This window comes from Idiotropiscis lumnitzeri, chromosome 14 (genome assembly GCF_059441095.1).
Source record: "Idiotropiscis lumnitzeri isolate Australia: NSW breed Sydney's pygmy pipehorse chromosome 14, RoL_Ilum_1.0, whole genome shotgun sequence".
NCBI lineage: Eukaryota > Metazoa > Chordata > Actinopteri > Syngnathiformes > Syngnathidae > Idiotropiscis > Idiotropiscis lumnitzeri.
In genome coordinates, this window is record NC_142404.1 from 5,634,649 (window position 1) to 5,923,006 (window position 288,358).

Below are 288,358 nucleotides of genomic sequence, written 5' to 3' on the forward strand. Positions count from 1 at the left end.
TTCATTCAATTTTAAGGTATAGCCTCCTTTATTTTGCCACGATGCATGGAGTTGGTCCACCTCTAAGTGCCAGACACAATTTGTGATACTCATATTAATCAATTGTCTTTCAACTAATGCAGATTAGTAGACATTTTACGGATTAAAATGCACTGGCAAAATCAACCCATTTTTTACTTTGTTGAGGCGAAACATTATTTTTTAAATAACAGTTCTCATGTGCATAAACGGGAAAAAACATAACTATGTTGATTAACGTTGTTTATACTATGTTTGATAATATTTACATTTTGTAGAGACGCGTTTTATCAACAGTTGAAATAATTTGAAGAGAATGCGGTTTAGTCCTCTTGGTGACTTCCGAGCATGCATTTTGTTAAAAAACACAAAAAAACAAAAAACAAAAAACAACAACAAACATTTAATTCTTCGCGTCTGAATAATTTAAATCCACACGGGAAATGTTTTTTCCAGTCTTTGTCTAGTTTGCACTTCTTGGGGATGAGGAGCGACTCCACGAGGGCGCGCAAGCTAGCGTGAAGAATAAAATATTGATCTTAAAAAAAAAAAACTCTTGTACTGAGATGATCAATTATGTATGTCATTCACATCGCGGTGGGTGGCCTCCGTGCGCGTTCGCCTATACGCAGTTACGCGCGTGTGTCATAAACAAAAGAAAATAAATGACGTCTATGTAATACGTATGTATATGTATGAGACGACTGTGATCTGAATCAAGACATGTAAAATGTGAAAAGTCAGCCCAAAAATTAAAAGGGGGAATTGTCTGCTTTGAATCAGAAAAAATGCCTAAACATTTTGCAAAAAAATCTTTGCAATGGTGATTGTGCACATTGTTAACATTTTTGCATTTTTAATCGAGTGGCTGTGATCCAGCATTACCAGTACAGCAACTAATATTAACAGTTTTCAGGATAAAGTGGGGAAAACTGCACATGAAGAATACGTGTTTTAATACATGAAGACTAAGTGCGCCTTTATGCGTATTTTGTGTTTTGTTTTTACACCTTGAGTATACAGTATGCGACATATAATGTAGGCTACTATATTCTTTATGCTATTAATAAAAGCGTTTTGCTACGTTCGTGTCCCATCCGCAATAAAGCAGACGGAAATTTCGCGGCAAATTGAGCAAAAGGAGAATTAAAGCGAGGCTGAATAAGCTAATGTTGATGACGATAGAGCCTCCTTGTTTGTGAATGAACAACACGGCCCACCGTTGCTTTGCATCTCTTATTTATGGATGTATATCAATTCGCTGGAGGCACGCGCGCACACGCACACGCAAACACACAAACACGCACACTTTATATGATGATAATAATAATAATAAAAATAATAATAATGATAATAATAATAATAATAATAATAATAATAATAATAATAATAATTATAACAATAATAATAATAATAATAATAATAGTCAGTGGATGTGAGGGAGAGGTGTGCGTCTATACTGTTTTTATTTGGATTATTCTTTTTTCCCCATTGCACACTTGAGTGCATCGTGCTTTCAATCAACTTTAATTGAAAACGAAAGTAACGAGCAACAGACAATTTTTTTTTTAAAAGAGCACAAATAAACGTTTTTTTCATGGCACCTCAAACATATTCTTTTGATTTTCTTCGTTGCTATACACTTGGAGGTCTATGTGAGTAAAAATTCTTCGAATTCTTCTTTTATGTATATTATTTATATGTTAAGGTATATGTGCACGTATTTGTCAGTCCCGTTCAAGGTTAAAAGCACACGGAAATGGTTTTAAAGTTGTTGTTTTTTGAAGGCGTGTGTTGTTTACGTCAACCATTAATGTGTCTTTGAGTTCACTGAAGCCATTTTTTGGTGAGGGTGTCTTTTTCTTTTTATTTATTTAGTTTAAATTGCTTTCATGCTGGCACTTGGTCACGTGTCTATTAATGTTCTTTCATCTTTCAAGACGCTGCCTGACATTTTAATTTGTATTTTATATATAAGAGATCAAAATAATGTCCCACTTTTGAAATCATATTATTATTATTGTTATTAATAATAATAATAATAATAATAAAAATAGAGGGTAAGAATATATGGTAAGTGGGCTGTCACTTGTATAGTAGAACCCGATACACATCACTTAAAAAGAATACAAAACCACAATTTGCTGTCAATCATCCTTTGTCCACATGACCCATTTTTTTTATTTAAGTCTAAGTACGCATCGTGCAAAGAATAATAGACTCAGAGAATAATAGAATAGAAGAATAATTTTAATTTAAAAAAATCATTTGTGAAAATAAAATCCCTATTCTTTTCAATGTGAATGTGGAAAATGTGCAATGAATTGAACATATTTCAATTAAAAATGATCATTTTAATGTTGAAAACTGAACTGAAAGTTAAAAAAAAAAACACAAAAAAAGGAAAAACTTGACTATGACGAGTTGACCTTGAGGGTGTTCAGGTAATTCTCACGAGTCTTATTTTCGGGGGCGAAATGCTTCTCTCTCGCGTGTCTCTTTGGAGCGCAGGCAATTATTTTCCTCCTTCTTTCCACTAAATGGCTCCCGGCACCCGCCACCACTCCCCTGCAGCACCCCCAATATGACTCCCTACCTGAAATGAAATCAGGCCCCCGCTAACGAGGAGGTTGTGAGTGTCGGCACTCTGCACTTTGTCACGAGCCGCAACTATTTGACAGTTGGAATTGTCTGTAAATACTTCATTTCAAGTAAGAGTTCCACCCCAATGTTCCTTCTATTGCTGCCCAGCCCTCTCGTTGCACCCTTTACACGTGATAACATAAACACTGCAAAAAAAAAATTCTCATTGGTAACAGCTTGTGAGAGGTCAGAACTTGGCAGTAATACAACACTAACGATGTATCGTATATGAGAACTCGAAATCTTTCGGCGACTCGATAGAAAGTGCGCTGTGACGCATTTTGAGCCCGTCACCCACAGTTTGTGAACCCCTGGATTGGTGCAACAAAACAGCGGAGTTCTGCCTAATGAGGCCTTGGAACATGTGCAGTGTTTTTTCTGCCAGCTCGCTATGTTATTAACTCAAAATGTGGAAAATAATACGCCACTCAGGTTCAGGCCCTCAAAACTTGGCCCCTAATAGTGGGCCTTAATCAAATTATAGCAGAATCCTTTCCCTTCTCATTAGATATGTTTATACCATTAAAGTCTTTCCTTGATGACGTCCTGGTCAAAATCTTTAAAGAAAACACAAAATTCACTGGAGGGTGCCGAGCGTTTTAAGTACAATAAAGTCACAACATGTCCATCCTAATAAGTGGCAAAGTGGGCTCTGGTTATCCCTCAAGGCCCATGTTTGGACGGGATGGAAAATGATACAGGGTAGGCGGTCGAGTGCGTTATTAAAGAGGAAGGACGCTAAAGCATGAGCTGGTTGAGATGCTGTTGCCAGATCAGCTCATAACAGCACTTGATTTTCATCCTACCATGAAACAGCTCAGCCTTCCAGCAGCTCGTCCACGCTTGCCGAAATATCCGAAAGCCTTCTGGGGAAAGAAAGTTGCAAGACCTCACTTTGCAGGACAGGGGCGGGACTAATGCGAGAGCTGTCAATCATTTACTGTGAGACACCAATGAGGAAGCTCTGTGATTTGTCTAAAAAGAGTCAATGATTAAAAACATGCACAGAGGCGGACGCCTATTAGCCATTCGTGGTGTGGTTAAAAGTGTGTGTGCGGGTGTGTGCGGGTGTTTGTGTGTGTGATAATGATCTGGCGGGTCGTGCGGATGGTGCAGGGTCAGAGGTCACTCCGCCGCTGTGATCCTGTGTTTGTTATTGCTATGCTGCCCTTGGACGGGTTAACATAGCACACAAGTGTGTAAGCTGGCATGTGAACTTCCTCTGACACACGCATGCACACACACAAGGGGTCACTTCCATGTGTGTTGATGGGCCCTGAGTGACTTTATCTAAACTGTCAAAAAGGTATTATGCGGAACAATGTTTGCCAATTCAAGTGGGTGTTGAAAAATTGATCCCCTCACACCTGGCTTTTGGGATATTAATTGCTGAATTAAAGAAAGAAAACTGTATCACACCCCCTTAGTGACACCTATCAAGTATTTCAACCTGCGCCGCTAAAAGGGTGAAAAGCGTCAACCCAGTATGTTGCTTTTTATTTTTGTTGAGTTTTGATTTAATGTTTGGCATAAACGTTGATAGATATGATCAAAAATTAATAGGGTTGTTACTCTGGTATCTAATCGTTAACATTAAAATTTGATTAAGTATGAAATAGAACCATTTCTTTAAAGAGGGGAGTTGTATTTAATTTTTTTTTTAAAAAAGCAAACACTTTTTTTTGCCCCATTTGTTAAAACTGGCAGAATGACTTGATGGGAGTGTTTTGGTAAAATTGTATTATTACATTATTATATTATTATTATTATTATTATTATTATCATTATTCTTATTCTTATTATTATTATTATTATTATTATTATTATTATTATTATTATTATTATTATTATTATTATTATTATTATTATATTATTATTATTATTATTATTATTATTATTGTAATATTTTTACTTCATTAATAATTATATCATATATTATTGTATTTTGGTCAAATGATCTGTGGAAATACTCAGCACTCTTGCCCCCATATTGTACCTCTAATTTGATTTTGAAGAACCAACCACACCCAAGGAAAACCAACCAATCCAAGACAGAACGCATGACCGATGGGGTGCACTCATAGTTACGCCTTGCACCAACCTGTTAATCTTGGGCTTCTGGAGCTCTGCTGAAACTATAGCAGCATATTCATCAAAGGTGCCTATTATTTCTGCTCAACAGATACAGTAAGTTAATCACGTTTTTTTATTTTTTTTTATTTTGAATGTCCATTCAAAAAAAAAATCCCCTTGAGTAACATTTTGAAAAATATGTTTCTGTGCTGCAGCCAATTAGTTCCGCCTTACTGACATCTTTACTGAGGGACTTGGAACGTCTGCCACCATGTATTTTTTATTTTTTTTTTGCTTTCCTGAAAAGTGATGGTTTTGCAGATTCTGGAATTCCATCCAACGGGAATCTTCATACACCCTGACTTGACGACAATGACTTCATGGCTGTCCTCATCTAGTTTGTGAATGGCTCTGCTTTTCCTGCCTTCCTCAAATGCCTAAAATGCTGAAGGCTCAAGCCAAGAATCTTGCCACAAATCCTCTCAAACCAAACTGGGAGTCATGTTGCTCTCCGTCCAGCCCGCTCACAATCGCTGACCAGCCCTGCAAGCTTCCTTTCAAAGGCTTTTCCCAGGCTGTTTTCTCTCACATTAGTCAGCTTCAGCAGTCCAACTTGCTTCGTGGACTCAGACACGAGGACATTGTTCGGTCGCAGGGTGTTCACTGCAATGTTGCGACCAACAAAGGGGATGAATTGCGCGGAGGGAATGCAGTGCTTTGTCTACTTAAGTTCAGAACTAATGGCTTCAGCAGTGCTCTTGATTATTTGTCCTCCACGGACTTCGCCATCATGAAGAATCCGTATCAGTCCAAATCAATTGTGATTGCTCCTACATATTGCTACAATGGAGATTGTTTTGGCAGAAATCAGGCCAATGCAGCTTTAAAAAGGCCTCTCCTGACGTCAAATATTCAAAATGTAAATTGTTGAAAATAATAAAGGTTCATACTGTGTACTGTGTCTGACAATTTGTAGATGTTGCTGTCGAAAAATTTGAGAAGGCTGCCAAATCCAGCTTTGATTTCTGTCTCTTCTCCTGATCTGTGACAAATGTCCTTCAATACAAATTGGATTCTTGCCTTGAACAACAATACCTCAAAGGAGACTGACATAGAATTGACTATAAGACTGCTACAAATTCCACCAATTGGACCTTTCACCTTTTTTGTCTGCCATCTTTCAAAATCAGCAGCTGCTCTGTCATATCAAAATGGTTTATGGAGAAATGTTACAAATTCAATCACATTTTGGGCCCCACTTCTTTTATTATCCCGTGTTCACCATCTATCAAAATAAATGTGGCTGTTGCTCCAATGACAAACAAATTTTACGTTGACGATCATTCAAGAACAATCAGGTGCTCGCTCTGTCGTAGCACGATCATTCAATGGGCTCTTGCACGGACATAAAATGATCAATCAAATCAGTTTGGTTCTTAATCCGACATGGAATTATTATTCAAAAAGAGGAAAATGGCTGGCTTGGAACTAAGATTGAAAATCAGTCAGGTTAATACCATTGCATAGAACGGTTTGGTTCTTGATTTGAGCCTCCAACATAGAGCTATCATACGGTAAATAACTGTGATGTCCATTTTGCTGTGATTCGGAAAATGAACGCAAGCGGTGTACAAAGTTAATATGTCAATCTGCTGATTTTCTTTGCCTTTTTTTGGATACACTGAATGTTCCTTCATGCATCTTAGCCATTGTCTTTTAGGTTGGCTTTGAGGCGCGTGAGCACTGCCTTGTAGCTCATCCAGCTGAGGTATGCTAATGGGGTTAGAAGATAGTTTTGTGTGCGTCACACGTGCAGACCACCCTCCTCCTCTATTTTCATCCTTCAAACATGGCGCACACACACACACACACACACGCACACTAATTGGGAACATATTGAACGGAAGGAGCGGAGTTCAGAGGGAAGAATACTCTCCTAATCGTTATTGTCCCGTCACTGGAGGTTTAAAATCAACATGGGGCTTTGTAGCCTCTCTTCAAATAAGCACAATATGGCACCTCTGTTCTCTGCCAAGAAAACGCTTAAAAGACAAAATTATCCTGAAGCACTTCTTAATCAGTCATGACTCAGATATGTTTTAAGGCTATCTTGGGAACGGACTTTATCTATGCACGGGCCATTTCCGCATTTAGGCTAACTTCCGGATAGCGAAAATAATCAAAGCATCGAACCCTTCCAAATAAAAAAAACGCTGCCTGCTGGAATTATGTAGTCACTTTCTACTTATTTGCACAAAGTGCTGCACAAGAAGAGGATATAAAATCCGATAGAAAATCTATCATTTCTATGTTCTTTGTTGCATGATGAAAAGGTAGTTTTGTTTAAAACAACCCCCAGAATCAGGCTGTTTTGCACAAAACAAAGCAAGAAGGTGATCAAATTGACCCAATTAGTGGATCTTTCATTTTTTGACCAAAATGTTGAAGAATGACCAGACTGAAATAGTTGCCCTGGTCGGCCAAGAAGATGAACAGCTTTCCCCGTTCAGCCAAATTGTGCAAACATTACCTGTCCGGTCCCAATGGCAAGCATACCAAACAAGAGAATTTTTTTTTCTTATACTGGAATTGCTTGTGCCATAACACGATAAGAGGTGAACATTTGCCCAATCCACATCTATGCTCTTACGTGTATGTTGTGTGTGTTGTGCGGTGTATGAGCTGTTCATTGACAGTGAATATGTCATGATCCGCGTCGGGCAGGACAGGCCTTTGTTATTGTTTCTGTATGCACGTGGGTTTTGTTATTGTTTGCGTTGTTGTTTTCTCCCCTCCGTCCCGCCATGTGTTTTCTGTTATTGTTTTGGTCAGCTGTGATAGCGCCTCCCCTCAGCACTCGTCCTCACCAGCCACGCACCTGTTCCCCGTTATCATCAACACACCTGATCCCCATCTGCTCACTTAATGACTGGACTATTTCAACACCTCACCCCGACAGCTCAGCGTCGGAACGTTGCTTCTCCTGTTACGCCTTCTATGGACTTTCCCGCTCAAGCCCTCGCTCAAGCCCTCGCTCAAGCCCTCGCTCAAGCCCTCGCTCAAGCCCCATGCTCAAGCCCCATGCTCATCCCCTCGGTCCCTTGTGTTTTGTCACGATCCTCGTCACTCGTTTTCTTTCGTTCTACTTAGTCACGTTTAGTTTGTCTTTGTAATTCTGAACCCTGCCACGTTAGTTTGTCCACGCCACGTTGTTTGTCCTCGTTTGTTTAATTAAATAAATTCCCTTTAGTTTACCCTTCCCCCTGCTTCCTCGCTTTCTGGGTCCACCTCCTCCTCGCCGTAAGGCGAACCGTGACAGAATATTTTGAATAGTATAACCAAGCATAGCCGCTTTTTGTGATTTATTTTACTACACCACATAGAAAATATCAATGATATTTTCGCATGTTGACTTAAAAAAAACCTGAAGTCGTGCAACCCCCTCAATGTAGCACATACTGTGCATAATTTTTCATAGGGTCGTTCCCAAACAACAATCAGTCACACACAATTTTGGGCGGAGGTCTATTAATTTACATCAAGATAAATCACTACTTTGCAAAAGTATTTTCACATCACTGCCCATATCAAATAACAATCAGTCCAATTTGGAGTGGTGTTCCTCAGGGAAAGGTCGGAGTTTCATTCATTTTTTTTGGAAAGTGAAACAAAGATCAGAAGACATAATTCACACCGCATATTTGTGTGTTAATGCGCTGTGCACGTGTGCGTGTGTGAGGGGAGGGATATGTAATAATGCAATAACACACAAGCACATGCTGGTGGAAACGATGAGTGATGGGAGGTAACAGAGGCATTAGCGTGCATGCAGACGGCTTTGCTTAGGCTGTTTATGTTAGTGGTGCTAATAGAAGAATGGCAGATGACATTGCCAGAGCCCGCCATGTGTCACTGATTAACTGACCAGAGTTGCAGTGATTTCGTTGACAAAGCATCTGTATTAGCGACCCCGTGTGTGTGTGTGTGTCTGTGTATAGATTGATGACCCAATGAAAGGCCACATTAATGTTGACACAGTCTATGTTGCCAGACTGATATCGCAGACTTTGTTTTATTTCTCACGGCTCCTTCGTTTTATAATTACTTTTATGTTATCGTCTATGGCACCAGAGAAAAACTCACCCACATTTCAGACTGCAACTGGAGCATTAATAAAGCCCCTTACCATTGCACGACGCCCTAGAACTGTGCGGTGTCATTGTACAGTAGTGTAGTTTACAATGTCAATTGTGTGGAATTGTTACTTAATCATATCTTGATGCAACTGACCCAGAATTGAGTGAACTATCTGACTGCAACCACCAGAGAAAATAATTTGATTTACTCTCAACTAGTTTGCTGTCTAAATAAGTCAAGATGGCCCAGGCATTGCCAAGATCTAAATCCAATTGACCTTAATCCAGATATGTGTGACATGACACTGGGCGATACAATTAAACACATTTAGGGAGCACCTGTAAGACAAAAATACTGAATTGTCCAAAACCATTCCAACCCGGAGTTTGTGTTTTTTTGTTTTTTCAACTGAATTATTTAACCTTGACGGTAAAGCAAATTTTTTAAGGTAGTCGTTTCCATTTATTTACTCTATTGGAGCTTTTTTTTGTTTCCACATTACAAATATATATATATATATACGCTTCACATTTTTTGTCGCTCACGTCCCTCTCAGAGCCTGCAGCTTGGTATTTATTCTTCATTTAAAACCAAATAAATAAAAAAATTGATTAAAATAAATGAAATTAGGTGCCATGTTAGGTATTAGATGTCTCTTGATGTGTCAGGACATCTTGAGGAAGGCATTGAGGGCACTGGCAGTAGTGTGATGGTGGGGAACTTCTTTTATTTAATGTAACATGGGTAAGCCAACTCTTTGGTTATTCTGAGGCCAGAGCTGTTTTGTCTCAGTTTGATTCGCTAGGGAGTGCATGCCAAGAGGTCTTTGCAGGGACAAGGCCAGGCTCACTATTGCGTGGTTGGGAGCTGAGGAAGAGGAGGAGGGAGGATAAGATGAGGCTGCCGTTGACCTGGGGGTGGGGGGTTGGTGGGGGGGCTTCTGTCTGTCTCTGTCTGCATGCTGAGGGGGGCGAACTGATTCAGGTATAATTTGAGAGGTGTTGCTCCCCCTTTTTTTTCTCCCACCACCCATGGGAGGCTGCAGAGGGTGCAATAAGAGCTTCGCACACACACACACACGCAAACGTGCTTATGAAATGATGGATAAGCAGAGGTTGGGGATTGAGAACAGGAAGTGATGATTTAAACAGACGACTTTCACTTAGGTAGCCTTGCCGCACTGGTGGACTCGAGCTTCATGTTACCAATACCAAGTGCACTCATTTTCTTGGCACGCAGGCCCGCGACAACATGCCAATATATCAAGTCTGTACAAGTCTGGTGTGTAACCATCCAATTTTACTCACTGTTATTGTCTTAGTTTCAGTTTCTAGTAAATTTAGAGATTATAGAGTTTTTTTAAATATGATGTTGACTTTAAGACTCTTTAGTCATATTGCAATGTACCGCTTGTGGCTTTCGATCATGGACAGCGGTCATAATTTTTCCTGCATTTTATTCACATTTATAGCAAATGTGCCTTGCTTAAATCAGTGGTTCTCAACCTTTTTTCAGTGATGCACCCCCTGTGAAATATTTTTTCAGCCAAGGACCTCTGAACCAGCAAACATTTTTTGGGAGTTAAAAAAAGAAAAGACTTTAAACATGCCATCAGTGCCTGATTTATTAAAATTTAGAACCTTTCAAACTCCATTTGAATTAGTCCATAAAAAACAATGATCAAAAAGTGTCCTCTTTTGGATCACGGAAGAGATCTGTTATCAGGTCTGCAGCGACAGCGAATGGCTTCTTGGCTTTAGTTACGAGCAAAGACGCCACATCAGAGGTTTTCGCTCCGCGTCATATCTTGAGATGATCTGAATGCAGTTTCCTCTTGTTACTAACGTGACATCCATGTTTCATCTCAAGATGGTGCTGGCTTCATGCAACTGTTAGCATATTTCTCCCCACAGAAAAAAAAACTGCCTCGGGTTTGTTGCAACTTGTGGGTGTAAATCCAAATAAAATGTAATTTTCCAAAAACAACCGTAATTTTGCCGATTCTGGTTTGGCCTCCGTTTTGTCCAGAAGACTTACGCGTCAACTACGATTCCATTGTTTGCGTCTTCAAGTGATTGACTGGTAACGAGAGGTGGCACGTCTCAAGTTGGGTCAAACCATTCTCGTTTGGGTGAGAATCAGGGTTTTTAAAATGATGAAATTTAATAACCCACTGAAAATAACATTTCTTTGATGAACTCATATTTTCCTGAAATATTTAATTCATACAATAATTATTTTGAAAGCATTTTTGTTGTTGTATTTAAAAACCTGCGAACCCCCTTGAGTTTCTTCAAGTACCCCCAGAGTTGTGCGTACCCCCATTTGAGAACCACTGGCTGAATTAGTACATTTTAATTACTATTCAAATCTACATACCAGAAACGATGAATGATATCTGTTGGCCTGCGACTCGATTAAATACACCAAAATTGCGTTATACTCCCTGCAGTGCACAATGACACACCTTTTAGCCAGTCTGAAATTCCGTCTACTATTCATCAACAAGTTGCAAGATGCGCTGGGTGTACGCGCTGATCGTGAATATTGGCCCTGCACGAAAATGATGCGCCTGTTTTCACACTGGTACCAAATTAGTAGGTGCTTGAAGGGTGAGGCTGCTTCGTGCAGCGGCACACCCAGATTGGCGCAACACTGCCCCAAACATGCTAGACTAGACTTGCGGTGGCACGAACATAAAGTTACGCCTGAGTTTACACCAAGCGGGCAACAGTCTACCAAAATAGGCCCATTGAGTTTAAGAAAGATACAAAAGGTTCCGAGCAAATATTCCCTGAATATTTCATTTGGAAAAAGAAATGGTGCAGCTAATCGATGCTAATGTAGCTGTGTAGCTATTTATTTCCTGTAAGCAACAAACAAAGTGATAACACGTTGCAGCTAGCGACGTGTATTAATAACATGTGCCTTTCTGCAGATGACATAAAAGATGATGTTTATCTTGCCAACACGGCTCGCTACTAACACAGGCCTGCTTTTGTCAACCCAAATATAGCCCCCTCCTCGCCCTCCTCGTGTTGTTTGGTCATTGCCATGACGCTGTGCGGGTCTCCACTGTCAACAAGCGCTCGGCAATCTCCCATTAGATCAGACGCTATTAGGGAAGCGAGGAGTCGCTGAGCAAACAGCGTGGCTTGCTTTTAAAGGCGAGTTATCTAATCTAGATGACAGGGATGAGCTGGACTTTGGAGTTCACTGACAGACGCAGGGCAAGAGTTGTTTGGCTTGGGCATAAAACACTCTCGAGGTCAGACAGAGTCGCCGTTGGTCCCGCTCCCCCCTTTCCCGGGAACTTCATTAGGAGTATTAGTTTTATGAGTGCAGATAAGAGCCTCTTTGTTGAAGGTTAGTGCCAATCCGGACAACACACTGAGCTTTGCTGTCCGACTTCATTCATGTTTGCTCTTCGTAGATCTATTTGAAGTTGCCATTTTAACTTTTCAAGCAATACCATTTGAGAGATCTCTTTGAAAAAGAAGTCTTTTTGAGGATCAGTGTATAGAGAAATTTGAATTATCCGTGTGAAATCTCATTTTGATCGCTATACAAGTACAGTGGTTCGGCTTCTTGAAACTTCCGCGTCCGACACCCACACGCGTTGTTTTGAAAATGTGCTGCAGTTTCACTCCGAGACAGCCACGACATAAATTAATACAATGCAGGAATCTTCCATCCGCCGGCATCTCCACTCTTCCCGCCAATTCTTTTCTTAATACGGACGAATTTGTCTCTCAAAACATTTCACCTTCGCTGGCACTCCAACAATTCTGCCAGGATGGCCGAGTGGTCTAAGGCGCCGCGTTCAGGACCCAATCTCCCCAGGAGGCCTGGGTTCCAATCTCGAATTTCCCCATTGTGGGACTAATAAAGGGCAAATTATTATTATTATTATTAATTCTAAGCCTACGGCTGCGGAAATGTCACACCAGGAGTGTGCTGCCATTTGGCCATCTTTATAAAAGCTGGAGCTGGCATCATATAGATGAATATATTTGCGTACGTCCTCGCACAGTCGCTCGTCAAACTTGCTCCATGTTTACTTTGTTCGAAATGAAGGTACTTGCCAGGAAACACGATGTTGTCATTGCAGCATGTGACATAACCAACTAATCAGAAGAGAGAATGCGCGCATCGACGTTCGTGCAGCAACATTTTCTGACGTGCTGTGCAGCACGTGTTGCAGACATGTTGCGTCCATCGCGTGATGCAATGCGTCAGTGGTCGAGCGGGCTAATTCGGGATTATGAAGAGGCCTTTACAAACTGTCACTCAATGGATTTTTTTTTTTTTGTGAACATGGCAACTCTGGCACCCTCTCATTTTCAAACCATCCAAGTTGGGGTAAAAAAAAGACTCTGAGATGTCCATGGGTGTGAATGTGAGTGTTAATGTTGCAGTATGTGCCCTTCAACTGTCAGGTGACCACTCCATGGTGTATCTCACCAGTTGTCTGTAGTGATGCCACACCAGATTGATGAGCGTCATAAAAAACTCAACTCCACTTTCCCCGAATCAGCCTTTTCCAAAAAGTTTTCTTCAGGTCTCTGACTGGCTGAAATGGACTTTCACTTTGGGAATTATAGTGCAACCTGTTGCTTTTACATACGGTTGACTGCATGTACAGTAAATGCATTTTGGGGGGTAATACATTAGCCTCTTAAAAAATACCTACCAACATATGGACATAGGTTCACTGCTTATATTGGACAGCGTTGACAGAACTCTTATATTACTTTTACTTGCATAAACACTTCCACTAAGGCTGCTTTTTACCTCCCATCAGGCCGCCCACAGAGCGTTCAAAACATCTATAGCCTGAGTGTTTTTCTGTTTGTTTTGTCTCATGTTCATCTCCATCCTTTCAAGCTTCTTTATCAGCCTCCTCCTCCTGCTTCTGCTCCTGATTGCTGGGGTCCGGGCTTGGGGGCCAGAGGCGGCGGTGTATGCCAACCCGGCGTGGGCCCCGCCTGCCCAGCGTCACCCTTAAGTGCCTCTGACAGCCCGGCGCGGTGTTATTAACTATGATCCGCCACCAGTGAGGGAGCCTCCACCGCAGGAGACACAAAGCCTGCTTTCACCTCGCTTCGCCCCCTCTTGACCCCCAACCTTGCCTAATACATATTTACATGTCTTCATACAGTGTGTGTACAGTTGTTGTAATATAGAGCCATTCATGGGCCTGTTCGGAGGCTCCTCTGAATCACATCCCAGGCCTCCAGGCTGATGATAGAATTTTGATATGATTTTTTTTCAAGATCAACTTCGAAGTTAGCTTCGCTATGAGGGATTAGCGCGACACGTAAACAGAGTGCCGTATCGTGTACGAGCACGTGGCTTTCATCCGTATAGGTGGTCCACGCTGCTTTTTGTCTTCCCGGCCAGGATGTGGGAGAGTCATCAGCCACTTGAAGCAACAACATTGCACGGCTCATTAGATGACAAAATTGGGGCAGAAATAAATAAATATGAACAGTGAAGAAGTGTAATGACAGTTGACTATGTTTAGCCTGTAGAAAAGCATCGGGATAAACAGCAGCAGAAAAACCCCCAAAAGCCACTTTTTCCCTCCCACGCGGGCCATAATGAGAGCCCCGCCATTCAATTGTTGAATAGTTGAGGCTTTTTGCCTTTGAGCTGACTGACTTTAATATAGCAGCAGCGCACAGACATCGGGCCCGCGGACCATGTCCTCCCCAGCAACGTTCAAAGCTGTGGCGTGCTCGCGACATGGCTGACATGCATTATTCCTCACAAACTCTGCCCTTTTGTTTGCTCTCTCTTCGCATCCCTCAAATTGTAGGGTTGTCCCTCAAGTCTCCTTAGTTCAGCAAGAAGTAGACCCCCGCCTTTTTTTTTGTTTTGTTTGTTTGTCCTCTTCGTGCCCTTGCTGGCCTCTGCGCCGTGATGAACAACATGCAACTCTTTATGTCTTAATGGATCAATAAATCTTTCAGAAGTTGGACTTGATCACACATAGCAATCATCCAGTGCGCAGGGGTCACAGACATTCAGCTGGCATTGAGGGGGGGGGAATCATCATAATTTATACAACTTTAAAAGGGCATCATTGTGGACAGTACAATCGAGTTAACTGAGTTACATACTCTAAAATATGCGTGGCCCATGATTGTAGTATGGCGCTGCATCTTCCTATGATTGTCTCTTCGCAGCATAATACAAAACTCAGAATATTTAGAATATGAATATTTGACAGTATTTTACAATTATTATTTTTAAAAAAAAACAGTAAGATACTGTTGTAAATTCATTATCACAACACACGCATCATCAAATTTACAGGATTTCGTTTCAGTGCCGTGTTATGTCTTGTAAGACAATGTCGTTTTTTTTTTTTCCAGGTTGTTGTTCTGAAAAAAGCCACGTGTAACAGCCAGGCAATATTAGAACTGGTCCAAACACCCGCTGGCGCCGCAATACACAAACACATGCACACACACGAGCGCTCTCTCACGGATTGCCCACTTAGCCGTCCATTTGCTTGTGCCTCACTTAAGCCTGCAGCTACGCTTAGCAGTTATTACACTCAGGGTCAAGTGTGATCCTACTACTTATCTGCATCAACAACTGGAAAGTAGACTCTCACACAGACACACGTACATGCTCACACAAATTGAGTGACTAATAAAGTGATTTCAGCAGGAGATGGGAGTGCAAGACTGCCCTCATGTGCCCCACAATTCGTAATTACAAGTGGTTTGAACATGTTATTGATAATAATTAGAACCATGCACATCCCATAAAGACACAATGTTCCTTCCTTATGACACTCACCACATTGATTCTTTAGGTTCTCATGCAAACGCTGGTACTCCACAAATAATGTACTAGAATCTTATCTTGGGAAGTGAAGTTGAGGTAAAAATCCGAAATGTATGTTGTTGCCCTGATATTGCATAGCCAAGTATGATCATTTCAATATCATGAATAAAGTTTTATTGTATTTTATTCTATTTTATTTCTAACATTCTATCCATTACGCTTCGACACACTGATAGAAGAAAAGACTCGATAAAATTAACAATATGGAAGTAATCCATCACAGCCAACATTTAGACTTCAAAGAAATTAAAAAATATTAAATTGTTTCACTTGAAAGTAATGTTGTGTATTAAAGCAATGCAAATCCATTGTTTTGGTCGTCCTAATATAGAATAATCTAATTAATATGTCCCTAGGTGTGGTTGTGAGTTTGTATGGTTGTCTAGTTTTGTGGGCCCTGCGATTGGTCACGCCCGCGACCCTCCCGAGGATAAGCAGCTCAGATAATGGATGGATGTATTATTTACATAAAACAAAGAATCATTTCAGTTTAACGTAAAAGTGTTTGGTGGTTGTAAACCATTGTATCAAGGTGTGTTTTCTTATTTTGTCTCAAAGATTTACAATGGTCATAATTCTGAAATTTATAAAAAAGAAATAAATTAATTCCACCTTACCATGGCGGAAGGATTTGTGTGTTCCAATGATCCTAGGAGCTAAGTTGTCTGGGGCTTTATGGCCCTGTCAGGGTCACCCGTGGCAAACAGGTCCTAGGTGAGAGACCAGACATAGCACAGTTCATCTTACCCCTGATGATGAAAAATATTAATAGATTCTGTTAACCCTTGCCCGGACGCAGGTCACCAGGACCCCTTTTGGAGCGAGGCCTAGAAGTGGTGCCTGTTGTCGAGCACCTGGTGGTTGGACCTGCACCCGTGGTGCCCTGCTGGGTTCAGCCCGAAGAGGCAGGGTTTTCCACCTGTGGGAGGGGCCAAAGGAGCTCACCCTGTGAGCCGGGCGGTAGCCAAAGATGCGGACATCGGCGGTCCTTTCACCGGCTACATAAAATAACTGTACATGGAATGTCGCCTCTCTGCCTGGTGTGCGAGGCAGAAAAATTCCGACGTGACATAGTCTGACTTGCCTCCACGCACAGCCTGGACTCTGATCACACTTTTCTTGAGAGGGGTTGGACTTTCTTCCACTTGGGAGTTGCCCACGGTGAGAGGTACAGAGCAGTCGTGGGCATACTTACTGCCCTGCAACTCGGTGCGAGTACATTGGGGTTCACTCTGGTGGATGAGAAGGTAGCCTCCCGCCACCTTCGGGTCAGGGGACGGGTACTGACTGCTATTTGTGCTTATGTGCCAAACAGCAGCTCAGAGTACCCAACCTTTTGGGAGTCCTTGGAGGATGTGCTGCAGAGCGCACCCCCTCGTGACTTTATCCTTCTGCCGGGTGACGTGCTGAGACCTGGAAGGATGTGATTGGGACAAAAAAAAAACCTTGTTCAGAACCCGAGTGGCGTTCATTTATTGGACTTCTGTGCCCATCACAGATTGACCATAACAAACGCCATGTTCAAACATAAGGTTGACTGTCCAGATGTGCAGTTGGCAACAGGACATTCTATAGGCTGCAGTTCAATGACTGACTTTGTGGTTGCATCATGGTTATTTGTGGTCGCATGTTTTAGACACTCAGGTGAAGAGTGCCGTGGAGCTGTCAACAGAACACCAACTGATGGCGTGTTGGCTCCAATGGTGGCGGGAAAATGGCGGTGCGACATGGCAGACCCAGGCCTATTGTGAGGGTTTGCTGAGAGTGTCTGGCAGAATCCCCTGTCGGAGAGAGTTTCAACTCCCACCTCCGCCATTGTTACATACAAAAAAGGAGTGGAACCAGTTTAAGCACGAGCTTCTAATTAATTTAGAACAGGGGTGTTCACTTTTTTTTTGCATGCAAGCCACTTATAAAATGATAAAATGAAAGTCCAAATCATCTGCTTACTTTATTTAATTATATACTCAAAATTCTTTCCATGTACATTATGTATTGGTGTGGAGTCGCTGATGGTGTCTTCAATTCTGTTCATTTGATTCAAATGATCAGAAAATCAGATAAGTCAGCAGAAGCTGGATAACAACCTTTATCATATGAATCAGGTGTTGTGTTAGGGACGAATCGAATACAGACAGCGAGGAGAACAGACCTCGAGGAACAGGATTGAAGACCCTTGTTGTTGTCCTATGCTCATCTGACTTGTCTGCGGGCGGTGGGGTATCGGTTCCCACTCAGTGACGGTGTGGAAGGTTATTTGTCTCTGTGTGTGCCCGGTGACTGGCTGCTGACCAGCACCCCCCCAGGACCTTATACAAGATAAGCAGTTTTGAAAATGACTTGTCATGTACTGGTGTCCCTTGGGTAACTGCATGAACTCATATTGCACAATACGAGTGTAAATTGTCTGCCACCATTTTACTCTGATGACTTGCGATGAATGGAATTAGCCAGTGATGGTGTCTGGACAGGAGCTGCTGATCACGAGCCATGCACATGCTTCCCATCCAATGAATATCAGTCAGGTTGGAACGCTACTTGGGTTACTAACTATTTTTATTTATTTATTTTTTTTAATCAATGGTGTGAAAATGCTCCTTCACATTTTCGGCCAACAAGCGTCCTAGATGGACCGACTGGAATGACCTTAATTGCACCGGTATTCGGGTGGATGGCACCGCAGGTCATTCGCAAGCGCTACGGAAAACGCAAACATGCGTCAGAGTGCTTCGCCTGCTTCCCTTTCAGGGCACTCAGCAGACATTAATTATAATATCATGTTTGCATTTTATTATTTTAGTTTCTGAAGTTGTACTTGTTGAGTAAAAATAATGTCTACTATGGAAAAACTCTTGGCTGTTCCTTTGTTTCTGAAAACATTTATTATTATGATTGATAATTAAGTATTTTCAACAACTTTTTGGAAAACTTGCCCATATTTTATCCTGACTTTTGAATAATGAATAATAATCCAAAGGAACACAATAGTTGGACTTTCATTAAAATTCATTCATCTGGAATTTGATGATACATCCGTCTTCATTATTGAAACAGATTAGCAGAGTATTGACAATAATTTATTGGTTTCCTGCAATCTTGTCATATTGCAGACTACTATCTGTTTCTATAAACACGAACATAGATTGTAAAAAGAATGGGGAACAATTTCATTCATGAATGAGCATAGAATAATAAATGCAGCCTGTCGTTGTGGTTTAAATACATGTTTACTGAAAAAATGAAAATAAACCATTGGTCTTGCTGTGGCTTGCAAAGAAAAAAGCAAAGTTTGAGCATTTTTTGTCTTGTTTTTTAGTTGACCATACCAAAAATCTACTAACACATCAGAACAAAGTACAGTGAGGAGGAAGGATGACAAAAAAAATCTAGTGTCTGAATCTGACTATGAGATGTTTGAAGAGACAACTCCCTGCACCGCAGCCCTGTTATCTCCGTGGGAGTTCATTACTCATATACGTACAAACAGACACACAAATAGCTGGCCACACACACTCAGACACACACACCCATACATGTAGAAGTCAAAACGGATAGTCATTCATTAGCATTGTGTTGCATGCAGATGTGCACATCAGTTGGAAGGCTATAAATTATCACAACAGGATTGGTGTGGCCCGCCCATGTAGACAGACCCTCACAGCTCGTGTGTGTGCGCGCGTGTGTGCGGGCGTGGGGATGCACGTGCGTGTGTGTGTGCAGGGTGGGCTACAGATAAAAAACAATCTCTGTGACACATCACACAAGGTGTCTCACACATGATTGTACAACTGCTGGCTCTGACAAATGTCGGTTATTATAGGCTTTTATTAACAAAAGGGACAATGTTTAAGCAACATTTAACATTTCTGCCATACAAGTGCAAAAAGAAAGTAACTACTGTTTTATAAGACACAAGTACTGACCCAGTAGAACGTAATTTTCTGCTCATTAAAATACATTTTGAATACATATTCTTGAAATGTAATTTGCTATCACCGGTAACCTTCTTATGACGGTTTTGATTCCTCCCAGAGGGCTGCAATAGAAATGTCTGTCATATTGTAATATATATATTTAAAAAATGCTACTTCATTTGATTACTATTACAGTATAATATACTTCCCAACTTGTTTGAAAACAAATCAAAGAAAGTTGTGGTCAGAAAATATTTAAGTCTACAAGTATTTGGTCAGGGCGGCACGGTGGATGACTGGTTAGCATGTCCGCCTCACAGCTCAGTGTCATGATCTGTATTTGTTGTTTTTGGTTTAGTATTTAGTTTCATGTTTTTTCCTTGTGATTGGTGTGTCTCGTCATGTTCATTGTGTCCACCTGTGATCGTCTACCCAAGCCCCAGTGTTAATCAATCAGCTCTTCCAACCCGTTGTGTCTTGTCCGGGTGCTCCTCGTTATCTCGTCATTTTTTTTGTATTTAGTTCCCTGTTTTTTTTTCAGTTCTTGTCGGTGCATTCTGTCAGGTTGCGTGGAAATTAAGGAAGAGGAAGACGCAAAGGAAGCAGGGAAGCGAGACAGGGGAAACTTAAAGGGTATTTAATTGATGAAAACCAAAGGCAAACAAGGAAGTTGGAAAAAACTAAAATATCAAAAGTTGCAAAACATCAGTGACCAACAAAACACGACTTGACAAAGCTTAACTAAACTGCGCGAGACAGGCAAGAAGAAAAGCGGACGTGGACACTGACATGAGCATCTGCCTGACAAGGGCAATGCACCGACAAACACGAGCACAGGTGAACACAGTGAATGAACATGACCAGACACACCAAACATAAGGGAAAAACATGAAACTAAATACTAAACCAAAAACAACTAATACAGATCATGACACTCAGAGGTGCGGAGTTCACCGCAGGGCTCCGAACTTCGTGTGTGGAGTTTGCATGTTTCCCCGTGCGTGCGTGGGTTTTATCCGTGTAATCGGGTTCCCTCTCACATTCCTAAAACATGCTTGGTAGGTTAATTAAACAATAAATTGTCCCACGGTGTGATTGTGAATGTGAGTGGTTGCTTGTCTTTGTGTGCCCTGCGATTTGCAGGCACACCAATGTCCCTTGTGAGTAGAAGTGGATAATAGATGAATGGATGACGTATTTCGTCAATTGATGTTAAGGGATTTGATTAAAAAAAAAAAAACGTTTCGCAGAAGAATTATTGCAATTTTAGTCCAAAATTTTGGACAAAATGAAATAATAAAACTGTTCAACAGAAACATGGACCATGGCACAAATGTTGGTGTATCCTGACTTTAATATCAGCGCAAGGCTCGCAGTGCATTTCGGACAATTTGTCAGACTAGTCTCCGACGCACCGCCATGCAGGACTTTCAGGTATAGCTAGGCTAGTGTTTTTGAGAGGAGCATAGCGGAGAGACAATCTAGTGGCAGAAAGATTGGCCTACCCAGACCACATTTAAATGCTGGCGCAGCTGGTCCGATTTGGTGAATTTGATTGGGGAACACGCTTGCATGATTCTGAGTTCTGTGAACAAGCGTAGTGCAAATCAGACACATTGAATTCTTTGGCCATCAAAGTCTCTGGATCATTGTATAGCTTTGGGAAAGAGGCGGGTACAAGCAGTAGTTCACGACTAGCACGTTACATTTAAATGGAACGAAAAGAGCCACTTTGATTCACTATCATTGAAATCAGCTGTGACCACTCCCACAGTGGCACAGCCCTCCCTCGTGCAGATTCACCAGCCAGCACTTGTCTGTGAATTACCAGCATCGTCTCTAACGAGCCTCCGCATAGAGGTAAGTCTCACACTGCACCGGTTTTACAGTCATGAAAATAAGAGCCTATAAGTGTTCCAGAACATTTTGGCTGAATCCCTATTGTTGAATTTCAAAAATCCAAATTCATATTTTATATTACAATAGCCCCCCCCCACCACCACCACCACCACACCCCCCAAAAAAAGACAAATGGCTGTGGTCTTCCTGTGTGGAGTCTGTGTGTTCTTTTTATGCCTGTGTGGTTTTCTCCGAGTACTCAGAATTCCTCTCGCATTCCAAACACATGCATGCAGTTTCATTGAAGGCTCTAAATCAGGGGTGTCAAATTCATTTTCATTGAGGGACGCATCTGCATCATGGTTGCCCTCAGAGGGCCAGATGCGACTAGAGTATAAATGTAACTAAATGTAATGCAAAAAAAAAAATACAGCGAGTCTTTAAGTTTAAATAACTCTAACGCTATAATTATTTAAATGGCAATTATTACGTTATGCATTTGCATTGATGTGTAAATAAAGTTTGCTTTATGCTCTGTTATTATGTCATAAATCCTTTATAAATTTGACAGGTTAAGAAATGCACAATCCGTCAATAAACGAGACGAGTGAAACGACGTAACTGAACTGCCTTCAATCTACATCGATTTTCCAAATCCTGGACAATTGGTGATCATTAGCATTTCTCAATTAACAATTCCACACCAAATCGCATCATTCATGACATACACAGCAATCTATGGCAGGGATGTCGTCACTTCAACGTCACATAATTGGCATGCAATGTACAAAATGTAGACGGCAATGCATGCTTAGACCAGGGGTGGCCAACTTAAATGCTGGAGGGGGGCACAATTTTTCATCAGTGCCACTGGCGGAATTCATTGGACCACATACGATTGTATGAATGCTATTTTATACATGGACAAAATGCATGCATAATACGCATGCAAAATGGAAAAAAAAGTGCTCCTTTAATTTGGGATACATTTTCAACGTAGGCCTATGAATGGGAACTACTATATTCATCAAGAAAATGTTTGAAGCAAACGACAAAATAATCCTCTATCCATCCATTATCTGAGCCGCTAATCCTCGTGATGGTCGCGGGCAAAAAAATAACCACATTGTGTAATTTTCTTTTCAATTTCAAAGGGCTCCCTTGTATAAAATGTACAATTGATGGGTGGCATAAAATTGCTAAACAAGAAAGCTATGTTAAGTTCTATAACTAGTTTTTAACTGTTTTGACAAAAATCAACTGACAATGTAGATACTATTGAAGTACTGTATCCTGCATATCATTCAAAATCTGTCAAAAAAACAACAACAAAAAACAAACAACCAAGCATAAGCCTTAGACATGTCCGTCATCTAGTGGTGATTGGTGATATTGCAACTTAAAACCACAGTTGCCCTCTGCATATTCAGATTTCAGTTCAGTTCTTTTTCCGCAGCTTTTTTTTTTCATGGAAAACATGTACTTAATGTTTATCAGCGTTTTGTTCAAGACTTATTTGGTTTGAAAACAAGAATAAACGGTATTAACCTTTTTTTTTTGTGCCGGGCCCCTTGGATGGGGAATAAATCAAGGGCCCACTCAACATGCGGTCTGCCAGTTACCCGACCATCCCTGCTTTTGACTTAAGAGCAATTAAGTATTTTAAGATCATCAAAAGTGTCCCACAAGCCTCGAATTTGATGCACATGCTCTAAATAATTCATCGCTGAAAATGTATGAATTGTTTGTCTCTACCGTATGTTTTTTTTTGCCCATTTTCAAGCACAGTGTTATTGTTCAAACTATGCAGTAGTTACAGTGGCTTACAGAAGTAAATTTTTTTTTTAGGAATAAAACCCATTTTTAATGAGCACTTTGGTCTACCGAGCTACCACGTAACTGTAATTTAGTGTTGGTGAAGACTTGCAAAGCGGAGTATTTTTGTTAGTTGGTACTGACTTTTTATGAGCGTTTGGCAGCTACAACAGTTGTTCCAAAACAGCCAAAAATATTAATTGCAGAAAATCAACCACATATGACTACTGTACAACAAATTAGAATGTCGTGTTTATGCTTAATCCTTTAACCAGCCGTGTCTACTGCTACAGGTTTATGTGGTATTTAATTATACCTATATGTATCACGCAATGACATTACTGGTTACGCAAGAACATTCCATGTAGAAGAGTTTCCTGAAAACTCATTTGTCTATTCGCTCATATGTGGAACTCTGTCGCTATCTACTGGAGAATTCAGGTTATGGCATCCTCACAACCGGTATAAATTTGTATTCATACTCCCAAAGAATGAGTGCATCCCACTCAGTTTTGAAACCTAAATGAAAACAGAGGACTAGTTTATTCACAGTTGGAGGCAGTGTTGCACTTATTTAAAACACTCACACAAAAAAATAAACTTTAATATTTTAAACCATGATGACAAATGTGTAGCATTGGAAAAAGTTCTCCAGTCAAGGAATTTTATCGCTTAAGTAAAAAGAGTCATCATAGGAAGTGTAAAACACTTCACCAAATATTTTTTTTTTTTTTACAGCTTTCCACTGTATAGTTTCTATGGTATTCACATGTCAGAGTGCTGGTTCTTCCGCAGTGAACAATGTGTGAATGGAACAAATGCCCAACTAAAAGAAGAGAACAGCATCTTTGAGGCCTTAAGAGAAAACCACTGTCCCTTAAAACCTCTGCTAGCTGCAAATATGCTGCCAATTTATATAATGGTTTAAGAGCAAAATATCTCTGGACTTGTTTGATTTATTACAAAATCAAACCGGGCTCACTTCTTTCATACAGCCTGTAATCTGTAGTAGGAATAATTTAAAAAAAAAAAAAATAAAAAAAAAAAACAGGGGCACGAAAAAGAATGTTGAAATGTAAAAACATAAATTCAAGACATCCTGAGTTGGGAAAAGAAAAACATCAATAGACTGTAGCCAGAAAAAGTTGTGCAGGTCACGCTCGTCCTGCTGCTGCTGTTTGCATGTTGTTGGTCATGTACATGTCAGTCCAAGCAGCATGACCTAACACATGCTAGTAGCCTTGTAGTCCATTGTACACCTTCTGTATGGAGTCTTGCTTCAAGAGTTTACGAATATCTGCAGATGGATCAAAGTCGTTTTTAGTGGTCATTGGAACATTAGAAACATCCGGTGCTTAACGAATCTATCAGAGCAGCAGCTAAGATTTATACCACGGTGGCCCTGAATGAACAGCACATGAATTTTCTCATTGAGTCTTCGAACAAATACAAAACAGTCTCTTGATCGATGTCAAATTAGTCATTTAACTTGAAATCCTGACTGAAATAGCCTTTGTGGTTGAACATGATGCATGATTTTTGACTTCTAAGAGAAATTCTGTAAGCTAGCTTTTTTTTTGGGGGGGGTGAAAAGCACTGACTGGAATGGAAAGAATCTGCATTCAAGGACTCTGTGATGCTAGATGTGCTTTATGACAAGTGGCCTAAGAAATAAATCAATTTTTGCTCTCAAAGTAATTTTTGATTTTAACCAAATGTAAACCCCACACATCCTGACTTACTCTTTTTCTGCTTTTCATCCAACTGTGTCTGAGGGAATTCCACGTCAAAGGTGATGATGAGGGACCCGCGGCTGTTGATGTTGTCGAAATTGGGCAGGCCCTCGCCTTTCTTCCACATCCTGGCGCCAGGCTTGGTTACCTTGTCCCGCACGATGTGCACCTAACGGACCGGAAGAACACACGTGCAGCGCTTCGTCAGCACCTTAAAGAGATGGTGAGCGCGCCAGAAGACGGTACCTTGTGTCCGTCCAAATGAACAATGTCCATCTCAAAGCCGACCAGCGCCTCCACCAGGGAGATGCTGACATTGGTGTACAGGTCATCTCCCCTGCGTTCGAATATGCCATGTCTACAAAAGTCAAAGTCTCCTTAATGTCACGTTCTTGTGGATCCTGTGACTGAAATGTGAACTTTAAGTTATAACAGTGACTCGTACTTTAACACTTTGATGCGGAAACGCAGATCTCCAGGTTCTCCGTCGATGTGAGGCTCCCCTGAGTAAAATACATATTTTAAAATGAATTAAGAAATCATTATATGTTCCTCACTGGTTGAATAAAGTAGCTACCAATCTATCTAAAACAGACAGCAAAACGCTTTACTCGTTTTTTTTTTCTTTTTATCCAAAACACACAGGCGGCATAATTTTGTAGATTTTTCTCACGCCAAAAAACGAATCACAACATTTGGCGAGACATGCTTTTAATTGGAGCAGTAATGCCACTGCATCATAAAGTGACAACGGCACGATACTAGTGGTCCGAAAGCTTACCTTCCCCAATGAAGGGATACTCCATCTCATCTCTCACCCCTTGTTCAATTTCTACTTCCAGTGTCCTCTCCTCGTTTACCAGCCTGGCGCAATCAAGCAAATGGCACAAAAAGGCTCGGTTGACTGAAACACCGCGATAAATAAATATTGAAAAAGAAGAGACTCACTTGACGTTGGGACATTCATCACACACCATCTCTTGTGTCATCTGGAAGCGGCCCGGGCCGAGCTGCGTGGTCCTCATCTCAGGTCGACAGTTGCACTTCCTTTTCCCGGGTGCCTCTTTGGCTATGGGCTTATTACGCACAACCTAGTCGCAAACGTGAACACATTTTTAATAAGAAGTGGAAGTTTATTATATTTTTTGGTTATGTGACGACTGTTATATTGCAAGGCACCAAACCCATTGCCTTGTTCAAGAGGTAAGCAATGTGGAAACATGATTCTATGGTCAAATTATTTTGAATATTTTTGTATTCTGTTTGATCACAATTCAAAAGCAATGTCTCATTTTCATTGGGTAATTTTTATTAAAATGAATGAACATTTATTTTATTTTGTAAGACTAGTGTCAGATTCAAATTATTTCTGTGACCACTGTGAGGTTGCCTATCATTCTAATAATAATAATAATAATAATAATAATACAATCATAATAATAATCATAATAATAACGATAATATGGGCTTTAACATATTTTTTGTCCAATCAGTTTTCATCCTGTGTGTGATTCCATGTCAGTGTAATCAGTAATGCTGGACGATGTAACTTAAAACTCTATTAGTATTGGGACTATCTCCAACAAATCAGATTTCGAATTCATCCTTGCAAGGCAAATGTTGGACTTTTTGGTCTCACCTAATATGCATGTTTTTCAAGCAGACAGAGTACCCATAGAAAATCTACACAAGCAAAATGAGAACATGCCAAACTCAATGTAGGACCTTCTACTTACCTCTACAAAGTTTCCAGAGTAGACCTCTTCAAGTGTGACTTCCAAGTCGAGTATGATGTCATTTCCTCTGGGGATATTTCGGTCCTGCTGCTGTCGATTGCCTCCAAACATGAAACCGAAGTCGCCAAAGAAACTACACAGCGAAACAGAATTTTTGTTAGCCAACCCTGTCACATCTCCTGTTAGTGAAAATGAAAATTCACAATTTTCAGGAAAAATATGCCTCAAAGGTGACAAGGGCTCTTCTTTTTTGTTTTTAACAATTGTGTTAAGATGAGGTTTTAAGGAGTAATATACCTTTCTAAGGTGAGGCACATGGGCCATTTGTTTTGTTTTTTTTCTTTTAAATTACATCATGACAAGAATGTTACAAGATAAAGAGGACAAGTGGGACAATAAAAAGTTCTGGCAATGCAGGTTTGAGACTCGAATGTCCGCCCCCGCCCATTATTATTAATTCCGATGGGAGAATCGTTTTGTAACATTGTCTCGTGTCATCCAACGCTGTAGAATGGATCATGTTCGACTTTAAGCATGGTACACAGGTACCGGCTGCCTAATTTGAGCACTGTGCACACTTTACAATCAAAGTCAGCAGATGTCTCTGACAGATTTAGCAATGATTAAGAGTGAATTTCTTCTCCATAATCTGCTACAGAGTTTTAATTATTATTACTTGCTTCTCGAGGATCGAATAAAAGTATTTTGTTTATTTAAAATTCAGTTGTGAGCATATTTAAATGTAAATTAAGTCACATAAATGAATGAGAACCGGGTGGTGGAGTGGCAATTGACCAGAGAGGCTCTCGCACTGCGTGCAGGTGACCTTTTGTAAAATAGAGCGGCTTTTGGGACAAAGCAAAGGAGAAGCGTGTTGCCTCTATTATATGCAGAGTAATAACACATCCAAGGTTGAAAAACATCAAAATGACTGCTCTCGTGGCCTAGTGTTAAATGTCATGACAGACAGACTTGATGCTGGCAAGTTACAATATAATTCTTAAAATGTGTGAATTGTTACCAGGTCTATTTTGTCTATTTTTTCAGTGTATGTTGATCATTGTGACATTGTCACATTTAAAGATGTTGAGATCACCGTGGTTTCCACTGTGATCAATACTTCTAATACCTATGTTCTTCCATTTATGTCAGCAGGACCAACCTGGAGAAGATATCATTGTGTGAATTGTGGTGGCCTTCTTTAAGTCCATCTTCTCCATATTGATCATACTGTTTCCTTTTCTCTTCATCTGACAGAACCTATAGATGAAAAACAAATAACATCATAACCAAGCTGCAAACCACTAAAATAAAGACATTGTTAAATTAATCCACCTCAGACAGTGTCCATCAAAAGTGAGCATTATCCTTTGCGAAGGTGGAACTTGTGATGCAGCTCATGCATTGATGTCATTAATAAATAACGCAGCGGTACTATGTTAGTAACAAATATTTTTTTTTAAAAAAACATGTTTGTTTTTTTATTATTTTTTTTTTTTTTTTAAACGTTAAGCCAATAGAAGTGAGAATCGAATACTAGAAGGAAGCACCTGCAGCTATTATCGCAGCAAATATATATATATATTTTTTAAAGATATCGTGTCAGCCAATCAGATGCAGCCACACGGTAGAGTAGACCAATCACGGCAAGCCTAATGTTTCCAACGGCAACCGACTAGGAAAGCGTATAAAAGCCATGCGCCTGAGCTTTTCCGGGAGACATTTCACGGGAAAATCTAGACGCTTTGTGTTAATTAACACTTCTGATTCTTATTGGGAAAATTACACATTTGTCATACCTCGTAGGCAGCGCCCAAGTCGGCGAATTTATCCTGAGCATTGGGGTCGTCTTGGTTCCTGTCGGGGTGTAACTGGAGAGCTAGCTTCCTGTAGGCTTTCTTGATGTCCCTGATTGATGCACTCTTGCCCACCCCAAGGATCTTATAAAAATCTCGCCTACGGGAGAAAGACGCAAGCTTCAAAACAACCACGAACGTGCATATTACATCACAGTAACCTTCCTGTTGGTATAAAGGTGCGAGTAAAGAGGTTGGTCTGACAGACAGTTTCTCATTTACAGAACTAGTTTGCTCAATTTAATGACACAATTATATCAACAAGGGATGCAATGTAAAAATAAGAGTAGTTTAGCCCCTTGTGCACTCCACCGATTGAACCAATCACAGTGGAACATGTGTACCAGCTGGCGATGCTGCTTGAGCGACCGTTTCAGCGCAACACCGCTTACTTACCCAGCAAACACTGTCGTGATAACCCAGAGAATCAAACAGCACACAGTGTGCAGGTTCATCCCTTTGGTCGCCATATATAAATCCCTAAATATATATATTTCACGAAATCTAGAAAAGAAGAACCGGCTTCTTTTGAAGGTTGGATCCAGCAGCCAGTCACAGGAAAGCCGTTTTCCGGCTTGTCAAGGAAGTCCCGCCTACCGGCAATTGTTTCAAAACTCCGCCTACATTTAAAGAGAAACGTGTTACGACGAAGAAGCAAACGCATAACGAGTGACAAACAGAAGCAAAGAAATGTGTTATAAAACTATATTATGAAAAGCAAACAAAACAAAGTTTTGTCTGTCACGAATTTGTGTATATGTTCGAATTGTAGAGGTGCATTTCCAAATATATGCAAGAATTGCTTAACTTCATTTTCAAACATATTAAAAATGAAGTTTTCTGATTAATGTATATGTAATGTATATGGAATTTATCCAACAGTATTATAACCTTTATACAGTAAAATAGTTTGCTCACAGATTAATACTGTTGTCGTTAAAGCTAATAATATATTTTCAAAACAAAGGGAGAGACCTAGTTCCATAAATGCTGTTTATCTTTCCAAAATTTTATAGAAAATTGGCAATATATGAAACAAATGAAAAACATCTCCAGGAGCTCCTTTACAAAAAGCAAAAAAAAAGAGTCAAATGACAATATCTTTTTTGGGGAAAAAAGAAAATGAAAAAAGAAAAGAGAAAACGACACTCTGACTGTATGGCTTGTGATGAAATAAGATTCCATACCATATTGTCATTGTCAAGGGAACCGGTTTCACTCGTTTAGTCACCTTATGGGGTCAATTCTCCCTTAAAGTAAAAAAAATCTTGAGCTGCTAAGTAAGTATGTAAGTAAGTAAGTAGTAGGTAAATATGAAAGTGTTTCGAGACGTAAAATAATTTTAATTTTTACTGTTTCTAAAATAAAAAATAATAAACGTGTTTGTCTATTTCAATGCAACACTTATGACAGCTTCCGTGACATGACTTTATGTACCTAATAAAATGGCAACCGAGTTGACTCGTTAACGCATGCGCAGCATGGTACGCAGGGGGGGCTGCCCTCCTCGCTAACAGTGCTAGAGGAGGGCGCCAAATAGGAAGTAGAGCAGCAATGTTCGCCACTTCTGTTGCATCTCTCAACAAACCTCCGAACAGGCTTCTAGATTTAACACGTGAATGATTCGTACCTGTCGCCCGCCGTGATGGAACAACCCGACGTTGGGCCGTCGACAAAAAGTGAAGGTGAGAGTCGCGTTTTTTAGCCTTGCTTATCTTAAACTCGTCACTTTTAGGCTAAGTTCACGGCTGTGAGCAAGTCTCGTTCGTGCGACAAATGTCCTGTATGAGTTCAACGCGTCTCTTCAGACGGCACATTCGGGTTTGTCGACAAATCGAAGCGTTCGTTTTAGCCGTGATTATGCTACAAAGACCACCGTGATGAGTCAGGTGAAGGTGGAAGCAGTCTGTTGTCATGGCAGCACAAAGTGCCAGCCTTAAAAGTCATTAAATCGATTAATTTTGAAGCAGGGCCTTAATTGGTATTAAAATGTCTTAAATCGGGCTTTTAAAGGTCTTATGAAACGTTAACACGTGATAAGTGGAATTTTTGGATTCTTAATAACCTGACAATCAAACAAAAAAATAAAATTAAAAAAATAATAATGACTCTTAGTAACATCACACATTCACATTAGAAGATCCAACAAAACCGCAATGTGTTTTTAGTCAGGATTCTTAAGCCCAGAAGCATGTCATTTATGGACTGGTCTTAAATTTAATTTGAAATGGAATTAAAAAGTATTTAATTTAACACACATTGAAATGTTTGAACCCGTATATGCACAAACACATTTATGTTCATTATAATATGAAGTCATCTTCTTGCAGCACTTCATTTGATTGACTCTTACATTATCTCAGCTAACATTGTATAGCATTATTTTATGTGTCTAATGTTGCCCACTGGGCATCCATTGCAGCCTGATCATCCTGGGAGGGGGATTCCCCCATCTGTGGTCCCTTCTCAAGGTTTCTCACTTTTCCCCTAATGGGGTTTTGTGTTTTTCCTTGCCCTCCTGGGCGTTAAGATCAAATGATGTCGATTTTGGTTGTAAAGCCCTTTGAGACTGTCTGTGATTAAGGGCTGTACAAGTAAAATTGACTTGACTTGACTATAATATGAATTTATATTCATATTTAGTGTTGGTGTGTATTTTTCAAGTTTGCTCAGCGTCTGCTGATTCAATACAATATCGGCAATCCAGTTATTATGAAATGATGACATACACAAATGAATCTTTACCAAGTAATATACAGGGTCCGTACCGTTGGGAAGTGGAAACACACTGTAGTCATATCAATAATCAGTGATGGGAATTAGGGCGCCGACTGATTAATCACCGCCGATTATGGCCCTTGACTGATGTTTGCTGATCAATTTTTACCTTTATGTACTCTATCCATTCACAGCAGATGTACACAATTAACACTGGTGTTGTTATTTATCACACAGAAGGAAGGTAGGGGAACATAAGTGTTCATGATTAAAGTAACATTTCCATTTTCCAATACTGAGACTAACCTATGCCAAAGGAGTAAAAGTCACAATTTTAGTAGATACTGTACACACTACTGTTGTGCGGTAAGTGATTTTGTATTGTTGTGCCGCTTGACAACATATTCTTATGTTGCTGCATAGACATGTTCACTGCGTGCGGTTTGTAACCTCAAAACCATAAATGGCATCAATTTGAAAGCATGACGAATGCTGCTCATAGAATGAAGATGCTGGTAGTTATTTTACATTTCTGGTAGTGGTCATTGAGGGCGAGTAGTTTTGATTTTAGTTTAGTAGACAACATGATATGATACTTCAATGGCAGTTCAGAATGTTCTCATGTTCCTTACAATATTGCAGATTCACCTTATACTCTGTGCATCATTGTTATCTTATGAGACCATCATATATGGTAAATAAACTGGTTAAGCCGTTCTTACAGTGTCTAATCAAACTGATTGGATACAATACTGTATGTCCTCAGACATGGATCCAGAAAGTGTAAACATCTGGCCACGTATGGAGCCCTTCCTCTTGGGTGCCCTTCAGGTGAGTGTACACCATCAAATCCAGCATACAGTTACAAAGTAATTCAAGAGTGATTCCTCATCTTAGGTGCCTCCCTCCTCCAAGCTCGGCCTGCACTACCTTCGCAAGATGGCCACGTACGTGCGCACCCGCGATGGCTGCTTCCCCTCCTTGACCTGGCTCATGTGGAGACACATTGCATGTGGGAAGCTGCAGCTTGCGGAAGATCTAGCGTGGCTCTACTTTGAGACCTTTGACCTATTTACTGGCCACTCGCCCGGGGACCGACTGGAATGGGCAGAGTGTCTTTCCCAGTGTTCAAGCAAAAGTGAGCTGGACCAGCAGAGGAATGAGGTAAAAAAAAAAAAAAGGGATCATTTTAAAATGTGCAATTGTTATACAGTAATCATGTGCTGACCTGTTAATATTGGTTCAGACTGGCCCAGCTAACTCCAGCCTGTGATGTCACTTGCTCAGCCATGCCTCTTTTAGGCACATGTCAACATACAGTACACTGGTTGGCATAGCAGAATTTGGAACTTCACGTTGATGAAGTTTCTTTGTTTCCCAGAGGTCCGTGGACACGCTGCAGTTCCTCCTCTTCCTTCACATTCAACAGCTAAACCGCGTGTCTCTGCGTAAATCACTCATTGGTGAGGAGTGGCCCAGCCACCGCACGCGCTCTCCGTCCCCATCGGAACGTGAGGCCAAGACCAGCTCCCAGAACAAGGTCATCCTAATTTACTTTAACACACTCACCAGTCAAAACATTAGGTACACTGCAAATGTCAAATGATAGCCAATCCAAGAGCTGTATCCACAATTTAGCCTTTGCCACTGAATGTCATTCTAATAAACTGTAGTTATTTTGGCAGTGTGATTGTAATTGTACACCTTTATGGAAACACACCTCCTGCATTTGTCTGAATTTGGTCATTACGATTTATGTATTATCAGAAGAAAAATAAAGCAAATATTTTAAATAAATGAAATCAAAAGTTAAATACAAACTCTAGGAGTTGCACCGTTATACATTCTCTCTCCAAAATGGAATGGGGTCTTTCATATTCCAGCCCAACCTCTCGTTATTGGTAGCTAATTACTTTTTTATCGGATAAGGAAAATGTTTGGTCACTTAAATTTGAGACAAAATGGATGTAACATGCATCACCGTAAAGCAGTGGGCCTATGTGATGTTAGCTATGTTTTTTATGTTTTAATCTACTGAGAAGTGTGTGTTTTATTTTTTCCACAGAGAAATGCTGTTTTCTGGAGATGGATGTTTTTTATCAGATAGCTACGATATATTAGCCTTCATTCTAAACAACGAGAGGGAAACCTTATACTACTAATATATCATTATCATGAAAAATAAACTCCTGTTACTATTGTAATTGAGAAGTTTTGGGAACACAGACCTCTGATAAGTCACAAAATATGAACAAAAGTGTGCTTTGGTTGTTCATTAGAACTGGGACGACCAGGCCCACCTGTCCTTTGTGCAAAGCCACCTTGCGGAGCTTCTGGAGCTGCTGGTGGAGCCGAACCAGCTGTCTGAATCTGGTATGGTGCTGCGTGACTGTCAGGTGTGTGGGCCACCCGCTCATGTTCGCTCACAGCAGGTTAGCAACCTCTGACCTGTGCCCTGACTGCTTCCAGATCTCCCTGGAGGCTGTGCGCAGTCTGGGCCTGCTCCTGGAGGGCTGGGTGCACCCGGGCAGGCCTGTACAACCCGTCCATAGGTTGCTGAGTAAAGGTCCGCTCCAGACGCATGCGGGTTACTCTGCACTCAGCCATTCCTTCCCTCTGCACCAGCTCATCGCCTGCCTTCAACATAACCTCACCCTCAATCCCTTTGGGATAACGTCCTGCCTGCGCTCCGGGAAAAAGCTAGCCTGGGCCCAACAAGGTACCGAAATCTCAAAATGCACAAATCTCCTCCTTACCTCACCGTTCTTATTGTATCTAGTGGAGGGAGCTATGAAGCGTGCCAAGATAGCCCGGAACACTCACATAGCCCCAGCGGGTAGCAAGATGGTGCTCATGTCTCAGGTCTGTAAGCAGACCTTGGCCAAGACCTCTGACAAGATGACGGGAGCCAACATTAAGATCCACCGATGCACTGACGCCTTCATCTACCTCCTCTCGCCTCTCAGGTTAATAATATCCACTCGCAACTAAAAGGACACAAGTCAGCTGCTTGAAAGGCTGGAAATGTGCTTGCTTGAAACTATTCAAGTAAAATGCTATTTCTTTCACATTAGCTTTCTTGATACAACAATGACACAATGAATATACAGTATTGTAAAATTATTTGCACAAGTCAGATAGAATGTGTTTTGTTTTCTGCTACAGAAATATAGCACAATACTTATAATAATCCTGAATCTCATACACTAATCATATAGTCCAGCCAATACAACGTGTCTATACTTGACAGCAAGTAATACAATAAGTCTTACTTACTTGAACCATTTTTACAACTTGAAAAAGGACTGTCGCTCTCACAAAACGTGTTTCCCGTCCTTGCATTTTTTTTCAAAAACCGCTTTTATTGTTTTTAATTGTATCCATGGCATTTTCTGTCATGTTTGTAAATGTCACTGTACATTGTGAAGAAAATGGCAAATACAACTTAAATTGCAATACTATTTTCTCCTAAAATCATTCAGGATCTGATCCTGAGTTTGCATTTGGCGGCAGTTGATTGTGAGAAACTTATCTCAAATTTTACTCAGTCTGAGTAAAAACTCTTTAGTCCACATCGACAGAAGATGCAGTGTTGCGTTTAAGCCGGACTTGACTCAAATGTAACATTTTATTTTTTCCCCAGGTCAGTTAGTGTGGACAAGTGCAGAGATTGCACTGTGGTTCTGGGTCCAGTGGAGACCAGTGTGCATGTTCACTGCTGCCAGAACGTGCGCGTGGTGTGCGCAGCGGGCAGGCTCATTGTCGGGGCCTCATCCCGCTGCACGCTCCACGCCATAACGCCCACACACCCTCTGCTCCTGCCCGGCAACACTGATATCACCCTTGGTCCCTTCCACACCTTCTACCCCTCCCTGGAGGACCACATGGCCAGCGTGGGACTGGCGGTGGTCCCCAACGTGTGGGACCAGCCCCTGCTGTTGGGAACCGATCCAGTTAAGCCCTCCACTAATCCGGACCCGACTTGCTACCGCCTTCTACCCCCAGATGAGTTCCACATGCTGGTGGTGCCTTTCCACATGAAGGGGGACACATGTGAAGTGCCGGGGGGGTTGGCCCCCTGCTATCAGGCAGCACTCGATGACAAGGAGAAGAGGATACAAAGATGGCAGAAGACTGTCATGGAGGCCCAGTTGAATAAGTGAGTGGAAAATATTGATGGGCTTTTAGCTCAATATCCATAATCAACCACGGGAAAACCAAAATGTATTTGTTCAATATATTTATGATATATTCATAAAAGTGTTTTTAATAATAAGCGCTTGGCTGTCAAGTCCATGCTGTAAGCTGCCTCCTGGCTGAAGTAAATCTGACCAAATCTGAGGATAAGCACAATAGAAGATGGATGGATGGATTGTTATAAATTTTTGATGGCTTTGTAACAAGAAAAAAAAGGCATGTTTTCTTCTTGGGACAAAAAAACTACATAGTTGCAAGAAAATCAACTTTGCCTCATTGAGTATTATGCATCTCTCTAACGGAAACCGTCATCACAACAGTGTAAATGGCAAACTATTGAAAAAAACTGGACCAAAACAAAACTATATTAATTGGGTTGTTTGCACAAAAGTATTTTTTCAATGGAAGCACGTTCACCGTAATAAAGTTGATATTCTGATGTATCTTGGAAAGCCAGGAAAACGGCACTATCTGCCAATGGGTCGCCTCCTGTGTCCCCAACACAGAGTCATAATTGCTCTAACATGTTTATAAACTCCTAAACAAAGTAGTTGCCATTCACAGGCTGTGTTGTAGCTGCATTTTTCCATTGCATGACTGTAGTGTTTGGATGGAGAATTGAAACCAAAAGTCAATATCAAAGTTAGTTAATGTGAATGCTAACAGGAGTGTGCCACTTTTGCTCGAGGGACTATGCACTCACCGTGACCCTGACCGGACAGTGCAACAACAATACAATGTTTGCCTTAATATACACAACTGGATTGATAAGGTCATTTTTTGGACCTGTCATTCAAAGCAAAAGCAAATCTTAATTTTTACAATCAAAGCAAGTTGTGCGAGGAATAGGCCTGGATGTCACTAATTTTACACACAACCTAAAGGCACACTTTGTTTAAAAAGAAAGAAAAATCAAATAAAAACATATTGCAATATAAATCAAACATAATTGTGTTAAACATGACACACATTCAACTACTGGTAAAACAAACACACCTGACAAGAATTAATGTCCTTATAACTTAATTAGCGCAATGCATTCTAGGAACTAAAAATGAAAATTACTTTTTCAACAATATTATTTACAATCGACACGCACTATTCCTGGGGAAAAGGGAATCATATGTAATTGACTCACATTGAAATGTGTTGGAGAGGCATTATCCATCCATCCATTATCTGTTAAGCTTCTCCTCACGAGGGTCGCTGGAGCCTATCGCAGCTGTCTTCGGGCAGTAGGCGGGGTACACTCTGATTTGTTTGCCAGCCAATCGCAGGGCACACATAGACAAACAACCGTCCGCGCTCACACTCATACCTAGGGGCAATTTAGAGGCACGGGGAGAACATGCAAATTTCACACAGGATGGCCGGAGCCGGGATCGAACCCACGATCTCTGCACTGTGAGGCCATCGTGCTAACCAGCTGTCCACCGTGCCGCCCAATATGCATTATATATTTTTTAATTACAATTTTTTTTTTTTTTCCCCCATGTCAAAAATATAAATCAACCTTAAAAAAAACCTAGCGGTCAGGCGCTAGTCCTAAAACCTGGACGCCCTTTAAACAAAGTGATTGACTTTACTCATCCTTTATAATTTATATAATATATAATTATAGAAAAGTGACCCGAAAAAAAGGCAAAAGGTCAACCTTTACAGGTATTTATGTGCATTTGCACGCACGTCCTGTAGGTGGCAGTGAGTGCAAACTCTGAACACCCATCTGCTGCATTTAGGGAGATAGTAAGCAAGCTCTAACAGCTAAAAAAAGTGAAAAGATCTTAGAGGCGCATCTTTACAGTAGTGCAACACTGTAATTTTGTTCAACTTCCATGGCCTTGCTACATGGCAGTTAAGAGAAATCCTTGCTATATTGCGGAAATCGGTAATGGTGGGAGAACAGTTTAAAAAAAAATAACGCACAAGCCTGCTCACACAGGAGTTGCTGTTCGCCACAGTTCACATCACTCACACTCAATGTAGACTCGTTGTAGCTTCAGTCCATATATCTGATACACAGATACTACAATACACACAGTATTTTCTGTACACTTTATTCTTGCAATTATTTAGGAAAGTGTGCTTTAATTCATACGTTTAAATGCGAGCACACGGAAGAGCTAGCATCTTTTGGTCACTTTGAAAATGTGTTATGTGTTCTTTCTATAGGGAGCAGAAGTGCAAGTTCCAGGAACTGGTGGAGGCAAAGTTCCACGAGTGGCTCTTGGAGACGGGACACAGACAGGAACTGGATAGCCTGATCCCAACCCCTGCATCCTCCTTGCAGATCTCCAACGGCGCCCCGGTGGATGAGACGCCGGCGAACAACGACACATATACTAAGATAGGAGGAGCGGTGGGACAGTCACCTATGGCTTGTTGAGTTGTTTTCCTCACGCCTTAGTATTATTTATTTCAAATGAAGGAATTGTCATGGACATTTATGGCATAATTATGTAGGGATTAAACTTGAATCCAAGGTTCCTTTGTTGTTTGAGTGTGTTAACGACTGATCAACTCTGTCAAATACGTGATGTTTTCTGCATTCAAACTAAATAAGAGAAAAATTCAATTCTGCAGTTTTGATTAATTACTGCATAAGCGTAAGACTAGCACTGAGTCAAGCACAGACCTCCACCAAAATCTTAACACATTTAATTGACAAATGCTCAGAATATAAAGTTTTAGCACAAATTGAAATTTAGTATGGTCTTTAGAGGAGTTTTTAAAAGCTAAAATGGATGATACAAAAATGGTTTCCCACTGTTGGTTTACTTGAGACTCTCTTGCATCGGTCTAAATTTGATCATTAGGATTCATGTATTATTTAATAATTCTACTTCACTGCCAAAATTAACTACACCAGTAGTTAGTTTGGATTGTCATACTCTATCAACGACATCATTCCATAATGGGACACGTGGTTCCTAAGTGTGACTTTGTAGATCTTAAAGTTGACTGTGTTACCAACATAAAAGTGTTGATTCACTCATTTGACAACCAACCACTTGCGCTTCAAAATATATTTTTCTACCAGTCACTGGAATTAACATGTATATTATATTTTTATATTCACCCGAAAGGCCTCCTTGTTTGCACTTCATGAGCCATTAAAGAATAAAAAAAAAACAACTCATGTTATTGCATTGCAGATGATTACTGTAAAACAATGAATGAATGCTGCTTTCACACTCTTCTGTGCATCTTTTAAATATGTATGCTCATAAAATAAATAAATAGTAAAGATGCTCACTTCAATGTATGAGTCGTGCTATTTTCAAGTTTCGAATATTATAATATACATCAGTTTGAATTGTTGATATACCGTAAATAAATAGTGTCACATCCAGTATCTGGATGTATCCACAAGGCAGAAATAAGTCCTGAGTTGGCAGCTTGTCCCTCGCCAGGTGGGGGCAACCCGGCGTAGCTGGCACGTGCGATATGGTGAGGGGAGGGCGGGCGTTGGACGCAGCCAGTGGACAAGTGGGGTCATTGGACGCTTACCATGCCCGGCATTCATTATGCCGTAATCCTTCCTCGCTTTTCTGGAAAAACTGAATAGCACTAGAATCACTGACTCAATTTTTGGATCTCATTTTCATGACAAAGCGATTGTTCCACTGTTTGCCTCCCACTGTTGGCGCTCCCCAACGTGGCGAGGCAGGGCTATAAAAGGGAGCGCTCAAGGTCTCAGGGTAAACACCGAGACCTCAGACCTCACGACCACCGCCGACACCTTCGCATCACAGAGGCTGCGCTGCAACATTCTATGCAAGATGGGCAGGGTGAGTTGAGGCAAATCTACACCAAAACTTTTCCGTTCTTCCGACTGGGCCTTGGGATTGAACACCTTCAAATTATTTGACTGGACAGCTAATTTGTCCTTCTTGAAGATGCCACTGGTAATGTAATACTTCCCATAGCTAGCATTCAAGTGGGACTGATGATTCCAAATGAATTCCCTGTGGATGACTGGCACTCAATCCAGGGTGTAGTTGATGGGCTCTTGCATTAAATCAGCCCAGAGAATTCCATTGCCAGTGTTGTTCTGCTCCTACCATAAGGATAAGTTGAAAATGGATGGACAGATGGAATTCTTCATTGGACAGGCAAATTATGAAGAATATTTTAAAGCTATCTTCTTATTGTACAGCAGAAAATTACATATTGTCCCGTCCCGCAGATTGTCTTCTATGAGGACAAGAACTTCCAGGGCCGCCGGTACGAGTGCGACAGTGACTGCTCTGACTTCCACACCTATTTGAGTCGCTGCAACTCCATTCGCGTGGAGAGCGGCGCTTGGGTGGTGTACGAGCGGCCCAACTACCTGGGCTACCAATACGTCCTGACCCGGGGCGAGTACCCCGAGTACCAGCGCTGGATGGGCCTCAATGACCGCGCCAGCTCCTGCAAGATGATCCACATTGTGAGTCCGAGCCTGATTTTTGTACCCATGTTCTTTTGTAGGACTTGAGTGTTGAAAGAGGTTTTTGTGTTGATGGGAAGTACATAAGAACAAATACTTCGTTAAAGTACCTAAGTAGATTTTTCTGGTATTCGAACGCCACTTGAAGATTTTTATTATTATTATTATTATTATTTTTTTAACATTTATTTGCTACCTTTGTAAACAAGATATCTGTGTTTCAACTGCCATGAGATTTTGAATGATTTGATATCTCAGGGACCAGAGCTTGACAAAAGGCTGGGAGAAGTAAGATATAAATCCACATCCATGACCCTCTTTAAGAGCATTATTTGATGTCAGGTCCAAGTGTGACTCATGGCAAAAATTGTGTCTTCTGGCAGCCTAACAACCAACTTCTGATGTCCAAAAACTCTTACACTAACACAGTTATTCCACACATTTTTACAATTTGGCATTTGCAAATTCACCTACATCACAGTATTGCTTGGGTGCCATCTTGTTGCCAAGGAACTTTGTTAAAGTGAGTGGAGGAGCTTCATGTAGTCCTTTACCAGTATCTTCTGGAAACTTTTCGCAATTAGTGCAGGGCTCCTTTTGATAAAGTGTAGCCAACACTAGCTAGGTCTTTAAAAAAAAAAAAAAACATACAACATACCATGGGCATTCCATATTGACAGTAAAAAACAATTTTTACATTTTTGTGCACTTGTGGAATAGTGGCACATGCCACACTGCCTTTCATTGAGTGGGTTAAATTCCTAGCCAGTGCATCAACACATCATTACTTTTTTACTTTCACCAAAGTATAAGAGCTGAATCAGTACTTCTAATTTTACCCAAATTTAGTTTTAAACAAGTAATTGTACCTCTAGTTAAGTGCAGCTTGTGAATGCATTTGACCAGCTAACCCAACGCCTGCAGCTACATTCAGGGTTACCAACAGTCATACCCCGCAGAAATCAATGTACTTTGACAAGGCCCGTATACAATTGATTGCCTATCTCCGGGAAATGGGCCAATCTAAGCCTCACCAAATGACGTTTGAACCCAGTTTTGCGTTGTCCTTCTGAATCCTTTCCTTGAATATCCCTTTCCTCATATCATCCCAGACCAGCGGTAGCCCCTACAAGATGCAGCTGTACGAGAAGGCCGACTTTGGGGGCAAGGCTTTCGAGGCCACGGAGGACTGCCCTTCACTCCTGGAGAAGTTGCGCTGGAGGGAGGTGAACTCATGCAAAGTCTTCGACGGCTGGTGGGTGTTCTATGAGCACCCCAATTACCGCGGCCGCCAGTACTTCCTGGAGAAGGGCGAGTACCGCAAGCCCGGCGACTGGGGTGCAGCCAGTGCTGCGGTCCAATCTTTCAGGCGCCTCACTGAATGAGTCGCCCTCCCGTCGCGACTCCCCCGTCCCCACCCCGCACATTCGACACCATGCTACGCTATGATCCATGACAGGGAATGAGAAGATTTTGAACTGAGGTCAACAAAATAAACGCCTGTTCAGAAAGCAGACAATTCGTCTCTAATTTTGAAGTTTGTCTGTTTAGTTTTGCAAACATTGAACAGTTTGGTTTATGTATTCAAAATGAATGGAAACCAGTCCAGGGTGGAGACTGTACCCAAGTCAACTGGGACAGAAAATGCTTTTGGTAGTACTGCTTCACCTAGTTGACTTTTATGCAGATGACTTGACGTGGCTTGAACTCTACTTTGGAACCCTAACCCTGGATTAAACATCTAATTTGAAAACCCAACCAAACCTCAACCCAGCCTTAAAACTCCATCCTTGGCTTTACACCCTCATTTGAAACGCTAACCCTTGAAACTTTCATTTGAAACCCCAACCCTAAACCAATACCCATTCTTGAATCAGCAATGGTGCCTTGAACCCCCTTTTTTAAAACCCTAATGATTGAAACACCAATTTGTACAACAAATCTTAACCATAACTATAACCCAAACTTGAAACCTTGACTTTGGCTTCACACCCCAATTTAAAATTCTTTGAAACCTTAACCCTCGCTTGAAACACAATTTTGAAACCCTAACCCTGGCTCAAAACCACAACCTTATCTTGAAACTCTGATTTGAAACCTCACTTTAAAAACCTTAACCCTGTTAGAACTCTGCTTCAAAGCAGTCACCTCGAAAGCCTTGTTTAAAATCCTTATTTGAAACCATAAGTATGCTTTGAAAACATAATCGTGTGTGACTCTTGAACCCCTAATCTGAAATTCTACTTTGAAACCTTAACCCTGTCTTAAAACCTTAACTCTTTTTTTAAACTCCAAATTGAAATCCCATGTGGACAACTTAACTGTGGCTTGAAACCTTGATTTAAAACCCTTATCCCGTTTTAAACTCCACTTTGAAACTTTAACTTAATTAATTATGGATGAACTAATAAATTAATACGAAAATCTAACCCTTGTTTAAAACTGTAACTCAGGGTGGAAATCCTAACTCTGGCTTGTTGACCGGGATACGGTGCAAGGTACAAAGTAACACATTTAGAACTGAGGTTAACGAAATAAAAGCCGACCCAGAAATCACAATGAGATGTCTGTGATCGTTTGTGTATTTTTTCAAACATTCAAGTTAGTTGCTCGGTCCAATCGGTGCACCTTAAAGTTAGTTCAGTTCCTGCCAGTGCTGGGCCGAGGTCCACCATGACAAGTTGAGGGTTGAAATGCGTCCCAAAAGAGAAACAGTTTCCTCCTCCGCCAATCAGGATCAGCCGTGCCTCCTTTTGGACCATCAGCTCGGAGCAGAACGAGTGCAGCATCAAAGGCCACGGAACCGAGTCCTAAAGGCAGGAGAAGAACCAGTGAGATTCCCGACAATTACTCACAGTGAAATCAGGTTTTAGACGCTTTAAACTAACCGTGACTAGACGGAACTCGACGCTGCAGCGCCTGGAAAGGTTGATCATGGCAACTCCCGGCACGCCGTCTGAACGCAGCCAAACTCCGCCCACAACAATCAAGTGATCGCCAATCACATGGGCACCATGCGAATATCTACCATACGGTACAGTAAGATCAGAATGTTTAATGCAGAAGTCAAGGAGCAAATTTGCTTTATAATTACATGTTCTATGCTCCACCACTAGTCTAAGCATGCTGATTAATATTTCATGTGTGTAATATGATTAAAACGGAAAAATTAATCTCGGAGGGAAACCATTTTGCCTCATACTGTCACTTGCTGTCGACTGAAAATTACATCACAGTGCCTATAGCAGAGGTCACAAAACTCAACGTTTGTGGTGGCCCTGTGCCCTGTGTTAAATCCTCACAGCCGCCAGAGAGGACTGATCAGCGTGTATGTGAATTTTATGCATGCCCTCGCCTTTCAAAAGCTGTTGCATAATAACGAGAAACCACATAAATGTCAAATTTAAAAACATGTTAGAACAGTGAGGAACCCACCTGGGACAAGGAGGGGGCTGAACATGGATTGTCTCCCAGCAGAAGCCTCTCTCATTTGGCTTCATCACCACTATGTCCCCCAGTGGCTCCCCTCTACTTCCGTGCCCGCCAAAGAGCACCAGCCCTCCCTGGTACGAACACGCTGAATGGGAATGGCGGGCCTCTGGTGCAGCACCCTCTACTGCCACCTAAGAAATTTACATTGCATATTGAATATAAGCCATGGAGTATTATACAATTTGATAAAAGGATGATGCATTGGTTTAAATCCTACAAGCCTACTCCACTGATATAGCTTGACAAGTTGTTTCAAGACTGCATGTCGAGAATAACATTAATTTGCAAGGGAAATAGCAATTGTACTGACATTAGCAAATTATGTATTGGAATTAAGCGCCTTTTATTTTTGTGGCATATCATTTCTATATTACTGTAATAACCGTATAAAAACACCAGTCTTACTATTGTATTTCTTGCAAGAAAGAAAAGCGATTGTATAGAGTAATTCAAAGAAGCACCATTTATGGTCTTTTGCCAAGCAAAATAGCTACTAGTTCACTCATATAGTGATATCTTGACTTATGCTATATCTACGTCGTATTCTCGACGGCAACAGCAATCGTATTTTGGTAAATCTTCATTAGTTACCTCAGTCCAGTGTTGCTGATCCAGATCCAGGAAATAGCCATCACCCAAAACGTCTTCAGACTCATTTTTTCCACCAAAGACAAACAGGAAGTCTTTCCCTATATTGAACCAAACAATTAATTGTGTTTTTGGTATCATTTAAGAAGGAAAACTGCTCCGGATTTACCTTTATGACAGACCAGAGTGGCAGAGTGTCTCCATCTCAGTGGTGGATGAGCACCTGTACACACCATCTTCTCCTCATGAAGTTCCACTGCGTCCTGTGGATTGGGTGAACCTTCAAGATGGAGCCTGAGTCTGACAAGGCCTCTGATCGGGCTGACGGGAGAGGAGCGTCCTCCGTATATTACAGCAACTCCACCGGGAATAGAAGTAACAGTGTGGTAAAGGCGAACACCTGGAGGAAAGCACAGGGGTTGGTTTCATTTATGCACCTAAATGAGACAATAATTCAGATTTCCTCACTTGAATGGCCTGAGGGTTTGACATGGAAGGCTCTCCAGCCTCCAAGGCCTCGTTGCAGGACTCGACTCTGAGCCCCTCGACCTGTCCTGCAGGACCCTCCGGTGAGCAGGATGTGTCCTCCGTCCAACAAGGTGGAGGCCATCCCAAAACCCTCCACGCAAACTGGCTCTGATTTCACAACGAGGCTAACGGGGCTCCAAGAAGGGCACTGGAGAGGCACTGAGGGGTAGAAAAAAAACAGGAATGCTAAACAAATTCAAGACAACGTACGAAGATTAATTGAGAACAATGAGCACCTGAAGAATGGGCGAGAAGCGATTGCGCCGTGAGAGAACCTCGAGATGCCGTAAGGATGAAGTAGTGTGAACATTTCTGGTGCCATTCCTGATGAATAAAATGGATAATCACCGCAACTCAGGAAGAAACAATATAATCTATTTCTAATGATTACAACATTCCGAGGTTACAAATGTCCTGTGGCACGAGAAACTGAGGCTGAACTATTACCGTAACTCAAATCAACATCGCAATGTAGAAGGATATAATTTTTCAAATCACAAAGGCTGCAATTTGGAGGAAAAAAATGCTTCAATTCGGCCCTATACCAAACCGTGCTCAGTAGCCTTACTATGTTTTTTATTTGATTGTATGGCCAAGAAGTGTTCATCATAAAAAACATCACCTGTCATCAAGACATTTTAAGGGTACGGACAGCACATAATTAATTAGCTTGCACACAGCCACAAGAATTTATTGTTATGTAACCCTGGTTAACAAAGCCTCATAAAATAAGAGCCTGTTATTAAAAACAGTCATTAAGAAAATATTTATTGTAGATGCGTAAAAAAGGATCAACATGACTTAGAAATATGTTAAAAGGTTAAAAACTGGTAAATTCATTGTTTAATTAGTGTTTTTGTAATTCTTCAAAATGATTCAGCGCTAAGTCAACGCTTTTATTTTGAAGGGCACGTAGCGACATAATGCCGTTAGTCACGTGACTAGAAATGCGCACTTTATTTTATTCTTCTCATACTTGATAAAGTAGCTGAAGGAGAACTACGGTTAAACGATTTATTCTTCTCATACTTGATAAAGTAGCTGAAGGAGAACTACGGTTAAACGAAAGAGAGACCAAGCTATTCAATGCTATTTTTGTATTTTGAAGGAGTCGTTTTTGAGTTTTTCCAACCTGTCTTTCAATTGGTGATGCACTAATTACTGAACGGGTCTTGGTGAGTTTCAGACTTTTATTTTATTTTATTTCATGCAATGAACATTTTACACTATTGTATTGGTCAAATGAAAAAAAAGAAAAGAAACTTACAATGTCAAATGTATAATGTTTTATTTTAAGTAATGGCTGTAAAAGGTGAATTGCTGCTTAATTGAATGCTAGTTGTAGTCTGCCTGCAATGTTTTTCCATTTTTCACCGGCCACCTCCATTATTTAAACTGCGTCATTATGTGAGCATCGATTTCATTCGACGAAAAAACAAGTTTAATTTGCATTTGATGCCACTTGATGTAGTATTTAGGTTATGTATAAGTATTATTTTGTTGTTATGATAGGCCATTAAAGTTCGGTTCAGAAACTTCTGAGCTAAATGACGGAGCTGAATTCTTGAACGAGACGCAAGATGGCGAGCCACCCACGAGCCTTTGAGCTGTTTCTCACGCAGGAGCGGAGAGCGATTCAGTCTTTTGCTGAATTGTTTTTTGAGTTTTGTATATTGTGTCACATTTATTTTTGTCAACCATGCATGGTGATGCTCAAACAGTATTGTTGAAATGTTGATTGTTTGAACAACATACAGTGAAATCGTTGAGAATTGAAGTTAGACTTAACTGATCAAACAAAATACTTACTTCTTACTGAAGTTTATTCAAAACAAAGTGAGGCAATGTAGTAGAGTATAGATTAGGTAAGATTGAACATAAAATTAGACTTACTAAAACAACAACCCGGGTTGAAAATTATATTTTCCAAACTAAATAATAGTTGAACAGAAAAGGATATTCATAAAGAAAAATTCACTTGAAAGAAGGGGGAAAACATTTTCCTTTGGGTCAACTGTGTGTAAATTGTGTGGAATTGCATGTCATTTCTATGTCAACAACTGTTATTTACTAAATTACGCCGGCAGTTCAAACTTATTCTATTGTCTGTGGTCATTTATTTGGTTGATAATATTACTACTATCTTAATAGACAAAACTAGTACTGGTCTATAATTAACTGTAATCACTCTAGAGGTGTTACAGTTACATTCCACAAGAAGGCACTCTCAGTTAGGGCCTGCTTACTTTGTGTCTTTCATTTTGTTGTATGGCAAGCCATTTGTGCATTTAATTGATATCCTACTAATGCACAAAATTGTCCATGTATTAGTATGCGCTTTGTTCAATTCAGCACACTAGTAGAACAACTAGCGTGCACTCAATGAATGGATGAGGAGAAACTATGTGCTACTAGTGACATTAATATTCTACTAGTTAACATCTGGTACTTTGCTAGTAGTAATAGTAGCACACAGATGTCAACTTGTGCAGTTTTGTAATATATTTGTACAAAAATGTAGCAGTTCTACTCGTACACCATAGTCATGCTATGAGTGCATACAGATTTCAATCATACAATGGGGGAAAGAAATGTCACTAGTAAGACGACTGGGCTCAATTTGTTTTACTAGTGAGACCTGGTCCATTGATCATGCCTAAGCTAATATCATCTTTTATGTTTTGATCACATAACCCACAAATGAACGTCCTTTCTATAATGAGCTAGGGGTGTCCCAGAACGCTGTACAGTATTGTTCAGTCCATTTTCATTTTTTAATCACGGCACTAAAACTGACCTCATATTCATCAAAAGGCTCCAAACGTTTCACTCGGCATCTCTCGTCATCATTAATTAACCTGAGGAAGAACTCGTTCATATCCAAACACACGCACTGCTCCCATCCCTGAACACAACAAAAACAACAATGACACACAACCATTGCATCATCGTTAATGGATGCTAATAAATAGATTTAAACACCAGATTTCCCCAAATAGTGGCTGTCCCTCAAAGTACAGAACCCAGTTAAGGTACTTTATCAATTTAAGACTAGAAAAAAAAACAACTGTAAAATTAATTGGAGTATCTCTGTTTACAAAAGACATTCATTTAAAAATAAACTCCTCATTCTAACTCTGTTGCTAACCAAATCAGCAGCAAGTGGTGTACACAAACAACCTGGTGAGGTAATAAAAGTGATCTTCTGTGGAGACATTTAGCGTCAATTAGCAGGGTACTGCAATGCCGTCACAATGCTATCAAAGAGCGTGACAGTTGCCATTGCTCATTAGACATTATTATTGAACCGGACCAACAGTCGAACACACAAATCCAAAATGAAAACACTCACAAAGAGCTGCAGTTGGGCACATGCTTCAAATCTGCCACTTTTCAGGGGAATATGGCAATTATGCTATTATAATTATGCAAATACCAGCCTTGTCAAGGAATCGCTGCCGTTGTGCATCAGTGTCGGGATATTGTTGCAGCGCGTGCAGAGTGGAATTCAGTTTGAGGAAATGCTCCTGCATGATGCGACCAAATGGATCTTGGGGATGAATCTGCTCGTACATAACAAAGAGAGACTGGGGAAAGAGCCTCGCTGCCCAACTAATGATGTCATCAGACCTGGAGGAACAAAATGTTCAAGAATTATGATTGCAACAAGTGGACCTTTCAAAAGTATTACATGTTAGCTATGTCTTCTTTTAGGACCTGATAAATAATGCCAAGCAAAAATGTAGGCAATCCAAACACAATCAGCGCATTTGAAGCACAATGGACAGAAATATTCAAGGAAATTAAGCTGCATCTCCACCTAAAGTTTCAGGACCATTTTTTTCACTCCTGAAACAAAATGTTTCCAATCAGAAATGTTCATTGATGCAAACCCATACTCGGTCTTCTCAGAAGTCCTACTCTTCTATCAGCTCATATAATTTAGCAAGAAACTAAATTTAGACAATAATTCCTGCATGTCAAACACACAATGGTCTTTGTAAAGTTCTCACCCCCTAGCTAAAGTTGCTGCAGGTGAAGAAATGTAATAAATGTGCGTGTGGACTGCAGAAAGTATTGGCTGAATTATTTCTGGGGTAATTTATCAGGGCCAAAATAAAAGGATTAGTTTTGAGAGGTCCAGAATCTTTTGAGGCGGGATCTTCACCACTGAACCGTTTAGTTCCAGGAACCAAAAGTACCACATACTAAAATTTCCTGGAACTTTTGTTGGAAATGCAGCTAAAAGAGAAGTCCACAGTTCCCAGTTCTGGGGTAATCAAAATGCACTACTATATGTGATGTTCACCGTTGTGTTTCCATGTAGGTGAGTACCACTTCGGAAAGAATCAGAGTGGGGGCAGTTGGGTCCAGTCCGGCCTTTAGCAGAGCTTCTTCGACATGGGAATCATGTCTCGCATCCACCCCTAGCAGGAAGTACTGATTGCTAGACACGTACACAGGCCCTACAGACACACATGATCAGCTGTGGAGCAAAACATGTACAATGTCACTGGCTCAATGGAGTATTTCACCTGTCAAAGAAAGTACATGCTGGGAGCCCAACAGTTCCGACAACGACGCATTGGACTGGATCAGAGCCGCCTTACGCCGAGTCACGTCTGGAAAATCGATTTCAAACACAACGGCCTTGTTGAGTGCCGCATCGCCACACAGACGGAAATACAGTGAGTCGAACCCGGCACCCAGAGACAGAATCTACAAAAGATAGAAAAATAGACATTGTTGTTATGCGGGGGCACAAAGCGATGTGAGATATTTAAGTAGCAGTTAACTTGCTTGTCTCTTTGCACAATATTGTGTGACTTGCAGGAAGGTCCGCACACAGTGTTCCACTGCTCGCCAGCGCACATAGTAGCCCCTGCATAGTATGTAGCACAACATTGTATGTTTTAGTGTGAGCACCACTGTAAGAATATTAATAATCAAGTTATTGTTGACATGTGTGAACGTTTTATATGAATGCAATTGTGTGTTTTCATCATATTTTTTTGTTAAACATATTGCTCCAAAATCATCACTTTTCAGGAAACAACCCCAGTATTATATAACATTGCACACAAAGAAAAAGCCAGTTTCAATACTTTTTGATTCGTCAAGAATTTGTAAAACAGGAGTTCCTCAAGGGGACTGACCAATAATGAGTAAAAAAAAAAATATCAAATTGACCAAAAGGAGGCTTCCACCTGACAGTGATGTTTTACTGTTTGTGTTCATTTTCAAAAATTGTAAACACTATTTACAGTGAATAACATTTATGGATAAAATTACAATATTAGCTTGGTTGTGGTAGTGGGTAGAGAAAACAAATTATAAATACAAAATAGAATATAAAATAAAATGCCTATAATCTTTACTATACCTTTTACCAAATACTCCAACAGTATTTCATTCTTCAAATTGTCAATATATTTTACTAGCACAAATTAATGAACATGTGATCAGGGCTAGCGCGCCGATCGGACTGCAAAAAGATTTCTAACCAAGTCCTAACCGTTTCTAACCAAGTCCTAACAGTTCCTAACCAATTCCTAACTAGGTCCTAAAATTTCCTAACCAATTCCTAACACTTCTTAACCACACCCTGACAGTTTCTAACCAAGTCCTAACAGTTCCTAACCAATTCCTAACACTTCCTAACCAAGTCCTAACACTTCCTAACCAATTCCTAACACTTCCTAACCAAGTCCTAACACTTCCTAACCAGGTCCTAACATTTCTTACCCAATTCCTAACAGTTCTTAACTAAGTCCTAACATTTCATAACCAAGTCAAAACACTTCCTAACCAACTCCTAACACTTCCTTAACAGCTCCTAACCAATTCCTAACACTTCCGAACCATAACATGACAGTTTCTAACCAAGGCCTAACAGTTCCTAACCAATTCCCAACACTTCCGAACAGCTCCTAACCAAGTCCTAAGAGTTTCTAACAATTAAAAGGGCACTTAAAATGTATGGTCGTTTACTGTTCGATTTGTATTATGCGTACAAGTTAGTTCATTTAAATTGTATAATTATCCCAACCACCAAATACTTTTATTTGTTTTTTTTAGATGAATAGAATGGATTAGATTTTTCAACATGAGGTCAACATGGAAACTCGATGCAGAAAGTTCATTAGAACTGAATCCCACCCGCGCCGGGATTCTGACTGTCATCTAGGTACTCGCTTACACTGGCATATCAGGGCTAGTGGCGCAATGGATAACGCGTCTGACTACGGATCAGAAGATTCTAGGTTCGACTCCTGGCTAGCTCGACTACTCTTTTTTTTTTTTTTCGATTTTCCTGAACGAGATGAATTTGCCATCAACGTGCCGTTAACCTTGCACAATGCGTTAGCATGCAACGGAGCGTAAAACCTTTCCCGCTGTTTTACCGTGTTCATTTCGACTGCGGTGAAGCCAGCCGGCCCAAATTTACTTTACACCAAGCATTACGGTAATAGGTCACCGAGCCCCTTTCAGAATAAAAGCATGCCATTACACTGAACTGGGCGTGGATGATTCAGTTTAAAAATAATTATATAATATAAAATCTCTGTTAAAAACAGGGAGTTATTCCACGTCTGAGAGAATGTACAATGGTTAATCTGAATCTTGCGATGCATTAAAAAAATCAAGTGTGAAAGGTATGGTGCTGCAATGGCAATTGTATTGTTTGAATAATTAAAAAATATATAATTGCAGACAGGTATCTATATTTCAAATATTTTTTATTTTTCCATGTATCTCTCACGTTATGGCAAAGAGCTCATTAAATATAATTAATTCTAACCGAAGCATTGACGTCCAGTTCGACGTAATGCCGCGCTTTTATTCTCAAGGGGGCTTTGGCCGCTCGTCTGTGACCTATTACCGTAATGCCTGGTGTGACTTGGCTTGGAATGATCTTTTCGAGTGGAGGCTGGCTTGAGCACAGACACAATTCGCTCATTATTCCAAGAATGTGACATTACAATATATGTCCGTCCATGCAGGACACATTCATGTGTTACGCCTATTGTATTCTTCCCCACGTTATTGTGTTGGAACGGAAGCTTTGTATCCGACCTGTTGATAAGTGGAGATCTCCTCGCCACTTTGCAGACGAAGTGCTGCTGGAAGCAATCGTGGAAGTAGCCCTGAGCCGCAGCAGACACTTTACTCACCACGCTACTGTCATTGGTCCCTTGCACCTGAGGAGACCAATAAGAACTTGAGGGCATCACAAGCCTGCATTCGCGGCCGTGTATGTCCAGTGTAAAGAACCTCACCGCGGTGTCCGAACCCTTTTGCTTCTTTCCGTTAGTCATCCCTTCACATCCCTCTGACGTTACTTTAAAATATTACGACGTAAATATTTTAGTGTGTTATTCTATTTCTATTCGGGTGTATGGCAGAATTGTTCAAATTATCGCTCACTCGGGCTTGACGTTGACTGCTTCTGTGCTGTACAGCGCCCTCGAGAGTCCCGGAGGACGCCTCAATCGGTGACGTCGCAGGAGTAATAAACTGGTTGTTAATTAATTAAACTCTGCTTGGGAAATGTGTGCGTTACATATGGACAATCCACCACCTGCAGCAGCCCGGTTTGTCCTACTGCTTGACAATTTATAATTTATTTTTTGTGACCGTCCATAAATCCATCCTTTCGTCATGCATCTTGAGCTTGCTTCACAATGCTGCAGACAGGCAGTGCGCATGCGCTTTCCCCCAACAACAGGAAGCGTTTGGCTTCAGCCAGGCCAGCTGATGTTGCTACATTGAAGTCAACAGTCAGGGAAGCAACACTATTTAGGGTAAGTGTCTTTAATTGGGCCTCCTCTCACAGGCTCATAGTAAGATTCAGACGAGAAAAAATTTATTGTCTATGACATTGCTGTCGAAAAATTGAGTTCTTTAGCATTTTAGCCGCTTTCTGTCGTCCGAGTTGATGTGGACATACAGAGCGGTGTCATGCTAGCGACCAAAAAAACAAAACAAAAAAAAAAACGACAACATTTGACGGCGTCACCACGGGAATAAAAAGGAAGCGAATGAAATGTATTGTTCCATGTGACAATGCTGTGGTGATATGTGCTCTGCTTTGTTGTCAACAGCATCTGTAATACTATGTTTGTGATATATATATACATTTATATATATATATATACATGTGTATATATATATATATATACATATATATATATATATATATTTATATATATTTATATTATATATTTATATTATATATATATTTATATTTATATTATGTATATATTTATATTATATATATATATATATTTATATTATATATATAATATATATATGTATATATATTTATATAATATATATATATATATATATATAATATGTAGTGTATAAAATAAAGCCTACTAACCCACCAAAAATGAAGCAGTGGTTTCGATTTTTTTTTTTCAAAATTGCAGCCTTTGCAAGTTAAAAATAGCACTGTCCTGCATTGAAATGTCTTTTTGAATACAAGCAAATTTTCATTCCTACTGGTGACTCGGTAAAAGTGTAGCCTCCCTCTCAGCTGAGAGAGACTCCAGCAGAGGATAAGTAAGACAGAATATGAATGCATGGATGGTTCCCTAAAGGTGAAATTGAGGTTTTACAGTTGCAAAGTGAAGTGTGTGCTGCTACTGGCACACAGAAATGATAATATGAAAGTTTAAAATATCCTCAAACGAACTGCATACCGGTACATATTTACATACTGAATCTGAGCAGACTCTTCACTGACCTTGATTTAAGTAACTATGATTTGTTCCAATACGTCCTCTCTCAGGGCAGACGGGATATCATCAGTGAGGCTCAACCGCACAGGTTGGAAACAGAGCAACAAGCGACCTTCCTCCAACGGCACCCTCACACGGGTCGCTATGAGCTCCAGAGGGAGTGGCGGCCGCTCCAATGGCGCGCTGCCGCAGACCAAGATCTGCCAGTTCAAGCTGGTGCTGCTGGGCGACATGGCGGTGGGCAAGTCCAGCTTGGTGCTGCGCTTTGTCAAGGGACAGTTTGACGAGTTTCAGGAGACCACCATAGGAGGTGAGGGCTGTGGGGAACATGATGGAAATCTGTGTGTGTGTCATTCACTTTTGAGAAAAAAATCTTTAATTGTATGTCACAGCTGCCTTCCTGGCCCAGTCAGTGTGTTTAGATGACACCACTGTCAAGTTTGAGATCTGGGATACTGCAGGACAAGAGCGTTATCACAGCCTGGCACCCATGTATTACCGAGGAGCTCAGGCTGCCATTGTGGTTTTTGACATCACTAAGCCGGTACGCAACACACACATTCAATCCATTGATATTGGAACATTAGGGGACAAACACAATTCATTTTCCATTGCTGGTCGAACTCTGATTTGTGTTTAACATATGAAATACAGTCACCCTCTACTATTCGCCCACCCATACAGTGAATGTTTGTAATTGCCTATTGATCTTAGAAGTTAGCGGCAAAGTTTTTTTTTTCCCATTAGACTAAATGAAATTCTGAGTCAATGAAGAGCCTCCCCTCACTTCAAAATAATTCCTCAGCCCTGAGATGCTAAAAGGTGATGCTTGGTAAAGCAATATATAACAAATGTGTAAATAGGGCAATTTGTGCAGGGTTTCACTACAATGATAATTATTCTAATACAGAGTCAAACTTTCACCTTCATAAAACCTTTTCAGAAGTGTGCAGGAAATATTTTGTGTTATATTTTAACATTTTGTAGTTACCATATAGGTGTTGAAACAAATGAATGACTGTGAACATTTAGACATACTGTAAAATCTGTGTAACAATCGGCATTAACAATGAATGAATAGTAATGGTGGAACATGAAATATTGTTAATTGTCATTCAAGTGCAGCGATGCCAAAAGTGATGTGGTTTTGCTATACTTTCTCCAAAGATGAAGCTGAAAATGTCTACACGTCTTACCACAGTTTGATGTTTCTGTTCTTTTGGTATACCTAATAAAGTAGTCGATGAGTACACTGTATATATTAAATAGCGCCTTGTGCTGTGTCATCATCCACTCCTTCTTGTGTTTTTGTGTGTGTGTTTTATGTTGACGTACAGGAAACTTTCGAGAGGGCCAAAGCCTGGGTGAAGGAGCTGCAGAGGCAGGCCAGTCCCAACATTGTCATTGCTTTGGCGGGCAACAAGGCTGACTTAGCTGAGAAGAGGCTAGTAGAATATGAGGTAAGCCTCTGCCTAAACCGTAAACTGGCAATTATAAACACCTTTCAAAATTAAACAAAGTTGTCTTGTGAAGGGAAAATATTGATACACCGCTTATCTGTGTTGTTGAAATAAATTGGATGTAGTGATGTCATCGGTACTTAATTGACGATCGTATTTCCTGTAGCATTACTGATACCTGTCTGTGGTTGCATCACAAAAAGACCCCAAAAAAAAAAACAATACACCGAAGTTAACCTTTAAAAGCACACTAGTGTTGGAGTCCCACAAACTAACTAACAAGTTTCTTTCGCCTCTTTTTCTCATAACCATTTTACTTGAGTTCCGAATATTGTGATGTTTGTTTCCTAACATGTTTCTTTTGGCCGATGAAGGAAGCGCAAACATACGCCGATGACACGGGCCTGCTCTTCATGGAAACTTCAGCCAAGACGGCCATGAACGTCAATGAGCTTTTCCTGGCCATTGGTGAGTTGCTGTTCATCTAACTCAAACTCCTCTGCAGTCCATAAAAAATATACACAGTATTATATATTACTTTATAATCTAATTTGAAAGACATTTTATATTACAGTACTACTGTCATGATTTGCATTGTGTTAATTTTAGCTTACTGTTACCAAAACAATTGTGAATATTAAATCCCCTTTAAATGAATAAGATTAAGATACAGATGCCGCTACAACGGCATGCCAAGATCATTGTCTGTGTTAATACTTGTATTCCTGCAGCCAAAAAGATGCCAAAAACAGACACCCAAAACCCAACACACGCAGCACGACATCGAGGGGTCAACCTCCAGGACCCTGACGCCCACTCCACCAGAGCTTGCTGCGGAGGGAACTAAACCACACAACACCCTCTTCATGTACTACCACGTGAACTCCACCACAGTCCCGCCCCAAAAGTATCACTTCTCCCTCAGCCAACCATCTTGAACGATCATCCTCATCAGTGAATCAAGCCAGCTGAGAAGAGGGAACGTAACAACAAAATGGAGGACACTGTGTATATTCTGCCTTGTATCATTTCAGCTTGACTCGTCTGATAAACTACACCTGTACAAAGCCGACTAGCAAAGGAGGAAAAGCAATACGATGAGGTAAAATAAAAGAAGCTAAATGTGCTTGACATCCTTCATCTGTCTGGTCCTCTGGGTCCCAAAACGGAGCCAACACAATTATGTGCGTGTGTGTATATTTTCATGTTTAAGTCAAGACCCCATACATATCCTACGGTACAAAGCAAAATATGTGGTATAGCTCTCAAACCATAGCAACAATATAAAAGCATGAGCCACAATGCGTATGCTGACTTAAAAACCTGTATTTGCTAATAATTACGACGCACGATAAATACATGCGAAGCAGAGAGCACAGGGAGTACTGATTTCCTGACGCAAGTTTGAGTTTTGTCAATGGAGGATGGAATGAAGAGTAAAGAAATGCAATTATTGTTGAATGGATTGGAGTAGTTGTACGTGTATGAGTAGTATGGATGTTTGAAGTGGGGAACAATTTTAATATCGCACTCCAAACATCCATGCTAAATTTAAATTGCTGCCAAATCAGAATCAGATGTGGATTGAACGTGGATTAACACAAAAGCTGCAAATAGAAAAATATGTTTGCAAATTTGAACTGCTCTTTTTTTCTTGACTCTTCTAAAAGTGTTATATATGTGTGGCTTCTCATCAAAGTTTGAATGGGAGCGTGTTGGAAAAAAATAATCGACACATAAATTGTGATTGATAAATTGGCCAGGAATGTGTCATTTTGAACACTTGGCCAGTTTTTCAATGTGGTTTTATTTTTTTCAAAATTGAACTGAAATTGTGTTTGCAGTGCTTTTATGTTGACTGTTTGAAAACATTCAAATAATTAAAAAAGAATGCAGATGTTAATGTATTGGGAATTGTTGAGAAAGGAAATAAGACATTGACACTTACTGTTGAGAGATTGTACAAGGTTTTGTTTTTTTTAAAGGATATTTTCATTTTACAACCGCTGACAATTTCTGCTGTCTCTCAATCTCATTTACAAAAAATGATTAAATTGTGTTTCTAACAATAAAAAAATTAAATCTTTTCTTAAAAAAAGGAAAACATGATTTTCCTTGTTATTTCTGTCTATTAAAAAGTCTGAAATGAATACATTAATAAAAAAAAACAACATTTCCATCATCTATTCATCACACTCGTCCTCTACTGTGGCATAGATTAATTGGTTCCTGCGTTTGATCAGTGGTGTGGTGGTCCGGCTTCCCGCATCACCTTGGTCGTTGGTCCGTTTGAGGAAGTGCTCACGCTCTGCCTTGTCCCTTGGAGAAAGACGAGGGACGACTGGTGTGGAGTGGCGGGGGGGAGGCAGGTCCATGAGGGGGGACATGGGAATGGGCAACACTTGAGATTTGGGTGGGGGCAGGACCAAGACAGCAGGTGTGTGGGTTTTGCCCCCGAGTGGTTTTGGATCAGGGCTGCTTTTGGGCTGTTCCTCACTTTCCTCTTCCTCCCACTCATCCTCTATCGTGATCTCATCGGGATTGAAGGAATTTGACGTGCCCGAAATGTCAGTTGGGTACTCGCTGGACTCGTCACCGCTCTGAGCGTCGTCTCCTTCCTCGGCGCGACTGTCCTGAGCACCGCTCGTGTCACCGGCCTGGCCCACTTGGGTGTAGAGGTCCGTGAGGCCAAGGGTGGCGCACAGTTCTGTGGTCTGGGGATTGGCGTGGTAGCTGGGGGCGGTGTGGTACTGGGGGCTGCTTGGGTCGTAGGGCGGCACAGTGCGACTGAAGTTGTCCGGGATGGCGAGCTCGCCGCTTAGCTGCTCCACCACCTTCATCAGTGCATCTTCAGAAACTGTAAAATCCCAACTAATGGATGACATGAGAACAATTTTCTTCAGGATTGTGGATGACAATTAGGAAACAACACCAGGATATACTGGTACACTCAAAGGCCGTACAATTGAAAAGTGAACTTGAAAACAAAAACTGAACATTCAATTGGAACCAGATCCAATCTTGATTATACTCAATTATTCTGACTCTATATGTACTTTCAAGAAGCCAGAGAGGCAACTTATTTCCCATGGTCTGATTGCAACAAAAAAAAGAAAAATTAAATGGATTGGATAATTATATTGAATTCAACATGGAAGTATACATGTGTTGAAAATGTTGCCATAAAAGTGAAATATATCAATATAGAGGTGAATTTTTGAGCTTTTAGACATTTTTCCAATCAAACCTAATTACTACCAATCAAGCCACACATGTAAAATTAATGAAGCCTTGATTTAAGAAATATACAGTAAATTATTAATATAGTGAAGATTCATACTGTGTACCGTTCATGCAGGCCGTTATTTTCCGGAGGGTTCCAGGGATGAGGGGTGGTCCTCTGCAGATCGTTGGTGGCCTTTAGGATGGCGAGCCATTCGGGGTCATATTCCAGATCATTGGATGAACCGACCCTTTCTGGCATGTCTACGATCTAAAACAAAAGCGTATTTGTCAAATTTAAAGTAACTGTCTCTTTCTGACAAACCATGCAACGGTCCCTTACCTGCAAGAATTCCCGATAGGGCAAACATTTATCCAGCGACAGGAATTTGGTGACCCGCGGGGCAGCGTTAGGTTTAGGCTTCAAACATGTAGGGAAAATATCTCGTTTAAAAGGAATGTTTAACAACAATTTAAGCAGTTGTAGGTTGACCGTCAGTCTTACAGGATGCTGCTTCAGAGCAGCAAATTTGACGTGAAGATGTGCCGAAAACCAGTAGCTAGGCTGCAGTTGTTCCAGGAGCTCGGCGGCGGCGGGACTCCCAAGAGAGTTGGACTCTACGTCTTGCCGTAGAAACTTCTTCTTACGCAGCAGCTCCTCCATGGGCCCGTGATGATAGATACCACGAGGCCAGTCGTGGCTCAGGAAAATGTCAACGGGCATGCGAATCTGATTGGAATTTGGGAATGGACATTAGGCTTTTAGTTAATTTTTTCAATCACTAGAGTATTTGAAAACTTCTTAAAGTTAGGCTTTACGTAATATGGGTCTTTGGGGTCGAAGAGCAAAATAATGTGTACATATTTTGTGGCTACTTTTGTCAACATATTTTCTGTGTTTGTGGACCGTATGAAAAAAGACAGACTGAACTTTTACGTAAGCCCTAGTGGACCCTCACCAAAGAACTGAGCGCATTGAAACTCTCTAAATACATAGTAGAGTTTGCAAATATGAATATTAAGAAGTTGAAACGTGGAATGACCACAGTGCACTTTATCTTCTTTTTCTAATTGTGAAACGATGCCAAACTTTAGGTCTTCTCTGGTCTTTACGCATTCTTTCCTTGCCAACTTATTTCTACTTGATTCTGCAATACAAATCAATCTATGTGGAAAAATGATCAATGCAACGCTTCGAGGCAGAGATTTTTCTTATACTTTTTTCCGATCAATTTATTCCAGTTAATCCAAGGAGCCGAGTTGTAAAATTTTTAGTCACTGCATCTTGCAAATAGCAGAATACTACCTGATATGAACAAAACAAAACACACATATATTACATAATTATCTTTCAATGTCAGTCATTATTATTGTCATTAATAATACAGGGACACAACTAAAATTGTGTTGACCTGTTTGTGAAACAAATGTTTGGGTTTGAGAGTTATAATCGTTAATAAAAATCCCATGAATTGAAACATTTCTACGGTACACTGGAAAAGAGCAACCAAGCTGAATGTTTAATGATTACCTGCTTCAGTTTAAACACCTCAATATTTCGCACATGATAGACGCTTCTCAGGGTTTCTGGGTTGTACGGCGGGAATTCATGGTGACCTGCAAGGGGCCAACACAGATGATGAACACACTGCTTTATGTTACAGTGCAGTCTGTGACCAATTTAAAAATAAACGCACCTCTTCTGTAGTCATGTGACTTGAAGATGCCAGAAATGCCTCCAATTCGGATGCCTTTGTAGCGTATAACCCCTGCGTAACCTGCAGAAGAGGTAGGAGAGTCGCGGATGTGACAGGATTGGTCATGACGACATGAATCTTAAGTGAATTTTATGGCTGGGTTGTTGATTGCAACCATTTAACATTATGTGGTGCATTTAAGTGCCATTTATCGGAAACCAATGATGATATCGCTGAAGGCTTGTCCATGTATGCAGTCTGTTTCAAGTGGGTTAACACAAATGGATAATCTGGCCTAATTTGAGCACTCTGATGATAACAACCAGCCCTGATTATTGTATCTTTCAAAGATTATACTAAGCAATTAAAAAGTCTCGTGAAAATTTTCCTCCTCGATTTGCTAAGAAAATGGTTGGAGCAGGCAACTGAAAATGTTAAACCCGTTCAATATTTACATTTGCAAATCCTTATTTGTCTGATAAACAAGCTCAGGCAACAGGCTCTGAGACCGATGCGAATGGAACGGAAGCCAATTAGGAAACAACACTAATGCCAGTTAAGAAAGGAGGAGCAACTTGTAATGTATGTATGTAAAAAAGCAATTAAAAAAATAACATTCAATTAAAAATAAACAAACAATAATGATATATATATATATATACACACACATACATACATACACACACACACACACACACACACACATATACATATGAATTAAATGAGATTGTTTATTGACAGACGGGCCCTACCCAAATAATATATATTGGGAGCTACCCAGCCTCCGTAAGAAAGCTCCTGCAGGTGATTAGAGGCCTCGTGGTTACCACCAATGAAGATGGTAAGAATTGGAGCCTTCTTTTCTCCAGAATAGTACCTGTACCAAAGATTCTGTTTTAAAATAAGTCCACTTCTTACTTGAAAAAAAAAACATGCCAAGGGACACTGACTTGTAAAAGGTTTGCATGGTTCGGTACTTGGCAGGCACTGCCATGCACTTGAGGTCGCCTTCATTGCGCACAGCTTGGAAGTCGCCGCAGCAAAGCAGCAGGTCCACTTTGACGCCTTCCTTCTTCTCCAGATAGCTGATGGTCTCGTAGATCTTGTCCAGCTCGCCATGGCAACAGCCCTCCACTGCAATCTTCATGGCTGCACCCAGCAGAGGCGATCTTCAGTCTGTCTATACTCCTTTGCTGCTTAAAGAAAGACAAAACAGTCGGATTGGGAAGTTGAGATACGCTTACGAATTGGTGCAATATTCCATTCATCCATTCTCTACCGCTTATATTCATTAGGATTGCTAGTGATCGGAACATTGTTGGCTGCAGCCTGTAATACTTGGGGTAAAGACAGGAATGGTTTCTTTAGACTCAGGAAAATCATTACAAACAAGGGATTTGATGGACAACCAGTAAAAAAGTGACTGACCATGAGACTTTGGCTGTCCAAGTCTCCATCCTACCTGCAGCTAAGCTGTTGCTATGACTGTAAGCCCCAAACAATGCCATTGCATTTATTTCCCCGTGTTCTCATTAATAGTTATCATAGTAGATAAGTATCCAAATACAACACCGTGGCCTGCTCCCTGCAAGTTGTTTTAAGGCTTAAGATTTACCATAACATTGGTGCTAATTTCGATTAGCACGTTTGCCGTTTACTGTATGTTCTAATTTAGCTTTAATCAATTGTTTTTCATGCCTATTTTGCAAGGTACAAAAGCTTGGAGTGACAAATAGCGAAGCAGCCAACCACTATGGTCGAAAGCATGGAATTGTGGGATATGTTACTATTTTCGATCGAACCCCTATCAGTAAATGCAAGTTAAATATATAAGACACATAAATATAATGCCAAAGGTTTCTAATAAAGATTGAATTTACATTGCAACAAAAAGGCCCAATGACAGAGCAATGTAGTTATGTCAATTCAAGTCGATAATGCTATTCAAGCGCACATTGGCGAAGAACACACGCTATTTTAATTATTGTTTTTATAAACAACAAATAAACACTACTCACTGAGACGCACGATGTGCCAAAGAGGACGCCGGATGGCTTTTACACGCCGTAAGACCCCCAAATCGTGATGAAAAAGCACATCTTTTCCTGAAAATTTGTTCAAGTCAGCAACAAAACTTCCCACACTGCGTTCACAGCACAGAACGCATGCGCAAATCAAAAACAGGCGCGTAGTATTTTGGTCACGGCAGCATATTCTACACTTATTAATATAAGCAATTATTGCCTTTCCCCAAGATTCTACTAAATTTGTGCGCATACATTATTTTTATGGAATTTTTATCGCGTTTTGCTATGCTTCCCGTTTTCTGTTCTGTTGGGCAGTTTAATGTGACGAATCTACTGCATAATAACCATATACGTCACGTTTGTGTTTACTTGTCGGACAAATCCTCTGCTTGCCTGTCAGACAACACGCCAAGTTAGCAGTGTTATTTTGAAGCTCGCAATTACTTTTATCTTTGCGAGGGGGGATACACCTAACATTTGAAAAAAAATATGAAAGCCCAAACTAAGAGTTGATTGATTTAACTGCATTTCTTTTTAAGAGGCCGCCTAAAGCTGCTCTGGGGGGTGGAGTGGCTGCAAAGTGTTGCGCCGATTGGGGCGCTCGATCAGGGGACGAGAGATGGCGTGCTTGTTGGAGGCCCCTCTCCGCATCAGTGTACTGTCTGTGAGTGTCGTCACTTTTATCGATCCGCATCGTAGTTTACATTTCCACTGCGCCCATTCTTGTTGTAATTTATGAAGCTCAACGAGTTGACATAAATACGTTGTTGTCAAACTAGAACTACGTGTATGCCCCCTATTAGCACAAAGGCTAAGTCAATGGCTCTGCAACATGTAGCGATGTTAGCGGTCCGCCTAACATAGAAAGTGGGCACTCGTTTTGTTCACAATGCTCGCCCGGACAGACTGTCACGTTGGGAACATGTGAAATTACAAGGGCGATTAACCGTGTCCTCTCGCCCGGTCGGCTATTTTGTGAAGCGAAACGAGCGGTTGACGAGCTGTCAGTGTCACCCGGAATGAGTTAGCGACTAACCGCTACAAGTTGTCACAACTGTTTAGTTTAGCTAAAATATATTGAACAGTTGTTGCATGAATACGATCTGCGTCCTTTCAAGTACCCATCGGTCCCCACATTTTATGCTGAAGTCAACTACCTTTGCACGTTTGTGAAATGCGCCATTACCAGGTGATAGATGCTCCTTTCTACGCTAGCTCTTTGCAAGCTTAGTTAAAGGTTAGTTGCCACCAGCCGACTGGCCCAAATCTCAAAATAACCCTTGTGGTTTATGTTCTATGCAAGGGAGATAGTATGAGTGATTGCCAGATCGTACTCGTTGTGCTAACGCTGCAATTGGCGTCGTGACGAGGTCACACGTCTTGAGGATCGTTTTGGCTCTCCGTGACAAAAACTAAATTTTCAGAGAGGTGTCACATGCACCTGCTATGTGCATATACAAGCGCTGTTAATGAAGGGGCTGGCAATCTAAGGACTTTGGTTCATATAATAGAGTATTTAATACATTTTAAAAGCCTTGCTTTAACTGATTGTGACGTTTGTGAAGTTTGTTACCATTGTCACCATCCATTTGTGTTTTCTTGTATTATAGGAGGTCACTGCCACAAGTCGCCATTATGTGGACCGACTGTTCGACCCAGACCCACAGAAAGTGCTGCATGGAGTCATGTATGTTCATTTCATGCCAACAAATGTGGAGTTTTAATTCTTACTAGCAGTTGCACAACATAAGATCATTCAAATCAGCACTAATGTGATTACAATCCAAACAATATCGTTGAGTAGTACTTTCAATTACAACAACAACAAAAAAACAGAAGGGAATGCTTTGCAATAACCTATATTCATAGGTAATAGACTGCTCAAAACAACAAATTTATACAGAACATACATACACCTTAGAACAGGGGTGTCAAACTCCAGTCCTTGATGTTTTCCATCGCTCCCGGCTGCCATAGCACACCGTGTGCATGGTGGGCAATGTGGTGTTCGCAAATAATTACGGGCCTCTTCAGGTGTGGTTGAATAAAGGACACTCTCCCTTCATCACCGTTCTCCTTCCTCTTTGTGAGTGTTAGTCCAAAAAAATTGTTCAACATCCTGCTTGAGCCTGTCTTCCTTAGCCTGTACCTACTGGTTTTCCCCCCACTTACCAAAGTAAAATTTCACAAATTTAGACTACATTTTAAATGAAGGTGACAGACCCAATTTGTTTCAGCGCACTCATCTGTTCCTGTCATCTGCTCTGCCACCTTCAGCACGAGTCAACATCACGCTCTAAATGCCATTATAGTAGTAAACTCTGAAAAAGCCGTAATTCAAGTTAATTTCCTCGCTTTTGGAATCCAGTGTGTTTATATGTTGTTCTGTTTCAGAACAACATTGTCAGTATGAATTCACTTTTTTATTTTTAACCTCTGGAGAAGAGGCTCTGGTTACAGCCTCCAGTCATCTGTACTTTTCCACCGGCCTCCTGCTATTTGATAGTGTTTGCCCAGCTTGGTGAAAACCAGAAACGTATCAATGATCATACTCATGCAGCAAAAACATGTTGCACAATTCCATTTTGTAAATCTGTGCGAGTGCGTTTAGCTTGGCTTGTATATCAACACAACCAACCTAAAGGATTATTGGCTGCCCTCTCCCCTCACTGTCGGACATCTACACCGCCCGGTGCCTCAGAAGGGCTCCCAACATCGTCAAAGACAATACCCACCCCAACTCACACCTGTTCAACCTGATGCACTCTGGCAGGCGCTACAGGTGCATCAAATCAAGGACCAATAGACTGAGAAACAGTTTCTTCCCAAGAGCCATCTCCATTCTAAACTCACACACACACGACCACCCGTACCTTGCAGAACAGCAACGTGATGTGTTTTTTATATACCCTATTCAGTATTATTTTCCATTGCACTAACAATTCTCTTATCTAATTTATATATTTATCTGAATTATTGTTGTATTGCACTGGAGAGGGGAGCTCTCTAATCTCGTTGCACACTTGAGTACAATGACAATAAAGGGATTTCTGATTTCTAAAAAAAGATATCCATTTGCACTGTTGTCATTCTCATCTCTCTTTGTGCATTGTGTTTGTCTTTACAGTGACATGAAGAATGCCGTAATAGGAAACAATAAGCAGAAAGCCAATTTGATCGTCCTGGGAGCTGTGCCAAGGTACACGCCCGTTTTTTTACCTTAGCTTTTTCCCCTCCTCACTCTTCTGTTCTGGAGACATTCTTATTGAAAAGCAAAACATGTCTGATAAATGAACCACAAGGAGAAGCTAAGTACAGTGGAATTTTGATTTAACAGACCCAATTTAACTGATTTCGAATTTAATGAACAGAAAATGTCCAGTCCAGTCCACTTAAAATGCCCTTTTGTACAGTAGTTGTCAAAGTCTGTTAGTTCCAGAATCGGTCGCTGTTGTTTACTGTCGCTGTGGCGCAATCAATTCTGGATTGTGCTGCTGCAATCACAAAAAGGCAGTACAGACTAGATCCGGCTAACAGACCAGCGTCCTCCATTACGCAATTCTGTCAAACCACCATGAGTCATGTTGTGGCAGCCCTGCCAGAGCCAGCTCTGACCAAAATTCTACGATATATGTTTTAATCATTATTTAATATTTGGCATCTGTACTGTAGTTTTTCGTCCTTAAAGACAATTACTGTATTTTCCGGACTTATAAACCGCTAATTCTTCCTTAGATTTTGACCCATGCGGCTAATACAACGTGCAGCTTTTCTGTGGATATTTCCTTTCACCGGTTGGGGCGCTATATAGTTCAGAAAATCCGCTTAATAAATCTCGATTTTTTTTTTTTTTTTCTCTTCTGTTTTAATTAGCAAAGTTAAGTTGTTGCCGTGGTAAAAGGCACTCTTTTAAGAATCTGTTTGTGTAATTTTATGTGCATCCACAGTACAAAATCGTTCTGCACATGCAGTAAACAACACATTTTTTTCAACATAGAAAACTGTGGCTTATAGCCTGATGCAGCTTGTATATCAGTTTTTGCTTTTGTTGTTTTTTGTTTTTTATTTCCTCCAAAAATGAGTTTCTGCGGCTTGTATACATGTGCATCTTATATTACGGAAAATATGGTTACGTTGTCTTTTTTTTTTTTCTTTTTTTGTGTATGTTGTAGTTTATATTTGTAGTATCCTGATGGAAGGATTTAACCTGACATCCAACATAATGTGTTAAGAATGGTGAAAAAAAATCTGTAATTAATTAAATGGATAAAACACTACAATATTTATTTATGAAATTTTGTGGTGGCACGGTGGACGACTGGTTCACACGTCCACCTCATGGTTCAGAGGTGCGGGATTCGATCCCGGCTCCGGCCTTCCTTTGTGGAGTTTGCCTGTTCTCCCCGTGCCGACGTGGGTTTTCTCCAGGTACTCCGGTTTCCTCCCACATTCCAAAAACATGCATGGCAGGTTGATTGGACACTCTAATTTTCCCCTAGGTATGAATGTGAGCGCGGATGGTTGTTTGTGTATGTGTGCCCTGTGATTGGCTGGCAACCAGTTCAGGGTGTCCCCCGCCTACTCCCCGAAGATAGCTGGGATAGGCTCCAGCACCCCTGGTGACTTTTGTGAAGCGGGACAGATAATGGATGGCTTGATGAAATTTTTACTGGCCCAGTTTGGCCAGCATCGCTGAACATCTGGTGGCCCGACTTGCCCATAGAGATAAATAACCACTACAGGGAGCCTTGGCTGGTTAGGAATGCAGACCTGGCACCATTTGAAATCGGAAGTCCCTGGTCATCTAATTTTCCATCCACTTGTATTGAGGTGACTGTGTTAGGCTCCAATAAATGAATCATAACTTGTTGAATTTGAGACGGATTGGTTTGGTATAAATGTCAGACATGTAGGTGTAGTACCGGACATGTGGGTAATTTTACCGTCGGTGCTTTCTTAACATATAACTTGTATGTTTACAGTCAAGCATTGGACACACCTCTTGGGAAAAATAAATATCTATGAACAGCGTTATTTACGTGTGTGCTTGTCTCTCTTTTGTAGATTATTGTACCTTCTACAGCAGAGCTCCTCTAGCGTGGAGCTGAGGACAGAATGTGCGGTGGTGCTCGGCAGCCTGGCCATGGGCACAGAAAACAATATCAAGTCCCTGGTGGACTGCCACATCATCCCCGCCCTTCTTCAAGGTTAGGGCACAATTGTCCTCCGTTGTAGGGGATCGTCGTCGTCATCATTGGTGAACTTTTTTGTTGATTGCAGGTCTCTTGTGTCCTGATCTGATTTTCATTGAGGCTTGTCTTCGTTGTCTCAGAACGGTTTTCATCAGTCCCGTCACTCCAGTTCAGCTGCTCTACACTGTAGGATCACTTCCTCTTTTTTGAGCTAAAATGTTCACCCAAAAAAAACAAAAAACATTGTTGTATGTTTTTAAAAAAAAAATATATATATATATTTTCCGCAGGATCCCACTGTGATTCCCCATTTAATGTCTGTGGTGAGCCACTCTCACAGGACGCAGGAGTACACCACGCGGATCTTCTCCCACTGTTGTAAGGTATTTGTTGGTAGTGGCTCACTGGCAATCTGAGGACTCATGACAACAGTTGAGACAGACATTTTTGATTTACATGTTGGTGATTTGTGTTCAGACTCCAGAGCACCAGACAGTTCTGTTTAACCACGGCGCCATTCAGAACATCGCCCCTTTGCTTATATCACCCTCTTATAAGGTAAGTGTCCATCTTGTCTGCAATGTTTGTTTGATTTAATGTATCATTTTACAATGACTCTCTTCCATTATTTAAGGCACTACGATGTTTGATAGAACCCTTTGTAGCGGTAGAAGTCATTACCAAATTTATAATACAGTGGTGTTTTAAATCACCATTTATTTGTACTAACGTCTTCCATGATCCGGGAAAATTATCACCATATACTGGAACGGTAATATATTTGGTAATATATATATTTCTTTTCTTTTTGAAATCTTTTCAACAATAACATAGTAAATACAGTGAAACCCCGCTACTTCGCAGTTCACCTTTCGCGGGTTCAGTGCTTCGCGGGTCTAAAAAAAATATTCAAAAATTAAAAACTTTTTTGCCCGGGCACGATCGGGGTTCTCCATTCGCTCCGCTCCGCGGGGGCATTGTAGTTTCGCCGACGGCGTGCGCCGAAGAAGAGCGTGGGCGAAGAGGAGAGTGGACGAAGAAGAGCACGTTCCCCCGGGCACAATTTGGGGCGACGTTTCGCGCGGTTCGGACCGTACCAGAGCTCCGGCCGGCGTGCGTGGCAGTTAAGCCGAAGAGGAGCGCCTTCCGCCCGGGCGCAAGCGGGGCGACATTTCGCTACGTTCGGGACCGTGCGAGAGCTCCGGAGGAGGCGGGCCGGCGTGCGTGGCAGTTAAGCCGAAGAGGAGCGCCTTCCGCCCAGGCACAAGCGGGGCAACATTTCGCTCCGTTCGGGACCGTACAAGAGCTCCGGAGGAGGCCAGCCGGCGTGCGTGACAGTTACGCCGAATAGGAGCACCTTCCCCGGCCGGGCACGGGCGGTGTCAAGCGGCCCCTAAGTTTAACCGAATGGAAGCTCCGGAGGAGGAGGGCATGCTCGCGTCACAGTTAAGCCGAAGAGGAGCACCTTCCCCGGGCACGGGCGGTGCCAAGCGGCCCCTAAGTTTAACAGAATGGAAGCTCCGGGGGAGGAGGGCGGGCGTGTGTCACAGTTAAGACGAATAGGAGCACCTTCCGCCCGGGCACGAGCGGAGCGCGAGGCTGTCAGTTATGAATGAATAAATAAATAAATGAAGAATGCCACCTTTCATTTCACAGGGCACACCGGACGGCGTACCAGCAGGTAAAAGTCGAAGTAATTAAATAAATAAGAAAAGAAGTAATTGAATAAATACAAAAATAATGGCTGGGGAATAAAAAAATAATAAGTTAATAATAATTTTTTTTTAATAAGTTTTTTTTTGTTATAACATGGATTTCACTCTCTCTCTCTCTACCCGTATTCTATATGGTGTACTGTATACAGGGGGGTATACTGTATACCTGTATAGTTTTTTTTAAGCATTTTTGAAGGGGCGCCGCTACTTCGCGGATTTTCAGTTTTCGCTGGTCGTCTCGGTCCCCATTAACCACGATAACCGGGGTTTCACTGTATATACATATTCATACAGTCAGCCCATTAAGATGCAATTTCTGTCAATATATGTATCCTTATAAGGTCAATATTATATATTGTTTGTCTTACTAAGAGTGAACAATTGTGTTGCCATCCAAATAGTTGTGTTTCGTAATATAAATGGAATTGTTCCTCTTGATCGTTACATTTTATTGTGATTGATCTTTAATTGATAGTATTATTTTGAGTAGGTAAAAAAAAAAAAAAAAATCAATATTGGCTGATATGAAATACCATGCATATTTTCTACCTTCAAAGGGACATGCTTAAGAGAACCTGAATTATTTTGCACTTATTTATTATAGAATAAATAAAATAACACCCCTCCATGAGCTGTCACCTAATCGTGGTGGAGGGGTTTGCGTGTCCCAATGATCCTAGGAGCTAAGTTGTCTGGGGCTTTTTTGCCCCTGGTAGGGTCACCCATGGCAAACAGGTTCTAGGTGAGGGTCCAGACAAAGCATGGCTCACAAGAACCCCAATGATGACCACAATATATGGACCATGATTTCCCTTGCCCGGACGCGGGTCACCGGGGTCCCCCTCTGGATCCAGGCCTGGAGGTGGGGCTCGTTGGCGATCGCCTGGTGGCCGGGCCTGCACCCATGGGGCTCGGCCGGGCTCAGCCCGAAGAGGCAACGTGGGTCCCCCCTCACATGGGCTCACCACCTGTGGGAGGGGCCAAAGGGGTTCGGTGCAATGCAAGTCGGGCAGCGGCAAGAGGCAGGGACCTTGGCGCTCTGATCCCCGGCTACAGAAACTAGCTCTTGGGACATGGAATGTCACCTCTCTGGCGGGGGAGGAGCCTGAGCTGGTGTGCGAGGCAGGGAAATTCCGACTAGATATAGTCGGGCTCACCTCCACACACAGCTTAGGCTCTGGTACCAGTCCTCTTGAGAGGGTTTAGACACTCTTCCACTCTGGAGTTGTCCAAGGTGAGAGACGCCGAGCAGGTGTGGGCATACTTATTGCCCCCCGGCTTGGCGCCTGTACACTGGGGTTCACCCCGGTAGACGAGAGGGTAGCCTCCCTCCGCCTCAAGGTGGGGGGACGGGTGCTGACTGTTGTTTGTGCTTATGCACCAAACAGCAGTTCAGAGTACCCACCCTTTTTGGAGTCTTTGGAGGGTGTGCTGGAGAGCGTTCCCCCTGGAGACTCTCTCGTCCTGCTGGGGGACTTCAATGCTCATGTGGGTAACGACAGTGAGACCTAGAAGGGCGTGATTGGGAGGAATGGCCCCCCCAATCTGAACCCGAGCGGTGTTCTGTTACTAGACTTCTGTGCTCGTCATGGATTGTCGATAACGAACACCATGTTCAAGCATAAGGGTGTCCATATGTGCACTTGGCACCAGGACACCCTAGGCCGCAGTTCGATGATCGACTTTGTAGTCGTGTCATCGGATTTGCGGCTGCCTGTTTTGGACACTCGGGTGAAGAGAGGGGCGCAGCTGTCAACTGATCACCACCTCGTGGTGAGTTGGCTCCGATGGTGGGGGAAGATGCCAGTCCGACCCGGCATGCCCAAGCGTATTGTGAGGGTCTGCTGGGAACGCTTGGCAGAATCCCCTGTCAGAAAGAGTTTCAACTCCCACCTCCGGCAGAACTTCGCCCATGTACCGAGGGAGGCGGGGGACATTGAGACCATTGAGTGGACCATGTTTCGTGCCTCCATTGTTGAGGCAGCCGATCGAAGCTGTGGATGCAAGGTTGTCGGTGCCTGTTGTGGCGGCAACCCCCGAACCCGCTGGTGGACACCGGCGGTAAGGGATGCTGTCAGGCTGAAGAAAGAGTCCGATCGGGCCTTTCTGGCCTGTGGGACTCCTGAGGCAGCTGACAGGTACAGACTGGCCAAGCGGAATATGGCTTCGGTGGTTGCGGAAGCAAAAACTCGGGCGTGGGAGGAGTTCGGTGAGGCCATGGAAAACGACTTCCAGACGGCTTCGAAGAAATTCTGGTCCACCATCCGTCGTCTCAGGAGAGGGAAGCAGTTACCATCAACACTATTTATAGTGGAGATGGGGTGCTGCTGACCTCGACTCGGGACGTTGTGAGTCGGTGGGGAGAATACTTCGAAGACCTCCTCAATTCTACCGACACGCCTTCCATTGAGGAAGCAGAGCCTGAGGACTCCGTGGTGGACTCATCTATCTCAGGGGCCGAAGTAACCGAGGTGGTTAACAAGCTCCTTGGTGGCAAGGCCCCGGGGGTGGACGAGATCCGCCCGGAGTTCCTTAGGGCTCTGGATGTTGTGGGGCTGTCATGGTTGACACGCCTCTACAACATTGCGTGGACATCGGGGACAGTGCCTCTGGATTGGCAGACCGGGGTGGTGGTCCCCCTTTTTAAGAAGGGGGACCGGAGGGTGTGTTCCAATTATAGAGGAATCACACTCCTCAGCCTCCCTGGTAAGGTCTACTCAGGGGTACTGGAGAGGAGCGTCCGTCGGGAGGTTGAATCTCAGATCCAAGAGGACCAGCTCTACACTCTCTACAGGGTCCTTGAGGGTGCATGGGAGTTCGCCCAACCAGTCTACATGTGTTTTGTGGACTTGGAGAAGGCGTTCAACCGTGTACCACGGGGAGTTCTGTGGAGCGTGCTCCGGGAGTACGGGGTACCAAGCCCCTTGATACGGGCAGTTGGGTCCCTGTACCACCGATGTCAGAGTTTGGTCCGCATTGGTGGCAATAAGTCGGATTCGTTTCCAGTGAGGGTTTGACTCCGCCAAGGCTGCCCTTTGTCACAGATTCTGTTCATAACTTTTATGGACAGAATTTCTAGGCGCGGTCGAGGCGATGAGGGGATCCGGTTTGGTGACCTCAGTATTTCATCTCTGCTTTTCGCAGATGATGTGGTACTGTTGGCTTCCTCAGGCCGTGATCTCCAACTCTCACTGGAGTGGTTCGCAGCCGAGTGTGAAGCGGTTGGGATGAAGATCAGCACCTCTAAATCTGAGACCATGGTTCTCAGTCGGAAAAGGGTGGAGTGCCCTCTCCAGGTTGGGGAGGAGATCCTGCCCAAAGTGGAGGAGTTTAAGTATCTTGGGGTCTTGTTTACGAGTAAGGGGAGGACGGAGCGAGAGATCGACAGGTGGATCGGTGCAGCCTCCGCTGTGATGCGGACGCTGTATCGGTCTGTCGTGGTGAAGAGGGAGCTGAGCAAAAAGGCGAAGCTCTCGATTTACCGGTCGATCTATGTTCCTACGCTCACCTATGGTCACAAGCTGTCGGTCGCGACCGAAAGAACAAGATCTCGGATACAAGCGGCCAAAATGAGTTTCCTCCGCAGGGTGTCTGGGCTCTCCCTTAGAGATAGGGTGAGAAGCTCGGCCATCCGGGAGGGACTCCGTTTCGAGCCGCTGTTCCTCAACGTATAGAGGAGCCAGATGAGGTGGCTCGGGCATCTGTTTAGGATGCCTCCTGGACGCCTCCCTGGGGAGGTGTTCCGGGCATGTCCCACCGGCAGGAGGCCCAGAGGACGTCCCAGGACACGCTGGAGAGACTACGTCTCCCAGCTGGCCTGGGAATGCCTCGGCATCCCTCCGGCAGAGCTGGAAGATGTGGCTGGGGAGCGGGAAGTCTGGGCTTCCCTGCTGAAGCTGCTGCCTCCGCGACCCGACCCTGGATAAGCGGCGGATAATGGATGGATGGATGGATGGATAAAATATCAAATTGATTTTGAACGAACAACGACAGGCAGGGTGTTGTCAGTTTTGTTTTATTTTGAACTGAAATTCTTGATCGCAGAGTGACTGTTCTGCCTTTCGTCAGAAGTGTACAAAGGGTCGTTCTCTTATCTGTATCAAAAATGCTACTGGTATCGCTTACTTGGTCGTTCTCTTATCTGTATCAAAAATGCGAGCAGTATCGGTTACTTGGTATTGGTGAGTACAGTACTCTATTTGCATACTTGTATTAGTATCGGTATGAAAGAATGTGGTATCAAAAACCCCTAATTCCGATTTTTTTTTTAATAATGTTTCAAAATGGCTGATGTGAATGAGGTCATGGAAATACACCTTTGAATGTCATCTTGAATGTTGGCTGAAAGCAAAAACAAGCGTACGGATGTAAACCTGTTCTTGTCCTTGCAGGTGCGGATGCAGGCATTAAAATGTTTCTCACTGCTGGCCTTTGAGAACACTCAGGTGTCCATGACGTCGGTGAATGGTGAGTGTTTTAGTCTGTAGTCATCGTTAAGTGAAATTTGACAATTTTCACTTCCTTGCAATCAAAGTCAACATGGGCCCAATTCACGAAATCTCATCAATACTACATCATTTGCCTGAGTGGCACACCAATTGTGATTGCGATATGAAACAGGGCAAAATGCAGATAAGTGGAATTTTTCCACCCTCTCGTGGCATCTTGGTGCCGAAGAACTATACTGAAGACAAAAGTACTGCTTTGCTGCCTTGTTGTGGCAGAGTGTCGTGTCATTTCCTTGTAGAATTTGTCTCCGAGTTGGCAAGATTCTGTACATCATACGCTATAGTTATTTTTTTCCTCATCATATGTGGGGTCTCTCACATTTTAAAAAGAATGGCCAAGGTGATACAAATCTCTGTGCGTGCATGTGTGAACCGTGGTTTAAGCCAGAATTCTTCACGTTCCAAAGTTTTACGTGTGCTTGCAGTGCTGGTGGACGGCGAGCTGCTCTCTCAGGTTTTTGTCCGAATGATGCAAAGGGATCAGCCCATTGAAATGCAGCTAACAGCAGCCAAATGGTGAGTGGACTTCAAATGATATGTTTCTTCTGGCATCTCTTTTGACACGCGCTCTTTCTGCCACAGTCTCACGTACATGTGTCGAGCAGGCGCCATCAGGACGGATGACAGCTGCATTGTCCTAAAGGTGATGTTCTTTCCTTGTTTTTCACCGATATGTTTTGGGGTATGCGTGTGTGACTTTCTGAATTTGTTGCTGGTGCAGACGCTTCCGTGCCTGGTGCGCATGTGCAGCAAGGAGCACCTGCTGGAGGAGCGGGTGGAGGGAGCCGAGACGCTGGCCTTCCTCATGGAGCCTGATGTGGAGTTGCAGCGGATTGCCAGCACCACCGACCACCTGGTGGCTATGTTGGCCGACTACTTCAAGTACCCCAGCTCCGTGTCGGCCATCGCTGACATCAAGAGGGTGGGTCGGCATAGGTGACACTTTAGCCAACATTTTACATGGGAGTTTTTATTGACTATTTTCTGTCTGTGCAGTTGGACCATGACCTTAAGCACGCACACGAGCTGAGGCAAGCGGCATTCAAACTGTACGCTTCATTGGGGTCCAATGACGAGGATATCCGCAAAAAGGTTTGCCATCCATGCTGTTTTCACAGATGGTCACCTGCATTCACAAAGTGACAAAAGTATTACTATAGCAAGGAAATATGTTGTGGTCGGTTGAGGGGCGTTATTTGGATAAAATCGTGCTTTGCCACCATTTAGTGGTATCTTGGTGCCAATGAATTATGTTTAAGTAACTTGAGGAGTTTAATGTAAACAAATGTAGTTCCTTGCAGCTTGTGTGTATATATATTTATTCAACTTCTGTATAAACATTGTTGAGGGCCATCAATTTCATCTATCCATCCATTATCTGTACCGCTTCTCCTCACAAGGGTCGCGGGGGTGCTGGAGCCTATCCCAACTATCTTCGGGCAATAGGCACGGTATACGGGGGACACCCTGAACTGGTTGCCAACCAATCACAGGGCACACAGAGACAAACAACCAGTCAAGCTCATACTCATACCTAGGGGCAATTTAGAGTGTCCAATCAACCTGCCATGCATGTTTTTGGAATGTGGGAGGAAACCCACGCAGGCACTGGGAGAACATGCAAACTCCACACAGGAAGGCCGGATTCGGAATCGGACCCATGACCTCTGCACTGTGAGGCCATGGTGCTAACCAGTTTTCCATCGTGCCGCCCCGTCAATTTCAATCACACACAAATGTTTGACAATTCCAGGCAGGGCTCGTTCCGTGGCCCTCCAAATAGCTGTAATAATATAAATATATGCATCTGTATTGATATTCTTTACCCTTGTGTCTCATTGTCAAGATCACAGAGACGGAGAACATGATGGACAGGATAGTCAGTGGCCTGTCAGAGTCAAGCATTAAAGTTCGCTTGGCGGCTGTAAGGTGAGTTTTTACTTAAACTCTTGTGCATATATACTTCTTTGATTGTGAAGTTGTTTGAGCTATCCACATTGAGGTTGGGGGTAGGGAGGAACAATTTTAGGAAATCATTGAATTTTGATATTCCTGACAGATATTGTGATTTCGATACAATTCACGATTTTCTTTAAATGAAGCTTCAGCAGCGTTTACAAACATGACAGAAAATTACTTCAAAACCTTAAAAGCTATTAATCTAATCATGCACCGACACTCAAGTGGCTGTGTCAGAGGCAGTCCTATTTATTTTTTATTTATTGGTTCAGTCAGCAATACCCACTGCTTGCCATCATAAATGTTTATGCAATTGTGTGTAATGTATGTAAAAATATATTTTACATTTATTTAAGCCAAAAATGTTATAAATTAAGCCTTTTTAATGATTCTTTTAGGGGTAGCTTGAACAAGATATAACGATTATCTAGTTTGATGTTATAATGCAAACAAAAAAGCATAGCATGCAAAAAAAGTAACTACACAGGCATAATAGTCTTAAATAATACTGTATAAAGATGCTAAATATGAAATAATGTTTGAAATTTATCATGAATACCCAAGGCTAGTGCCAGTTCTGGCAGAAAATGTTTTAAAATAGGTCCTTGCATGGTATAAATTGGATCTCTTCACAGTAATAGTTATTTAAATGTGACAGATAAATGTTTTCTGTTAAAAGGGTCAGAAAGTATCTTTGTTCTTCTCTCAGGTTCGTTTAATTCATTTCACGTAAACGCGTTGGTTAACGTTAAAGTTATTTTGAGACCTATTATAGTAGTGCAAATATATATTTATAAAAAAAAAAGCTTATTTTATATTTTCTCTAGATACTTATTTGTAATATAACTTCCTGTTCATAGCTGGTTTCTCTCCGCCCTAACAATTCTGGCTGGACTTCTGTGAAATGTATACTGTACGCCTCCCCAGGGGTGACAAACTCAGGTTTGTCGGGGCCCACATCATAATTACGGTTTCCTTTGTAGGGCCGCGACGACTGTCACATCAAATAAATGTATGATCGCCTCGTCTTACATATAGACAACAAATCGATAACTGGTGTTGAAATAAGAGGCCAGGAAAAACTGTTCAAATATTATTATTTATTTTAAAAGGCTAATTAGTGACAAGAAATGCTTGCAATATCTTAATATTTTGATAATGAAATTAATTTGCAATTTAGTTGTTTTAGCAAGTCGATGCGCATAATTTTCTTTCGTGGGCCACATAAAATTATGTGGCGGGCCAGATCTGGAACCCCGGCCCCCGGGTTTGACAACTATGACCTAAGCACATTCTGGTCTTTGCATTTCACAATGGTCACAAACATTCTCTCTTCTTCATCTGTGTTGTTGCATGTTTAAGTATTCCGCGTCCACCTTTTGGTGACAATGATAATTACTAGAAGTCTATCTTATTTGCCACTGCGGCAAAGATTAATTACTTAGGGGGAGCCTTGGTACATTCGGCATAGGATTTTGTAATGTGACCAGTCAATGATTGTGGGTTTATGCTGACGGTGACCTGATGCCTCTGCAAAAAGAATAAACGAAGTCCAAACCTTTAAAATAGACTTAACACGGTGGGACTTGGTGATAACAGTCGTGTGACTAAATTGCGTTTTCTTGATGATGACAAAATGACCTCTGGATGAAATATTTATGTAACCATTATTTTCTCCCCTTAGTTATTATTACACGTTGTAATACTTTAGCTATACTGTGTGAATTGTATCATGTTCTTGTTCCAGATGTCTACATAGTCTCTCACGGTCCGTGCAGCAGCTGAGGACGAGCTTCCATGATCATGCTGTGTGGAAACCCCTCTTGAAAGTTCGTGCAAGCAATTGTTTAATTTTAACCAATAAGAAAATGGGATATCATTTACCTCTATTTGCCCTACTGTGGGTGAATAGCAGCTATTCAACTCAGTGATATTTTATAATTTGGTGCCCCCCCCCCCCTGCTGGTTGTGCTTGTTTTGATGCAGCTGTTGCAAAACGCCCCTGATGAAGTCTTGGTCATGGCGTCTTCCACACTATGCAACCTCCTGCTGGAGTTCTCACCCAGTAAAGAGGTAAGCGCAGAGAAACACACCTACTTTTCAAAACCCTCTACTGGGTCCTGCATTAAAACCTTTTGGATGGTGGCTCTTTCGGCCACCTTGAGCCATGTTGTTATGGCCCTGTCTGAATCGCCACTGGGCCTGCATATTCATGTTATAAGACCCCTCCCCTAGTCTTGACTACAATTTTTGTCAAATATATATGTGTGTGTGTGTGTGCGCAGCCCATCCTTGAATCAGGCGTCATTAAACTACTATGCAGTCTGACCCAGAGTGAGAGTCCTGCACTTCGGGTCAACGGAATCTGGGCCCTAATGGTGAGAAACGTCTCACGTGAACGCACTTTAGTTTAGTTAACTGTTCATAATCTATGGGTACGTCTGTACTCGTGCACACAGAACATGGCGTTCCAGGCAGACCAGAAGGTGAAGGTGGAAATTGTTCAATGTTTGGGAACAGAGCAGCTCTTTTGCTTACTGTCTGATCCTGACTGCAATGTGTTGATGAAGACACTCGGTTTGCTGCGGAATCTACTGTCAACACGTCCTGTGAGAGCACTTACACACGCACACACAAGTACTTTTGACCCATTGTTAGGTCTGTCAAAATAACAATTCGTCATGATATATTTTCCCAGAAACTGTCATGATAAACAATAGTATCCTTTTGTGTTTTTTTTTATGTCACTGATATGGTGATGATGTTAGAACAAATATAAAGTTCATACTTTTTATGAGCAATTATATTTCAATTCTCAAGAATATTGAACATTTGCATTGGAATGTTCAACAATAAAATATCTTGGATGAAAAGGCATATATGATGCACTTATTATAGTGATTTCAAGCAATATTTAATCTTTCCATTTCAAGATTTCTATGTACCAGAGTTCTTGCATTGGAGAGACTCGGTACACTGTTCTCGCCATCCATTCTGGCATTCAAAACAGGAATCTGGTGTCTTTTCAAGTTCCTGGTAGATATTGCAAATGTTCACTAAACCAGGGGCATGGTGGCCATTAGCAATTTGGGAAAATTACCGAGCGGCCGGTCCATTCGGAAGCAAATTTGCTGTGCATAAGGTTTAGTTGATTGAGTGAGAGGCCAGCGGTGTTTTAACACTGTCAGAATAGACTTTGACTGTGTTGCTTAACAATTTCTTTTAACGCTCTTTAGCTGGCAAACTTTCGCCATACCGCTCACAAAACTCAAATCCTCTTCAAAGCAGTCCACCTCCAAACCACGCGTATACGCTCCACACATACAGGTCACTCATACTGAGCTTGTAAAAAAGAAAAAGAATCCTCAGGCATCTATTAGCAAGCATGAACAAAAATAAAATGCCTGGACAACCCTAATAGAACATCTGAACTTAATCGGAATGGCTTAATCAGAGGCACTTTAAAAGCTCGCAATCGTGTTCTGATAATGACATTTAACATGATCTTGAGTGTGATTGATTGAATCTGAAGACAGACACATCACCATTGATAAGATGTGCACAGTGCACAGTTGCCCAACCACATTATCTCAGTTGTTTATTTTTGCATCCCCTTGTTTAAAGCTACTTTGCTTTCAATTGAGCTGAATTTAGCATGTTTCTTTGTTGTCAGCACATGGATCAGCTCATGAGTTCTCATGGGATGCAGATCATGCAGGCTGTCACGCTCATCTTGGAGGCTGAACACAGCGTGGAGGTCAAAGAGCAAGTGAGAGGAGCATGACACTTGCTTGATTATTACAGCACCATTTTTTTTTTTGTTGTTGCTGACTTGTATGAAAACCATATATCATTGTCCAGGCGCTGTGCATTCTCGCTAACATTGCTGATGGCAACACGGCCAAGGAGCTCATCATGACCAATGATGACATGCTGCAGAAAATCAAATACTACATGGTGGGCCGACTTTTGCGCATCATCATGATTAAAGCTAAGGGCATGGTTGGGAGGGTTACTTTTAAAATGTATTCCGATATAGTAACCTGTTACCTGTGGAAAATAATTTAGTTTGTAAGGGAATCCAGGTACTATAATATTAAAGTAAGGTCACTTGATTACTTTTAATTACTTTTGGATTGCTCCAATACCAAATATGCTAATGAGGATAAATAAATTGATAATCTGTCTTTTTTTTCTGTTACTGGAAGGCAATACTGTTATTTTATTTTTATTTTGTATATTTTTTTGGGGAGGGATGGGGGTGGATTCTGAATAAGTAACACAGGTACATGTATTCCGTTACTCCTGCAGGCTGCAAGAAGTGACAAACTGGTCATCCAAACGTATGGAGGTGGATTTGGCATTAACAGAGCCATGAGCAACTGATCTAATTTTCAGTCAACAGCAAGTGGCAAAATGGCCGCTCCCTGAGATGGAATTAAAACAAATTGATTTTGCTACATAATTCAGATTCCACAAACACACTTTTGATCATAATATCATGTTTAGACTTGAGACTGCATAGAACATTATTGTTAAAAACATTTTTTATTTGACTTCCCCTTTAAAGAGGTGCAAATATTCATTAAATATCACATATTTTTTTCATAAAATGTTTTTCAGACTTTGTTCACGGTTGCATCACAGATTGTCCCTAAGTGAACAAGATTTTGTTTGCTTTAATGTCTTATTTGGCGATCCAATCGATGACGTCATTGAGCGATCGCCAAATTATGGAACGATAGCTGATCACAGATTCTGCAAAAAAATGGACAATATCAGGCAATCCGATCCGGCTGACTAAAATTGGAATAAAGTTTCTAGGCATGGGGTTTTACGACCTTTTGTGTCTCTTACTTTTTTTAACCTGCATAATGTGAAACTAGGCTGTTATTTTCAATTGCTAACTGATTGTATAGCTCAATTGCAAATTTGAAGTGTCTGACATATTTCTAACCCTTAGGGTCACTCCAATGTGAAACTGCAGCTTGCCGCCACCTTCTGCATCTCTAACCTCATCTGGAACGAGGAAGACGGTAAAATCAGCACATCCCGCAAGCATCCTATTGGGCTCAATCAATAAGAAATGCATTCAAATTTTGCTAACTTTGTACAAAATGTAGAGGTGTGTAAAATGAACAAAAAATACATAAACTAATAGATATTACATTGGAAGTCTCCACACCTTTGTTCAAATTCCAGGTTGTTGTGATATGCAAAAATCAGGCCAAGATAATTTTTTTCAAAGCTTTTTCCGCTTTCAATATGACTTATAACTTGTACAATTCAATTGAGAGATTTTTTTTTTCCCCCAAGACAAAAATAAAACGCGTACAATAACTGATTGAATGATTATACACACCCACCATTAAACTAATACTTTGTTATAGCACATTTGATTTTAATTACAGCACTTAGTCCCATTTCAATAAGGTGAGAGAACCTTCTTTCAATGCACCCGCCGATTCACCAATTAACATTTATTTCTTTGAATATTTTTTTCTGTGTTTTTAAGTTGTTTATTTTTTTGTTGTTTTTTGGGGGGGAGCCAACTCGCATATTTCACAGAAAACCCATATTGGCAGTTCAAGTGTTTTTTGAAGAATTATTAAGGTTAGAAAAAAATATATATTTTTTTTTCTTTTTCTCCAAATGCATTTCACCAGGTGTCAATTATATGCATTTTCTCTATTCCTGGGCCAGTCCCCATCCCCACCCAAATAGATTGGGGCCACTATATTAAGTTGACACAAACGGTATATAAGGCAACATCTTCCCTCCTATGTGTGTTGCCAGGTTCTCAGGAGCGGCAGGACAAGCTGAGGGAGTTGGGCTTCGTAGACATGTTGCACAAACTCTCACAGGCCTGTGACGCCAACCTCAGTGACAGGTTAGAACCTCATCTTGCAGCCTGCTCTCTTCATCACAATAAAACAAAAAACAACACTGATGTCCTTATAGAGCCAAGACCGCCATGCAGCAGTACCTGGCATGACCCCAAGGGGCCGTCGCAAGCATCAGCCGGTGGGGACGCCTGATGGTTTTGTCTGGTTTAACTGCCGAAGCGTTTTGAGCCGAAGCTTTTTGAGTTGCACAAAGACACCTTTGTTTTAATTTCTTTTTTCTTCTAAATACACAAATCCCCTTGATGGTTTGGAGACTATCACTATTTTTTGTGATGCTTGGAGCTTTTTGATGTGACGTTTTGCTTATCATGGACTTGACTGGAGGACAAGATTTTCCTCTTGGTATTTTTACATTTGTAATTAAAGAGGACACTTTCCTTCTTTTTCTCCTCAAGACAAAGGACACCTTTTAGAGAGAAAGCAAACAAAGACAGCTATTTTGAAATGTGGATGTTTTCATTCTTGTGTATACTTACCTCGTAAATATATATAAATATATATAAATATGAGTATAAAAGTATCTATTTTTCGAATGTTATTTTTTCCCCTGCCCCGTTTTATCCTCCATGTTGTTTTCAGTTATGTTTGGATATGAAAATAATCATGTTTGTCTTCAGTGTGCCTATTGAAGCAATTGTTTGATCACGCACTCGGCCCTGTGGCATCCTCAACCCCCACCCCACCCCCCAACCCCCTATTTATGCTAAACATTCGCAAACATACTTTTGTGCATATAAGAAAATTACCCAATTGAGACTCACCCCTCCTTGTGGACACTAAAGTGCAGCACAATTAGAGCATTATGTGTCATACGTATTCTCAATCGTGTTTGAAATTCTTGCGCTTCCCCGGCGTGTTCACTGACATTTCACTCCTCGCTGATGCTCTGATGAGATGAATGTTCTCACTGAAAAATATATGCAGTCCCCACAATGGAGCTTATTTGTGCTGCTTCGTTATTCTCCTGTTAAGTTAACGTCTAAAATAAAACAATATGTGAAGACTCAGCTTGTATTTAAGAAGTTTCTTCAAAATATAACATTTTCCACTACCAATGTGTGACTGATGGGATACTGCAGCGGTCACCAAACTTTGGAACTGGGCGAGTGCTACTTCTTGGGTACGAATGTGAAGGGCTACCAGTTAGACATGCACTCCTGAAATAACAAATATGCACCCATTCCCTATTATTAGTTATATTTAACAATGTAAAGACACCGATCATAAAATATCAACAATATGGGAGACATGAATATTAAATGCAAGACTATTTCAATAAATCTACAAGTGTGCACTATGTTGGTGACCCCTAGTGTTGTTTTTGCCTGACTTGAATGTCAACTGAGCAAGGGTTCAGTTCACAATCGATGATTGTGTAAATGTAAATGATTATTTTTTGACACGTGCACGCATAGCCTGTCGGTTGTGCTCCAGCACCTGCCCTTTCACCCTAGATAAAAAAAAGTGCTCTTGGTTTTGCGACCGTTTTTTTTCTTATCTATACTCGAAAATTGAAAAAAAACTAAATAAAAAATTCCCTCTCTGTCATGAATTCCATCTGAATTGTTTCAATATCTGGCAGGCACTTACGTCATTGCAAAATTGTACACGTGCTCTTGTCATGCCCTCCAGCCTGTCCTCCTCTGTCTCAAAACAGACACGTACGAATGTTTGTGTATTCTTTGATAAGGTTTGGTGCGTAATTAACCACAATACTCAACATTGCAGTTGAAAACATTGTGACTAATGGCCGACAACCATGTGTGCGGTGTGTTGATTGTTTGGCAACGCTTGCCAACAAAATTTAGCCCACACTATAGAAATCGTGATTTCAAAACCCTAGTCTAGCTGTTTACTGACATTAAATTGTCATGTTTAAGGAAGACTGAGAGGCACAGGCATGGAAACGGCTGCTGCAGTCAACAGACGGAATTTAATGTCAGTTTTGCAAGAAGCCGACTGGTCAACTAGTTTCATTGTTTCAATTTCTCAGTCTTAGCGGTTTGTAAAAGTGCTCAGATGCCGAGTTTGCTCTGTTCCTCCCAGTTTGCTACAACTTCTTGTTTCAATTGAGTTGTGCAGGTTGTAGCTTCATTTCCAGTGGATTTTTTTTTTAATGATTTATCTTGCTCTTATTTTTGTATATCAACACAAGGTGTAAAAAAAAAAAGCATCGACTTTACTTAGGCTAAGCAGTTGCTTCTGCTCACTTTCAAATGCTACAAGACTGATCGTATTGATGGACGACTATCATAAATATACTGTGGAAGCAAGTCACGACTGTTTGAAGGCAAAGACATTGAATTTTCCTCAATGGCTGAGTGGGTGGTCTGATCGTGAAGTCAAAGACGGCGAGACACTGAAACGAGCTGTAAGTTCACTTTTTGGTTACGTGCTTTTCATCCCAGTTTTTCTTGTTGTCATCAGTAGTACCCTTCTGTGATGGCGTTGTCCCCTCTGTTAGCAACTCCTGTATTGTATCTTAAAATAAATACAGTATGGTGTCCATTGAGCACAGCATGGTTCCATAAACGTCACAGGAGTCCACTATTATTATTACAAAACAATGCTTCTTTATTGTCGGAGCCCCTGCTTGAGTATTGTGTAAAGGAGGTCTTTTTTCCTTTCCTTTTCAATTTCTTTCATGATAAAATACATGTTAGACCTCCCACAGTTTATTTTTTTTGTCTACACGCAAGCTGCCCTTGTGCAGCTCCAAAGCAGGCACATTCCTCATGCAACAAAAGCTGTGACATGCATTGGATTCACAATGTTATTTTCTTCATAAAAAATAAATGTCATCCCAACCCAAAGTCCAAAGTGAGTTCCTTCTTGTCATGTTTTTGCGGCAAAAGAAAAGAAAAGGAAAAACACAAAGATATTTTACAAGTAACATGGTGCAACATCAACAAATAAACCTTTTTTTTTTTTACAGTAGTGCTGAGTCCCCTCCCTCACACCATTTCCAGGGATGCATCATGGGTAGTGTAGTTTTCCACACTGGTGTCTCGCACCAGCTTTGGCAAAGAGGATTTTGAGATGAACTCGTGTGCGTGCGTGTGTGTGCGTGTGCTACATTAGAGATCCTCAACAAAAGTCCGTCCACATTTCCGCATATGACAAAAACTACGTTTTGGGATCAAGGTGCAAGGTTTAATCAGATGGCTTTTATTTTTGTTGTTTGTTCCAAATGCCTGCTCAGGATGTCAGGAGTGTTGACATGGAGGAGAAGGCACCGATGGTCGGATGGCTAAAGCTCAGGAGTGATGCGAATCTTGTAAACAGTCTTGATTAACTGTCACAATACTATCGGATAATGTCCCACCACCGTCATGTTTCTATTTCCTATCAATGACAATTTTGTCTTTGGCACACACCATGAAACGGCTTTTAAAAATGTCACCAAACAGGGAGGAAAGCATTGTTTTTTGTTTTTTTTTGTCTGTTGAAACCCTGTCTGCTTTAGTTTGATGATGGGCAACCAGATCCATGACATTTAGATTTAGGCACATGGGTCAGAAGCTCTTTAAATTCAATATGCTTGAAAACTCTGAAAATTATTTTGGAAACATTTGACCCTAGCTTTTTCTGCACGTGTCAGATCTAATTGAAAAGCATGAAGGTTCTTCCTTAGACATACAGCACAGTAGAACCCTATTCCCTGAAAGTGTGATGGTCGGCAAACAAAAATGAATCCATTAACTTTTAAAATCTGTAGGTTTATTGTGGGGGCATTTGATGAGAATCCCTGAACGTTGTGCTGCCTCAACTTTCATTAAAAATGATCAGGGTTCTTCCGTTAGCTACCTGAGCTACCTTGGGTCAACAATCAATTGGGTTCTTCTTGTGATGAGATGCAAAACATGTTTGAAGATGTTTGGTTGAAAATTGTGGCTGGTATCTCAATGAAACGCAATGGTGGATCATCTTTTTCCATCAATATTGAGACATATTCCCTGAAGGCTTGAAGGTCAAGCAAACAGACCTACTGCAGTATTTTAAGCTACGCACGCTGTCGTGGGCCAAAGACTCTTTAAAATCAAGTACTTGTTGGCTACCTCTTGTATCAGATGATTTCAAAATGAACAGAATTCCCCTTAGAGTAGAGAAAGAACTAGAATAGTCCCCGAATGTTTGAAGGTAGGGAATTAAATAATTGCAACCTGACCTTTTATAGTAGCTGCCTTGGTTAGGTTGGATCAAATATGCACGAAAATCCGTTAGGGTATTGCTGGGGTATGTTAATGAAAGTTGGGCAACCATACCTGGTGTTGGATCTCATTCAAAATCAACAGGCTTCTTCCTTATTGCCACATCCGGCACCAGAAATTTGCTTCGGTCACATTTCATTTTTTATTTTTATTTTTTGTTTGCAGGGGATTGTGGCTTGCAGACGAACTATACGGATCATGTATGACGGCCCAGGCCATGCTAGAGAAATTAAACGTCTCCTGGGTGGCCTGGCAACACTTTAGGATTTCCCCTGAATGAAGTGGTTGGGGAGACGGAAGTTTGCTGCCCCTGCAACCTGACGGATGAACTTACACTGCATGGTTCATGTGACACATGGCCGAACCAGGCCTGTTTTTAAATATAGATAAAAATCAACATGTATCAGATATAGAAGCCTTTTAATTGGATTTGGCCACTGAAGTTTAATTTCAAGATTCAGAGATGACAGTCTAAAGATTGTTTACCAACCAATCTGACCTTTGATATGAGCTTCCTGGGCTAGCTTTGATCAAGTATCCATAAAATTATCTGTAGTTTGCGTCTCTTCAAAACCAACAAGATTTTTCCTTAAATAGAAAACACTAATCCCTGATAATCAGCGTGTCGACAGGGATGTGTCGGCTACTCAGAAAAATGCCTTTCGACTCGACGGACCTTGGCTATCGTGGTTCAGATATTAGTTAAATGAACTAAGATTTTCATTACGTGCTATATCGTGATTGTTCCTTTTTTAAAACTGCGGTTCAATTAAATATAATGGGCAGGTATTCAAACCTAACATGATTCTCATTCTACTTTGAAGTTCATTTAAAAAAAAAAAGTAGTAGCTGTTATTAGTTTTTCCACCGAATGTGCAAAATTATGAAATTTTTTTCCCGGAGGGGGTTGAGCCATTTTGTGTCTGCTCACATTCAAAATTAACAGAGTCCTTCCTTTGCCATAAAACAAAAATGCTTGAAATTTGAATAATACTTCTTGGGGGGCACCAAGTGGGAAATCACAGTTGATGTGGAGGGGCCTACGATTGGGGCAATTACCAACGTGGTCATGTTGCTTTTCAAGTGTAAGGTCGGGGAAAGAACAACGACCATCCCACTGATGCAGGTGGCCCGATGAAACCAAATGTAGTGGTTTTGGAAACGTCCGTGCTGGGTCTAAAATGAAACAAAAGTCTCAAATAATTAGGATCATTCAGAGCTCAGCAGAAGAAAAATTCAAACTCTTGTGAACCTCCACAAGGAGGTTCTGCTACAGTAGCTGCAGGGATGGACCGCCAACCGCTGCGATACTGTAAAACAGGGGTGTCCAAACTTTTTCTGCTAAGGGTCACATACAGAAAATTCAAAGGTTGCTATGAATTCATCCATCCATTATCTGTGCCGTTTCCCCTCACAAGGGTCGTGGGGGTGCTGGAGTCTATTCCAGCTATCTTCGGGCAGTAGGCGGGGTACACCCTGGACTGGTTGCCAGCCAATCGCAGGGCACACAAAGAAAGAACGACCATCCACGCTCACACTCATATCAAGGGGCAATGTAGAGTGTTCAATCGGCCTGCCATGCATGTTTTTGGAATGTGGGAGGAAACCGGAGTACCCGGAGGAAACCCACGTAGGCACTGTGAGAACATGCAAACTCCACACAGGAAGGCCGGAGCCAGAATCGAACCCACGACCTCCGTATTGTGAGGCCATCGTGTCGCCACAATGAATTCATTTAACATGCGAAAACTTTTGTTTTTGTTTATTTTTTAAGAGCCCGAAGTAAGTAGTAAAAATTTTAGTATTTTTCAAGATTTTAATCAGAAAATGGAGCCAGCAATTGCGATTGGCTTGAAAACGAGGAAGGGAGAGATGAGGAAGAAAAATTGCTGTTCCTATTTTTGTCTTGCTTTCCAGTGTAGAAAGTACATAGTACACGGCAGACAAATGATACAGGTCGCATCAATTGTTAATGTCAGTATTTGCATGCCGCAAAGGACCCTCAGACCTAAGTTTGGACACCCCTTAAGACAATGTGTGCTGTTGAAGCTCCATCACTTGAACGCTGACGCCGCGTTTCCCTGATATTGTCTCCTTTGATCCCGTTGTTTTCCCTCATACTGCTGGCTCATCTTCATCAATGAAGCTGATGTGCTCTGAGGAAGCCTTCCTTTCCCCCGTCTGGACCCGCCATTCCTGCATTTCCATTTCCTGGGGACCACCGTCCCCAGGCCCGGTCTCTCGGCGAAGGTGCGAGTTAGAAGCTCGAGCTAGGTGGAGTTCTTCTGACTTTCTGCTCGGTGAGTCCAGAGACGAAGGCAGGGAGAGGAGAGAAGGAAGAGTGGCGACAACGGGGGACACCGACGGGACGGACGTGGATGGTCTCAAACAACGGTCGCCGGGTGAGCTTGCGAGAGACGGCGGCGCGGAGAAGTGTGGGGGCCATGGCGGAGGAGGCGTGTCCTGGGAAGGATGTGGGGGCAGCAGGCTTCGGCGACCGACGCAACTGGCCTGTCGGGACGGCTGGCAGGAGGAGAGTGACGAAGTGGAGGAGAGGGACATGGAGAAGGAAAGTGACGGTGACGGAGTGCCGGACGCCAGTGGGGGGCGGTCCTGTGATGAGCACATAAACATACTGGATGAGGCCAAGATTGGGGACCCCTCAAAAAGTCCTTCCTTTGGTGAGGGGAGATTGTTGCAAGGGGGCTGCGAGGAATTAGGCCTTTGTGGTGAATGAGGAGTGGGGAGAAGGCATTGTGGCAAGTCCACGCCCTCCACGTCGCCACCGTCCAACAAGGAATGAGTGTCCCGTCTCAGGAGAGAGCACGGCGTGACGGGAGCAGGCGCCATTATGCCGGTGTTCGCCGACAGACGGCTGACGCTGCTGCTGGGGGGCGGGGTCAAATTTGGCTCAGTGGTCACCAAGAGGGGCTGCGGCGCTCTCTGGAGAAGGGGCTTGAGCACGCGGGTCATTTCCTGAAGCTCCTGGCTGAGCTTGGACACTTGTCGGGAGAGGCTGTTCATCTGTGTGGTGAATGATTAGAAGAATCCTGAGTTTATGAAGCTAATGTATGCTCATCATTTGAGATTATCGCAGGTAGCAAATTAATCAACGATACCTTCACAAATTTGTTCAGTGCCCAAGCTCTTAACTCATTCGCTGCCATTGACGGATATAGAAGCCAAAAACTACATTCATTTTACCTACGCTGACAGTGAGTGAAGTGAATTTATAAATCCGATTTTTGAAACTGAACTGAATAGAAATGCCATAAAGCCATTCCATGCCCCCCAAAATACAGCCCCTTTTTTTTTACTTTTGTGATGAAAAAAATATCACGCTTTACTTCAAATATCCCAGCCGAACAGGATCAGAGCATGCGTCAAGCTAAGATAAGAACAGATATGATGCGTATATGATGACTTATATTACCACAGAAACAATAAAGACTCAGTCATCGCTCGTTTGAAATATTACAAATGTTAGTCATGTATTTTTTCAATGCGACTGTTGATTAGTGTTAAATAGACTCATTTCATCAGATTGAAGTTGCTGTCTCTCAACGTGCTCACAAGTGCCAAATCGTCCACATTATCAATGTGGATGCTGGTCCAGTTTCTGAATGATTTTTGCTTTTCCGTTCCATGGAGAGCACACTTTCATGAATGTACTCACTGATGATTAATTCAAAAGACTTCTTAGAGTCGCATCATTCATCTGAAATGTTTTTGCCAAGTTGCGAGATGATGAAATAGATGCTGAAGGAGCTTATCAAGTTGTTTTGAATGGCTACAAATAATGCATGCTCCCTTATATAATTACGTACTTGTACCCCGCTAAGTGTAATATTGTAGACTCTGTGATACTAAAATAGAGTCTTGGTAATACCACCAACAAAAATATACATCGAAGCAGTAACAACTCACCTCTTCTGTCAACTTGTACACACTCTGCTTGATCTCGGATGACTCTCGACTGCCTGCTCAAAAACGCGCACACGCATACAATAGATAAATTGTTAATAACGTGAAACCTCGACAGACAAGATCTCAATACGGTGGTTGCTTCCATGGACATTACCTGGATAAGGTGAGGGCGGGGCTGCGGGTGACATGCTGGGACTGAACTCAAACTTCTGGGACGATATGGAACTGTTTTCTGTCTCTATGCCATCCACGAACCTATGTAGAAAGTACACAGTAGGGATTTATGATTCTGGACATGTTTAGATCTCTCCGGCTGTTTCACTGTTGGCACCTCCAGCGAGGTAGTCAGAATCTAGTGTCCATGTAGCTGCCTGCCAGAGAAAGTGTCGTTGTTGACTTGGGCTGCAAGATTGTGTGAATATAATGCATGCATAAAATGTAAAATACTTTTTAATAAAACGTGTCCACGTTTTCACTCTGAATAATCACGAACCACAATCTGATTCCCAAAGCCACGGAACATTAATGTGACGTCTTCGGTAGCCACGCAGGACACAAGGATGATCCTCGCAAAAATAGCAGTCAATTGTTGTATTTTTAACCAGCCTACGCTCTGAACATATTGCAATTTCTAAATTGATTAATATTGTATCTAAAGTAGTGTGTTGGGTGAAATGTTTGTTCTCCTGTTGTATTTTCATCAATGGGATCAAACTTTGATTGAGAGTATACACACCGCACTGTACATCTGCAGGCAAGACTTTAGTACAGGTTGCCATGGCAACCAACCTGACTCCTTCATCGCAGTGTGAGCAGTCACTGTGCGGAGTGTGCATGCCTGCAGAAAGTCATTTACGAATTTATTTGATATTCTTGATATCCATCTTAAGCTCCATGTACTCGAAGAATGACTGTCAATTTTGTTTATTACTAGTGTCACGTTTGGCCTTCTAGTATGCAGTTAAGCGTTGTAAACTTGTAAACTATGGTTTGTGCATTCGATGACATTTATGTTCAGTTTAAAATCCATGTACAAGTCGACTGTTTCTCCTGGACCTGAAGATCAAGGATATCAAATATGTTTCTCATATGGTCGTGTTTACCTGGGGCTGAGCTCTGCAGGTGCGCTTGCAAAGCTAACCACGGGTATCTGCAGGGTGACGGGGCGGGATTGCTCGGCGGGGGCTCGAAAGGGTCTGGGTGGCAGCAAAGGGGAACGCAGTGGCGAATTGAGCCCCCGGCTGAGGCGCACAGGTGAGCGGGGCGCGCGGGACACCAAGTTTTGCTCCTCGTCGCCTCCTTCCTCATCCTCCCGGATGGAGGGCAGCTTCTTCACCAGTCCGCCGTTACTCTCCCAGTCGGCCTGACGCACACACCCGCACACACAGAGTTTAGCTTAATTGGAAAAGTGAAGAGACTATATTTTGGTAACAAATTGTAGCAGATTTACGATGGCAGTGGTGTGTGGTCAACCTACCTTATAAGTTGCCGCAAACACTCTCAAGCATTTTCACGTTATTTTTGGTTGACAAAAATGACAATGTGTGGCATATGATTGTACCAATAAGTCTGGAAGTCACACTACATCCAAATGTCATCAGTAAGAATGCGGTTCTCTCATAAGGTCTTTCTGAGTGCTACTCAAAGATTCATCTGCATCATGTTGTTAAAACAATCAACAATGAAATGAAAGCAAAGCCCATCAGGAAAAAAAATGCTGTGAAAAGTAAACCTAACCTCTCTAAGTCACGATTCACGGAAAGGTCAACGCAACAGTGAAGTTCGTTCTTTCAGTGGCTCTCATTACTCCATACAGGGATCCTCTTTGTAAAACACACACTGATAGCAGTGTTTTCAGCAAAAGCGAAAGCTACAAAGAAGTTATCAGTAACAATGGCAGCGTAAAATGGCTGCCTTCTGACTTCTGCAGTGATGGGCCAATTGTTAGTCAATCATACATTTTGAGTTTAACTAGCTAACTAACGCGTCTGTTCTGATAAGCACACATTAATACAAGTAATAATCAGCAACACCCATGGATATTATTTTATTTAAATTTGTTAGGTTTGGTCATATTGAACTGTTCCAGATGCCGTATGATGTGATATTGCGTTTTTTGAAGGTTTCCATCATTACAATGCGATTGTGGTGGCATGGTCGTTGCCAGGGTTTTGGCCCCCATGAAATACGCTCACTGTTGCCACCATCCACCCATTATCTGTACCGCTTCTCCTCATAGGGTCGCGGGGGGTGCGTGAGCCTATCCCAACTGTCTTCCGGCCTGAATTGGTGTAGTAGTCAGATTATTGCCAGGCACTTTCAAGAGTTGTAATAGTATTATCTTTATATTCCCAATTAAAAAGGGTCTTATGTGGGAAAACAATATTTTACGAATAAAGTTGTAATGTGACAATATATCCATCCATGCATTATCTGAGCCGCTTTTCCTCACCGAGGTCGCGGGGGTGCTGGAGCCTATCCCGGCTGTCGTTGGGCAGAAGGCAGGGGGACACCCTGAACTGGTTGCCAATCGCACGGCACACAGAGACGAACAACCATTTGCACTCACACTCATACCTAGGGGAAATTTAGAATGTCCAATCGGCCTCCCATGCATGTTCTTGTAATGTGGGAGGAAACCAGAGCACCCGGAGGAAACCCACGCAGGCACGGGGAGAACATGCAAACTCCACACAGGAAGGCCGGAGCCGGAATCGAACCCACAACCTCCGTATTGTGAGGCCATCGTGCTAACTCGTCGGGCTGTTGCCACCAATGCATTGTAAATGAAATATATGGTTAATTGTACACTTTTACTGAGTGTCAATTTTGTCAGGATTATAATTTTATTACTATAATGCTTCTTCTCATCCCCCCTTTTCTACGCTTCTGTGTGGTGGCATTAAGAAATTAATAAAGTCAAGGAATTTGTTTCCCCATTTGCTCCATTCTCACATTTATGGCCGTAAAGGGTTTTTCCTACAAATATTTACGACGCGTTTCGACCTGCGACATAATTGGGTTCCGACGCCAACGTTGGAACGGAACGGAGCGTGCAGGGAAAAGAAGGCCGACGTGTCCTCTCATCTCATGGCTGGTCAACAGCATATAAGTACTTTATTTTCACCAGTAGGTGGAACACAAGCTCCACTTCACCTTTTTGCACTGACGTGGATATTTGACGCGGACGCTCGCATCCACTTTATTAGGTACACTTGTCCCACATGTATAATTCGACCCTCGCAACAAAAAAAAATGCTTTTTAAGATTTCCAATTACTATTTTAGTTTGGTGTAACTGAACTACACCGCACTAAGTGTTAAATATATTGGGATGATCTTATTTTACCACACGAGATATTTTCGAAACAGCTGTTTGCAATGCTGTTAATTTGCACTTCTGAAAATTGCAACCACAATAAAGCCATATTCTTAGTACAACACATTAGTACATCCGAAAAAAAATAAAAATAAAGAATATAGAAATTATAATATATATATATATATATATATATATATATATACTCATTTAAATGTATATACAGATAATGGATGGATGGATTTATGTATTTTATTATAATTAGTGCTGTCAAGTGATAATTTTTTTTAACCAATTAACCACCAAAAATGTAATCACATTTTTCAACTACTATTTTTTGTGAAGCTTATAATAGATATTTACTTATCTTATAATATCTTGGAATTGATGCAAAATCACCAAATATGAAGTATATTTAATTCAAAGACTGTTCTAATAGCTTTATTGGATTCTTGAATACGATCTTAATGTAGACATCTTTGCAGACATTTATTTTCGAAACATTTCTTAAAACTGCCCACAAGCGCCACACTCCAGCAGTGTTGGTTTGTAAGGCCCAGTGGTAACTTAAACACAGTGTCTTGTTCTGAGGCGTGCTAAAGACAGCTGATATGGCACAATATTTGCAAAGTATGCAAATTATTTTTTAAGTAAATCAAACTGATTTAACTGAGTTAAAATATTTAACTGAGTTAAAATTTTTGGGATTAATCACCTGAGTTAATGCTTTAATTTTGACAGCCCTAATTATAATACAATCACAATATTACGTTTTAATACAGAATAACAATGATAAAATATGTTGTAATAATATATTTCACCTTTTTCTCATTTGCATAACTTTTCCAAATTGAGTATAAGTCAAAATACATACATGTAATGCAGCCCCAAGCCTTTATGTGGCCCTAATAAGCAGTATTTGAATTAACCCCGCCCCTCTCACCACTGCAATGACAACCATGCTCGACTAGAACTCACCTGTATATATGTTTTAGTCGTGGTTATCAAACGTTTTTAACAGAGGTCAACCTAAAAAAAAATACATGACTCTCCAAATAGGGAAGACTGGGGCTTGATGTAACACTTGGAGATATTTCTTTCATCATATTTAAACCGAATATGTACCAGATTAAAGACCATAGTCTCAGGTTTAAATATTGAATTGATGTCATTTTCATATATTTTGTGTCAATGCAGAGTTCTAAGCAATATAGAATGCGTTCACATACAATACAACTTTATTTATAAAGCGCATGTGACATGTCCCACTATATGGGGTAAGATGTTACGCAGAATTTGGCAACTAAAAAAGAAGTTGGCCAAAGAAAATGTTTATTAATGAGCTTGAAAATGTCATGAACGGACTTTCAACAGAAAATATTATGCCACATGCACAGGATTAGCCCTTACGACTTGATGGCACATGGCTCTCAGCCTCAATGCCTATTGCATCTCCCTTAAACTAAAAATTTGTCATGTCATTATCCAGACCGCTTACCCTGTACAGGGTCGCGGGAGGGTGCTGGAGCCTATCCCAGCTGACTACGGGCAAAAGGCACACCACACCCTGAACTGGTCGCCAGCCAGTCACAGGACAGACATAGACACCATCACCGAGTGGGAACCGATCCCACGCTGCCCGTACACAAGTCAGGCGGATGTACCACTACACCATCAGTGACACTAAAAATGTCCATATTACAAATGAATTAAGAAACAGAAAGCATTGGTTCAACGAAAAATATGGCCTGAAATGGGACATGGTACCAACAACAACTTGAAGATACATGCAGAACAACTCCCACAAAATCTGACAAATGAACCTCCGCTCCAGTCAGTCTCATCATCCGAATGGCGATCCGTAAAATGATTTGCCAGGAGTGCATTTTTCATTGCCCGGTTCTTTGCATACAACTAAACTCAAAATGACTTGTTACCCCAAACTACGCCATTTTAATTCTAATACGTATGTTTACCATTTTTGTTAGCCACTGTAACACAAGGCACATTTTGAACATAAACACAGCGCTTAAATATTGGAAAATTAAAAAAAAAAACTTCAATTATGATCAAATTAAAATATATTGCTCATAATATTCATAGAAATTTTAATAAAATATTTGATATCAATCATTTTGAAATGTATTGTTCATACTGGATTTGAAATATAAGTTCAAGCCACTATAATATTATGTACAGTTCGAACATTTAATTAAGTGAGTCTTACGTATACCACTAGAGGGAGTGCAAGTACCACCAGTGGTACTCATGCCATACATTGAAACTGGCTAGATTATTTTGAGGTCTGTTTCACCACTATCAGTTTTCAAATATTTTTGATATACAAAAAAAAAAAAAAAAATAAAGAATAAAAAAATTTAAAAACAATTCACATTTATTGGGCCCCCCCGAGTGACCATAGGGCCCGAAGTTGGTGCTTAGTTCAATTTAAGCTTCTGGCAAGCTCAGCCAAATTGCAACCACAATAAACAAAGAAAATAATTTAAATTTCATTCGAAAGAACCAGTACCATGCCCTAACCCCAAACAGCAGTAGTGAGTCAGTCATGTGTTTGAGGGGGCTAGTAAAGTTGACTCTCACATCTCATATCTCACATCTCAGTCTGTCAGTCAATACTTAAAAGCTGCTGGGTGGCAGAGTGAATGCCAACTGGGAAATGAAGAGTTTCACCACGAGACTCACGCTAGGCTAATTAGCGTATCTATATTGACTTCCCTCTTTGTCTTTTTTGCAGGGTTTTGTTTTGTTAGATGCCTCATTTAACTTGACAGATGTGGCCCGGGAATGAGTGTGTCATTTCAGGTTAATAGCCGGCGCACTTTTATGTTATTTGCAGCAGAATACAATTTTCAACCTTCTCTCACAATACATAGCACAATTACATGCGCAAAATGAATGAGGAACATGAAGATCAAAATGTAAATATAGGCAGTTTATATATTTCTAGGCACATAAGAAACCTTGCAAAATATGTTGCATTATATTTTGGAATGACAAGAATGTCACACAGAAAAAAAATAAAAGGCACAATAATATCAGAAAAAAACATAAATACTTGGCAATTGTGGTTTAATAAAAATGTAATGAATGATAATTTGTTTATTAAACACATGTATAAATAAATATACAAACAAATAAAAAAGTATATAAAATACATGAAAAGAAAACTGACAAAATACAGAAAAAAGAGTCAAATTAAAAATTGACAAATGCTCTACTACTACTATGAGTTACACAAATATTTGTACTTTTCTGTTCAGCGTGGCCTTTGTGTTTTGTATTGCAAAGGAAAAGCTATGTTCAAAGCGTTACTGCAGTACAGCATTACAGTAATTAAGGTTTCGAACAATGACATCTCTTGTCGTCTAAAAATAGATGCAACGACTGATAATGACTACGTTTCACGTCTCACCATCAGACAGATTTCCCATTTGCATCTTTCTCCATCTTCATGCCACATCTTTGCCTGCTCAGCATCCTCTTGTTCACCACCCCCTCCATCCCCCTCATCTTCCTCCTGTGGCTGTGTGATTTATTTTTAGCTCCTCCTGTTCTATTCTTAGCTGACGGCTCCAGAGGCATCCAAAGAGACCCTGCATGTGCAATGTGGGGGCGTGATCATCAAGTGTGCTCGTGCCCAAGTTTGCCGTGCCACTCGTGTCCGTGTGTGTGATTGTGTTCCTTAATGTAAGTGCACGTGCCTCCGCATATACAGCATTTATCAATGCAAGTGGCTCGCCCTTGACTTCCCTGTGTGAGCGATGAAAGCCACGTGATGCGAAGACAGTGTTAATCAGTCATGTTGTATGGATGACATGTTTTCAAGACGTTCTTGCCACAATTGTTTAGCTTCTGATTTAGGTACATCTGCACGATATAATGACATCCAATACAAACAAGTCTAGGGGTTGGGTGTTAATGGTAATTAATTAAGTGGTTGCATGATTCTAACAAAAAAATTATCTGCATCCCGATGGTTATATTTTGTGCAGACACTTAAAATTGATGAAATGAAACACACCGTTTTTTTCAGCGCATGATTAATTTATCTGTCAATGGCATATGACCATCAAATCATCCATCAGTCAAATTTTCCACTCATTCATGAATCAATTTAGTCATGACTAAACGAACATCCGCTGATCCATCTGCCCATTCATCCTTATCCACCCATATAACTACACCACACAGCCATCCATTCCTCGACTCATCAAAATCTCCATCCATTTTATCCATCAGCAAACTAGTGCTGGACGATTAGGAAAAAAAAAAATGATGATTGATGAAGAGATTATTCATTGACTTCAAAACGCAGAATTTTTTCAACTATGCATCCATCCATCCATTATCCAATCCGCTCATCCTCACAAGACTCAAATACTCCAAACTAGCATCAAAGCATCACGACCATTCATCCCTGCACATTGAACTCTTTATTCTTGAGCGTCTTATTCTTTTTGTCGTGTAAAAAAATGACCTTATCATCTTATAGATCCACATCGTTGATGCTTTGAATCTTTGCACTCTTTCGCCTCTTTCCTGGTTATGCTTCTTGGGCGTCCTGCCTCTAGATGGACTTTTTAAAATATCAGCGTTGCGGAGCTCCAGTCGGGAAGGTTGGTGCCTCGGCTGAGGTGACCCCTCATAGCGTAGAATCACATATGATACACGCTTGCCAAGCAAGCAACTTGAGGCCTTCAGGTTCCTTTTTCTACGTCTGGAACTTGCACACATCACCACACCGGTATGTACATTAATAGACATAGAGCCAAAATATAAATAACGATTACATTTCGATTCATCGTACAGCCCTATAGCAATCGGACATCAATCTGAACAGTCACCCTTCCATCCATTCATCCGCCCTCCAAATTTCTCATCCATTCCTCCACTCATCTATCTATCAACTGAAAATCTCACTTAGCCATCATCGATCAATCATCAACTGGTTTATCAGTCCACCTATCAATCTAGCCGTCTAACATCCCAACAAACCCTCATCCATCCATCCTTCAATGAGCCCATTCATCTTCTTAACACTCTGCCATTCATCTCTCCATCCCTCCATACATGAGCCATAAAGACCATGAATCCATCATCCATCCATCCACCCAACCACATACGAACCAATGCATCTACCTGCTCATCTGTTTGTCCATCCATTATCCTATCCCTGAATCTATGCCGCCATTCATCCATTCAGCAGTTCAATTATTCATTCACCCATCTGATGGTATTCCTAATATTGTGTATGCTATTTGTTGTTATGCATTTGCTCTACCAGCATAAACAAGCATCATGGACGGCTGCTACTCAAACACATGCTCCTCAACTGTTCTCCTCGTGCAGAAAACTTTTCTCATGTCAGCACACTTGCTATCTGCAGTACAGAAAAAAAAAACACTGCAGTGGGAGAGGAAGAGGCGAAGCCAGCCAGTCATCCTCCTCCTCCTCCTCCTCCTCCTCCTCGACTGCCTGGGTTATTTTTATCTGGTGTGATCCAATCTTAGCAGCAGCTGCAAGGGGACACAGCCAGCCAGGGAGAGCCCGTGCTTCCCCCCTTCATCTCCCTGTACTATTTTTAGCAGCAGAACGGCTTCAAACAGCAGCACTGAGCTATTCTCGGCTCCCACTGCTGCAGCAGTACCCGCCGCCGCACTGTTTGTCAGTGTGTGACTGTAAACATCCCAGTGCATGTGTACTAAATTCATATTAGCCAGGTCATGCATTGCCTTCATGCGTGAGAGCTGCTCCAAAGGTGAACATCCCCTAAGGCTTTCGTTTTGCATGCCGATGGTTGCACATGGAGGTATGTGAAGTGAGTGCACACTCCACACACTCATAGACACGCACACACACACACACACACCCCGATGCTGCTGTGAATGCACATTTTTTTTCATCCTTTGTCTTGATCTATATTTGAATTATTATATTTCCTATTCTGACATCAATGCTATGAAATGCTCGAGGTATGTAAAGATTTATTGAAAATCTATTTAATATTGATTCAAACTCCTTAAAATATGCATCAATGTAAAAAAAATCAAATACATAATCGATTCACAACACCATGTTAGCCGCTCACTCATGTCTCTGCTGTAAACAAACTGTATACGCACATTGCGTGTAATATTTGACTTGACACAAGGGCTGCCAAGATTAGTGGACTAATCACGACGACGTTGATGATCAAAATCGTCTGCAATTGATTTTAATAGAAGAGACGTCTTTGATTGATATGAATTCTTTCGCGCTGTTTTTCTGTTAAAAATGTCTGTCTGCAATCCGGGGACATCTGTGATGTAAAACAGAAGCATTGTGGGTACATAATTGAGTTTCATGGTTAACCCGTGTTGGTGTTAGCAACAGAGTACAAAAGCGTTTCACAATATTACTTAATACGATGTGAACCTCCCTTTCATAGCATCTCAGCTGTGATAAATAAGCATCTAAAGAGGAAGCACGTAATGGCTGGTGCCCGATTTAATTTCTGACATGGGGACAGTTGCAGCTCTCGTTAGAACACACAGGCTACCGTGTGCGTCTGACAGGTCAATCCAAGTGGTTATTTTAGTTTTCTTTAGCACAATGCATTCCCTAATTCTACTCGTATGACTTCAGTCCCTTTTATATAAAAAAAAAATCTATTGTTGCCCAAGAAAAGAAAAAACAAATAATTATTTATATACATTAAATATTTAAATATTAGAATTCAGAATTTATTTTAGTATTGGTAGGTAGTTTCATTATATTAGCGCCACTTCGCATAATTTATAGTTTTTGCTTCCATTTAGAATGCACTTAACATTCGCACGCTTGCGCCAAACATCAATTTGTAATGTGTTTGTGGATGTCTGCAGCACCACACGAGCGCACAGAGACAAGCATGGCAGCTATTTAAAAAAAAAATTGAATCAAATCAAAATTGGGAACTGAAAATTGAAAATCGATTCGGAGCTTGAGTGAATCGTTACATTTCTAGAATGTAGTTTTGCTTTAGGTGAGATTTAACCCATCCAATTCCTATACCGCTTATGCTCACATGTGAGCTGGAGCCAATCCCAGCTGGCTTTGGTGCACATAGAAAACAACTTTTTCACACTCACATTCAGATGATCTAGCACGTGATTTTTGGCAACTAGGACAAAGATGGTGTTGCCAGAGAAACGTTCTCCAATAGTAAAATTATCTCCAGTAATTCCTTCATTCTTGTTGTCATTTTGATGATAATTTCATATGTTTATGTGGCTGCATGCCAATAAAAGTCAACTCACATCTGAGCCATGACCCTCACGCAGGTTGTAGGTGAGGTCGTGTTGGATCTCGCTGATGAACTTCTGGGCGTACTCGGGGTAGAGTCGCAACACCTCTCGCAGGCCCTTCAGGCTGATGTACTGAAGGTCGCAGTACGTCAGTGCCTTGACGTTGGCGTTGGTCTTGATCACTTGCTCCTTCGTCAGAGAGTCGGAGCCAATCAGATCGCCCTTACCTACATGGACACACACACATTTCATTCTACATTCATTCGAATTTTGCGATTAAAGAGTATGGGTGGATGAGTGGCTGCACGGTTTATGAGAATAAATCAAAGGATGTATGATGACAAGTGACTGGAGGAGGATGGCAGCTCGCCACAGGGTTGATACACGTGGGCGTGGATGAATGGAAGATGGTCAAAGCTAAATTCTTCTCATCACCTTCAAGACTCTTCACAACCTCGCCCCTTCCTACCACTCTGACCTCCTTCACCACTGCTCTCCCCCTCACCTCTCCCATCAGAACCAAACACCGGACCTAGCCAGATAGAGCGTTCTTTATTGCCGCCCCCTCCTTTTGGAACTCTCGCCCTCAACACCCAAGACACTCACACACTCCCCTTTTTTTGAAACAACACTAACCCACCTGTTCTGATCAGCTTTTCACCGATAATACATAATCATTTCCTTATCAAAAATCTTTTACACGCTGCTGCACCCATATAGCATTTAATATTACGATTTTGAGTATATATGATCCTGTTACTTAGTATCTGTTGTTCTGTTTATTGTTTTTTTTTTTGTTCTTCCACCATGTAAAAGTGCCTTTGGGTGTTTTTTAAAGTGCAATACAAATAAAATGTGGCTCAAGATGGTGGAATGAAAATTGGATTGAAAATGAAAAGAGGATTATGGGCACTCAATCGGATAAATGGATGAATTAATTGATAGTTCTAGATGGCTAAAAATGATGAGTGGATGACAAATGCGAAAGAAAAAGGGTGGATAGTAAATTCTCCATAGGTTCGATAAAAGGATGCACCGGTGCAGATGGAAAAAGAGGATTGATGATGAATGGTCGGATGGATGGCTGGATGGAAAACGGCTAAAGAGGAAAGATGGATTAATGGATGATAAGATGACCAAGTTTCAAGCAGAAAGAAATGTTTGTCTTTTATGTATGAGTGTTATTATTATTATTATTATTATTATTATCATAGATATTGTGTTAGTGTAGAGCCATACTCCCGCCCCCGATCAGTACGTCCGGGCATCATTTCAAATTGCATTCCTGTTTCAATTACGATTGTTTAATTCGATTCCGCTTCCTAATAATTCTGAATTCCCACAAAAAAATAAAAAGACAGAGCTAACCGAGTTATTTGGTGGATGAAATTCTATGAACTGTTTCTGAACTTTATTATGAGTTACTCATAGGGTTATTTTTAACCAGTATATTAATATGAAACCTAGTTACCTAGGTACCAGACTGAGCGTCTGAGCCGAAATGTCAAAGACGGAACTCGCGGAGGGTGTTTTCTTTTTTTTTTTTGCAGGGCAACCTCCTTTGATAGTATTTAATGAAATTTTATTGCATGAGGTAGAAGACTGGCGGAAGACATTTGCATCTTCTTCTTCTCCTTCTCTCTTCCCCCCTTCTTTTATAGCCATGAAGAAGAAGCACTGTTGCCGTGAGTAATCATGGCATCACTTTTGCTTTGCACAATAACGTCAACAAGGACCTTTGTATATAATGCAATGCGGGATTCTAGTAAAGGTAAACTGTTTTAAGACTAAGTTTAACCAACACCTAAACATTTTACTTGTCCTGCTCAGCGAGCAGTTCATGTCGGATGGCTAAGCTGCTCTCAGCTTCTGACCACAGCTGTTTACTATCCACTTATTCGGCTCGCCTATGATTAACTGAACGGCGCATTTCAATTAGTGTACGTTTCCGAACAGAACGTTGTTCAAAGTGCAGTTCGTTTATTCAGGTGGATGAGACTGGCGAGATAGAACAAGCTGGGTTATCTAAGCCAATCAGCTCACAGGATAGATCTACTGGTGCTCTCATTGGTCGATCTCGCGCCGTGAACCAATCACGCGCTTTGTATGAATGCCAGTGGGTATGCACAAAGCCTCTGAGTAAACTCACTTCTTTGAAAGAACGTGTCTTTCCGGAAAATGGATGCACCTATTTCCTTTTATGAATTTACTGGAAAAATCTGTGAAGTACTGAAGCTGCAAAAAGTGAAGCGCAAAGTTGCGAGAGAACACCGTATACACTAGAGTTACCGTATTTTCCCGACTATAAGTAGGACATTTTTTTCATAGCATGGATGGTCCTGCGACTTATACTCAGGTGCGACTTATAATTGAGAAAAAAAATTCACAGACAGCCACGAGAGGGCACTCTGGTTTTATGCACTAACAAAGATAACTGAGACCTACGGAGCACAAATGTCCCTCAAGAAAATCAAACATATTCTGCAGATTACAAAGCTTCAAGGAGTGAAATTTAGCTTGTTTTTTATTTATTTATTTATTTTTAGAAATTTTCTAACTAGCCTCCCAAGATAACATGCCTGTTTTTGATCTGGTATTTTGTGAAATCAACCCGCAAAAAAATGTGCGACTTATGTATGTTTTGTTTTTTTTTACCTCATAATGCATTTTTGGGCTGGTCCAACTTACATTCTTGCGCAACCTGTAGTCGGGAAAATATGGTATATACTGCATGATAGATTTGTGTTTTGATTGGTAGATGTATGGTAGATGGATGAATAAGAACTTGGCCATATATACGTTTAAACATTGGCGGTTGTTTTATGGAAAGAAGTTATGTGGCTTGTGGAAGAATATATGGTTAATGGATGCTTGGAAAGTAACATTGGTGAAAACATCACGCTAATAGTCGTCATCCATTCTTGTGAATCACTCTGTGTGTGCGGAGAATCATAATTGGTACTGCAGAGGAGAGAATGGCGGCAGGAATTAAAAAAGGATGTGAAGAAGGAGTAAGTGGCGGAGGAGGAGGATGAAAGAAGGTGAAGTGGAGGAGAGAAAGATTCCAGATGATGATGGCAGATCGTTGAAGAGGGGTGAGAAGAGAAGAAGAAATGAAACTATGGTACAAACATCTTGTACATGGCCTTCCCTCCATCTGTGTTTCTTTCTGCCTCCCCCTTTCCTCCTCTCGAACGCTCTGTGTCACACAGATGATGAGCGGCGGCCAACTTGACGCCAAGCGCCAGCAGCTTTGGGGAAATCTGCCGTTAATAATTGCTGCAAAACGTTCAACTGAGCCGCAGACGGAGCTTCCAAAGTGACACTTTGCAGACTCGATGTGTCTTTCTCTGCGTGTGCATAGTGCATAATGTTTTTTTTGGGGGTTTTTTTTCCGTCAGTGTCAGTGATTTGCAATCTCTTTGTCTCCTGTATTCCCATTGTTCTGAAATTGCATTGTGTTCTCCAAATGACGTTTTTGTCATGATCCTGTTACTTGTGGTGTCTTTCTTCCTCAGTGGCTAGGGCCATCTTCTTTAGTTCACGTTCTGCTCTTCATTGATTGAGTGATTTGTGTCGACCATTTGTTTGCCGTTGTTATTTTCTGTTCTCACATTCATGTGTTTCCTCAGTTTAATAAAACACTCTGTAATTGCTCTATAGTCGGGATTTTGGTTTCAGGATTCGGCCATTACCTCTCGTCAGAGGTTTTCCTTTTGCCGTCAATTAGCTAGTATGAAAATATCCACGAATTGAAAGCATGTTAAGTGAACCCGTTTATCACAGGGGATATATTCTAAGCCCACTAATCCTGTAAGACTCATGAAAAACGATTGTGTGTGCCAAAACAACAGAGGGAGATATAACTCTAATAAGGCTTTTGTTATCCAATCAGAAGCTGAAAGAACATCTAATTTTAATATAACAAACACAAAAAAGATGCATTTAACAAAACAATAATTCATTGATGTGGTGTCACACAAACGCAAATTAAAGAAAAAGCTTTAGTGAAATGTAACGTGGGAATGGGAACTTTTTTTGGAAATGATGACACAGAGTCACCATTTTTCCTTACACTCATTCAGCAAAGGCATTTACTTTGCTGTCTTGTGGTTGTAATTGTCAATGCACTGCACTGATTTATCCCTATGTTGCGAGTTACTGCGGACAGCTGTAAAGGTTACATAATCGATCATCACTCCTTCTCCCATTAAGGCATGTACACGTGCGGATGTAACTGAAGTTAATGGAAAGGTCGCGATTGGAAAACAGATGTTGTCCAGTGTACGGGGGAGCATTTCACTCATGGGATAAACTAACTGCAATAACATAATGTAACATATTGTAATGTGTTCTTGAGTCCAGAAAGCCACCTTGAACTAAAATGCATTATTATTATTATTATTATAATTATTATTATTATCATTATTATCATTATTATCATTATTATAATTATTTTAAGTATTATAATTATTATAATTATTATTATAATTATTATTATTACTATTATTATTATTATTATTTTTTTTTTTATTTTTTTTTTACATGTGATGGTTGATTGGGTTCCATCTGACTAACAAACCAACGAATAGTGAGAAAACCTATAATCTTAGTTGAGGTAAATATTTAGCTTCCTTGTTGTGGAATCCGGCCCTTGAGGACCTCTATCCAGGCTGTTTTAGATGTGTCCCTCCTCCAAAACACCTGATTCAAATGATGAAATCATCGGCAAGCTTTGCACAAGTCTAATAGCGATCCTGATCATTTGAATCAAGGTTACATATAAAACAGGCCGGAGAGGGGCTCACGAGGACTTGGAGACCCATGCACTAAATTATTCATCAATTGGATCCAAACTCAATCAAGTCAATTGATCAGTGTTTATGGTATATGGCTTAAAAGTATCTAAGCAAAGAAACACACTATTTTTTTTTCCGCAAGGGAAAGGTGTGATGGGTCCAAGCAGATTTGTGTGTACACTTTCCAGCATTAATAATCCAGATTTATCAATAATGTAATATTCCATTAATTTTTAATAGCAGCGCAGCCCCATGCTGCATCGATTGATGCGTGCTTGTGTGTCCCGATCAAGAGCAAATCCGGGGTCTTTGGCATTTGGATCTAAATTCACTTCACCTTACACATATGCACACGCCATTAAATCAAACCATTTTGCCCTTTTCAGGAAATGACGGAGGCGTGAATGTGTGTCCTCACAAATACATTGACACACATGCACTCACACACACACACGCCCACACACGCACGCGCACCCCCCCCCCACACACACACACATGAAGAACAGGGGTATGTTTCTCCTTTTACATACAAACACAAATGAGGTTTTCTGGATCAGTGCTACACAGTCTGTGAAACATCCTTAGGTAATTAATTAACTTGCAAGTAAGTCTGCACAAAAGTTGATTCCATAAATATTTAGTTTTTTTTTTAAATTTTATTTTACTGCACTGTGGACGACTGGTTAGCACGATGGCCTCACAGTGCAGAGCTTGTGGGATCGATTCTGGATCCGGCCTTCCTGTGTCCCGATTGTGTGCACAGAATTTCAAACCCCAAAGCAGATTGTGAGCTAATACAGAACTTTATTGAAACAAGAGAGCGTGGGAACGTGAGCAAGGAATAAATGCAAAGCAACCAAAACAATAACTACATCAGCATCAGGCTGATGTGAATACAAAACGCAAGTATACAAGCGGAGCACAGTGGAAGCTAGACGCCGGAACAAGTGACACAAACACTAACGGAAATGAATGTAACGGAAGAGCAGAGAACAACAAACAAAAGAACTCGTCCCAATTGGGAGAAAGACAGGTGATTACAAACAAAACAAAAGTAAGTCCTAACTTCACAAGAGAGGATAAAGAAATATAACAAAGACATGAAATACTCACGTGAGTCTATAGTCTAGCAGAAGCAGACGATTGACCAAGTAACCAGCAAGCTGCAACAATATTCCGGCGACTAGCTTTTACTTCTCCAGCAGTTACTTTGTATTTTTGTATATAAACACCACTGCATCTGGGTCTGAATTCTGCTGCTAATGTGACCCAACTTTTTTTTTTTATGTTACAAGCCATCTCGTGGCCAATTATTTATTTTTGTATTGCTTTTTGGTGAAGTGCAATGTGAATTAAGACAAACTTCAAACGTGTGATTGCTGACGTAAACTGGGGAGAAAAAAAAGGAAGCGCTTCAGTCGCTTTTGAAAGGGACTTTTTGTGTGTGTATTAATTAAACCTTGCAAAACTAATTAATTTTATTGGGTTTTTAATTAAACAGATTAAAAAATGGTGGTGCTTTTTTATTGGGGCTGATTGATGGCATTTAAACTCATTTGTAAACTGAGTCAAGATATTGGTCAAGGAACAAATTTAACGCGCAAGTTACCGCATACAAAATTGAAATTGGAAGAGTTTGTGTATCAATGGTTGGGTTTCTAAAATGTCTGCCCACCCAGGAAGTGTAAAATTAAAACAGCTATGGGTATAGTAAATCTTTCATTTATTCTTTTTAGGAACTATTATGACGTCAGAGTAGGAACTGATCCACGAAGCTCAAAGTTGCGAGGGAAAATTCTGTTTTGATTTTCCAGCATTCCTCCAGTTTACTATTATTATTATTTTTTTGTATACTACCATTTATACGTGCACACACTCACTTGTGCACACACACACACTTACCTAATCAGATTCATAATTAACTAACCAGCTGAGCAGCATCAATGCCCATAACGCTTAATGCTAACGCTCTCGTTGACGCTAATGTCAGTGCGAGTATACTCACCCAGTATGGCGAGCACAGTGTTGTCTTTCAGGACTTCCATGGAACCAGAACACACAAAGTAGATGGCCTGCAACGCGTCGCCTTGTCGGATGAGGAATTCGCCGGGCGCGCAGAACGACGTCTTGATGATGAGCGACAGCGAGCGTAGGCACCCCCTGCTGGCCGACTCAAAGAGCGGAAGCTGGAGCAGCTCCTTGTTTAAGTGCATGGCGATGTCAGCGCGTAGTTCATCTGGGAAGTCCTTCAGGAGCTGAAAAGAGAAGTAGCGGTGTCTTATATACTTAAATTAGTCAAGCTGCATTCATTTTCAGTTTGGACGCCGTTTGGAGCTGTCCATCAAAGCCAAAAGGTAAGCAGAGCTGCAATGGCTTTTGTTTAGCGGGAGCCAACAGCGTTTGCAGCTGATATGCGGCATATTGTTGTTTGCTGACGTTTCTTCTGTTTCACTCAGGTTGGTTTCCACATAATCAACTCACCTCACTGACGTCGATGCCGTTGTTGACCGACCAGGTTGTCTGGAAACACTCCAGCATGCGTTGCTCTAAGGCTTTGGGCAACCGGTGCACCCTGATGAAATCCTTCAGGTCTTTAGTGCGCGTGTGGTAAAGTGAGCGGCGGGAGTACATCCTCTGAATGATGGCGGTCACGTTGCCAAACACCACGGCGTGCATCAGCGCTGAGGGAAGAGCAGTGGAGGAAAGCTACCATGAATACAAAAGCATGATCGCATTGACAACCCAGTCTGCAACGTGATCTTGAAAACAAATAAGATCTCAAGTATATGCGCATAATTTTTCAACCTTAACAAATATGGAGAAGAGTCTGTTGTGAATATATTTATATACATAGAGCAAAAATTAGAATTTAAGGCTTTGACCCTCACGCCCCACCATTGTGCAGGGTTAAACACAAAAAGAGTCTGGGATGTTTCTGCTCTGCAGGAATGTTTCCAGTTGTGGCACAAAAAAGCAGGGTTATGGCAATCAGACATTAAGGACATAAGGAAAATGATATTTTCATTACCCTCTACAATAATGAGAGTGGATGGATCGCAATACAAAAAACATGTTTTTTTTGTTTTTTTTAGACATGAGCAGGACTGTGTGAACATTGTTTTGAAGGGGAATGCAGAACGACTACATGGAGCTCACCAGAAGGATAGCATTCAGTAGGATTAATGAAGAAGTCACCACTCCTCCAGCTTCCTTCCTCTCTGTCTCTTTTCACTTTCCAATTCTCACCTCTCAGGAGGAGTGAGCTTGTTAAAAACCAGCAGAGGCCTTTTTTTTGGCGCTTGAGCTAATTGAAAGATGGGAAGATTTCTACAGAAAACTAATTAATGATGGAAACAGAATGCAAAGAACTCCACTCATTGCACACAGAGTTGGGGGTATCGCATTCTAGGAGTAACGCGCTACAGTATGACATGACATTTAATTGATGTAAAGTTATATAACAAGTTACTTCGTATGTTTTTGTGATATCATGACTGTTACTGCAGTGCGTCAGGGTCACATGACAAGGTTAGAGACAGAAAATGTATGAAGAACAAGCATGCCATTATTCTATTAATAATGTCGATAGTCAACTAAACCAATTATCCCCAAGCAGAGTTTCTTACTTGCCAATGGTCTGACATCCTAGTTGACTGTTCTAAAGAATCTCGTTTTAGAATGCAAATATTGCTTTCACAACACGGTCTGCACACAACATGGCTGAGAAGTTAACAGTCATGGTGTCATAAAATAAAAAATACAAAACACAAGCAGGACCAAACCTAAGTAAAAAGCAGCATTTTAGAATTGTGAAGGATTGAGAGTCTTGTTGCTTTATTTAAGGAAGTGTCAATATGCCAATGTGGAGTCATTTTTTTTTATTTGCAAATTCATTTGGACACATCATAAGATAAAGGAGTTTCTATTGGAAATGGCCCAAATCACCTTAAAAATGCTTGAAACAAAAGTTGCCATCATTATATATATAGATACATATACATATTGTGTTCCAATGCGTCCACACTCCTGGAACTTTTTGTCAAACATTGACGCTCCTGAATTGTGCAAGTGGTGTTGGACAACGCATATGACTGCTTGGGAGGCAACTCATGAAGACATGAAGATGCAAGCTGGCTAGTAAGGCGCTCGTTTTTCTGAGCTGACACCTTTGTTTTAACAGCTTGATGCTTCTTGTTGATATTAGCCGTGCCTTTATCCTACTGTTAGCCGACAACTGCACTGACAATTCGAGCAATATTGCCTCGCTTGCCTACCTGCAGTGACGTAGACGCTGAAACCGGATAAAATAACAAGCTGAGCTCCAAAAGGTAGCGTGCCAATTTGTCATAAATCTAATCACAAAAAAATACTGTAAATCCCTAAAGAGTCTTTTGGGGGGGGGTGCAGTTTAGTACTGATGTCATTTTTACATGCAAACCTATTATATAAGTGCCAATGTTAACTCATTGAGTGCCATTGACGGCTAAAGACGTCAACGATCCATTTTCTTTTTTTTTTTTTTTCTCGTCAAGACATTCAAGTGTCCCTTTTCGGCCAAAAGATAAGCAGAGCTTCATTGACTTTTGTTGAGATGCACAGATATGTGTCTGAGAACCATCAAAAGGTTGATTTCCTTAAAATAAAAAAAAATAAAAATAAATAAAATAATGCAGCATAACCTGTGGGTGAGCAGAAATTGAGTGGATTGAATACATAGCTGCGCAGAAAAGATTGCAGAACTGCCGGCAGTCTTTGTAGACATTTCTAAAGGGGCAGATGTGATGCAAACTTCCATTATCAGTATTGTAGAAGGCATTTCCTTACAGTTATGTTTAAAATGTTTGGTTGCTTTGTCATGGTGTAATTTAGCAAAACATTATGGCTTGCCTGCTGGTAGATTACTTTCCATTTCAGCGTCAAAAGTCAATCACGTCTGAGCCATTCAAGCAGCAGAAAAATCCATTAATTAGCCAGCCCCTCGATGATCACGTTTGAATTTCCACCGCATCCATTTTTGAATCAACTTATCTCTGAGATGAAAATTACTTTTGAATTCACTTGGAAGCAATTTACCTGATGTAATAATATTTTCTTTTGACTGACAAATCACCACAGTACAGCAGTATAGAAGGCTAAAATCATAAAGTTGGTGAAAAGTTAAATGATTCTTTTCTTTTTTTAATTACTTCAGATGCAAAAAAACAGATAAACAGATAAACAGACGAGCAACAACAACAAAAAAATCACAAGTAAATGTAACATGGAGGGATGGCCTTAATCATAATAACAGGCTGAGTCCAAACTGAAAGTCCCAACTAAAAAATAAATAAATAAATAAATAAATAAAAACAAAGTGATGCAACATCGAGCTAGCAAGAAAGAAGCTATCCTTCACGTGAAATTGGTCAATTATTATGCAGTATCCTTACTAAATTAGGAATGAAATCATGCACATTTAAGAAATAAAGCACAACAACAACTAAATAAATGAACTAAAAAAAAACACACACAAACATATAAAACCCCAAATAAATAAATTCAATAAAAATAATGAAAATGATGCACGATAAAATAGTAATTTCGGTTTTAAACCAGTGCCAAAGTTTAATTGAGAGGGACTGGTCACATTTCATCGGTTTTGCATAATGCCAGGATGTAAAGGCAGACAAACATCAGCTGACTCAAAAGATGATTTACAAACAAAAGAAGCATCCACTCACCGCCAATGAGCATGGTGCAGATGGAGAAGATCTTCTCCGAGTCCGTGTTGGCCGACACGTTTCCGAAGCCCACGCTGGTCAGGCTGCTCAGGGCAAAGTAGAGCGATGTCACGTAGCTGCTACGCATGGACGGGCCTCCGCCCAGAACTCCCAAACCTCCAGGCGACGCGCCCTCGCCGGCCGAAGTGTTCCCTCCATACTGGCTGGAGTTCCAGGGAGCTTGACCAGCAGACTCTGAGCCTGATTCGTTCCACTGGCTGCTGTTGGCCGAGGGGACACCGGAGGAGGTGGGAAAGAGGGCAACCAAAGGCGAGAGGAAGTAAGGTGTCCCTAAACGCTTGGCCAACTCATGCAGCCAACCTAATAATGGAGAGTAAGGGGGAATAGGGAGAAGGAATATCATCATAATTTGTATTTTATGCAGATGTAATAACCATGTAACAAGCAAAAGAAAAAAAAAGTTTGCTGCTCCTTATTTATATTCACTGCATCTATTATCTCAAATAGTGGATAGTGGGCTATTTATTAACTATGACATTTATTAAGGTAGAGGCCATTACTTATTTTTTTTTTTTGCCAGCAGATAAGAGAAAAAACATGTCAGATGTAATGTGCAGCAGAGAATTATTTTATTTTTGAATGCAAATGTAAAAATTAAACATATAAAATGAACCTGTAAATATAGAAAATAAGATAAAGTCGTACCTTGACTTATGTGATTAACTTATTTCATCCTCAAGCTCATAACTCAGTTTACTTATGTACACTGTGAAACGTTTTCCTCACAAAAACACAATTTTTGTGTTATTTATTTATTTATTTTGTAAAAATGCGTTTTTGGTAAAATAAACATATAGAAATAAATAAATAAAAAAAATAAAGAGAACATAAAGAAAATCAATTATGTAATTAATCCAAAAGTCACACATAGGCGTGCGCAGACACACACGCACACATTGTAGTACATTCGTATTGGTGTGTCCTTATCGGGGTGTGGCTTAACAGGTCGAGTATTCCAGGAGCTCAGACTCCAGCTTTGATTTCCTAAGTATGCACCATGCTCCCTGCGAGTGTTTTCATTTTGTATTTTCGTGTTTGGTTGCTAGTCAGGTTCAATAAATGGCTGACAGTGTATCAGTAAGTGTTGCTACTTTATTTTTCCAGTTTGAATGGCGGCATATCCGAAACCTCACATACGCAAGGCAAAAGAAATACACAACTGGCAATTATTTCAGACCGAGCTTTTACTACAACAGAGGCCACTATTTAAGAAAAGTATTTATCTTTCCCACTAGCTCTCTGTAGGCCTACAAAGTTAGCCAGTTTGTTCACACCATAACCAAAAGGAAGTAGGCATGACATCTTTCATTAAAAGTTTCCATGAAGACTCTCACAACATTCACATACTCGTCACCCATCAACAAATCCCAAGAAAGTACCAACAAGTAATCTAATGCCGATGAGGAGACATTTCAAAGTAAGGGCGGCAAGACAGAGGCGAAGGCGCACGTATGAATAATTTAGAGAGAGCGCTTGAGAATGAACGTACGTGACGTGTTGAAGCCCTGCTGAGCTTCTGACTGCACAACATGTGAAACAAGATGAATCATACAATATAGATACCGCCGTATTGATTTACTGTATGCGCTCGGCTCACGATCTGAATCAGAATATGTCTGTCTGTCCATCCGTCTATCCTGCATAAGACCAGTACAACAAAAATATGTCATTATAATCGGGTTGGTTGGTAATTCAACACCAACAATGTATACTTTTCATACTATATATCCATATATTTTCAGTACCAGTATTAATATTCGCATTTTTCTTCACTGATTGGCAGCGAGAAATTAGACCTCATAATGAGGTCCACTTGAATATGATTATGTGCCAGATAAAGGGTTTGCTCAACTAATGGGGAGTACAGTACATTCAAGTGATAAAAACATTTCCTTTTATAAGGAGAAGACAGGAAATCAAATCGTAACAAGTCATCTTATCATCTTAAGGTAAATCTTCATAATGCATTCTTTGCAGCGGAAAGCATACGCTGTGTGTGCTATTGTTAGACATCGTGATTTCCTAGGCATCGTAATTGGGTCTTATTTCAATGTATTGGGACTCATGAAGGCTGCTAATATCAGTCATTGATACGAAAGGTGCCCAATGGGGGCCATTTACTATCACGTCTCTAATGTCCAATAAGACATAATTTCCTCTAAGTATATGTATGTTTATAAGCAGAGGTGTACATAAGTGGTGCGCCGGTGCACATGCGGCTTGGAAATTGAATATTACACCCAAGTTCAATTCTGCGTTTGTGCACTATGAATAGGCCAGGACAGCCTCAATTTGAAGTCTAGTCACAACGATTGCCAACTTAAAAAAATAAAAACTAAGTAAGGCATTGATATGCAGCATCCAGTATTACTTATTTGATTTTCTTTAGAATTTTACCCATGCACGTGTTGCACAATAGCCTTTGAACAACCGTTTTTTCGTAGATGGGCACAGGTAGACAAGGACGTTTGCACCGTTGTGGGAGTGAACACAGCCAACTTGTTTGTCAAATGACATCATTCCCTTTAAATTTAGCACAAAAGAGGCGCACAAAGTCTTTGTCAGGGATGAATTATTGGAGTCCCTGTAGATTGAAGTGTCCAAAATACAATTTATAAGAAACTGCAAGCAGACCTCCACTGGTAGATGATTTAAAGTGGAGATCGCCTTCCATCACGATCATTCGTGTCTTTGTGTGACAGGTAATGCTGTACCACCACAAAGGGGGTTGTTTTATAAAAAACATAAAGATGATGATCATAATGAAGTGTTCTATTAATCGATTTATATTTGATGCACACTCATGTCATATTCAGATATGATGTCATCCACCACACAAGAATGTTTCTGCCTGTAACTTGATCAAATCCACCAAAATCGTGTTCCGCCACTTGCGCCAAGACTTTGACCTGCTTCGACCTGGTCTGAGGTCTGGTCAACATTCAGGTCACCAATTTAGCAGGGACGCCAGGGGCATGTAAAATAAAGTGCCCTTCCTCCACCAGAATGCTCAGCAGAGTGCAGGACAGTCTGCCAAACTCCCAAAACACAGTAAACTAAACTTGCCCCAGAAGGAAAATGAAGAAGCGCCAGTTTTAATGCTTAAAGCACGTGCGCTGTCTACAAAAATAGAGCCCTTAGATTGTATTATTGTGTTTCTATCAAAAATTAGGATTATTTCCTAATTCAATTTAAGTGACTTTCTGCAATATGATATTTCATGCATCCACAATTACCTGCTTTCATCGATTCAGAAAAACAGGTAGCATTGCGCTTTGACTGTGCTTTACTCATCGGTTGCCTAATTTTTTTGTACTTGTATTTACCCATATTTTGTGTTACATTTTCAGACTGCATTCATGTAAAAATATCCCAAATACAAGTTCTGACTTTAAGTAGATCTATTAAACTCCGTGTTTAACTGACTGAGTAACATAACGTTGATGAAGCCAGAAGAGAAAAAAAAAATCCCTCCATCCATCCATTATCTGAGTCGCTTTTCCTTACAAGGATCACAGGCGTGCTGGAGCCTTTCCCCACTATCTTTGGGTACACCCTGAACTGGTTGCCAGTCAATTGCAGAAAAGAAAAATAATCTATGTGTCAAAATCAATAGTGGTATTGGTGAAGAGTAAAAACTAATTTGTATCGATTTGTAAAAAGTAGTATTGAACATCCCGAAAAGGAAGTGAACCCATCAAGACCTGAACTATTCTGTCCTAAAGACTGGAGGCTTGGTGTAATCATTGGAGAGCTGTAGTGTGAAAGAAATACTTGAATGGGTCTATTTTGGGAACAAGGAACAAGATGAATGGACATTTTCTGATGAATAGAGCTCATTGCTGCCCCAAGGCTTAAATAACAGTTACTGGAGGAACGCACTTTGGGCTGCTAGTGCATATTCGGTTCTGTTTATTAGCATGTGCAAAAAAAAAAAAACAATGTTGGATTTAACACATCTAAAATTATAGGTACTAAAAAACAAAAAAAAATACTAAATTCGTGTCTCCTGTATTCATTTCTTGCCTGTTTTAGGGAGACCAAATTTCAGACACTGCCGGGGGCAAAACAAAAGAAGCGCTTGCAGCAAAGAGGAGATTGCGGAGCATAACACATCACTGCAGTCACAGGGAAAGTTGATGCTACTGTGTATTATGATTATTTCATGATGTTGTTTCAATCTACTCAACAAATGAGTGACCACTGGGGCTTTGCTCGAATGCCATTCAATTCCAGTCTGGACATAAACGGGTGAAAATTCTTTGGAGGAGAGTCTCCGAGTCTCTGGAAGTTTCTCATAACACCACAAAAAGATGCTGCCTTTGTGGCTCGTCACTTAAAAAAAGTTTTTATATGCGCTGCAAGTCTGAGGCTGCTAAGTTGGTTAAACCTTTGTGTCATTAGAAATCCCTTTATTGTCATGGTAATCAGAACTTTATTTTGTATTTGTATGACAGAAATGATTTGAAGCATGATTTGTGTGACATGTATAAAAACAACTTGCTTGAGTGATTGAATTCTTTGTCGTGTATGTTTCCTGAACAATGTCAGTCTTTTTATTAAGGCAACTTGGAACGATTTGGGAAAAAAAATCTAACTGTTGAGCCCATTTAAATTGTTGCTATTTTCAATTGCTGCATTAAATGATGCTTGAGCAACATTTGAGCAATTCAAGGTTGCATACGTATTGAGCATGGCATCTGCACACCTCCTGACAGGAAGTATATGGCACATTTTTTTTTTAATTACACCTGAGGTCAGGGCCAACGCTATCAAGATAACTAATGGAAATTCCCTTCACTTTCTTGGCGAGACATATTAAAACAGAAGCAGACCCCGGACGATGATTCAGGATACTCGAGTTAAGGAATGGGCTACTGGCGGCCCACACTGAGAGGCCCCTTGATTAATTAAAAAAATAAAAGAAAAGAAATGAAATGAAAAAAAAAGAAAGGTGTTTTTACAAATCTTTTTTACAAAACCAAATGTGTAAAAAGAAAATTAAAAATGGGGGTGCCATCAGCAAAATTGCGGGTGCCTGACTGCAAATATGCATTGACTGTGGGTTTAAGTTGTAATATCAACATTCACCACTAAATGGCAGACATGACATAGTTGCCCTTACATCTAGTCTATTACTGCCATATACTACAACATGAGGTGGCTTAATATATATATATATATATATATATATATATATATATATTTACAGCTTTTGTATTGATATGCAGACAATCCTAGTACCTCAATAAAACTACAATTTTGAGTGAGTTCATTTTGAAAAGAAATCAAAAATAAATTAAAAAATAATGCACAAAAGCAGTTCTTGCACTTAAAGCACAAGAGCCAGGTCTTGAACAAATTTCAATGTTGTATTCAAAATATTTTGTGTCTCAATTAACGGTTTCTCGAATTGATACACATTAACCGAGGATTTAATGAAATTAACGTGATGGCCAGCCACTGCGAAATCGCGAAGACGGAACATAGGAAGGACTTTAGCAGACCACATTGTGGACGTGCTTGCTGTGGTTTTTCCTTCTGAATCATTTAGTTTTTTGTATATATTGGATTATGCTGCCATGGAGCCTTGCTGGCTTTTTTTTAACCGACGGGAGGACAGCGTGAGCCTGATTCAGTGCCCCGGAGATGCTGTTTTTTTTTTTATGTTTTTGATTTTTTTTTTTTACAAAAAAAAAAGGGAAACATAGTTGTATCGGTCTGCATACCCACTTTTGAGCCCCTAGCATATTTACAGTAGATAATATTGAGAGAAAGAAAATATCGAGAGAAAGATCTAGGCATTTCGAACAGGTATGTTGCTGATATTGCTGGAACTGGGCTCATTTGCTCAGAGAATGTTGAAACTACAAAAGAAAATGAAAATAGTTACATAGGCAAGTGTTATATGATAACAAGTATGCATTGGAAATGGAATCACCACATGTTTGTTGTTTGCTTCAAACCCTTTGCGGTTAGGTTAGTGCATCTTTTAGAAATGCATTAAGAAATATATTATGAATGAATGAATAAATATTTTTGCACATTTGCATGATTTTTGTCTATATTTAAAATGGGAAGTCCTATGTAGGCCCGAGTACCACTGATGAAAATTTGTGGCCACCTCCCGCATTTAATTTGCCCACTCCTGATCTATGGGATGAACGTCAAGTGCGTTGTGTGCTGATTTTTGGGACTGTGAAAGCCAAATGAATTATAAGGCTACTCGAGTGGGCGCCAGAAGACTACTGACCAATGTCCCAGGATCCCGGACTCTCGATTTCCCTGCGTCCAATGAAGTACCATACGCAAGCCATCCAGTGGGCCAGCAAGGCGAACATGGACATGAGCAGGGTGAGGACCACAGCGCTGTACTGCGAGTAACGCTCCAACTTCTGCAGCAGCCGCAGCAGGCGTAGCAGGCGCACTGTCTTCAACAGGTGCACCCCAAAGTACTGCAGGGGATATGGTACAGTTAATTAAAAAAAAAAAATCAATAACTGGAGAGTATGAGTTAACTGTTGAGCCTATTCTAACGCATTTGCTAACCAAAACATCAGCACTGAGATGCACGTAAACAATATACAGTCTAAGATGAATTAAAGAGTAAAAACTCACTGCTGGTTGTAAATGAGCTACCTGTTCTTATGTTATGTGAAAAGCAACAACGAGGATTCGAGTCGACTCTCATAAAATGTAGTTGCTCCACAATCTCCATCCTTAAAACTTGAAAATTACCCAATAAAAGTTCCCAAAAAATTTTACCTATCAGTTTTAAGAGTGTTTTTTTATGTTGTTTTATGTGTTGTTTATTTTCTTTTTTACACAACTGTCTAGATTTTCTTGAAAATACAGCTTTCTTTATATTTTGTTTAATTTTTAATTTTGTTTTAATATGACTGACTATTACAAAGTACTATGAAATCACAAGACCATTTTTTGTTCTCCTAATCTAAGTTATGACACTTTTTTAAAACAACAACAATATTATACCCAAAACATTTTTCTTGTAATATTATCCCTGTTTTTTTCCTTGAAATCACAATTCACAGAAACTAAACACCTTCATGGTTCTGTTCAATCTGCCTCTGTTCCCTGCAGTTTACGCAACAATAATACTGAATATTTTTCAAATTAAATACGCCATTTTAAATTTAAAAATAATTCAAAAAATCTGGTTATTACGACAGGTGTCCAGACACAACATTTTTCACTTCTGATCCGATACCGATATTGCGACCTGGGGTAACGTTCGATACGATATTTCCCGTTATGATATCTGCAGGAATGATACAGTACATGCTTTAGTTTCTATTTTTGTATGAATTGTTAGAAGAGACTTGATCAAGTTGTACTATTAAAATAATTAAAAATAGTATGCAGCGGGTGGTATGAGAAAATATGACCCATTTATTCCAAACATACATGAATGCAACCCCAAACATAAGAATGTACTACACTTGAATAAGATAAATGGAAAATAAATTAAAGCAGCGCTCTAGAGTCTAGACTGTTATTGGACTGGCTGTAAACTTTTTTTTACTTGTTTGCAGCAGCGCTAAAGTTAGAAAAATGTATGACTGAATCACATTCACAGAACTGCCAATTACAGAAATTCACTTCCTGAGCAGTTTATGTTAATTTTTCCAATTTAAAATTCTATTTGGAACATTACTGCACGGCTGTGCATGGGATTGTTTTACTCTATAGTTAATTTTTAATGCTTCAAAGAATAAGTCACTCCCAGAATTATTTATTTAACAGTGACTTTTCAACAATGCATGTTGCACATACCTGCGCTGCCGTAAGCTTCAATATTTATTAAAAGAAAAAAAGAAACAGAAAATAATGGTGGTTGTTTTGATCACATGGCCTCTGCATGCTCGATCAGGCAGCTGCTGGATACAAGACCAGGAGCGTAGCTGGGAATGGATTGCTTGCCAATGAGTGAGATCTGGGATGTAGACAGATAAAATCCAATCCAGTTTTTTTTTTTGTCTGATATCGGATCGCAATCTGATACGAAGATCAGATCGAGACATCCCTAGTTATTACAATAACAAATACTAATAAGAAGAAATCGACACCTTCCACCATTGAGTAAAAAAATGTCCCTGGTCACTCTTTGGTGTAATGCGGTGTTCTTTATTTCTTGTGAGAGTTCTGAGGTGAGGAATCATATCAGAGACAAGACTCACCACGCTGACGTTGAAGGCATAGAGGAGGTCAAAGGGGAGGGCAGCGATGAGGTCCACAAACAGCCAGGTGGTGACATAGTGAACACAAATGGAGCGGGCGTCATACACCACCTGACCCGACGTGCTCACAAAGGTCGTTCGAAAGTTCAGCACGATGTCTGGAGGTGACAAATGAGGCAAAACAACAATAGGTGAAAATAAATAAGCATTCTTAGAAACAATATATACATAGCATCCACGTTACGCACAAAACAAAAAACAATACTGATGTCATTCCTTTTAATATTCCTCTCAGAAATAAAATCAAAACAACATTTGGGTTGTATATTTTGCATTACTGTTTTCAAATGCTTGTGTAAATGTTTGGCAAACTTTTTGGAATTTCTCTTAAACAACTTAAAATTTGTCACATAGTGTCACACAATAATTATATGATTAATGTGTTTAAAATTAATAGACTTACCGAAAAAAATAATAGAATGAGTGGTAAGTACACCCTCAACCCTATACAGCAATCATCGCTCAAGTTGTTTATATTTTTTGGGGGGTGAGCCTGACAGTTTAAAATAAGTTAATAAAATAAATATATTTTTTAATTCTGCAAAAAACTAACGCAAACAGTTACTGTAAATAGTGATTAAATGCAAAAAAAAAACAAAAAAAACAGGAAGATTTTTTTATAGTGCATTCTAAAAACGAATAATCAATTTGTTACACTTTCATAAATGTGTCAATTATGTTAAGACAATAAAAGTTAGCTACTTCTTACACCCGTATGATCACTAAGCTGAGCACATATAATTTTTCAAAATATTGATACCTAACAGTGGCCAGTAAGTTCCAACAAATGGCTTATGGACTGACAGGGGTCCACCATTAAACTGCTGTGGGTGGCAAGTGTAATTTGACTGAGAGATGGCATACACACGTTTTGCATTAAGAACAATTGTCCTCCCATGGGCGATAGTTCACATTTGCCTCACTTAGACGAGGGGCAAACTGGCCGGTTATTCTCTAGGAAATGACTCTAGCCATTAGACATCATTTTCAGAAGCAAATGGCTCATATCCTTCACTCATTAAAAAGTTCTCTTTGTATCAAGAAACTTAAGGATGACTGATGATGGGACTCGTGAGATGTGCAGTTTCTTTGAATCTGCCACAGTGGAAGAGATTACCAACAATTGTGGTTGGGCAGGTTATAAATGTCATGCAGTGTACCTAGAAAGCGGCGCTGTATGTTCTGCATATATTACCATAACTAGCAAGTGCTCTATTCTGGTGGCCTGATAACTGATAAATTTCCCGTCAAATACAGTATTTAAATAAATAACTAACTGATGCATTTTGCCAATGTTGTGAAATCGAATGGAAGCTTCCAGAAGAGTCCTTCAGGATTCTCACCTAGCATGAACAAGATTTCCACCAGGATGTCGCTGACGCTGGGGGGGCTTCTGGGGGCATTGCCTTCATCTCGCCCACCCACCACAGTGAAGCACACGTTATAGGGCACAGTGACGGCCACATAGAAGGTGGCCAGTAAGATCAGCCAGTCCCAGCCGGCCTTGAAGGTGCCGTAGTGAAGCAGGATGAAGCGCGACTTCTGGATGGCCGCGACCTTGTACTCTGGGATCGGAGGTTTCTCCCCGAACATGTTCTGTATTGGGTGATAAGGATGAAGATGAATGAGGCGTGTATTATAAATGATACTGTATAGACTGTCTGGATATTTAATCAGGGGCACATATTAATAAGTAGAAACATGTGCTCATAGACAACCGCAGTGAGTCAAACCAGGCGTCATCAACTTTTTTTTTACACTGTGTATGTAGGCTACCATAAAAGGTAAAAAAAAAGTATTTGAGTACGTGCAGGTTTAAGGTAGCCATAATTAATTAATTAATTAATTAATTATTTTTTCTTTCCTTGCATTGTTGTGTCGTGGCTTCATACTGAGAGAAGTTCTAGTTTTGAGTTTTCTATCACTGCAAATGGAGAATTTTTTTATATACCTCTTGTGCAGGATCTCATTTGATCGCACGAGTGTTCCCTAAAGTGTGCCAGTGAGAAATAATAGATTTCTTGTTGTCTTGAAGTCTGATTCAAACCAGTGCTAGCACTGGGGCTAAAAAAGATGTCCCAGCATATTTCTTCCGGTGTGTAGCCGCTGGCTAACATTACAGATCCTGCTGTCCGGATTCAAAGCACTCAACTCCGGTAACCCGCAACCGAAGTCAAGGTGACCTTTACACCATCTGTTATCTGAGAACTTTACAATACTACATACAGTATGCCAGTGGTGAACGGTCAAGACCAGCAAGGCCTGCTCTGCTGTCCGAAGGAACACTAGAAGCACTGAACCACATTTACAGGCAAAAATCTAATAATGTCTGTGAAAATAGGGCCCCACAATTTATTTTTATATTTTCTGTGATTTTTAAATTTTTTTATGCATGTTCTTTTTTTTTCAATGACGACCAAATGATAACATTATATAATTTCATGTCATTTACTGTCAAAGACGTGATGATTATCACAGAATCACAATGGCGACAGTGTGACTGAAAACCCCCAAAAATAAATTGTATATTTCAAAACAGCAACGTCAAAGTGCATTTTTTTTTTTTGTCCTCCATATTCTGGACTCACATTGTTGAGCTTGAGTTTGCTCTTGTCTTGCTTCTGCAGGTGCCCCGAAAGGTGGTAGAGAACGGCTCGGCTGCGACGACGGTTGGCGTTAAAGCCGGGCGGCCGGGTCACCTGATGTACCTCCAGACCCGTCTCCTCATCTGTAAACCGCAAACAGGATCAACTAAACAATCGTAGGCAACAATTTTTGATTATTGAGTTGATGAAACGTGGGCTTGAACATCTCTCCATCTATGGAAGAAGTTGATCCGTGTGCCACCGTGTCATCTCCCCTTTTAGAATGTCAATGGTTGACAATGTTATTTGCAAATGAATAACTATTCATAAGATTAATGAATAAATAAAATTAATGATAAACCACCCAAATGTGAAGGGCGACAAGCCTCCTCAACCAAACTGTTAAATAATACCCCAATTTTGGCTCAAGTAAACATGACAATGTCAGTCGGATAGATTTGTGGTCACTCTCCTAACACAGATTAATCAACACAGAAAACCGTAAGAAAGTATCTATAGGGTTACTCAAACCTTAAAAAAGTAATGTACATTTTTTTGATTATCCAAAAAGTCTCCAGACTTTAACCGGTCTGGTTTTGGAATGAATGTGAATGCAAAGCAACTTACTCGTGTCAAACATTTTTGTAAACATCTGCACCAGAGTTGGGAGGAACTTTTTGAAGAATGTTCATTTTAATTCTAGTGTGTTCAGTTGTTATATATGCTTAAGGTTTAGGTTTTTGTTTCTAGATCAATTCCATGGTTTCTTTTCTAACTTTATTTGTTGTGTGCTTTTATTTCAGATTTGGCAATATTTATTTTATTTTTATTTTTATTTTAACATTTATTTTTAATTTTCTCAGGCGTGATATTTATTTTATTTCATTTTATTTCATAAAAAAAAAAATTAAAACTTGGAATGTTAAAAAACTTTTGACAAGTTGTATAGGTGTTATCACCTTCTCAAAATGTATTATTAATTTATAATATTTCCAATTTAACGACCACAATTCCTCGCTTATCTTCTAATCTTCCTCTATTTTTGCTTTCCTCATTGAGGAAAATGTATTTTGAACCAGATCGAAACAACATTCACGAAAAAAACAGCTTGTCATGCCTCAAGGCAAAATAAACATCACACAGGGAGTGGTCTACTGACCTCGGTGGATGTCACGCTGATTGAATATGTAGTGCTATTGCTCAGGCCATACAAATAGAAAATAGTAAGGACCACTTCACATGACTGGTTTGTGATCAGTCCATGGCCTTTGTTTATCAAAAATCCACTTTTGAATGCAAGGAGGATAATATGTAAATAAAAGTAGAGGCCTCTGGGCAAGGGAAGGCTGAACATACATTTTAAATTATTAAGGCAGTGATTTATTGCAATCTGCACTATGCTATGTGCACAGGCAAACTGAAGCTCACGCTTTCTTTGTCGCCTCTTTCACATAGTTATACGGCAGAAAAAAATTGCTGCATCCAAGCCGTGGCAATAAATTTGCCATTTTTTTCACGCCATGTGAAGAAAGCCCAGCAAGGACGCAAATATTGCCACAACCATGTGCACTTTCACACGACATTGCGGCAGTCCACAATCAGACAATTAAATTAAAATTCAAATTAAATGAAAATATTTTTCAGATTCTGAATATATACGCTATGGTCCCAATTTAAGTCCTTTTGTAAATACATTTCTGCTAGAATAATTTAAACCCGGGTCACTCACCTGTGTCAGGCCCTTGTTCGGAATCCTGGTGCTTCTTCTTGTCAGTGATGTCTTTATGAGACACCAGGAAGAGGACCACCTCACCTTTCTCATTCTTGATGGGCACGATATCCAGAAGACACCAGAAGTGTGTGCCTGCGCACAAAACAAGCATCATGAAAATACTCCAATAGGCACTCACCCAAAAAGTGAGCGCCATTTGACTATACTCATATATTCTATATATTTACTGCTTTACATTTTGGCATAATGACTTCCCAAAAAAAAGCACTAAAACATTGTACAGTTGTACAAGTGTTATTTATGTTTAGAGAAGTTCAAAATTAAGTTCACTAGTTAAGGTTCTAGTGCATTTTAGGTTCATTGTGAAATTTCACCTGAAAGCAGAAAATTTCGAAACTTCTCTGAGTTGTGTACATACAAAGCATTTTATTTTAATTTATGCTGTTTCATCCAAATATTACACAGAAAAGAACATCTAAAGAAAAAAAACAACAAAAAAACAAAACATTCGACCAAGAGAAAAAAGCTAATTGGCGCTGGTTGTCGTTCTCTAGCTTTAGCTCAAATTTAGCTCATGTTTTGTTTTAAGATAACCCACTAGAGCTTTTCTGTCGATAAAAATCTCCATCTGTATAGAGTGCTACTGCGACTTGAGCAAGGAACGCTCATATTTGTCCTCTTTTAGCTTCATTCTATTTTCTCCATGTAAAATCTGCCATTTAACAGTCAATGCCGAAAACCTAAACCAATCTTTCCATAATGTCTCAGTTCATCATATGGTCACGTTGCGTTTCCAGGCTGCTGCCAAATCTCTAACTGCTTCAAAATGATGCTGTCGGACAGTTGTCTTGTAAGTAAGAGAAATGATCTCTCTCTAGGCTGCTGCTAAAATTGCCAAATGTTCCCGACTGCTGCTGCATGAATGCTGACTCTTATTGTACATGACTCTATATAGCGCTGACACTTTTGGTCAGTTTCCCTTGCCAAAAATCTGCAGCAAGACCTGACGACAACTAGAACAAAGTCACCGTATCAGCATTTATTTTGCAATTATTGTTTGAGAATATGCTCAGAGAAAGCTTTTCCCTCACCGGTCGGGACGGACTTATTCATGCCCTTGTCGATGCTTTTGTTATGGTTTCCTGTTACTCGTTCCTAATCCCTCAAGAGACGATGCGTGGCAGTTATGGATACTGTTTCCTGCACAGTCTTACTAAGTCAGAGTAGCTCAGCTTGCGTGTAAATAATGCAGGAGGACGACGTTTGTGAATAAAATCATCAGACATATTGTCCTTGTTTGTCAGACAAAAAAGGGGAAACAATAGCAACATGATGCAGTTTCTGTTTCGGTTTCATTTCATATTTACCAAGAGACCAAAGGGTGGATTACAGTTAACATATATTTGGTTACTGAAGGATCAGGTCCATGTCGTGACTATATTTAGTTTGTAAAAAGGCAAACAGAGCAAGTGTTTTTGCCCATATTTTTAATTGGCTGAAGTCTTGCTCAAGATGCCAAAATCATTATAGTGTACCCTCGCATGTCTTCAAGGTCAGCTGGGATAGGCTGGTCACATGCAACTTTTGTGAGGATAAATTAAGTTTTCCACAATAAATTATGACATTAATAAGAATAATTTCACTGCATACAGACTTAACCAAACTTTTGTTGCATTGCGGCATTCCAAACACATGCAGTGTTTCAATATATTCTGTGACAAGTATGCCGTTGGGGTTGTGAAAAGGCAGTGATTTGAGAGACAGAAATAATTAAAAATATGACTTTTTTTGTGAGCTGAGAAAGCATCACATTCATTATTCGAAGAACATCGCAAAACTGATTGGATCAAAGTCTTATGTACTTTCATTTGGTATATGTCTTCCGATTTTTGGGGAGTGGTCGTTTTGCTATCTTTCTTTTATATTATTTTCCAGACAATTTTTTTGTTTTTTCAAGTTTGTTTCCAACTTCTCTTTGGTCTAGCAGGTTTTTGAAATAATAATAATAATAATAATAATAATAATAACAACAACAACAACAACAACAATAATAATAATAATAATAATAATAATAATAATAATAATAATAATGCGGCACCATGGACAACTGGTTAGCACATCCGCCTTCCTGTGTGTTCTCCCCGTCCTTGTGTGAGTTTTCTCCGGGTACTCCAGTTACTCCTCCCACATTCCAAAGACATGCATGGTAGGTTAATGGGACACTCTAAAATTCTAGGCGTAGCCAAGGTGTTGAGAGTGTCCAGTTTGGTGGTCTCAGTAATACATCTCTGTTTTTTGCAGATGTTTTGTTAACGTTGACTGACTGGAACAGTTCACAGAGTGTGGAGCAGTTGGGAATAAAATCAGCACCTCCAAATCTGAGACCATGGTCCTCAGCCGGAAAAGGATGACGTGTCCTTTCCGTGTTCAAGTATTTTGAGGTGTTGTTCAGTGAGAGGAGGATGGAGCTTGAGATTGAGTGGCAGATCGGTGCAGCGTCTGCAGTGATGTGGACTCTGTATAGGTCCGTCATGGTGAAGAGGAAGCTGAGTCGGAAGGTGAAGTTCTCAATTTTACCAGTCAATATACGTTCCTACCCTGACCTATAGTCACGAGTTGTGGGTCATTTCCCAAAAAACAAGATCCCGAAAAACAAGCGGCCGAAATGAAGGGTGGCCTGCTTCGGGCAACTGCCGGAGGGCTCGGAGACTTTTTCTTTTTAATTGCACTTTTACCTTAGCTGCTGGATACCATAATCGTGTGGACTAAATCAAATCTACTCAATAAATGTGTTCTGTAAGAAAACAATCTAGAGAATCTACCCGATAAATGTAAGGTAACATTTGCTCTAACTTTAATTGGGTAAACGTAAATGATTTACTTTTGGGAAAGAGTACATTAATTAAAAAAAGACCTACAAAATACTCACTTAAATTGAGTAAAGTTGACCTCACATTTCTGGTTATATTTGTATATTTACTGCTATATAATCACGCAACGCATCAGCATTTCAGCGACTCCCAACCCAAAGGTTGTGGGCTCAATTCTCAAGCCGAACTGAAATATACTGTCTGTGAAAGCTTGTGTCAAATAAACCAGTTAGTCTCAAAGTTGCCACCTCAGTATGATTCACCCAAACTTTTCGAAATTGAGTGCTACCTCGCGTGCTAATGATACAAATTCCCGAAATTTGCTCAATTAACTTTAAATTTGTATTATTAATTAGACACTAATCGTGTTCATGATTTCTAACAGTATCCTGTATATCTACAATGATTTAACAAAGGAGGGATATGAATATGCATTACCTTATTTCAATAAATCCTATACAGTATTTATCTTTTCACTTGGTCACTTCTTCTTCATCTGGTCCTACTAAATTACTATAAGCTATTTTCTGAATGGGCTATCGGCTACACCTGTTTCCTTTGGGCGCGGTCTCGGACCTGATGCCTGCTCACATCCTGTTGGTGAGCTCTGCTCTAAACTGAAGTGTGAATGTTCATTTGTCTATGTTGTGCCCTGCATTCTGGTGACCAAGCTGGTGACCAGTCCAGGGTGCGTGTCGCCTCTCAGCTGGGAGGCTCCAGCTTGCACGTGACACGAATGAGGATAGGCTTCATAGCAAAGGAAAGGTTGGAGTTATAAAATGACGCACCTTCTTTCTTATAGAAGGCCAGTTCGGTCTTGAACTCACGCCGGTCGTCAAGGGCTCCTTGGATTTGCGCCGTGAATCGGTCGCTGGTTTCTGGGCCATACAGGAAGTGGCAGGCGCAACTCTTCTGCATGAGCTCGGCACGAGCGTAACCCGTGAGCTCACAGAAGCCATCCGAGCAGTACACGATGGGGTAGAGCGATTGCACCTGAGCGTTGCCCAGCACAAAGTTGCTGTCTAAGACACAAAACAAGAGAGAGAACATTAAAATGCACGCCCATGTCAAATGGAATCGATCGGTCTTTATCACTCTATGAGCAAGAACTCTTTTCTTTTTGCATTCCATAGGACACAATATGGACGAGGTAGCTTTACAAGGTAGATTTCTTTTCACTTTTCTTCCAGTGGCAGTTGTTAACGGTCATCAGTACGACTGGGGGGCCCACATAGGGCCACACGCCTAACCAAATATACAGTATGACAAAAAATAACATTTTAAATATGGACAAAGTACGTGTATATGTGCAAAATATAGACTCTGAATACATTTAATAATAATAATATATTACGATACGTCCACCCAAATTCAATACAAAGGGTTTAAATCAAACACCAAAATAACCATATACTGTGATTTTATTTAAGTACAAGGGGGTTCTCCTGCACAAAAATTGCAATTCAAGGATGGCACAAAACTACTGAACAGCAAACCAAGATTAAGTACAAGAACTCTTTTTATGCAATTTTTTTCCCCACAAGTCAATTCACTCAAAATTTTAATTTTATTGAGGGACTAACTTTGTCCTGCATTTATTTGCAAACCTGCTAAAAAAATGTTATAAGACCTGCAGACATGATGAGACTCGGTGTCAGCACAACTAAGCCATGTTTACCATCTAGTGGTGAAAGTTAATATTACAGCTTAAAATTACAGTCGACACCTGCATACTAGCGAGTCGGCACTCGCAGATTTGCAAATTCAAGATTTTTTTTTCCATTTCAATACTAATTTTTTCCCCCGGTATTTCCAGGATTTTATTCTGGCAGCTCCTCACATTCCACAAGATAAATATGTATTTAATGTTTATCAATGATTTTTGAAGAATATTTTAGGGATTACAGTTATAATTGTTATTTTTAACCCAATTGTCCTTCGATTGTGACATCCACCACGTGTCCATGGAGCTCGGTCGGCATCCATTTGCCGAAATTGCATTAGACCGGTGTTCCACCCTACGCCGGCATCTAGATGTGGTCTGAGGAAACCCAGGTTTAATCAACTTTCTGCCATCTAATTCTACCTCCGCCAGGCGCATCAACGAGACTTCCTGTGGTGTGCCAGCATGACCAGCTTGGCGGGGACCGGACTGCCAAATTGGCAAACACAGCCTTGCGCTCAGATGAAAATCAGGTTCCGCTGACATTTGCACCTGGCCACAAATGCGCTGTCTCTGAAAAATGAGCCCAATGTGGAACTCTGTCACGTGGGATTTGATGCTTTCCTCATTCCACATACTAAGCTCTTCGGAGAACCTAAAGACAATAATGCACTATCATAACCTAAAGTAAGCATCGTGTCAGATTGCTAAACTGTTTGCAGTCACTTGCGATCTTGGAGTGATCTCCTAATCCACAAGCGGTATTAATCATTCAGGAAGGTAAAAAACAAAAGAACCAAACATACAGTAATCGAACAGGTTTTCCAGACCCAACGGCTGATGACCGGGAGGCTAGTTTCTTGTTGCCATGGAAACCGCTCACATGTTCATTCCTCTTCTCAACACATTTGCTCAGCGGCGGTCCAAATGTTCTTGTCACTTGTCTGCTATTCTTTACCTCTGCGACTTGGAAGTGGCATACTTGGTTTTAATGAACGTCTTGTCTGCTCGGCACACCTCAGCCAGTGAGGTCAACGCGTTTGTGAATGGAATGCTAAATGAGCAGCGCTGGGCTGACCTTGATCGAAATGTATATTTATACTTGAGAGTGAAATCCCTCGTACATTGTGTGTCCGGTGCTCATGTTAGTGTCTGCTGCCTTCACAAATGTGCGAATGATTCATGGTGTGGGGCCCAAAGCCCCGTTGGTAAAACCCGTACATACTTTGTTGTTGGTGCCAGTGGCACAAATACTTTATCAGATAAGGGGAAAGGATGACAATTCCTTGTTTACCAGCTGTAGCTGAGGTATGCAGTAATCATTTCCTTCATGAGCGGTTTCAGGACCATGTGCTCGGAATTAGAATAGGCTGCGACAAACCTTGGTGTTAAACTCAAGACCTGTCTAGTCTAAAAAAATGACAAAAAAATTATTCATTTATTTTGGTGACAAATGCTTCTCCTTTCAATGTTGCTCTTTTGATTTGTTGAGCAACAGTGGAAAATGGCAATTGTTCTGTTTCACTTGGCAATCATGGAGTCCATGGCTGCAGTTGATTACTTTGTTCTATGTTTTGATCATATTTGCATTAACCTAATTATTAAATGGCTTAGTTTTTTTTTTTTTTTTTTTTTTGGATGGGGGCGGGTTAAAAGTGTGAGGCTGTGTGGCCATACTAAAATGTTTGGTAAGGGTATTTATCTTGATTAATGATTTAAAAATGCATTCCTTGCATAAGCATCAAATAGCAACTATGAACACACACGGGTATATGGTGGAAAACATGCCTGAGGGCAGAGCCGCTGTACAGCCGTGATGAATAATCCAACCCAGTGGCAGCAACTTCAGATGATTGGGGTGTGTGTGCGTGTGTGTGTGTGTGTATGCACGTGTTTTGGACTGCATGTTTGTGAATGAGACTGTTATCAAGTAGCAAACTATTTTATGAACTAACTTCTTAATACTGTTTATATGCCTCTTTGCCTCACCCAACAGCAGTTACACAATTTAAATGTCAAGCCACTACTCTTGTCAGTCGGGCGGTCTGATTATCACGTTGCTAATTCTGTTGAATATCGAGTAATCGGATAGAAATGCTTTGGTCAAAACAATAATAATAATAAATTATATATTTATATATATATATTTGTATATATATATATATATGTATATTCCCAGATTGTGGTTCCCTTTACCGTTTGTGGTGTAGAATTTATTTGCTGTGATATGATGGCTTTTAAAGCTTCATGCAAAGTGCAGGCTGACACTCTTACTGCTAGATGAAGAGATAAACAGAAGCCACTCAATTATTCATTCAAACATAATGATGGAAGAGCGACACTATTATACTGTAAGTGTGTAGTAAAACATTGTCGGAATGCATCACTGTGTGTTCCACATTCAAACGTATTGTCCAACTGTGGCCTCGGGTCACTTGAAATGCATCGCTCTGGCGAGTGGTGACCACGACTGCAAAGGGGGCATGCTGATGGAAATGATCTTTCGTGGTCTTTCCCGACGCCCCTATCCAGACAAAACATTTTACATCGCCGGTAATATGTGGAGGGTCACAGTAGAGTTCACGTGAACTGCTATATGAGCACTCTGAAGAATATATCAATACAAAGGTGAAAATCATACGTGCGAGCACCGAGAAATTGGCTTGGTAAAGTGCATCTGGAATTTTGGGGGAAACTCCATTTAATGTCATGAATAATGTCTCAGGCAGCCATGCCTGAAAACACAGGAGCAATTCCGAATGAAACAAAACTTCTTTTTAGCAAAAATCCTCATAGATGGATGAATGTTCATCCATGTATACGTTCTCCAACCCTTCTCGACCCGATGTGAATTTCTTGGACTCCATCAAAGTGGCTTCAAAGGTACTTCCTCGAAAAGGCCGACACGGTGTGTTTATGTGTGTCTGCTGATGACCTTTCAACCAGTGATTCAAAACCAGGGTGCTGTGACACCCGAGTGTGCCGTAAAAGATTAGGAGTCGTGCTGCTGGAAATTATTAAATTAAACTTAATTTCTCAGAAAGCCATTTTTCTAATTTCAAATCAATAATTTTTTCAGCTATCAATCTATTCCTGTAACATAGTGTGACAAACAAAACAATTAACCTTTCTTTTTCCGATTATATTTCACTTGATCTCATTTACGCTTGACTTTTTTTGGCCGTTGTGCCGTGAGACGAGTGCCTTTTTGCAATAAAGCGTTACGGAAACACTGCTTCAGTCAGTTGATTGTCATAAGTAATGCAAAGAATTAAGAAGACGCTGAAAAAGCATCTCAAAGCTGCTGTGTCTTTAAATAGTCAACATTGGTATAGTAAGCCAAGAGAGGCAGATGACTGGTTGTTGGCACTTTGAGTCGACAGACTGGAGGCTCTCATGTGGGATTAATGCGACATTATTGACACATGGGTACCAATTATGAATTTAAGAGACAAAAATAGCTATCATGTAGAAACACTGATTTATAGTGGCCTTAAAAGGAAATACAGCACCAAACAGCTGTAATCTTCACCAAATTTACATCCGAACTCCAAAGAGTGAAAACAAAATCTATTATTCCATTCATTTATGTTTTTCTTGTAATATTAAGAATTCATTGTCAAAATGATGCCGTGAGCATATTAGGAAACAGAACAACAAATCACAATGTCCCATCTTTATTAGCAACTTCCACTAAGAACACATAGCAACATTTTGAACAAGCCTGCGGGCTATGTGCGCGTTGGCCGTGGCCTGTGGGTACCATGTTGCTGACCCCTGATCTAATTCATACTAGAAAATATTCTTAGAATGGTGCAAAAAAATACACAATATAAAAATTTCAATGTGATTTTTTTCCCTCAATAAAAACATGGAAAAAGCACATTGTCATCACTTAACAAACCAGCACTATTCGAAACATGGCTAATACTTCCAAATTAATTTCAAACAGAGCGGCAGTGCAAATAACCAAAACAACATACAAGGACGGGTGCATCAATGAGTTGACTGGATCTCATTAATATGTTTTCGCCTTCTTATTCCCTTACAGTTAACGCATCTGTTAGTGGCATGAAGGGTGCTTGAAGTTCCTCTGGGAGACATTTTGTGTTTGGTCCATGTCATCCACACTTCAAGTGTCAGACACAAGTGCTCAAATGACTCCGTGCCACCAACCGCAACAGCAAACAAACAAGGACGACATTAACTTCTCAAATAATTAGTATGAGGCAAAAATTACTCTAGGCCAATTAACTTAAAATGCTTCGATTATGTTTAATAAAGGCAATATGGTTTTTACCAGGCTGTAGGTCGGATAATAATGATTTCCTGGCATTTCCCACTTATGGTAAATTTACAATACAATACAATACAATTTTATTTTAAATTTTTCAAATTTTGATTAATTTATTATTTTTAATTATTATTTAATTATGTCATGTAAAATTATCGCAATTCATGTTTTCCTTCTTTACATTTAAATTAACGTAATTTTCATGAAGTGTTGAACTTTTATTCAGAATATTACAACTTTCTTGTCGTAATATCCCATTTCTCTTTTGTCATTCTCTCGTCATTGCGGCATTAATACTCCTTCACACTTCAGTTTCAGGGTTGCTTGTAGGCTAAACGGTAATAAGAATGTAAAGTAGCAGCAGATGTACTGTACTGCTGCTTCACTCAGCCACGCGATGGTCGTCTTCATGCGTGTGTTTGTTGGCGCATGCAATTTCTGACTGTATGGAAGGCTTAGGCGGAAATGGCGTTCAGTCTCCCGGGACACACATGATAGCTGCCACGCTGATGAACTCTTTAACCTGCAGCTGAACCCTCCCCGAGGCTTGCACACTTCACCACTCATGGGGGCGACTGGCATGACTTTTTATCACCTCTCTCATTATGACCTGCATTTTAATCCACTTCAATATGTCAACGAGACGTATGGCAGGGAACACACTTTTACAAGATGAGAGCCTTTCCTAAATGCGGCCAATTTATGATAATAAAATTGGGTTTTCTGAAAAAAAGTCAATAAAACAGTTTGAAGTACAAAAAAACAAAGTGGCAATTCTCATATAGTTTTGATTATTTTTCGCTTCATAAGAGTAAAGTACAGTAAAATGTGCAGCGTATCCAACCAATTTTACAACTTTAATCTTGTAAAAATGTATTTCTCTTAATTTTTTATGAAAAGTTGCATTTGTCTTCACCCAGGGACGCTAGTTTTTTTTTGGCTGCCAGGATGGCCGAGTGGTCTAAGGCGCCGCGTTCCGGACCCAGTCTCCCCAGGAGGCCTTGGTTCGAATCTCGTGGCTGCCAGGATGGCCGAGTGGTCTAAGGCGCCGCGTTCAGGACCCAGTCTCCCCAGGAGGCCTGGGTTTGAATCTCGAATTTCCCCATTGTGGGACTAATAAAGGCATTATTATTAATAATATTGGCATGAGGAGGGACAAGCGGATTAACTTTTACTGCATGAGATATGCTTTCTTAAATGCACCTAACTCAGCACTAAACAGTTGAATTTTACAAAAAATTTGGTTGCTGCTTGTTTCTGAGATAGTTTGTGCTGATGTTTTTTAAAGTCTTAATATCAAAGGAAAAGTGTATTTTATTTCATAAAACATGCCTTTTATGTGTGGTATTTCATTTTTTTGCCTCAATCCAATTATCGTATTTTCGCAGCCAAAAGGCGCACTTTAAAGTCCTGAAACTCATCCAAAAAAGCCAGGGCGCCTTTTGAGGCGGAGCGCCCATTATGTGGACCAAGTGCACCAACTGGGTTGCCTGCGAACATTAACTGCCTGCACACTGGTTATATAGAGAGAAGGCGGGCGTGGCTAACGACAGCAGGCGGACGTGAGAGGGGAAATGGGCGTGAATGACAACGCAAAGGCACGCCCCCAGTGCAAAGCAGCCCCCAATGCCCCTATATGGGCAAAGGTGTCTGCTAGCTCTGTTGTTAGGGCTTTCGCAAAATCATCATCATGAGGAGCCACACGCAGCAGCGACACGGGGAATCTGACAATGACGAGAGGGAACCTGGCGTGTTTGTGGAAGAACTTGCCCAGCTGTTTATTTCTGATACAGAAGACGATTTTGATGGATTTGTGGATGATGACTGATTAATAATAATGTGAGTACATTGTTAAATAGTTCAATAAAATACAACCAAACTCAGTTTTGCTCCTGTTGCCTTTTTAAAAACAGCTAGCCACGCTGTTTTAGTGTGCATGCATGTAAACTAAGGTATTGTATGGTAGGCTGGGAGGCGGAATTTTGCTGGGCCTACACTCTTATGCTATTCAGTTGATTTGGGGTGATAGTTTTAGTTTTGATGTAACACCGTGGCCGCACATCGTTTGTTGATTAGTGACTTGCTCACACCGCCATCTGAGGGCCTGCGCGGAAACGAGACGGCGAGGCAGACTGATAATGACTCTCGTGTTTGGTGGAGAACGTGTCCAGCTGTTTATCTTGGATACAGAAGACAAGGACTTGGTGCATTTTTGGATGAGGACAACTTCAGCACGTTGTTAAAAGCTAAAATAAAGTACCACCGAACTCCCGCTGCCATTTTAAAAACACGCTAGCGCGACTGAGCAGCCAGCGCGACTGCTCGGTTGCTCGGTTCTGTTTGCGCCCAATGATACGGTGCGTTCTATCTATGTATCAAATACAGAAATAGCACCCTCAACTGGTACTGCGCCCTTTGATACGGCGCGTCTTTTGGCCGTAAAAATACGGTAAATAAAAAAAGAAACATTTTGTTTTGATTTTATTTGTAAGAAAAAAACGATTTTAATCTGAAAATCATGTAGGATTTTTTTTTTGATTCGCAGTGTATCAAATCGTTCCACTTTAAAAACAAACCATATTTAAATCGTGTTACACCCCGTATATTGAGTATTGAATTGTCATTTTTGGGTGAGTCGCACACCCCTTTTATGTAATTTAATTCATGAAAATAAAATGAACTTGGGGAAAAAAAACATGTTTAAAACAAACGTGTTTTAAACAGTCAATGAAAACCTATTCTGAGCATGAGATTGATGCAGGCCAACTGCAACATCAAACATAGCAGGAAGAATAAAAATACACAATTTATCTCTATTATAATATAATAAAAAAATATCTCACCTGAATTCAGTTACATTGGAGTGAATTGTCACAAATGAGAATGATATCAGATGCAGTGACAGCACATTGCTTAATGACCCGGACCCAGGCTCCATTTGCAGGCTCATCCAAGTGACTGATTCACGTGTGTGTTTTTGCGCAGTTTTTTTTTTTTTTTTGTGTGTCGATTAGCTCATGTTCCTGTTCAACAAGCCTGCCAGCAGCTACGGCTGGGCTGAGTGATCTAATTAGTTGCATCCATGTCCACAAACTTAAAAAAACAAACAAAAAAAAAAACACGCTGTTCTCTGCAAAGCATGCAAACTTAATTTGTGTTTTGTTAGCAGAAAGAGTGCATTGATTTCATTCCCTGGGTCAACTGCAACTTTAGTGTCAGCACTCATTCAAACGTGAGGAGAGGCTGTTACTTTTAGTAGGTCAGCACCAAATTCTATATATCCCCCGTTCAACAATTTTTTTTTTTAAATCAGGCATTCATGTTCACTTTTCTATTTTATTTTTGTCCTTTTCTATAGCACATAAGATTTTCATAATAATAAGAAAAATATATAATCATATTAAATGTATGTAATGATATTTATTAATTAATGGTTGGGCTCAGCATCTGGTGGAATTTTTTTTCCTCAAACATCATTGTGTTTAATTGCAACGCAAAATCAAAATCTGAATTACGCAAACTTTTAGCGGTCAAACTTACAAGCAAAAAAGAAAATAAGATATTACAAAAACATGGTGTGCTTGAATAAAATAAAAATGAAAGCAATAAAATCAGCATAAATAAAAAAACATTCAGGGACACATCAAGTCATGTCTGGTTAAAATTTGCTGTTGACCAATGAAATCACAAAATCCTTGCTGTAACTATGCAACAACATTCCACAAAGTTTTGCCAAAATCGTGTCAGTTTTTTTGATTGAAGCAATATACATCACAGGATCTGAATATATTCCATTCTCAAGGAATGTATAAAAGATCCAGCCTTCAACAATAAAAATAACCGTAATTTTTTTTTGTGTGTGTGTAAAGGGCTCTCATGCATAAAAATTACCATTCAAGAAGGGCACAAAACTTCTGGACAGGAAACCAAGATTAAGTGCAAGAACTCATTTTGTTAATTTTTCCATTCTTTCACACTTAAAATTGTAACTTTATTCGGGTATGTTATTGCAAGTCTACCAACATTATCTCACTGTGTAAACACAGATGTGTGTGTGTTTGCGTGTGCGTGCGTGCCAGATAGAGTTGATAAGAAAGGCACACACACACATCAAACATGTGTGTATGTGCATGTGTTCTCCTAAGCAAGCAGCTTTGTCTCCCAAAGACACCAGCGAATGTTGCCTGGCGACAGGTATCAATTGTGGTGCGTTGCCTTGGAGACAGTCGAGAGGGTGGGACATTGATGATGAAAACACATTGCATCTTCATCTTCGCCCCAACCCCAAACACTGTAGTGATCATGAGGAAGTAAATGACTTTGAATTAAAAAAAGAAAAAAAAGTCCACCAGAAGTTGCAGAATTGAAAAGTGTTACAATGACTTCCTCTTTGTCTCACCACTCAAACTATCTATCAGAGCAATCAAAACTGGACCTTTCAAAACCTTTTGGCTGGTTATACTGCTGCAAAGTGAAAGCAGCTTGGGCAACAAACGTTACTCTGCATTAGTCACTTTGAAAACCGGACTTTACTAGTTGAACTGTAAAGACTGCTCTTATGGGAAGTGAAAGCCCGAATTGTACCGTGCAATTCGTCAAAAATGCGCCGATGCAAAAAAAGTTCAGGAATTCTGAAGGAATACATTTGGCACCAAGTGCAAAAGGCGACAGTTGGTAAAATGTCATTGTCGGTTTATCTTTAAACTTTTATGACATTTTATACACAAGTTTAATAAAAAGGTTTACTGTTCGTTATTATTAAAACTTTGAATTGTAAAACAATTGCAAAATGAAGTTACCTATTAAGATGAAAAAATTAAAACAATGGGACGCAGACAGCGCTTGGTCATCGCAGATGCAATACTTTGTTGTCAACTTTCTTAAGTTAGAAAAAAAAACTTGGAAATACAGATTCACAAAATTGTAATAACTTACTGTTTGTAAACTTACAAACCATAAAACACTGAGTTCTTACTCCATTTACAACCTAAAGCAAAGAATGCCCTTTGTCATTGAAATAGATTAATTAAAGATTAAATAATTAAATACAAAATAAATAAGAAAATAAAACAAATAAAACAGATCCAACTGGTGCACCCCAAAAAAATGAACCACTGCAAATAATGACAAAAATTACAGACAATGGTGTGATGCCCAGGTTTGTCATATCATATTGTAGATTCATCTAAGGTAAAGGTATAAACAAACTGTAAAACTTTGATAACAAGTGACAACTTTTTCTCTGACCTCATTGTCATTCACACACAAGCACACAAGACACGACACTTGCACGCGTGCACACACACCAACACACCCCAACACACACGCACCTTAGTCAAGCTATTTTCATGAGGACATAATGGATCCCCCAAACACACACACACACACACAAAATATCCCTCTCAATAAAACATGAAGCCCAGCCCGCAAATCAATCTCAACCCAATTCCAAGATGGACTAGAAAGCGCATTTAGAAAATCCCAAAGAGCCCCGACAACCGGCTGTAGTTTAGAATTCAAAGTGCTCATTGTTGACGAACCATAAAATAAGGAATCTTCATGAGCGTTTTTTTTTTCTTTATGATTTTACATGATTCATTGACAGAAACGAATAAATGAGATCAATTTGTCTTTCCATCAAGTTCAGACCACATCGAACTGAGTTATTACAATTTAGGTATTACAGTTTTTTTTTGCACCACAAAAATGTTGCTACTTAGCGTCGCCTGCCTGCTTAGTGTATGTGGTTCAAATTTGGACAAAATCTCTCGGCGGAGATCATCTCGGCAGAAATGGATTCCTGCTTCAACTTTAAATACCTAACTATAAAATTCTGCCATGTAGTTTATTTCCAAAACTAACATGACAAACGTTACAGCAGACAACTTGCTATTCATAGTTTATTGATTTTTTTCCTACACTTTCTGGGCAATTAAGAATGCTAAAGAAAATGCTTGGATGCTTTAACTGTCATAAAATATTCCAATGTTACTTAAAACATTATGCCAGTTAGTCGAGGCAAGGTTCTTTCTTTGTACATTTATATTTGTTGAGAAAACCACAAATCTCAAGTTGGAAAGTATCCCTGAACAGATTACATTTCCCATCATGGCAATATTCCTGCACTGGTACACACCAACATCTGATACAAGACAACCATATCACCACAATTCAAATATTTAGCTTATTTCGTGGTGGGCGGTCAAGGCTTTCAAGGCCTTCTCTGCTGGATTAACATAATCAAGAACTCATGATCATATTCTTCACATTGATATCATATTACATCCTAGTGTTGTATTTTAGGTGAGAGTTTATATCCAATCAGAATTCAGCTAGCTTGTGTTGCCAGGCAGATTTTATAATACCAGAAGCACACACTATTCGGCTGAGGCCTTCGGATAAAATTGTGCTGGCGTCTGTTCTGTGTGAGTAAGGGGACTTTTAGAGTTGATAGACAGTTGCGATAGCCAATCAGACCACAAGTTGGTTTCAGTGAGCCTTCTCGCTGGCCTTACGTTAAAGGTGATAAACAAATCTTGCGATTGGATACTCACTAGTGAGGGTGCAGCGCTCTGCGGAATCAACACACCAGAAAGTCGTAACTGCCGACCGTTTGAAGATCAAAAATATATTCTTACTTTTTTAAACCACAATGGCCAAGGGAGGGAAAAGTGTGGATTTAATTGCAGATACACTTGCGAGGCCATTTTCAAGATAGAGCTTTCAAGAGAAGCTAGGTCGTCCAACACTCTGTAGTGCGTAAGTGTGTTCCTGTATATTATTTTTCCATCCATGGTGCGATAAATGATGGTAATATGAGGGCGATTTATTTTACATTTAGAAGTCAGACTAAGTAGGACTTCACTGAAGGCCTTCGTGTGAAACGCACGGCCCGCCACTGAACATATTGTATAATTTTGCTGTCGAGTTGCTATTAGAATCGAAATATGAATTTCTCATAGTTGTTCAACACACATACAGACTCACCTCCACACAAACACGTTTAAGCACCCACACACTAATTAACAGTTCTTGATTGACTTGTGCAATCAGCACCCTTCCAAATGAGCGATAAATCAGCCTCTCGATTCACAAAGGCCTGAGACGCGAGCTATTAGTCACTAAGTCCCAAGAAAGTTATTTTCACAAATTGCACATTTCAGACATCGCCATCAATTGTCGTGAGCAGACAAAGCTTACAAAACTTAAGTAGAAAGTTTTCACTCGGGTGCGCCGACAGCCTCGTAAGCCCCACCCACTTGCAGCCTATTAATGCAACATTGCAAGTATTGTTCTCTGCATACCTTGGCTTGGATCCAGTCGAAGCATTAACAGATCGTTAAGAAGTGGTCAAGCAGTAAAAGGAAGTAGATCATTCAAACACACACACACGCACACCTGCTTTCACCATAGCAACACACCATTTGATGGCAAAGGCCACACGCCTATACCATCTGAAATAGTCGATGTGTTTAGAAGAATGTTTCCTAGAAGAGGCAATAAAAGCCTCTAATGTGACCTAATGGCTTACAAATACACACACACACACACACACACACCAGTCCAGCGATCTTCATGAGGACATAATGCATCCGCTCACTCCTCCAAATATCCAACTCAATAAAACATGAAGCCCAGCCCGCGAATGAAGCCCAACCCAATTACAAGATGGAGCAGATTTAAAAAAAAAAAAGCATTTAGGAAACCTCAAACTGCCCTGATGGTCGGCAATGGATTTGAATCTAAAGTGCTCATTGGACATAAAAATAGTTTTGCAAGGTACACTGCCAGAAATGCAAAAGCGAAACCAAATTGAAGATACGAGTAGCGGTGAACAGACCACTTCAATGCGAGTACAAAGAGTGTAATCAGAATTTCATGAGTGGAGTTATTTCATCGATGCTTTTCATCACATATACGGAGTCCTCCATGTGAAATTCTCGTGATTTCCACTAGTCACAATTTTGTGGTTGGTTGATAGGGTCATGTACGGAAGCAATTGCTGCCACGCCAGGAAAAAAATAATAAGTTCAAAATCACATTATCAACAAAATCAATGATTTTAATGTGATACATTTCATGTTTTAAGATGATAACTTATCATGTGCATGTATAAATAAATGATATGTACATGTATTCAGGGAAGTACTGATGTCACCCTACGAAAGTTAAATGGGGACGGGGGTTCGAGTTCGTATTAGTTTGGATGTTTGCAGCGTTTTTGCTCTTGTCGGCCACTGTAGTTTTGTGCCATCTCTGATTGGGAATTTGAATGCAAGGGATCTCTTTGCACAAGGAAACATTTCATCAAATCACCCTTTAAGGTATTTTTTTTTGGTTTGAGTCAAAGACGTGTACTTGAGGAGTGGATTTTTTAATGTGCATTTTAGGATTAAAATATATTAAGATAGTCTTCATTGTGTTCAATGAAAAAAGACACCCAAACATATTTTACCCTAATGTAAAATGATTTTTTTAATAAGGAGGTGGGCTGGCCTATGTCACTCCTTATCATTTAAATTACTCATCCCTGGTCTCGGTCCTCTTCCTGAACAGTTTACCAAAATTGATATATTGCTTTTTAAGCGCCAGGTTACACAGGATGGGCACATATATTCATTTGAACTTTAGTTTTTGCTTGGGATGCCCTTCTTAATGTTCCACGATAAAAAATAAACAACAGAGATACCGGTTGGTTGAAGACCTGCATGAATTCTATTGAAGCAGGGATGGACCAACAACTGGGCAAAAAGCAACCAATAATTTCCCACCAGATTCAAGCTGCTTTTCCTTTCAGGTTGCCGTTCTACCTGACCTCGTATCACCCCGGCCTCGCTTGGCTTGGCCTTGGCTTTGGTGTGTTCTCCATTCCAAACTGGCACCAATCAAATGACGGGATCAAGTGAACCGTATACTCGGCAGTGCGCATGTATTGTATTGTATCATGTAGCCATGTAGCAAAATGACAGCCCATTAAATGCACAGAAGCTTTCACACACAGATCCATTTCCGGGTTTAAGCCAGTGAGAGACAGCCGAGACATACAAATACAATATATATCGTATACATGTGCAAACGTCAACGGCTCCATTCACGTGAATGGAGAGGTCGAGCTCATTCACTCGGACTCCCTCAGACGCCACACCCGAGGCGGGGGCCACAACTGAGGAGCCGGGCTGCGGCTGCGAGATGTCTTCATTGTAGTTAAGACCACTAGAAGTTTCCATGGGACATGCCTGACTCGCCTTTTGGTGACCTAACGAATTGACATTCAAGTGAATGCTAAGCGCCACTCGCTCAAATTTTTACCATAAGCTTGACCATTTCCTCCATTGTGTTGTTTCCGCATTGTGTCTTGTCTGGTCTGTCTTGTCTGATCAATTGTGCTTACAGAGGATCCACCCAGCAGATGCTTGAGCCCCATCAGGCGGCGATGACTAGTTTGGCGGGGTTTCTCGGCTTTGTTGCATGTGGCATTTTGTTGTCCTCAAAGCAAAAGCATTATTGGGCTAAATGACTTAAAGGACTGCCATGGAGACGAACTCAGCGGAGGTAATAAAACTCAGTGGTAGCGGCAAACTGTGAAAGAAATAAATTGTGTTTTGAAATGAGCACGTGCTGGAAGGAAACGTGATGGATGAGTTGCAGAACCAAATATGACATCACCACTTGAAATGAGTCCCAGGGGGCCTAAGATGATACACAAAAGCTATGAAACAGGTACAAGAGGGAGCATGCACTCGTGTGTGGAACAGGTGACGCTAATGTTTCTCTGCGAAAATAATCACCGATTGGTTTCACTGGAGTGGTCACAGCGATTGCAGCTTAGGGGCCACATGCGGCCAAATTTGATGTCAAGTGGGCTGAACCAATAAACCCATAGCAGGGTTGAAGATGGGATTTTGGAAGTTATGTGGGAGGACAGTAACCAAGCCTATAAAAAAAAATTATGAAACTGATATACACGTATCCTCCGGAGTGGACTGCGATGATGATCCTCACAACTCGTTCAGCTTTTACTATCAAAGGCAGTCCAACAACAAAACATTTTCCACGGAACAAAAACAGGACCGTTGCGCATAAGCTGCCCGTTAAGGCGCAAAACAACAACCACTGCACAGTCGTACCGTCGTTATAGTCCAGCGGTGACAGTCTGTTATCACTATTATCATCCTCCAATGAATGGCATGTCCAAAAATGCTCAAAAATAGTCCACAATAGAGCCACATGACATATGATGAACAAATGGGAACAAGCAAATAAAATTAGTGGAACGCTGCCCGGTCAAATATGCCAGCTTGACACTAAACCGATAATATCAGTTGTTAAATCAAAGGGACTTGTAATTAAAAAAATAAAAAAATCAGCTTAGTGACTCTTTGCCTACTAGGTCTACCAAATTTGAGGACAATTGGATCGAAACTGCTTTCCATTTGACACTGCTATTACCCGCTTCCCGGCAATTTTAGGACCTTCCATCTTAAATATTATTCGCCCTTCTCTCTGGAATGAGCTTTCATTAAATGTTAGACAAACCCCCTCTCTGTCCAATTTCAAAACTTATTCAAAGACACATTTTGATTTTTTGGCTTTCGACTCAACATGAGTCTGCTGTTTTTCTGGTGTTTACTGTTTATGTGTTTTCATTTGCGTTCTAATTTATTGCAAATCTTTGTTTGTACCATTCGTAAAGTGCCTTGTTGCAGCTCCAGCTGTCCTGAAATGTGCTATGAACAAAGTTGTATTGTATAACATATTATTTATTAGAACGCCTTGAAATGTGTGTATGTCAGGCTCAGCTCTTTCTTGATTAAGTTCAGAGTTTCGAAGAGGACACGCCGTGTAATTCATGGCAATGTAAGTTTGGAGTGTTTGTGATGTTACATTTGGCATCCCACCGGGATTGGTACTCTGTCGTTTAGCATCTAAATGCTTCCGCTTGGTAAACAAGGATGAGAAAGTTGCATTGGCTGCAGGTCCACTTTGAATCCGATTTCAAGCTTTTGTTTTATGCCTATAAAATATTACACCGCTAAGAACCTTCCTATCATGTTAACTTAGTGTTACCATATGTTCCATCCCGAAAATTTCGTTCACAACAATACAATACAATATAATACAACAAAGTTTTCTATTCGGGCTCCAGTCCTCTGGAATAACCTGACTACGAAAATAATAGCCGCTACCTCAGTAGAAAGGTTTAAAACCTGACTAAAGACTCATGTATATGGTCTTGCATTTCGTTGAACCACGTGATGGCATGTGTTAATGCCGCTTCTAGACTCTCTACTGCCGCCACTTCTCCGGCTCGGAGGACGGGGGCTAGGTGACAATGACGGGATTGGAAGTCGTGTCTGTATCCGGCACGCAGGTTGACCACATACTCAAAAGCGCCGCTATGGAGATTTCTGCATTGACCAACTGGGCTAGGGACACACTTCACTGAAGACGTCTTCCCGCAGCGCGGCATCTGATTGAATTAACTTTCACACTATTTCAACTAACAATAAGTAAATTGTTGCATACTCTGCATCCATTACAGGACGGTTGATTCCGCCATCTGAGACCCGTTCGCAAGGTTGCTCATTTCACCCCAGATGTTTTTATGTTTTTTTTGCCCTCCTGTGGGTTAAGATCAGAGGATGTCATTAATATTTTTCAACTGTAGGCAATATAAAGGGCTATATAAATAAGTTTGATTTGATTTGACCTTTGAGCTAGACCTTTTGGCTTTGACATGCACAAAGCTCGGAACATGAAATGATTTGGTGCCGACTTGTCCTGATGATAGAGTGAAAAGCAAGTATTGCAAACAACAGGGCAATCATAGCTTTCACTTGTGCTTTGGCAGGGTAGAAATGCAACCGTGGATTAACAATTAGGACGTTTTATTTAGGTGGGACGGCGTCCAAGAAGGGGAATCGTAAAGCTGTGTGTCAGGATGTTCAAAGAAAGGTCACAGAATAGCTACAAAAAATGTGACCTTTCAATTTATTTTGGTGGATGGTGGTGGAGGAGATGCTCAGTCCATCACAATTTAAGATTGCAAAGCTGGACGGACACGACAACAGTGGTTTGATGTCTCATGAATTTTGATGACCAAATTTGGAAATGACTTCTCGCGGCTTGAAATTGATTTATTTTGACCAATCTGGATTATTTAAAGTGATAGCGACAGCATGTAGGCGTGGCTTTGATGTCCTTAAGGCAAAACTGCCAACGTGCATAAAAAGGGGGGCATCGAAGAGAATCTCCGGACAACCACTTTTTCCATGAAAAGGAAATATATTATGAAAGTAAATCCTTGTTTCATTATTCATTAGATTTATTACAAAGTTTGACACCACTTATGTCAAATCCTATGTAATCTGCTCTCCTAGAAATGTTCTAAACCTAATTCTGAAGTCCATATAGCTTTGGGGCCTTGTTCATATCCAGCTGAGATGAGGTTGTTTGGATGGATGGAGCGCTCCCGCATGCAGAGTTGCAGGTATGGCGTCAATTGATGAGAAGCACACTTCTCTCTGCAGGAAATCAAATTGCAAACCCAGTGCCGAGCAAGCGAGCAGGTTGTTTCTCTTTTATGTGGTGATCAAAATGCAATAACACAAACAAGTAATCGGAAGAAAAGCGTCAGGTAGCCCCCCGCAACGCTTTTTTTTCATGGGGAATTTTTGAAATGGTTATCCAACTTTGCTACGCATCACCTATTATACACAGTGATGGCAAAAAAAACAAAAAACCCGTTGCAATTTAGTGTGGTGTGATTGGCTGCCAAACAGTTCAGGGTGTACCTTGCCTACTGCCCAGAGACGGCTGGGGTTGGCTCCAGCAGCCTCGTGAGGATAAGCAGCTTAGATGATGGATGGATGGATGCACGTCCATATATTGAGCAGACGCGGGTACAAGTTGGACTCATTTGAGCAAATTCCCCGTCATGATAGAAGTCCAGGAATTCGATTAGAATGTCTTCCGCAAACCAAATTGGCTGACTTTTGTGTGTCTTTTATCGTTACATCCACTGAATTTTGAGGCAATCGGTGGTGCTCATGTTCAAACTTTCCTGTTGCTGCTACTGAGTGAGTGTTGGGGGCAGAGGTTGTGGCCCCTGAAAGACATCTTCAAAAGAAGCCGAAGTGAATTTTTCAAACTTGTTAACACATCCCAGAAGGCGATCAGAAGAATGATATTATACCTTCAGAAGAAGAGATAAACTTTGTCTTGATATTCTCCGTTGAGCTGTCCTCATAACTTTTTGTTTTTATGGGCGTGTTTTAACGTCCTTGGCACTTGCTGAAATTACAGTAAAAATTGGATGATGAAGTCGAGAGAGGAGACTTTCCAGCTTCCCACTGTTCTTGCTGGCGTTCTTTCATGACCTTTCCTGGCACTTTTCTGAGTTTAATTTCTATCGACTCTCTTTCCATTTCAGGGCCACTATGTTCAACGACAATATGATAATCTGTCCTGTGACATTGGTCGAACTTCAATGTGGTTGACTTTTTAACATTGTGCACATACACGCATGCAAGTATGAGTTAACGTTCACGAATCAAAACACACTGTTCCACATATTTTGTCATGACCCGTGTCGGTCATGGCAGGGTTTTCTTATTATTTTGTCACCGTCCATGCCATGCCTTTGTTATTGTTTTGGTTTCGGTCAGCTGAGTAGGGGCGTGTCCCCTCAGCACTCCGTCCCCACCAGCCACGCACCTGTTCCCCGTTAGCCTCGCACACCTGACTCACATCTGCTCCCATAATTCTGGACTATTTAACCACCCCGTGCCGACAACTCAGCGTCGGAACATTGCTCCATACCAGGACTGTCACGGCCGCTCCCTGATCACGTTCCCGTTCCCGTTCCCGTTCCCGTTCCCGTTCCCGTTCCCGTTCCCGTTCCCGTTCCCGTTCTCGCTCTCGCTCTCGCTCTCGTCCCCCAGTATGTGTCTTTGTTCCTCGTCATTTGATCCAGTTTAGTCACGTTTAGTTTGCCTTTGTTATTTTTGCACCCTGCCACGTTGTTTGTCTTTGTTTGATTCATTTAATAAATTCCTTTTAAGTTACCTTTTTCCCGGCTTCCTCGCATCTTGGGTCCTTCCCCAGATGCCGGTAGGCGAGGTGGGGAAGGACCATGTTTGGCCATGGATGAATTATGGGAGCAGATGGGAGTCAGGTGTGCGAGACTAAGGGGGAACAGGTGCGTGGCTGGTGGGGACAGAGTGCTGAGGGGACACGCCCCTACTCAGCTGACCGAAACCGAAACAATAACAAAGGCATGGCATGGACGGTGACAAAATAATAACAAAACCCTGCCATGACCGACACGGGTCATGACATATTTTTAGTAATTGTTTTAAATCAGAGATTCAAGTAAACTTTCATAAATGAATTTCTTGGGCTGATTCCAAATCTTCCCTTGTTTTTTTTTTCTAGCACATCAGTGTCAAAAATACTTTTGGGGAGACAAAAGGCCATCTCTGACTAAAATTCACTGTTGACAAGTGTTATCGGTCCTTCATAAATAATGAAAACAAATTGTACTATATTCCCTCTTGAAAAACATAATGATGATTTGTTGGTTGTTAATGCTCTTCATGGAGGTCATTTTATGAGTGTACAGATGGGTGCCAGAAAATTAAAATATCGAGGGAAAGCCCATTTATTTCAATAATTTGTTTCAAAAGTGAAAATGTCATGTTTTATTAGTTCACCACACACAAAGTGAAATAGTTCAAGCCCATATTTGTTTCAGTGTTGTTGATTATGGCAGAAAGTTGCACCCAAAAAATCCAGTGTTTCACAAAATTTAAATATCACGGCAAAGCTCGACATTCCTGTGACCTAATCTCATCAGTTAGTTCACACGAAACATCTGCAGATGTTTTCCGCAGCCTTTAAATTGTCTCAGCCTGGTTTAGTCGGCTTCAGAATAATGGAGAAGGACTGCTGACTTTATGAGTGTGCAGAAATTGAGGAAGGGTCACAAGTGTCAGGGAATGCCGCGGCCTTCAGCGTATTGTCAAGCAACAGCGATTCAGAAATCTGGGGGATCTTCATAGATAATGTTCCCTCTAAGATGCGCGCTTGAGCAATTGCGTACTGCTCCCGCCCTCTCAGCTCACATGGCGATGCTGGCGTGCCCCACGCACATATAATATTTTGATACTCATTCCTCTCTTTCCACCTCAGTTGAATCGACAAGCAGGACACCACACCTTTCCCATTTTCCTTACAGTTTGAGTAGCGCGACTGAGGGCACACAATCAGTTGTTCTACTATAGTTTGAAGCACAAGCAAACACTCACACTCACCCCGGATGTGCTCCATTTAGGATGCCCAAACACACACATAGTTTACGAGCCCCTTAAATAAGGCTCTTTTGTCTCTTTCAGAGGTCAGGTGAATTTTTTTGTTTTATTAGATGACATGATTTGAATTGTTTATGAGTGGATAACATGGGACTATATTGATAGATTTTTATTGATAATATGCTTCAAATAACCTGTGGGCAAAAATAAAATAAAAAGTAATGAACTCTTTTATTCGTGTCAAAAATATCTATTCAATGATTTGTTGTATTTTGATATGTAGGCGGTTTGAATGTTTTTGTAGCGCATATCTTGTAACTTGTTACGAGACAGTTTTGGACAGGAGTGTTACTGGTGTAAAGTAGCATCAGTCAACAACTTCTGAGCTTAACTTCTTATCAAACATCTCATATATGACCCCAGTCACAAAATATCCAAATCAAAGTCTCGTTGTTCGATATTGTCCAAGAAGAACAAGAAAATAAGTAAGCTGAAGAAGTTGGTCAAAAATAAAGGCAGCAACAGTGCTACACTGCAAAAGGGCTAAAAATAAATCGATAAACTAATCGAAGAAAACAATCATAAAGTGAGTACTTCATTTAAACAAAATTGTCTGCCAGTAGAAACAATTTTTTTGACTGTGAGGTGATCGATATGCTGCGAATAATTAAATTAGTCGGCTAAAAAGGAGGGAGATTTGCAAGCAGGAGGGTTCAGGCAAGGAAATGAAACAGAGGAAGCAGAATGTGAAGAGAATCTACATGAAGAGATTATTACGCAGCACTGGTAGAATCCCTTTGAAAACATCAATGAAAGACACTAAAAGGAGAAAGCGTGAGAAGTAATGAGGGAAATGGTTTCAGATGCGGCAAGCAAATGGAAGTGAAAATAGGCCGAAGGAATCTCTTTAGTCTTCCATTCAGAAACATAACAGACTCAGTAGACACATTTTTCCTCTTTTCCTCTTCCACAAAAAAGTTGAAATATTATGACTATAAAGTCACAATATAGTAAGAAAAAAACTGCATTTTGTTTTAGTCAAGTAAAGAACTGGTGAGACTAAAATGACATTTAATGAGGAAAGTGTCACACATGAAAAAGTTTCTAGAAGGCCAATGTCATATAAGATTTTTTATAAGATTATGTCTAGGCTCTTTCAAGAGTTGTAATAGCATTTTCTTAATATTCCCAATAAAAAAATTGTGTTATGTGAAAAACATTATTTTACGTATAAAGTTGTAAGATTGAAATATAAATTCAGATGAAATAATAAAAACTTATTTTAAAAAAAGCAAGTACAATACAATACAGTACAATTGAACTTTATTTATTTTGCGCATTTCACAACAGCTGCAGTGGTAACAAAGAACTTTACGCACAGTATAACATAAAATAGCAATATTATAATACGCCAAATGAAGTCATCTTCAATGAGAAAAGAATACCATAAATTTAGAATAATGTGAAAAGAAAGAGAAAAAAAACCCCAAGCATTTCGATTCCATTTTCACTTTCTGACAATCGGAACCAATCGCTCATTTACTGGTTACTTTTATTGAAGTCCACCAGACTGTTCCTGGAATAGTCCCATTTAGTAAAAGAAAATTATACAAATAAAATTTGGAATAAGTCAGAATCAGAATATCTTTGAAACTTAGAAAAAACATTGACGTTAAAGCCCAGCCAACAGGCACGATGCCATCAAAAGTTGAACTTTTATAAAAAATAAAGTCATCAATTTACATTATGTGCTAGTTAAATGATGGACTCTTGGGGAAGACATTGACACTGTCACTGAGTGGGAACCGAACCCATGCTGCCTGCATACAAGTCAGGCGAGTGTACCACTACGCCATCAGTGACTTCTACCATAATGTTGACGGTTTAAAAAGTTTGGAAAAGGACTGCTTTTGTCAACTTGCACATGAAAACTCTAAAAATGTCTCTCTGGTCTTTTTGCAGTCTGGCCTTGTCCCTGGCTGTCAACGATTGGAGCACATTTTGGGGGGATTGTCAGTCATTTTAAAGACATTAGTCTTACATTCTAGGAGAAGTTAGCCATGATAGTGCCACTACAGTTTGACATGTGCCTCATTCATCAAAGTGAGACCTCGAGCTGCAACTACCAACACTAATCATGCAGTCAAAGCCCAACTCACGAGGAGAATAACGTGCAGCCTCGCTGGGACAACATGATGGATCATCTGTGAATGAAGAACAGGGTATTTTCCATAATGTCTTGAAATGCACTTGATTTATTAGCCAGCATCAAGCACACTTGAAGAGCGCCATGTTCCATTTTTACGCCGGCAATTCTTCGCTTTAGGCTGGATGAAAATATAGTAGCTCAGTGGGACAGTGTTGCGTTTTTTGCAGCATTGCAATATTCTTTAAACATCAACACATCATTGATGACGCATTGACACTTTAGTAACATTTGCTGATGAACAATAATAATACTATGTCCTGCTTTAATGTCAACACAAAAAACAAAATCTGCCAAAATGAAACTATAATATTACATCAATAGTTGTTGCAGGGATTAGGAAAAAAAACATTTGCTTGTATGTCATAATACGCATTGGTTAACTTCTTTTGACAGATTTTTTAGCTGATATTGTGTAATACATGGCATACAAAATTGGTTGGTTGTCAGTCCATTGCAAGAGAGTATACCTAGAAAAAAAAGCGTTCATGGAAGGCCGGAGCAGAGTTTCATCTCAGAACTGTACAGCGTCTTACAGGGTTATAATATAATAGGTTGCATTTTTTTATTTTTATTACAGTTACTTTTTATTTAGTTTTGATATTATTTTTTTGTTTGTGACTGTGAGTGTGAATGTTTGTCTATGTGTGCAACCAACTGATGGTAAGTGGTTGAGAAAATATAATAACATAACATACTCCATATTTAAAGTGGAATTTAATATAATATAATAATTTCATATAATATAAATCTCTCTCTCTCTATATATATATATATATATATGTATATACATATTTATATATATATTTATCTAAAAAAAAATTTATTTTGTAAACCCAATTTTCTTTTCAATATTAGTTTTTATTATTTCATTAATTTTTTTTAACTTTAAGAACCGTGATGTGTTGCACTCACCCTGCGGGTGTTTAATGACATTTCCATTCTTTTCTTCTTTTCCATCAGGAAAAATTCGATTTGAAATCAGACCAGCAACCTGAAGAAATTGTGTACCTAATGAGTGAACACATAAAACTGCGTTTCGCGTTGGTCAAATTGTTCAGATGAATAGCTCTAGTGCAACCCATTGAAATACAATTAATTCCTTGCCCCTGAGCAACTGGGAGTGAATTGGACCTGTTCTTCTCAAAGGTCCATTCTCTTCCAATGGGAGTGGAAATGATTAGGGTGTAAATTTCCTCGAGCCATTCAAGGCTTCAACCAGACGTGCAAGGAAAATGTTCATAGAACCCTGCAACCTTTTGAATATACGGTTCTTTTTAAAATGCCAAATCGGGATGACTGCTGGTAGTTTTGCACTTGCATTTAATTGTACGTTTCTGCGAGAAAATGGTTAGCCATTTTCCAAGTGTATAGATGTCAGAGAGATGTTGACCGAACACATTTGGTAAGCGTATTCAATGTGCTTCATTATTACTTAAGAGAGATTTCATGTTTATTGCAAAATCAGGACATTTAACAAGAAAATGGATATGCTTTTTAGTCTCATTACAAATGTTGCAATTGACCAAATGTGATGGTGGTTCTAATTGGAGAATGTCAGGTATGTAAAGCGGCGCTACAACCCCGTGATGGTGCATTTCCTCATGCCGCATTTTTCCGCACATTATAAAATTGAAGCACAAATTCAGAACATTCTGGGAATTTCCAAGAACATTGCAATATTTTGTATTTCTTTTTTTCAAGTCAGTTCAGTAAATGTACTCAAATACACATATTCAGGACCAAACATTCTCATTATGATCAAATTCACCAGTTTGGCATTAATCTCCGTGAGTATTTCCACATAGTCGTAATGGATAAAAGAGGCAAACACGTTAATGAATGATGATCAAAAGTATCCATTGAAGGCATGCAGACATCTATTGTTAATTTGGAGTTTAATATAGGATTGCTGCAGATGAGTGGAGTGGTGCCAGGAGTGGGGGGGGTTGCTAGATTGGGGTGTGGAGGCCGTGGAAGATGGGCAAAATTATGGATGACAGCAGCAAATAAAGCAATCAGTGAGGCAGAGAAAGATTCAATTAAAAAAAGGCAGGGTGCGGCATGTTACATGGGACAAAAATATTGTTTGTTTGTTGGATGAGAATGAGATGACAATTCAGTGAATCTCTGTTGTTTGCCAGACAAAGATGCTTGTCAAAGTTTTGCACTGATAACAGCTGGCACTATGCGATACTAAAAATCTATTTTCTACACCGTGTCCTCGCTCCATTATTGAATTAAACAGAGCGCCATCAAAAGCGTCTTGGACCTATGTGATTGGCCGACCCCCCAGCCACCTGGTTGATGATGTAATTTAGAGGGAATTCTTCTTGGGTGTCTCAGTCTTGAGAGGCAGTGAGATGATGTGGTGCAGTATGATGAATTGTCATCATATGAAGCAAAACAGAGAGTCATGAACTCCACAGCTGTATCACCATCATCGCAGCTTCTTAACTCATGTTGCCCATTCCCGCCTCCTCCAGGGGATGATGATCCATCCCAATGAGAGGATGTGCTGTTATGTTTCTCGCAGTAATATCTGGGAAATGGACCATTTGGTGCTTTTGGGGTCCAATTTGTGTGCTTCTTTGTGAAGAATCCTTATAAATAATTCTTGTCCAGTCTAGCACGGGAGTCAGCCATTTTATTCTTTGACCAAACTCATCATCATTTCCCAAGAGAGAGAAAGCAAGTATTATGGGTTGAGAAAACAGTAGCACCATTTGGGTGCATTTGAGCTTTAGCTCGAAGTGAACAGTGATGGCAAGGCCTTTATTTGGGCTTTATGCCCGGGCACCAGCCGGACAACGCGCAATACAATAGACAGAAGGGAAAACAAATTGTAAAATGCAGCGATAAAGATGCAGGCTATGTGTCCATTTAGTTACAACACAATATACAATGTAGCTCAGTTCTGTTACCTTGATAAGATGAAATCAGGCAAGAGCGTGTCATCCACAGAGCTGCCAACAAATGACGATACATCCATTTTTACGCTGAACGCAGACTACTTTCTGTTCCCAAATTGTCGGATGAGTGCCCAGAGAGGTGCAACAAACTCCAAACATAGTAGACGAGACCAAGTTACGTACGTTTTTTTCCACGAGCGCTCGTGTGTTTTTTTTAACAGCCATCCACTTTCCTTCATTTCTATGAACAATTACCTCGGATTTATTATGGATTAGCTGGATGAAATTTTCTTTCAATTAGTTGCTTATTGAACTCCTGTCAGTTGGGGACGTTGCTAAATACAGCTGTGTGTCATCTGTGCAGCCATGTTAGCCAACATCGGCATTCTGAAGCATTTGACCCAAAGGGAACATATACAGACTGAACAAAAGGGGTCCAGAGAGCAACCCTTTAGGGACCCCACATCATTGCCTTTCAATCAGATTTAAAACTCGCAATGGTCACAACGATTCTATTTTTCTTCAAGTAGGACCTGGACAACTTTAGAACTGTTCCATTTTATCTCACCCAAGGTTCCAAACAGTTCAAAAGTATATTATGAGTAATTGCATCAAATGTTGCACTGACATCCAAAAAGACTAGCACTGTATTACTGTTCCTTCTTAAATCATTTAGTACTTTAATAACACCTGTTAATTGTTATTTTCTTGCCATTGGATTTCAATAAGTGTTAAATTTTCATGGTGATTTTCATGGACCATTCCTGCGAGTAGCAGGGGTCGACCCACAGTGAATAGACAGGTGTTTTAAATAGATTGGATGGATTAGTACATTTTATGATCGCATCAGTGGTCTGCTATTGTTTTTTATTTTTAAGTATTTTTTATAGGATTGTCAAAATTAAAGCGTTACCTCAAGATTATTATTTTTTTTAAATTAATGCGATTAAATATTTTAACTCAGTTCACTCAGTTTTATTTTTTCAAACATTAATTTGCATAACTTGGAAAGCCAAATTCCAATTTAGCTGTACATCTTTTGTACCTGATCTCGGAGCAAAACACCTTGCTTAAGTTACCTCTGGGCCTTGCAAGCCAACACTGCTGGAGTGTGGTGCTTACAACTAAATATACTGTGAGAATTGTTTCTAAAAGATTTCCTGTAAAGACCAGATTGAAGCATCCCACAGTTCATATATTGGTGATTTTACGTCAATTACAATATATTATTCAAGTAAATAAATACCTGTTAAAAGCCTCACAAAAAATAGTAGTAGAAAAAATGCGGTTAATACTAATTAATTACAGGTTTTTTTTGCGATTAATTAGTTAAAAGATTTTATCGTTTGACAGCCCTATTTTTTTTTTTTTTTATGAAGTCCAAAATGCTCACATGTGTTAACTCTGTACAATGATCAACAAGTATAGGACTCAATTGCAGTTTCAGCTTTACTCAAAAAATGATCCTTAAATTTAAAATAACTAGTTCAAGATTAGGAACATTTTATTATAAAGTTCATATAATTATCACAACATAAACATTAGTTTTATATGTGCTATACAGGTCAAACCAAAGAACACTCTCATATTTCCTCTCTTGCCACTAAATGAAAATAAAACAAAACAAATTTTGAATGGGAGAAGGTTGCTATTATGGGAATGCCTTTATTTGTTCAAATGGAATTACTGATATGTTACAATTCATATCAAGTGAAAGTGACTATAAATGAACAATATACGAGAACAAAGGCAGACTTAGCTGAACTAATAAGACAACATTATGACCTCGTCCTAGTCTTGCAGAACATTAATTAGAGTTCAACATGGCAGTCTCAACACAAGATAAAATCATCTTTCACACACTGTGTGCCGAATATCTGTTTACAAGATGCAGTAAAATTGCTACTCGTGCAACGTGGTCAGCATTTAACTCTTTCATGTCCCCGTGTGTAAATGATAGCATTTATGATCTGATCTAATTCGAGTTGCATGTTTTCCCAATGGGGAGACGGAATTGTGAAGTAGAGGTGACATATGACATAATTCAGGCACATCTCTTATTTTCTGAAACAACTGCGTCACACTTTTGTGCTCATCAACCATGTGACATTGCAATTGATTTGAGATCAATGGAATACATGGCTTTTAGAATGGCTTTGTTACCATGACAGACCAAGGTAAGAGTTACAGGTGACGACTGCTTGATTCAGACGGAACGCTAAAAGAGCACATATACAGTAAAGGCGTGGATTGTGTTTTTATTCATCGAGGCGCTACATCACCTGTGGTAGTGCATCCGCAAATACCATCACAAATACCCTACCCTACCATTGGAGCAATCGCTTGACTGATATGAGTGGCTTGATTGTGTTGTAGCAGTCAGAAAACTTCTCACAACCTTCCCCCTTGATGTTCAATACCACAGAGAACATTTTAACATCATAATGCTAAATGTGTGCATAGTTGTGACTTGGCAAGTGTGTTGTGCCATTTCCTGTTCACTGTGATGTGGCTTGTCCCCGCATTCTCAGAGGTTGCAGATCAATGGTAATTTCTTTTTCCACCTTTTCCTGTGTGACCCAATATCCTCTGTAATGCCCTTGAGGAAAGCCAACTTATTGTCGCGTGGATGGCCTCCCTTTTATTCTCGTGTCGGGATTCCATAGGGATTGTGCGCTTCCCCCGGTGACGGAAGAGTGGCTAAAATGGAAATGATGTAAGAAGCCATTACCCTTTTACCATGACCCCCACAAACACACGTGCTCTCACACGGTATGTGCAGAAAAGTGCAAAAATTGCACATGATGCTGATTTGTACACAGATAGTTTGCTTTTCACTGATACAGCATAGAAGGAAAAGCTCATCTCCCGTGATAATCATAGACCTCTGCACAGTTGTGTGGAGGTGTGTAGTCAGCTTCTGGTTCTGTCAAGGGTTGTCAGCTCCTTGAAAAAGACTGCGGTCAACAGTAGATGCTGGTCTATTCAGGGTAGTCAAGATAAGCACATTAGAGCCAAGCAGACAATAAAGTCGGCAGTACATCGATAAAAATCAAACCAGGACTCCGCTGGTATTGAATGAGCCACAGGCAAAGCGTTAACTTTAATTATCTTGACAAAGAATCCTGAGGGCTGCTGTTATTCCCTCAGAGAATTTGTGCATGGAAAAGAAATGCATGTGAAATCAATAAAGATTCAAAATCACAAAGGACGGTTTATTGAAACTAAAAAAATCTGGTGATGTTTTCAAGACGGACGCTTCACTACTTCTCAAAGACTATTAGCCTGTTATCATGAGTTGACATGAGAATGAGCAAGAGGACACAAATCTTATATTTAATCTGAGGAAGTGATTATTAAACTCTCTTATCGTTAATAGTTAAAGGGGAAGACAACCCCAACATTTTTCTTTACAAGAATATGTTCTATGCAGGTCGACTACTTGAAATACGGCATTCTGGTTCATTTGCGGAACACGCTGCTCATCTCATATTCCGCAAATGCAGTATTCATCAGGATGCCATGTTTAGACTGGTGAAGGCGCACAGAACATATTATTGCAAAAGGTTTTGGAATATTGGCTTCCCCTTCAAGTAACCCAAACCTAGTACAGTAATACCTCGCTACTTCACGGTTCACCTTTCGCGGGTTCAGTGCTTCGCGGGTCTAAAAAATATTCAAAAATTAAAAACTTTTTTGCCCGGGCACGATCGGGGTTCTCCATTCGCTCCGCGGGGGTATTGTAGTTTCGCCGAGCGGCACGACGGGGCGCTGGAGCGGTTAGACGGCCGGCGTGCGCCGAAGAAGAGCGTGGGCGAAGAGGAGAGTGGACGAAGAAGAGCACGTTCCCCCCCGGGCACGACGTTTCGCGCGGTTCGGACCGTACCAGAGCTCCGGCAGGCGTGCGTGGCAGTTAAGCCGAAGAGGAGCACCTTCCGCCCGGGGCACGAGCGGGGCGAAATGAAACCGAGTTCAACCGAACGGAGACACGCTTCGGGGGAGCAGGTCCGGCGTGCGTGACAATTAAGCCGAAGAGGAGCACCTTGGGCAAGAAGTAATTGAATAAATACAAAAATAATGGCTGGGGAATAAAAAAAAAAAAAGTTTTAATAATAATTTGTTATAACATGAATTTCACTCTCTCTCTCTCTCTCTACCCGTATTCTATATGGTGTACTGTATACAGGTGGGTATACTGTATACCTGTATAGGATTTTTTAAGCATTTTTGAAGGGGCGCCGCTACTTCGCGGATTTTCAGTTTTCGCGGGTGGTCTCGGTCCCCATTAACCGCGATAACCGGGGTTTCACTGTACTACAAAAACATTAGGATGAATTGTAGAAATGGGCGGAGCACGGTCGAGCACTGGTTAGCACGATGGCCTCAAAGTACAGAGGTCGTGGGTTTGATCCCGGCTGCGGCCATCCTGTGTGGTGTTTGCATGTTCTCCCCGTGCCTGCGTGGGTTTTCTGCGGGTACTCCGGTTTCCTCCCACATTCCAAAAACAAGCTAGGTAGGTTGCTTGAACACTCGAAATAGGTGCGAGTGTGAGCGCAGATGGTTGTTTGTCTAAGTGTGCCCAGCGATAGGCTGGCAACTAGTTCCGGGTGTACCCCACGTACTGCCCAAAGGCTGCTTGGATGGGCTCCAGGATGCCCGTGACTCTTGTGAGAAGAAGAGGCTTGGATGATGGATGGATGGATGTAGAAATGGGACTTAAGAGGACGATTTACATCTTTATTAAACTCAAAGAGGTTTTACCATATGCAACATTCTGTTCCGATGGATGAAATCTGATGTATTTTTTATATCAGTAAAAACTGGTTTAACACACAAACTGGTGGCAAACAAATGTCAGCGAGGGTCACATCAGGTGCATGTGGAGGAATGCTAGGAAATGTTTTTTTTTTCGTTCCAAAGGAAACAACAAGGAAAACAGGGAACAATTATACATGAGCTGTTGAATTAGAAAAGAAACATGAATCCCAACACAATGAACCATTAACATAAAACAACAAATTGTTCACGCATATGCATTTGGCAGACACAAATGCCTCTGCTTTTTGAAGCTCTATTGCCACCATGTTGCTCATCTGGCCCCATTTGAACTTTTTCCTTCTCACACGTTTCTCATTCTCATGTCTCAAAGGTCCAGCCATGAAACGGGCTGCGTTTCAGATGAGATGTCAGCCAAAATGCCTCAAAGTGATCTTCCCCAGCCTCCTCCATCAAATCGCAATCCCTGAAGAAGGCAAACACATGAAAGCACTTTGGCGTCCATGCAGATAATGAAAGGACCTATTTTCTATTCCGGACCGTTTTGTCCAGTGGCCGCTCATAATATTTCTTCTATAATGACTCACAAGACAGGTTGATACATTTTGAAATTCATTAAAAGCTATCATTTACATCATGCATGAAGCATTGTCTATCAAGTTGACAAAAGAAATGATTTAATATCTATGAATAGATCTGCTTCACTCGCGACAGGTCTTAACTTCTTCTAAAGAGATTGTAAACGTACTATTAAAAAAGATTTTCTCTCCATATTATTTTCATGCAATTTCTCAGTTCCACCTTGTGTTTCCTGCCCTTTAGTTTGGTTCAACAGAAGTGGAAGGAAGACAGCGGGTTATTGCATTTCTTGTCACCGTTTGCCATTCCTGAAATTCTGAATCGTTGTTTGTGACTCTGTAGCTGGCCGGTTGAATTTATTTATTTATTTATTTATGTTTTTGTTTATTCGTCCGTTTAATGAATGTAAGAACTTATGTTGTTTCTAATTCTCCATTCCTATTGTGTAGTCTAGATTAAGTTGGTAAATTTCTGTTGTTGGAGTCATCCATTCACTGTGGCTCAGTCTCTCTTTAAGTTTTGTTTTCTATTGCTTTGGCTGTTCATTCATATCACCTTTTGTTGTGGTAGTCATTCATTATCATTAGTACATTTAGTATTCGTTTCTCACATAATCACGCTGTTTGATCAAATAAGTCAAGTGTGTTGAATTTGATTTGGGGCCCAAGTGTCAAAGCTCATAGATTGTGTTGTGGTGGCAAAAATGGATGACCCATATGCAGGGAAGCAGTGAGGCAAGTCTGGGGAAATTAAAAAAAAAACATAATAAATGGAAAAATCAAATCATATTTGTCACCCCCACTCGGCCTCCCCCGCCTTCAAAATCGTTCCGCCCCCTGGACGGACTGCCCACCTCTGGGTACTGGGATGAATCAAAATAGTAAGTTAAGTTAAGACAGAAAGAAACAAGGACACTTCAAGCAAGCTGATGAGACGATCATCGAGGAACACTTGGACAAGACACGAGTGGTTTAGGGAGCCAATTGGTACCAAAAAGGACCAAGCTGACGAGAACAAGTGGAAACAAAAACACGCCAGGAAAAAGTTGAGATAACTAACCTCAATCTCATCAAAACAACATAGATCATGACACCAAGAATCCGTTTATAAGCCCATGACAATTGTCAGAGCAGAGAACAAATGAAGATTTCACTCCTTAAATCCCAGAATTCACTGAAACATCTGTCTGTAAAATAAATAATTGAGCTAACAAGTCCTATCATAACTGCATCAATGTGATTTCAATTCACAAGTAAAAGGAATAAAATCTAACAATGACTTGCTCGTCCCATTGGACATCACCTCCATACAAAATCTCTTGGAGGCTTTGGAAAAACACAGCCCGGCCTTAAAACAATGGCAAAAACGACGACAAAAACGATATTAAAGCAACAATACAGTATATGTGCTAATGGGTTCCTCTCGCTCAACGCGACACCATCCACCCACTGCAATCTGTAACGAAACATGAAGACAAAGAGCAGAAAGAGACCAAGAAGAGCGGGACCATATGTAACCATCGGCTTCAAATGAGTTCAAACTGACAATATGAAAAAATAAATTGATGGATTGCACGTTGCAATTTCCCTCTCGCAGCATGATTCATATGATATCTTGAAAAAAAAATAGCCATCAAATTTGATTGGTAAGAAACCACCGCACAAGAAAAAAATCAACCAATACAAGTAGTCAATAATGTGTGGTGCTCAACTGATCAATATTTTGACATTCAGAAAAGATCCACCTCTATGATTTTGCATTGAATAAAACTTCCAACCAATAACAACAGTAATATTATCGAAAGACTTCGTTTCAAATACGATGTTTGTCAGTGTGATTCCGTGAGGGTGTGCCTGCGAGTGCACGGCAAATGCCACCTCATAAGTCAGAGCTGTTTCTGATTGGTTGTTTTTGTCGAGCATGATTGTTCCTTGCAAATCAAATTAGAAGCACAAGATGAGGCCAGAGCCGATTGATTTTTTTTTTCACACAGTCAAGTCACAATGACAGTTTTAACAAATGTGGAATTTGGATTTGTAATTTTGTTTTGTTGTTCTAACTGTGTCATATTGACTATTCCCTTCTAAGACAGCGGGAGTAACCATGATGGGAGGGTGCACGTGTTCCGTGGGCGAAACAGGCGTGTAGGAGGGCAACCAAAGCCCCACCTGCAGTGTTCCCATGACACTCAGTTGACACACAGCGCGGCTCACCACAAACCGTATGGTTGCCGGGTGGTTACTATCAGCACTGTACAATACACATACACACACAGAAAGACACACGACCCATCTTCACTTTGGATCAGCATCAAAGCTTTTCCACCTCCAATGTTCCTCCTTTTCCTGCAAGCGACATTAGACACATCATACTTAGCATTCCCCAACATGCTTTCATCATCCCTGATTCTGTCTGCGTTTCTTCTTTTGGTTTAAATTAACGCTCAACCTGCTGCTGCTTTGGCACGCCGAGCGCCATGGCAACATCGCGGTGCCCATCTCTACCAGATTGTCATTGTGATTCGGGTGAGAACAGAAAGAAACCAGAAAATGCACAAGAAAAGCATTCCTTAGATAAAGGCTCTAACCCAGCGAAAAGGAACTTCGGTTCCCGGAGAGCCATATCCTGCCTGTTTTAGACGTCTCCCTACTGATTCAGATAATCGGAGTCGTTTCAGGCTTCTACAAAGCCTGTTGCTATGCTGATCATTTGAATCAGGTGTTTTGGAGTAGGGAGAGTTCTGAAACAGGCTGGCTATGGCTCTCCGGGAACCAGACTTCCCTACCTCTGCTCCAACGGATGTTTTAAAAGTATCTGTCCTGCCTAGACGACACACTTATCACTAACAAGCTCAATTTATATATATTTCTGATAAGGGAACTGAAATTAGTCATCATTTTCTTTTTCATCAATTCATTTTGGAGAAATTAGGAAATAAAAGACTATTTGAAAAACGCCCACTTCTAATGGGGAATATGGCCACGCCCCCCTGCGCTCTCTCCATGGCACTACAAGAGTCACTGAAGGGACCGAATACAAACTCTCCTTCTGAAATCATTGTACTTTCATTGCTTCTAACGTCCAAAAACGGTGATCGATTGGCACCAAATTTCATGTGATCATCCCTACCTATGACCACTTCAACATAGCAAAAGGATTAATCTCCCTGTGACTGATTTATATGCGAATGAGGGAAGGTGGAAGTGAGTAGAAATACATAGATGTTTGCTGGGGAAGCGCACTGCTTCTTTCGAAGCGGCCCAGACTAAAAGCGCATGCTGCTCTGCGATGCCCCGGTGTTCAATGAGATCCATGCCCCGTATGCTGGCCGCTGTCAGCCGTCGTCTGTCTCCTGAGAGTTAACACGACTTTAGCGTAGCTAAATGTCTGAAATATAACCAGTCGGGGTTTGTGTGCACATTCATGCTCTTGTGGACAATTGATCGGGAAGATATTTTTGATTTTATGGAGGTGATCACATGAGCTCACGTTTGATGTCAATAAATCCCAACTATTGTACCGAACGCTTTTATATTTTCACATGTTGACAAGATTAGTAATGTGCATTTGCCTTTTGGAAAAAAAACGGAAAAAAATAAGATGAGCTCCAAAAGGGGCGTGGCAATTTGTCGTAAATCTCATCACAAAAAAAAAAAAACCTGAAATCACTACAGAGGCTTTTAGGGGGGGAGACATTTTAGTACCCATGTCATTTTTACATACACACCTATTATAGAAGTGCCAATGTTAACGTCGCTAAAGTGTCACTCTAAGCGTGTGCATTCTCTGTTGCTTTGATTCCTTTAATGGTAAAAGTCAATGTGCCGTAACAAACCATGTGACATTGCTCTCTTTTCTTATTGGCTGCAAGAATGTAAACACAAACACAGATGAGTGTATCAAGAGTCAGTTTAGTAGACTATACTACACCAGATGTTAATTCATAAGCGAACAAGTGTTGTGCCATTTACGAACGATTTATTTAGAAAGAACAAATCGTTCATGATTGGATCACCTCCTCAAGTGATTTGTTCTTTTCTCAGCTCATTTGAGCTCAGCCACGCGCATGTCGTCAATCTTCGCCAACGACCAATCAGAATTGAGCGTCAGATGGCGGAGGGATTGTATTGAACATATCGCCACGCTTTTGACGTTCCCAAAGGAGTCAGAGAGATAACTTCCTATTCACAAAGAATTCAGTGAGAGAACGTACTGTGCTGCTATTCTCATTTGTACTGTTGTATGACAGATATAACATTTCTGACAGAAATAATAACAATAATAAATTAGGGTTTTAATCATCCTTAAAAGTGACAAAAAGTCATTATCACCTCAATTGACACAATAACACTCATTGCTATATTTTGTTCCATCTTGATTAAAAAATAAAAAAAATAAAAATTCTCTCAGTGTCTCCAAAAACACTTCAAGCGTAAACAATTGAGTGCACAAAACAATCATCTTGCAACTGAATTTAATTTTTTCTGATTAATTCTCCGGTACTTTTGTTTCTGATGAAGTGATTATTCGTATGATTACAGGTTTCCATCTCCCTGTGTTCATGAATTTGCATTCGTTGGTAAGCTTTCGGACTGCCTGCATCAAACACTTGTCACTGTCATATATTTATTTCAGCCAATGAAAATATAGCTTTTTTTGTAAACCATGCAGTCACTCCAAAATGCAACTGTGCGTGCATCAGTACAGGCATGAAAAAAGGCAATAAATCCTAAATGCCTCCAGGTTTGTCTTCCTTTGTTAAATTCCTGGCTCCCTGGCCGCTTGTCGCCGGAAGCATTCTTGGCCTCATTTAAACGCAAATTATTGACCGCCTTTTGTTGATCTAACCTGGACATTCCTGAAGGAATTCACATCAAATGGATGGTTGAATAAAGGCAGTTTTACAGGATAAACCGTGTTCTACTCGAGAATTTGGGGTATTTGTAATGTGGTTCGTTACATTGTTCGACAGTGCTTTCAATTTTCAGTGATTTTTTTGTTTTTAATTGGAAAAAAGTGAAGGGGCAAGACCCCAACTCATATTTAGCGTAATGAAAACTGACATGAAATGATATTTCGTAACTCACATCTTTTTGAACATGTTTACCCAGAAAAACACAAACAGCCAGAGAAAAATCCATACACAGCAAGCAATCACAAGATTTCCCGATATCTCATGTGTTATCACACATGAAAGCAATCTGAACTCCAAAGTTGTGCGGCACTCTAAAGCTCATTTTGTTGTGTAACGTGACAGTTTTTATTGTCGTTTTTTTTTTATTTTTTTACCCTCCCCACAAACTCGGGTTTCATTCATTGAAAACTGAAATGAAACTGAATGTCAAATGACGTTTGCGTGTCTAAGCAACAGCCTGTCACTGGCAAGCTGTGTGTTTTACAAAAATACGGAACTACATTTAGCTAAAAAGTGAAGTAGTGAGAGTCTCTGTTGCCAAAATGCACATGTGCAGTCAATTATTGAGACTATCATTGACAGTAGCCTCTTAAATATTTTCTTATTTTTTATTACTATAACACAGCTACAGTTGCCTGGACAATCCACTTCGTTCCTGACAATCATTCCATGTTATTTGTGGTTCAACAACAAAAAAAAGAATATATAACTACAGTGCAGAGTATTTGAACCCTCTAAATGTTGGTACCTGATAAGAACATCACATGGGACAGTTTTTCCTTTCCGGCTTTCATTTTCACATATGCAAACAAACAACATTTACACTCATATTCACACGAATGAAAATTATTATTATTATTATTATTATTATTATTATTATTATTATTATTATTATTATTATTATTATTATTATTATTATTATTATTATTATTATTATTATTAATAATAATAATAATAATAATAATAATAATAATAATACATCCATTATCCAAACCGGCCATTCTTGAAAATCCAAATCCAAAACCTCTCAACTTTGAGTCAGACACGCTAACCCCTAGACACTATGTTACGCCAATTTAATTATTACGATGCATTAAATATGAAATACTTTGTTCATTTAGTAGAAAAAAGTGTCTAAACCCGATATAGATATTTTTGTTTCCATCATTTTGAACTCTCTCCATTTGTCCCCTTGGCGCTTGGTCTTTTTGTTCCTGTTCTTGCATCGCGGCCAGGCAGAGGGCATGGAGGTGTCATTTGGCAGAAATGGGCACACTTATAAATGGGACAGTTGACGTCACGGACTTGTCTGATAATAATTCATTTCTCACTGGGGAAAGCAGGACAAGACCGGCTGTTTATGTTTTTTTTTAACCATTATTTTATAGCTGAGTATGCTTCAAAGTTAGAACTTGTTTTGAGTAGCACACGTGTTATTGTTTCATTCCATCGTCTCTTCATCGATTGGTTGACTCTTGTCTCGGCTTAATGATGTGGAAGTATGTGGGTGCGTATGTAGGAGTAATTAAAAAAACCCTCTCTTGCTTCTTTTTTTTTTTTTTAAACACTCAAACCAAATCAAACATGTCTCGATGGCATGAAGTCAGTATCATAAATAAAGTCTCTTCCAGTCATCATACCACCTGGGACTTTATGGAGGATCAATTTGGTCCGCGTTCTTAATGATTCATATCTCAGCAGCATTGTGGGGAAATCAAAGCATGCAACACAAATCAAAAGAATTTTTGATTATTTATATATTATTATGATTAACTCATTTATCGATGTAAACACTTTAAAAGGAAAGTGCAACATATCATTTTGAAGGTTGGATTTATATCATATCTTAATAAACAAGAATCTTTCATTCTTACATCACGAACAATTTTAATAAACAACATTTTCATTTTAAAATTAGGTAATAATTGTTTATTCTGATTTTTGAGTGGAACTGCTGAAAAAAATAACTTTTTATTGTTTTTTTTGTTTTTTTAGCTTCACCTGTATACAGTGTACAGTTAAATGATTACCACAAACACTATTATAACTAACTTACTTAACATTAAGCACAACCTCATCTATATGCATGTCAAAGATTCACTATCACCCAAAGTGGAAGTAGTCTCTGATTTGTCCAGGTTGAGTTAGTTAAAGTGTGAGGGACATGAAAAAAGTTGACAAGACTGCCCATAGTCTCAGACTGGTCCTCACAGTGACCAGAAAGTCCAAATAAAATGTAAAATATTTGGTACTTTTATTTTTAAAGATGTGTTTAGATGATGTATTGATGAATTTTAACAATGATATACCATCTGGACACACATAGCACTTTATTGAAACACGTCTAAGCGTTCCAGTTTTTCATGTGGCCTCTTTGAAAATAGATTACCACCCCTGCTTTCGAAACTACGTAAAACTTTAGTCGTTGTCTAAACTATGAATGTTGGGGGGAAGCCGTATCAAAACAAAAACCACCTTTGTTGTTTTACAAAGCATTGTGCTAAAGCGACCATTTGCTGCAGGGAATCTCTTGAAGAAAATTAGCTTCATGACCATTTTCACTTGGATCATTTATTAATCGTATATAAATGAATGGTGAGTATACATCATATGGAATGGTGAAATAACGTTTCTCTCATTAGCACCTTCACCTCGAGTTAAACAGGCGTTTTTTTTTTCTGCATTGCCTTATCTCAGTCATCTCAGTATCCCAAACTTTCCCAAGAGAAAAAAAGCTCAATTTACGGGCCTACATGATAAATGAAAATTTTCTAGTTTCATTTTAGATGATATGACATTTTTAAATTTTTTTAATTCACCTGTACACGGTCATCACTTTATTCCATGAGAAATAATACAATCGTTAATGGCAAGGTACTTATTATTTTTTTTATGTTTCACGCTGAGATTGATTGCACCTCATGGAGTCCCTACCTACCTAGCAATTTGTCCACCAGCCGCTCAGGAGGACGTTAAGCAGCTAATGACTTTTCAATGCTTCAAAATTGTCTGGTTTTACTAATACATGAGAATTTTAGTTGGTAGCTTCTTTTAACCCGATATCCTGCAAAATGCCTGGCTCAAAGTCTTAAGTGGAGCCATTTATCCAAAGTGCCTTTTTTACAGCACCTGCATGTACTATTAGACATTTATTGTATTTTTTTCTTTCTTTTTTTTTTTTTGTGTGTGTGTTCTGTAATGTATAAAAATCGAAGTAACATTGTGGCGTGGGAAGAATTCTGTCTGCATTGTGGGTTCATTCATTCTTTCGACTCCGTGAATGTGTAAGGTACCTTGACATGATGCAGGATTAAATTGTGCCCGCATGAGAGAATGTTGAGGATTTTATTTTCATGCATGATAAGGTCACTCCACATTTAACTAATGTCGGTTGTGAATGGATGAATGGACACTTGCCTGGCAATGGTTGGGCAGTTGTGGGTCGCCAGCCAGGTTGACTTAAGACCCTGTGACTTTTTTCTCAGCAGCTGATTAAGCGATCACGTCTACTGTACCAAACCAATTACTTAGGGAAAACTTGAAGGAAAAATTTGACAAGTTATATGCTGGCTCTGTCTGCCCCAAATGTGACGGTTCGGGTCGGGGAGGAGGGCGTGGCAGTTCTGCTTGTTTACAGATTCACGATCCACCCAGCCAGGCCCTCCTCCGGAGAAAGTGGGCGTCGGCTCCGGCGCACCTGCAGCTCGTTGCCGGCAATCAGCGCCGGCTTAAGAACCAGCCACGCCAGGAGTCCGACGCCGGATTATCTCGTCACCTCACGTGGTACTGGCTCATGTCTCGTCCTGTTTCCCGATCGCCTGACTCGTCGTGCTCTCGTGCCTGCTTGACCCCTGCTCTTCCGTTTCCCCCCTCTAGCCGACCTGAACCCGTCTGGTCCCGCTCCGCACGCCAGCGCCTCCGAGATCCTGCCCGGCAAGCATCCCGCCAGCGCTCTCCGCTCCGCCGTGCTTCCCGCTACCACGCCAGCCCGACTTCGCTTCCCGGCGCGCCCCGCTCGGCCGCACCCTCGTCCGTGCCACCCGGCACTTGCCCGTCGGCTTCATTCAACGCTGTCCCTGACGACGCCTGCCTAGTGGTGGACTCCCTCCAGCTCGCCTCCCCACTCCAGCCTTCAATAAACCCTGTTACCCCCTCACCTGTCGCCTTTGGGTCCTCCTTCCTTCCCACACGGTTCATAGAACCGCGACAGAATAATCCGGCCAAGTTAATGGACCCCGCGACCACGGACCCCCTGGGAGAAGCGCTTGCACACCAGGGCAGCGTGCTCGAGCGCCATGATCGGATGCTGCAGGAAGTTCCGGGCTCCCTCCAGGCCATCCAACACCAGCTCTCGCACCTCTCTACCCAGGTGGGTTCACTCGCTCCCCCCCCCAACCTCCCCAGGGACGCGACCCTGGCTCCCCCGGCCGCCGCATTGCCTTATGCGGGCGGTCGAGAGCCCCACGTTCCTACTCCCGAACCCTACTCCGGGGACTTGGGCTCGTGTAGCCAATTCTTGCTCAGCACCTCCCTGGTTTTCGACCTTCAGCCCCACAGTTACGCTACCGAGCGGGCCCGGATCGCCTATACCATCAACTTGCTTCGCGGCCGCGCCGCCAAGTGGGCAACCGCATTGTGGGAGGCGGCGTCACCGGTGATGTCTACTTACGCGGATTTCAGCCAGGAGTTACGCCGTGTCTTCGACCACCCGGTGCAGGGGCGCGAGGCGTCCCGCCGGCTCCTCTCCCTCCGACAGGGTTCCCGCTCCGCGGCCGACTTCTCGGTGGAATTCCGCATCCTGGCCCACGAGAGCCGTTGGAACGAGCCGGCTCTCCGCGAGGCGTTTCTCAACGGGCTGACCGACGCCCTCAAGGACGAGCTGGCGATCCGTGACGAAACCACGACTCTTGAAGAATTAATCGCCCTGGCCATCAAGGTGGACCACCGTTTGCGGGACCGGCAGGCCGATCGGTTCCGACGCCCCTCCAGAGTCGCCGCCCGGGCAGCCATTCCCCGACCCGAGGTTCGCTCGCCATCGCCAGTTCAGCTATCCACCGGCGCGGAGGAGCCTATGCAGGTAGGAAGAACTACTCTGGACCCTCTGGAGCGCCAGCGCCGTCGGTCCCATCAGCTCTGCCTGTATTGCGGCCTCCCCGGCCACTTCTTGATCCACTGTCCCAGTAAACCAAAAGAGCAGGCTCGTCGCTGAGGGAGAGCCCAACGCCGAGCCTGCTGGTATCCGCTTCTGGCTCTTCTTCCCGGATGTCCATCTCCGCCCGGCTGCTGGGTCAACACACCCCCCGCTCGGTCACCGCGCTGGTCGACTCGGGGGCCGACGGCAGCTTCTTGGACCTGACCCTTGCCCGCCAGCTCGGCATCACCATGGAACCCATTCTGTCCCCCCGAAGGGTGGTCGCGCTGGACGGGCATCTCATCGCCCGGGTCTCCCAACAGACCGCTCCCCTGACCCTCATCGTCTCGGGTAATCACCGGGAGTCCATCAGATTTTTTCTGATCCACTCTCCCCAGGTTCCCCTGGTCTTAGGTTTCCCCTGGCTCCAGACCCACAACCCCGCCATCGATTGGAGGAGGTGCGTGCTGACCGGATGGAGTGAGTTCTGCCACTCCCACTGCCTGCGTTCAGCGGATCCGGCCCCTTCCTCTACGCTTCCCCCCCCCCCCCTCCACCTGACGTCTCCTCCGTCCCCCCGGACTACCACGACCTGGCGCAGGTCTTCAGCAAGGACCTTGCCCGTACCCTCCCCCCCCATCGTCCGTACGACTGCGCCATCGACCTCCTCCCGGGGGCCCCCCTGCCCAACACCCGCCTATACAACATCTCCAGGCCAGAGAAGGAGTCCATGGAGACGTACATCCGTGAGTCGCTTGCGACCGGTCTCATCCGCCCCTCGTCTTCTCCCCTGGGCGCGGGCTTCTTTTTTGTGAAAAAGAAGGACGCCTCGCTCCGCCCCTGCATCGACTTCAAACCCCTAAACCAGATAACTGTCAAAAACAAGTCTTCGCTCCCCCTCATCGACCCGTCGTTCGAACCTCTATGTGAGGCCCAGATTTTCTCAAAGTTGGACTTACGAAATGCGTACCACCTGGTCCGCATCAGGGAGGGGGACGAGTGGAAGACGGCGTTCAACACACCATTGGGGCACTTCGAGTATCTGGTGATGCCTTTCGGACTTACCAACGCCCCCGCCGTCTTCCAGGCCCTCATGACAGACGTTTTCCGCGACATGCTCAACCGGTTCGTGTTCATATATCTCGACGACATCCTCATATTCTCCCGCTCTCTCGCAGATCACCGCCGGCATGTCCGACTGGTCCTCCAGCGCCTCCTGGAGAACCGCCTCTACGTGAAGCCCGAGAAATGCGAGTTCCACGTCCCTTCGGTGCCCTTCCTGGGCTATATCATCGCCCGGGGGCAACTTCGTCCCGACCCGGCCAAGATCCAGGCCGTGGCGGAGTGGCCCCAGCCCACCACCCGGAAGGAGCTTCAACGTTTTCTCGGATTCGCAAATTTCTACCGCCGTTTCATCCGGGACTACAGTAAGGTCGCCAGTCCACTCACCGCGCTTACGTCCACAGCCACCACATTCCAGTGGACCCCGGCGGCCGCCCAGGCCTTCACCCACCTGAAGAAGGCCTTCACCAGCGCCCCCGTACTCCGGCACCCAGACCCCGCTCTCCAGTTCATCGTGGAGGTGGACGCCTCCGACACAGGGGCGGGGGCCGTCCTCTCCCAGCGGGATCCCGGTACCCAGGTAGTCCATCCGTGTGCCTTTTTTTCCAGGCGCCTATCCCCCGCCGAGCGAAACTACGACGTGGGCAACCGAGAACTCCTCGCGGTGGTATGGGCTCTCCAGGAGTGGCGGCACTGGCTCGAGGGCACCTCGACCCCCTTCTTGGTCTGGACCGACCACAAGAACCTGGCATACCTGCAGTCCGCCAAGAGACTCAACCCCCGCCAGCCACGCTGGAACTTGTTCTTGAGCCGTTTTAACTTTACCCTCTCCTTCCGCCCCGGCTCGAACAATGGGAAGGCGGACGCCCTCTCACGTCAGTTCTCGCCCCCCGCCAGCCCTGACGCTCCGGAGCCCATTCTTCCCTCGGCCTGTCTACTGGGAGCGGCCATCTGGGACATCGAGCAGGTCGTCCGCAACGCTCAGGAGCAGCAACCGGACCCGCGCCCAGTCCCTTCCGACCGCTTGTTCGTTCCCGACACCGTGCGGTCACAGGTACTGCAATGGGGGCACTCATCCACACTCACCTGCCACCCGGGGGTGGCACGCACTCTCCGCTTCCTCCAGCAGCGTTTCTGGTGGCCCCGGATGGCAAAGGATACCCGGGAATTCGTGCAAGCCTGCTCCGTCTGCGCCCGCGGAAAGGCCTCCCACGCGGTCCCCGCCGGCCTCCTCCAGCCCCTGCCTATCCCAAGTCGTCCCTGGTCGCACATCGCCCTAGACTTTGTCACCGGCCTCCCTCCGTCCAACGGACACACAGTCATCCTCACCCTGGTCGACAGGTTTTCCAAGTGCGTCCACTACGTCCCCCTGCCCAAGCTGCCCACCGGGCTTGAAACCGCCAAACTCATCACCCAACACGTTTTCCGACCCCACGGCATCCCGGAGGACATCGTGTCCGACCGGGGCCCCCAGTTCGCTTCACAAGTTTGGCAGGAATTCTGCAAGGCAGTCGGGGCCACCGCCAGTCTCTCCTCGGGCTACCACCCCCAATCCAACGGCCAGACGGAGCGGGCCAACCAGGACCTGGAAGCCGCCCTCCGATGCGTGGTGGCCCACAACCCGGACTCCTGGAGCGACGCACTACCCTGGGTCGAGTACGCCCATAACTCCCTCTCCACCACGGCCACAGGTATGTCTCCCTTCATGGTTTGTTTTGGTTACCAACCACCTCTCTTCAAAGACCAGGAGCATACCGTGGCCATTCCATCCGTTGAGGAGCACCTCAGCCGGATCCGGGGGGTGTGGGCCGAGGCGAGGGCCGCCCTCATCCGAACAGCCCAGAGGACCAAACGACTGGCTGATCGCCACCGGTCCCCAGCCCCGGACTACGTGCCTGGCCAGATGGTGTGGCTCTCCTCACGCGACCTTCCCCTCCAAGTCGAGTCTCGTAAGCTGGCCCCTCGCTTTATCGGTCCTTTTCCCGTCGAGAGAATCATTAACCCGTGCTCTGTTCGACTCAAGCTTCCCGACTCCCTGAAAATTCACCCTACATTCCATGTCTCCCTCCTCAAACCGGTATCCTCCAGCCCTCTGAGCCCTCCGGCTTTACCCCCCCCACCCCCCATGATAATAGACGACCACCCGGCTTACACGGTGGCAAAAGTCCTGGACGTGCGGCGCCGGGGCCGGGGCTACCAGTACCTTGTGGACTGGGAGGGCTACGGTCCGGAGGAGCGCTCCTGGATCTCCCGAAAACTGTTTTTGACCGACGCCCCCATCAGGGAGTTCTACGCACTTCACCCGGACAAGCCGGGTAGGACGCCAGGAGGCGTCCGTTAGGGGGGGGGTACTGTGACGGTTCGGGTCGGGGAGGAGGGCGTGGCAGTTCTGCTTGTTTACAGATTCACGATCCACCCAGCCAGGCCCTCCTCCGGAGAAAGTGGGCGTCGGCTCCGGCGCACCTGCAGCTCGTTGCCGGCAATCAGCGCCGGCTTAAGAACCAGCCACGCCAGGAGTCCGACGCCGGATTATCTCGTCACCTCACGTGGTACTGGCTCATGTCTCGTCCTGTTTCCCGATCGCCTGACTCGTCGTGCTCTCGTGCCTGCTTGACCCCTGCTCTTCCGTTTCCCCCCTCTAGCCGACCTGAACCCGTCTGGTCCCGCTCCGCACGCCAGCGCCTCCGAGATCCTGCCCGGCAAGCATCCCGCCAGCGCTCTCCGCTCCGCCGTGCTTCCCGCTACCACGCCAGCCCGACTTCGCCTCCCGGCGCGCCCCGCTCGGCCGCACCCTCGTCCGTGCCACCCGGCACTTGCCCGTCGGCTTCATTCAACGCTGTCCCTGACGACGCCTGCCTAGTGGTGGACTCCCTCCAGCTCGCCTCCCCACTCCAGCCTTCAATAAACCCTGTTACCCCCTCACCTGTCGCCTTTGGGTCCTCCTTCCTTCCCACACGGTTCATAGAACCGCGACACCAAAAGTGGTGAATCACTTTACATGATTCCTTGTCGACTGAAGAGGAGTGAGTGAATTCTGGAACCCATATAAAATTTTTGATAAAACCACATGATAAATCTTTCCCTCAAATTTATAAATGAATAAAAAAAAAAATCATCATAGATTGGGCATGGGTCCGGTCCGAACCATCCCGCGGCCCGCCATTTGGTGATGCCTGCCTTACATGATTTGAAAATGCAATTTGAACATTTTGTTTTCTAATAAATAAATGCAGAAAAAAAGCCTGTGAAGATTTTTGATTCCAAGCATTTTTTTCCCTAATCATGCCACCGTCATACTTATCCGAATCGTGCCACTTGATCACTGCAGTGGAAATCTGGCTCAAAATTCCTGAAGAAGCCAATAACTCTGATTATTTTCAGGAAATATTATCTATTAAAACATGGTATTTTGATTAAATCAAATAACTCAAGAAAATACAGGCACCCTACTTTGGTAGGCAGCCACCTGTGTGCTCGGCTTAAAAACGGGCTGATCTCGTGTATTTGTGACTTTTTAGACGTGCTTCACTGGGCACTCCAGCACACCTAATAATTTTATAACATAATCTGCATCTCTAGTTTTGTGCCAGGGCAAGTCTGGTTTAGCGTTTGTGAATTTGGTAGATGTGCTGTGCCTACCTGAGGTAGCCACATCCCCCAGCACTTGCAATTTGGGGATGAAAAGTAGATCATATTTTAGATTGTCTAAAAGCATGTATAACTCTTGGGGGAAGTGATGTAACGCAATTTGGGTGGATTCAAGTTTTTTTGTTTCAAACCAATAATCGTCAATGATTTCCTCACTCATTATTGCACGTCCCATGCTTCTAGTGACCATGCATAGAATAATTGACTACTCAGGCTGCACAAGCAGTCACACATGAGTCGTTACTGTTTGTTATTCTGTCGCATCTGCACATGCTGACGTTCAACAGTCTAATACAGGGGTGTTAAAATAATTTTTGTGGACAGGCCACATCGTAGTTTTGGTTTCCCGCAGAGGGCCGATATGCCTGTGAACCCATATAAATGTATGATCACCTTACGTTAGCAAATACACACAACAAATTGATGGAAAGAAAGTTTTGAACTCAAAAGCCAGTAAGTAATTGTTTGTTCAACAATTTTTCAATTTATTTTAAAAGGGGAAGATTGGTAACAAATAAATGACAATATCTAATATCTCACTGTTATTGAAAATGAAGAAAATATGCTAGAAACAGGAAGTTACGCACATGATTTGCTCTTAGCGGGCCTCATAAAATGAGGTTGCGGGCCAGATCTGGCCCCTGGGCCTTGAGTTTGACACCTGTGGTCGAATATATTAAAGGAATGTGTGAGTCATACTTAGTCACTCTTACTGCAAGAAAAGCCATTCAAAGTGCACGCTGAAATCAAAAAAGCTCATTGCAGATTCCATCATGTCAGTGGTGTGGTCCATGTCATGGTCTGTGCTTGTTGTTTTTAGTTTAGTATTTAGTTTCATCTTTTTCCTTGTGTTTGGTGTGTCTCATGATTGTGTCCACCTGTGCTTGTCATCACATTCTCTCGTGTTAAGCAATCAGCTCACTCCAACACTTTGTCTTGTCCAGGTGTTTTTCGTTGTCTCGTGAATTTTTTTGTATTTAGTTCCCTGTTTGAGTTCAAGTCTTGTTGGTTCATAGTCCATGTTAGATTTCTATTTCTCCTGGCCTGTTGATTCTCTCGTGCCCTTTGACCTTGCCAGTCTTTTTCCTTGTGTTTGTTTGTATGTTACTTTGATCCTGGTTTTACACTTTGATTATTTTGTTGATTCCAAGTTCCTTGTTTATCTTTTTGATATCTTTAATTAAATATCCTTTAACTTACCCCTGCCTCGCTCCTCAGCATTTGGGTCCTCCACATCAATGCTCCACCATGCCAAAACCTGACACTCCAATGGAGCGATGCGTAGAAGAAGCCCATAGACACAAATAACGACAAGAGGAGGGGTCTCAAGACTCCATCAAAGCAGCGCACCACTGCCAGAGTGACAGCCACGCATATGATGAGGAGACAGATGGACAGACAGGTGGAGAAACGGAGTGACAGTTTGGATGGACAAGCTGCCAGATGAATAGATAAACAGACGGGCAGACTCATAAAACCAGAGAGGACAGACATACGGACAGACTTATAAATAAATCCATAGCGATAGGGCCACGTTTGTGAGTTATTATTATATAATGCTCGTTTTCAGTCCTGATGAGTCGCTTGACGCATCCAAAACAACCTGGCGGACGTGCACGCACAAGGGCCAGTTAATCTTTTTGCCATGTGGAAAAATGTGGCTTACTGGTACGGTACTATACTCAAGAAATACACGTGTGAGAATGTGGTCAAGTAGCTCCCCTAATCTCTGCTCATCTTATTACAGACAGCGATATTTTGCTTGATATGTGTTTGTGTGATGTATTATATTGCTGTTTTCACAAAGAATTTCAACATGTGCAGTCCAAATAAATGAAATTCAACCAAAATATACTGTGAAAAATACATCACTAAAGTCATAGAAAACTCAAAAACACATTTGATCTGACATTTGACAATTCTCAAGTTCATGTGCCTCAAAGGATTAATTTGTTATGCCTGCTTTGGTTTTTCTTTGGCTTTGTGCGTCTGTGTGTCTGTTTCTGGATCTGGATCAGGAGCATCCTCAAAGGAGAAGTTACAAATAAAATATTTGTTTTCTTCTTTTGCGGTGGTTGAATTGTTTTTAACTCTTGAATGTTTTTAAAAAATGAAACGCAATTCACCATCAAATTTAACATTTGTCATTTAAGTCCGAGTCTGCCTGCTGTTTCATCATATAGATAGTATTCTTCTTGTATGGCAAACATTTCCTGAAAAGATTTTCCAATGGCAACAGTTTGGAAGTTATTATATTGTAATTATTATCAAAGTTCCTTTTTTAACTAATTTTTCACTTAGCTGACAGGTTTGAATGTTAAAACTCATTATTTCAATGTTCACTATATTTCCTGTGGGAAAACTTGAAAATATCTTCCGAGTTTTTCTGCATGTTTCTTACTGAGGCACATTAATTAAACCCCACATGCTGTCTTCTGACTCTTGCTCACGTCGTTTCCGAAGAGCTATTGCTCCTCGTTTGTCAGGTAAGGCATGTAGGAAGAAGGACTAAAGAGCTTAATGTACCAGAGGGCACCGGTGACAATATTAATGAATGCAAATGAAAACAGTCAAGATATCTACCCACTACCTACTGTCTTCACCTCCTCCATTAAGGTCTGATAAATATTCCATGTTCCCTTTGTCTCCTTTATCCGTCAGCTTCTTGCATTCATTAATATGAGCAATCTATCTACTCTGTAAAGATTAGTAATGTCTGGCCCAGCCATTACTTCTTTGAGGTCGATTTTTAGAGTATTGAACAGTTATCCGTTCATTATCAGTTCCGCTTCTCCTCACAGGGGTCTCGAAGGTGTTGTACCTTATTCCAGCTGTCTTCGGGCAGTCGGCGGGGTACACCCTGGACTGGTTGCCAGCCGATCACAGGGAGCACAAAGACAAACAACTATCTGCGCTCACAATCATAGCGAGGGACAATTTAGAGTGTCCAAGCAACCTGCCATGCCTGTTTTTGGAATGTGGGGTGAAAAGAGTACCCGGAGAAAACCCACATAGGCATGGGGAGAATATGCAAACTCCACTCCCTCGACCTCTGCACTGTGAGGCCATTTGCGCTAACCAGTCGTCTATTGTGCTGCCCATAACCGTTATTATGATTAAAATAATCCTCATTATTTCTTCCCTAGAATTTACCCTTGCTGACAAGGCCCCCACAGTGTTTAAAATAATCATGCAAACACTACAGCAAAAAAATGTGGGTAACAACACAAACGTGATGTCACCAGCTGTCAGTTTAAACATCTTTTGTTCACAATATCAACCATTTTTTGGGGGGAGAACCTGCCTGTTTCATAGGAAACAACAGTCAATCAGGGAAAGAGATTACTAACATTTTCGAAATCTCATGGTACAAGGATCAAAATACACACACATTATTGCACACACACACAAACAAGGACACAGTATTAGCATGTGTGCGCTCACAAATTTTCATATTTACATAAATATTGTTTTCAGAATTGAGGAGACTTCGACTGGTTGTACACGTACATCAATCTTAATGTGGACGATAGTCCTTTTCAATCACCGCATTGTGAAATTTGAGTGTCCAAATAAGCCCTGGTTCAAATAAACCGCGCTGGGAAAACCGAAACTGTGTATTACCTACATCAGGCAGCAGAGACTGGGACTTTTAAAGTGACAGTAACCAGACCACCGTTCGTTTATTTTCAATATCGGCCTTATTTACCGATATTGGACCAAAACGACTGAGCTATTTTTTTACCCAATAATGGTCCGATAACTATTGGTCCGAATCTAATATTCAACAACATAACAGTTATTTTCATAGCTTATAATTTAAGGTGCAAAAATATTAAGGGCCAACTCCCTATTTAAGAAACAATACCGTGGCCTAGAATTTCCACATCAATTTAAAATTATCTTCTTACGTTTTACACTCGAGACTTACATCAGCAATCATCGCCAGTGCATGATGACATTTATTCGGAAAGGTGGCGTCTAATTCCTTTTAAAGAGTGATCTACTTCCCTATGTTGAAAAGCATGGACCTTTTTATCTTGCCTTGAACCAATGACATTTTCCACAAAGATTAAAGAAAGGTGGCATAAATGTTAGATTTGACTTTCCAAAAAGGCCCAAAGGGTAAAGATTTGCACGCCTTAGACAGGAAATGTGTCACTAATTGGATAACAGACGAGCGAAATAACTCTGTTCCTCAAAAAAAAAAAAATCAACGATTCTAAAATGCTTTATTTGATTAATACTATATTAATTTAACGTTTGCATTATTCAAGACAATGTGGTAACCGTTGTGGGGCAGCACCCTAGCGCCCTCTATTGTCCATCCGTCCAATCCATCGATTGACAAACATGGATCCAATATGACTGCCCGTTTTCCACAATTGTGAGGCCAATTCACAGTTCACATCGGATTACAATAAAACGAACGTATTTCAACATTAAACCAGACCATGGTTAGTTTAACAAAATTGTAACATGCTATACCGAGCCAGCATAAAAAAAAAAAAGAAAGCTGCTTTGGTACACTCAGTGAGTGAAGAGTGCTCGATCATACTCTCTTTGTTCATGTTTTCTATTAATAAGGACACAAGCATAACAAACCAGATGAAAAGTCAACATTGTTGCTGTGCGTCTTTCAGCACCACGGAGGTGTGGAAAGCACCGAGGAGCGAGAGATGCTGTCTTATTTCAGCACTCCTACTTGAATAGAGTGGAACCCATCAGCTCAAATACAATCCATTTAGGAAAAAAACATTTATTCCAAAAAGAAATGTAGTGGTGGGAAATAACAAAGTACAAATGCATTGCGTTGTCTTGAGAGATTTTGAAGTATTTTTCTTTTACTCCACCATTTAAAAACGATTACTTTGTATGATCCAAATATGAAATATGATATTATATTTCTTTTCAACTTCTGCGAAAACTTGATTCATATTGGGGACTTCTAAGACTCAAAAAACAGGTGGCCGTGGCGACATGAAGAAACGTTTAGCCACAGTAAATGATTCAGAAAAAACAACTTGTTTAAGAGATTTGGTTGATGCTGGCTTCAAGAATATCATTTGGTGATTGCTTTCTGCCATGTGCCTGTCCAAAAACAATCATCTTCTAGTGGTAAAAAATAAATATAAATTGAAAAAAAAATCGCATACATTTTTGGTGTGTTTATTAATTGTTATTATTTGGGTAATAACAGCCCTGTAGACGCTATTTTTGATTTCCTTTAGTTTCTTCTTATTTTCGTTGTTCAAACTCTTCATGTAATGACGGACAAAAACAACTTTTTACGTGTAAACAAACACTGATGGTCGCAGCACGGTGTTGCTCCTCTGTTCATAATTTTTATTTTTATTTTATATTTATTTATTTTATTTTCCACAACACCCTCTTCTTCGTGTACAACAGTAAATAAAGAATTGCGCCTGCTCCCTTTGACACATTCCAATCCCAAAAAATCTGAATAATTACAAAAAAACAAACAAATGTATAATTTCTTCTCACAAACATACAAATGGCAAAAAACAAATATTTATCATTATTAGCCATAAAAATAAAATAAATATTATTCATAAAAACATTGGCGCTTACAAGCCCTTTGAAGAAAACCATAACTTTGATGTTGCCCACTGCTAAAACTAACAAAGAAAAAGAGAACGCTCTAAACATCTGTAATCCTTCTTTGAACTGGCAAAGGATGACTCCGCTTGATGTGCTACTTCAGCAAAATTGTGGCATACTGTTTAGCATTGCCCATACTATATTTGACAAAGATTAAAAAAATAAATAAAAGATAATATTTGTTACCACTAAAATTGCTTATGTCATGTGTATATTTGATCAACACGTGATGTTCTGGCAGCTCCTTTTGTGTTCTATAGTGCCAAAACACACACACACACACACGCACAAAAACACAGCCATGCATCCGTTTTCTTCTCACTTGTGTTCATGGGTGAGTTGGTGCATATCCCAGCTAAATTTGAGAGGCCGGCAGGTTATACTCTAAACTGCTCTCCAACCAATTGCTGGTCAAAAACGTTCATTCATAAACCATTGGACACTTGAGAGTCTTCACTAACGTGCATAGAAATATGTGAAAGTACCTGCAGAAATTTCACGCAAAAATGGAGTGAAAATGCAAGCGTGGTTGGAGCCGTGTAATGTCTTGTCATGACGGACGTTTAGTGGCTGAAGTCTTTTGTTTGAATTCAGTCTATTAGCAGCAATTGAAAGGTTTCACTGAACGGTGACTTTCTTCCTTCCCTACTTCCTTCAGCATTTGTATGATGGCCACAGACACAACCTCCTGCACTCTGTTCATACAATATTAATCGCGGTCACACACTGTTTCATTTTGGTTTGCTCATGTAAGGTTACATTCCACGTATGCATGTGAATGTGCTAGCACTACACACACTGGAACATGGCTGCCTCCGCTAGCAGCTGTGACTGATGCAACAGGCCTTTTCCTTTTTTTTTTAGGTGAAATACATTCCTCATGATTAACAAACAAGTCATTTTCACTATTATTTCTTGCTGCACGCAAACAGCATACTTCTATGCCAGCATCTAAACAGATTCGGAACATGAACCTATACCTCCTCAAACTGACTCATAATTGCCATAATTACATAATCGTATGACTTTGATCGGCTATAATAAGAGATGAGATGCGGCGGTGGCTTGAAGCCACAATTGTATGGCATGAAAGTGATAGCGGCCCCAACACACACGCACACACACGCACATACTTACACATATACATGCACGTATATCCCTCACCGGGTTGGTTTCCCACAAGTAGCCAATTAATTTGACATTGGAGAGCTGTGAAGTACTAGTCAGTCAGTTGTTTCTCCAAGGTGAATCTGAATGAGCTTGAAGAATTGTGATGAGCTTAGGGTTGGTTCAATCGCTAAAGTGAGCCTTCCCCAGTGGATATAATATGGACAAAAGTAATGGGACGCCAACAGGAAATGAACTATCCGAATTTGTTAGGCTTTTGTGCATTTTTGAGTTTGAGTTGATATTCTGTTTATTTCTTGTTCAAACGCATGGACCTGTACACAAATGTTTACATATGTTTATTTTTCTCCTGTGTTTAAATCACGGCGATCAATCACAGACAGGTTTGACACAATACCAGATTATAATAAGTTCAAGTTGTTTTTTTAATGGAAATTGAATAAAATCGTAAAATAATGCTAAGTACCAAAAATACACGGCATTTTGTTCCGATGAAAGTGTATTTGGAAAAGTTTTTGTCGGTAAAATGTGCTAGAATAATGTGGAATGAGATTGTAGCCATCTTTAGAGTGACCAAAGATGTGAAATGAAGCGCATTTTTTGAATGACCGATTGCTGCCAGGATAGAAAAAGAAAAATAATGTCTGCCAGAGCAACATACAATCCACACTACAAAAGACACCATAAAAGTAAAATTATGAACAGTTACAGTCGGCCTTTATGAACGCTCAAGACGTGGTGTCACGAAAGAATGTCAGTGTGAGTCAAGCCCTCTGTCTCGGGTCATTTTTTTACTTGGGCGTGGTGTTTTCCTCTATTTCCCAAAAAAAATTCAAAAATTTATGAGTGATATTCAATTGGAAAAATAATAATAATTAAAAAAAAATATTACCTAGATGTTTTCAAGTAAATATCACAACCCATTTTTACAGTGCATAAGATGGGGCCCAGATCAAAAGTGTCATGTACTACTGTCAAATCATAATGGTGTTTTAGTAATTATGACAAAAAAGTGTTGCTGTTTATTTTTATTTTATTTTTTTTTACAGACTCACCTTCATACATAGGTTGCCACTATTTTCCATGACATCTGATTTCAGGGCCAATTGTGCTTATGTAATGATAGGATGAGATGATTTTACAATTAGTGGAGTTTCACAGCCATAATGTCCCACTGAGACAGATCATAACTATTATGCAGCCTGCCACAAAAATGAGTTTAACAGTTTACAGTAGTGTAAAAATTGTAGTCAACAACAGCTAATCTTTGAAAGATACTGTTTATGTAAACAGAGCAGGTTACTCAAAAGCTTATTCTCCAATTGCATATGAAAGCCGGGTCAACATTTCGATTAAATAAATTAAATCAACACGGAGCAGGAGGGTTCCGCGCATGCATAATGCATGACAACAAAAGGCTTTTGTCTGTCTTGTACTGTAGTTGCTTGAACTTCATCCATAACCCGTAAAGCACATGAACAACAGGTTTGAATTTGCGCTTTAAACCCAGTAAAGACTCCTGTAGGCGCGGTCCATTAACAGGTGCGCGCGGTGTTTAGCATTGCTCAGTTACCATGCTGGAGAAGTCAATATTTGCAGCAATTAAACAAAAGCAGGAAGAGATTAGCAAGTGGAGAGTCATGGTACAGCTAATGACGCCATAAAAGGCTCATCTGCCATTCCCAAAACAAATACATGCAAGAGTGTACACTCCCTTCATTGAATATCATCATGGAAAGATGCTGCACGCAGAGTCGCAGACACATCAAAATGAGATTTCGGGCAAGTGGCCACAGGCTGCGGGGTTTCGACGGTCTTCAGATGGCAGTTGAGGGACAGCGTTCGTCATTTGGCTGTGGCTGCCACTTCCCGTCTGGGTCACTTGGCTCTGACTTAGTTCAACTCGCAGTCTGGGTGAGGGAAGTGACTCCAAATGGCTGGCGAGCAACTTTCAACTCTCTTTACTGTCACATGACATCCAAGGACAGATGGGGTTTATTAAAATTTCCATTTTTCAAATCTGCGTCATTAATATTTAAGACAGAGGAGAATCTCTTTTTGTGGGCTGACTAGTCAAGGTGAGTCATACCAAGGTGCATTCGGGCCACACAAAAGTACTACAAGAATAAAGGCTACCTCAAAGTCAAAATTCCTTCGAACAAACTTTATTCGTCTTTTTAAATTATGAGCATAAATGGACTTTTGCAACAAATTTTAACATCCGTTGTTAAAGTTTTTGCAATATCTTAAAATGACCTTTCCCCTAAAAGTAACTTTATTCTGGAATCATTGCAATATTTTCTATGTGACTTTTTTACTGTGGCTCACTTTTTTTCATAGTTTGGCTGGTCCTGCAACTTCTACTCTGTTTATGAGCTAAACTCCCACCAAAATGTGGCTTATACTCCAGAGAAATTAAGATAGTTTTTTTTTCTTCTTCATGTTGCATTTTTTTTTTTTTTACTTCCGCAACTTATAGTCAGAAAAATGCGGTACTTTTTGTTCATTTAATAGTAGACTCAAAATGGACGTTGGACATTGGTGTGAACGCGTTGGATGTCTAAATATGCACTTTGGGCTTTTAGCTAGAATAAACTCCAGCTCACCCATGTGCCTTCATGAGGACAAGCGCTATATTTATTTATTTTTTTTAAATGCGCAGTGACGTGAGGTCAATGGAGGCAAGTGAGGCATGGTCGCACCACCTCCTGCTGGCCGTCCACTGCATGCGAAGCGTTAAAAGCAACAACTAGGAGTTAAGATTACATTAATTTATTTTGCATTTTAGTTTTCTGGTCCATGCGTTCATTGATTTTCTCTTTCAGTCCAATAACTCTCCATGATGTCATCATTAAAATAGCTGAATGCGCAAATTTTCTGTTCAAATACATGGGCAGGAAGTGAAGTGGCATTCATTGCCGACACAAGAGATGTTACTGTTTGTCTTTATATTGCCAATAAACATGTGTTATCACACATGTACGTGTGAAATATTGAGCCACTCTTACTGTCAGAGGTGTCAAATCCAGTCCAGAAAGAAAAATACCTGAGCACAGTTTGGCTTTTGCCAAAGGACCTTCTACTCAACCGGCAGGTAAATAAGCTCAGTTGAAGCACCTGTGAGTACAGCCACACTGTCCAGTTTCTACATTATAAACTTGACGCCCCCGCTTACGGACAGAAAAGTGACTCTTAGTGCACGCTGTAGTGAAGAAACTGCTAATATGTGGCAGTGTCAGCGCAATGTGTATTGAAAAAGTCCAATGACAGATTATTCAATATTAAGAGCTTTTTATTATTTAAAAAATGAGACCTCTGCTAAAAAACAATACAATACAACTTTATTTATATAGCGCATTTTAAAACAGCTGGAGCTGTAACAAAGCACTTTCCAAATGGTGCAATATAAATTAGCGGTAAATTAGAACACAAATTAAAGCACATAAACACATATACAATAGATACAATCAACCTGACCGAATAATACATATTGTGTTGTTTTTCTTGCGATCACGTTGTTGGGGGGGGTAATTCCATAGTTTTTTCCTCAAAAGTATCGAGAGAAACAAACACTACTGGAGCTGACTGCACTTGGCAAGGGGTATCCTAACATGATTAATGTTTTCCCCCTCCTACACTCATGGTGAGAACGCCCCGCCCCCCGCCCCCCCCCCCCCCCCCCCCAAAAAAAGAAAAAACGCCTATGAAGTAGAAAATCACAAGAAACAAGGCTGAAGAAAATGCATCAGAAAGACTGGTTAACATGTATGAAGCTTCTATCTTGTAATATAAATAAATAACTTGAAAAACTGTCAACACAGTTTTGGGATAATTTCCTTTGTACGCAATAAAAATATGTATAGTCGTTATTTTGGGCCGGTGTTACATTTTGTGACTAAATAAAAGTATCTTAAAGGGTTTCATTTAGAATATACTTGATAACGTTGACCCAAAGTAACCTGAAATAAATAGAATACCACGTGTCATCATTATGTATTCTACTCCAAATAATCAAGAACTTTTTTTAACTTCCTTTCAAGTACATTAGTTCAAATCAATAGCACACTGGCCACTAAAAAAACATTGAGGCGATTCACTTGAATTCACCAGTTGATTAAAAAAATCTAATACAACTTGGAGTAGTAATAGACCCTTAGTGGAATAGACATTTCTGACTAGGAACTCAAAGTTGAACACAACACAAGGGTTAAAAAGTCGAATAATGACGACAGCAATAATAATAATACTTTCATTTTATTTATTTTTTTTTATTTTTTTAATTGACTCAGAGGTTTCAATGACCAAATTATGGCCCATTAGAAGACAGCCATTTAGCTGCTCTGCTCCCTGTGTGCGTCTTCTAATCCATATGCGTGCCATACTCCTATCAGGTATGACACTGTAAATACCGTGTCTCAAATGAAAGTTATACAATCAATCTTAGCGGTCGGCATTGACGGCTCAAACAGTATTGAAGCTCCACAACTGCACAATGGCAGACGAAATGGCCATCTTGTCAATGTCACATCACACTCTGTGCTGTTTTTTTTTTGTCTGTGCGAGTATTTTACTCTGGAAATACCAAACCATGTTGGGCAAAGCCTACGTACGTACAGTCATCAGGATGTACTGAGTTTTGGATTATGCTGCGAAAAAAAAAATATTACGGGAAGCCAACCAGCCACAAGCAGACCGATTTTTTTTCTCGCTACATATTTCAGAGAGCATGAAACAAACACAGACATACTTGTATAAACAATTGTCACTGTGATGACTTTGCTTCATAAAGCTCTCAATGTCTTTAAAGATATATTTGCAAACGTCCAATGCCATTATCCTGTTAGACAACTTTACGTCAGCGTCCTTCTTCACTTAATTTTGCCATCCAGCAGTTGTGACTAATAAATCCAACAGTTGTTCGTCATTAAAATCATTTTGAAAATGTTTTATCTTAAGTATCTTGTTAGACTTGTTTCTGTCGCATGTTTTATGCTCATTTGCATAAATGTTTTATGTGCTAATCACATTTCTTTTTATATATATGAAAAAGTTATACAAATAGACATATAGCGCCATCTTGTGATCGGATCGCTGAACAGTTATCGATTTAATTAAACTTGCCAATTGGCCCCAGAAATCCTGACAATGTATTGCTAAGGGTGGGGGACCTGGAACTTGTGGCTAATGCTAACTAACTGCTGTTGAGTTGATGTTGGTGGCAACTATGTAATGTCAAATAAAACTCGAAGAAAGCAAGCCGAAGGGTTGAAAACGGAAATCAAGGTAGCCATTACACCACCACGAGGGCCAACGTCAAAATAAAAGTCTACTAAGGTTATTGTATTGTATTGTATTGTATCAATACATTGTTTGTTAAGATGAGGAAAAAATGCACTTACCGTATTTTCCGGAAGCCGCTGCTTTTATCCTAGATTTATAACCATGCGGCTAATACAGCGGTGCGTTTTTTCTGTGGATTTTTCTTTCACCGGCTGGGGCGCTCTATCGTTCAGAAAATACATTAAATAAATCTCTATTTTTTTTTCTCTTGGGTCTGTTCGGTTTTAATGAGCAAAGTTGTTGCCGTGTTAAAAGGCACTGTTTTAACAATCTGTTTATGTACCTTTATGTGCATTCACAGTACAAAATCGTTGCAGTAAAGAATACTTTTTTTTTCAAATTAGAAAAAGAAAACTGCGGCTTATAGCTTGGTGCGGCTTGTGTCATTATTTTATTGTTTGTTTGATTGTTTTTTTTCCCCTTTTTTTTATTTAAAAAAAACAAAATTAAAAGAGTTGCTGCGGGTTATATAGAGGTGTGCCGTGTAGTCTGGAAAATACGGTACCAAGTGGTCTTAATGGACTCCAGAGACTCATCAACTGTTTCTGTATATTATCCTTCCATCCATCATCTGCACCGCTTGTCCTCACTAGGGTCACGGGGTGCTGGAGCCTATCCCAGCTATCTTCGGGTAGTAGGCGGGGGACACCATGAACTGGTTGCCAGCCAATTGCAGGGCACACAGAGACGAACAACCATCCGCGCTCACACTCATACCTAGTGGCAATTTAGAGCGTCCAATCAACCTGCCATGCATGTTTTTGGAATGTGGGAGGAAAACGGAGTCCCCGGAGGAAACCCACGCAGGCACGGGGAGAACATGCAAACTCCACACAGGATGGCCGGAGCCGGGATTGAACCCACACCCGATGCTGTCTCTCACTGCGAGGCCATCGTGCTAACCAGTCGGGCCACCCCCTGAATATTATTATTATAATAATAATTATTATTATTATTATTTGCATACATTTCTATTTTATTACAATCTTTCCTCACCATATGTCCCAGTGACAGAAAGCAAATACTTGCGGTTGTTCTCTTCTGTAATGAAGAGACTGGATGACTATAAATTCACACTTGTTCCTTCACACCTTACATTAGCATCCGACTTCCACCTCTTCGTTAAGAAGAAATTACATTGCTTTCATAACTGGCCTGCAATGACTTTACCTGAGATGCTGAGCGGATTTTCATCTAAAACGACTTCATCCAAGTTCACACAAGTGTCCTCATGCTCAAAAGAAAAAAAACAAAAAAAAAAACAATTGAAGACATACTTGACTCAAGAAGGATTAGGCAAAGCTTGAATGTGAGAATTTAATAACTCTAGAAGGGCTATTCACTACTCACTAGCTGACTCCTGATTGAAAGGCTCGATCAGTTACTGGCCTCAATTTCTGCCTTTGTAATTGCGATATGCATCTGAATGACAATGCATTTGCAGTCCATGTGGGAATGGATTGATCAATTAATTGTTTTTCTGAATTTTTTATTTTATTGTTTTTAATAGAATCTATTACTCACTGTTTCAAAATCCTGAAATAGTTGCACATGCAGGATGAGGAAGATGATAATAGCAACTTGCCAGAGTTTAGATCATGTATTATTGAAATTGTTGCTCCAAAAAATGAATGTCAACTAATAGCGCCTCTGCTGCTCGCAGCTAAGTATTCCATTTCGCCTCAGTATCTTCAAGTCATTTTTAATCAACCATCAATTTTTGACGATCGAATACTTAAATTATTAAGACCATTTCTAGTGTTATCTAGATCCATATACTATTTTTACGTAACGTTTGAGTTTCTTTCACTAAAACGGCAGTGGGCCTGACTTGGGGGGCAACGGAAGAAATGGTATGTCAATATAACAACAAGACGCAAAAATTACAAAAATGTTTGACTTTTTTACACATGGCCCAAAATGGAACTTGATGGCCCTATTTTTGTGCCCAAGTCTAGTGCGTGATCGAACAGTTTTTTTTTCAAGGAAGTTTTCTTTCTTTTAGTATTTTCGTAGAAGAGCGCAGTTAGAAATGGGCGCTTGCCTGATTGTGGGTACAAACTCATCCGACACGCTTCCCAACCAATGTAAGCGGCTCTTCTCATTCCCTTTAAATTGAGCATAGGAGAGACGCATGGTCTGCATTCAGGAGATTAACTTGTGCAATGTATGTTTAGAAGGAATTGCAAGAAGATCTCCATCACGTAAATTTAGCCAAATCGATTCGCAGTGATCACCGCTCCGAAGTGAGCGCTCGGAGCCCGTCTTCCATGCCCATCATTCATTTACTTCCCAGTTTAAGGCCAATGAAGGAAACGTTGTTTTCTATGAACAGGAATCATGTTTTAAGTACTTGATTCTTTGCCTGATATCACAATGTGATGCACCTTCAGTGCATTTCTGTGGCAGGTGGAAACGTCTGATGAGCTGCTGCAGACTGTCATCCAACATAACTGTTGGGTTGAACATGCAACAAACCCTCGCAGCATCTTTTTCCCAAAGCATTTTATTGAACATATAAACAGAACAGAAATGAATATAGTCATAAGTAAAAAGATTTAAAAGGAAAGAAGAGACATGTTCAATACGGAGTAGGAAGAAGTAGAGAACTTATCGAGTCCTACCCCGTTCTCAGTGCATTTTTACTTCATTTAAATCTATCGTTCATATAAAATCTAATATCTAAAAATATTTACATTATACTCGGTGTTATACATAATACAGATTTCACATTTTAGGCAATTTACTTACTTATATTTGGTTTCTATAGTTTTTTTGTACTTTTCTTTTGAACATGTTTTTGAACGCAATAAGGTCCGTTTCAAAGTCATTCCACAGAATTACACCTTTTACAGAAACACACCGAAGCCTAATGTCTGTTCTTGGTTTAGGTTTACACTGATTTGTGGTATTTAGCTCCATCTGAATTCATTTGCTAAGAAACATTTAGTGATGATTTATCATTTTCAGAATCTGTCTCAAAGTGCAAAAGGGAAATTGTTGAATTTAAAATTGTAATAACAACGCTCTTGAGATTGTTTTTGGAGAGTACTTTCTTGATTATAAAAGCACTTAAGAGCCCGGCTAATAAATGTGTTGTTGTCCTTTTCAATCACAGGGCGCAAATAACAGCACTGGGGATACATTACACAGTCGGCACGGTGCGAAATTGGCAAGTGCATTCAGCACTTGTAAATGAGTGTGCCAGTGTACGGAAGGTTGTCGGTAGGTGGGTCGTGCTCAAAAATGTCGAAATTATTTCTGAAAACAGCAGTAGCTTGGCATGGTGACCTAGTGGTTAGAAGATCCGCCTCACAGTCTGTAGAAATTCTGGGCTCGAATCTCGGCTCACGCCTTTCTGTGCACCTATTGTGGCTGAGTTTTCTTCGCGTAATTAGAGGGAAAAAAATCATGTCTGTTACATCAAAAGTGGTGTTTAGAGTTAACCGAAAAATATTTTTATCATATATGTTAAAAAAGTGTCTGTATGACCTGACAGAAGAATATTATTATCAGCACCCCTCATTCATGCCTTCTTTCTCTCCTGTCTTATTTTGGTGTGACAAGTGTTAAAATAATTAAAAATAAAATTATAGGTTAAAAATCGGGCTAGAGAGGAACCAAGCTCATTTTAATAATATTCTTCTGTCAGGTCATACAGACATTTTTAAAATATATGACAAAAAGTGTTAGGTTTCTCACATTTTATTGAAGATTGTGAATTGGGCAAAGCTGTGCAATTGTGAATGTGAGTGCAAAAGGTTGATCTTGGTTGATCTTTATTTCGACATATTCAAACAACAATGCTCCTGATTTTTTGGCGTTTGAGACAGCTGTGATCAAAAGGTTCACTTGAGAAGAACCTGCTCCTCCTTGTCACACATAATTGTGACCTGAGCGTTCTTAAACTTTGTGTGATCTTCTATCTCAACAACTCTACTGATTTTAAGATGGTATCCAGTTTGCTGAGGTTCGACTTTTAGACGGATGACCCTTTTAAGTTTTCTACAGGATGTAATTGTCAAACTATCTTCTTTAGACTTTCTGGAATTATTCCTCTATGAAACCAACAATGGACTGTATGCACGGCAGCTCCTGTGGTATTTCCAGTGCACAGATTCCGAGGCATATGAACAACCGGTTCCGTCATCTAGAGGAAAAATAACGTCAATCTTTAAAATTGTGTTAACGTGTGTTTTGTAAAAAGTAGATTGAAAAGCTCAGAACTGGTGCTTTTCATGGTGGAAAAGAATGTCAAAATGTTACTTAAAACATTAACTACACAGTTCACCAAGGTTTGACGATGAAACGGATGGTCTCCATTTGTTCCCATGGGAAATATTTTCCTCCAAGGCATTGTCTTTGACCTTGTACATTTTATTTCAAGAAAAATTCTTTTGAAAATGGGTGATTATTTTAATATGGCTTGTAAGTGCAACGGTACATAACACATTCAGTAGGGGTTAAAGTATCATGGTCCCCATTTGTTTGTCATCATTTGGTTGCAAATTATGAAGTGGAGGTCACTGTTACGGGCTCAGTTGGGAAATGAATTATTCACCCGTGACAGACACCAGCAGGTTTAGGATTCATCTTCATTTCCCAACTGACACCATTTTAAGTGGGCTTGTCATGAATGCTCATCAGCTGAATGTCACGTTCTGTTCCAATTAGCAGTGCGGAGGTCATCGTATGTTTAACAAAATATCCATATTACAGATCATTTTTTAGAATGGAGAGCTACTTGGCTTCTGAGCGAAGGGCTATCAGTACAGGTGTCAAAATAAATCAAATTAATCAAAAATTAATTCTATAATGGTTTAGATTATTTGTGTTTTTTCATCTTGAAATTGTCGAAATCCTCAGATTTCCACCTCACAAAAGTAAATATTAACTGATTTTGTTGTCCTCCATGAAAGCAGACTGATTATCTTTTCTTTTTGATCAAATTTGCAAACATCTGCTATTGCTTTGGAAAACAATCAACAAATGTCCATATTATATGACGATTTGGGATTACAGTCACTGAATCAGAAATCATTTGTGGAAAAAAAATCTGTCAGGTTAATCTATAACAAAAATAACAATTATGTGCGGTCTAGTTATGAATAACTTTTGATTGATTTCTTTAAATTTAATAGACAAGCAATACCAAAGAACAATAGTCGGTTAATAGACAGTTTGGGCAATTTTTTTATTTTTAGTTTTTAATGCAAAATACATTTGTATCATATCAGTATTATTCGATAAATTAATGGAGTCACTGATTGAATAATGGATTCTAAAAAATATTCAATAGTGACAACCGAGACACCAGTCTTATACATATTTCTGAAATAATGCGCTCAAACTACCGTTAATCACGTTATTATGACTAATTAATGATATTGATTTATGTGAAGACACTGACCATGATAATGATTTATCACAATTATTAGGAAACGGATACATATGAATTTGCAAGACTTCATTTCTATAAATCTCTGCCAAAGCTTGCATTTTCAAATAATCACTTAGATAATATTCCAGCAAAATCACCATGACCCATCACTTGTGAGCTTTTTTGGAGCAGACCCACAAGCTATTGATATGATCTTTGTGGGCTACCTGGTGCCCGCGGTCTCCATGCTGATGTAGATCATAACAGGTGACTTAAGCCATGAGCATTTGCAGGCATATTATTATATCTGCTTGAGCCATAAGCTTGAAACACACAGAGCCACGGGGGAAATATTCACCTGAGACTTGATGCTGCTTCAAGACTAATCTGGGCAGCCAAACATACTGTACACAAACAAGCAAAAAAAAAAATGCACACACAAACAAGGCGATGAAAGTCTTGAAGGAAACTTCTGAAAACGTGCAGAGCCTTCTGGAGAACGGAATTGTAGCGCTATAGCATTAAAGTGTTTTTCACCATTTCAGTTTCCATGATTTTTGGGGTTTGGCTAAAATGGCGACCAAGTGAAACACTTGGGCATCTGGCTTACGGTGCCCCTCCCACACAATTTAACAATTTGAGCGCCGTTTGTTCACTTCAGTGGTTATCCAGCACAAAAGCAAGTAACTTAGTTCTCACTTGTACCTTTTCTACAATTAGCTATGCCTACACACTTAAGATGCATAGTCTTTGGATGTCACAATTTGCAGAACAGAACATTCTCAAACAAGGACGTGACGCCACAGACAACCCCGCCGCCCATTTGCTGGCTGAGATGAGCCCCCGGAAGCCAGTTAGTTCACTAGCTAGCACGTGGCTATCACTGCTCGTCATGGTGTGAAAAGACCCACAACAACCTTGTGGAGTGTAGTCCAGCCACCAGAGGCTTTAAGTGGCTATATTTTCACGGATAAAACATGTTGAGATGTGTAAGTATAAGAAAGTTGCCAAGAATGGACATCCATTATTCAGCAGCGCATGGTTTCATGTTGTCTCGAGCGTTTCTGAGCAGAGACAGGCTTGGTATTTCACGATTTTAAAGCCTCATTTTTTGTATTTGTTGAGTTATTTATTCACACAAATTTGCCAGGGTTGTTGACAACACCCTTTTCTGTGGCATGTCACATTTAGAAGACATTTTCATTTTTATTTTACACTGACATTAAAGCGCTGCGGAAGCGGCAAACTAGTTAATAGTCATTCAATGGAAAAGTATTGTAGGTGATAAAATAAAGTGAATAAAGGTAAAATACAAGGTAATGGGTTATTTGTACAAGTTTAATGCCTTTGTTTAGTATACGGTAAAAAGCAATTTCATTAGCTCAAACTACACAGAGCAATTTAGTAGGAAGTCATACAAAACATAAAAAACTAAATCATGTTCAAAATAAAAATGTTTCTGTGGTGCACAGAGTCTTAAAACTTTGTCCATTTTTTTTTTAATTGCACAATTATGGAGGAGGATCTACCAGAGTGCAACAAGAACAACCACTGAAAAGATTGGAATGATTGCCCAAGTATTATGGATTTTCGGGCATTTTCTCATTTGCAGTTTTCTGGCATGTAAAGCATTTTTTCTTTTTTTTTTTTGACATTCCTTGTGTAAACGCCTGCATGCCAAGCAATATTTTCAGCAATTGAACGTTCGCTAATAACTTGGTTGGTTTTAAGTTTTATCCTAAAATTGTCTTACCTTAACTAGAATCCCGCTGTGCATTTTAGTCAAAGGTCCTTGTTGATGTTATTGTGTTATAAGCTAACGTTAAACCTTGATTACTTCCAGCGACAGTGCTTCTACTTCCAGAAGTAATCATAGCTTAACTTTCGCTTTGCACAATAACAAGGACCTTTAGGTAAAATGCATCGCAGGATTCTAGTTAAGGTAAGCTGTTTTAAAACAAACTTAGCAAAACCTTTAACATTTTATTCGCCAATGTTTAGTCAGGCTGAGCGAGCGATGCTTGTCAGGTGGCTGAACGCGTTGCGCTCATAATTTCTGACCACGGTTGTTTACTATCCGCTGATCGGGCTCGACTCTGACTTAAGAAATGGCACATTTGAACAGTGGTAGGCGGGGAAGGCCATAAAGGCCTTCTCTGCTGGCCTAACATAATCAAGAAATCATGATCATAATCTTCACACTGATGTCATATTATATCCATGTGTTGTATTTTTAAGAGAGAGTTTTCATCCAATCAGAATTCGGCTAGCTCATGTTGCCAGGCAGATTTCACAATATCAGTCGCATGCACTATTCGTCCGAGGCCCTCAGATACAATTGTGCGGGCATCTGTTCTGTCAAAGTCAATGAGCTTACAGAGTTGATAGACAGTTGCGATAGCCAATCAGATCTCAAATTGGTTACAGTGAGCCTTCTCGCTGGCCTCACGCTGAGGGTGATGAACGCGTTTTGTGATTGGATACTCACTCGTGAGGGGGCAGCGCAATGCAGAATCAATACACCCGGAAGTCGTAACTGGCAACCGTTCAAAAATGTAAAATATGTTCTTGCTTTTTTTTAAACCACAATGGTCGAAAGAGGGAAAAGTGTGGATTTCATTGCAGGGCCATTTTCAAGACGGACCTGTCAAGAGAAGCTAGGTCGTTCAACGATAAGTTGTGTGTAAGTGACTTTCTGAATATTATTTCTCCAGCTGTAGTGTCATAAATGATGGCAATAAGAGGGGGATTTATTCAAGACAGACTAAGTACGACTTTATTGAAGGCGTACGTGTAAAATGCACGGCCCGCCACTGCATTTGGATAACGTTATGAGTCTCCGAACAGAACGTTCAAAAGTGCCGTTCGTTTATTAACATTGACGAGACTGGCAAGATACAACAAGTGAAGATGTTGATGATGTCATTGCGATCAACCAGCTCACGGTACCACTTGTGCTCTCATTGGTTGATCTTGCACAGGGAACCAATCACTTTGAAACAACACAGTACAGTACTACATTTTTATGACAATAGGCTTATTCAATCCACTTGTTAAATTCATTCATTCACATTGTTTTAAAGAAATGAAGCAAAAATGATGAGTGAAAACAAACAAGTCTTCTCCATGCATTTCATTCAAGTTTTTCATATGAGGTAGAAAGTGCATCTTGTGCCTCTGAACATGACAGCATGATGTGCAGGGCACTCAGGCTCTAACTTGATTAAGCACCAAGTCGAGGCCCACTCAATTAATCGCAGCAATTGACTGTTGCAGTCCCACACAGCTGCTGCTGCCCGTGGAAGGAGCGCGGCAGCAATGAAGGCAAATGAACATTGATTAAGGCGTGTATAGGGCGTTTCTGGGAAAGACTTTTCCAAGCTTTCGCTTCCCAAAACGAGTGACTCTCACGTGTTCCCACATCCAAAATATCAGTGTTGATGAGAATCCATGTGAATGTTCGAATAACGTCATTGTGCTAAATACATGCAGTGAGCCATTAACAATTTCACACATTTTCCATTTGCAAGACTGCATTTTGTGCTAAAACACATATAATCAAATGACATTGTACAAACCAACGACTTATTTGGAAAACTGCGTCAATGTCACTTGTGCTACCATCTGGCAGTTTAGATGCCTAATCAGCATCACGTGTTTATTCAACAAGAAATAGAAAGTAGAACTGTACGATGAGCACCCTATAAACACCATTTGAATATATTCTGCCGATAAATCAGAAAAGGTGCACAGCTATGCACTTTATTGGCTGCACAGATTTTCCCATCGACTCAAGTGTGTTACTTAACCTCCTTTATGTTGGAAAAATACCATTTTGATAAGGGCCAAATATGTGCATGGCAGTTTTTTTTTTTTTTCATTAAACCACTGGACAGAAAAGTGTCCAAGTATATTTTAATTTTCAAATACATTTACAAATAATCGCTCAACTAGAAAAAATAATCACATATGGTCGGTAGAAAAAAAATTTACCCAATCCGTTATTTCTTTTTGTGTCCACGAGGAACCCGCCATAATAAATAAAATAAAAGATGTAATATTACCTGCTGGAACAACTACAGAAAACTAAAACTGGAAGTTCAATTGTTTCACCTAGTAATACGACGTGAACATGTTTAATAATCTTTTTTATTTATTATGATCAAGTAGTTTACAGAGGAGTCGAGCATGGTGTTCATTTCTACGTGCGAGCAAAACAGAAAAGAAAAAAAAATAACTGAATATCTGTGCAGGAAGGCAGAGAGGTTGTTCAAATCTAGAATGAATTCAAGAAAAAATGTTGGTACGCGAATGCTCAGTGCTTGGGTGTCCATGTAACAACATTTAACTGTCTCCTGAAAACAAAGGACTGAATGAACTATCTTCAGTACAGGAAGGTTTGAATTGAAGCATATATTATTTTTAACTGGTTTTGCACCAGTTCAGTTTTGTGCTCACAATCATAGACTGTGTTTCCTGAGAACAACCCAAATCAAACGTTTTAGAGGACATAAATTTACTAACTCCTCATGCACTTTAAGCGAACTGTCAACGCCGATGAAAAAATAAATAAAAAGTTGCAGGTCGTGTACTTTTGAAATGGGTGTTGTTAGAGGCCATCATATGCTCTTCTTCTCTGATGCAAGATAACAGCCTCAGGGTTGGAGGTGCTGGTGAGTGATGTCTGCCATCCTGTGGTTAACTCTGGTATGATACGTCTTTCAATGGCTCAGCGGCAGAAAATGTTTTTAGTTTCAAAACTTAATTGAGGCCCACTCCAAGTGTGGGCGAGGGCCGCAGGCCGCCAGTTGTTTATGCTTGATTGTCTTTGTCTGAACTACGATTGGTTGAAACTAGTTTAGGATGTAGCGCACCTGTCGCCCCAAACCAGCTGGTAGGATGCAGCCCACCCGCGGTCCAAAGAATGAGATCTGATGAGATTTAATATAGAAAAGAAAGAAAGTAGAGTCGACGCGCTACCTTGCACCCTGGCCTTCATGCAATTCTGCCACTACAATTACACATGCACACACACGCGCACACACCATGCACGAACACACACACTCGCACACACACGCGCACACACACACGCACACAATTTTAGTTCTCATTTAGATGCAGAGTTTCAACCAGACACACATGTGTCTTTTACCTTCCCACCAAAGGCTTTTCTTCAGGAAGTAATGTGACATCGTTTACAGCCACACTGCAATGTGACACATCATGGAACAGCCCCTCCTCCACTTACCATGGCGAGTGCAGCAAGCCCCCTGCCCCCCACAATCAGCACCACCACCTTCCTAATATACCGCACCCCCATCTGACAGCCAAGAGTAGGCCACAATGGATTCTTGACATCTGTGCAGTTAATTACAATAGCTGTACACACAGTGCTGCTGGAGATGTGTAATTATTAGCACGTTGGCCAGGGGAGGGGCACTATAAGAGAGCTGAGCCACATCTTGACGTGACGGGGGCTGATCCCCACAACCAGCGCTTGAGACACAAAGACATGGTCCCCCGCCATCCTCCTCTCCTGCTCGTGTTTGGTTCGTCTTGACAGTGTGTGTGTGTGTGTGGGGGGGGGTGAGCGTGCGTGCGTGTATGTGTGTGTGCATGATGCCGGCTGTGGGTGGATGCTTTTGTGCACTGTTGTTTTTTTATTCCCATGCAGGCGACACCATTATATTGGAGACAACAAGATGAAGCGTGAATCTTTATCATTCAACAATTAACTATGAAGTGCACGATGAGCATCTCTCCGGAGATGGATGATGTTGAAACTTATCTTGCTGTCAGGGTATGGCAACTTTTTGAGCAGAACAAAAGTACTGACACACAAGGCTGCCATCAGGAAATGACAATGGACGAAAATGTCAAGCTTGCTTTGTGCGATGGACCGCAAACAATTTCCCTGAGGAACTCCCCTTTACATAGCTTTGTGATTCGTACTTTAGATGAATATTGGGGCGCCATTGTGCAAAATCGTGAACATGGCATACAATATGCGCGTGTATGGACAAAAACAATGCGCCATTCTGCTCACCCACTTCACATTCTTCCAACAAGGACAAGCGTTGGGTTTCCAAACGTCACAAAATGTATGGACTTTAAACATCCCCCTGAGGAACTCCACATACAATTATGTCTAATTCTATAATCACGCACACAACATATATTTATGTGACACTTTACATTTATATTCTACTGTGTTTTTTATATATTGGGATATTTAGACACTACACCTGCATGAAGTAAATTGTGTAATTATTGAGTGGTTGATTGATGTTGTGCCTAAGATAGCTTTTCGCTAAACTCCAATCTCTACCCAAAATTCTTTTAATGGGTTTCTTCCGCACCAAATCATCCAAGCATGCCCCCTACTTGGAGGAATGGGGAACAAAAACGAGTCATCCCAAACAGTGCCCAAAATGTTGGGGCTGGAGCATGCAAAACAAAGATGTCTTGTTAAACCCTGCTTATTAGTAATTGATTATGAGGAGTGGCTCATTGTCCAGTCAACTGATTGCTTACACATAAATTCAATTGAACAGGAAGAAAAGAGTAGCTTGCTGTTTGCAACATTTGCACAAGCTCCACAAATATTCAGTGTGAAGGGAAAGAAGAAGAGAGCCCAAATGCAATATAAGCACCTCACACCCCGCCCACCTGCCCAGCATGGGCCTGAGCACACAGGGAATGCTCATTGCATCTGTCTGTAAACCACTCTGGCCAAAGGCAAAATGAAATCCCCACCAAAACTGCAAGTAAAACGCCCCTGCAAACGCCAGGCTTAAGCTTTATTTACATCACAACCTTAGAAAACCTTGACTTGCATGCATGGTTCATTCTCAAAGTACCGCTGCAGTATGTTAATAATTCTGCCAACCACTCATGAATGAATGGACTAGAGTGCATTCATAATCTTTAACGTACTGTGGCATTGTTGTGTATGGAGAAATCAAAGAAAATAAATTCAGTAACTAACTTATATTTCTAGAAAATATCATCAGTACTCACGGGTGCCATCAAATCGTGTGGCGATGGTGTCCAAGAAAGTGTTCTGCGGGGCCAGTAGCCCTCTCATCACCGGCATCCTGCTTCGGGTCGACTGGGTCCTTCTGACACGGCGCCCTGGGGCGCCGCTGGACTCCTCCTCCCGCTGCTCAGACCCAAAGCTCGGCAGGAAGCGGGAGGTGCCCGGTGCGCATCCCAGCCCCTGGAGGAGCGCACCGATCCGAGAAACGCGTGGCGGATCCACCTTGACACCGCGGGGGCTGTGACCATAATCGAGTCCAAGACTGAGAGCGAGATGGTGGTTAAGTGTGATGTCTTAATTAATGCGCACCTTTCAGCTGAGCGTTGCGCAAAGGTGAGCGTGTTTTTACGCACAAAAAAAACAAAACAAAACAAAAAACAAAGCAGGAGAGACGCAGCAAACAATAGATGGATGGACTGTGACTTTGTGGTGCTGATGGTGTGTGAGTGAATCTTATAGCGACAAGCTCCTCCTCATCCCCCTCTCTCTCTCGTTCTCTCACTCGCTCCTTTCTCCTTTCCCCCCCTCTCGCGATCTCCCCCCTTCTGCCTGTTGGTTATCAAGAGAGAGCAGATGTCGAGTCACATGACGCCTGTAAGGTCCTGATGTGGGCTTCTTTCAAAGTGGAGGTGGGAGACAAGAAAGAACTGCCAGTTCATTTTCTCATCCATTGCTTTGTGTTCAAAATAAACTAATAAATAAAAACAACAAATTGCAAGCCAGGTGTGTAAGTGCGCACACAATTGGCTTTCTGTATGTAAGTTTGATGTATGTGTAGTGCGGAAAAAAACAATAATGTCCATTTACTTGCTCCCCACGATTTAATAAATTACATTTAATCTATTTCATCACCGTGAACACGTTTGAGGTTTCCATGTGTTATACACGAGCACCAGTCTTGGTAGAGGCCAGTGTTTAGAATAGTACAAAACAATTATGAAGAGTGATATTTAGGCAAATAATCGTGGATATATATAAACGGAGACACCTGCCGCTTTCTTGTCGCTCTCCTCAGGTCCACATGGCTGCATGAAAGCAGGAGAAAAATAGTGGAATCAACTTACAGTCGGCTACCGACATCTAGTGGTTGAAAAGATACATACATGGATTTTTTTTAATGTATGAGATTCTGTATTCATTCAATGAATTTACTTTGTGTGCTAACTTTATTTGCCACATAAATAATGTCGCAAATATTAAAATATGGATTGAGATTAGAAAACTATTATCAGTTATTTTAAGCGTAATTACATCTATATTAAGTATATAACAAAATATTCATAATTCCATCCATTTCCGGAACATAAAAAAATGTCGCAAACATTAAATACTATATAATATACTATTCTATTATTATTATTATTATTATTATTATTATTATAATTATGATTGTAGATTTTACATTCACCAGTAAATACAAGACGACACGCCTACTCAGTCGTACGGTCGCGTCTGATTGGCTGTAATTCTTTTTTCCTCTTCTCTAATTGGTTAATGTCTTGTCAAACTAGCCGGTGACTTCGATCCTGCCTGCCTGTCTCTCCTCCCTCGAAGCTGTAGCAAGCGCACCCGGCTCTGCAAAATTGTTTGAATTACACCGCCATCTTCATCCCGTTTTACCTGCAAAATAAGGTAAGAATTTGCAGCATTTTCTGTTCCACCTTCGTGGCAGACTGTCTTACAGCAGGAAATGCGGTATCGTCACTTCCACTCTTCGTGTGTGTTCTTCTAGCGCTATGAGCAAACCAAGTGAAGCTAACGTGGCCATTTCGTTTTAATACGAGGGTGTACAGTGCAATATAAAAAAAATATTATTTTTCTAAATTGATATGTGGTGTGTGGCAAGGTTATTGTCGTGTTTTGATGTTTTTTCTCCAGCTCCCAGCCTGCTCGTCCTGTTTTGATTGCCCCTTACTTCCTGTTCGACGGTTTCTCCTATCAGATAAAATCGGGACTCGTGTAACGCTCTCAAATGAATTCAACATTCAAAAGCTACTCGTGGGGAAAAGTCCTTGGAAACTGATATTGACAAATATAAATCAAATAAGACATTGGACGCTATTTTAATTTGAAAGCCCAAGTTCTGGATGAAGTTTTATTATTCTTTTCGACAGTTTTTTTGTTTTTGTTTTATGTTTGCGGTCTTGATTATCCAAGATGGGATTCAATGCTGAGTCATTATCAAGCCACTCCTGTATTACAGAATGAATGAACACATTTCATGGAAGTAGAACTTCCAGCGCCCCTCCCACTCTCACCACTTGTTGGTGGCTGCGTCTCAATCCGATTGTGTTTCAACCAGAGGCGGAACTACGTGGTGGCCTGGGGGGTGGGCCTCCACCCCTTGTCACTGTGTCACTATGCCCCCCCCCCCCCCCCCCCGGCTGACCTTTCTGCTATTTTCACATGGATACAGTTGGGACTGTTCGATTTGCCTACAAGAAAATCCTGATTATTTTCTCTAGAACCCGATTTTCCGATAAAGATTTCTTTGTAAAATGCAAATAATGAAAGATAAAGTATTTTGAATGGCTTCTCTTCAAACATATTTTTTCATTCTTTGGTTTCAAAATACTTGTGAATTGAATTTAATCCACACAGAATAATGCTTTGGGATTAAAAGCGTTTTACTGATACAACAGACTTCAGATCTGTTCTTAATTAACCAATAATGAAAGAACAAGGTGCTTATACCATCCCATCTGTGTCACTGCAACTGATTTCAAACACTCTCTGAACCAATGATTGTTTTGTCCGTGTCCGTCCCGTTGAAACCACATAATTTCCACACTACAGATCTACTTTTGCCCGAATTATTAACTAAATACTCACTTGCTTGAGCACTTGTAGCAAAATCACATTCCCCAGGGACCTGTACCTTTAAGGGCGAAGGGCGGTGAAGAGGACGTGTCTGAGTTCAAAGGCATTATAGATATGAAAGGATGACTGTGTAAACCAGTGTTCCCAAACTACAAGAACCTGAATTTTTTTCAGTGATGGGGATGGATATTGGGGCTGTAGACAGCCCTTCCTTGACGTTTATGCCCCCTCTATCCAATGAGAGTAACCCTTTCAACATGTGCATTCAGCCACTATTGTTGGCAGCAGACAGATTTCTTTTTCACAGGGCTTATTGACTCCAAAGGTCAGCATGACAAAAATGCAGTTTTTTGGGCCTCAACTTCGTTTACAAGATCCAGCGCTTATTTTGTATAGTTCCTCTTTTTTCAATTTGTGACTCATGGCTTGAGCAAAATGATTATTGTCTGTTCATGCAGCATGAGGAATTCCTACAGACAGACCCTGTTTATACTAATTTACATATTGCCTGGAGAGGGAGGCGTCTGGTATTCCAACAATTCCGCATTGATTGAGACGTATGAAAAGAATGTGTATCGAAGATTAATGCGCGTTCGAGCTACATGGTGGATTTTTGTTTTTCATGTGAAATTTGTCTGTCTGGATATTGTTGTAACTTTTTTTTGCCGTATGTCAATGCATCATCATGGAAGAGGACGAGCTGTGGGAAATCAGTTTGACAAGGGACTGGATCATGAAAAGAAATTTATTTTTCTTTCACGATAGGGATACCATGTTTAGAGAGATATACTTCATTAAAAATGTCCACTGGCATGTGCGTCATTTTTTCGATTTTGTGTTACTGTTGTGTGAAATTATCATTTTCATTCCCTTATAGCAGACAGTGTTTACTTTGACCCCATTTTGAAAAATATTAAATTCAGGCCTCGTCATTCATAATATTCATTCATATTTATCTTATTTCTAAACTATATTTATAACTGATTCCAAAATCCTAAACAACTTGAATGAGATTACTATTTGTTTTTTTTTTTTAAATATTTTCTAACTATATATGTATCCATCCATCCATTGTTCAAACAGCTTATCTTCACCAATTATTCATTTTAAGAGTGAATTTGAAAGAGAAAAACATGCTTTTTTTAAATTTCAAACTATAAAGACATGCATTCCCCCCCAGAAAATCAAGAGTGTATATATTTGTATTTATATTTAAAGCATTTTCAAGGCGAGAAGACATTTTTTTACACTGATGTAATATAATTCTATTAAGAGTAAATCTTGACAAGTGATTTATTAAAATGCTGGAGGGCAATTTTGAAACCGTAACTCAAAAGTGGTTTTATTTTGAAACAACAAACGTATTTCCAGGCTGTTGGTGGTGGACAGGCTGAGAATATTGGCTGCTGCCAGTTTCTCTTGGATTTTTTTGTGTACTGCATGTGACACTTTCTAGATTTGGCCACGTTGGAATTTAGTCAACAATTAAATCACTCAATCCTTGAGAAGTAAACTGTGTTTTTTTAGAATGAAAGCCATACAAGTCTTTGCACATGAGGCCCCAAGTTCCAACTTATGTATTCCATGTGCGTTTACAGAATAAGCAATGGCTGCCAAAATCAAAGCTGGTTCTGTGGTGGAGATGCAGGGTGATGAAATGACTCGGGTCATTTGGGAACTCATCAAGAAGAAGCTCATCTTCCCCTACCTGGAACTTGACTTGCACAGGTAAAAACATCCTAGACTACAGGGTTATTAATGGTACAGTCGAATGTCAAATCATAAACTTGATTGGTTCGGTGAACCCATTTGTAACTTGAAATGTTCAGAAAGTGAGGTAATGTTTCCCATTGAAATGAATGGAAATGCAATCAATCCGTTTTATCCTCACAACTAAGTTATACATAACTTTTTTTTCCCCCAGTTTGTGGTAAAAAATAAAAATAATGCAATGAAGATATAAGGGAAAACAATATTTTAAAGAAATACAAAACCTGATTCCTATTTATTGCTCATTACCTTTAGGAGGGGATGACAGCTTCTCCATTGAAAGAGGCTTATTCCGTAATAACTTGGGCAAATTCTGATTCAAGTGCTCATTTTTATATTATTTTAGTTACAGTTCCTTGTTTAGCCCAAGCAGAGGGGAAAAAAATATGAAATCATTTAATTTTGCGGAAGAACAAAAATGTGGAATCATGAAAAACAACAAAAGAACACAGCACCAGTACTTTGCTGCAACATCTCTGGTTAATAACTGTTCACAATCTCAGAGGCATCAGTTTTGCATGTCGGTTGCTTGTTGTTGACCCTTTTCCTCAACTTCCACCCAAAATTTTCTTTCGGATTCCGATCCGAGTTATTTGCAGGGCACGATATTGACCTTGCGTGTCTTTCGTCAAAGTCAATTCTTGCTCTATGGCTAGATGTAGTATCATCTTTTCTTTCCGACCAATTGTTGTAGTCAACAAAGCCAAGTTGGTCGACTTTTTTCCCCAGCCCTAGTATAAACGTGTATATACATAACAGCGTATACATGTGTAATATCCTATATATATATGTATATATGGACACAAATAAAATTACATGCATGTCTACACACAAACACACACATGTACACACTGAATGGAAGAACCTTACTTTCAGGGTGTGTAGAACGTTGACTGACTGGACTTTGGTTGTCAACTTAGACCAACCTGTATCAATGCTTTGCTGAGTTTGATAATCACTTCTCCCTTTGGTGTCGTAAAACTTTTTTTAGCCTTTGCTCACCTCTGTTGAATAATTACCCAAACTTCGACTTGTCAAAACACTTTACGTCATTGAGATGGCTGTTTATTGCCGTACTAGCCACATTTAATGCTTGCAGAAATTGTAAAGTCTGTTCAGCTCACTGTGTCACTTACTCACATTCCTTGACGACTTTGCCTATTGGGCAGTGCATGTCTAAAGAATTTTGAGGTAATGATTTTCACACATGCCTTTGCAGTCCAGTGCACAAAGACAATGTTCATTTCAAACCTGATCTTATTAGTTGACATTTTTCTTCTGACTATTATTGTTAAAATTCAAATCATGGGCATCACATCACAATGTCGTGGCTTGGGATACGATACGATACAATACAATACAACTTTGTTTGTATCGCGCATTCCAGAACAGCTGGAGCTGTAACAAAGCGCTTTACACATGATGTAAGGAGAAAGTAGGTGAAAGGTCATGGCTGTTCTCAAACAAAACCTGTTCTTGCAACCACAGTGAATCAGGCTAAAAGTTAGTGCCTGTTCTTTGTGCTGAATTTCAGGTCTTGCATGAGGTTAGCAATTAGCAGAGAAATTAGGTCAATTCGACGCCAGCAGTGATGTAGGCGATTGCCCTCGACCCCCTTTGGCTTAATGTTCTTAACTGTCCTCCTTTTGTTAAATCCATCAGAGCCATTGTGCTTCAACACAGGACTAATCACCTGGCTTTGGCAGCTAATAATAATAACCATAGAATAAAATTCTTGCGCATACATCTTTTAATTAAATGTTTTTTTGGGGGGGGTGGGGTCAGCCAGCGCAGGCTGTTGAGCGTGCATCGTTACTGAAATGAAGAGTATGCCTATGTCATATTAATGTTACCTTACAATTATTGGGTAAATTCTATGGATTATTTTATACAATACACATTTATTGAGTAGATTTGAAAAAGTCCACACGATTAAATTATCCAGCAGCTAAGGTAAAAGTGCAGTTGAAAAGAAAAATGGCGTTTATATACGAGATCTCATTCATCTGGTAGTGACTCTAATCTTGTGACGGTCAATCTACATTCCTCGGCGAGGGTAGGAAACGCAGATTAACCGATAAATTGAGAGCTTCACCCTCTGGCTCAACTGTTCTTCACCACAATAGACGGATACAGTCTACATCACTGCATATGTTGAACCGTTACGCCTGTCAATCTCACGCTCCATTCTCCTCTCACTTGTGAACAAGACCCCAAGATACATGAACTCCTTCACTTGGGTCAGGATATCATGCCCGACCTGGAGAGGGCACTCCACCCTTTCTGACAGAACACTTTGGTCTCATATTTGGACGTGCTGATTTTCATTCCAAACGCTTCACACTGGGCTGTGAACCGCTCCAGTGAAAGAAAGTTGGAGATCACGGCTTGAAGAAGCCAACAGTACCACATCATCTGCAAAAAGCAGAGATGCAAATTCACGTCCCATTATTCAAAAACAGGACATTATTTTAAATTCACCGTGTAGAAAATGCACACACCTGGTGTATATAATGATTCAGTTACTGGTTTAGTCTGTGACATGCAGTTTTGATAAAAGGGGGGAGGCGCGCTACACTGGACACAGGCTGGTCTCTAGTTGGCTGAAGGCTGCAAAGTATAAGCAGTGGGTGATCATTTTCGTTTATCAGCAATAAAAGACATTAATCGATACTTTTCAACGCCGATCGCGATTGGTGGCCAATTGATCTGAGCACTGCTAATGAATATTGAGCACACATCACCAAAAAAGTACATAGTAGGAGGTCTAAAAATTGGTTTTAGAAATATATATCTTCTTCTTCTTCTTCTTCTTCTTTTCTTTTCGGCTTTTCCCTACAGGGGGTCGCCACAGCAAATCAGTTGTCTCCATCTAACCCTGTCCTCTGCATCCTCTGCTCTCACCCCAACGCATTTCATGTCCTCTTTAACTACATCCATAAACCTCCTCTTTGGTCTTCCTCTAGACCGCTTGCCTGGCACTTGGAAACTCAGCATCCTTCTGCCAATATACTCACTATCTCTTCTCTGGACATGTCCAAACCATCTCAGTCTGGCCTCTCTGATTTTATCTCCAAAGCCTCTCACATGTGCTGTCCCCTCTGATGTCCTCATTCCTGATCCTATCCGTTTTGGTCACTCCCAAAGAAACCCTCAGCATCTTCATCTCTGCCAGGTCCAGCTCTGCCTCCCGTCTTTTCTTCAGTGGCACTGTCTCCAGACCAGACAGGATCGCTTGTCTCACCACACTTCTATAAATCTTTCATTTGATTTTAGCTGAAACTCTTCTATCGCACATCATGTCTGATACTTTTTTCCACCCGTTCCAGCCAGCCTGCACACGCTTCTTCTCTTCTTTTCCACACTCTCCATTGCTCTGGATTGTTGACCCTAGATACTTCAACTCGTCCACGTTCTTGGTCTCTTCTCCCTGTAAGCTCACTCTTCCTCTTGGGTCCCTCTCATTTACACACAGATATTCCGTTTTGTGGCTGCTAATCTTCATTCCCCTCCTTTCCAGGGCAAAACCTCCCTGCCTGCAGCTTTTCCTCCACCTGTTCCCTGCTCTCACTACATATCTACATATCACAATGTCATCTGCAAACATGATGGTCCATGGAGAAATAGAAATATATATTTGCAGGTTTTTGCGATTATATGATCTGTGTCATTGGTACACAGAACTTTCCAGAAATACAAAGAAACAAACCTTCCAATTTGACACGATCATTCTCATGACAACGTTTCTCTTGTTGCCGGCCCAGTTATGACCTCGGAATGGAGAACCGTGACGCTACTGATGACCAGGTGACGGTGGAGGCCGCCGAGGCTGTGCGGCGCTACAGCGTGGGCATTAAGTGCGCCACCATCACGCCGGATGAGAAGCGTGTGGATGAGTTCAAACTGAAGCAGATGTGGCGCTCGCCCAACGGGACCATTCGAAACATTCTAGGTGGAACCGTCTTCAGGGAAGCCATCATCTGCCGGAACATCCCCCGCCTGGTTCCCGGATGGGTCAAGCCCATCATCATTGGCAGGCACGCCCATGGAGATCAGGTAGCTGTCTGGTGGCTAGCATCGTTGAGTTGAGCTGTCACGAGTGATCTTTTTTTTTTTTTTCTTTTTTTAGTGTAGTTATTAAACACAAAGTCAACCATGCGTTTTTCACACTTGGGACAGGATACATTCCATACGTACCTGCAATAAGTGAAAATCAATGGCATATACAATTTTTGAAAAATAATTTTTTCCCTGTCTTCCTCGTCTCACATGGTTTCAACACTTATTAAAGCACACAAACATGTTAAAGCACACGTTATTGCTTAGCATCTGTTCTCACTCTCAAGAAACGTAATATTGTCGTATAACATCACTTTGACGAAACTGAAAGAAGAAAACAGTCACTTATAAAGTTCTCCTAATAAGAAGCAAAGCCTGCTTTCTTCAAACTGTTAGTCACCCCCAGTTGATGTTTACTTTGAGACATAAAAAGGAATTAAACGTATATTTAAATAAGAAAATGTTCAGTCAACCCATATGCAGTAAACACACCACTATTCTAAACAAATTTCGCATGGAGCGGTTTGTATTAATGTGATCAAGCTTGATTTACAGAATTGTTTTTTCACTTACACAGCATTATAGTATCTAGCAGCACATTGCAATGTCAACAAATATTTTTCTGGTCTGATTTATTGATATAATTAGAAAAAGACCTCAACAGCCTTGTTTTGATTCAAAGTTGTTGCCGCATTGACTGTGAAAAAGTGTGGGAGGGAAAAAAAACCTCAGTTTCACTTATGCATAACAAGCTGTCTCTCACCAATTTGCGGTTGCCTCAGACATTAGTCTGTCGTCAGGAGATGTACAGTAAAAATATTAAATTTCATAAACTGCCCTTTGGACTATTATGTTCTGGCCTTCAGGCCAAAGTCAACAGTGCTCTGGCCCCTGAGCAAGCTGTATCTAGGTGAAGTGTCATGTAACAAAAAGTTGTGTAATGCCTATGAAAAACTCTGCTGTATCTCTTCCATCAAACTGACTTTCACAGGCCCGGTTCATTATTTTAAATGTTACTTTGTTCGGATCATGTGTTTAGAAAGCATTGAAAATTCCTTCAACGTGTTCCCCACAGTACAAAGCCACCGACTTTGTGGTTCCCGGGCCGGGCAAAGTGGAGATGATCTACACGCCTGTAAGTGGAGAACAGGTGAAGTTCGTTGTCCACAATTTTGAAGGTATGCGCTGTGTTTGCACGTCGCCGTGCCCATTTAAGCATCTAACAATACACATACTTTCTGATATTGTGGTTCCTTATAAGAGCAAGACCCCAAATGAGTTTAGATGTCTATTTTTTTTTAGAGATGTTCAGTAATAATTTTGCCTAATTTATAAACAAATGTGCAATTGATCTTTGATCGGATGGCGATATAAAAAGTCTAAACCCCCTTTTAAATGTGAGGTTTTTGTGTTATAAAAAAAAAAACTGACCAAAATTGGGGAAAAAAAAGGAATCTTTTCAACTGGGAAAGTAAGAATAAACAAGTCAGATTCAATGTGTAGGCACCAGTGTGATGGCTGTGATGTGGCTGTGTTTAGAAGTAAGCAGTCACATTTAAACTCAATGGAAGTAAGCACACACCCGTTACCATTTAAATTGCCTCTGATGAACCCCAAATAAATTCCAGATGTTCTAGTTGGCCTTTCCTAGTAGCAATTGTAGTAGGTTTTGTGTTAACACCAACTTCTATTCGAGAGAGTGTTGTAATTATTATTATGTTGTCCTTTTCGCAATGTGCAAAGTTGTGTTTGCAGTGCACCAAATATATATTTTGGAATTATGATCAAAACGGTCAAGCTTCTTTTTCTAGTGTGTGTTGTATCCTGGCTTAGATGTTGTTTATCCTAAGATAAGGCTTCTGTGTTGACGTCCCGTTCTTGGTCATATCCCTGCTATTTTTTTCTCTGCGGTTATGACTGTCTTCACTGTTTTCCTGGTACATGTGATGCTTTGGAATTTTTTGGTACCCTTCTTAAGACAAATGAACCCTCTAATGCTGCAGGAGCTCTCTGACCACAAAAATGTCAGGAATAGCCTATGACATCATCAGGAATGTATTTTGGGTCAATAAGCGGGACTTTAAATGGTGGCAGATATGTACCTATGCCTGTTCAACATGAGTTTCAATGTGATTGATTACTTCTGAACACAACCACAACACCGTTTACACTATAAGAAGGTGTGTGGACTTGTGCAACCACACTGTTAGTTGTTGATTTTACTTCCCATCTATTATTTTTTTACACTTGAGTTGTACTGTTAACTAATAGTCAATAAACAAGTTTTAATGTGATTTTATTATGGTCTCTTATTTGAATATCACAGAATCACACAATTAAAACAGGGGGTGTGCATCATTTTTATATCCACCGTAGCTTCCCTTCACCGTCTTTTTGAATCATTGTATTGTTGACTGTGTTGATTTTGTTCACAGGATAAATTCACAAGTTAAATATAGTACTCCTCTTTTTGTTTTTTAATTGTATGAATAATTTTGGTGAATGGCGCCCTTTTTGGCACCTGCCTCTAAAAATGTCTATGTGCGTCCCTGTCTATGTGTATATTTGCGTGTAGGCACTGGTGGCGTAGCATTGGGGATGTACAATACGGACAAATCCATCCGGGACTTTGCTCACAGCTCCTTCCAGATGGCTCTGGTGAAATGCTGGCCTCTCTACCTCAGCACCAAGAACACCATCTTGAAGAAGTATGATGGACGATTCAAGGACATTTTCCAGGAGATCTATGAGAAGTATGCATGCACATTCACACACACACACACACACACACACTTCTCTTTTATAGTATACAATGGAAACTCCCAAATCAAACACACTGAATGTGATACAGAGGAAAATACAAGACATAGCTTCATCTACATAAGGCTGCAGTTTAAACCATCACGAGAGAATGTGATCACTAGAAAATCTCATGCTGCAACATCTCAGTGTGCATCTAATGCACGGGTTGGCAACACATGCATCAGGCATCAACACATTTTTGTATGCTTCTGAGAAATCATGACGAACCAAGAAGCGGACCTCACTTTTGGTTTGCAGCAAGTGGGTCATTTATGTACAATGTGCACTCAAACAAACATTGACTGTTTTATTTGAAAGTGAGCTCTAACCAAAGTGAGCTTCTTTTTACAGAGTTCGTTGTTTTTATTAGATTTTTTTCTTTTGTTTATTTTTATTAGCTATCCTCACTTTTGTGGCTTGTTGTGATTTTTTTTTTTCTGTGATAGAATGTCCAAATGTCTATTTACGATTTCAGGTTGCCAACATATGATCTAAAGTTCAGGTGGGAAATGCAGGTCCTCAAGGGCCACTTTCCTTCAACTTTTTCATCTCTCCTATCGCACCACACCTGATTCAAATGATCACTTCTTCGGCAAGCAAGGAAGGAGCTTGATGATGATCCTGATCTTTTGAATCAGGTCTGTTGCGACAGGGAGAGTTGGAAAACATAAAGGAAAGCAGCCCTCGAGGACTGGCGTTTGACACCTGCGATCTAAAGTCTACTTTTGCTTTTTTTTCTACTTTTTTCTGTGATGCCACCCTTGAAGTGAATGAAATGATGTAAAATACAAAATTGGAGACTGCGACGTATTAATTTCCTCTGGGAAAAGTGTTTTATAAAACACCTTCTAATTCCTCCTTATCTTCACTCAACAGGGAATACCGTACTCAGTTTGAGGCCAAAGGTATCTGGTACGAGCACCGTCTGATTGATGACATGGTGGCCCAGGCCATGAAGTCGGACGGAGGCTTCATTTGGGCCTGCAAGAACTACGATGGAGATGTGCAATCCGACTCTGTGGCGCAAGGTTGGTACAGTTAACCATTGGTCCGTAAAACTGAAGAACAAATCTGAAATGCAACAACAGGGCTTTTCAGTTTTTAGGTCACAGCTCCCTGGGTCTGATGACCAGTGTGTTGATTCAATAAATACGCATGTTAGTATGGAGGACTTCCTGTCACTGCTAGGTGGTTCCCTGATTAACTGAAGAAATTAACATTTAAAATCGTTTTACTGAGTATTGACCTTGACCAACCGTATTGAATACAGAAACGCATTTACACATCTTCTGTTCTGCACCGCTATCATTCCAAAAAATCCCACTTGTGTCACAATTCCATGTTTTTCACACAGGGGAAAAAAACATTCAAGTCAATAAGAACATTTTCCTTATGTTCCAACTTCAAATTGTGCAGCTCATTCGAGATATCGAAGGAATTATTTTTCTCAAAATTGCATTTTTCATTTTATTGTAGGGATCGAACCCTGTCGTAAAAAACGAAAATCCACATTGTGCATCCTTGTTGATGCCCAAAAATAGATACATTTATTTTCCATGACAACATTCCCATGCAGATATTATACAGATTCCTTCCACATGTCCCAAACAAGTAAAATCATTTGAACTTCAGGTCAATTCATTCTGGACATTGACCAGCCTATTATAAGATGCCTAAAATCCTCACGTTTTAACAATAAAATTCCCAAATTAAAATATCGTTTCCATATTCATCTCCTTCTTCCACAATTTTGATAGAAAAAAAACATTCCAGCGTTAAATTGTGCAGCTTATTCAGGATACATATCACATTGCACAAAATACCAATGAAATTGCCAAATTATGAGATCTTTTACATATTTACAAAATTCAAAAATCGAATATAAAATGTCCATCTCATGTTCTTTTTATTTTACATTTCATTTAAAAAAAGTCTCACAATCAACATTTTAACAATTCGTTACTTCCAACAGCATTTCAGTCCTGCATCAGTTTTCGCATTCACACTCAATTTCTACTGAAATTCTACTCACTAATTGAGTTTCATGTTTCTAGGCGATCATTACGCCTCCCACACATGGATTGGCGTAGACAAAAATGCTTTACAATACAGCAGTGTCTAAATCTTTGCAATTGCGTGAAGTCTGAGTTCAAATGAGGCTTTGTAGTATTTGTTTGCAAAAATGAAAACATGCGGTATCAAGTTTTTCTCGCCTTTAGGTTACGGCTCCCTGGGTATGATGACCAGTGTGCTGATATGTCCCGACGGACGGACCGTGGAATCAGAGGCGGCGCATGGCACAGTGACGCGCCACTACAGGCAACACCAACAGGGAAAAGAAACTTCCACAAACCCCATAGGTAGTGAACATCAGCGATTAAGTGTGGCTGTTCTGTTTGTGGGAGAGAATTATTGTAGCATCTTGTTCCTCACAGCCTCTATCTTTGCGTGGACTCGTGGCCTCCTCCATCGGGCGAAGCTGGACAGCAACACGGAGCTGCGTGTTTTCTCTGAAGCGCTAGAGGCTGTTTGCGTTGAGACCATCGAGGCGGGCTTCATGACCAAGGATTTGGCCATCTGCATCAAGGGACTGCCAAAGTTAGTTAAATGCAGTCACAGTTTGTTTTTATATATATATAGATGGATTGATAGACTTCCACTATTAACAAATATTTCTTTTATATTTTTACATTCTCTTTCTTTGAATAGTTTCAAGTGGTAAAATATTGACAGTTTATTAGTTATTTCAGTTGTGATTTATTCAATATAATGTCTTGGCACTATATTGCTAAATATACAATAATGTAGACCAGATGCTTTGAGGCCCCTCTTGGCTGATGTGTGCGCTACCGAGTTAACCCTCCTGATGTCCTCGGGTCAAAATTAAATATAAGCTGTGAAATGTCACCGTTTAAAATTCAGTTAAGATGCGTATATTGGGGGTTGAGTGAAGACGGGTCATTTTGACCCGAAGGACACAGGGTGTATACAGAAAATGAGGACGGAAGGGTTAATTCATTTTCATTTTTCTGACTGTATTGTGTTGGGCTGAGTATTCTGTTTTCTCTGTAGACAATTAATTGGCTGGTCACAGTTGGATACCCCGCCCGGCTGTTACAAACGCGGCGACAGCGAGAACTGAATGAAAATTGTACTGCAGCATCAATCATTTATTTTGGTGTTTTATGATTACATTTTAACGATCGCTTTGAAATGGTTTAGCATGGCTTTGCTTTAGCATGTCTTCTATTGTAAACAATAATTGTAACAATACTCAGAAGTAGCGATTTTTCGCTGCTATGGAGGCAATAATTAGGGACTTTTATAGGAGTGACTGCTGTTTCATCCAACCAGCCACAATCGCAGTTTCGTGCAAAGCTATTTTGGTAGATGGGAAAGATGCAAAGACATCAATAAACATTATCACGATTGATTGGTAGAGGCTGAATCTTATGCCATCCAATCACAGGTCGCGGAATTTACAGACTTGCTTGTAAACTTCAAGTTAATCAACTGCACATTCTGTCTCAGCGTCTGCAGAATAATTTTCATTCCCTTGGCATCTCTGTAATCCTTATTGGTAAATTTAATTAAACCTTTCATTTAAATGCACATTTAAATGAAGTTGTCTTGTATTGTATGTCCAAAAGTGCAATTGGACATCCACTCCAGGAGGTGGCAGTGGTGCTCTTATTGTTAGAGTGTTCGCAAGGATAATCCGCTCGAAATTGTAGTTTTGTTTTTGTTATTAGTTTTTTTTTTTGCGCTTAGCATGCGCACACACACAGCACATAGCAGTATATATATGGGGTGCAGTGAACAAACCCAAAAGAGATGTTAAAAAATATTTAACAGCGATGAAACTAAAGGCAGAGAGTGACTTAAAACAATGTTTTTTTTTTAAGTTGATTTATGTTTGTTTATTTTTTTCTCGCTGCGGAGAGTTGGGGGGTGTAAAGTATTTTCTTCTCTGGTAGGATGCAACATACAGAAAATAACTGAGAAGTGCTGCACTTAACTCAGTGGCCACTCAGTAGCATGATGAAGAGGACTAGATAAATACCACTTCTAATTCAACCAGCAAATGCATTTGGTTGATTTATGAATCAAACGCTTGTTGTGAATTTTGCACTTTGCTCGACCATTGTTGGGTAAGAGTCAGTCTTTCTGATCGTAGGAATTATTGTCCTGCGGAAATACGTTTTGGTGCAGTAACTTCTCAATAAAGATCTGATCAATTTTCCTCTGCTTACAGCGTGACGCGCGCTGACTATCTAAACACCTTTGAGTTCCTGGACAAGCTGGCGGAGAACCTGAAGGCCAAGCTGACCAATCATCCCAAGCTGTGATGCACATGAAGCAAGCACACTCACACATACACACCATACACACACTCATGCACACTGCTGCTGCTGGAGGCTCGCCAGTTAAACAGAAGGAGGCAACTGGCCTGGACTTGAAATACATTCATTACTTCAAACAGGAAGTGTGAGTGGACTGAACTCTACTGGAATTAACCTCTAATACACAAAAGGTATTGTTTCACTGTCCAATATGAAACATGGATCTCCAAATTATGTGCATATTTTTTTTTATTTGAAAAACTACAAAAATATTTTTGTGGTTTTGAAAAAAAATGTCGAGCTCCACGCTTTTTAGTGTTGACTGACTAGTTCAAACCAAATTGGCTAATATGATTAATAATACTATTAAACGGTAATAAAGTGTTTTTGTTTCTCTCTGATGTTTAATTAATTTACAAAAGTCTCTGTATTATGTTTAGTGTCATCTTTTCACTTCTTCGGAATCTTGCCACAGAATATGAAATATCCATGTCGTGTTTTTTTATTTTGTTTCATTAAAATAAATACATAAATGAATTGTTTCCATGTAAGAATAGGTTAAATGTTATGGTTTTCATTTCCTAGCTGTCTAATGATTTGTTAATTTGCACCAGTGTTTTATGAAAACAGCTGATTCTAAGGACATCTTATATCGCACTATAATTTCAGTTTTAATGGTAGTTGGAACAACATAATACATTTTATTTGTGTGAGGATTTAATTCAAAATAATAAATAAATAAAGCATTTTATCTCATTTTAATTTTTGTCCCATGACTGCAGCTGCCTACGGTAGAGGATTAGGAAGGGGAAAAAAAGGTTGAAATTCTGACTTTATTCTCATAATTCTGAAGTGAGAATTCTGAGAATTAAGTGGGAATTCTAGAATGGCTTGATGTACTTTGTTTTTAACCCTAATTTACATTTTTCTGAGTAATAAAACATTTTGGATTAATTTAATATACATTTATTTAATGAACCAAACGGATGCGGTGTAGGTTTGCTAAACACACACACACACACACATATATATATATATATATATATATATATATATATATATATATATATATATATATATATTGTTGGAGTGTGGCGCTTACAACTAAATGTATTGTATACGTTATGAGAATTGTTTCTAGGAAAAATTCCTGTAAAGTTGACGCTATTTAGAGCGTATTCAAGATCAAAGAATGCTTTTAGAACAGTCTTTGATTTAAAATACACTTCATATTTTGTGATTTTACATTAATTACGTGTTATTTATAAAATGCAATGAATCGCTATTTATTCCAGATTTTTCGCGATTAATTAGTTACAAATTTTAATCGCTCGACGGCATGAATTCGATATTCGCGCTGACCGTCTGAGTTAGGGACCGTCCACAAATTACGTCTAGGGTGATATGTACCCAACTCTACACAGGATGGCCGGAGCCGAGATTGGACTCACGACCCATATATCGATGTATATATATATATATATATATATATATATATATATATATATATATATATATATATATATATATATATATATATAAATATGGTGGTGATGATGATGAATTCATTTGTCCCGCGTACATCACCCTAGACGTAATTTGTGGATGGTCCCTAACTCGACGGTCAGAGCGAATATTGAACATCAAACGCCAAGTCTATCGCACAGTTATTTACAGTGGTGGCGCCAATTAGCTTACACCCTGAAAGGAAATGAATCGGAATCCTCGTGAAGATTCTTCAGATGTTCCTTCTTACTCAAAAAAATCCACGAGGGACACGTCTGACGACATTGTCAGAAGGATGAGCTAGTAAGGGACAGTTGTGTTGTTTTCTTTTGGCTACTCTTTTCTCAAATTATGTGGGGTTAATTGTGTTCCAAATGCACTTGTAAAAATCATTATTGTATGTTAAATATACTTTATTGAGGCTTGTAAAAGTGTTGGTGATGTTTTTAGTGTGATTGATTGTTTTAGTTTCAGTTTCGTTTTAGTAGAACTAAAACCTTCTTGATGCCTTCAGGTTCCCGGGAAATAACACATTTAATTACATTTGCACATGCTTTGAGCGAGCACTAAACCCGTAATTGATATCCGGGATGTAATATATTATGTATGCAAATGCATACCTTGATTGAAACCTAGATTAAAAAAACAAAATATGGAAGAGTGGTTGTGAAAATATGGGTTTCCAATCCAAATATTCAGCACGAATATTCTCACTTTTTTTTTTTCATAAACTGGTGCATCTCAAAATATAGATTTTTCAGTGCTCTAGATTTCTAATTTGTTAAATGTATATGTATATATGTATATGTATATATATGTATATATATATATATGTATATGTATATATATATATATATATATATATATATAAATATGTATATATATATATATGTATATATGTATATGTATATGTGACGATCGCTGGAGGAAACGCCCCCACTCATCTGAGAAAACAAACACAACATGGCATGACAGAAACGGGTCATGACAGCGTGTGCGTGTGCGTTGTGTGCGTGTGGGGGGGTGTGCGTGTATATATACAAATATAAATAAACTAATTAACGATTTCACCTACGTGGTGAATCTACATACGAGATTCACTTTTGTAATATAACTACTAAACTTTTACTAAAGTATTACACTATACTCTAATTTACACCAGCATACTTGTATTGATATACTTTAGTTGTTTTTTTTTTTTTTGACAATTTCAGACCACGTGTGAAAGTAGCATACCATACTGCCACTTTAAGAAAAAATGAAAATTGAATAAGCAAACAAAACACACTTTTTCATTAATTCTTGACATGTTTACTGAGCGTTCCATCTCAGTTTAGGGGGAGTGACCATGATTGCTCCGAAAGAGTCTCGCCGGAACGAGACACAAAAGAGTAAGTTTGCTTTCCATATGTCCATTTATTATTAGTTTACTTCTCTTACTGTGTCATTAAAAACTGCTTTAGTTGCTCAAAAGGAAGAAGAGGGCCGTCAGAAATGGAAGGAGGCTCACAGACTCACACATGTGCACACCACTCCGTCGAGGCTAGGTAAAAAGCAGCACCCATACTACCTTTAACGCTCACCTCCTGGGACCGTCACAATGTTTTCAATCTTTGAAGGCGGTGATGTGACTTTGGCAGACGTCAGAGAGAGACAGTTCAAGGATTTCCGTTGCTCCAAAATGGATAAGAAGGTACAAATTTTGCCAGATATAGAGCACTGCCGTAAATAATTAAAACAGTGAAAAATTGATCCACTCCCCAATCCCCTCTCCCCAAACTAAATTTAATTGCTTAAAGACGACTTGTACATATTGATATGGATACAAATATAGATATAAATATAGATATAGATGTAGAATAACAGCATTACCAGTGCAAATATTTTAATTGTATACTTGTCTATGTCCATATGTCTCCATACCCACCCTGTTATTAGGTGGCGACTTGACCTGTGTGTAGTTTGACGTTAGCCTGAGTTTCCAGCTTCTTGTGATCCTAAAGAATGTAAACGGTCTCACAAATGGATGATGATGATGATGATACATTTGTGTTTCTTTAGTTGAAAAAGGAATATTTGACCCAAAAGAAGAGACAAGAAGAGGAGGATGAGCTGAAATGGAAGAAAGATGAACAAAGAAAAAAGGTAAAACAATAAACATACACAGTCTGCCTATTTTTTGGGGGGGTGGATGGTATGTGGGCGGGTATAAAACCGGTGAGTATAAAGAATTCTTGCTGATAATTCATCTTTTTTTCCTTCTTTTTACCTTTTCTCTGTATATATTTCTGTCATGTCAGTACCTTGTGACAAATTCCAGAGTTAACATCAACATTTTCCCCAGTATGTAAACTTGTAGCAACAAGTTAAAAATCATCACGTCTCAACACTCTCAAGTTGAAGGAGCAGTAACATTTGCAGACGCTAGATGTCACTAGAGGCAAGTCTGAGGAAATGTTTCAGGACAGTGCTATACTGAGTACACTATGAGTAAAACGCTCCGTTTAAGTAACAGTGTCTGTATGCATTTCCTCCTTTATTCAACAATTTCTTGTGTTCACCTTATACTAAAATGTATTAGTCATTTGTTCTTATAGCACAAAATTTGACACAATCACAATAGGATAAAAAAATTAATTACCAGTAAGTCACTCAAATATTCCATGTGCATATATGCGTCTCAATTATCATAAAAAATAAAAAATATTTCACTTGGTCAATTCATCTATCTATCTATCTATCCATCTGTCTGTCTGTCTGTCTGTCTGTCCGTCCGTCCGTCCGCCCGCCCGTCCGTCCGTCGATCCATCCATCCGATCTACTGAAGATTCCCTACAGTGAAACTTTAATGTTGAGATTTTTTTTAATCTAGCAGCAACACACATTTAAATCATAAAATGGCTTTAGGCCTTTCTGTGCCGAGTTAGCATATTTTCTCTGCGTTACATGGGTTGTGCCCGGGTACTTTGGCTTCCTCCCTCACTAGCAAAACATGTACTTTAGATTATTTGAAAATTCTAAATTGTCCTTAAATTTGAATGTGCGTATTAATGGTTGTTTGTCATTTTGGGTCCTGGAATTGCCTGGTGATTTGTCCAGTGTGTTCTCAGCTTCTTGCCCATGAATCTATATATTGTAATATAGTTTCAGTTTTTATCTTAAGTAAATATTTTTCATGATATTTTAATGTATTTATCTGAACTTGCAGTGTATATATATATATATATATATATATATATATATATATATATATATATTGTAGGGAGGCACGGTGGCCGACTGGTTAGCACAATGGCCTCACAGTGAGAGACAGCATCGGCCGTGGGTTCAATCCGGCCATCCTGTGTGGAGTTTGCATGTTCTCCCCATGCCTACGTGGGTTTCCTCCGGGTACTCCGGTTTCCTCCCAAATTCCAAAAACATGCATGGCAGGTTGATTGGACACTCTAAATTGTCCCTAGGTATGAGTGTGAGTGCGGATAGTTGTTCGGCTCTGTGTGCCCTGCAATTGGCTGGCAACCAGTTCAGGGTGTCCCCCGCCTACTGCCCGAAGATAGCTGGATAGGCTCCAGCACCCCCCGCGACCCTAGTGAGGAGAAGCGGTACAGAAGATGGATGAATATATATTGTAACAACTATTGGGTCACTCTTGAGAGTGTATATCTGATCGTGAGCCAGACAAATTCCTGCATTACTCCTGCTCACCTCTAGGGGCACCATTTCAAATAATTATATATGGTTTCGAGCAGGTGTGGGCAAACTACGGCCCGGGGGCCACAAGCGGGCCGTTAAACGTTTTAATCCGGCCCGCCGAACTTGAAAAAAATTAAATGAATAAACCTTGTTAATATTTTATTTTCTAAAAACTGTGGTTTTTCAAACACATATATATTGTGGTAATGCTTTTGTTCACTTTCATTTGAAATTAAATGTATTTCTTTTCTCCAATGAGGTGAGGTTACCAAAACACTCCATCCATCTGCTCTTGGTCTGGCCCTTCTGTTACATTTTAGAACCCATTGTGGCCCGCCAATCAAAAAGTTTGCCCACCCCTGGTTTAGAGGATAATTGACGAAAAAGCTCGTTAAATCAGTCTTTAAATCTAAAGGGGGTTACAATAGAATAAGTGGTGAGTTCTTTTTCCAAAATAGAGGTCTAAACTTTGTTCCAAACACATACAATTCACACTTGATGTCTGTATATGGGCAATGTTTATTAACTAGTACAGCTATTGAACATACAAGACACAACAAAATCCTATTCCACGGCAACTGAATGAAGAAGCAAAAACAAACATCGTAAATGAATAAGAAGTGAAGGACAATGAGACATCTAATAGACGAGCGTAAGAAAGCGTAGTGATGACTATAGTGACAGTGTGTGTATGGAATGCACAAATTTTGCAAGCGTTCACTTACAAATTTGTATGCACCAACTAACCAAGGGAGTCGCATATGTCGTCACTTACGTCTGTTCAGCAGGGTCTCGCGTGTTGGGCAGGTGTGAAGAAACTAAAATAAAAAGTACCAACCAAAGAGGAACAAACGTGGCAGTTGGAAGCAGGCAAAGCTTGGTGGCGTCTCACGTGACCTTGTGCGATCAAGGATGGAGCGGAGCGGGCTCGTGGCCTCAACGTGCGCTCACGAAAGACGGATTTTCACGGCTTCACCTGCCACGTGCGTGGTGGTGGGTGAGGTACCAGTACTCAAGATAGTTGCCACTCCGCAGTCGGAGGTATTGGGAAAATCCCAAACCACCAAAAGTTCACAAAAGTACATTTGGGAGCCAGAACGCTCGCGAGAGTTTGTTCTCTGGGTGATCTTGAAAGGTTGGAGTGAGAGAGTTGGAGTGACCAGAGCGTTGTAGGGCGAAGAGAGCGTTGGGTTGAAGAGAGCGAGTCTTAGGTTGAAGAAAGCGAGTCTTAGGTTAGAGAGAGAGCGCGAGAGAGAGAGAGAGAGAGAAAGGTTTGTTGTAAGGTTTGAGGTTATCATTGAAAATGAATGGACTGAAAGCATTTCCCTGAGGAACGTCACTCCAAATTCTATTACTGATACTCCACTTGGCGTGCATGTTGGTGCAAAGTACGTTACACTGACAAAAGTCGTACAGTAAGTGAAGCCACATCCACTCTTTTGGATAGACTTTGGAATTTTTGCTTAATTATCCAGAGGTTTAACTACACACAGCATTATACAGTGTACGGTCTGTGCTCATATCGGTTATATAAACGTCGTTATTGTGTCTCTGTGATGCTTTGCAGGCCGAGTGCCTGGAGGAAGACAAGCAGGCGAAGGAGAAGAAAAGGCAAGAACAACTCCGGCAAGATAACGCCCAGTGAGTCTGTCTGTCTATCACGTCTATCTATCTATCTATCGATTGATCAATCAATCTATCCACCAAAACAAAATTTGAAATAGTATTGTGTACAACAGCTTTTTTAGACAACTTCAACTTGGTAGTTGCAACAATATGCACAAGTGCAACAAACAGTAGCTTTTTGAACGGTGTGAATTATGCTATAAAAAGACCAATGGCATTTGTTCTTGCTTTTTTCTCCACCTAAAGAGCCAGGGTGAGGCTGTTTAAAGGCTGCTAGAAGTTGCATTTGCATGTACTAGTTTTTTTACCTCCGTTCGCCACTTCCACAAAGAGATCCTCCAAAATTGTCGCTTCCGAGCCTCTAGCAGAAGTCCTGGCATGACCTTTGCCTTTCACGCAGCATAGCGTGAAGACGTGATGCCATCTTTCCATATGAAAAGCACTCCGCCCAACAAACACCACATGCCCTGCCACAAATTGTGAAATCCGCAAGTAAATGAGCCGCCTCTTGAGAAGGTTTATAATTCCAAAGGGATGCAAAGCAGTACTTTTGACTTAATGAAATTCAAAGTATTTATTTTATTGCTTTGGCCTGAGCACTAAAACAGCAAATTCACCAAATAACGGAGGATAGGTTCCCCCCCAAAAAACCCGCAAATAATGAATTGAAAATGCTGACTCACGGATATGCAACGTTCACTGTATTAGTTGTACAGTAATACAATAAGATAAATATACTTCATGTGCTTTTCATAGTGATAACAATCCTCCGAGGAAAACCATAAAAATGATGTGGCCCACATCCATCCATCCATTTTCTGTACCGCTTCTCCTCACTAGGGTGCTGGAGCCTATCCCAGCTGTCTTTGGGCAGTAGGCGGGGGACACCCTGAACTGGTTGCCAGCCAATTGCAGGGCACACAGAGACGAACAACCATCCGCACTCACACTCATACCTAGGGGCAATTTAGAGTGTTCAATCAACCTGCCATGCATGTTTTTTGGAATGTGGGAGGAAACCGGAGTACCCGGAGGAAACCCACGCAGGCACGGGGGAAAACATGCAAACACCACACAGGAAGGAGGGAGCCGGGATCGAACCCACGACCGCTGATGTCTTTCACTGCGAGGCCATCGTGCTAACCAGTCGGGCCACAGTGATGTGGCCCACAATGAAAATGAATTTGACACCAGTGTTTCGCATGTCCCAATACAGACACAAGCAAACAAAAGAGAAACATATATTTGGGGAGGCTTTAAAATGTTACGCTTAATACACCATACGACTACAGAATAAGCATTTTTTTATGATAATGCATGAAGCCGCCGTATGAATCACAAGAAAATAGTACAATACATCACATACCCTGCACAGACTTGATTTTTGAAGCCCATTTATTTGAGTGTGTTGAAGGCTGCTGTAGTTGGTGGGACCCCACGAGCAGGAAACACATGTGACTGCCGCATAAACGCGGCGATTGATGGCGTGCCAAAAGTTGCAAACTCAACCATGCACCTTGTAAATCTTTCTTTGACTGAGAGAAGGTCACATGACACAGGAGGAATTAGATGGCTGCAGAACTGAGGAAGTTAATGGTTTGTGGCGGCTACAGGAAGACAGCCATCTCACTTCCTGCTCGTGTGAGCCATTTGGCTTTGTCCGCCACCTTGTCCTGACACACGCACACACATTACATTCGGCCTTCTTAATGTGGTTATGACTTGGACCCTTGAATCTGTTCTTTCTGAAATGACTGTGTGTTTGAGTGAGTGTGTGGGTGCACAAGCGCGTATTTGTATGTGTGTTTGCGTAGCTCACATAAGGATGTTGTTTTGACAGCTGAAGACTTACAACTTGATAATGACCTTGTAAAAACTCACTAATGATGTTTTGCAAGACTCCACTTCAGTGAGAAACCTCACAAAAGTGTTTTGCAAATGTCACATGACCAAATCCAGAAAACGTGTGAGCTGTGACGCTTGTTTGCTAAGCCTTTAGGCACTGCAATGTCATTTTCGGTCAACAGTAAGTGGCAGCAAAAGGCAAAATGGCCTCCCACAGAGACAGCTATTTTTTTTATTATTTTTTTTGGGGGGAGGGGGGATAATCAATATTACACAAATGCAATATTAATCAGAATTCTGTGTTTAGACTACATTTTTGACTTGACAGGTCAGCAGTTTAGAAAGTCAGTATAAATACAGCCTTCCCCAGAAATTCCCTGATTCACTGTCGTATTTTTTTAATCTTATCCTCTGTTATTTGTTGAAGAACTCACCTATTTGCTGTTTTGTGCTCAGGCGCAAAAACATGTCAAATACAAATGATCTCTTTGGCATCATCTTATGACATCCATGTTAAAGCGAATTTAGCAGCTTTGCTTTAATCTAATTTGCTAACAATTTCATAAAATTTGCACAGTCCAAAAATGTTTTATTTATTTTTTTAATCCGTTTACAATTTCTTGGCAGAGTCAACTCAGCCTTCCTGGACAAGCTTGACCGTCACAGGAAAGGAAGTGAGGAAAAATCAATGACAGAGGCTGCTGCCAGCCATTCGCCATTTAACAAATGTGGACAAGAAACACCTGGACCCCATCCAAAGGAGAGCTGCTCTGCCCGGGCAGAGGAGACTGGTGAGCTAAACATAACCTTAACCAAACATGGCTTATTATGATCTGCCTATTGTGTGTCACAACACAGTACCCAAGTGATACTAAATGTTTTAGGTAAAGGTTTTGACTGATATCTAGCTATATATTCACATATAAAAGCAGATGACACACTTGTCCATTAAAAAAAAAAATTACAAAGGGGGTCGGACCAACAGCAGATGGATGTGTTTTGGTAACAAAAAATACATTTAATTCTGAATGAAAGTTACAATATATATCTCTTTGAAAAACCACAGTATTTAGAAAATTTGAAAATATATTAACAAGGTTTGGCGGCCGGATTAAAACGTTTAACGGCCCGCGTGTGGCCCCCGGGCCGTAGTTTGCCCACACCTGGTTTAGAACAAGAAATACATCTGTCTTGCTGTCCTGTCGCTGTGCTAAACAGCCTGAATTTTGCAGAGCCAGAATTTGTCATTGTCACTTTTAGTACATGACAGCGACAGAATGGGTTGGGGATGGGTTAAAACTGTCAGCAAGCTTCCTTCGGAAGAGTTATAACAGTCAGGACGATGTTAATGGTGTACGCAAAATCAAGAAAAACGTTGCTTTCATCATCATATCAGACATCAGCAAATTTCATTAAACTTCAAGCCAGTCACAATTTGACCAAAAATGCGATAATAGAACAGAAAGTTCAACTCACTGCTCAAACTGGGATTTTTCTCTTTTTCCGTATCACTATTATGTATAAACAACATAATACAAAAAATGGATTGTTTTCAGAGCAGGACGATTACCTCGAGCGGTACCAGTACCAGAACCTGGAATGGGCTTTGATGAAACTGATGGTAAACTTTCCGGACTTCAGCAGAGTCTTCCTGGAGGACATTCTTGACCAGTGTGCTGGTGACTACCAGCAGGCTCACAATTTACTCAAGCAGACAATGACTTGAAGCTGAAATACTTTGTTGTCAAAGGCACATTTAGTTGCCTTGTGCTAAATAAATAAAGCAGCTTTGCCTTGCCTTGAAGGGGAACTACTCTAATGCAGCGCTGGTGCTTTCTAGCTGATGAGATTTTGTGATTTTGAGGTTATTGACTTGTTTGATTATTTCCTTACGAGCCATCACCTGGTTATTTTTTTGTGTTGTTTTGAAAGCCAGATTTTTTGTGTTGTTTATCTTTGCTTTGTTAAAAAAAACAATTGTGGCTGGAATAAATTGATGAGATTTCAATTAAGTCATTTAATAGGGAATATCCATTTGCTGTTTGCTGGCTATCTATGATCTTTGTTTATTTGGTGGTTTGTCTGCAAGCATGAATGAGTCACGATTTTTAACACTGATTTGAATTTTCGCACAGGGTCAGCGGGATGATTCAACATCTTCGTCTCATATTTGTGGCCCTTAATTGAATCAACGTGTGCAGCTGGAAGTAGGACAGTTCCACCCAAATACATAGCGGATGCCCCCCTTTTGTTGTTTTTATGTTAGTAATATTATAAAGAAACCACTGGGGTTTGGACGTTAGATCACACGTTTATGAGGTCTCTACTACTTCATCCAAATATCACATTTAGTGCACAAACAAAATATTTACTAGATGTTGACAACTTCCTCATGTTGGGCCAATGGCTGCTTTTTGATGGAAACTGCATGTCATTGTTTTGTATTTTATTACTGGTCTTTTTTTTTTTCAATCAGTTGGGAACATGCTTTAAATTAAATGTCTGGCTTTGTGTCAATCTCCTGCAAAATAAGAACAAGAAATTAAAAGACCTCTGGTTATGTGAAAACATATATTGTGGCGCAATTACATTTCAAATCACTATAATGGAAATTTAAGGCGACTGTTATGGAAAATTGAGAAGAAGTTGGTTGTGTGGACTCCCTGACCTCTGATAAAGTTTGAAATTGCCCATTTTTGAAAATGTATCATTGAGCAGGAAGTTCTGCACTACCTTGATGATTATTATGTAACATTGATTTACATCATGAAGGTCCCACATTGAGTTTCTCCATCCTTGACGTGACCAGCTTGGCAGGCCAAAAATCCAGAGCCACTTTGAAGAGATCAGACATATACGCGTGTAGTGTATGGACTGCTTTTATTGTCAATGCTCCCTCTTTGTTTTTCCACAATCATGAAAATGTAGAAGCAAGCAGCCAGCCCACTGTTACGGATAAACTTGCCAGTGAGATAACAGGCTTCCTCCTTTCTTGTGTGGAGCTGAGACTCGGGCCTCTGGTAGGCGTGGAAACACAAGTCTGACTCACCATTGGAGCAGCTGTATATGAAGGATAGCTCACTTTCATAAGACGGTTTTTCTATCGCGCTTGTCCTCATTAGGGTTGCAAGAGGCATGAAGCCGGTGGCCACTATGCTCTAATTACTAATCTTATAGGTACATGCATAACATTGTTAGTACTCCTCTGTTAATGAAAGCACATTAATAATAAAAGAAAAAATATAATAGTATTTTGAATATTTTTTTTATTTAACTTAACCAATAGAAATAAGACATTTTGAATTGTGGTTCAAATGAATTATTAAAAAAAAAAGTACTCATGAAACAAACAAAATGATGGGGCTCTTAGAAAAGGGACAACCAATGTGTGTCCTCAAATTAGCATCCCAGGTGTCTTCAAACTTGTAAGCAGTCAGTCGGCACTGTGCTGTTTGGGGAAACGCTGTGTATCAACACATGGACCAGGGGAACCAAGTAGGGAGTTGTCTCTGAGATTAAAAATAATATTATGGATGCCAGACATTCATATCCGGTTACTGTTCGATAAAAACTCACATATATTCTTGCTTCATTAACCCACAATGGCCGAAGGAGGGAAACGTGTATATTTGATTGCAGTTTTCTTGCAAGGCCATTTTTAAGACGGACCTTTCAAGAGAAGCTCCCTTGTGAGCCGAGGAGGTCCAACACCCAGTACTGCGTAAGTTTGTGCCTGTGTATTATGTCTCCAGCCGTGGTGTCATGTTTGCTCCTCCCAGCAAACATTTATGCCTCTGCTCACTTCCACAGTTCCTCATTCTCATATAAATCAGCCACAGAGAGGTTAATCCTTTTGATATTGAAGTGGTCATAGTTAGGGATGTCCACATGAATTCCGGCGCCACCGTTTTTGGACGTTCTAAGCAATGAAAGTACAATGATTTTCAATGGAGAGTTTGTAATCGGTCCCTTCAATGACTCTCGCAAAACAGGGAGAGAGCGGAGTGGGACGTGGCCATATTCCTCATTAAAAGTAGGTGTTTTTTCTAGTTGTTACTTTTTTCCTAATTTCTCCAAAATGAATGGATTAAAAAAAGAAAATAACTAATTTCAGTTTCCTGATCAAAAAATATTTAAAGTGAGCTTGTTAGTGAAAAATGGGCCATATACGCAGGACAGATACTTTCATTTTTTTTGTTCTTTCATGAACAGAGAGGTACCAATCACTTTTTCCACGAGTGTCACAGACATGTTATGCAGATGCCTTGAAACTGTTTTCAATTGTGGAAAAAAAGTAGATGCAATATGTCTGCCTTAAATATAAATTAATCGCCATTTTATTTATTAGGGTGGAGGAATTACTGTCACTGAACATTCTGAACTCCAGTTTCCATGCCAGTGTTATACAGAGGAGGAAATGCTCCTGCGTGCCGTTTGAAAGCTTGAAACCAGTGTATGTTGAGAATGTCAAAAACTGAGGAGTCTTTGAATTTATTTCACAATATTTTTTTTTCATACAATTTTCTGAAAAAGTGCAAAATCAAAAACATGAACAAAGTTCATACTGTGTTTTTTACTACCCGCTGACAGATGTTATTGATTCCAACCATACCAAAAAGCATCACTTGTTTTTCATTTGCATGACCAATAGGAATGCTAAAAATATGCACATTCCCAAAAAATTGAAAAATTTAGTTCTCAGTCAATCGCTGTACTCACAGCATCATAAAGAAAGAACAATATCGCCAAATGTTATTGTGATCTTTGTTGATGAAATACTGTTGTGCTCTTCAGTCTCTGCAGTTTTTAAACAAACAAATATGTCAATGGGATAAAAAAAATGTATTCGTTGGCATGTGTTTTTTTGCCGCGCGACAACATGACCTTATTCTGACAGTGGCGACCCACCCTCTGGGAATCCCCTGACTCAAGCAGTGCTCATGGTCCAACACATTGCATTGATGCTTGTTTGTGTGCCGTTCATGCCGAAGTGGGTCGTCGTGCACTCATTTTATACAACAAAGGTTTTGCTTCCAGGCTTGTTCCAGTACGGTACCTGCTTCATGTTCTCCGCTTATGCCCCAACCCTCTCCCTCCCTTTTCACTTCTCTAATTGTGGGACACATTCCAATACTTTGTGTGACTGTCTGGCGTTAGATACATGTGCTCTAAAGGCCAACGCTTGTCTTGTCTGATAGATTGTGCCTCTACCGAACGCCAATGCATGTTGCAAGTGATGCTAAAGACTATTAATGACACTTTATCAAACTACAGCGTAATTGGATAAACCTGAAGATAAAAGCCATATATATAATATATATATTAGGGCTGTCAAAATTAAAGCGTTAACTCAAGATTAATTTTGAAAAAAAAAACTAAATTTACTCCGTTAACTCAGTTTTGCTTTTTTCAAAAATTATTTTACATAATTTACAACTTGCAAAACCAATATATAACCTGCACGTACATGCACCATCTTCGGAAGAAACATCATTCTCAGGTAGGCTGACTAAATTTGTAAGTATAAGTTACATATGATGTATTCATTGATCCAGCAAATTTGTGAAATTTGTTATTGTCTCCTTTGAGTCTCCATAGCAAAAAGACGGCAGATAGCAGAATAAAATTGTAAGAGACTTGAATTTCACATATTTACTAGTTAATTTTGTACTGGACAAAAAGAATAGAGTGTTCAAGAAGGAAGTGTTCAATGTGCTGTGATGAATGGGCATGAGGTTATGACGATCGTTTTGAGTAGTTCAGTTTTAGTGGTTGAATAAATACGATGTTGTGAAATCAATGACTAATCGTTTTAGTAATTGTGATTTCAATCTCAAACAAAATAATCTGAGATTATTTTTTTCCATGATAGTCCAGCCCTACTTTATGAAAATACATTTTAGTTACTGAAGCGGTCTTTTTTGGTGGCCGCAGTATTGCATCATTTAGAGATGAGGTAGTTCTTTTGGCTTCATCAAGTGGCTTTCTTCAATTATCGCTGAAGCGGTTGGTATGAGAATCACTAATAATAATCCGCTCCAAGTGGTGGAGTTAAATTATTTTGGTGTCTTGCTCCAGAGTTCAAGAGGCAGATTGATAAAATGAGAAGCTTGTTCATCTGGCAGGGAGTCTAGGACTCAGAAGAGAGCCAGAGGCATCTGATTAAAATGCCTGCTGGACTGTATGTTTCCCTGGTGAGATGCTCCGGGCAAGTCCCACCAGGAGGAAGCACCGGGGGCGCCCCAGTACACGCTGGAAAGACGAGTCGCGGCTGGCCTGGAACAACTTGGGCCTCCCCTGGAAGAGTTGGACAAAGTGGATGGCGTGAGGGAAGCCTCGACTTCTATGCTTAGGTTGGTGACTCTGCGACTAGACACAACTTTTTCATTTTTTGGGATGCAATCTGTTATTCATGACGGCAGTATGGTGGCATTGAACTAAACCAAGCTCGCTGTACAACAACTAGCAGTTTTGCAAATAAATGTCCATCCATCCATCCATTATCTGAACCGATTATCCTTATTCGAACTAAAAAAAAAAAAAATACACATAGTGTATTTACAACCACATAAATTTGCCTGAATTTACTTTGTTTTACAATGCAAAACGCCATTGACGGCCTAACAATGAACTTTGATATATCAGTGTTATAACCTATTAACCAACGGATTTGAACACAAACGGTGTAGACAGATATATATAAAAAATATCCAATCTAATACAGGCATATATTCTTTATCTTTTGAAAAAAAAAAATGACAACTACTGCTATTACTACAGCTTACTGAGTCAAGTGTAAAACTCGCTTTCAGATGTGCCTCTGTCTGTATTTTACTGCCCTCAGGTGACCAAGTCACCTCTATCATAATCACACGAGACACGGTGAGTTCTTTTTAACACTTCGTTTAGTCTTCACCCGGAAGTTCCTTCCACAACGCTTAGAAACAAAGCATTATGGGACATGTAGTCCCAAATACCTATCACTACAGCATCCACATTGGAAGGAGCAGCTCAGTGTCTGTTGAATTGAAGTAAAAACTGTGGCAAAAACAGTTGAATTATTTTACGATCCATTGACTCTGCCTCACTTGAACCAGATGAAAATCGACTGCAGTAAGTTTGAAATAAAATGATTATTATAAATTATTCATCAGTTACGATGCCCACTTGCCACCTAATGCAAGTAGACTGTAAGCGCTCTGTACTTAGTAGAGCTGAGGTGGGCAAACTCTTTGATTGGTGGGCCACAATGGGTTCTAAAATTTGACAGAGGGGCCGGACCAGGAGCAGATGGATGGAGTGTTTTGGTAACCTCACTTCATCAGAGAAAAAAAATACATTTAATTTTAAATGAAAGTGAACAAAAGCTTTACAACAAAATATCTGTATTTGACTCACCACAGTATTTTGAAAATAAAACATGAACAAGGTTTATTCATTTAATTTTTTTCAAATTCAGCGGGCCAGATTAAAACTTGTAAAAGGCCGCATGTGGCCCCCGGGCCGTAGTTTGCCCACATCTGTAGGTGAGGTATTAAATGGGATTAATGCTGGGATTTAGATAAATCACTTGTAAAAATAAATAAATAAATTGTAGAAAATAGGCAGAGAATTAGCAAACAGTAGATAATAGTTGATGAGAGAGAGAGAGAGAGTCTAAATCCTTCTTGGTTACATCGGGGACAGCATGTTTATGAACTGTAGGGATTCTAGTCTGCATCACTGTCACTGAGCAAGTCATAATTATGTGAATGCTATATACATTTTACATCACGTCTGCAGCACTGATGTATCGTCTTGATCCATTCTCCATGACAGCCCAGAAAATCCCATCAACATTTCCTTGGAGTACTTTGGCTCTTGGATGCACCCAAGTTGCTCTGCCCACGTCTGTCGGTGCAGCGGCAACAAAAACCACAGCAATGCTCGCCAAGAAAAACAGCCCGTCACAACCGTGTCAACTTGACTTTTTCGACATTTCTTCTTTAGAGTGGCCGAATCTGCTGCATTCGAGCCCGTTCATGATACTGTGGCGGGGAAGTCACTAACTGAAAACTGATATTTACTTGAGATTCGCTAATTATTTGGGAAACACGGCGGAACGCCTCACAAAGTCAAACAATTTGGAGTTCAACCAAGCATTTTCATACTTGGTGAAAGTTTGTTGAAGTTTATGCGCCCTTAATCCCAGCTGTATAACCTTCAACATCGCCCTTCATATAAAATCGGTAACACACATGTCCTGAAAGAATTCCGTCGCCGTGGTTGAGAGGGAATTGATACGTTGCAATTGACACAGATTTTTACATGGTTTTGGATTTTTGGGGTAGGTGTGGAACGTGGGTGGGCGTTGACGCGCAGTACATAATTTTCCATGGGAGAAATTCACTGTGAAATTCGAACAAGTTGACAAAGTTCCACTTTGGAGGCTGAGTGGCTTTGCTCCAACATACAAGCAGTAACTGATGAATATGACTGAAGCCATCCACATTTTTAGCAGCAAAAAATGGTTGATTCCCCCCTTGGACAGCAGACCAAAATAGTTTGTTCCTTCACAGCAAAAGTGTCGTAGTGGCGGTTTGCTCTGTTTGCTTGTTGGGCAGGGTGATAATCTGCAATGTGGTTGCTTCTATATGTTTTTCTAAGTTGAGGTTTTGGAGAGCTGGGTGACGGCCAACCGAGATGAGGGGAACGCGGCTGCTTGTGTTCCAGTGGGAGTCGACTGGTTTCTCATGGAGCCTTCACATGCGACGAGTGCCAGAACTTGGATGGCAAATGTTCTCAGCATTAATTCAACCTTCTCCTTTCTATTTTAATATTTATCTTGGGTGTTTTATGTTTAGTGACATGACCATTTCAGTTTTGAGGCTACTACTTACCAGGGAAACTATATACTTTCTATTTGAGTTTTCTAGATGGTTCAATTTTACATCCTGTAGTAATGTACTGTGAAACAACAACACTCGCTGTTATTCATTTCAACACTTCACAACTAAATACAGTCCGTAAGAAAGAATTGAATAAAATCCAAGATTTATTGTAATATTCTGAAGTTGTCAAATTTAATTGCTCTGATTAATTGGGAAACAAATGAAGAGTTTCTGTATGAGAAAAATGAGACACCTAGAGTGAAGCCTCACATATTTGAGGTACTGCATTATCGAATCGATCTCTTAAAATATTTTTTTTTCCAAACCACTCCTCTTTCATTTGCTAAAAAACTCACATTTACATTGTTTTTGTCCACGAGCCAAAGCAATCAACGACTTTGGATTCATCTTGTTGTATCTTGGCGCCAAGGGAATATGTTGAAGTGAATTTAGGAGATTCATTCTCAGAAAAGTAGTGCTTTGCTTCCTTATGGTGGCATCTCGGTTGCAAGAAACTAATTTAAATGTTGTTGCGGTCAAATAAAAAGTACATGCCACCAAATGTTGTGTTTGATCAAACCAAAACACAACAAAAACATTTCCTCATGTTTAATAAAAAAAATATTAAAGAATGGATAAAATATTGGCAATACGTGGTTTTCAGTTGGAGAGTGGCAATATGAGATATTTAAATACTGTTGCTGTCTGGTGGAAATTTCAGTGTTTTTTTTTGTGCCATTTATAATACTACAAAAACACATTTTCATGTTTTGATTTTAAATCTTGAATATATAAACAATCTATTTCCAAATATTGGTAGTTTAGTGTTTTTTTTTGTTTTTTTTTTTAATCCAAATAGCAACAAAAACGTTGTTTCGCATTCAGGATGAAAAATAAAAATATGGCAAATATACTTTTGCTTGGACAGGTCACCACTGGAAAATGTTCACCATTATGTCACTTGAACACCACCGGTACTATATAGTCCAGTTACGAAAACAAAAAAGCTTCCATGCCCTGAAAGAGGAGAAACTTAAATCAGGATGCTTTTGACACAGTAATCCTTTGTGGGAAAACATTTTGCCCACTTTTGGACATTAAGAGAAAAAAAATAAAATTTATTACTGCTGGATAACATTAACATGATTTGCGACATCGGCTCAATTCAGGAGAAAAAAAGAATTACGCAAACAAGTGAACCCATAAACATGGGTCAGCTCCTTCCTCATAAACATTCCGGCAAACAAACTCATTGACTCAATGCAGACATCTTCCTTTCGGACCTTGACCCGCGTTCGACCCGAAACCTGCGGTTGGCTTTGCTCGCCTTGCGTTGGCTCGCCTGTAGCACTTCATCAACTTCCTAATGCTTTCTCAGCACACTGCAGCAAGCTGCGATGCAGCGGGGGCCAACTCACCATAATTACGTTCTTTCTAACTTAAAAAAAAAACTGTAGGTTTGTAACATTTGAAATTTTGAGGAAAGAAATACACAGCAAAGTTGCACAAAATATGAAACATTTGAACTAACCCTCATTTCAGATCATCACAGAATCAACTCTGTGTTATTTTTTAATGTTTTTTTTACTTTTCTTGGCTGACAGTAACAAGAGGGTGCTTGGATTTCAGGTAACATTTTTGTGAATCTTCTTTTCTTCTTCACTTGTTGAGGCTGATCCTTTTTTTGGAGTGAAAAAGCAAGACTTACGTGAAAAGTTTAGGATAAGCAGTATGCTTATTTCTAACTCAACCATTAAAAGGCAAGTTTGAGGTGTGAAAACTGCTATTTGGATATTTCCAAAAAGGCTCTCTGACCACACTCACTGTATGAGCGTGAAACATGTCCTTACTTCACATATGCACGGCATTTTCAGCATCAAAAAAAAAAAAAAAAAAGATTGTGTTTGTAATTAATTTGTTAACTTCATATACACTTTTTAACTCTAAAAAGCCTTTAAAAATAATACCGTAAAATTGTAAATTGTTGTCAAGCCAAATAAATAAAATAAATAAAAAATAAATCTACCTACCAAGCGAGATTTCACTTTCGAAGTGAAAGTTGCATCGCCGGATGCTCTTTTTTCATTGCACAAAATCCACGTTGGAGAATAAGTAGACCAGGAAGTGCCACACAGACATAGGCCGTGTCCAAATTAACAGGCTGCGACCTCCGAAGGCCAGTTCGCAGGCTGGGTCCTCGAAGCCTAAGAAGGCTCCTCCTCATGTAGCCTTATATGGACCGCATAACCCGTGGTGAATTTGGACAGGCTCAATAGCTACGTACAAATAATTAGGCTGCGTCCTTCGATGTCCAATATGGCGGACAGAAGACGTCACTTCCGGTGCGACAAGAACGCTTACGCCGGTGTCCAAATTCACGCGGCCTCCAAGTACTAGCCTTATAATCTGTCATCGTTTCCATGGAAACTCCATGGAAACGAAGACCAATTCCAAGGCTGGATTCGAAGGTCGCACGTGACAGCCGTGAATTTGGACACCACGCGCGGTCGTGTCGCGCCGAAAGTGACGTCATGCGGCCGAAAAAGCAGCCTTCGGAGGTCGCAGCCTGTTAATTTGGACACGGCCATAGTGCTTGTTGCAGGCCAAACACACATGGACACTGAAGGACATAATATATAATAGAATAATGAGATTCAGAGGAAGCACCTCCCAAACATACGGCGTCTGTTGTCGCTGATGGTCCGTCAAGCGCCTAAATGTAATCCGCAACGGGATGCGGCTGTTACGCACTGAAACGTAATCGTATGGGGCTGAGAATGCCTTCGGAAAGACACCAGCCATTGAGGAAAATCAACATAATTTCCCGAAATTCCCGATGGCCACTACGGCCCTTGAGGTAGCGGTGTGTTGACAATGTGGCCATAAAAGTGAAACGTATCAATATAGAGGTGTATTTTGCAGCTTTCATGCATTTTTTAAGCCACTCATAAAAGGAATGAAGCCTTCACCCTAAAAACACTTTTTGAGCCAATTTGGATAAAAAATGGACCTATCAATTGTCTTGGGTTGTTTTGTACCAAAACAGCCCCATTTTTTGACTACCCCATAAAGTTGCGTCAAATTGACCCATTGATCGGTCCAATGTTGACCCAAATTGGAAAAGAACTGTTTTCAGGGTGGGTGACAGGTTAGTTGTGAGGACAAGCGGTACAGATAATGGATGGATGGATGTTTTCAGAGTGATCCTTCAATGGCATGCAATGAAAGTGTGTAGTCATATTAAGAGTCATAGAAATGTCAACAAAATACCAACACTTTGCAGTACTAAGCTAGCAAAAACAAGCCAACGTTAGCCACGGTCACTCGATTAGTTGCATGTTTTTTTTTGTAATGGAGTGCTATCAATAACACTCTATTTTCTTTGACAGGCGCATGTGCACTGAGTGTGAAAACTCGAGAATTTGGCAGACCACGTTACACCGTGCTGGCCATTCACACGGGTGGTTTCTTTTACACGTCCCCAGCACACCTGACATTTTGCTGACAGAAAGTAGAATTGCTAAAAGCAGGTCAAAGTCGGGGTGCAGGTTGTGTAATGTAATTATGCTGAGTTGGTGAATATACGCTGATATACGTGGTGGATGTCATCATATTTCAGTCATACATATGACAACAATGTGCATCGACCCCTTGAATCCTTGTAAAAAAAAATGCATTATTATCCATCCGTCCATTTTCAACTCCTCTCATTATGTACAGGGTCATAAGGGGTGCTGATCATCCTGTTCCTCGAGATCCGCTATCTTACTTTTTCCATCTCGCCCTGCTGCAACACCTGAGTCAAATGATCAGGATGGCTATCCAGCGTCTGCAGACCTGGCTGATTATCTGATCATTTGGATCAAGATGTGTCTTTGGAGTTCCAATTGCAATTAAGCATGACATCACTCAAGATGTTTGTGACCTCAGTTCAGAGAGCATCTCTACACATTGTTTTCTTTTTCTTTGTATTTTTTTTTTGTTTTGGTTAATAGTGATATGCTAGTTCTTTGACATACTGTAACTTACATTGCTTCTTTTTCTCCCCTTCATCTTCTATTTGAGATCGTTTTGTTGCGCTGATCCTCTTTTGTCAATGAAGTGTTGTAAAAAAATAAAAAAATAAAAATAAACACGTGCATAGTTACTGATATGCTATATGCGGATATCTTGCTTGAATTTTTTGGTGACTTCTGTTGCCCCCAGAGTTGCGCACATTTTTCCAAAATTAAGAGCCGCCTGACCTAAAAAAGCACGCTGATTGATCACTGTCCTGATGCAGCTAGACCGTAAGCGTTTAATAGAATATAATATAATAACATGTCTTGATTCTTTTAACGACCTCACAGACCACCTTTATTACGCCCTCAAAAAACGTCACTCTTATTTCTTTCGTATTTGAGGAAATGTTGGCTAACATCTGGAATAACACCCTCTGCTGGCTTGATTGAGAAATGTTTATTCAATTGTGGCACGTGAGCATCCAGTTGTGGTTCTATTTTTAGTCCAACGTGACAGTGGTTTGGCCCTCCACATCTGGAAGAAATATCAATTAGAACATTAAGACGTGAGCCGTGGCGACGAAAGCGTTAGGGGAAAAAAGTACACACAAAACCAGACGACGTGAGCAATCCGAATACAGACACTATCGCAGCATTCTGGAGGGGAACAACACCCACGGGACTGAGACGAGGATTATCAGTGACACCGCTGCACCCCGTTATTATTATTATTATTTTGTTATGATTTGATCAAACGTCTGTGGGGTTTGTGAATCACTCATGATGAGGTGTTTTGCCGACCACACCTTGGAAAAGGAGAGTTGTTGACCTTAGATGCTTTTATACCGCCTGGGTGAGGTTACGCCCATTACGGGTGGGTGTGTGGGTGTGGGTGCGCGCGTGCACTGTGCAAGACAAATAATGGTATTAAATGAGATGAATCCCGCACACAAAAGCAAAGTCTGTATGCGTGTGTGTGTGCGTGTGTGTGTGTGAATATGTCTCTGAGAGAGAGAAAGCCTTTCCTGGCTCCTCAAAGCACGCACGTCGCTCCAAGTTCCACCAAAAGTGTCTGAGGTCGGAGACGCAAGAGCGAGCATGACTCTGGCGTCACTTTCGAGCGTCGTCTTGTACTCCTCCGCCTCTTGTCGACACCTCAGTGAAAAATAAGCCGTGACCAGAGAGGAGGAGGAGGAGGCTGGACTGACTGAACCCATTTGATGACTTGATAAATTTAATTTCCAGAAAAAAATGACACTTGATACACAGTAAAAGTTAGTTTAAAGTCAGCTAGAGGCCTCTGGTTTGGGGGGACGACCTCCACTCGTATGTAGTGATAACTTGACTTACAAGTTTAATTTTTCTTAATTGAGCTAACATTAGTAGTACATTTGTGTTTCTGTGTTTGACTACCTCGTTCATGACTGTAGCTCTCTTTATTGAGATACCACTCAAAAGACGTACAGACCCCAGCGGCTCAATTTCTGCCTCCATAATGTCAAGTTATATGAGTGGCTCCACTGCCCTTATTTTAAAGGGAACGAAGGGCGCAAACGTCCTCCTTCCACCTGCGCCAGGCATGAAAAATATCAAAAGAGAGAAAACTCTACCCATGCACACACTTAGACCGCATGAAAATAGGGTCCATCGTGAATTCAAATGCTCCTAACATGTGATATGAAACAGCTGTTGAAGATAAAAAAAATAAAGAACGACTCACTCCACGTTATCCCTTAATGTTTATGTTACTGTATCTATTCATTGACATAAATTGTCTCCATTATCCACACTTTTTTTTTGTTTTATTCAACTTCCATTGCTTGTTTAGAAAAATCAGTGCAGTTTTGTTTCCTGCTTTAGCCCCAAAAATGTTTTCCCAACATTTTTTCAGCATATTGCTGTCTTTGTGAATGACAGTCCGCATGGCGACGAGTAAAGATGCCTTCGGGGACAGCTCAGATAAACGTGCTACTACATGTTCAAAAAGAATTTTATGATTTGATGAGCTGTCAAAATCTGGCATTGACAAAGTGGACAGATTTTGAGCTACGCCAACTATGCCCCTGACACTGTAGATTTTTTTGCAATATTAAAAGTGAATTTGAATTAAAATCAGACGAAGGGATATGAAAGACAAATGCGGTGAAACTCAGTCAATAAGTAAACATTCATGCAAAAAATATTATGGAGCAAACAAATATGGCCATAGGCTATAAGGTATACGTAATTGTTCTATAAGACATTTAAGGTATTTTAACGGAAGTACTGTATGTACCTGACATGTTATTAAGGTTGTGGAAAAAAAACATAATAGCCCCTATTTTCATGGGTGGAATTTTTTATGGTATTTTCCTAAATGGACTCAGGTAGAAGTGGGCGTCTGCACCTTGGCCAAGAGGGAAGGTAGCAGGACTGAGAGAGGCAAGCGCTTGACATGATAGAATGACTCAATGGAGTCCATGCAGGACGTTGGCACACCAAAAGAACGTGCATTTAAAAGGAACGTCACTTGCGAATGATGTTAAGGTGTCCGCTGTGCAGTGGGCAATTGGAAACCACCTTCTAGCTCAGATTGTGTGTCCAAGTGTGATGTACCCTACCTTACGCAGCTTTAATTGTGCTGTTGTTATATTTTTAGGATAATAGTTTGTTCAATTATTTGATTCCTGCAAGGATTCAGAACAATTGTCCAACACTGTTGTCGTATTAATGCATGAAATATGATGACACCCGTCCACCGCACGATGCTCAAAATCCATCAGCCTTCCCTCGATCGAATCCATCAAAATATCATCAACTTAGAATAGAAATCCCTTTATTGTCATTGTACTCAAGTGTGCAACGAGATTAGAGGGCTCCCCTCTCCAGTGCAATACAACAATAATACAGACAAATATATAAATTAGATAAATAAAGAAGACAGTGCAATGGAATTCAGTACTGAATAGGGCATATAGAAACACATCACAATGCTGTTTTGCGAGGTTAGGGTGGTCTCGTGTGTGTGTGAGAGTTCAGTATGGAGATGGCTCTCGGAAAGAAACTGTTTCTCAGTCTATTGGTCCTTGATTTGATGCATCTGTAGCGCCTGCCAGAGGGCAACAGGTCGAACAGGTGTGAGTTTGGGTGGGTATTGTCATTGACGATGTTGAGAGCCCTTCTGAGGCACCGGGCGGTGTAGATGTCCGACAGTGGGGGGAGAGGGCAGCCAATAATCCTTTGCGCTGTTTTGACTGTCCTCTGGAGCCTCACTCTGTCCGCCTCAGTGCAGCCGCTGTACCAGGTGGAGACACAGTACGTCAGCAGGCTCTCGATGGACGAGTGGTAGAAGGCCAGCAGCAGCTTCCTGTCCAGGTTGAATTCTGGTCACATTTCTGTCAAGAAATTGTCAGGTGCACCGGAGGCATGCAATAGAAAATGCCCTTGGTCCCCCCCCAGCTAAGCGGTCGGCCAAATTCCCAAACTCTGTAAACTGACCTAGCCCACAAAAATTAAGACACGCCATTTTTACCCTGAGCGCACGTGTGCTGTTTACGAAAATGCGGCCCAATATGTCTACCTCAATGCATGTGATTGCGTCAGCTTCCCTTCATACACATGAATGCACACACCATTCCAGAGCCACTTTGTGTCATAATCTGCTTGTTAAATTCATCCTCTCCACATGACCTTATGATCAGAATAGCTGGGTAGCATTCCAATTCTTAATTTCCAACTACTTTTCCTTCAAAGAAATAACGTAAATGCAATGGAGGCTCAAACTGTTGCCATCATGAAACCACTATTTACTCAACAGGCAGTGTTTTAGGTCATATATTAACATTCCCAACATGTCATACATAACCACAGTGTAATATAATAAAACTGAGAGGAAGCATCGTGATTAATATTTTCCATTTTCAGGGTGTAACAATGAGGCACAACTGTGATTTTGTCAGTTGGGAAGAATACAAATGAGTCAGGATGAATATTCACCGTGAAGGTTTTGGCTGTGAACTGTAATGTTTTGGGTCAACTTTATTGAAACATTTCTTTTGGTATAAACAAGTCAAAATTATTTATGTTGAGAACTATGAAAAGATCATCCTTTGAAGAATTTTTTTTTTCTCGAAGCAAGTTACTTTCCGCAGAACTTATGTATTTTTTGCCTATATTCTTCAACCCTCTGCTTACACAATTAACCCTCTTTGTGACTTTAAGCAGATGGAAACATTCACATAGTGTCACTGCGGTGACAAACGAGAATTCCTCTCTTGTGAGTTTAAGTGTTTAGGCGGTCGTTGGTGCTGCGCTGTTGCAACTGTCACTCGAAGTCCAAAAGTCTCTTTGCTGTTTCATAATTGTGACTTGAATGCATATGTATAGCGGTGCATGCCAATAATCCATCTACATAGTTCCCTGTGAATAAACATTTCCCTCACTTAATTTCTCTGCGTTATCAACACTAAGCCTATAATCCAGCTCGGAAACAAGCTCTGCAGACCTTGTCATGATTAAATAACAGAAAAGATCATTATCATGTTAAATGGAACCTCCAACAGGTCCCAAAATTGTACAATTCACGTCCATCGAGAGCCTGTTGACGTACTGTGTCTCCACCTGGTACAGCGGCTGCACTGAGGCGGACAGAGTGAGGCTCCAGAGGACAGTCAAAACAGCGCAAAGGATTATTGGCTGCCCTCTCCCCTCACTGCCTCAGAAGGGCTCTCAACATCGTCAAAGACAATACCCACCCAAACTCACACCTGTTCGACCTGATGCCCTCTGGCAGGCGCTACAGATGCATCAAATCGAGGACCAATAGACTGAGAAACAGTTTCTTTCCGAGAGCCATCTCCATTCTGAACTCTCACACACACACGAGAACACCCTTACCTTGCAGAACAGCATTGTGATGTGTTTTTATATACCATATTCAGTACTGAATTCCTTTGCACTCTCTTATTTATTTATCTAATTTATATATTTGTCTGTATTATTGTTGTATTGCACTGGAGAGGGGAGCCCTCTAATCTCGTTGCACACTTGAGTACAATGACAATAAAGGGATTTCTAATCTAATCTAATCTTTAATTGAGTCTCTGGACTGCCTTTCAGGGGAGTGTGGGGGGAGGGGTGTTGTTTTCACACACAGATGCACGATCAGGGATGCAAGCTGGTCTACAATTCAATCACAACCACATCATCCGCAAGGGGAGATCTTGCAATTTACCTGTATTGAATGCACTTTGTATACGACAAATTCATGCACGGATGCCAGCAAGTCAGTTGCTACGTCCGCAATGACAATGACTTTGTGTGCCTCTGCTGCCCTGTTTTCAAAGGGAATGAATAATTGGCCGGGAGTCAACTACGTTCCATTCTACAATGGCGCAAACGTCCTTTTCTCCCTGTGCAAGTCCAGGAAGTTATCAAAAGAAAGAAAACTTCACCGTTAGAATGAGGTTTACGTTAGACCTGGACTGGAGATGAAAAGAGAACCCTCGCTCTTATTCTATAAACTGCTGCAAGTCCACCGGTGACTGCAAGTATCGAATCTCTGACCAGGATGATGACACCATTGCTTCAGTAACAAACACCAGAATGATAAATCAAAGACATATTGACATGTTGTGGCTTGTTGGGGGGCTTTTGCCTTCAGTGAAGTCACCCCGAGAGCCCTGACGTCTACAGCCACATTCCAGCTCAAGTGCCTCTTGAAATCTCACATGTATTTGTTTGATTGAACGCAGCCTCTCGCTTGAAGAATAATAAAATGAGACGTCCTCGCGCTCGCACTGCCAGCAAGCTTTACAATAAACACTCGGCCACTTCTGGTTAGCGTCACAAGGCTTAAAGATGACTTCCCGATTCACTGTTAAGGGGATTTTTGTTCCACCCCTCTGCCTGTTCAAATACATGAAGTTATTGTTGTGGAGATAAATCACAATGCTTTATTGATCCCTCAGGGAAAGTTGCAGTGACTCAGTGCGGGAAATTATAAACACACAATAGATGGGTGGAAAAATAGATTGAGATGAAAAATGTGTTTCGTAGGAAAAAAAATATCAAATTGTTAGTATTTGATTTGAAAATTGTTTTTCATAGGAATTACATGAAATTCAAGTCAACTGTTTCAGTGTCTTACTCAAGCTACTTTGATGAATTATCTGACTTTTTTTTCTGACCTGGTGACCCACACAGACAAATAATCATTGGTAACTTGAAATGAATATTAACTTCCTCGTAATAATTTTGTCTTTGTGGTAATTCTTTAAATTTAGTAGCCAATCAACGACTTCATGAAATTTGAGATCTGGGCCTGCTGTTAGCACTCCGAGCATGACCAATACAGTGAAAGCCGTACTGCACTGTCTGAAATATTACCCACAGGTCGAGCTTCCTTTTCTTCTCTTGTTGTCATTAATAATAATATCACAAACAATTTGAATGTGATTTTCTGCAATGGCCACAACACTTAAGCACGACTAAGAATAAATACAGATGCTTCGGAACCCACACTCCGGTTCACGGATGAGTCCAGAGCACATTGGTAATCCCGTAGGAAGCTTAAACTTGTGTCTGAACTTGAAGTCTTCCTCCTTACCCTTTGGACAATGCTAATGCTATAGCAGCCTACTTCCAACAGCAAGCCCTATTTAGCTATTGCGTTCATGACATTTTTTCTTTAAAAAAATTGTGAGGCAAACATTGGTCACACTCTCACACCTTAAAAGAGCATCCTGTAAAAGACACACAACTTGTTGGTTCGGCAAAAATGACAAAATGTTTGCTTGTGCCTGTCCCTATGCGACTTGTTTAAGAGCTGTTTTCACTCTTTGGATCTTCTATCGTACAGTATTCATGATTAACTCATCCCATACTTCTGGCACTGTACCTCCAGATTTTAAGACAACCATGATTACATCCTTTCTTAAAAGATATTGCCTCGACCCCAGTAGTCTTATTAACAATAGATTAGTGTCAAATCCTTGGGAAAAAAATTACCACAACACATTTATGATGATATGACCTCGATCAATTTATTTTGAATTACTTCAGTTGAGGATGAATCATGCTACTGAGACAACCTTGCCAAAATTAGTTAATGACCTTTTAATAGCAATGGAAACAGACACCTCATAAATAGCGTTACTTCTTGACGTCAGCACTGCCTTTGATACCATTGATAATATTCCACGACCAGATAGTCTTGAAACATGTATTGGTCTTAAAGGCTTAGCACTTTCTTGGTTTTATCCCTCAGAGAGGACCCACCATCTAATTCAATCAAATGTGAACTCAAATCATTAGAACTTTCTTTACCTGTGGAGTCCCACAGGGATCATTACTTGCCCCTTTACTGTTTAGTCTTGGCCAATCTCTGCCGGCACTTAGATATCATATGTACATATGACGTTCGCATGAATTTGCTTTAACCTGGAAGCTTGCCTTGTACAGATTAAATAATGGGTATATTATCACCGCTTGCTCCTCAACACTTGTGTTTTTAAAGGACTCTGTTGTCAGAACGGCATTTTTAATTGACAATATCTTTTCCGTATTTTTTTACTCAGGTTCATGAAATTGGCATTCATTTTCATTCTCATCAAACCAATTTTGAGCAATTTGTGAATTACTATTCGCACCTGGAGCACTTTTATTCATCTGGAAAATTGATGCGCACTTACCATGTCTTGGTGTGATGTCAGCAAAGGAACTGGAGACAATTAGTACATTCTAAAACTCTGAATTTACATCACGTACAATGTCCGAAAAGGTCAATCAATCATCACCAAAATGTATGTAGACATCTCTACTTATTCCAACACCAACCTCTTTATTTATTTCTTATTTATTTATTGTTTAACTCTTCAATCTTTAATTAATTTAATTACTTACTGCCCGAAGACAGCTGGGATAGGCTGCGGCACCCTCTACGACCCTTGTGAGGAGAAGCGGTACAAATAATGGATGGATGGATGGATATTTAATTAAACTATTTATTATATTTGCACTGGAGTGGGGCGCCATCCAATCTCATTGTACACTGAGTACAATGACAAAAAAGGGCATTCTAATTCTGATTCTGAAAATATTGCAAGGATAAGCCTCTCCGTGTGCTCATTTATGAGAGAATGGCAAAATAAGCAGCTTACCTTCAGGTTCTCTCACTCTTCTTTTCTTCATGAATTATATTAAATGAGATTTATATCGAGCAAGATAGACACCCAAGACACCCAAGGTGGATGCTTAAGCATAAAAAAAATGAAAATCAAGGGCATAATGTCTTAACAAATTCATATGTACATCTCCACTCATGCCCTCTTGAACCTTTCAAAATATAAAAACAATCACCAAATATTTGGGATATTATGGAGATGATAAGCCGTTTCCTCATAGTAGCTCACTATTGAGAGGCTTAATAGTCCACAGCCCTCCGACTGCGACATAAAAAGGAGACGTCTGATAGCCGAGCCTGAGGAGCCACACAGATGTTAAAGGCGGCACTGCAATTGAAGCCGGAATAAACACACATCAGAATAACTGAAATGATTGTTGCAAATTGCACTCCTATCACTCGGTCCATCTATTCGTTTTTACTTTCACGAGACAATAACATCAAATCAAAATATCATCAAGGTTTTGGTTTGGAGCTCGAAGGGGATCAGGTCAGACATCATTTTTAAGCCCAGGACTATTACATATGGAAGTACAGATGTTCATCCAGCTGAAGTGCACCTTTAACCCAGAGAAAACTTGGATGATAATTTTTGACCCTCTCAAGGCAACTCCGATTGTGTCTGTTGGTTACGATTGTGTAATTTTGCTCTATTTAAATTTATTATGCAGTGACTCCTCTTTTTACGATACAATATAAAAAGATTTGATGACGGTTCCAACATGACGACACAAAATGAACTATTGAGGCACATTTTTCCTGAAGATTGACAGTTCTCGTTCCAAACTGTATCGCCTCGCAGGCAGGTTCCAGTGCATTCTGTATTAATGCTGAGCGTGTGTGTAACCAGGAAAAAAAAAAGTCCTCTCGACAGTACTCCCACATTGGAAAGAATGATGTGTTGTGTAAATTGTTATATTGACCTAGCCTGCACGAAGCAAGGATTGTTTGTGCGTGTGCGTGCATGGTGCATTTGCACACGTGTGAAAGTGTGTCTGTGCGCATGTGTGTTTGTGTGCGTTTATAGAGCGATAGCATTGGAATGCATGCATGAATGATTTTTGCGTTTGCCTTATTTTGGGCTGAGAGTGCATGAAGGCCATGTTTGGCTTCCTCAAGTTTGTTGGGTCTTTTTCTATCTTTGTGTTGTGGTTTTTCACCCTCTACGTATGTTCAATTTCACATGACATGCACTGTCGAGGAAGTTGCATATATACATGGAAGCGTGTATCTGTGTTAGCGGGCGGCCCGTGGTTTGTAAGCGAGTGTTTTCGCGTGAGAGTCGATCCGCCTTTCGTGTGGTCACTCAGTTTTTGCATAATTGCTTTGACTGTAAAGCTACTGCCTACTTGCGAGTAGCTACGAAAAAAATAAACACTTACTGGATCACAATCCAAACGTGTATTGTGGGACTCCACTGCATTTGGCCGGCAGCTGTAAAGAACACACAAACGATGGCTATCAAAATACCTTTTCATGTCTCGTTTGGCACCTCACGCGGCTATTAGTGTCTGCAGCATTCGCAATTGTGCCTCCAAGGGCAAAGCAAACTAAGCAAGGCCAACCAAAAATATCTTCAAAAAGTCTCAAAATACTGTATGTCTTTAAGGCAGTTTTTTCTACACAGCCACTTTTTTTTTTTCACAAGAGGCTGACACAGTGACAACAATGATGAGCATGGAAGGCTACTGCAGTACTCAGACCTGTGCATGATAAGTTGCTCGTTGCAAGGAATTTGATCAGTATGATAAATTTGACCATGTTGTATAGGTCACAAGTGTGTATGGTACACAAATTGTGAAATTGAGGTTGATTCGCTCAGTGAACCTTTGCGGTAAAATGTGACGGTCAAGTAATAAAAGTGCAGCACATGAAATGTGGATGGTATGAGGGAAATGACCAAATTAGGAGCAATGTCCTCGTGTAAGGCACATTGGAATAGTCATCAAAGTGCTTTCGAAAGCTCACGATAGTCTTAAAAATATGTTGGCGCAGACACAACAGCAAGATTTATTAAAATAGGCATTATTCCGAAAACAAATAAGTAATTGAGTTATCATTTGTATCATTTGTCTGAGGAATTCTCCGGCAGCGTTCTGGCTTGTGTTGACTTGCCAGCCTGGAAAAAAATGATTTGGAACGTATATTGTCAACATCAACAGTTCACAATCCACATGTGTACAATACAATGTGCAATTACATGAAAATGCATGATTACTGTATGTATTGCGCGTTTTCCCACGTCCTCGTGTGCCATTCGATGTCACTGGGTTCATCACCGTGACAACATAATTTACAACAGCTGCCTGTCTGTGTGTTAGTGCGTGCGCGTGTATCGTGTGTGTTGGTGTGCGACGGTCTCTCACAGACAGACACGTTTCCAGCAGCTCAGGGATGGCTGCGAGGAAATGGCTCAACATGGCGTCTTTGTTTCCAGTCATTGGCAGCAGGATTAACTGGGAGTAAATAAGGCTCTTCCTTCTCAGGTGATGCGTCCAGCTCATAAATGTGCGGCCAGGAATGAGCATGTGAGTTTGATCACGGCCCAAGGTCAGCCGGGTTCTGGTGAAAAGGATGTTTGGCGGAGGCAAAAGAAATACTCTTCAATTAAGCTTGTAGGTGGAAGTTTTTACTAGAAATGTTCTCACCGAATGCGTGCTTATTGCTAATGATGTGTTTTTGTTTTGTTGTTTGAGCAATTCTTTGTGTGTGTTTATTTTCGCACACGAAATTTACATTTCTGCCAAAATGAAACGTTTGATTTGACCTCATTGTTCAGTTGAGTATATCTTAGTGAATTTGTTTATCACTTCACCGATAAAGAAGTATTTCTCCGAAGATTCCAAAAGAACTGGCGTCTTTTCATTGTGGCCTAAAATTCAATCACATTTTTTAGCCCACAATTTGTGCCTGAGGTTTGGTCACAGAGATAGTTTTACGGGACTGAGCCTGTCGACACCTTGATGTAACAATCAGGAATGTGCGGATTATCAGAAGCTACCACCTTTAGCTGATGCTAATCTGTGAATCGAGTGCAGCTCTGCTTACCTTGATAGTTCATTGACATGATAGAGTCACAAACAGTGTAGTCTGCTAGCCAGACTCTGGTTGTCACTCGAAGTGGCTCAAGATCTTCGGATCGTGACCGTGGGTGGTATGTAAATCGGTGAGAGTGCAGAACGGTTCGCTCACAAATACATTTTTGTAAAAGGCAGATCCAAAAAAAAAATATTTGGTAGTTTAATTTCCCACTTGATGGCCTGTTAGCTCTTTCAGTTAAACAACACTCTTTTCCAAACATTTTGAGTAGCCAGTTGAGTTGACCACTGATGCCCTTGAAAAAAAAAAAAAACTCCATTTAGTGCTATGATTTTAGTTTTGGATTTTTTGGGGGGGTGGGTCATACAATAACCTTCAATCCAACCTATCCATTTTTAAGACACACAACCCTGGAAACGCGCCCAAAGTCGGCACACTACTTTCCACACTGCAAAACTATCAATGTTTTTTTGCAGTTTGTAGCTGAAACAGCAATTGCCCCAAATTTTTGGAGGGCACTCATGCACAACCCTGGGGCGCGCATCAAAGTCTGTCTTACATCGTATGCCTTTTGTGCAGCCTTTGTGATGACGGCAACTCCGGAACGGCTGGCGTCAGTGAACGTAGCCTTTAAAAAATGTGATCAAATGGAATTAATAACACTTTAATTCCACACGTAAACTTCATCAGCTACAAATCACCGCCGGAACGCATGACAGTGGATGTAATCAGATAGCTGGAGCAAAAATAAACACTCATAAGTCAGCTCCCATCGTGTCAACAAGTGGGGGTTGCAGAGCAGCCCGCTGCAAATGGATGACAGACGCCGTGTGACAGGATGTTTCCCACATCCAGGAAGTCAATTGGGTTTCCTTTTGAGAGGCCTTCGCATGAAATGTCAAAACCATCACTGGTGCAGCGTTTCAATTTACAATGCGTGTACACACATGTGGCAGGTTCGTCATTAGTTCAAGTATGCAGTGTCGCTAGATAATTATTAAATTGGCAGGAGAATGCATGAATATTGTTTCTTCATATTGCCAGTCACATTTGTTCATAATTCAGAAACACAATTCAAAACAGATGTGCTGTGTGCTGTCTGTGAAGCTTTAAAGACAGTCCAACATCAACAACGGAGTCAATTTATTGAACAATCACTCATTATTTGTTCACAAAATTTTTGTAACGTCTGTATTTGCAAAATTGGACAAAAAAATTATTTGTTTGTGAGGGCGGAGTTTTTTATTTATTTATTTTTTTTACTTTTTCTAAATAAAAACTGCCAATGTCATCTCTTTGTTGAAGGGTGTCCAAGGAAAAAGGCCACTAAATTTTGGTGTGGATCCAGCACGTGTTTTTCATTTATTCCCTTAGCTGATGATGTCAGCGATGGAGGATTGAAGAATATATATATATATATATATATATCTTCATATTAATAATTATATTTCAAGTGAATGTAGCATGAAAGACCCGATTTAGACGAGGCTTGAGAAATAAATCACACGCACTATAGCAAGACCACATGTTAAATGAAGGCTACAAGAACGCTATTAACGATATTAAAGACGCTGTTTCCACATAAATGAATCTTTAATCCGGCACGGGGAACTCATTTAGAGCATTCGCTAAATTTCCACAATTTGGAAGCTCAGAGAGACTCGTTTGCCTCGGTATAGGCTGCTGTTTTGGCCAGCAACATATTTTAAATTAAACAACAACTGCTTTGAAATTTTAAGAATCTTGTTCACAATTTTTTTGTGAAATTGCATGCCCATGCATGCCGTGTACTTTTATTGACTGTGGGTCATTTCAAATATTTGTCTTTCTTCCGATGAGCATGACGGCTATCAGTGCCTTCCAACAATTACAAATCAAATAAGGTGGAGATTTTTGCATCCCAAAGGTTTTTGATGAGACTCAAACTGAGAGTAGTTTTTTTTTTGCCCATTTTTTTGACACCACCAAACTCATCCAAGCATGCTTTTATGATAGAGGAAGGGGACTTCCTCAAAGTGTCCCAACAACTTCTAAGGCATGCGGTTGTCCTAAACATCATCCTAAGATGAAGAATTCAAATGATTGATTTATTATGTTACTTGATCATTAAGAGGTTTGGAAAAAATCTGAATGAGGCTCACTCACAGGGACGCAAGCGGAGAAGAAATCAGGTCCAGATGAATGACATTCCATCGTGTCCAAGTTCACGGTGTGTCTTTAGGGGTGTGTGTGTGTGTGTGTTTGGTGGTTTGGGAAGTCTGGGACATGATTTTGGTCTCAGACACTGCCCTGGCATGACCCCGGCATGTGACTCATCCCCCCCTCAACTGTCCCCACAAGGAATGAGAATTTCTATGCTAATAATGCACTGTATTCACTCTGATTGTGTCACGTTTGTCAATGATCCCATGCAGGTGTTAGGCCATCTTAACGGGAATGAGAGATGAGCTATCCGAGGATTGCAAGCCTGTTGCATTGTGTGCGATTAGAACGGGGATTCCCTCCGCATATTCCTCTGTGGTCCTGAGTTAGCTTTTTTTCAACCGGCAGTTGTCTCCAAATGGAAAAATGTGATTCCTAGCGTTAAAGTTTAGATGAGTGAGTCTGCGTGTGTGTCTGTGCATGTGCGGGGTTACATGGAAACATGCATCTCCCTCGACTCAGTGTATGCCTGTGTATGTTAGCAGGCTTGAACCACAATTTCTTTCCTGTTTTTACAATCCTCCTCTCCTCTATGTTTCATTTCACATCCCCCCTGATTTACTGTGTGGGCTGCCCAAGTGATCAGAGCCCAAAACACCGCAGGGTTTCGGGGCGTTGTGGACAATAAAACGTGAAATATAATATGACATAAAACTGGTCGAATCCCCATAAGGTAAATGAGGAATAACGATATTGTGGGAATGAAGAAACAAATGCACATCTTGCTCATGGTTTTTGTTGCACATGCAGAACTAGAAGCAAATTGATGTTTTATTTCCATAGTTCGTTCGGACAGGAGTACAAGGTGAGTAGCCAGCGGCTAAAAAAAAACCACCCCTCAGATATTTGCCCCCATAGGCAGTCCACAAATCCTTGAAAATTCCCAAATGACTTTTTCCAACACTGAGTCAATAGTAAGCCTTGAAATGAATGGGAATCCTCAAAACCGCTGTTCAAAGGTTTTCAAAATGCCAGCGACAATATTAACTTATATTCAACTATTTGCCAAATTTGGAAACCACTAACTAGCAAAGGAAGAAAAAAAGCACAGAAAATAGCATACTAAAAACTGAATATATACAACAATTTAAAGTACTGTTTCTACTGACATATCTCCATCCAATCCTTATGGACACAGAACAAGAGGTCTTTAATCAAAGCAGCCTTAAAGGGGATGTCACGTATTGTTGTGGAGAAGGATCAAACTCAAGTAAGCAGGAGTGCAGGGTGGACTCAAATTTAATTTAAGGAAAACCAAATGCCCGTGAAGAGGGTTTATACTTTATTTCTTTGTGTCAAGTGTCACTATGCATTTCTATTTTCCAAAATATGGCAGTAGAGGTGAGGTGCAATGATTAATTGATTAATTCATTTACTGCAATTGACGGCTAAAGACGTCAAATATCCAGTTTGTTTGTTTTTTTTATAACTCGGCTGGTAGTGAGTTAATCGACAACGAATCGATTATCAAACTAATCAAAAATTATTTGTATAATCGAGTGATCATAAAATTGTCCAAATCCTCATCCACAGAACGTCATCTTCTCAACAGTAAATATTCTCAGATGTCTATAGTCCTCCATGAAGACAGCCTTACTATGTTCGTGTTCAATCAAAATAAAACCTTTACATACATCAGCTTTTACTTTGAAAAGTGATCTCCAAAATGTTTGCCTTTTTTCTGACATATTACAGACTAAGCCAGTGCATTTACTGCACTGTAAATTCCAAATAATATTCTGATTTTGAAAATAAGGATGGAAATGAAAACATATTTTTTTATGAATCCAATTAATCGATTAATCAACAAAATCAACATATTAACTAATTATTCAAACAATGATTAGTTTCAGTCTTTTATTGCACTTGTTTTGACAGAAAATAATGGATTGGCGCTTTCAGACCCTCAATGTGTTTTGCAATGTCTTAAGGGCCAGTTTTCCCAAATGCCCCGTTCCCCCCATTGCACCCCCCCTCCCCACGCACACACTCACACACTATAATTGTGTCAATAAATTGAGTGTCTGAAACGATTCATCACTGGGACAGGTGGGAAATTGTGAAAACAGTTAGTTGCCAGGACTCGCAATGTGAAATGTAGTTTCTTCATTTTGCAGGTGCTATGCAAGCAATTACAGTGTCAGTGAGTAATTATTCCAGTCTTTCGTTTAAAGCTGTCTTCTTTATCTTCAATTAGTGGGGCATGTTAGAAAGCCAAAAAAGGTCTACTTGCCTGGAGAAGATATTGGAGACAGTACAAGTTTGAATCCGTTTTGAAAGATTCCTGTAATGTTTTGGATGGGTTTGAAGTGAAATGCTAAATCCTTTGTTTTCTAGTATAGATGCTCTGCTTTATCAGCCGAATTCTTTTCATGCTGTTGTTGTGAAATTGCTGTTGCTGTTTTAGAGCTGTACACATTCGTTCATTTAATAAATTATTTTTTCAATGGAAAAAAAAAATGTATTGTCTCTCTATCTATCCATCCATCCATCTGTGTTACCCTGCAGCATGGTTCATATTTGAGTTCCTGTGCTTTGGATTTGAATTGTCAGCGCTCAGGCTTCCTCCTGAATTCCAAAACCATGCTCCTCGTGTAAGGTTTCCACAGTTACTTATAGGCATAGTTGATCAAAATTACATTTGTCGCATTGTGGCTATTTTGCGAACACGGATGCAGGGGCACTGACAGGAATTTTGAGCACCATGAAAAGAAATGTTTCTGGGCCCCCCTACAGCTGGCGGAAAATGTTGAGACCGTTTTACATAAAACTACGGTGGACTGAACCATTTTACATAAATGGAGAGGGGGTGGTGTTGAGAAAGTCTTACAAACAAATGCACTCACTCTTGCCTCAACTGCTTTGTAAACGACTAAATGTACGGTTTTTTTCATATTATTTGTCAGGATAATAATTTTATTAGGGGTCCTTTATGGGCCCCTGTCAATCATGGGCCTCTAAAATCCTTCTCCATATTCACCCCTTTTCGGTGCCTCTGCCCAGACGTAAGACACCGAGTTCAAGAAAACCCAATGTCATCCGAAAGCTGGTTGCTGCGCACGCCGCCCACAAAACTGTAAAGCCCATATCTCACTGAGCGGGTTTGCAAGTGTGTTCATACGCAACCAATGATATTTTCCCGTCAGGGTTCGTTCAAGGTTACAAATCGTCGCATACACGACAAATTTAACGGTCGCAAACAGTTTTTCTGGACGCAATGTTTATAATTTCCTGATGACAAGAAAAGCTGTGAAGTGGCAACGCTACTCCCTGGCGGTTGAATGGGACCCAGTGTGTGAAAGTCGTCAATTCTCCCTATGTCCAGTGCAAAAATAAAAGTGTTTCACTGGTGGTTGTTTTGAGGAATTGGACGTGTATTTGAAAAGGGGTTGGCACTTTTTTACATATAAGATTGAGGACTCAATCTTAGAGTGGGCGGAAGTATTGCTTTGGGAGAAGGAATGAGCAGAAATTCTCAGAGATGGGTGAATGGAGAGAAACACCACTTTAAGGGGTTTTTTTTGTTTTTGTTTTGTTTTTAATGAGAAATTAGTATTTTAACATGGATAAAAGCTAAAAAAAAAAAAACATGATAAAGCCCCTTTAAACATCCACGAGACAGACAAGTCCAGATAAATACATAAAGGTATGTTTGTCACTTTAAACAAATTGTGTGTTGGAGTAATGCAAAAGTAATTAAAAGTAATCCAGATACATTATTCTAATATTATTGTAGTTGTGTTACATTGATAACCCGGTTAGCTTCCATTTCTCAGGGTTAGTTACCTGCAGCGCAACGATAACGAGGTTTGTTGGCAACTTCCTTGTGAATCTTACTTGCAGATCTCACTTTTTGGTAATGCTTGTTAACACACAAATCTTGGTAGGAGCCTCTTCTGTGACGTGATGGATTGATTTCCTTTTTGCGTGTGTGTGCGTGTGTGTTTATGTGCGTGTGTGTGTGTGTTTGTGTTTAAGGTCAGTATGAGGACAACTTGATCAAATTGGTGGTCAATGTAGGTTTATATGATTATTAATTTCTCCAGTTTGTTGTTGAGTTGCTGCAGCAATATGGGATATTTGTCATGTTGGGGCGTATAATTTTTAGAATAAGTTTAGATTCGGTGTCAAATAATTCTTAGCTGTCTTTCATTTTGACTTTAACAATAAAGCGCATCTTAATACACCAACATTACCATCAAAAATCTGGGAATGATAAGATATCAAACGGGGCAGAGTCAGACTCCAAAGTTATAGTGAGATTTTGAATAATGCATGTGGAGATTCTAATCACGGTACATACATTTTTCCAAAAGCTAAATTTCCTTCTTCCTTCCTGCTTTTTCTCAGTGCGGTGTTTAGAGATTTGTATGTGGCTCATAAAAGATGAAGAGGGATTACCATTGGAGTAATGGTCTGTGAAAGTTGGAAATACACGTGCTTTTAACACATTTTTGGGGGGCTTGATTAATGGCTGGGAAAGTCTTTTGTTTCATGGAGAGCATGTTCTGATCCGTGCATCGTGCCATCTCTTCCCGGGGGAATGCGTTCCAATATTGCTATGGGGATTGCGTTTCAGCAGTGGAACATCAATTTGGAGTTCATTCTAAATATTTAAATGACAGCAAGAGGATAAGGTAAGCCCTGTTAACATCGTGGACAAAAAGTTGATTTAAGTTCCACTTGTGGAGCATCCATTTTGAAAAACAATCCACATGAGCCAATATATTTTGTTCTATTTGCCTATGAAGTTTCCCAAGTATTTATGATGCTTGGACATATCTGTAATAAAACCTGAAAACATTAGGCAGGTAGCCATAAAACACACACATTATGTATGAATGACTCCTTCATGATAGTAAACATCATAATACAACATTAGCATCATAAGGATCTTTGTACTAAGATGATGAGGCAGATGTCCTGTAACGCCAAAATAGAAACTAGCCCTTGACTGCGCTTGAGAGGAAGGCAACATCCCCAAAGCGTTCTCAGAAAGTTGGAAGTGTCAAATCCTTAAACTGTAACTGGGGCCAAATATTTTGAACAATTCCATTCTCCTGCTTTATGGGAACGAAAAAAAGTTCCTCCTGAGCTTTCAAAACAAGATCCTTACAGACATGGATGAAAGAGTTCGGTCTTGATGAACTTCTATTCAACGATAAAGTTTATGCATTATTAGAGGTACAAAATTCTGTGATCGGAATCTCCTCGGCGCCAGATAGTGGACATGCTGCATGCTGTAGCAACTTTAGCATGCTTTAGCATATCTGTGCTGAAGTGCAGCTCTAAATCAATATAAAATGTTAAAACTGTTAAACAATAAATAACTAGAGGCTATGTGAAGATGAGTTCTCTATTAATTATCAAACAAAAAGCAGCTAGTTTTTTCCCCGTACATGTATAGGATCCATTACCGGCGGCGGATAATGGATCTATACACGTTGGGCGCCTGGCAGTCGATGACGATGAGACTAGTTACAGTAATAACCCGCCAGCTCTCTCGCACCCATGAAAAAGCCTGTAAATCTCGCCCCTGCTATTGTTTTAATAACATCAGTGTTAGCATTAGCCAAGCAGCTCAAGTGCCAGACATCAAACACTACTTATCGTACATGTGCGCCAGTAACGGGGTGAAGGCCGGCGGCTTGTGAAAATAGCCAACGCCGCTGACTCAGCAGATGAATAGAATGGAATCCGACAGGATATATATGTTTTAGCCACAAACGTATGCATTGATAGCAAGCTAGCCAAACCCAAACATTTTGTAGCAGTCTACCTCAAAACCGCAAACTCTCGTAAAGCCTCGTCAGCCAACGTTCCCTAATTGTGTAAAGTTTGATTTGTTTAGTACTTCTCCTCCTGATTGGCTTTCAAGCACAATGTTTTCCTTGATAAAGGACACTTCATCATTGAGCATCAGTGAGGACGTTGAAGTCATGTTGGGAATCAAACGACATGCAAAGTTCTTTTGCCTGTGGTCATCAGGTAACATCTGAGTAATGTTAAATGAACACCATTTCATTGTCTCAAAGTCCATTCCCAATACTTTTCACTACCGCAGAGCCTGGTGTTTTTACATATGTGAGCAATAAAAAAAACGGCCAGGGAGACTTTGATTCCTGCCAAATGGGCCGGTTTTATGAAACAAGTGGAATTCCTTTGTGAATATGCTCAGCTTGGTGGGGGGTGCACATGTTTAAATACTTTGCCTCCCCCAAAATGTAGAAATCAGAAATCAATTTGCATGTTTGCTTTATACATGCAGATGTACCTCGCCGCTCGTCCAAAATTCAGCTGGAATATTCTTCCATACACCCACAAATCTGAATGGATGGAAAAATGGATGGCGGGGTGAATTATTACGATTAGCGTCTTTCAAACAGAGATGCCTCAAAATGTTTCCAAGTGCGGACCTGCCCTATTACTGAAAAACTATATATGTCTGTATGTATATGTTATTGATAATATCTAATAATGTCTTAGCATTAAGCGAGCACACTTTCTTTGGATGAAATTACATGACTCTGTTAAACATTTTGGAGTTTTAATATAATACGTCGAATTCTGTTTTGTTTTGTTATTCCAGTTTTACTATGAATGTTAAGTGAGGGTGGTAAATAAAATACTCTAAGTGAGCACCCTTTGACTTTTATTTGGAGAACTGAATGAGTAAGAGCTAGAGAACAGGTGCCAAGGCATGAATTATCCTCACTAGGTTCGCGAGTATGTTGGAGCCTGTCTGGCTCTGCGGGGAGAGGTGAGGTACAACCTGAATTGGTCGACAGCCAACTGCAAACTGTAAAAACTTTTTTAATAAGTTTAAATGTATTGTAAGTGTGTGGGAGGGGCGAAACACATTTTAATTATGAACGTATTTTTTTTACATGGACTCTCTAAATCGCAGATTTTCACTTATTACAGCTGGATCTGGAACATATCCCTTATGATAAACGGGCGTTCACTCTACAAATAATTTAGCAGTAACTCTCCACACACGAGTGCTGAACACATTCCATTCCTAACCCAAGTTTTTTTTTTTTTTTCAAACACCAGACTTTCTACCAAAGTCATGGAATTATTTAAACACGGTGTGAGATCGATTCCCCTCAGCACAGTACGTGGGAACCGTGTCCATTGTGTGCGGTGACCGCCCCGCTGAGACTTCAAAATGTCCTGCAGGTACAAGCATGACGCAAGGGAATTGCCATCACGACTCGGGTTCGACGAGGTCTGCTTCAGGTTTATTGAGCAGTCCAAATGTTTGCTGTGGCACCAAGCATGGGCAACTTCCCCTTGGAGCTTTGGGAAGTGCAATGGTGGGCAGGTTGAAGAACGTGACAGTGGACAACTGGATCAGTGTGATGGAGGAGAACCCAATCCTGTTTTAGATGTTGAACTCAGGAAGTAGTCAAAGTCTCTCACATCTGCTGATGGATCCATATTTGCCCTCAAAGTTGCATTGATGGAGCAAATATTCACCAACTCTTGCTATGCACTTTGCAGTATTATTGTTTGTTTTATTCATTGAACATATAACAACAATAACAGAAATTATTTTTAGTAGGGTGTAAAAAAGATTTAAATGAAGGAAAATTGACATCAATGGTCATCATTAAATAAAGTTGTATTGTATTGATTAAGCACTCTTATCAAAGGTGAGTAGGAATATGCAAAGAACTTATCTAGTCTTACCGCTTGTTTTTTTGTGTATTTTCATTTTATATTAGTACAATAATAGGTCAATCATGTTCCGACAACAAAAGAAAAGGAAATAAAGTGAATATATAAACTTACTCCGAAATCTAACTGCACTTAAAATTATGCATTCATATGCATAATGCTAATCACTATCACCTGTTGAAGGACACCTCTCCGAGTCTTGATAAAAGTACCATAACCCATATCGGTGTTATATTTGACTCAACTCTCTCATTTCACATGCACATCAATGATATGACCGGAAGTGCATTTTTTAATCGCCGCAATATCATTAGGATACATCCAATTCTATCCGCCAGTGACGGAGATCATAGTTAAAGTTTTCTGGTGTTCCAATGTCTTTCATTTAAAGCCAGCAGTTAGTAAAAAAAAAATGTTTCGGCAAGATTCTCGAAGAGGAGAAGAAGGTTATACCATATTATCCTAATACTGGCCAACTCGAAGTGGCTCACAGTCCTTAGCTCAGGCGGTGGTGCTAATATTTACAAAGTATGAGCTTGTCAAGCCCTTTGAGACTCTTTTATCATGAAGTGCTACACATAAACTTGACGTCACCATTTTTTTTTTTACTCACAAGTGTTTGCAATAATGTACTTGGTGAATGCAGGTAGGGCAGTGTCTGAATTTAACAATATGGATTCCACTGGGAATCATGCTCAATTCTCACTTCAATACTCTGTGCAACTTCATTACAAAATTAGTATATTTTTATTTTTTGAAACATACACATAGATAAATTCAAAACAAAATCATGGTTTCAGGTACACTACTATCTTGTGGAATAAACAATAAATCTATATCACTTTGAGCTAGGCGGGTGCACACACAATTGTCAAAACTGAGATACATAAATATGGAATTGGAGCTGTAGCCCCTGTGTTTTTAATAATAATAAAAATAAAAAAAAGCGTGCCTACTGTTACCTAAGTGCAGCATAATGAATGTTGTAGACATAAAATGTACATGACTTTTTTTTCTTTTTTTACAGCTGAAAAGTCACTTGAACAATGACCTGCCTCTGTACTTCTATAGCTAATAAATAAATAGTTAGTGCATATTCCCATTTACCTCACTGTAGAGCCAAATGAAAAAAAGAACAAGAAAAAATAAGTTAAAGACAAACCAAAGTCAATTTGGTCCCTCCTTTTTAAAAAGTCTTTTCATGTCATTCAAGAACAGACAGTCCAGCTATCTGCATCGCTTGCTGATCGTCGCACACGGAAAACCAACCAATGTTGTTTGTCGAAATGCAGTCAAAAATGTCGGACTCAGCATGATGTAATCAGAGCACATTTGGGAGCCAATGTTGAACTGGCTAAGTACATAAAAATAAAGCGAGCCAGAGTCAGAGTTGCGATTTAGAGTAAGGCACTATGTTTACATGGACCTCAGTGATCCAATTCCAACCAGATGATGACAACGCTGAGACTGATACACAAACATTAACCACCATAAGTGGTGATCGGGTGGATTTGATGCGTTGGAGTGCCAGTTTAAAGAAATTGACCTGTTTTACCTCCTAAAAAAGGCATGTGAGGTGGATCGCGGGTTACAAATGACTGGCACGCCGCATCTCAAGGTGACCTGGGACAGGCTCCTGCTCACCTGCGTCTTAATGGGCAATGGTGTGAATAATTACAAGGTCAATGAAGGTTAAATTTACACCACAGGGTTGGCATTCTTTCTGAGGTAATGTAACTCCGCATACCACATTGCTTGAGTCGGGACAAAACAGGAAACATATGATGTGAATACTCGAGGGCACAGTCAGTCATTTGCACGGAACCATAGGCATCATGAAGGCATCTCAACTAGGCCACCTCGATCCTACAAAACCCCTTTCTTCTGGAAAACACTGACAGCTGCTGCCGAGGAATATTTCGGTGCAGTTGACGTTAAAACGCAAACAGATGCTGCATCAGCTTCAGTATTTCCATGATGACGCTGAGCTTCTTTGCCAATAATTCCTCACTTTGCGCCCTTTGTTTGTCTCATCAGTGCATAAAAACAAACAACAAAGTAAAATGTGATCTTAATGAATAACATGAGTGAAAAAAAAAAAAACACCTTTAAAGAATCCAGCGCTACTTTGGACCGAGTCGAATGTGGTTTTGTCCGTGTTGGGAAAAGGCTATGTGGTAAAACTATGAAATGCACAATGTCAGTGGTTCTTTGGGGTCACTTCAGTAGCATGGCGCCGTCCCAAGTGTCAACGTTCTCAGTTACCCAACTTAATGGCCCCAAAGTACGTCCCCACTCCATCGGGGTCCAGCATCCACGCATTGGACACGGTGACGTACAGGGCGTCCCCTTGCTCCAGCCAGAGGCCGCGGCCCTGCTGGGCGCAGTACATGTTGTAGCTGGAGTTGTCCCAGCGCATGGTGCTGCCCGTCTTCATCAACAGGTCCGCTTTGCTGTTCTGCTTGATGCTCTCGTGGTACACATACTGGATGAGCTGCGTGTTGCTCACGTCCATGGAGGTCCCGCGGCCTTGGCCTCCATCGCCGGGGTACTCATAGTAGCGGAAGCAGGTTTTGGCATAGACGTAGTAGAAGCCCGACTTAACGACAAGCAGTTTGCCCTTCTGGTAGTCCATCCTGTGACGGTACCCGTGCACCTCATCCCAGTCGATGGGGATTGCACTTGGTTCACCTGCTACAACAAAAGAAAGCGCTTTAGGGCTGGATTTACGATACAGTATGCCCTGCTTTATCGATGGTCAACATTTGCGCCTAAGCTGAATCGCATAATTTTTTTTCTGTTTTTACCTACTGTAAATTTATTTTAGCAAGATCAATTAATTGGTTCAAATGCATTCGCAATGTGTTTATAATGAGTTTACATAGACTTGAATATTTAAAAAGTTCACATGTTTAAATATATATATATATATATATATATATTGTTTCTCTCGTAAAATTGATGACTAAAGTCTTTGTTAACCAGACATATACATATGTTGACAAATGCGATTCAAATTGTGTGTGAAATCCCCAACTATTGGATTGGAATATGTTCCAGTCGTTTCCGTTGAGAATCTTGTTGTCTGTATATATCCATCCATCTTCTGTACCGCTTCTCCTCACTAGGGTCACGGGGGTGCTGGAGCCTATCCCAGCTATCGTCGGGCAGTAGGCGGGGGACACCCTGAACTGGTTGCCAGCCAATTGCAGGGCACACAGAGACGAACAACCATCCGCACTCACACTCATACCTAGGGGCAATTTAGAGTGTTCAATTGGCCTGCCATGCATGTTTTTGGAATGTGGGAGGAAACCGGAGTACACGGAGAAAACCCACGCAAGCACGGGGAGAACATGCAAACTCCACACAGGATGGCCGGGATCGAACCCACGCCCGATGCTGTCTCTCGCTGTGAGGCCATCGTGCTAACCAGTCGGCCACCGTGCCGCCCTGTCTGTATATAAAACTAGAAAAATGCAACGGAAAATAGACTGTTTTGTAAAATGTGTCTTTTTGTCCTTAAAGCAACAGAGGCATAAAGGATATTACTTCTTGGCAGCCATCAACATAGGGCCGCTATTAATTCAAACTTAACAGCTTAGTTGCCTAAACAAGCTGTAGAAAAGAGAAAAGAGCTAACAGCAGCTTTGAGAGCGTTTTTATTGCTTCAGCTGACGTGTTTCATTTCGTTACATTTGGCTTCAGTATTTATATATAAACACTTTCACTATTCCACGATACTTTCACATTCCGTTTTCTCTCTCCGGTTCAAGCAAGTCAGTTTAGCGGTTAAGCAACTGTTGTAGCAAACTTCAGAAAAACAATTTCATGATAGCGAAACTGGCTTTTGTGACTTTTTCATTATGCACGAAATAATACCATCAGGAGTTTTGGGATAAAAATGAGTCCCAGCACTTTGTGTTCCATGCACTTGAAGAGGGTGAAGAGGACTCACGCTTAGCCAACTGTTGATGCACCTTGATGGGAAGGTGCGCGGAGGGCGGGTTCTCCTTCTGGTTCTTGAAGCGTCGGTTCTTCTTGGTGGCTTTCAGCGCATTTAGCACCGGCTCCGTCTGTACTTCCTACCGCAAAGAATGAGCGAGACGACAAATTGTGACAAAAGGGCAGGGAAAATGTAAAAGGACAACCTAACCCCAAAACACCAGTAATAAACCCATTATATGTTTCCCCACAGCTGTCATTTGAAATAATTGTCATGTCTTTAAGTGTGTGTACTTGACGGCCGTCGAGACAGAGTGCACACACACTGTCTCATTTGGTCCAAACATGGTTTCCAAGCAAGTAAACAGTTACCGCCAACTCACAGCTGGTTTTAAAGCAACACTATTAACACCCTTTACATCAACATAACAACATCTGCCTAACAGTGCAGAGGTCAACGGTTCAAATCCGGGCATCCTGTGTGGAGTTTCTATCGTCTCTTGCACGTGCTCTTGAGCAAGACACAGCCACTAACTCAGGTGTGTGCGCTGTGATGGATCAAACGCACAAGTCAAAATTCATTCAACATTTCAACAACCTTTATCAGATTTGCTTCGGTCAGACTTTCCCCAAACGAGTTATGCTTATCTTTCATAAACTCGTGAACTGAGGACATCCTGTAACATCATTGATAATCATTATGAAAAGTCTTTGATGATCATTAGATTCAGAATGGTTATCTCTCCGTTTTAACTTGTTGATTTGTGAAACTGGCAGAGATATCTCAGGTATGCTGTTCCTTAGCCAGCAACTGGAGCAAGAAAAAAGGAAAGAAGGTGTGTGATATGTCCTCAGTTCTTCTGAGAACTGCTGGCAGATAAAGTATATGCTGCCCTCTCCCAAAAAAATGACGTGATGAGTAAGTGGGCTTGTCAAGTAAACTTATGTAACGTTGCACTAAATAGAGTTCAAACTGACACATTAGTATATTTCTAGATACTCCAGCTCAGCGACCGAAGAATGAATCATTTTGCTTTTCCTTTGCATTTTTACGCCAGCAATGGGGTGGCACAAAGGAAAGGAGAAGTTCCACGGGGGCAATGAAGGAGCGGGGGATGTTCCTCCACAACATACTCCAAGCGATGGAGACAAACTTGGCGGGCAATGCGGGCAAGAATTTCCAAGCCTCGCCATCGATCATGTGAAGTCAGGTGCTCAACAGGGAAGAAAGCCAAAAGTCAAAGCAAACATCTAGCCAAAGAAAAACAGACGCCTGAAGGAGAAGCACTATTTAGAAGAGAGGTGCCCAAGTTTGGTCTTCTGGAGAGGGGCCCTCATCGACCGGATTGGGCAGAAGATATCGGTGGAGGGTGAGAGATCAAATCATCCATCCCCTTCAAGCTGAGGAACCGAGGGGATAGGAGGTGATGATATTTCACAGGTAGGCAAGGACAAAATCAGACACAAGGCCCAATAGCACTCCGTACAAAGTGTGCAAATAATGTGAGAGGCTCATGAGATAGCTTTGTAAGTGATTGGTGACAGTTGGTTGAGAGCTTTTTTTTTTTTTTCACAAATGAACACCAATGGTCCATCCCCACTTCATCCGCAACTTTAGCCAATTTAAAGCAGTGAAAATAGCTTGGTAGCATAGGCGTGGCAGATGTGTGGCTGGTAGGCAACATTGCCAGACAAGTGAAGGCGGTATTGCCTTTCTTCCTTTTTCGGGTGGGGTGAGCTGTGGGGCCGACTTCTTTTTACACTTTCGGAATACAAGATCCGAGGGATAGCCTAGAAATTCCGAAGATTTGGGGGCAAAGTAGCGAGGCCAGATTGAGATTGTTTAACAAGTGTGCAGAACAAGCACGGTAAATGTAGAAGGATGCTGGAAATGGAGCCAACTGGTTGGATGCAGACCAAAGGGGCGCAGTATGGATGCGATGGTGAAGACTTAGGGCAGAAGATTCAGAGGACAGACATTCGCTGTTAATAAGGCTTTGCCAAAGAGACAATAATAAGATGGTCACATTTCCAGAACCCTGCAAGTGGTGTTGCTACACATGTCAAAATGTGGCTGACATGATGCCACATGCTCGGTTCAGGGGTTAGCATTCACTATCATCAAGTCAACATCTTTAAGATGTCACCTAAAGCTTTTTACATGAACCGAGCTCAACTTAGGCCCAGTCTGGCTTTAAAGGCTTCAAAAACAAACTAATAATCAGTATTATACCCCGCTATTTGCAGCAGGAGCAGAATGAAATTATGCTGTTGCGTCTGCTGTTAGTCTCTCGTCATGCACGGACTGGTGAAATGCAAGAACGGAAGCGATTTATAAGGACGGGGACGCAGAATGATTTTATGACTAAGGGCGGAGGGACGATGACAGAAGGGTGCCCAAGTTGTGGATGGAGGGCAGAGGATGGAAAGGCAAAATGGGGTGCAGTGTCTATCCCTGTGCATATGAGGAGTTACACTCACCTCAATGGGTCTACGTGGAGCAGTGGTCAGATCTACCTGGAGACAGAAAGACAAGAGAAGACACAGGTCAGTGCAACATCACACCATCAGAGAATGTGCCATTTAAGCATTTTCTTGACATTGAGTAGGATTATTTTAAAAACGTAGAGGAAGTCCAGGCTACTTGTATCAGTGAGTGTATGTGCGTGCGAGCATTTGTGCGCGTGGGGGTGTGTGGGAGTGGGAGTGGGAGTGGAGTTATTTTCCAAAGTTCACTCAGCGTTCCCAAGTAGCAGGCTTAAAAGTCAAAGTGATTTGGAGCGTGGTTCTTCTTATGCGATTGTGTCAACAAGGCTTTAAGGTTTACATAGAGAAAAGAGGGGAAAAAAAAAAAACATTGATGCGAATGATCAGAGCAGCATTCCTGAACTCGGCCCCAAGATCACCGGGAACGCCATGCAGGTGTTGAAGGCAAATGATGGTCCACTGCCAGACTACGTTCCTCGCACATTTCCTGACTCATGCAAGCATGTGCCCTCTGTCATCAGCTTGACAAAAAGTCTGCGCACTCATCTGCCAAAGCTCCTCCTCAAGGAAGAGTCGAACGCAGACTGGTCTTCCCAGTCCATTCCAAACCAGTGAAATTAAACACAGTCACTCTTCTCCCTCTGCTGGCCTACACCCAGCAACAAATCGCATGCTTATGAAAACAACGTATCTCCAGTTGACGTATAAATGCCAAGTGTGTGTAATAAGTATACTCATATTTCTTTAATATGGATGTCAGATGTCTTCTCGAGCAAGCAGTCCCAACTTCCATACTGTGGTGAAAAGCAGGTCCTGACCTTGCGAGCCTCAGAGGCACTAAGCCAAGTCTTTGCGGACGGAGCTATACTGCCGTTTAAAGGGCCAATCAAGGAGTTCCATTTCTCGTATTACGACAAACATGCAGGAATACCACCTCAAAGATGAGAATGTGTTCATTCAAAATGATGGAGTTGAACCAATTAGTCGACTAGTCGGAATCAGGATCATCATCATTTTTATTGGCCAAGTATATTAAAACACACGAGGAATTTGCTCACAAAGAAGTATACTTAAAGTGCCGTCATGAAACTATAATAGTGATCAACGACATCTATGATGCGGAGTAACACGGAGCTTTGAATAAAGTAGCAATGGCACTACACAGATGTGCAAAATTGGCAAAGTGTCACTATAGAATTACTAGTCATTTTTTATGAAGTTAATGGAAAGAGAAAATGAGATATTGGAATGGTTTTGACATATTTCAAAGACATATCTTACAGTGGGCAGAGGTCGATTGTTTCCTTGGTATTTTATTAAATGTAAAAAACGTAGGATTTTTTCATTGCCAACGTCATGCTAACCCCGAGGCTAACGTTAGTCAAAGTCTGTGCTGTTTTGGCAAAAATAAGCCAAGCCGTCACCAATTTCTGGTCATGAAATGAAACAGTCTCAGTTTTTGTTTGTAGTCGTCTTTGCATCCAGACAGGCCGTGATTGATGTTTGAATTCTGTCGTGAGCTTATGACGGCTTCTTTGTCATCATGTTGTGTGTTTGCCAGTGCATTCAAAGTTTCTCTATGTGCTGTTAGACATTTTACAACTTGGATGATATTCACTCATTAAAAAAAAAATTACCAAAATTGTTGTCGGTGCAAAGCCTATCTTATCCACCCCGATTTAGTCCTCCAACATGGCGGACAATTGAATATGTGAAACAATTGAAATCTATCTGTACCTCTGTGCAGTTTGGAGACTACTTCACATCTCTACCAACCAAGTTAAAGGCAAAATAGGCAGTAGATCCTCGGGGTTATAGGTGAAGCATCGTAAAGAAGAGGGAGCAAAGTTCGATAGCGACAACACTGTCTGACGATACATCTTGGATGAAACAAATAGTAAATGGAACGATGCAATAAAGGATTTCTCCTTTAAACAAAGAAAGAAGTCAGTCTCAGATGCTGATTTTCAGTGACTCCAAGTAATGTACAGGTACTTTTCCAAGTCAGAAATACTACATCTGGATAGTAGACCAACTTCTCCCTCACACTTTCCAACATATCCAAGCACACTTAATCAGGTAGCAGTCACATGGAAAATATTCATATGACTTTGTGTATTTGACTTACACACATATTATGGACTTTATCTATACGTGTCAGTAAAATACATGTACACAGTACATAACAAATGCATACAGTGGACCATTGTTTATGTCAGCGGATATGTTCCAGACAGTTGGAGGTGAAAATCCAACCATATATATTTCAATTTTTAAAAAAAAAAAAAAACCTCCCTCATACTCAAATCAATCAAGCGTATTGAAACAAACTTTCAAAGTCATTCTTAGAACCTATCCTCACTCTCTCGGTGTCAGGAAACAGGAGACAACCGTGTAGAACATCACTTTGAGGAAACAAAAAGAAAACTCTTGCATTCAGTTGTGCAAATAAGATCCCAAGTGTGCATGCTTCAAGCCGTTTATATGTAACCCTTGGTTGAAGTTGACTGTAAATCTTCAACATTAGCGAATTAACCATCGTGTCAGTAACTTCCAACTTTCCAGCCAAATGTACCACACTGGATGTGTGCAACTCTAAATTCGTAAGGAAAAAAAAAGTGAACTTCTGAACATCTGCGATATAACAGGGGCTGGATCAATGAACACTCAGGTATGCTTAAGTAAGACATATTCAGTGGGCTTGATACAAATCTCCTTTCCTATTACACTACTTATCTATAGAGGAATAAAAAGCTAATAAATAAATAATAAAACATATCTGTATACCTAATTATGTATACAATAAGTACAAAGTACACTTAAATACAAAATATCGCCATGCTTGCCTATTTTAGTGTTGCACCACTTGGACAAGTTTTTTTTTTCTTTTTAAGGCACTCGGCAAAGTGTTTATGCAGAAGACCAAGTGAAAGCAAATCATTCCATAAACATTCTGAGAGTGAGAGACCAGCAGAAAGTCATCCGGATGCTTTCCAGGTGAACCCGAAGCAGCCTGACACAGCTCAAATGTGGTCTGCTCCCTTTTGGCTTGTCTCAACACGACCATCATCCAACTCCCCGAAAACCACCACAAAGCCTCCAAAAAAGCCAATCGTGGCACAATGTAAATATTATTGTAAATGAAGAGAGGGGCTTTCATCATGACCTGACAAAAATAAGTGAGGCGTGCAGACTATTTTGATTGTGATTTTTCTTTCCCCCCCTTTGAATTTTGTTGTTGTTGTTGCACTTTGCATGTTGGAACATCTCGAGTCCTTCTGTTTAAACTGCAGTGCTTATCTTGCACATATTAATAACAAATAACAGAGGATGTGCACAGTCGAGTGGAAACATCTGCGTTGTGCAAGACGATAAGTTGGATCTCATATTTTTATTTCATCGTTCAAGTTGCGTGTAAACCAGCAGAACAGAGCCCACTTGACGCGTCTTTGCATACCCTTGACGCATCTTTTCGCACACGTTTTGTTTTTTTAAGTCGTTTTTTTTTTTCTTGCGTAAACCAAGCCTAAGTTTGCTGCGCAAAACACAGAAGAAAAGAAAAAGAATAAAGCAGCAGCTCCTTACCTCCTGTAAATAGCCGGTCAGGTGCAACAGGATGGCCACGCTGGAGGCCACCTGGAGCAATCCCATAACAACCAGGGTGCCGAACAGGAGCGGCCGGTGCGAGTGCTCCGAGCCGGCCGCCGGATGAAGGCGGTGGTGACCGGCCTCCACGTCCACGGTGGTGCGCAGGTAACCTCTGTATTCGCCATGGGCGGCTGCCATGCTCCCGTGCGTGCGTGCAGATGGGACTCGGTGGACGCGCTGAAGTGAAGTAGTGTGAGTGAGCGTGTTTGTCAGTGTTGAAGTGGGTGGGCCCCAGTCGAGGAGTGTGCGAAGTGAAACTCCCCCTGCTCTTGCCTGTCCCACTGATGAGGCGGCTGCTATTAGTCCAGATGGAGCTGAGTGAGAGTGTGAACGCGCTGCAGGTGGTGCTCAAGTTCTTATCGCAAGCACGGGAACACGTGACCCACCCACTCCCTTCGCGTGTCTATTGCCCCACTGCTTTGGCCCCCACGCCTTTGTAACTTGCTAGTTACGTCATGACCAAATCTGATTTCAATTTAGAGTGGGTCACACTTGGCTTTTCATTTTAGAGGAATCAGCAACAAATCCATTCATTTGATATTTTAGAAAGAAAATGTATATCAGTAATAATAAAATAATAAATTGCTAACGTGATGAGAATATTTTTTTTAACTCGTATAGTTTTTAGAAAATAATAGAATCGTATTGAAAATAACTCTTTTTACACCAAGAAAACGTATTTTTATGAAAATTGTTCACTTTTTAAATTGTCTTTCAGGCGAGTTTTTTTTAAACGGAAAAATTCTCACATTTATAAGAATACATTTTTTATGTAAATAAAGTATTTTTAGGAAAACAATTCGAGACAAATGTTCATTTAAAAAAACGTAAGACTACAATCCGTTTTTGTTTTTGTTTTTTTAAACAATTAACATAAAAAATAAAAATTAAGAAAAAAAAACAATTCCTCCAGCATATATTTTGTATTTGCTAGCTTTAAAAAGTCAAATGGAAAAAAAGTTGGAAGTATTAGCACTCTGTTACTTTTCCCTGCCTCACCATAACTATTCAGAGTTTCATGGAAACTCTGCTTTTCTTGGAGAAGTTTTCGTTTTTTTTTGTGTCCAAGCTAAATGTCTGAAAAAAAACCATCAACAGACATCAATCAAGACATGGATGTATCAGGTAACGGAACCACAGGGCCGGAGCTACGGGGTGGCCAAAGCCACCCTTTGTCAGCTGTGGCATATCAGAAATAAAAATTGGAATTTTTTCGCTTGAACCTCGCTGTGTAAAAGCAGCCTGTGACAACAAGTTACATATACTGTGCAGCAAAAAGCATTTCTGCAAACTCTTTTTGAGAAAGAAAAAAAGAGTTTAGTTGTGTGTTTGAATGAGTACATTGCTGAAAGCTCACAATTGGAAGTAAACGCTTTTCGTGGGACAATGACATTGGTTGGTAGGATGTTTTTTTTTTTTTTTTTTTTAATTGTCAATGTGGACTTAAATTGAGCTTTCCAGGGAGGGGTTATTTTTGGCAGAGCAACTGACGAAACAAAGCGAGGTTCCAGAGTCCCCCCACCTACAGCCCCCCCGCTCCCTTCACCAATAAACCTCAGGCCACTACGTTCATTTAATACTCGGTCTTACGAGCTTCATCAAACCACACACATGATTTGAGTTATGTTTGCACAACCGCATTCCCCTTCACTTCACACTTGCAGTACATAGGCGTTCTGATTTTTGTTTTCGTCATGAGACTACCGTTTTTGCTGTGAGACCTCCTGCGATTTGGCGAGGCCCCGATCCTGGCACCGGGACTGGATGTGGTGCTGTGGTGCTGTTTCACAGTCAGGGGGTCGTTAATAACGGCGTGAGAACCCGTGTTGTTTTGCATCGGGTTGCAGATATATCCTGCCAAAGTCGGGATCTGTGTGCTGCGTCAGTGAAGCGCGGGTAGAGGGTGGGGTTGTTCCTGTTTGGATCGGCGTACATGGTTGAAACCTCAGGCTAGAAAATGGATGAGTGGAAGGTGGAGACAGGGATGTGGAAGTTATCACCTTCTCAGCATTTGCTTTGATTATCTTTTTAGGAGCACCCCTTTCACCATACCCTGATGTTAAAACCGGTAACTCTACATTCCACTCTGCATTTTGGTCTCGGTCAAAGTTGTGGGGTGAGAGCTCCCAGGAACTAGTGAGTCTAACATCTATCCACCCATTCATCTGAGCCGCTCCTCACGAGGGTTGGAGGCGTGCTGGAGCCTGACCCAGCTATCATCGTGCCATATGCACCCGAAAGCCGAAAAATAATGACCAGATTTCTACCATCGTAATTTCTCGCCGTGTTAATAGTTGCTCGAGGTACAATACGGGACCTAGGCAATGCAATCTTATTGATATTATGACTAGGAGTACTGTCATGCGGCATCATTTAGATAAACCTATTTTATTGGAAATAGTTTTTTTTAGTGTTCAATGTTTTTGGAATGTGAGCGGAAACCCACGCAGGCACGGGGAGAATCTGCAAACTCCACAGAGGAAGGCTAGAGCCGGAACCAAACCCTGCACCTCTGAACTGTGAGACGGATGTGCTAACCAGTGACGCCCACATGAGTCTAACAATGTATTCATAAAAACGGATGACGACAATTCGGAGTCGTCACAATGTATTTAATCTATTTACTGTATTAAACTGTGTTTTTTTTGTAAAAGAAAAAGAAAATGATTTTAATTAATATTTAGGAAATGTCTCCCCCCTTGGGTGTACCTGATGTTTGTAAACGTGGATGACCCTTTGGATCTTAAAAGTTCAGATTCAGTATAAACATGACAAAATCACATTCCACTGAAATATTGATTATTAAATGTGCTAATTTGTTCAGATTGCTACAAATATGTTTTCTTGTAAAACTTGGCTGTTGCAAGTTGCTTTAATCAACCAATCAGAGGACTCAGAAATACTAATGTCATTATGGGCCAGCTAGTTGGCCTGTGCGGCAAATTTGATAACCTGATTGATTAAAGAACCAGTCTCATCGCTAACATACTTCACATTCAGCTTTGTTGGCCAACACTACTGATTCTGAAGGTCATGGGAAGATTAGATGGACCTGGCAGCCATTGAGGCTGACATTTAATTGGACAAAAAAAAAAATCCAACATCAGCGCATTATATTAAGCAATGCAACGAGAAATCTATAAAATGAAGAGAATAGACTGTGGAGAATGAAGGAGAACAATCTCATAAAACAAATATTCAAATTTAGGTTGAACAAACCAGAATTCCAATAAAGTTGTGTAAAATGTCAAAAAAAAACAAAAAAGCCGGAGCAGGGGCAACAAAGGACAGAAAGTTGAGGAACGTTCAAAAACACCCGTTTGGAACATTTCTCAGGTGAACAGGATAATTGGAAACAGGTGTCATGATTGGGTATTAAAGGAGCAGCCTCGAAAGGCTCAATTGTTCACAAGCAAGTATGGGGCATTGTTCACCACTTTGGGAACGACTTCACAAGCAAGTAGTTCAACAGTTTGGGTATAATCTTTCTCAACATACAATTGCAAAGAATTTAGGGAATTCGTCAAGTAGAAAAAGTGAGCTGTGGTCTGACGAGTCCATATTTCAAATTGTATTTGGAAATTCCCTCCAGGCCAAAGAGGAAAATGCATTTTAAAGGACTTTTATCAGATGAAAGTCCAAAATCAGAAAGGGTAACACCCGTGAAGGCACCATTAATGTTGAAAGGTACATTTGGGTTTTGGCGCAACATACAGTATGCTGCCATCCAAGCAATGCCTTTTTCAGGGACACCCTGGCTTATTTCAGTTAGGCAATGCCAAGCCACAATCTGCACTTGTCACAACACGGTGGTTTTGTAATAAAAGAGTATGAGTAGCAAGCAGCCTGCCAACAATCCAGACCCGTCTAGCATTGAAAATCAGCGAGTGCAAAGTCCAACAATGGAGACTGAAGTTCCCCATCAGTAACCTACAAAGCTTCAATTAGCTGACCACACACCTGCTTTCTCGAAACGTGTTGCTGTCATCAAATTCATTGTAATCATTCGAATTGCATTTGAAAAACGTTTTATTTTGTTTTTATTTACGTTACACACATTGTTCCAATTTATTGAAATCGGGGTTTGAAAATGTTTTTAAATTTCGGTCCGCGCTTCTGATAGTGTTTAGGGCCTAACAGGCAATGTGCGAATAGACTCCATCCATCTGTCCATTGCAAAAAGCAGGAACGCGCTTTTGAGGCCACCAACCTGGACTGCTTCAACTCGTCGGGAGTGCCTAGAAATTCAGTCCAGAAAAGTTCTGAACAGAATAAGGGACAAAGGGGCAGCCTTGGCAGGGCGCAACACTCAGTGGAAACAAATCCAACTTACTCCCAGCGATGCAGACCAAACTCTGGCACCGGTTTTACGGGGGACCAAAAGGTCCATACTGACATGTCCAAATACTTTTTCCAAATCCACAAAGCACATGTAGAATGCTTGGGTGAACTATGAATGGACGGACTCTCTAACTGTAAAGTGAAAGTGATTCCGTACAATTTGGAACCTATCTTATAAAAACATTAAAGAGATTTTGTGTTTAGATTAAGATCAAATGTTTTCGCAAACATGAAAGAGGAGTCAGAAATTTGAGCAAACAGTCAAGTTTTTTCGAGCATGCCTGAAAAGCGTCATGGCACAGATCTGATAACCAGATGATGTATGAGTCTTTGATGAGCTGAAAAGTTACAAATGATAACTTCTCGAGGAAAAAGGACACACGTGTTTTAAAACAAGCTTCTATATATTCTTTTTTAATCTCGCTTTTTCATTAGATGGAGAGGCTGCATTCAAAAAGTCACAGAGGGCAATAAATGTGTCTCGTCCCTCACTCCCACATCCTTTGTGGTAAAAGGCTCACTCCAAGTCTTCCACGCAAGGCACAAAAACACTCAGAGGATCGTCTTTCTTCGCGCTCGAAGCGACCGCCTCCATAGTAACCTCCTTGTCGTGCCCCCTCGTTTAAACTCCGACCATCCCATCCCAGCAACACATCACGTGGACCTGTGGTTTAATCAAAAGTTTAGATTTGAATCCAGAGGATGTTCCACTCATTAGGAGGGGTTGAGTTTCAGTTCATGTGCGTGGGCTGGTGAGAAAGAGCGAGCGAGTGTGTTTGACTGGCAATGCTCCTATTGGGGAACAAATGCCTATATGACCTGTTCTAAAAAAAAAAAAACATTGTGTTATCATTTGAAAATATAAACACTTCCAGACATATATATAGAATTCTATATCGTCATTTATCTTTTTCCTGCCTTGTTAAATCCTCAGCATGATGGTTGTCTTCACAAAGAGGATTATCATTAATTATAACTCATCATACATTAATGAAAGACAGTTAGAGAACATTTATTTCCGAAGTCTGTATCAAACTAGGAGCTCTTCGCATTAATCGGTAAACAAGAAGTAGCTCGCACTTTCAAAAAGGCTGATCACCCCGCTCTGCATATCATTGACCTTCGTTTATAATGAAGACACCCAGCTCAAAGAAAGTCAAACGTAATCACTGAAGATGTTGACTTCGAAGAACATAATGGAGGCATTTTCAGAATCATGGAAGACGATTTGAGTTTTTAATGACTGGATTTCATTTTCATAAACATCGAAAACTATTTCTGCTTTACAATGAACCCAACACAGACTGCATCTGGGAACACCAAAGACAATTTAAAGTGTGTCAATTTTGGACAATTTCGATTGAACATACAGCCCCCTTAAAAAAGATTGGAACAGCAAGGTAGGTAGTTGTTGTGTACTGAAGACGTTTGGGTTTCCGATTAACAGATGACTACAATACAAGGGGTCAGTATTCCTGCTTTTATTTCATGGGATTTACATCTTGGAGAGTTAACTAACTCAGGACAGAGCACCTTTTGTTCGGAGCCACCCACTTTTCAAGTGAGCAAAAGCATTGGAATAAGCATAATTATTTTATTTCAAGTGTTTACAATTAACCTCATCGAGCGTGCAACCCAATGACGTCATGTTGCATGACGAAGCTTCTCCCGATAACTTTGGATGCAATTTTATGTAAGTTGCCAGACATTTTGGAGACTTAATGATTCATTTTGCTGCGACCATCAGCAGTGACATGATTCATGAAGACTAGCCATAACATAATGACCTCCACCAGGCTTCACAGATGAGCTTGTGTGTTTTGGATCATGAGCAGATCCTTTCTTTCTCCATACTTTGGCATTTCCATCACTTTGGGAGAGGTTCATTTTGGTTTCATCAACCCATTAAACCCTGTTTCAAAATTTGTGCGTCTCATCTCTATACTTGTTTGAAAAACATCAAATCCAGACTTATTTTTCTCATGATTGGTTTGCATCTTGTGGTATAGCAAGTATGTTTCTTCTTGATAATGTCACTCATGATAATCGGCGCAGAATGAATGCACAGGTGAAGTCAGAGAATGAGGTGATTGATGATTGCCAACAGCAACTCTCTCTTTATTACCACACATTTGATTAATGGCCATTCACTTATTCCTTGACACTAGAAATTTGTCAGTCTTTACATTTATCTTAAAGTTGATACACATGTTTTTGTAAACAATAAAGATATCGCACCGGCTTCAAGAAACCCAAGGTGGCAGTAATATTCAAAGCCAATTAATGTTTTTGAAAATTATTTAATAAAATAATGAAATTGTCAATAGACCAAACGTTTGTGTTTTTGTAAAAGTTGAGGATGCGATGTCTGTGAACCAAATTTTGATTTTTTTTTTTTTTCATTAACATTCAAGACATTTCATAATCTCAATGAACCAAAACATTGATGATGTTTGTTTTCATTTTGGGAAATATCAAACACTTCTTCAAAACAAGTCTTTCGTACTACTTTCCTACTATGTATAAATAGACATAAATATTTTGTAAAATTTTAAGATAATTCAGTTCTAAAAAATGTTTCTGTGGTGGACTTGTTACTAAATTTCTCAGTCAAAAGTAATATCCAAAGCACTTACGTGACAACACAGTTAAAAGTCAACTTTATGGTGGAAAGTGGATCACTGCCAGTACACAAATCCCCGAGCACCAACCCCCAACAACCACCACCACCTTCTGTCTCCCACATCCGCTCACCCCTCGCTACTTCCTGTTTGCTCGCCTCCTTCCACTCATCTCGCACGTTAGACACTTCTTCACAACACTGTTCCTCGAATTCAAGAGCAGAGTGACTGCAGTGTTTGGTCATACTGTAAGTAGTCAAGAACTAAAGGTGATCTGTTACCATGGAAACATACAGTAGAAGAATAGGAAGATAGAGGGAAACACACACAAACACACATACCAGTGCAAGTCCAAGTCATGACATCATCAGGATCTCCCGGACTTGACCCCACGCTTCCCCACTGTGATGAAAGAAGTTCGATGAAGTCATCAAAATAAAGGATTTTTCCAGATTATCCACATCTACCGAACAGACACAACAGAGTCTTTTGTTTTGGTTCCTGCTTTTGTTGGGTGTCATGTTGTAATACGTTATTGATGATCAGCAGAGGTGTCAGCCCGCCCGGCGTCTACTCTCATCATCTTCCATGATTCATCACTTCCCTCCTGCAGGGAAACTCTTATCTCTCACTTGCTATAGCGTTCTCCACCCCGCCGCTCCCACGCTGCTCACTTTCATAGCGCCAAGGGTCATACAGACACGCACACACACACACAAACCAGTGATGGAAAGTATCAAAGTAAAAGCATTTTAAAGGGGAAGTCAACCCCTCAAACTTCTTAACAAGAATATGTTCTATGAAGCCCCACTAATCGAAACGATATTGCGTTTTTGGAAAATGAGTCAAGCAGTAAAATCCACCCATTTTTGTACATATGGGAGGCGGCTATTTTGCCACGCACTGTCGACTGAAAATGACATCACAGGTACTCAGGGCTCAGCTAATGACCAATCATGGCACAGCATCAGTAAATAGGTGAGCCGTGATTGGTTGTAACTTGAGCCCAGAGCATCTGTGATGTCATTTTCAGGATATAGAAAGTGACAAAATGGCTGCCACCCTCTGAGATGGTGAAAAACAGGTGGATTTTGCTGCTTAACCCATATTACACAAACCCAATATAGTTTAGGTGAAGGATAATCTCAGATTTTTTTTCTCAGAATTTTTTGTTTTTGACTTCCCCTTTAATTGAGTAGATCCCAAAGATTACTTTCTTAAAGATGCAATGAAAATGCCTAGAAGAAGAAACGGAAAATTCAATATATTTGTGAGCCGGGAAAGCCCACTGGGTGACTAGCTAGTATGACCCAATTCGTGCGTGATGTCACTGGGCCAACGGCATCGTCTGAAAACCATGTCAGGACAGGGCGTGATTACAGTCTGATTGTGTTTTACTGCCATCTAGCTTATATTGAAATATAGCGACGACTTGGTTAGCGCCACTTTTTATCAACTTAAACACCATGAAACCATCTGGTTGAGTTTAAAACCGCGCAAATTCTGTACAAAGTACATAACAACATACTCGGTAGCTGATTGAAAAAAAGTTGTACAAGTCTGTACGAAAAAAATCCAAACCAAGAACAAACAATAAGCCAAGCAAAGGTGTGTTTCTGTAAGAGGTGTTGTTTGGTGGAATACATTCGAAAACCGGCCTGAAAAAGTGTGAATCACTTGTTGTTTTCAAAAGTATGTTCAAAAATCCATCCGTTATCTGTACCGCTTGTCCTCAAAAGGGTCGCGGGGGGTGCTGGTGCCTATCCCAGCTATCTTTGGACACCCTGAACTGGTTGCCAGCCAATCACAGGGCACACATAGACAAACAACCATCCAGGCTCACACTAATATCTAGGGACAATTTAGAGAGTCCAATCAACATGCCATGCATGTTTTTGGTACCCGGAGGAATGGGGAAAACATGCAAAGTCCATACCAGAAGGCCAACTGTGCTTAAGCTTTCGCTCTGGTACTAGTAAACGGTGAAGTTTTCAACCAATTTCCTCCTCACACTTTTAAGTGGGGGTAAAGGCTCTACTTCAAATTGAGAAGGCTGTTGCATTTGAAGGATGCTTGCCAGTGTCAAGGGACTGTATCAAGCCTAAAACAAAAGACGCAGATGTTATCAGTGAACATCCCTCAATGCTAGTGATTAATAAAGACATATTGCTGCAGATGAAGATGCAAGATTCCCATCCTAATTTCACTCCAGGGATGAAATCTATCAGGGTGGCGGGAAGCTTAGGTCAATCCCAGCTGATTTTGGGCGGGAACGGCAGATGTTTCAAAACATGCTTGAAGAAACATAGAGCCTGGAATCCCCCGCACAAAAAGTGTTGGGTCTGAAAGGAATGGGACGGAATGACGTGAGCAAGCGTTGCTTTGGTTCGGTAGACCGCCAGGAGGAGAAAAAGATTCCCGGAGTCAAGTCACAAATGCTGGAAGTGAGTCCGTTTTTCGGGGAAGATTGTTCCAGATCAAAGCAAGAACGTTGGTGATTTCGAATGAAATGCAGTCCAAAATTTGCAAGCTAACTGGATGCAATTTGGTTGGGTTCTTTAAGTGAAACACATGCATGCAAGCACGCATATGCACATCCGGACACTTGTAACATCAGCGGTTGTAAGGTCTGACGTGGCTACGGAGTGCACACGGCCGAGAAGTCATTGTTTTTCATGGCATCCGTAGTTCGGGTTTCGTGAAGATAAAATGCACACATACCCTGTAGACCAGCTTGTCCAATACACGCATCATAGCAATATCTATCTGATTTTAATTCACAAGATCTTAATTCACTTTTTGAAACTGGTCCTTCTTGGGTACTGATTAATGTGAATTGGATACGCACTGATAAATACAAAATAATTACAGCAATATTTATCATCAACAAATTAACAAGGTTGAATTAGTTCATATCAATAAGCGACACATTATTTCTATCGATCTCTCCAAGTGTTTACATTTTCAAATGAGCACTTGTACAACATTCTTACATCTTACACCTCATGTGGTCCTGTCTGGTGCCCGCAGACACCACACTGGTGACATAATTCTAAACATGGCTTTTTACTCACATTTGTTCCTGTGTGTATGAATGCGTAGGGCAGTGCTTCTCAAATAGTGGGGTGGTAGCCACCATGTAGCTCCGCCCCTGGAGATTATTTAACTTTCCATATCGGTCCATAAATCCCAACTAGACGTCCTCAAACTGATGTCTGAAACTTTATTTTAGTGCTATTTTGTTGAAAATGGTTAGGGAGCCGGCCGTGCCACATATAACAATTTTTTTTTCTCTGTGTACTCCAGCTTTCTACCGCATTCCATCAACAAGCATTTTCGGTTCATTGAAGACTGAATTATCCATAGGTGTGAAATTTTCTTCATGTGGCTTGGACTGGACTGGCAACCAGTATCGGGTGAACCTCACCTCTCACGTAGAGCCAACTGGGAAGGCTCTAGCTCACACACAAAGAGGACATCCACCATAGAAATTGGACGGATCAAAGCTAAAATCCTATTTGTGCAGTCAGTCACTGCATGCAGTCATCAAACGGCATGAGCTAAGTGCAAGAGAACACAATAGCAGGTCGAGATCAGTGAAGCATACAACGTCTTTTCAAAAACATTTACTTGTTCAGCTTGGCAAGGATGCTTGTCGAATATTCACGTCTTCAAACTGTTTCCTATTTCTATAGTTTACTTTCAAAGATTGGAGCGTGAACAACGGACTGATTAACATAATTACAATTACACGGAAGGTTTGACATTCAAAACATGATTATGTGCTTTCCTGAAGACCTGAAGTTCCTCGTTTAACATCTCAGAAAGACTTAAAAGTGGTTCACTAATAAAGGTTTTTCATATGGAGATGATGATCGAAGTTTGTCATGTTATTTTTAATTTTAGTATCTAAATTTGATTTGATTCTGCACGTCAACGGTCTAAGCCTCAAATATCCTACACCAGATATCTTCAAAGTTTCTGAGGCTGATTCCCTTTATTAAAACAAGAAGGCTATTGATGTTGAATGAGATGGAAAAAAAAAAGTGGTGGAAATGAGTCAGCAGCAGGTCATCCGTCCCTCTGCACTCACTCCTTCCTTGCCTCCCTCACTAATTCATGAAGCTTCTCACCTATTAAGTGTGCGCTGATGAAAGACGGAGCACATGAAACAAGACAATGGAGAGTTTCTTCCAGGCGAGGTAAACAAAAGGCCCGGCCGGGATGATGTAGCCGGTTTTCCCCTCCGACACAAAGCCCGGCTCACAGGAATCATGGATTCCACGGACTTGACTCAACCGACAACCCCCTCCTCGGCCCCTCCCCCCCCGTCCAGTGGACTCTCCCAACAACCCAGCCGTTTGTTGCTGTTGGGTGGGAAGTGATGTCAGCAGGGGATGCACCACGCCAGGACCCTGCCTATCTGATGTCACTGCGTTCATAGACGACAAGACACAACACTGTGGGGCCTCTCTGGGTTGCTGACTGATGATTTTCTGCTTCACAACGACTGACGGGCACCACAAACGTGCGTGTGCGTGGGTGTGCGTGTGCGTGTGCGTGGGTATGTGAAATGACTGCAATGGCAAGATAACCTTATAGCCTGAGCGACATTCTAGTGGTTTCGATGGATGAGGGCTTTCTGTGGTTTTGCGATTCCGACTGACGCAACGTCAGAAGTAATAATGGTTACCGGCTAAACCACACCAACATTATCTGTCTCGCAAAGTATCAAGGCTATGTATGCACTGATAACATAATGTGACCACATCTATTAGGGAATGCGAAGGACCATGGAGGAGTTTGAGAGTGGATTAGCCCTAAACCGCCAACTATTAGATTCCCGTATGACTCGAGTGAAAAACAGTCTTTCTTGCCAATTATATTGTTGGAAGATGTTTAGGAGCATCCAAGTCCTCAAAAACTGTCGCCGTCGCCTACAACGAGTGGAGCAACGACAGAAAACATACACTGGTTTAATCCCAGACGGGTCAGAAATGTTTACCATGCCCTTATTTTATTTTTTTAATTTAGTCCTCTATCTTTATTTGGTGTAAGCTTTCAAGATTCGGACTGTCGCTTCCATTTCAGATTATCACACTACAGATCGAGCCTGAATTCTGCTGTCAGTGCATCTGGGCTAATTTCTGTGAGTCCTTACAAGTGCGTTAACAGTTATACTTTTCAAATGTGACAGGTGAGATGAAATTCAAGAGGCCAAGGGTTGACCGTCTGTATATGTCACTCTAAATTTGGCGACCAGTGCAGGATGTAGTCTGCATTTCACCTGAAGTCAACAGGAAAAGGCTAGAGCTCCCTCCGACCCTAAACAGGATAAGTGCCGTAAAAAATGCGGGGATATTTCCAATATTGAAACATTCAACTTTTCTTCCAGAGTTTTTTGTACTGTGGTGAATTTTTTAAAGTCGATTTTCGGCTTTAACGGTGGCTAAGTCAATAAAAACTTGAGGGCACTAGGATCGAAGTTCCCGACTTGTTGTGGACCTCCGTCAAACATGGACATTCCTTCCCAATTTGCATATTAATTACGAGATCAAATAAACACTTAGACAAATAGATTCCTTTTTCACCGTCAGGAAAAAAAATGGGTAGAAAATGGACAGAGACAAGAATGTCCGCACACGGATATCAAAGAGTTGAGCCCATTTTAAATCTGATGCTAACAAAAACAGCAGCAAACATGCAGGTAATCAATGTAAAGTCTTTTTGTGAACGGGTTCACTGTCAAGATGATCTTATGTTATATGGAGATGGCATGTTTAACAAAAATTAAGGGTTCCAGCACAGTGGTTGTTCAACAATGTTCAAATTTCTGAGTCATCTTGCGTCTGGGGGCATTCGAAATATATTGGGTCCAAAAATCCAACAAAATAGCCAAAGAACACTGATAAAAAACCTCAAGGACGACTCAGAGGCTCTATAATAATTATTAAAAAACTGTCAAAACAATGATAAGGTTTCTCGAAAGACAAATTGGGTGAGGATGAGGGAAACATCACGCCCTCTCGGAGTCCCGCCATCAGAAAAGTAACCTTTGCTGTCGTCGATGGGAAGCCGATAGTTTCCCGCTGCAAAGTGTTTGGAAAAGAGCCTTGGAAGCATAGCTCAGAGCGAGGGATCAAACGGCGGTTTCCCACGGAAACACAGGCCGCTGTTTTGTTGACCCAGCTGTGCACCCTGGCGCCCTCCCAAGCGCAAAAACCTTCTCGCCAGATTGCAGCGTCATTCGATTCCCCCGCCAGTGCTCAGACAAAACTGACACTGGAAACTGGAGTCAGGTGTTGGGGAATCACCAGGATGCTTCCAACGTACCTCCGTAAAGATTGTCTAAGCCTCAGGATAGAGGATGCTGGAATTTGACAACAGCAATTATACAGAACACCATTGCTGGAACAGACTTTAATGACACATTTATAGATGCATTACACATGTAGAGGCTTGGGTAGTACATGTATACAGGTGTTGTTGAATTGTAATCTGTACCAGTTATTGCCATTCCCCCCAAAAAAACTTGTACTCACATTACAGGCGCATAAAAAAAAATGCGGATTACTTCGCGGGGTTATGCGGGGAGAGAGACGCCGCAGTCGAGTCCTCGCCTGCACTCAAAGTAGTCGGCCAAACAAGCTTTCCCGGAGTTAAGTGGATAACAGGTCACAATATATCTTAATGGACCGCCATTGCTCATTCCACATAAGGTTTTTGTTGGCCAACAAGTACATGACACATGTCATTGGATACTTGTTGGTCTTAAAGCAGTCAGTGTCAAAATGGACTCAAAGGTATTGGATGGTGACTGTTTACCGTATGCACAGGAAGACTCCATCTATCTAGCTAGCTAGCTAACTCTGCAGCATGTGGTTAGCATACCACGATCTTGGCATAGCTGCCTGTTTTGGATTTGAATTGCGGGTCCTCAGGCGTCCTCCTGAATTCCAAAACCATGCATATTAAACATCCACGAGACAGGGGGGAAAAAAACTAAAAAATAATATTTAAATAGTATTTATTTATTGTCTTTTTTTACATATTTGATATCAGACTAATCAAAAAGTAATTTGAAGTTACATTGCTTCAATATTATGGCACTTTTTTAAAAGGTGACTTGTGACTTATTAATTTCTTCACTTCCATTTGTCCATTAAAAGAAACTTGTAACAACAAATAGATAACAGCTCAATGGAACAGACAAAATGTGCAACATGGTCTCCCGTATAACTGAATTACTTATCGTATATGATTTTTTGTCTTATTTGATTTTTTTACTTGTATCTTATATCTTTCTATACTTTATTCTTTGGTTTATTGTGAGGTATGTACAATATGTAAAATATGTAAATTGGATTGCCTGATTATTGTATTACAAATTTTGTCAACAGGATGAAAAGGGACACTTTATTTAAGAAGAGAGCGAGGGGGTGCTTGTCAGACTCATTCGTCGCCTGCTGTGTTGTCCCGACGTAGCCTGCAATTAAACTTTTCTACCTTTTACTCATTCTTCTCTCTTCCCCTTTCTGTTAGGCCTCCCGCTGCGTCAGACAGACAATTCCATTCATGAACCACCACACACGAGCGTACGGTAATTCTACTTGTCAAATCACACAGCAACAGAAGTGTTTTTGTTGCCTCTGTTATTGAGACCAACTTTGATACAAGACCAAAAGGCTTCTGTATGTTTAGGCACCTACTTTCGCACTTTGACGTGCAATTACAGCAGGCTTGACAGCAGTGCGTCAACGTTCGGTGAGTTGGCTTTGGAATGACAGGTAACAACATGCTTTTCAATAAGCCTTTCCTCAAGCACCTTCCCGACAGGAGGACATGTATACTTTTCCATATCAGATGTCTTAGTGTTGGCACTTCATGTTTGTCATAAATGTTGTGGTTAGAAATTACAGCATTTTAAGGGTTTAATTGGCAGTTGGCATCTGATTACCAATTGGCATAATCTTTTTTTGTGCAATATTTATAAATTCTAGTATATTAAAATATTTTGACACTCATTTTTAATCATTCTAAATGTATCTATTAAGGCTGTGCATCCTTCAAACAAAAGGCGATTTGATACGGATTTTTAGACTCAGTGCAATTTGGATTGCATACATTTGAATGAACATGTCGATACTGTAAATGTGCCACACCATATATAAAGATATATCTTTCCAATAAAAGGAGAGTCAATACCCATGCGGCCCTCAACCACATTGAGTGGCTACTTGATTAATTACCCCACCCCCAAGACTAAATTAATAAATATATCAAATTGTTGTTCATTTATTTACACCCCCCCAAAGAAAAGATAAAAAAAACCATAAACATTCGATAGAATGGGGGAACTTGGGGAGAAAATCCAAGGAAAAAAATCCCAAATCTGAAATACTGGAAAAAATATCTTGCGAATATGCGGATGCAAAACTGTGAATACACTGTAGTTTTTAGTTGGAATATAACCAATCAAACGTGTCCTAGTTGCGCTTACACTGAATCTTTTACTACACTATACTACAAGGTGACGAGGCCTAGGTTTCTTTTGCAGATTTGGAATGATATGCAGCAGTATTATAGCACTTTATTATTATTGAATGTTGTCTGGTTGTTTGTCTTTGTGTGCCCTGCGATTGAATAGCAACCAGTTCAGGGTGTAGCTACTGCCTAAATAAAGTTGTGTTGAATTCTATTGAAGACAGCAGGGCTAAGCAAGAGAGAGATACTATGTAGATATATAATGTATATAGATATAATTTATTAAATATATTTATTTGGCAGGACTTTACATGTAAGCAGGAACAAATACAGACTGAGAGTATACTTTTTTTTCAGGGGTTGGTCTTCAAAAGCAACACTGGAATACAACGGCAGCGGCAATTTTACCAAATTTTGCAGGTGCACATCCAGCGTCCAGCAAGCACGATCACAAGCTGGAACGTTCACGTCACTTTGTACACACATATTGAATCTTTTCACAATTCCGTATACATCCTTTTAACTCAGTCTCACGGCAAGGTTAATTTATAATACTTCACACTCCACCCAAGTACAGTGTAACAATTTTTTCATAGTGCATTTTGTGATATATTAAGTAAACAAACGAGACAAACACACACGCAAACATTAACTTTTCTTTTTTTTAAAGACCATTTTGGTCAGCAGCCTATAGAGTTGAAGCAGGAAAAATGGCATGATGCTTTCAAAACAAAAGCCGGTGCCATGCAGGTGATGACGAAATGACAGATGCAAAGCGAGGCTTATGTTGCAGTTTCTTTCAACAAGCGTTTATAGAAGTGTGTATTCACTGTAAAGGCAGAAACTCTCGTGTACAAATTTGGTCAATTTCATTTTCACAATGCAATACTACAGGTATTAGTCAATCTCTTCATGAGCCTATTCATTTTTTAAAAAACAAATTAACCAAAGTAAAGTGTTGAAAAAACTTGCTCGCTTTAACCATACAATGTTTAATAACAAAATAAACCCCAACTATTTCCTGAAAAGTAAAGGTACAGAAGAGGATTCCCCGCGACAGTGATGAGCTATTTAAATGATTTGGGACTTATTGAGGTTTTACCTGTTTTTACAATTGCATGGTGGGCCATACCAAATGCTCTAAGGGGCTGTATAAGGCCCACAGGCCACAGGTTGCCCACTGTGTCATAGTTAATTAAAAGTGCATCTAAATAGTTCTGCTGTGCCAGTGCACACAGATGGAATCCATCGGGGAAGTTGTGGTTGTCCATCCGTGAAATGACTTATCTATTCATCCTGAGTGTGTGGTTAAATGACCGTTATCTGCGTCAATAGACCTTCCGCAATTAGGACACAACATGGATGAGGCACACTTATGACTTGAGTCAATGTGAGGTGAGTTGGGCAACACTAACCACTAATGTTGGCTTATTTCATCTTATTGCCCTGAAGAATAAATACTCTTGATGTACTGATTTATGTGGTAAACATAATTCACACTCAGGATTGGCATGATCAAATAGACTTTCTAATGAATCCTTAGAATTCAGTGAGTGCGTGGAATTGATGAATCGTGTTTGAAAGCGAATGAGGCAAAGTCGAGTGAAAAAAAAAATCCTCTGCAGTCAATAGTGTTTTTTTTTATCGTCAAAGGAAGTCTCTACTAACTTCTAAAGTGTCATTTGCTGTTTATGGTCTCAAATAGTTTGTTGTCAATCCCCACTTATCGTTGTTGCCACGAGTTTGATCAATTTGACAAATTCACGCTGCCTGTAAAAGAGGAAATTTTGCCACCTTTTCACCCCATCGTTGTCCAGTAAAAACAACACTGCAATTGATGGGGTGTGTACGTGTAATTCAGAGGGCAATTTTCCACCTTACAAGGTAATATTTGAGCCATAACTGAGGCATGACCATCTGAGTGTTAAGGTTATTCCGCTATGATGTAATCAAAGTGTGACGTTTACAGTACTGCACTGTTCTGTTGAAAGCAGTTTCTCCTGTAAAAAAAATAAAATAAAAAAGGCAAAGTGGCAGATCAATTGTGAGGCCATTTTGAGCTATATCTGTGTGAAAGAGAGCAAACCTAAATGTTTCAAATAAAGGGATTGATTTTAGCATGTCCAAATTCGCATTAAATAAGAGTGGCAGAAGTAACAACAATGGAAATACTTGAGGGAATTCAATCTTTTTCAAGACGCCTCCTATTCTGATAATGTAAGGGCGTGGTGTTCCTGTAGTTCGTGTGTGTTCCTCTCAGATGTGGAAACATCAATGTCGCCGAGGTGAGTTGTGAATGTGATGACCTCATGGGCCTGGCAGCCATGGGGATCCCCAAACAAAAACACACACCCACTCACTCTCAGTAGCAAATCGACACGCCAGGAACCAACGGGATGGGTCACTCTCCTTCCTTTTTAGGAACGTGTGATGTGTGAGCTCGTTTGTTAAATAAACATGTGTAAGCAAACTGGAACAATCAAACAGCGGCGAAATAATACATTATACAAGGCCTTCAATCATCTGACAGCGCCCTCTGGTGGAAAAGGGCTGTAGTAGCGTTTTGCTCAGAGGAACTTAGGAGCTTCGGTGTGCTCCAGCAGCCACTTAAAGAGGGGGACGTGAAGAGACTCCCTGCCTGACTGGGGCATCTCCTCCCTGGGCTGAGGCTGAGGGTGCGGCTGGATCTCTTCACAGTAGCGCAATAGGAAGTGCAGCAGGTCTCCCACCCTCCACTTCCTGTCACGCAGCCTTTGGACCACAGCTGGCAGCTGAAACCACACCAACAATTTCATTTCAGTGACTAAGATTTAAAGACTGCTTGTGTCTGAAATTGTCTCAGTAGATTCTCAGACTGAATGTCATAAACGGAGTGAGACTGCAGTCCATTTGGTCACAATATTGCATTTATACAATTAAGTGAAAGCAGAGTTTTTGCAAATCGAAATGCATCTTTGTTACCTGTTCGAGCTCCTTGTCGGGACTCAGTTGGATCAAGGGGACGCCGGCGATGGAAGCCGCCGCCCACTGCAGCAAGCTCCTCAGTTGGGGGTCGTAGGTCATGTGGCGAGGACTCCGTCTAAGTTCGCGGATGTCAGAGTTCAGGATACTCAGCAGAGTCCTGGAGGCCTGTACTTGTGTTGTGTCTACACAAAGAGTTCCTGCAACATGGCAAAACAACATAAGTTTATATATATTTTTACGACATGCGACAAGACGTGACATTTTTTTTATTCATTTCAGAGACCGTTTGTGTGCATCTGTAGGTAGTAGGTACTGCTGTTTTTGTCCTCAACAGAGTTTAAGTAGGCTCAGAATTTAAATATGTGTATTTGCCGGATAAATACTATGAAAGTTAATACTTATTTTGCTTCACTCACAAACCGTAAGAATACAGTACTTCTCCTAAAATCAAAACACATTTTAGTACACTTCAATGTTGGTAATCATGGAGGGCTTTGAGGTTTGAGCAAAAATCTGAAATTACTTCATAGGATGTCCGAATGTTCTTGGATTTTGAACGCGTCTAGCAATGTTATTAGGAAGGCATTTTTGAAATTCAATTTTTGTTTCTTTTAGAGGTCTCATTTCAAACTGTGAATTGGTGATTTCAGAATAGACAGACGCCATCAATTTGGGGGGCACTCAGACATTCTAATATTGTGTGAGTGTGAGGGGAGGGAGCGTAGACGGTGAATGAACGTCAGTGTGGCTGACTAGTAGTACGGGGGTGGTAAAATCCCCTGCTACAGTATGACGCACTCAGACAGCATGGTGGGCTGACGTGTACAACCTAGCTTGGAGTCAATGCGGATGTCAATGAGTGGTGACAGCAGACTAGACTCAAGTTAGAAGGACTTTTGTCCTCTCATTTACAGTATCTGTGCCGCTGGGATGTTTCGATGACTCATGTTTAAATGGTGAATTAAAAGAGGAGTTTAAGAACACTTACCACTGGATTCTTCTTTGACTTCTGTTTCTTTGTCCTCTGTATGGTCACTGTTGGATAAGTCAAAGGGAGGAATGAGATTAGAAACCACGTTTAAGAGGAAGAAGTTGATTTCTCAATTCTGAAATTCCTGGAACCACTGAATTTGTCAGAGAAGCATGTTTGAATATGCTATAGTGACAATTTTAAAAAAGGGTTTGATTAACAAAGGCCGGAGGTTGATTTTAGTCCGGCTCGCGAATCAGCCCTCGTGCGTGTTATGAACCTACTCGCAAAATGGCAAACGACAAAAATTGCTTCAGCATGCGTCAAAAGCGCCACTACCAACTGTTTGTGTATGAAGTGACGTGAGACAGCAGTGTGCGTTCAAGCGTGCTTGTGTTTCTTTATTCTGACAACACGTAACCTGCCCCTCCCACCTGCTATTGGGGCATACCATTACAAGAGGGGGGCGGGGGGCTAGGCAATACCAAAATCCCAGTAAGACCAACAGTGGAGACTTACTTACATTGGGCACATTCAAGGAGAAGAAGAAAGAAGGAGACAAATATTACCATAATAAGGGAAGCGGATTTGAAGAGTAAATTACCCAGCTAATGATAGTATAAATAAACCTCTGCCATTAGCATCTCTCCCACGGCGGTGTGATGCAGCGACGGTGCTTTTTTATTTTCTTTTTTCTTGGTGGGGTGAGGTGTGGCGCTGAGGTGGCGAGGTCGGGGGCCGACAATTTTTACGAATAAGGCCGGATGGCCAAGGAGATATCGCCCGGAGGGCGGGGGACTGACCAGCAAAAAAGGGTCAAGTGCCCAGCTCTGGTAATGACGAAATTTTCCAAAGCCATAGTAATAGTTTGTATGTCACTGTGCTTGCACTGATAAGACGACATTCCCCCATCTGTGAGACTTCTCACTATGTGACTACATTTGCACAAAGTGTGGGGAGATTGGTTTTACATAATCAATATTTTCATCGGCACCTCTCGGCAAACACAAAAGAAGCACTTAGTTTGCCGGTTTCACTATTTTTTTTTTTATATTAACATTATTCGTATTAATATTATTCAGAGTTGACAGTTTAGCACATGAACTGCAGACACTCAATACAACAGCAAAAATCCAAAGATACAGCGTGTTTAAGTCCAAACAGCACTCCAATTATTAGCTTTGACTCCCAAACAATTTAACTGCAAGCAATTTGAATTGCAGAGGAGCTTCTTCAACACAAGTGTTGACATTGCGGAGAGTCAAATCTAATGTGCTGTGGCAATTCCCCAAGAGGCACCGTTGATCTTAAATTCAACCCAAAATCCTCAAAAAGAAAAGCCCAAAAGATGGTTTCATTGTTGGGATATGGGTGCAGTTGTTGCAACTACCCGGAATAGCCTCAGTTACCAGAAAAATAAAAAATCACAAAACATCTGGCTTCGGTTTGAAAGGAAAGGCATCAGTCTAGAACGTGACATGTCAAAAGCCACTTTCAAAATTGAAAAAAGAAATCATTTTTCATGGCTTGTGAGGTTGCATCAGATGCGTAACTGGATTGAATGAAATGAAATACGGCTTTCAGCCGGGAAAAGTTGAACACCTGACTCTCACTAAGACTGCCCTGTTGTCTTAACCGCATTTTGTGCCATTCAACAGCTATGTAATACGTCACACCAGAAGCCGGTGCATCGTCACACATCTAATTCTCCGTTTATGATATGCCGCTTCGCTGTGTGACAGCACGCGGAAAACAGCACGGTGCTCTGTTTCAATGAGTTCTATTTGAAATACCTATACATCCCACGTCTGCCGTCACATTTTCGTAATTTTACAGAAACTGAGAAGGGGAATCAAATTATGGTAATCACAATGGTACGACAAAAAACACCATAATCCTGTGGTGAGCTGACTCTTCGCCTAATACCTCAATCCAAAGGGTGTGAGGGGTTGATGAGGATAAAAATAGTGCACACCAAACCAAAAAGGGAAACACCCATGTGCTATTTTGGTGTTGTCTACAAACACCATCCAAACACCAAATGAGGGATTGCCTTTCTAGAAGAGTAAAGTAAATCTACGGCAAAGGGCACTGAGGCTCCTCAAGTATCCATGGGTGAGTCGATGTATTTTTTTCCCCCCTTTAATTTCACTGATCTGTATCTGGGCTGTGATATACAAACACAAAAATATTTTGCTGACATTCTCCCCTAATACAGTTGCTATCCACTTTCTTGTTGATGTAGCCTGCAGGCAAAGACATAAAAAGTGGTTGCCCTAGAAAACCTAGACTCTTTATGATCCTCAAACATGATGTCACGAATAGACAAGTGGCAACAGCTAAAACTACTGTATCCGTTTATAGCTTTCTGTATTCTCGACCAGAAAAGAAAGCCACGCAAACATGACCAAACATGACTGCAAGAGAGTTATTCACGCGAGACATCCAAGGAATCTGGCTGAACTGCAACGGTTTTGGAAAGAGGAGCAAATTCATCCTGTTTATTGTGCATGTGACCTGCAACGAGAGGAAACGTTTGGTCGAGGTCATTGCTGCCAAAGGAGGGTCAAGCACTCCCTACACGCAAAGCAGACTGTTTGTTATGATTTCGACATAGATCAGACCAAATTCTATGGCCAAATTCAGCAGAAATGGAAGAAATTCCAAATTTCCTCCCACTGTCAAAATCACAGTAATATCTTAAAGAAAGTGACTTTGTAATATGGGCTCCTTTTTTGGAGGCATTGATGCACTGGAGAGGGAAGCTCTCCAATCTCATTGGGCGACCGAGTATAATGACTATAAGGGCATTTAATTACGGGCATTCTGACTCTGATTTCGGAATCCAAAGAACATGACTCGATTGAATGATTACTGACCTGTCTGAAGGCGAGGATGACATGTGTTCCTCAAAAGGCTCCCCCTCCAAGCCAAGACTGCTCCAGCTGCTGCTGTTCCCATTGCTGCTAGAGAGAGAGTAGGCCCAGTCATGTGACACTGTCGTGCGACTACTCAGGTCTCAAGTCGGGTTGTGGTGTAATCAGCATTTTATCGGTATTATGTTGATCGCTCGTAAAATTGCACCAGTTATAAAGTTATTTCCAACAGCCATTTTGTCTTCATTTGATAGCATGTGTCTTGAGATTAAAATGGTCCCACACTGCGAATCCCTTTTTTGCTTTTGAGCTCCCCATCACAATGGATTGAAGGGAAGAATTGGGGATTTGTTTGGTAGAGAAGCATCCCATTGACAGATGCACTTCCTTATTAACATGGTTTTGCGCCTCACCGACATGTATCGACGAGCGATACATCGGTCATGTGAGTTTTTCCTAAAAGCGATACTCGTACTGGCATGCGGTTTCATGCTACGAGCTTGACACATGTGCCCATACGTCCGTGTTGCCTGACAAATCGCTACAGGAGTGGCAAAAGATCTTTCTCTTCATACAAGAGGTCAATGATTACATTGAGCACCCGCTTTTAGCAAAAATCTGTGAATACAGGTAATTAATGGCCAATACAATTGTATTAAAAACAATAACACCTGAACATGTTAGAGAATGAGTGAGAATATTTATGATCTCTTTCTTTCATCTGCTTCAATTAAACTACATATTTTATCTCGGTGGTTAGAGTGGATGACATGGTGGGAACTTTTTTCCTCCACTTCATCAACACGCTCCAACACCC

General features: G+C 40.8%; 12 protein-coding genes and 1 non-coding gene across 16 annotated transcripts in view; 7 read left to right on the top strand and 6 right to left on the bottom strand.

Moving 5' to 3' along the window:
* Window positions 1-23,810: 23,810 nt before the first annotated feature.
* Window positions 23,811-29,212, bottom strand: dnajb11 (DnaJ heat shock protein family (Hsp40) member B11). The gene is made up of 10 exons (XM_088315107.1): window positions 29,022-29,212; window positions 28,569-28,725; window positions 27,932-28,029; window positions 26,770-26,902; window positions 25,982-26,124; window positions 25,815-25,897; window positions 25,479-25,536; window positions 25,280-25,391; window positions 25,043-25,202; window positions 23,811-24,597 (listed from the first exon to the last, which is right to left on the bottom strand). The coding sequence occupies exons 1-10, from the start codon at window positions 29,093-29,095 to the stop codon at window positions 24,533-24,535; spliced, it is 1,083 nt and encodes a 360-aa protein (XP_088171233.1). The 5' UTR covers window positions 29,096-29,212; the 3' UTR covers window positions 23,811-24,532.
* An 871-nt stretch (window positions 29,213-30,083) lies between these two features.
* On the top strand, window positions 30,084-38,801 carry tbccd1 (TBCC domain containing 1). The gene is made up of 9 exons (XM_088315443.1): window positions 30,084-30,310; window positions 32,110-32,174; window positions 32,241-32,507; window positions 32,725-32,883; window positions 33,623-33,739; window positions 33,813-34,062; window positions 34,123-34,309; window positions 34,987-35,502; window positions 37,713-38,801. The coding sequence occupies exons 1-9, from the start codon at window positions 30,271-30,273 to the stop codon at window positions 37,924-37,926; spliced, it is 1,815 nt and encodes a 604-aa protein (XP_088171569.1). The 5' UTR covers window positions 30,084-30,270; the 3' UTR covers window positions 37,927-38,801.
* On the bottom strand, window positions 37,530-49,199 carry lcmt2 (leucine carboxyl methyltransferase 2). Its single transcript, XM_088315447.1, has 10 exons — window positions 48,890-49,199; window positions 48,021-48,210; window positions 47,378-47,485; window positions 44,817-44,904; window positions 44,521-44,739; window positions 44,222-44,452; window positions 44,056-44,153; window positions 43,408-43,595; window positions 42,861-42,996; window positions 37,530-42,782 (listed from the first exon to the last, which is right to left on the bottom strand). Exons 1-10 carry the CDS (start codon window positions 48,901-48,903, stop codon window positions 42,570-42,572), a joined length of 1,485 nt encoding a protein of 494 aa, XP_088171573.1. The 5' UTR covers window positions 48,904-49,199; the 3' UTR covers window positions 37,530-42,569.
* On the top strand, window positions 39,182-41,491 carry crygs2 (crystallin, gamma S2). The gene is made up of 3 exons (XM_088315456.1): window positions 39,182-39,331; window positions 39,730-39,972; window positions 41,085-41,491. The coding sequence occupies exons 1-3, from the start codon at window positions 39,323-39,325 to the stop codon at window positions 41,355-41,357; spliced, it is 525 nt and encodes a 174-aa protein (XP_088171582.1). The 5' UTR covers window positions 39,182-39,322; the 3' UTR covers window positions 41,358-41,491.
* rab5b (RAB5B, member RAS oncogene family) lies at window positions 45,530-56,971 on the top strand. Of its 2 annotated transcripts, XM_088315449.1 has the most exons (7): window positions 45,530-45,755; window positions 48,908-49,268; window positions 53,378-53,637; window positions 53,720-53,871; window positions 54,665-54,787; window positions 55,162-55,255; window positions 55,519-56,971. In XM_088315449.1, the coding sequence occupies exons 2-7, from the start codon at window positions 49,081-49,083 to the stop codon at window positions 55,632-55,634; spliced, it is 933 nt and encodes a 310-aa protein (XP_088171575.1). In that variant the 5' UTR covers window positions 45,530-45,755; window positions 48,908-49,080; the 3' UTR covers window positions 55,635-56,971. The 2 variants fall into 2 exon arrangements, with proteins under 2 accessions (XP_088171575.1, XP_088171576.1); XM_088315450.1 differs by lacking the exons at window positions 45,530-45,755; window positions 48,908-49,268 and adding an exon at window positions 49,299-52,385.
* On the top strand, window positions 50,792-50,864 carry trnar-acg (transfer RNA arginine (anticodon ACG)). The gene has a single exon. It is a non-coding gene; the product is annotated as a tRNA-Arg (tRNA).
* dbr1 (debranching RNA lariats 1) lies at window positions 56,529-62,048 on the bottom strand. Of its 2 annotated transcripts, none has more exons than XM_088315446.1 (9): window positions 61,725-62,048; window positions 60,657-60,902; window positions 60,459-60,583; window positions 59,707-59,787; window positions 59,541-59,626; window positions 58,515-58,739; window positions 58,353-58,430; window positions 58,135-58,280; window positions 56,529-57,658 (listed from the first exon to the last, which is right to left on the bottom strand). In XM_088315446.1, exons 2-9 carry the CDS (start codon window positions 60,851-60,853, stop codon window positions 56,971-56,973), a joined length of 1,626 nt encoding a protein of 541 aa, XP_088171572.1. In that variant the 5' UTR covers window positions 60,854-60,902; window positions 61,725-62,048; the 3' UTR covers window positions 56,529-56,970. The 2 variants fall into 2 exon arrangements, with proteins under 2 accessions (XP_088171572.1, XP_088171571.1); XM_088315445.1 differs by having other exon boundaries at window positions 60,657-60,899; window positions 61,725-62,046.
* A 43-nt stretch (window positions 62,049-62,091) lies between these two features.
* Window positions 62,092-82,020, top strand: armc8 (armadillo repeat containing 8). Its single transcript, XM_088315442.1, has 22 exons — window positions 62,092-62,397; window positions 63,344-63,420; window positions 64,861-64,932; window positions 66,798-66,940; window positions 67,014-67,111; window positions 67,216-67,308; window positions 67,403-67,483; window positions 73,032-73,107; window positions 73,574-73,664; window positions 73,731-73,791; window positions 73,870-74,070; window positions 74,145-74,240; window positions 74,995-75,077; window positions 76,855-76,936; window positions 77,094-77,180; window positions 77,393-77,485; window positions 77,567-77,716; window positions 78,781-78,876; window positions 78,969-79,064; window positions 80,071-80,143; window positions 80,904-80,997; window positions 81,069-82,020. The coding sequence occupies exons 1-22, from the start codon at window positions 62,353-62,355 to the stop codon at window positions 81,100-81,102; spliced, it is 2,022 nt and encodes a 673-aa protein (XP_088171568.1). The 5' UTR covers window positions 62,092-62,352; the 3' UTR covers window positions 81,103-82,020.
* A 1,571-nt stretch (window positions 82,021-83,591) lies between these two features.
* Window positions 83,592-197,196, bottom strand: kcnh3 (potassium voltage-gated channel, subfamily H (eag-related), member 3). The gene is made up of 15 exons (XM_088315106.1): window positions 196,767-197,196; window positions 126,568-126,801; window positions 122,907-123,041; window positions 121,181-121,320; window positions 119,936-120,188; window positions 118,533-118,690; window positions 116,588-116,789; window positions 110,275-110,634; window positions 107,036-107,235; window positions 106,560-106,809; window positions 99,768-99,982; window positions 90,255-90,514; window positions 89,306-89,406; window positions 89,152-89,204; window positions 83,592-88,248 (listed from the first exon to the last, which is right to left on the bottom strand). Exons 1-15 carry the CDS (start codon window positions 196,840-196,842, stop codon window positions 87,340-87,342), a joined length of 3,546 nt encoding a protein of 1,181 aa, XP_088171232.1. The 5' UTR covers window positions 196,843-197,196; the 3' UTR covers window positions 83,592-87,339.
* A 1,101-nt stretch (window positions 197,197-198,297) lies between these two features.
* On the top strand, window positions 198,298-213,341 carry idh1 (isocitrate dehydrogenase (NADP(+)) 1). Its single transcript, XM_088315666.1, has 9 exons — window positions 198,298-198,417; window positions 201,204-201,333; window positions 205,140-205,431; window positions 206,510-206,612; window positions 208,010-208,187; window positions 209,113-209,264; window positions 210,456-210,596; window positions 210,672-210,834; window positions 212,492-213,341. The coding sequence occupies exons 2-9, from the start codon at window positions 201,212-201,214 to the stop codon at window positions 212,583-212,585; spliced, it is 1,245 nt and encodes a 414-aa protein (XP_088171792.1). The 5' UTR covers window positions 198,298-198,417; window positions 201,204-201,211; the 3' UTR covers window positions 212,586-213,341.
* Window positions 213,342-214,222: 881 nt separating this feature from the next.
* epsti1 (epithelial stromal interaction 1) lies at window positions 214,223-223,766 on the top strand. Its single transcript, XM_088315461.1, has 8 exons — window positions 214,223-214,388; window positions 215,418-215,476; window positions 215,549-215,632; window positions 215,705-215,778; window positions 216,147-216,230; window positions 219,346-219,419; window positions 221,877-222,040; window positions 222,806-223,766. The coding sequence occupies exons 1-8, from the start codon at window positions 214,291-214,293 to the stop codon at window positions 222,973-222,975; spliced, it is 807 nt and encodes a 268-aa protein (XP_088171587.1). The 5' UTR covers window positions 214,223-214,290; the 3' UTR covers window positions 222,976-223,766.
* A 31,427-nt stretch (window positions 223,767-255,193) lies between these two features.
* On the bottom strand, window positions 255,194-265,635 carry tnfsf11 (TNF superfamily member 11). Of its 2 annotated transcripts, none has more exons than XM_088314894.1 (4): window positions 265,223-265,635; window positions 261,632-261,667; window positions 259,164-259,290; window positions 255,194-257,896 (listed from the first exon to the last, which is right to left on the bottom strand). In XM_088314894.1, exons 1-4 carry the CDS (start codon window positions 265,421-265,423, stop codon window positions 257,463-257,465), a joined length of 798 nt encoding a protein of 265 aa, XP_088171020.1. In that variant the 5' UTR covers window positions 265,424-265,635; the 3' UTR covers window positions 255,194-257,462. The 2 variants fall into 2 exon arrangements, with proteins under 2 accessions (XP_088171020.1, XP_088171019.1); XM_088314893.1 differs by having other exon boundaries at window positions 255,194-257,899; window positions 265,223-265,634.
* Window positions 265,636-280,989: 15,354 nt separating this feature from the next.
* Window positions 280,990-288,358, bottom strand: part of akap11 (A-kinase anchoring protein 11) — a 17,171-nt gene continuing 9,802 nt past the window's right edge. Inside the window, exons 7-10 of the mRNA XM_088315662.1 lie at window positions 287,545-287,631; window positions 284,684-284,730; window positions 283,693-283,892; window positions 280,990-283,502 (exon numbers count right to left, since the gene is read on the bottom strand). Of these exons, the coding sequence (XP_088171788.1) occupies window positions 283,299-283,502; window positions 283,693-283,892; window positions 284,684-284,730; window positions 287,545-287,631 (538 nt within the window). The 3' untranslated portion in view covers window positions 280,990-283,298. The remainder of the gene's footprint in view (window positions 283,503-283,692; window positions 283,893-284,683; window positions 284,731-287,544; window positions 287,632-288,358) is intronic.

Bases quoted from the DNA above. Each gene is read 5' to 3' on its own strand.
- idh1 (XM_088315666.1), top strand. From the start codon at position 201,212: ATGGCTGCCAAAATCAAAGCTGGTTCTGTGGTGGAGATGCAGGGTGAT. The intron at 205,432-206,509 runs GTAGCTGTCTGG...TGTTCCCCACAG, and splicing joins GGCACGCCCATGGAGATCAG to TACAAAGCCACCGACTTTGT. The intron at 209,265-210,455 runs GTTGGTACAGTT...TCTCGCCTTTAG, and splicing joins ATCCGACTCTGTGGCGCAAG to GTTACGGCTCCCTGGGTATG.
- armc8 (XM_088315442.1), top strand. From the start codon at position 62,353: ATGGCGTGCTTGTTGGAGGCCCCTCTCCGCATCAGTGTACTGTCT. The intron at 64,933-66,797 runs GTACACGCCCGT...TCTCTTTTGTAG, and splicing joins GTCCTGGGAGCTGTGCCAAG to ATTATTGTACCTTCTACAGC. The intron at 77,717-78,780 runs GTGAGAGCACTT...CTTTGTTGTCAG, and splicing joins ATCTACTGTCAACACGTCCT to CACATGGATCAGCTCATGAG.
- rab5b (XM_088315449.1), top strand. From the start codon at position 49,081: ATGTACAATGTCACTGGCTCAATGGAGTATTTCACCTGTCAAAGAAAG. The intron at 49,269-53,377 runs GTGAGTCGAACC...GTCCTCTCTCAG, and splicing joins GCCACACAGACGGAAATACA to GGCAGACGGGATATCATCAG. The intron at 54,788-55,161 runs GTAAGCCTCTGC...TGGCCGATGAAG, and splicing joins AGAGGCTAGTAGAATATGAG to GAAGCGCAAACATACGCCGA.
- dbr1 (XM_088315446.1), bottom strand. From the start codon at position 60,853: ATGAAGATTGCAGTGGAGGGCTGTTGCCATGGCGAGCTGGACAAGATC. The intron at 58,431-58,514 runs GTAAGACTGACG...ACATGTTTGAAG, and splicing joins CTGCTCTGAAGCAGCATCCT to CCTAAACCTAACGCTGCCCC. The intron at 57,659-58,134 runs GTACACAGTATG...GTCATCCATTAG, and splicing joins AATAACGGCCTGCATGAACG to TTGGGATTTTACAGTTTCTG.
- dnajb11 (XM_088315107.1), bottom strand. From the start codon at position 29,095: ATGGCGACCAAAGGGATGAACCTGCACACTGTGTGCTGTTTGATTCTC. The intron at 28,726-29,021 runs GTAAGTAAGCGG...TTTCTCCCGTAG, and splicing joins ATCACGACAGTGTTTGCTGG to GCGAGATTTTTATAAGATCC. The intron at 25,537-25,814 runs GTAAGCTTTCGG...TATTTTACTCAG, and splicing joins GTATCCCTTCATTGGGGAAG to GGGAGCCTCACATCGACGGA.
- tbccd1 (XM_088315443.1), top strand. From the start codon at position 30,271: ATGGAACAACCCGACGTTGGGCCGTCGACAAAAAGTGAAG. The intron at 32,508-32,724 runs GTAAAAAAAAAA...TTTGTTTCCCAG, and splicing joins TGGACCAGCAGAGGAATGAG to AGGTCCGTGGACACGCTGCA. The intron at 35,503-37,712 runs GTGAGTGGAAAA...TTCTTTCTATAG, and splicing joins ATGGAGGCCCAGTTGAATAA to GGAGCAGAAGTGCAAGTTCC.
- kcnh3 (XM_088315106.1), bottom strand. From the start codon at position 196,842: ATGCCGGTGATGAGAGGGCTACTGGCCCCGCAGAACACTTTCTTGGAC. The intron at 120,189-121,180 runs GTGAGTCCAGAA...CACCCAATACAG, and splicing joins GCAAACTCAAGCTCAACAAT to AACATGTTCGGGGAGAAACC. The intron at 107,236-110,274 runs GTGAGTGGATGC...CTCTTCCCTCAG, and splicing joins CTGCACCATGCTCATTGGCG to CGCTGATGCACGCCGTGGTG.
- tnfsf11 (XM_088314893.1), bottom strand. From the start codon at position 265,423: ATGGCAGCCGCCCATGGCGAATACAGAGGTTACCTGCGCACCACCGTG. The intron at 261,668-265,222 runs GTAAGGAGCTGC...TTCTGTCTCCAG, and splicing joins TGACCGGCTATTTACAGGAG to GTAGATCTGACCACTGCTCC. The intron at 257,900-259,163 runs GTGAGTCCTCTT...CTTTTGTTGTAG, and splicing joins GCATCAACAGTTGGCTAAGC to CAGGTGAACCAAGTGCAATC.
- lcmt2 (XM_088315447.1), bottom strand. The intron at 43,596-44,055 runs GTAACTAATGAA...TAAATTTCTTAG, and splicing joins ATCAGCAACACTGGACTGAG to GTGGCAGTAGAGGGTGCTGC. The intron at 42,783-42,860 runs GTTAGTTTAAAG...TCCTGCCTTTAG, and splicing joins TCGAGTTCCGTCTAGTCACG to GACTCGGTTCCGTGGCCTTT.
- epsti1 (XM_088315461.1), top strand. From the start codon at position 214,291: ATGAATCGGAATCCTCGTGAAGATTCTTCAGATGTTCCTTCTTACTCA. The intron at 216,231-219,345 runs GTAAAACAATAA...GATGCTTTGCAG, and splicing joins AAGATGAACAAAGAAAAAAG to GCCGAGTGCCTGGAGGAAGA. The intron at 219,420-221,876 runs GTGAGTCTGTCT...ATTTCTTGGCAG, and splicing joins CTCCGGCAAGATAACGCCCA to AGTCAACTCAGCCTTCCTGG.
- crygs2 (XM_088315456.1), top strand. The intron at 39,973-41,084 runs GTGAGTCCGAGC...ATATCATCCCAG, and splicing joins CCTGCAAGATGATCCACATT to ACCAGCGGTAGCCCCTACAA.